Genomic DNA, 288,358 nt, shown 5'->3' with positions numbered 1-288,358 from the left:
ATCATTTCATTCTACCCTCAACCTCTAAAGCATAAGCAAATTTAGGTGTCAAATAGATGGAAATCTCTTGGAAAATAGAATTCTTTGAGGCAGGGCTTCTTAAACTTTTTTGCCCAAGAAACTTTTATGTGACCCCAGGTATATAAAACAGGTATACAAATTAAACTTTAGTGATAATAAATCAAATTTTGTGACTCCCCATATTCAGTGGGTAATGACACACAGTTGTTACTGAGCTCTAAAAAAGAACACAAGAAATGCTTCTTGCCGCCCTACATACAGCACACTGATATAGTAGCTCTCACAATGCTGAAATACAAACATACAGTGCAGTTATGTCCTAATTAGTGAACAATGAATTCCCTGAAGTGGTCACATTATTCAGGTTTGTACTGTGTATTTCCATTGGGCCGGAACCAATAAACCATATTTTATATAATTATAGCTACAAAAAGCGTGGATTCAAATATAATCAATCAATTCAGGGAATTCATTATTTGCATTAATTCCAAATCCAAATCAGTAAAAAATTAAAGAAAAAGGTTTGATTTCACCAGCATTTGGTGCATTAGAAATTGACATCTTTTTAAAAGCTCACTGAACCCTATACTATACCTGCTGTCTGGGTTTCATTATTTATTTATTTATTTATTTATCTATTTATTTATTTATTTGTTTGTTTGTTTGTTTGTTTGTTTGTTTGTTTGTTTGTTTGTTTGTTTTTTGCCAAGCAAAGATGAGAGCTTTATGGCCACAGTAGGTTGAGAAACATGGGGTATGGAAAGGAAAATACCATGTGGAAAATACTAAGAGCTGTTGGCAGTGCCCAGATTTACCTTGGAAGAAGTGTGAGACCAAGGACTAAGGGTGAAAATGGGCCTGTACAGCCAGGATCTCCATGGAAAGAAAACATAAGTCAGAATATTATTACTTGAAGGACTGAGCTACCACCCAAACAGTCCCCTCACTCCCCCCTGCACAAGATAGAATAACCTAAAGGAATGACAAAGCATCCGCTACCACAGTCTGTGATTTCTCCCCAGTGCATCAGTGGTCACTGTGCTATAGACAGAGGAAATGGCCATGCTTCCTATCTTCACAATTTCATCTCAGTTCTCATTGACTTGTTTTTTATTGGGATCCTATGATATTTTTAGACCTGACACCGTGAGCAGAAAAGGCCTGGGTGGTCTCAGCGTTACCCAGACTTATTATCAATTACTGTTTGACAAAGCCGTTCAGCGCTGTCCTCCGGTTTAAAAATAGCAAGAAAAGGAGGAGGGGGTGGGGGTGGGCAGAATATCACCGCTTCCTTTTAAGCCCAAACTGAGACTTCGCCGCTGGCTGCCAAGCCAGCCTCTTCAAGTGAAATGAAAAGACAGCTCCCTCACTTTGCAACACAGATTCCTGACGCTCAGGCCCCGCAGAGACCGGGAAGTGGCAGCCAATTAGCTCGTGTTAGAGCAAAAAGGTTTGATGTTTGGACTTTGAGCACATAGACTGATGATAGGACTGTCGAGATGATGGTAGTGGTGGTCCCTGAGCCAATAGAACAAATTGCTTTGCCCATTCAAGTCTTGTCTGAATGACTGAATGCCTGCCTGCCAGCTCTGTCTGTCTGTCTGACGACTGACTGACTCACTGCTTGGATGGCCGACTGGTTGGCTAGATCTCTGGCTCTGTCTGGATGTTTGATTTACTTACTGAATGATGAACTGGTCCTCTGGTTGACTTTCTGTCCCTCTGACTGAGTGATTGAGTGACTGGCCGATTGACCATCTGGCTGACTGTCCTTCTGTTTGGCTGACTGATGGACTGGATCTCTGTTTCACTGACTGATTGACAGTCTGTCCTATTTAAAAATAGTAAGATGGAAGAGCTAAATAAATTTGGCTGGCTGATCAAATGAGTGATTGGCTGACTATGTCTGTACAATGATAAACAAAAAATATAGATTGAATTTTTGTTACAATTAATACAAACGAGAAGGCATAATTTAATAACAAATCAATATGCTTAAATACCTGAGTCTGAGAAGGTTGGCTAGAAAATGGTTTCTAAAGTCTTCCCAACACTGACTTTCCTAAAGCAGCATAATGTAATGGAAATATATTGTACCTTTGGAGACCTGAGTTCAAATCTATACTTAGATGCCCTGATTTATTGACTGTCGCCATAAATATCTAAGTCATTTAACATCTGTGAGTCTCTTTCTTATCATTCTCAAAATAAGAACAATAATATTTGAATTACGACTTCACAGGCTTGCTGGGAGAAGACCACTCTTGTAAACATTTAGAAATATAAGCATTCACATTATTACCAATATATAATAATAACCACTTGCTTTGGGAAGGTGGGGGTGGTGGAGGCTGAAGCTAGAGATCTGATCTCTGGAGTCCTGAGCTATAGCAGAACTTAGGCCAACTGGACGTCAGAAACTTAGCCTGAGTCCCTGGAAACTGGTCACTACTAGATGGCCTAAGGAGGGTTAAACTGAACCAAGGCATAAACAGAGCAGGTTCAAGGTTCCACTGCTCTTGGATCTCAGGAGACATAGAAGATCCAGCCCCCTGTGCCCCTCCAAAAAAAGTGCAAATCCTGACAGAAAAACACTCCAGAAAGATTGGTACCACCTCCAGTAGTGGGCCACTTTCCTAATGGCCAGTGGGAGAACTATGAAGTCTACACTTTTGTGGGGCATAGAGGCAGTACCAGTGACTTGAGCTCTTAGAAATTCTGCTGGTGGCCTGTCATTGCAGGCATTTGGTCAGCCCTCACCCCTCCTTTTCCTTGGCTTTCCTATAACCTTAAAGATAGGAGAAAGAGGAATTTTATTATTAGTTCTTTCAGAGCTCTTTAGGCCACATTTATGGCAGAGCATTGATCGGAAGATTTAAATATTCTACCCAGAGCTGAGTCAATCGATGCAGGCTACTCGGGTTCACTTCTTAGCTCCATTTGTTTAAAAATCTTTTCAGTGATTAGGGAAAGAATGGTGTGCAGAAAGAAGAATGATCTGCATGTCCCATGTGACCTGAGCCAGGTGTAAATTGGGTTTCTGTGTTAATTCTAGTGCTGATTGGAGCCATCCACAAACCCTGGACAAAGAGGTCAGGAGCACCTCCAGGACCAGCAGGCTTAGTCCCTGCAAGGTCATAATTCTTCAGCTTGGTAACAGAACTCCACGAGGATTCCACTCCTCCCCTACTTGCTCAGTAATAAAGCTAGCTCTGAAACTCAGGAAAGAAAATCCAATTTGTAGATCATCCCTGCCCTCTTTTCTTGCTGCTTCCAACTGTTTGACTGATCACCAGAAGGGAACAGACAGGAGATGAAATTCATACGGCTTTAATCGGTACTTGTAATGTGTGAGGGTAAAAATGCAAGCTGGGTAATATACTGAGGACATTCAGGTAACAGTGGATAGAACTCCATGCCCGAAGTCTGGAAGACCCATATTCCTGAATTCATGGCCTCAGAATGTACTAGCTGGGCCAGCCAATTAATTATATTAACTATATTTTCCGCAGTTTCCTCATCTAAAAAATGGGCTGGAGAAGGAAATGGCAAACCTTGAATATAAAGCTTGGGTCCTGTTTCACCCATTAATGAAACAGTAACCAGAAGTCAACTTAAACCTGCAAAATAATATAATTCTAGCCTACTAGTTCTCTCTCTCTCTCTCTCTCTCTCTCTCTCTCTCTCTCTCTCTCTCTCTCTCTCTCTCTCTCTCTCTCTCTCCTTTCTCTCTCTTTTTCTATATATTTTTCACTTTCTTCTCTTTCTCTTTTTCTTTCTCTCTTTTCTCTCTCTTTCCCCTCTCTCTTTCTCTTTCTTTTCTCTCTTTCTCTTTGTCTCTCTCCTTTCTCTCTCTTTGTCTCTCTCTCTGTCTCTGTCTCTATCTCTCTCTCTCTCTCTCTCTTTCAGACAAAAAGAGAGAATTTCCAAGTTTTAGGTCCTAACCTCCTGCTTCTCCTGGAAGGAAATAAAGTCTCTCTTAGAAAAAACTAGAATACCTGTCAGATTAGCTAGAATGACAGGGAAAGATAATGCACAATGTTGGAGGGGATGTGGGAAAACAGGGACACTGATACATTGTTGGTGGAACTGTGAATATATCCAGCCATTCTGGAGAGTTATTTGGAACTATGCTCAAAAAGTTATCAAACTATGCATACCCTTTGAGCCAGCAGTGTTACTACTGGGCTTTTATCCCAAAGAGATTTTAAAGAAAGGAAAGGGACCTGTGTGTGCAAGGATGTTTGTGGCAGCCCTCTTTGTGGTGGCCAGAAACTGGAAACTGAGTGGATGCCCATCAATTGGAGAATGGTTGAATAAATTGTGGTATATGAATATTATGGAATATTATTGTTCTGAAAGAAATGGCCAACAGGATGATTTCAGAAAGGCCTGGAGAGACTTACATGAACTGATGCTGAGTGAAATGAGCAGGACCAGGAGATCATCATATACTTCAACAACAATGCTATATTTTCAACAATGAGATGAACCAAATCAGTTCCAATTGAGCAATAATGAACTGCACCAGCTACACCCAGCGAAAGAACTCTGGAAATGACTATGAACCACTACAAAAAATTCCCAATCCCTCTTAATTTTGTCCGCTTGCATTTTTTTATTTCCTTCACAGGCTAATTGTACACTATTTCAAAGTCCGATTCTTTTTGTACAGCAAAACAACTGTTTGGACATGTATACATATATTATATTTAATTTATACTTTAACATATTTAACATGTATTGGTCAACCTGCCATATGGGGTGGGGGGAAGGAGGGGGAAAATTGGAACAAAAGATATGGCAATTGTCAATGCTGTAAAATTATCCATGCATATATCTGGTAAATAAAAAACTATAATTAAATTTAAAAAAAAAAAGAAAAGAGTAGAAAGAGAAGAGGCTAGAAATGTCTATTCTGCTTCCCTTCGAATCAACAATGACATCTCCATGCTATCTGTGGGAGTAAGTGCTTGCTACATAGAAGTGTATATATATGTGTGTGTGTGTGTGTATGTATATCCATTTATATGAACATATATTTAGATGTTTGTGTGTATATATGTATATATACATACATATATATGTAGATGGATAGATAATATACCAAATGACATAAAAATCTTAGTTCAGTTTTTAACTTTAACTACTTAAACTGAAGTGAGAGTTTTTTAATACCCAGCATCATATATATGTATGTGTGTATATATAGATACATATGCATTCATACATGCATGTGTACATGTGCATATATAAACATACGCATATGGTGTATATTTGTGTATAATATGCATTTAAAAATAAGTAATACTTAACAAGATAAACAATTACTCTGTGTCCCTTTCTGAAGATTTTTTTTGCATATTAAAAATCCCACAATTATTGATGCTCCCTTCCATAGAAGTCCTTCTTTGTAAAAAATTTGCATTGTCAAAAAAAAAACCACAATTCAATTCAGCAACTAAATATGAGAACACATGTCTTATTTTGCATTTCTGCCAAGATATGAGGGATCGTTTCATCACCAGTCTTTTGAAATCACAATTGGTTTTGATATGAAGACTGAAGTAATTTTCCATTGTTTTCTTTCACCAAGAACTTACAAGGGAGATGACACAGCTATTATGATCCCCGGATTCTTATGGGACATCACTGATAAACAGAATTCTCCCATCCCTTGCTGGTTCTTACCCCCATTTTGGAGATGAAGTAACTTTTGGTTTCAAATGAAATACTGATTCAGGAGACCTGTGTTTATTAGGCTTTTTCTCAATTTTTAAGAGAGAACGTAAATCTCTCTGAGCTTTAGGGACAGGATTGGAAATGTTCTGAGATTAGAGTTAATTTATGGCCTCACAGCTAGTAAGTACCAAAGTTAATTCAAACTCAAGTCTTTCCTTTTAGGTATAGCATGATTTTTACTGCAATTAACCTGTATCCAAATTCTCTATTCCATCTCTATTTTTTTCTTTCCTTCTTCTTCAACAATCTCATATACATTAGAAAATAGTAAGTTTGGCTTATATTAAGTACCTCTATTCAACAGCACCAAGTGGTTGGATAAAAATGGAAGGGGATATGTCATCAATTACCCAAATGCTTCCAAAGTATCTAACTATAGAATTTTTCTTAATGAAGTAGGCTACAAATTCAAATAACAGACCACATTTTTACCTTTGAGTAGTGTAGAACAGAGGATGGCTAGGAGGAGTAGTGGAGAAGAGTGCTGGGCCTGGAGTCAGGAAGATTCATTTTCTGAGCTCAAATATAACCTCAGACATTTACTAGTTACATAACCTTATTTGCCTCAGTTTTTTCATCTGTAAAATGAGCTGGAGAAGGAAATGGCCAACCACTCTATTACTTCAGAGTCAAAAAACTTCAGTCATGAAAAATTGAACATGACTGAAACAACTGAACAACAAGCAAACAAAAGTGTTAATGATGCTCATCTTTCAGTCATCAACACTGATGGACAAAGTCCCTTAGATTGAAACAGATAATTCCTGGTTTTTTACCTAAAATTTCTCAAGGGGACAGGAACATTCCTGAGGAATAAAAGATGATTCCTGGGGAGAAAAAAGAGAGAATTGATGCTTCTTGGGTTGTATCTACATAGTGCCCAAACAAATAGAAAGATGAATCGAGCAATTTTTAAAAAAGAAATTGGCTTACTGGTGATTGAGGGAAGCAATGCAGGTAATTCAATTGCTTGCCATTGCATAGACCAAAGAATGTCAGTTCAATGCCTGAATTTTTCATATTTCAGTTTTTCTTTTGGAGCAATGAAAATTCAGCCTTGAGAAGCTAGAAAATGACAAGGACCTCAAAAATTCCATTTCTTCATCTATCTGAAAGAATCTCAGAAATTAAAACCAACCAATATTAAACTCTGACCTTCAGTAAGTGGTCATTTGAAAGCTCAAGGGAAGATTAACTTTTTTTATTTTTATGAATACATACATGTGTGCATGTGTGTATGTTTATGTATGTGTATGTATTTGTATACACACATATATAAACACATGAACACACACATATAGATAGATAGATAGACAGATAGATAGATAGATAGATAGATAGATAGATAGATAGATAGATAGATAGAGTATTGCATGATTAGATTTCACGGGGCAATTATCTTAAGCATCCTAGTGATTCTTGTCCACCCTATACTAACCATCTCTAATCCTTGAACCTTGAATACAAAATTAACATTTTGCAGATTTACATTTAATCCACTGGGTGGCATTAGTACTAAAACAATACAATGGTTGGTCCCTCTGCCAATCAGTTAATGGATGGCATCATAGACCCATAGAATGTTAGAGATGGAAAGGACTTTGGAGTAATCTGTAGATGAAGACTGTGAGATTCCTAAAGGTGGAGTGAGTAAGTGACAGAGCTATTGAGACCGAGGTATGGTGGGCAGAGGGCTCATGGAGGAGTCAGGATAGCTGGGATTTAAATCCTACCTTAGTGGCTTTCTAGCTGTGTGACCTCAAGGAGGTCTTTTGTCTCTAAGTCTCAGTTTCTTCATATGGAAAATGGAAAAAATAATAGCATTTTTCTCACAGGCTTTTTCATCTGAGAATTAAATGAGAAAATACATGTAAAGTATTCAGTAAACCTTGAAGCATTATATAAATCTTTGTCATTGTGTTTCTCTACAACTCACCTCAAAAGTCAAAATATTAACATAATCTAGTAAACTACATCTCCAAAGCCTTAGATTTCCCAGATCCTAATACAGGATTTTCCTTATCCATTGATTTAAATTGAAGTGAATAGTGAAATGGTTAAGGAAATAAAGGAAACTAACTTTTATAATTAACTCCAGTAGAACAGGAGGTTGGAGGGAACAATAGATGGACCATCTGAACCCTGAATGATTCTGTCTTCTGTCTTCTGTCTTTCCCATACCTAAATCTCTTACTTGGTCCAGGTCTTATTTCTTTGAGAAGCAATCCAGCCACATTGCCCCATTCTAGTTGGGCCCCTGAAATGTGGAAAAATAAGTCTACCTAGGGCAGAGGGATGTGTGGGACGAAGAGTTTTAGTTTAAAATGCAAATTTAAAGACAAATCCAGACCATTGCTAACACAGGCTGTACCAGCCCCCTCCTACACAGTTTGCCTGGAGGTAACAGCTCTGCTGAGTTTCTAAATTGGGATTTCAATTCAATCATGCTTTATTAAACAGAATTGAGGGGGGATAAGGGGAAGAGAAATGACATTTAGATAATCCGTGGTCCTATAATCCCTGCTCTCATTCAATTTACAAACCAAGTAGAAGGCTATAATACAAAGAAAAATAGTTTAGTGCACAACATTGAATGATAGGACATTAGAAAATGTTAAGTAACAAAACAAAGTGGATTGTGAGATAGATGTGAGATATTCTCAATAGGCGATTAGATACATTCATAGAGATGTGTTTGAATTAGGTTTTAAAGGATAGGCAAGAATAGAGGGGGAAGAGGATGTTTCAGAGCCACAGATTCAAAAGTTCTGGATTTCATGTTGAGATTAAAATAGGAAATTAGGAATAGAAGCTAAAGTGAAAGAATAAAGTTGGGGTGGGTTGAAAGGATAAAGTCAGCGTGGGTAAAGTTAATGGATAGGACATAGCTGTGAAGAATGCTAGACAAATTCCATATTTTCATGGATATGGGATGTCAGTCTCTACAAACAATTTTTCATTTCATTTCATCTTGATGTCTACAAAGAGATGTCTATATAGGAAAGAGACTTTTAGGAAACACATATAAGAGAAAGGATTGAGAAATTTTAACTGAGAATGTTGTTCATGAAAACAGACTCCAAAATCTAAAATAGTTTTAGAAAAAAAGTTTATTAGGTCACTTGGTAGAGGAAAATGAGTTGGAAAGGAAGTATGGTTCCCTCTTGTCTGGGCTCTGGAAGGTATACATTATATAGTAACAAACCAAAGGCAATGTAGATTGAAATAGATATGTGATTGTAAACATTTATAAAAATTAATGTTTAGCCAAAACACATGATTAAATGAACCTATCACAAATCATAAGAATGCTTTGGGTGTATCTGGGACTTAGAGAAACCCCAAATACCTTGTAGTCATCTCCAGCATGCCTAAAGAGTTACTGAGGTTAGGCGACATTCTAGATCTAGACAATCTTTAATCACATAGGGTCGGGTTTGAACAGTATAATAATTTTCCCTAGCAATATAACAAAATTATTTCCCCCCCAATGTGTAAAAAAGTGTGATTAAAATCCTGTATGAAAGATGTCAAGTCAAGTTCCTCTGGTTAGTGATCAATTCAAACGACAATAAAAAGAGTCTTTTAAAAGCTATTTTGGAGGTTAGAGGAAGAAGAAACAACTAGAACTCCATTTTCAGTTTAACTTTCCAATTTTTACCAATAATCTTGTCCACCTTAGAGAGGCCTCCATCTTTGGCCTGACTCCATACTCAATAACAATCTTATTCCTGCATAGATCCCCTCCTTGCATCCCTCTTCCCCATATCCCAACTCTACTTTTCAGGTCCCCTTTATGTTTTGTCTTTCCTTAATTAAGATGTTTGAGAGTAGGAACCAGAGGTCTCTGGAAAACGTTTAACAATCAACTCTCCAAAAGCAGAATATACTTTTAAGTTTAATTTGTATTATTAACATTTTCTCCATCACTTTCTTAAATCTAGACAATCAATAAAACAATAACTCAAGCGTTGATTTGTAGATAGCAGTGTGATAATCTGTGAAAAACCAAACTTCTTAATTATTATTTTATTTCTTTTCATTTTATTGTGGAGAAGCTTTAGATTTTCACTAAAAATAATAACAAATAACAACAATTAACATTTATATAGCGCTTACTTTTTGCTAGGCACTGTGCTAAGCACTTTGTAATTTTTATCTCATTTGGTCCTCAAAATAACCCTGAGAGGTAGGTAGGTACTATTATTATTCCCATTTTACAATTGAGGAAACTGAGGACAAAAGCCAAATGACTTTACCACGGTTGTATAGCTAACGTGTCTGAGGCTGGGTTTTTTTTTTTACTCAGGTCTTCCTGACTCCAGGCCCAGTGCTCTATCTACTGCATCACCTAGCTGCCTTCTTTGCCATCACATATATGTAGGATCAATCTTATAATCATATATTTAGAGCTGGAAGAGAACCCAGATGCATTGTACAGATGAGTATCATAACATTCTGGTACTTTCAATAACTTACCTAAAGCTTCACAATGATAAACAATTAGAAATGAATAGGACTTATGACCCTAATGTTCTTCATACTACACTATTTCATAGGAAATTGGAGTAAAAAATAAATGAAAACATGATGAGGCTACCTGTTGCCTTTGATAAATCTAAGTCATTTAGCTCTGGACAAACCACATATCATTGTATTGAAGAATTCAGTTAGGGTCAACTATTAAATATTAAATAGCATCTGTGTGCAAAGCAGTTTACCAAGTTAGACACTTTCATTAAAAAAAAAATATTAAAAGTACCTATTCTCAAAGAGTTTATAATCTAGTGGATTTGGGACAGGTTATCTATGCAAATTACTATAACACAATACAGAATATGTTTAAATTCATGGGAAAAAATTTTTAAATAACTTGAGAAAAACAAAAAAGAAAAGGACCTATAAGACAGCTCTTTTTATGGGAGCAAGGAATTGGAAGTTGAGGGGATGAGGGGATTAATTAGGGAATGGTTAAACAAGTTGTGGCATATGATTGTGAGAAAATACTATTGTGCTATAAGAAATGATGAATAGGATGCTCTTAGAAAAACCTAGAAAGACTTACATGAACTGATGCAAAATAAAGTGAGCAGAACCAAGAAAACATTGTACACAATAACAGCAATATTGTACAACAATCAATGATCAATAGTAGCTAATGAATTAGCTATTCTCAGCAACACAAAGATCCAAGACAATTCTGAAGGATTTATGATAAAAAAATATTTTCCACATCCAGAGAACAAATTGATGGGATACAGATCAAAATATACTTTTTTAAACTTTCTCTATTTTCCTTAAGGTTTTTTTGGTCTGCATTTTCTTTCATAACATGATTAATATGGAAATATGTTTTTCATGACTGTATAGCTATAATCTTTACCAAATTGTTTGCCTTCTCAACGTGGAGAGGGAAAAGACGGGAAGAGAGAATTTGTAACTCAAAATTATAAAAAAAAAATAAAAGATTTTATAAGAGATTACTTGCTGTCTTAGAGAGGGGAAGGGAAGGGAGGGAAGGAAAACATGTGAAACACAAAGTCTTAAAAATGGACAATGAAAAATTTATTTATATGTATTTGGAAAATAAAATACTATTGGAAAAAATTTAAGTGGTTAAAATTGTTTTTATTTGTAATTGAAAAAATGAAATGTTTTAAAAAATGGCTTGAGAGATTCAATGAGAGAAAATTATTTTTGTTTGGGGAGAATAGAAAAAAGGTTTTTTTGTTTTGTTTTGTTTTGTTTTGTTTTGTTTTTAAGAAAGCAGTACCTGAATTGAGACTCAAAAGAGTAGAGGGTATAATAGGCTGAGATGGGGGGGGAGCAGAGTAATCCATCCCAAGAATGACAGATGTCATGAGGAATGGCATGGAGAGACTATAACAGTAGGTGAGAGAACAGAGGGAGGATGGGACAGAAAAGAATTTTAAAGCCAGAAAAATCCCCAAAAAGTTGGAAGTATATAGCATCAAAGTAGATCTCTAACTCAGATGGGGAGCAATTGGTCCTTTGTCCCTAGACAACAAAATTCTGAGAATTCTGAAAGTATTTATACTTCTCTAACTGATAGAAGTAATCCATCCTAATTAAGTACACAATTAGCAAAAGTAATGGTAAATTAAGCTACCAAACTAAAAGGTGCAATGTTTTCTCTATTTTTTGGTGACTGTACCTCAAGAATCTTATGGAATCTCCCAGCCTTGTTCCTTTTTCTCACACAGGAGTGGTCTCATGGTAACCTGGGTTCTCTTTCTTCCTCCTGAGAGAGAGAGAGAGAGAGAGAGAGAGAGAGAGAGAGAGAGAGAGAGAGAGGTTCTTATGTTCAAAGACCTAAGTTCTCCCTAAGGTTTCACAATGCTCCTCTATTCTCAGATTTAAGGGTCACAATATAGCCCCTAGAATTGCATATCATGGCTCTTCTTGGAAGACAGAAGGAAAGGGAAGAGCCCAGACAAAGAGAACTAGTTTATTCTCTGAGACCAGAGGAGAAGAAAACAGAAATGCAGACATGATTGCTTAACGTGGTTGCATCTTTAAAGAGTCATGAGGTATGAGAGTAGAGCTCTGGGACTGAAAGACAGATGAATGTTGTCCCAACTTTCGAGAAGGGGAAGAAGATGAATACTTCAAATTATATACTAGTGCTATACTTGACAGTGATTCTTGATTAAATTTTAGAATGAATTATTAAAGAAACAATTTGTGAGCATCAGTGATCAAAATTCTATTTTGAAGTCTGGAAAGGATTAACTCTATAAATGCTTTCTTGGTTAAATTATACTGCCACATCATTAATCAATTAATCAAACAAGCAATGAACAATGAACCACCTACTATTTACCACAAACTGTACTAGGTGCTGGGGATACAAAGACTAAAGTGAAACAGTTCCTGTCCTCAGGGAGCTTACAAATTTTTACATATATAGATATAGGCAAAATATAGAGAAAACAGATCTAAATTAATGGAGGAAGGGGAGAGTGAAGCACTAGTAGCTGAGGAAATCAGGAAAGACTCCATGAAAAAGGTTGTGCTTGATATGAGTCCTTAGATCATTAATCCTGGTTATCCAATCTCTCCACTTTTAGGTATAGACAATATTCCCATACTCTCTCCCCCAGAAACCTCACCTGTATTTCTAATCAATCATGCTTCTCAAGTCTACCTCAATCTGGTTTACCCACCACTGCACTCATTCTGTTGTGCCCTTTGAAATTACTGCTCTATTTTTGTAAAATGCCCTATATCTTAGAACTTTTCAACCAACCATCCTCTAAACTCTTCAATTTAACTGAAAGATTGGTTCTCAGAGTATTGTGGTATAGTGGGCTCAACTTGGAGTGAGAAAAACTTGGGTTTGCCAGATCATTCACTCACATAATTTTCTCAGTAACTTTAGTAAATAGTTCTCAGTTTTCTTCTTCATCTATAACTTTGTCATCATCCAAAGGAATTTCAGTATTCATGTTGATGATCATTACAACAATCTTGACTTCTAAATTCTTCAACCACTAATGACATTATTTTCTATTCCCTTAGCTAACCCCAGTGAACCCCAGACACTGATTTCAGCTATTTTATCATAAGTGAACTAAAACCCAGCTGAATGTGGTCACAAAATTATGATTTATTATTGTAAATGTTTGATTTGCATACTAATTTTGTATACCTATATGTCCAGGATTCCGGGAGAAAAGGGGTCACAAATGGAAAAAGCTTAAGAAAATCTAACTAAAGGTCATAAGTAGGGCAGCTAATGTCCTTCAATGTCTCATTCTCACCTTATATTGGAACCAAAGACTTAGCTTCTGAAGATGAAGGATTCCAGAGTCTCAAGACAGTTGTCCTTATGATGGGCAAATTTCTTTGATTTAAGTAAGACCAGCTATCCTCAGATGATAGTTCCTTTTCTTGTTCTCTAGCTAAGAATATACATTTTTATCCAATGACTATACAATCCTTTTTGTATATTCTCCTGTCATCTTTTTTTCTTTGTTTCATGTTACTTTAAATGACGTTTAACTTATGAATAATATCCTAAAAATCTGTATATAAAAAAATTCTAAGGTCATGTTCAGGATACACTGATATCCATATTGCAATCTGCCAGAGCAGCCAGAATAATTGTTTCACTCTTAATTGACTCCTTATTGATATTATTCAAGTCTGACCTCAAAAGCATAGATTGTTAAGTCATGACCCTTATAGGTTTCTAAAAAATTTCCATTACAAGATAAATACTGTCATGGTCATATTTAGACCTCAACATCTCTCAGAATTCCATGTCAAACATCTAGAAGATAGGAACTCCGCTCTTCAGTCTCAACACTTTATCCTTCTATCTCTTCCCTTCTAATACAGATATTAAACCTGTTCTTTGCTCTTTTTGATCCCTTTACCCAGCTTTATTGTTTTTCATTCAATTTTATTAACCTTCATGCCAAGGTTTTATTCCCACAGTTAACCACATTCATGTTTCTCTACCTTCTTTGTTAGACTACTAACCCATTAGCCTGCCCATTAACCTTCCACTGTTCTCAACTTGAAAATCTGCAACTTCAAAATCTCCAAATCGGATTTCCTCATTCCTAGTGAAGAGCTCATCACTTTCCTCCTCTAAAACACCAAAATAAATTATCTCTATACATATTCTTAATTTTCTTCCCAACCCCTTGCAATTTGACTTCTGCTTCAAACCACTCCACTAAAACTATTATTGCAAAAGTCATCAATAATTTCTTAATTGTCCAACATTGTTTTGCATTGTTTAATTCCTCAGCTTTCTTCATGTGTGGTCACTTTGGATTCTTTGATCACTTCCTGTTACTAGAAGCATTCTCTTGGCTTCTGAGACCCCCACACTGCCTTGGTTCCCCTCTCTAGCTGTAACTATAGTTTCTCTCTCACCTTATCTGTATTTTATTCCTACTCCTAAATGTGAGATATAGCAATATTTTGATCTTGTCATTTATTTTTAATCTCCCTTGACAAGATCAGTCACCCTTATGACCTCAACTATTGGTTCTCTGCAGATGAGAAATATACTTTCTCAAAGTATATTTGTTCTAAATTTATATTCTATATATTTTATATTTAGAACAATAGCTCCATATCCTCTATGGGAACCTCTAACTTGATATGGGCAGTCCAGATTCAACATGTCAAAAAAAACTAAGTTTTTCTTTTTACCATGAATCTATTTCCTTTTTCTGACTTGACTCTTCCTATCTGTGGCACAAGTATTAAATCCATCTCTTTAGTTTATGATCTTGAAGGGACATTTTAATAGTATATCTCTCTTACTTCTCATAATTAATCAGTTATTGAGTCCTATTGATTCCAACTCTCAACATCTCTCACTTTCATCCATGTTTGTCTGTCCCCATGGTTGCCAACCTCATAAAGATCCTCATGACCACTTGCCTAGATTATTGCATTAGATAAATGATTATGTTTGATTCACTTCTGACTGGCCCCACATTCAACCCTTGAAATTCTACTGCTACAATAATTTCTCTACTGTATAGATCTAATCATGTCACTCTTTTGCTCAAAAATTTTTGTGTGGAAGAATGAAATAAGGGAGGATTCTGGGAAGATGGTGGAATAGATTGGTAAGTTTCAAGGTCTAAAATAGATCAAATTTGGGGCAGCTAGGTGGCGCAGTGGATAGAGCACCAGCCCTGAATTCAGGAGGACCCGAGTTCAAATGTGGTTTCAGACACTTAACACTTCCTAGCTGTGTGACCCTGGGCAAGTCACCTAACCCCAGCCTCAGGGGGAAAAAAAAGAGAGAAAAACAAGAGAAAAAAAAAATAATAAAATAGATCAAATTTTTGTCTCAGGGCGAACACAATAAAGAAGACTTGAGATAGAACAGGGGTGGTCCTGATGTAATCTGGGAAGATCCAAAGAAAGAAGAGGGGGTAGGTATTAACCCTTGTGAAATGCAAATACCTCCGGGCTACCTCCACAGAAATTTTAAGTAGGGACCTCTCAGGCTAGCTGGGTGTGACTGGAGCCTCAGCAGGAACCTTCATTCACCTTCTGGACTGTTTGTGAAGTTGGGCTCTGAGTCCAGGAAGACTGAGGAAACTTTGGCTGAGTAGGAACATGTTGCAGAGATGTGGCCCTGGGTGAGAAAGAACCAGCACACTCGTGAGTGCAGAAGCAGGGGGGTAGGGACACTGCTGGCTGCTGGCACTTTCAGGAGGGGGGAACTCTTTGTTTGGGGCTCCTGGTCAGAGCTGAGGTGAAGCCAGAGGCACCATACCCCTTCCCTAGGATTAGAAATGCTAACACTAGTATATCTTATTTAAAAAAAAGACAAAGAAGAAAGAACCCCACCATAGAAACATACTATAGGAACAGAGAAGACTGAGGTTCATCTTCAGAGGAGAGTACTGAAGTAAAAAGAGCTTCTTCTGCCCCAAAGAGAAACATGAAATGACTCCTTGCCCAGAGAGAATTCACAGAACTTTAAAAAGAATTTAAAAATCAGAGAGACAATGAGGAAAAAATGAAAAAATAAAAATAAAAATAAAAACTACCCAAAAAAACCAAGATTATGGGAAAAAAATTAATCAACTAGAAAAGGAGATACAGAGTCTCAAAGATGAAAATAATTCTTTGAAAATTAGAATTGGGAAAGGGGAGACCAAGAAATGAATATGAGAATATGAGAGACCAAGAAATAACAAAATAGATTATAAAGATTGAAAAAACAGAACAGAATGTGAAACATAAGAAAAATGACAGATGTGGAGAACAGATCAAGAGAAAATATAAGAATAATTGGAATGCCTGAAAGTTTTGACCAAAAAAAGAACCTTGACCCAATAATACAAGAAATCATACAAGAAAATTGTCCTGGAGTGATAGAACATGAAGGGAAAATAGAAATAAAAAAATCCACCTAACACTGCCTCAATAAAATCCTATGTGGAAAACACATAGGAACATTACTGCCAAATCTTAAAACCCTGAGATCAAAGAGAAAAATTTGCAAGAAACAAGAAAAAAACCAATTCAAATACATTGGAGCTACAATTAGAATTGTACAGGACTTATATACAACCATAATAAAAGATTGGAGGTCCTGGAATCATATCTACTGATAATCAAAAAAACTAGGCCTATAGCCAGCAAAATTATCTATAATATTGAACAAGAAAAATGTTAATTCAACAAACTTGAAGATTTTCAGAACCAAGCCAGATTATCAACCAAACTTGAACTTAATAGAAAATTTAACATATAAGAGCCAATTGATTTTTGATATTAGAAGTAAATATAGACAAATTGTTTATGTTTTTAACATAGGAAATGAATACCATATGTTTAAGATTGGCATCAACAATAGTGCAGCTCAAAAGAAAGATGGGAGCAGAGTATTAGGTAAAAACAGTAATCATGTCATACAAATGAGATGTGGAGGAAGAACATTCACGGAGGCATTAGAGGAGGAACTAGGGCTTGTAATTCTAAAAATGTATTCACATCAGGTTAAATATGCAATCCTACATATATACCATAAAGCATATAGCATCCTACAAAATCTAAAAAGAAATAAAGGGGGAGAGAAGGGCCCATTGGTAAGGAAAAGGTATGGGAAGAAGACAAAGGAGGGATTCTGAATGGGGGCAAGTTAAGTAATAAGAAGACAAGTTAGGAACAGAATTAAAGGAAAGGGTCAGCAGGGATAGGAAAGAAATATGTGTGTGTAAGTATGTGTATGTATATATACATGAATGCTGAATTCTTATCTGAACTTTAAATCACAACTGAATTGCCCCCCCTTCTTCTTGGGTCCTCCTTAAACGTCACATAACACTTTGTTGTACAGTTGCTTAGTGCACTTACTTTGACATCTCAGTATATTTCTTCGATGTGGATTCTACCTCTGACAGCAAATACAGTAACTCATCAATACTTTCTGGCCCTATGTAATTCTTGTCAGGAATGTCCTAGAAATCCTTCACCAAAAAAATACCACTTCATTTTATTCCCATCAACTCGGGAATGACTGAACAAGTGGTTCGTGATGTGATGGGAGTGGTTCGTGGTTGTGATGAAATACTGCTATAAGAAATTATGAACTCAGTGATCTTAGAAAAACATGGAAAGACATGAAATGGTAAAGAATGAAATGAACAGAACCAAGAGAACATTGTATATAATAACAACAATTTGTATTTTTAAATGACTTTAGGTAACTATTTTGACTATTATAAATGCATAAATTAAAAATAAAGAACATATGAAGAAAGACACTTTGCATCTAGAGAAAAAACTGATAAATAGGAGAATGTATAGAATAAATTTACACATATATTTTCATATATATATATATATTTATGTCTAATGATAGCATACCTAGAGTGAAGTGGAGAGGGCAAGGAAAGGAAAAAAAGGGGAAAATTTACATGATAACTTTGTTGCATATTTAGAAGGAATAGCAAGTTGTACATAGTGGATTTAAGTTTCATATTCAATCACCTTTTTATTGTGCTATGTATGGAAATGCTTGTTTTATTCTATAAATTAAAACTTAAAAGAAAAAATTCAAAAAAAATCCTGAAATACTACTTTATTGTCTCATCACAACACAGAAGTGACTGAGATTCTCCAAGGTTGTAATCACAGTGGACTGCAAACACTTTCAGGATGGAGGAAGCAATCAAAGCTTCAGGGGTATTCCTGATGAAAGGTTGTGTCACTTTTCTGAGGTCCATCCTACCGAGAGTACATAAAAAGCATTACAATAACTAGGCCACTAGGGATATTTTGGCCATGGCAACCTGTGAAACTCAAATGTACTTCCCACAAAATGCTGCACACTAAAGGTATCCATGTTAGTGCTTTATTAAATTTCACAACATGATGCTGCCTCGACTTTTGATTTCTTCTGGTACATATCATCTCAACTTTGTGTTAAGTATAATCTGATAATTTTCATATGCATACATACATATTATGTATCACAAGTCATCCTCTGATACTTCATTGAGAGTATGGAAGGAATCTTGGATTACTCTCCTACAAAAGCCTTCCTCTTACTTCTCAAGCCTTAGTCAATAATACTCTTGACAAATGGGTTGGTTTTGCAAAGATTATAAGTAGGCTTATGGGACAGTTATTTTTTCTCAATAGTATTTTATTTTCCCAAAAATACATAAAGATAGATTTCAATAATCATTTTTGTAAGACTTCGTGTTCCAAATTTTTCTCCCATCCTCCTTTACCTCCTCCCTTCCCAAGACATCAAGCAATCTGATATAGATTAGATATTTCCAAATTTGTCATGTAGTGCAAGAAATAAAAGACCAAATAGGGGAAAAACACAAGAAAGAAAACAAACAACAAAAAAGTGAAAATATTATGCTTCAATCTTCATTCTGTCTCCATAGCTCTCTCTCTAAATGTAGATTTTCCATCCCAAGTCAATTGGAATTGTCTTGAATCACTACATTGTTGAGAAGAGCCAAATCCATCACGTTGATTATCACATAATCTTGTTACTGTGTACATTGTTCTTTTAGTTCTGCTCACTTTAATCAGCATTAGTTTATGTAAAACTCCAAGCTTTTTTGAACTCATCCTGCTGATTGTTTTATATAGAACAGTAATCTTCCATTACATTCATAGATCTTAACTTATTCAGCTATTTGAGGCAGTAATTAGTAATGTTTTCTTAATCAACTTTTTATTGTGCTATAAGAAATGATGAGCCAGATTCTTAAGAAAAAAACGTAGAAAGACTTACATGAACTGTTGCAAAGTGAAATCAGTAGAACCAGAGGAAAAAAATCATACATAGTAATAGCAATATTACAAATTTGATCAAGTGTGAATGACTTAAATAATCTCTGCAATACAATGATCCAAGATAACTGTGAAGGACTTGTAACAAAAAATGTTTTCCATACACAGAGAAAGAAAGATGGAGTCTGAATACAGATTGAAGCATACTTTTTAAAGTTTTTTTTCCCCCTTGGGGGTTAGTTTCTTTTACAACCTGACTAATCTGGAAATATGCAAATATATAGCCCATATCAAATTGCCTGATTTCTCAAAGAGAAAGGAAGGGAAAGAATTTGGAACTCAAAAATTTTAAAGCAAATGTTACATTTTTTTACATGTAACTGGGGGAAATAAAATATTAAATAAATGTTTTTAAAAATAAATTTTGCTGTAGTAACAATAACTGTTGTTTTCTCCACAAGCACTAGGGCCTCTCTCTCTTTCAGATATCTAGAAAACAAATTTATCAGGGCCCTCAAAGTGGTGGGGCCTTCAGCACGAATTTTCTTTAGTTCTAATCCAATTGTTCTCTCTTTACTTTTCCTTAGTGATATTTCTATTTCCTTTTATAGCACATAAGGTACTGTGACATCAGAGTCTAAATGTGGTGGCTGCATTGTCATTTTTGAAAATTATTTGTTAGAGTTAACAGATCTTTTCCATTTCTGCAGCTATTTATTTTCCTAGCTTCATCCTTATATGCTTCCCAAATGAACTGGTTTAATTGGAACTATCACTAAACTTGTTTTCTCTCCACCTCTTCTTGATGTCTTATGAAATGACACTGCTCACAGTCTTCTACTATTCCCCTCTGTGATGTTTTATAAATGAGTTTTATTCTAAATAAGCATTGCCTCTGACAACTACATATGACTGCTTGGTAAGGATATCAAATAGTTTCTAGACTCTTTTTGTCTTCATCTTATGGCAATTTTTAAAAACCTCCTTGAAAAATGGTGATGATCTGGGTTGTTGTCTGTTCTTTTATAAAATGTCCAATTTGGGAGTATCATTGATTTGTTTCAATAATTTAGAGTGGAGTTATTTTAATTCCATAACATATAGTAAAGTAATCTTTATTTTAACAAGTTGATCATCTGATTTTACACTGACATTTTAGGAAAAAAACACATATATGTAACTTATTTTATCATATACATGTATGTATATATATGTATACATATATATGTGATATAGATTCTTACTTTGGTCAGTCAACAATTACAATAATATCATTCATAGAGTGCTTTAGGGTTGCAAAGCACTTTACAAATATTATTTCACTTGATCAATTGACTATGTGCCAGACACTGAGTTGGGGATACAAAGAAAGGCAAAAAATAGTCTCTGTTTTCAAGCAGCTCGCAGTCTAATGGGGAGAGAACATGAAAACTATGTACAAATATAAACATACAGATAAATATACACAAGATAAATTGGAGATAATAAACAGAAAAAAGGCACTGCCATTAATGGAATCAGAAAATGCTTCTTGCAAAAGATCAGACTTTAGCTGAGACTTGAAGGAACCCAAGAAAGATGAGGAGGTAAAGAATTCTAGACATGAAGAACAGTCAGAGAAAATGCCTAGAATCAGGAGATGGACTATCTAGTTTGAGGAATAACAAGGAAGTTAATGTATGTATATGCGTTAGAAAGGGACATGGCTGTGGATGGATTTAAATGCCAAAAATATTTTCTTGGAGGCAATAAGGAATTCATTAGAGTTGTTTGAATAGGGCAATGACAGTCATACCTGTTCTTCAGAAAGAGAAAGAAAGGAGAGGAAAGAAAGAGAGGAGAGGACAGAAATCAGGATAGAGCCTTGGGGGACCCCCAAAGTTAATAAGCATGATCTGAATGAAGCTATAGCAAAAGAAACTATTACCATAATACTTTAAAATTTGTGATATATATCTCAATCTCTCTGTAACACCATAGGTAGTTTTTATGGGTTGGGATGAGCCTTTCCAAATATCAACGCTAATATTTGGACAACTATTCACTGGATTATAGGACCCTATTTTTTGTTGTTGTTGTAAACATTTTTATTTTTTAATTTTTTCCTATTTTTATTATTTTTTATTATAACTTTTTATTGACAGAACATATGCATGGGTAATTTTTTACAACATTATCCCTTGCACTCACTTCTGTTCTGACTTTTCCTTTCCCTCCCTCCACCCCCTCCCCTAGATGGCAGGCAGTCTTATACATGTTAAATATGTTATAGTATATTCTAGATACAATATATGTGTGCAGAATCGAACAGTTCTCTTGTTGCACAAGAAGAATTGGATTCAGAAGGTAAAAATAACCTGGGAAGAAAAACAAAAATGCAAACAATTTACACTCATTTCCCAGTGTTCCCTCTCTGGGTGTAGCTGATTCTGTCCATCACTGATCAACTGGAACTGAATTAGATCTTCTCTTTGTCAAAGATATCCACTTCCATCAGAATACATCCTCGTACAGTATCATTGTTGAAGGGTATAATGATCTCCTAGTCCTGCTCATTTTACTCAGCATCAGTTGATGTAAGTCTCTCCAAGCCTCTCTGTATTCCTCCTGTTGGTCATTTCTTACAGAACAATAGTATTCCATAACCTTCATATACCATAATTTACCCAACCATTCTCCAACTGATGGGCATCCACTCAGTTTCCACTTTCTGGCCATTACAAAGAGGGCTACCACAAACATTCTTGCACATGCAGGTCCCTTTCCCTTCTTTGGTATTTCTTTGGGATATAAGCCCAGTAGTAGTAGCACTGCCAGATCAAAGGGTATGCACAGTTTAATAACTTTTTGAGCATAGTTCCAAATTGTTCTCCAGAACGATTGGATCCATTCACAACTCCACCAACAATGCATCAGTTAGGACCCTATATTTTGTAGGAAAACTTGGGATTGAGTTATGGGCCTGGAGTCAAGAAGACTTGAATTCAAATCCAGCTTCAGACACTTGTTAGCTGCATGACCAAGTCCTTTAATCTCTGTTTGCTTCAGTTTTATCAATTAAAAAATGAGAATAATAATAGCACCTCCTACCCAGGGTTGTTATGAGGATCAGTCACATAGTAGGCAATTAATAAATGTAGTTGTTACTATAGAATCTCTATATGTAGATACACAATCCATCCTAAGACTCATTCTTGAGAATTTTCTTATCACAAGTTGAATTTTTCTGTCTTGACTGACCTTGTACTTGGGATCACGTTCATGTCATTCATACTAAGCAGGTGATAGTCTGGAGTCCTGCTATACTGATTCTGTTACTGACTGACTCTGTAACTACAAGAAAGGCAGTAAACATCTATGGGCTTTAAAATCTCTCTCTGAAAAGGGACATAAAGATTTTTTTTGTGCATCCCGAACTGGAATTTACTAGAATTATCACCAAAACAGAACTGTAGCCAAATGAACCGCTCTACTAGGTGTCCTCTTTCTCCTCTCCCTTCTTTCCTTTTCTTTATTTTCTTCCCTTCATCTCTCATTTGACTTCAGATATGACAATAATACAATATCTATAATGGCTAGCATTTCTATAGTGCTTTCAATTTTCAAAATATCTTCTTAATATTATCTCATTTAATTCTCACAAGAATCCTGGGAGGTAGGTACTATTATTACCCCAATTTTTGCAGATAAGGGAACTGAGGCAGATAGAGATCAAGTAACTTGCCCACCAGATTGTAATGCAACAGAGTAAGATTATTTTTAATAAAACTCTATCTTTGTTCCAGTCCAATACCTTTCAGTTCATCTAGATAAAAATTTTAGAAAAAAAAATAAAGCTGCTGTCCAATATCCTTTTCATAAAAGCAAATAGCTATCAGACGATCCTAAGGAACCAATATTGCTACTTGCAAGTACAACATGCTTTTCTCCATTTTGGATTGAATATCTTTTGCTTGCCCTTCCATAATTAGAGTTACCAAATGGTTGGAATTTTATCAAGTTGGCTGATATCTTATTACAAAAGTTTCTTCCTTCTTGCTGATGTGTCACATTGTGACTAAGTTTTTCATTGTTACTGTTATATTTTTAATTCTTTTTTTTGTAATTATGGTAACCTTGCTCATAACCCACATCCCTTTTTTATAGACTGGAATTATACTTGAAGTTCTGGCCTCAATAGGTCCAAGATTAAGAAGTTTGGGTTAGAAGTAGAGGAAGATTCTGGACTGCTTCAAGTTGTCATGGTAACTGCAGGAATTGGTGAGTCTTCTACCCATCTACCCTAGAGAGATGCAGCTAATTTAAGGGTCTAACTTCAGAGCTTTACAATTATAGTGATTATCCTGAGCTAACTCAGGGGAAAACCATAATAATGCCTCAAAGTAGTTCAGGTCCAAGATAGAACTATAGCATCTTCCTGTAAGACAGATGAGTAAGGTAGAAAAGATGGAAAGAGAAAGGGGTCAAAAAATTCTCCTGAAGAATAATAAGAGAGGAAGGGAAAAGGAAAAAAAAGATAAGAAAATTAAGGGGAAAAAAAGACATCTAGCCCAAAGTGGTTCACTTGGCCAGAGTTCTATTTTGGTACTAATTTTAGTGAGTTTCAGTTTGAGACTTTACAAAGTGAAATGAAGGATGAAAATTACAATAAACTATATCCCATTTTATCAACCATCAAAGCACTTCACTGTCTTAAGCTTCTATTTCCTCATTTATAAAATGACAATATCTTTTCTATCTATCTACTCCACAGGTTTGCTGTGGGGAAAGCACTTTGTAAACTTTAAATTACTATAAACATGTGCTAATATTATTATTATTGTTGTTATTATTTTGTGATTAGGACTTTGGACCTGTGAATACACTGATGTGGGGAACTACAAGTCTGGAAACTCCCTCCAGTGATGCAGATTGTTGACTCTTCTGTCAATTATATAATTAAACTTCCTACACCATACAGAAAACTCCTCATTCTGTTGTTTTTTATTTTCTTCTCCATGTTCCCATCATATATTCTAATATCCCTATCTTTTCCCTTCCCAGAAATTTTGCTCTTCTGATCAAAAATTGACAAAACACGTTTCCCATTTTTTAAGAAAAATGTCTGCTTTGCTGTAGGAAAAAGAAAAAAAATCCAAGGAAAATCACATAATTAAGGAAAGACAACTACTGAAGAGTTAACTATCCTCCCAAATCTAAATTTAGCTTCCTAAGCACACCTAGTGTTAATCTCAGGAACTGTTAAATCTTTCCTACTCAAGGCCACCTAAATAGACTATCTTGGGCCCAATGAGCATATTCTCCTTCTAGGAAGAGACAGAAATCAAGGGACGAAAAGACAAATAACATTATCCTGTTCTAATCCATTATAGAGTCACAAGAAAGTAAAGTGTCTTTGTAGAAAGATTAGACTAGTCATTTGGTGCTAAAATCAATACTCTTATTTAATGAGTTTAAAGAAAGGAAAAATAGCTTAACTGGAGACATCCACAGATGTGAAGGCAGGGGCAACAAGGAAAATATATTAATGCAGCACCTATCCCCAAACAGGGGTAACAGTTGAAATTTTCAAAATGAAAGGATAAACAATCAGATAGAGATACTCCAGAGCTTCAGACAGGGTTTTGCTTATAAATGTTAACAAGGGACTCTTCAAAATGGAAAATAAACAAGCAACAAAACAATAAAGTTCTGATTTTGTAGAATTGGTCGATTTATAAAGTGTAAATTTAAAATTTAATAATAATGTCTTCTGAGTTGGTTCTAACTATTCCATGACAGGAAGAGGAGGAAGTCTACAATGGACCTATTAGAGACTGCTCCTTGATTCTGGAATACAGTGAAACCAAAATCTCACCACTTCTCCAAGATTCAGTGTGCAAGACTCCTGGATCACTTCATTAAGCTCACAGATGCTTAGAAGAGAAAGACATTTTATAGTAAGGAATATAATCTTGTTCAAATGTATCTAATCCAGCTATTCTGGAGAGCAATTTAAAATTGTGCCCAAAGAGCTATAAAATTGCATATTCTTTGATCCAGTAGTATCATTACTAGTCTGGATTCAGAGAGAAAGAGCAAAAAAGGATGTATATGTTCAAACATATTTATACCAATTGTTTTTGTGGTGGCAAAGAAATAGAAATTGAGGGGATGCCCATTAATTAGGGAATGGCTGAATAAATTGTGGCATATGATTGTGATGGAATACTATTGTACAGAAATGACAAGAAGGATGCTCTCAGAAAAACCTTGAAAGACTTACATGAACTGATACAAAGTGAAGTGAGCAGAACCAGGATATGTGTATGTATCAACATATGTGTTAGGGATATGTAACAACAATTTTATACAATGATCAATGATCATCAATATCTAATGACTTAGCTATCTCAGCAAATACAAGACAATTCCAAAGGACTTGTAATGAAAGAGAAAGAAAAGATGGGATCTCAATGCATATTTTTTGTTTTTACTTTATTTTTCTTGGGTTTTTACTGTTTTCGTTAACAACAAGATGAATATGGAAATATGTTTTAAATGGCTGCACATATTATAATCTATATCAAATTGCTTGCCTTCTCAATGAGGGAGGAGGACCAGGAGGGAAGTAGAGAATTTAGAAAAAAAAATTTTTAATCAAATGTTAATTTTTTTTTCATGTAATTGAAAAAAAATTTTAAAGCAAATATTAAGTACTTACTATGTGCAAAAGCACCCTGCTAAGTGCTGAGGATACAAATAAAGAAATAAGGTAATCCTGCTCTCAAAAAGTTTGTATTCTACATCCAGCCATTTTGGAGAGCAATTGGGAACTATGCTCAAAAAGTTATCAAACTGTGCATACCTTTTGACCCAGCAGTGTTACTACTGGGTTTGTATCCCAAAGAGATCTTAAAGAAGGGAAGGGAACCTGTATTGCAAGAATGTTTGTGGCAGCCCTCTTTGTAGTGGCCAGAAACTGGAAACTACGTGGATGCCCATCAATTGGAGAATGGCTGAATAAACTGTGGTATATGAATGTTATGGAATATTATTGTTCTGTAAGAAATGACCAACAGGATGATTTCAGAAAGGCCTGGAGAGAGTTACAAGAACTGATGCTGAGTGAAATGAGCAGGATTAGGGATCATTATATACTTCCACAACAATACTATATGATGATCAGTTCTGATGGACTTGGCTCTCTTCAACAATGAGATGAACCAAATCAATTCCATTTGTTCAATAATGAAGAGAACCAGCTACACCCAGCGAAAGAACTCTGGGAGATGACTATGAACCACTACCTAGAATTTCCAATCCCTCTAATTTTGTCCGCCTGCATTTTGGATTTCCTTCACAGGCTAAATGTACACTATTTCAAAGTCCAATTCTTTTTGTTAAGCAAAACAACTGTTTGGTCATGTATACATATATTGTATTTAATTTATACTCTAATATATTTAACATGTATTGGTTGACCTGCCATCTGGGGGCGGGGGGAAGGAGGGGAAAATTTGGAACAAAAGGTTTGGCAATTGTCAATGTTGTAAAATTACCCATGTAATTATCTGGTAAATAAAAACTAATTTAAAAAAAGTTTGTATTCTAATGCAGGGGAGACAACACATAGATGCCATTGAGTTGGCAAGGCCTCATTATTCCTTAATTCCTTTTGCTGAGGCAATTGGAGTTAAGTGACTTGCCCAGGGTCACACAGCTAGGATGGGCTAAGTATCTGAAATCAAATTTGAACTCAGGTTCTCCTGACTTCAGGGCTGGTGCTGTTTCCAGTGTACCAACTAGCTGCCCCCTTAAGGTGTATTTTCAAATCAAATAGTAATGCACCTTTTCTAAGTGAATTAAAAAGGAGGATTATATAAGAGAGAAAGAAGGAAGGAAGGAAGGAAGGAAGGAAGGAAGGAAGGAAGGAAGGAAGGAAGGAAGGAAGGAAGGAAGGAAGGAAGGAAGGAAGGAAGGAAGGAAGGAAGGAAGGAAGGAAGGAAGGAAGGAAGGAAGGAGGGAAGGAAGGAAGGGAAGGAGGGAAAAAGAAAAAATACCGGATGTTCTGGGGGTCTTGCAACAAATAGAATGAAGTAAAACAAATCTACATAGTGGTCTCATTCAAAAATGCATGTCACTTTGTGCAGTGTGATTCCATTTCTCTCTTTCAGGAAGTGTATGGTATCATACATCTTTTGGAAGCTGAGATGATCATATCATTGATAAGAATTCTTAAATCTTTCAAAGCTGTTTTTCTCTACGTCATTGTCCTTGTGCAAACTGTTCTCTTTCTTCTGTTCATTGCACTCCAAAACAATGGATCTTCTTTAACATCTTTTCCATCAGTGTAAGGTAGAACCATTTGCACAATGCCAAGGATTTGGTAGTGAGAACTTTGTTTGGGGAGTCTTCAGTAGCTATGGTTGCAACAACCTACAGAATCCAAGCTGAATATCCACAAAGGTTGTTTTCCTGGGTCGTGACTGTGAAGACTAGACTGGAAGCAGAACTGTGGGCTCTTGTTGTTCCCTGAGCTTGGACTTGTTATCAGGGTCAGATATAGAGGACCCATTTTTCCAAGGAACAATTCCTGGAGGATGTTTATGCAGGCAGAGCTGGAAGCAGGACCTGCAGAGTGTGTGTGTGTGTGTGTGTGTGTGTGTGTGTGTGTGTGTGTGTGTGTGTGAATTTGGACCCTGCAATTTCTAGGATTCGTGGGCACTAGATCTTGAAATGTTTCTATGAGAGTATCAGGGAAAGTGTCAGTGATTTAACCCAGTAGGCACAAACCACTTCTTCTTTCTACCTTAAAATGGTCTCATAGTCTGGGAGGCACCAATTAGTGAGGTAAAATGGGAAGCAGAAGCTTCCAGTATGGAGGCCTCCAAGCACAGAAGATCCCAGAAAAGAAAGGAGGTGCCAAGTTGGAGAAAAACACTTGTCTGAGGCAGAGACAGCTTGAAAAATTAAACACTGTTAAACAGATTTTCTGGACGAAGACTAACTGAATTAGTGACAATAAGGAATTCCCTGAAGCAGTAGCGTTATTTGAATTCCCACCGCATATTTCCATTGGGATAGAACCAATTATCATATTTTATATAATTTTAACTTCAAATAGGGCAAATCCAAATTCATGTGACTACTTCAAAGAATTAATTTTTATTAGTCAGGACCTACCTAGTGTGTTCTAATCTAACTTTTACCATATGCAACTTTCTTTAAAGTGGCTCTGACATTTGGTGCCCTCTACAATCCAGTAACATCTGCCTTCCAATCTTAAGTTTTACCCCTCCCCACTCACTCTATGGTCCAGCCAAACTGAAATTCTCTGTCACTTGAATATATCTTAGGGGCAGCCCGGGGATAGAGCATGGGGCTTGGAATCCAGAAGACTCTTTTTTTTTTTCCCCTGAGGCTGGGGTTAAGTGACTTGCCCAGAGTCACACAGCTAGGAAGTGTTAACTGTCTGAGACCAGATTTGAACTTGGGTCCTCCTGAATTCAAGGCCGGTGTTCTATCCACTGCGCCACCTAGCTTCCCCAAGAAGACTCGTCTTCATGAGTTTATATCTGGCCTCGGACACTTACAAGCTGTGTGACCTTGGACATGTCACTCACCCTTGTTTGCCTCGGTTTCCTCATCTGCAAATAAGCTAGAGAAGGAAATGTCTTTACCAAGAAAACCCCAAAAGCCTTAGAAAGTTGGACATGACTGAAATGATTGAATAACAATAACAAATGAATACATTTTGCACCTTTATGCCTTTGCTCAAGCTTTTGCTTATGTCTGGTACATCCTTGCTCTCCTTTTACACCTCTTGTGAAATTCCCACTGGTACTCCCACAGGGAGCCCTCACAGTGCCCACCATGCCTTGGTCTTCTACCCTCAGAGTATGCTCTGTTTATACCTCTCTAAGGAACATGTATTGATTAGTTAGATACCCAGATGAGCCCTCCAACTCTGAAATTTTGTTATGCTATAACTGTATAACTGCCTCTATTGCTGTGTTACCACTCCCCACCCCACAAGACTTCAAGTTTTATGAGGACATTAATGCATACATTATGTAAATTTTGTATCACCCCAGGAAGCACCGGATAAATATTTTCCGAATAGAATTGTATTGTATTGAGTTAAATTAGCTTAGGAATCTTAGGAGTTAATGGTTTGAGGACATAGTTTTCTCAATTTATCCTCCTGAAAGAAGTTCCCGACAATTACACAGTATCAGCTATTTCTGCCTTAATGTTTCTCAATTAAGAAAGCACATGTTCTTCTGGACTGTCCTGATCTTCATGCCCTAAAAATAGTCCCTAAAAATGTCCTTGTTAACCATATAACAGAAACTTAAGTACACTTTCTTCCTTCTCAACTATTACACTGTTCGCTGATAAGATTTTTCTGGGGGGCAACTAATAAGAAGGTCTTTCTCTCCTGGGGAAAGGATGTGAGGAAAAGAAGGGGAAGGTGACTGGCCTCTGAGTCAGGTGTTTGGTGACCGGTACAAGTTAGTGACCTCTTTGTGTTTTCACTCTGTTCTTTGCCATTATTATCTACAACATAGGAGGAAGCCAGGATAAGGCTCCAGAGAAGAGGTTCCAAATCTTTTATTGTACCATGGACCCACCTGGCAGTCTGGTGAAAGCTATGGATCCCTAATGATAAAAGCATTTTTATGTGTATGAAATACATTTAACCTGTATCCTCTGGCCCTCTCTCCCTTGAAGGATAAGTAGAGGGTCTCTTCTCTATTGCACAGGCTGTGTTTCTCCTGTTAAGCCTCCAGTGAGGAGCACCCCATTTCTATTTAACCACTTAGCATCAATTAGTTTTTACAAAGTGATGTTTATTTCATGGATAAAGCAAGAACAAACATATATCTTCCCTAATACCTCTCAAATTGTTTCTCTAAGAGTCTTCTCCTTCTAGATTAATTCTTTTATGAAGGCAAACAATGAAGCAATCTTTTGCCTCAATTGTTACTTAGCCGTTAACTACTGAATGGGTATTGCCTCTTACAAACAGACTTGGGAAAGACCCTTATTTAGAAAGGCCAGTTATCCTGACCTTTGTCTTGCCAATGGACTGAACTCCTCCACTGGAGGAAAGACTGATTACTTTACACAGCTCTAACTCACTTAAATTCAATTCACTTGTGAATCAAAATATCACCTTCCTGCTATCATTGAATGAAGGATTGGCAACTGCAAAAGCTCTCTCAGAATACCTCAGTCTCTAGGGGAAATAGGGTTGATACTTGGTTCTGACGTAGCATTTGTCAGGATCCCCTTGCCAAGAGCACTCCCCTTTTTTACTCCTCTTTTTTCCTATTAGGAGACACCCTGTTTTCCAGAGCCAGGGCCCAACAAGCAGGCTGTGCCCTGAGCTTGACATAAAAACAATCCTTTGCACTCACTCTTTGGATGATCAGCCATGGCAAAATCCCAGAATTGCTTTCCACCAGCCCCAGATGGACCCTGAGCAAGGGCAAGTATCTACAGTACTCATGACCCACCATGAAGCCCTGCTATGAATCAAACTTGTCTCATTGTCAGGACTTCAGCTGATTGCGCAGCCACTAGTAATCTGTATGTATTGAGATTTGCCCACATTAAAGAGAGCCTCTTCAGTATGCGAGGAGATCCTCCCATGTATCTAGTTTCTCTCCTCCAATGGAATAAAGAAAGCTTTTTGCTTTTGACTCTCATTACCTCTTTGGCTTATTTTTATTTTATTCTTCAGAGTTAACTGTAATTGTAATGACCTGTGTAAGCTCTTTGTTAATGGCAGTTGCATAATCTTTGTGTCTCTTTGACCATTTGTTTCAGAGTTGCTCCATTGTTCATATCTAAAGATGGCATTATTGCCTGGTGATGCCTTTTGCTAGGTTGGAGTCACTCCCAACTCTGCAAGGTGATGCTGCTGCACTGGCTACAAAATCTAGCTTAGACTGTGGCTCCCAGATTCCTGTAGCTCACTCACTCAAGGTGGCTGACATTTCTCCCTTCCTGGGATGCCGTGAGCAAAGGATCATTTGATGAAGAGAAAAAGACACAAGGACAAGAGTTCAAGCTGAAAGGCTTCTTTGAGTGCCTCCATGTCCAAAAAAAACCCTTACTTTTCAACATGCAGATGGCCAACTAGAGTTACAAAATGCCATGTGTGCACCCTAGTACCATCATATATCATCATGACTCTCCCACAAGCAACATCCCAGAGACTAGGAGTGTAATGACCATATTCCAGAACCTCTTTACACAAAATAATAGGATTACAAAGGAAATCAATTAATAAATGTCAAACAATTTTTATATTTCAAACATTCGTATTTATGGAAAGTCAATTTAAATAACAAACAATGAATATGAATTTTTAAAAACCCAAATTCATAGACCTCAGGTTAGGAATTCCTGCATCTAGAGGGAAGAGAGGATGTAAATGTTCTTTGGGGATATATGGTGTTTTCAAGGTGAAAATAAGGGAGACAGAATGATGATGACACATGCCAATTGCTACCACCACCCCATCTTATGGAAATTAGATTAATGACTCTAGTAGACAGCCATATGGTCATTGCCTCAGACCTTTTTACTTTCACCTGTAGGTCTGTAGGGATAGACTATAACTGATCAGAATTTCAAATCAGCAAATAGTGATAGCAACTTAAAGTGGCTATCATTGAATGAGAGATCAGTGCTGGGTACCATCTGTCTTCAAAGCCATCCCCAATTTAAGAAACACTGGAAGTGCTGTATGTTCCTGAGTCATCACACAAAACTAGACACTAAGCCTACTAAAATTTTATTTGAGAGCAAAAACCCTTAGGGTGAATTTTTTATTATTTCGCCCTGAGAGCATCTAGCAAAAGAAACTGAATTCTTAAATTTGTTTGTCTTGCCTGCTCAAAGGGAGCTTATTGTCTGGTTCTAAGAAGATCAGAGGGACTGGACAGAAATGCCCACGTGAGCTACATCATTATTGGCTACTTTACTCATCCACAATATTCTGATGAAAGTTTTTAATACATCTTTTGTAAATGAATCAATGATACACACAGCTAGTCACATAATAAGTGGAAGGAGTGAATAGTATGTAGGAGGAGCTCTGCAAAATCCGAAGGGGGTAATCCACATATTATATCTTTAAACTAAAAAAAATAGCTCACATTTATTATAATAATAGTTAGCATTTATATAGCACTTTCAAAAGTGCTTTATGTATGTTATTTTATTTGATATTCACAAAAATCTTGGGAGGTAAGTGCTATTATTTTCCCTCTTTTCAAGATGAGGAAACTAAAAAATTTCAATTAAATAATTTGCCTAAGATCAGAAAGCTAGTAAGTTTCTTAGGCAGGATTTGAACTTAGGTTTTCCTCATTCTGAAATCCAACTCTAACCCCTGAACTAAAGGGAGGAATATAGCCAGCTCTGAAAGCCAGAAAAATATGGTAGTCATTCCAAGAGCTTTCCTTGATGTTAGGCCATGTGTATATCTGGTGGGGGTCAAGCAAACAAGAATTTATTAAACAACCCCGCGTATCAGGCACTGTGCTAGACTCTGGGGGTACAGAGACAAAAATGAACCCGTTCCTAACTTCAAGAAACTCACATTCTATTGGGGTGGGTTTTGAAGGACAATCCCTAGTCCTTACGATTGAATAAAGTCAAGTGGTATCTAGAGCACACCCTGGGCATTATATGAAAGAAAAAGAAGATAATAATTCCCAATCTCAAAGAGTTTGAAGGCCACACCCATGACAACAGAGGAGCCAGCACAATCTAATTGTGCTGTTTGGTTCTCTAGAAGAATGCCCAGGTCCTAGTAGACCCCAGCATAATTCATGTCCTGCACTCTCCTCTCATGTCATTAAGGATATGTCTGAGCTCTAGGAAATAGACCACATTCAGGATCAAGATGACCCTTCTGTGATCTCCAGCTACTCAAAAATCTGCCTTACCTTCCTCTCTGGAAGATGAAGCCCTCATTTCCATGCAAACCTAGACTCTTGGCTATATCCCTATAATAAGGATACCTCTTTATAAAATGACCCAAACGATATAAGCCCATGTTCCTAACTACAGGGAAAGATGGAAAGGAGCTGACCTTTTTGTTATAGGGAATGTAAGACAGTGAAACCCAGTACCATGAGAAGTGCTGATAATCCCTCTCATCCATCACTTCCTAGGAGACCTTTTTTTAAAAGTTTGATAGCCCTTTGAGTATAGTTTCAAATTGTGGCCAGAATGGCTGGATCAGTTCACAAATCCACCAACAATGTATTAGTATTCCAATTTTTCCGCATCCCCTCCAATATTAATCATTATCTTTTCCTGTCATCTTAGCCAATCTGATAGATGTGATCAATCTTGAGGCCATCCTTATCTTGGAGTTGTTTTAATTTTCATTTCTCTAATTAATGATGATGTAGAGCTTTTTTCATATACTACAGATGGCTTTAATTTCTTCATCTGACCTTTATCAATTGAGGAATGACTTATATTCTTACAAATTTGACTTAATTCTTCCTGTGTTTTATAAATGAGGGTTAAATTCTATGATCCTGCGACATTTAATCAAATGCCAGTAGGAGATTTTGGCAAGGTAAATTAGTGAATCACAGAGCAAAGACCAAACATCGTACTAACAGAGAGCCTTGGCAGTTCTTGATTAGACTATTACAATAGCTTCCTAATCAGTCACCTTCATTCTGTCTTTCCCTTTTCCAACCTTCACACAATTATGGAATTAATATTCTTAAAGCTCAGGTTTGACCATGTCACTCTCCAAATTAGGAAGCTGAAGGGATTTCTGAAGGCCTCTAAGATAAAATACTAAGTCCTCCAACCAGCATTTAAAGCTTTTCACAATCGGGCTTCCACCTATCTTGGTAGACAGATCTTACATTACTGTACTGTATGTTCCAGCCAAACGGGTCTGCTTGCCATTCCCTGGCCAGGGGAATCTCCTGCCACCATGTCTTGGCAAAGCCCATCCTCCATGCCCAGAATTCTCTGCCTCTGCATTTCTGCCTTTTGGAATCCCTGTCTTCCTTCAAAACTGAGTTCAAATGCTGTGTCCTACATGATTGTAAACTCCTTGAAGGCAGGATCTGTCTTTCACCTCTTTTTGTATACCCGGGCTTAGCACAGAACTTGGTTCTTAATAAATGTTGATGGATTAATTAGTTCCTGTTATCAATGCTCCTCTCTTTGCCCAATTACTTTAGAAATATTTTGTCTCTATTTCCTCCTCCCCACCCTGCCCAGATAGAGAGCTCCCTATGGACTGGGCCTGTTTTGTTTTTATCCTTGTATCCCTAGTGTTAGTTAGTGTGTCTGGTAACTAGAGGCACTTAAATGCTCATTAAATTGAATGGAATTTAATTGTCAGTGAAATCCCCAATGAGACTGATTAGCCACAAGGGGGCAGAATCCACCCAAATTTGATGCAAATACAAATGACAAAATATTTTCTAATTATTAATAATGGGCACTGAGAATGTGTTTTCTCTGAGAATGTTTAATCATCATTGGGCAACTCAATTTTTTTTTGCTATTTGTTTTTTCCTTTGAGACTCTTCATAAGATTTTAGTGACCTCAAGACCAGTGACCATCTATCTCTTTGACTTTACTTTCCCATTTGTAAAATAAGATACAATGAAAAGACCATTGATTTTGCTTGATTATTATTAATTGTTACAGGAGATTGCATGGGGTTGGGGGAAGGGACAAGGAATGATTGGAAATGGATGCAGGACTAGTGATAAGAAAGGAAGAAAGAAAGAAAGAAAGAAAGAAAGAAAGAAAGAGAGAGAGAGAGAGAGAGAGAGAGAGAGAGAGAGAGAGAGAGAGAGAGAGGGAGGGAGGGAGGGAGGGAGGGAGAGGGAGGGAGGGAGGAAGGAAGGAAGGAAGGAAGGAAGGAAGGAAGGAAGGAAGGAAGGAAGGAAGGAAGGAAGGAAGGAAGGAAGGAAGGAAGGAAGGAAAGAGAAAGGAAGGAAAGAGAAAGAAAAAGAAAGAAAGAAAAAGAAAGAAAGAAAGAAAGAAAGAAAGAAAGAAAGAAAGAAAGAAAGAAAGAAAGAAAGAAAGAAAGAAAGAAAGAAAGAAAGAAAGAAAGAAAGAAAGAAAGAAAGGAAGGAAGGAAGGAAGGAAGGAAGGAAGGAAGGAAGGAAGGGAGGGAGGGAGGGAGGGAGGGAGGAGGGAGGAAGGAAGGAAGAAAGAAAGAAAGAAAGAAAGAAAGAAAGAAAGAAAGAAAGAAAGAAAGAAAGAAAGAAAGAAAGAAAGAAAGAAAGAAAGAAAGAAAGAAAGAAAGAAAGAAAGAAAGAAAGAAAGAAAGAAAGAAAGAAAGAAAGAAAGAAAGAAAGAAAGAAAGAAGGAAGGAAGGAAGGAAGGAAGGAAGGAAGGAAGGAAGGAAGGAAGGAAGGAAGGAAGGAAGGAAGGAAGGAAGGAAGGAAGGAAGGAAGGAAGGAAGGAAGGAAGAGAAAGAAAAAGAAAGAAAGAAAGGAAGGAAGGAAGGAAGGAAGAAAGAAAGAAAGAAAAGAAAAAGAAAGAAAGAAAAGAAGGAAGGAAGGAAGGAAGGAAGGAAGGAAGGAAGGAAGGAAGGAAGGAAGGAAGGAAGGAAGGAAGGAAGGAAGGAAGGAAGGAAGGAAGGAAGGAAGGAAGAAAGAAAAGAAAAGAAAGGAAGGAAGGAAGGAAGGAAGAAAGAAAGAAAGAAAGAAAGAAAGAAAGAAAAAGAGGGAGGGAGGAAGGAAGGAAGGAAGGGAGGAAGGAAGGAAAAGTCAACAAAAACATTTTTATATGTAGAGAAGAGAACAGAAAGAAGCTTAGAGGGAGTTAGAGATAAGCAAACATGGAACTACCATGTTGAATTTATTATGTAATTTTTAAAAACAAGCAATATGCAATAGAGATTTGAAGTTTCATACACATTCCTCTTTTTGTGTTCTTCTTAGTAAATGGAAATGTTCATGTTTGTTGGTTTGTCAAGTCCAGAATAATAAAAAAAGAAAATGTCTAAGAATGATTTAAAAAAAAACTATCTTTTAAAAAAAAAAGAACTTTTCATATTGAATAAGAAAACCTGGGTTTTTCCAGCTTTGTTATTTACCATCTGATGAATGACTTTTGGAAAAGTCATCCTGGATATTTTCCCTCTTCCTAAAATTGAAGGAATGAGGTTTCTATGCAGACACATGGATCAAACATATCATATAGATGACACATAGGACCCTTTTGACCCCAATGTTGGAAGTACAAACTTCTTCATCTACAAAGCAAGGCTGCATTTTCAGAAGTGATCAAAAAATAAGAACACATTAGGAAACTGAAGCTCAGAAAAAATAAGAAACTTGTCCATGATCATAATTGCTAAGTGTCAGAAAACAGAATTTGAACGCCAGTCTCTCAGATTTCAGAATCACTGCTATATCTACTATAGGCTCTCAACTAAATCCCTACATAATAAGAGATCATGTTGCCACAGCTTTTCAAGTTTATGGGGCACTTCCCTCACACTCACCCATACTGAAAGTATTATGATTCTAGGCCTGGCTAGGTGAAGTGGTATATAGAGCATTGGCCCTGGAGCCAGAAGGTATGAGTTCAAATCCAGCCTCAGTTATTTATTAGCTATGTGACCCTAGGCAAAGTCATTTAACTTCAATCTTCAATTGCATATATATGTGTGTGTGTGTGTGTATGTGTATGTGTGTGTATATATACATATATATATATATATATATATATATATATATATATATATATATATATATATGTTATGACTCCCACTTTACAAGTGAGAATACTGAGGCTCAGGGTGTGACTCCCAATGGGATCATTGGGTCCTAAATCTAGAGTTCTCTCCTGGGGTCTCCATCACTCACAGACACAAACACACATCCTGGGAGTCCATTCTCTCACCTCTTCTCCTGAAGCACAGAGGGTGATCCAGTTACAAAAGCCCAGCAGAGAAAAGAACTAAGCCCTAGCTTGGGAAAAGCCCAGCTCCACAGGACCAGTGAAAAGCCTCCACTGGTGAGCTGGGACATGGTTTGGGTAAAGAGAAGCTTGAGACTGTTCAGCTCACTAGCAGCTGAGCTCCATCAGCAGTCACCACATCCGCAATTTTTTCAATGTGGAAGGAAACTAGGCCTCCTGAAATTTATCACCGCAAGCAGCCAAAATGAATTCGGGGCCATTCCTCTTCTCAGTCCTTTCTTCTTAGAGCTTTGGCTAATCGGGTGGGGAGGGGGGGGAACATAATGGCAGAACTTAGAAAGTGTTCCTGGAACTGTTTTTTTCCTACATGTTTTTGGACAGGAGGAATCATATCCTCTTTCCCCTGGGCAGAAATACAGCAGCATATCACATAGGTCAGGATTTAAGTGCTTTAGGAGAGGCACTAGGGTGTTATGCAAAGAGTGCAGCAATTCTAATCCCATTCCTCTATTTTCTAACTCTGTGACCGTTAGTACATTTTCCTCTTCTGTAAAATGGGTGTAATGTTACTTTATTTTGATACCTCACAGGTTTGTAGTAAGGAAAAGATCTTACAAACCATAATGGGTTACAGAATTATGAGCCATCATTATTCCATCCAAGTTTGACTTTAATTCCCTGAAGGGGTCTCTATTTTTATTAAACATTGAGGAGTAATGATGATGAGTCTTGCCTGACCTTTATTAATACACATATTTTGTCATGGGATGTGGCACACTTCCCAGACTGATAGGATCTGATAACTGGAGCTTGCTTTGCTCACACAGACTTTGAGAACAGGATCACTTCCATACTACCTTGAGGTATTAGAAGAGAGTTGTATCTTAGTCTCCTGCTCAGCTTGGCAATTGGGTGATGAGTATTTCAACCACAGAGACTCTGATTGACTATATAATAATTTGTGTGGGACAGGCAGGTGGTATCATGGATTACGTGCTGAACTTGGGGATTAGAAACACCAGAATCTGAATTATGATTGGAGTACTTCCCAGCTATGTGATCCTAGGCAAGTCACTTGATCTCAATTAACCACAGTTTCCTTGTCTGAAAGATGGGAGTAATAATATCTACCTTCTAGTGTTGGTGTGAAGATCAAATGAGATAACAAATGTAAAGCACTCTATAAACACCATATAAATGCTCATTATTATTATGTAAACACTATATAAATAATAATTATATAAACACTATATAAATGCCAATTCTTATTATATATTATTATACAACCCTGTATAAATGCTAATTATTATTATCGCTTAAATTCTTTTAGTCTTAGCTTCTTTATCTTTAAAATAAGGATAATAACAACTCCTACCTTACAGTGTGGGTATGAGGATCAATGATATAACATATATAAAGTGCTCTGTAAATCTTACAAAACTATATAAATGCTATCTTGTTTTTATTATTAACTTCTCTTACCTTTAGTTTTCTTAACTTTAAAATGGGAATAATAACAGGATCACACAGAGAAGGTCTGACACTGCAACCAGAGTCATCTCCTGTCATCCTGAGCTGTGTCCTACCACTGGATTCCCCGATAACTCTGGAGGAGAAAGAGAGACTGATAACTTTGCATAGCTCTGCCTCGCTTAAATCTAATTTACTCACAAGTCAAGACATCATTGTCCTTATGCCCTTGGTTCTTTTCAAGAATGAAGGACAAACAACAATAACCAAGATCAAATAAAAAGAGATTTTTACATATATGCACACATATACCATATATATCTTTAAAACCTTAAAATACCATACTATGTTATTATATATTATATGATAGAGGGTCATAGTACTTAGAGAGGGGGCATCCAAACAAGGAATACTTGATTTCAAATTCTGCATTCAGTATACAATGGCACTGAGACTTTGGGCAGATCCCTCCAGCTATAGGTAATTCTGTAAGACTATAATGCAGAAATGGATCTAAAGTGCCTTGTTAGATGGAATTTCCTGGAAATGGAAAATCATAAGTACAATCATTCTCTTCCTTATTATTATTATTATTATTATTATTATTGCCATTTAATGAGATGAAGACAACCTACTGCAGTCAAAAATCATAGGTCTTGAAAAACAATTGAAAACATTAGAAAAAAATCATAATTTCTCTCCATATAGTTTTTGTTCTTTCAGCAAATACATGAACTGGAAGGAAGATAATCACCCTGTTTTATTCTTTCTGAAAGAACTACCCAATCCATGGAATCTGTACTGTTGAAGCTATGGAAATTGTTATAGGCATATAAAATCTAATGTTTTGGGAAGAGACTAGCTTTCAGAGGATCATAATTTTAGAGCTGAAAGGGACCTTAGAGATCATCAGGTTTAACTCTTTTATTTAACAGATGAAGAAACCAAGACTGAGAGAGATAGTGACATGGTACTACTTGCAGGACCCATGATGAAAAATTCTTACCCCTCCAGAGAAGGGTGAACTCTGAATTAAAAAACAAACAAACAAACAAACAAACAAACAAACAAAATCCTTTCTTTGTTTTTCTTAATTTATATGTGGGTAAGCATCTGAGGCAAGATTTGAACTGAGTTCTTCCCAACCCCAAGTCCAAAACTCTGTTACCTGACATTACCTTTCAGCTAGGATCTGACTTACCCAATGGAATAATGCTTTCTTCTCCTACCCCAATATCATACTTCGGAGAGAGCTCTCCCCTCTCCCAATTAAAGTGAGCAAAACAGGCAGAAAAAATTAATTTATCCAAAATAGTAATCAGCTGAGTAATACCCAAGTATTAAGCAGTCTATATCCCTGGAAAGTTTCATTGACCCTAACAGAGGGGGTACAGCCTTGGATTTGGAGCTAGAAAGACCTGATCTCAATCCCACTTCAGATACTTTTTAGTTATGTGGGAAGTGATTTAACAAGCCTGGTCTAGTGGTTAGAGATATTTCCTTAAGGTTCAAGTTCTGGCTCTTGACTGTTTTTTTAATCCTTCATCCCCAGCTCAGAAGTCTAGCTAACATGGTACTAGTTTGCAAGACCCATGATGAAAAATGCTGTACATCTCTAGAGAAGGATAAACTCTGGGTGCAGATTGAAACATGATTTTTTTAAACTTTCTTTATTTTTCTTGATTTCTATGTGGGTTTTCTTTTGCAACATGCCTAATCTGGCAAGATGATTAACACTGAACTACATGTGCTTAGTGCTCTACCCTCTCTAAGAATATAAATTAAAGACAAGGTGCTAATCCTCAGTCCTTATATGGAAGTTCTTTAGGTAAATGAAATTACAGGCTCAGTTTCCTCATCTACAAAATGCATATATTTTCTCACAGAATTGTTGGGAAGGTCAAATGAGATTGTTAAAATATATATATATAAATTTTTATCCTCCCCAGTTACATGTAGAAACATCATGTTTTTGGTTTTACACATTCATTCATTTTTTTACATATTTTCTTATGAATCATATTGGGAGAGAAAAATCAGAACAAAAGGGAAAAAACATGAGAGGAAAAAGAAAACAGAATACAAAGAAACATGTGTTGATTTACATTTAGTCTTTATAGTTTCCTCTCTGTATTGGATGGCATTTTCTCCAAAGCTTATTGGGGTTGCCTCGGATTACTGAACAGCTGAGAAGAAGCAAGTCCATCATAAATGATCACTGAACAATCTCACTTGCTTTGTACAATGTTTTCTTGGTTCTGATTGTTTCACTCTGCATTAATTCATGTAAATCTTTCGGGGCCTTTCTAAAATCAGCCTGTTCAACATTTTCATAGAATAATAATATTCCATCAGAAAGTATATATATTTTAATGTCTACCAAGTACTTTGTAAACCTTAAAGCACCAAATACTGAAGGAAAGACACCTTAGAGACCACCTAGTCCAACTCTCTCATTTTACAGATAAGAAAACTTCCCTAAAGGGAAGTGACTTGCTCAGTGTCACAGAGACATAAATAGTGTCAGCAAGAGTCTTGTGTTCTAAAGCCAATGATCTAAAGCCATTGGACCCTTCCATTGGCCACCTAAAAGGTCATTTTGATGGTTAATGTTTTAAGGTAAAATAGATACTAGAGATTGTCTCATAACCAGAAGATTGTGCATTACTTAGGATGGGAAAGTTTTTATTTTTGCCATCTAAGAAAAAAAATGTATTGCCATGAGAAGGTGTTAAAAAGCATTTTCACAGGTCACAAACCCCCTAGCTGGAGGCTTTTCAAAATGGTGAATTAAAACATGGATTAAAAAAAAAAAAGAAATCTGCTGAAAGGCTTAAATGTCTAAGAAATTTGTTAACACCCCTACAGCTTTCTCTTTTCCTTAGCAAGATACTGTTTGCCCCCTAAACATCCAACTGCTCTCTGCTTACAATGATACCAGGCTTTTTTGAACAAATAGTAAATCAGGCATAGTCCCCATATCTCACATTTTTTTGTTACCTAAAATAATACATGTCCAGAAATTTACCTTTTGCATTGAATTGACCAGAGTGCCCTAAAATGGTTCACATATGGGTGGTATCAACTGGAAAACAATGGCAGCATTTTTAGGGGAAGGACTGTTTTTTTAATCCTTCATCCCCAGCTCAGAAATCTAGCTAACATGGTACTAGTTTGCAAGACCCATGATGAAAAATGCTGTACACCTCTAGAGAAGGATAAACTCTGGGTGCATATTAAAACGTGATTATTTTAAACTTTCTTTATTTTTCTTGATTTCTATGTGGGTTTTCTTTTGCAACATGCCTAATACAGAAATATGTTTTGCATGACTTCATACATATAATTGATAACACATTGCTTGCCTTCTCAAGAGGGTAAGAGAAGAGTGAGAGGGAGGAAAAAATTTGGAACTCAAAATCTTAAAAAATGAATGTTTAAAAAAAATTTTAATGTAATTGGGAAATATTTAATAAAATGAAAAATATTTTAAGAGAAAAATTAAATAAAAAAGACTAAAGTTACAGAAAAAACAAAACACAGTACTTTGTACCGAGGAGACACTTTATAAATGCTGGTTGAATGTGAGTTTCTTTGTTGAGACAGTATGTTTTCATGATTAGAAGTAGAAATATGATATCTCTGTGACTGAACCTCTCAAGTTATGAATAATGATAATAATATTTCACATTTACAGAGTGCTTACTATGTGGCAGGTATTAGACTAAGCATTTTATAATTAGTATCTCATTTGATCCTTCTAATAATCCTAGGAAATAGGTGGTGTTGTTATCCCCATATTATAGATGAGGAAAGTGAGAAGGGTTTGAGTGACTGCCCACAATCACACAGATAGTAACTGTATGAGGCTAGATTTGAACATGTCTTGCAGGCCCAATGCTCTATCCACTATGGACAGAAGGCAGGGTGGGGGAGTGCAGGGTAGGGGGCAGGGGGGCTGGGGATGGTAGAAGTAGAGATGGAGAGAGACAGAAAGACAGTGAGACAGAGTCAGAGACAGAGAAAGAATAGAGTAAATGAGAGCACTTATTAGACACTTTCTAGACACCAGGAATTATGCTAACCAGTGAGGATAAAAATATAAGCAGTTAAGCCACCTTGCCCTCAAGGAGCTCACATCCTAACTGAGGAAGAAAATACTTAAAGGAAAAGACTACGTGACATGGAATGGAGTTAGCTGGAAAGGGAGAGAGAAAGCTGAATTTGGGCAAGATAAAACCAAAGTTCTCCAGTCAGCATTTAGGATGGCTTCAGGACCAGACTCCAAGATTCCAGGAAGGAGGAGGGAGAGAAGAAAAGAGATAGGAATGGAGATAGTGGGAAGTGAGGATAACGCCCATATCTGAGCAAGACAAGGGAAAGCTCTAGGGTCTGAGACCAAAGTTCCAGTGGGGAGCAGGTAGAACTGACCAAGACTGCAAGACTCCATCTCTAAGGACTATTGCTTCCTCACCTGAGTCCAGGAGAAGAAACCAGAACAGAGGAGTCTTCTAGAGACCTCGGGTCTGATTCCAAGCTTGCCCATGTGAGCATATGTACTCACTGCCATGGACCTGCAGCTCTCACAGGACTTGGGGATTGGGAGAAGAAAGAAAATTTCCATTCTACTGGAAGCCCAAAGGAGAGCTGTCAGGGTCCCAAGCCATCTTTTCAAAAGAGACTAGAAACCTAGAAATTTCTCTTTTTAAGCCTAATTTCTCTCTTGCCAATCATCTCTAACATCACCCCCAGAAACCAGGGCAATTGAAGAGCCAAGATCTCTGGGTAATTCCTTTATTTTATCAAGGGGCCAGAGCCCTCATCATACCAAAGGTGTGCGTCCTTCAAGGCTCATTTAGAGTTCCCCATGGAGCCAGAGCACATGCCACATGGATCATCCTCTTTACTACGGCAAATGCAAATATATTATTTTTGAAAGGTGAAAAGCCCTGTGGTGGGAAGTAATTATTGCCAGGACAATGCGCTAACACTGAGGAGTGAATAATTCTCAGCCAACTCTGATAGGATCTTTAGAATAATTGGTAACTCCTTGACAGTGACCTGGCTCCAGTCCTCCCCTTGGGTGTTAATTGGTAACTTTGAGAGATTGTTATCTGAGACAGTGAGAGACACATATTGTAACATCAATATGTTTTTTTTTTTGTTCTAGAAATATTGTATAGTTAGGGACAATAAGTTACTCTTTCTTTACTAGAATAAAGATAAGTAAATAAATAAGCAGGCTGTTTTCATTTACCCTAAAAAGAATAAATTATTTAAAAAATTGATGAATCCAGAAGAACTTAGCAAAGTCTAAAATAGTCTTTTCTGATTGTCGATTAACCTAACTTAACTAGTTAACCTAAGAAATTTTCTATCTTGCAGTTTAGAGAAGCATTTCTTAGGTCGTCATGGATCTAGAGTAATTCAGATATTAAGAGATAATTGGTTTTTTATGGGGGGATGGAGTTATTCTATAGATGTTCAACTATCAATTCATAATTTTAGAAATTATTCTCTTATGGTATTTCTTAAATCTTCTTTCAAGAGTTGAATTACTTAAGACTTTCCCTGATGTGATCAGTGAATGTCCACTCTATTTTATATGCCTAAGGTTTCCATGCTTTTCAAGCAATGAACTCCTGATATTTGGATGAAACTCCTTCTTAAAATAGCATCGATGATTCCATGCTGCCCACAGGAAAAAATCCAGATTTCTTATGTTGGTATTTAAGGCCCTTGAACAAACTGATTCCAAGCTACCTTTCCAACCTTATCACAAAAGGAGAGACAAACAATTATGTGTAAGTAAGTATCCACTTGGGTCCAAACAGACCCATAGTTCCTGGGATTATAATAAATATTTTCCATGTCCCTTTTGTTTGCAGTCCTATGCCTTTTATTCCCAGCACCCAACAATACTTTCCAAAGATAATAAAGCACATCTATGGAAGCAGAGCAAATGCCAACAGATGCCATTAGGATCAAGAATACATTTTGTTTTGTTTTTAAAACCCTTTACAATCTGGCCCTGACCAACTTTCTCAGTTTTGTTATCCATAATTCTCCTTCCCACACTCTGAAGTCCACCCAGATTGCAATTCTTGATGTTCCTCACGTGATGATCTCTGTGCTTTTGCACAAGTTGTCCTCCATGCCTAGAAGACTCCTCATCTCTGTTTCTTAAAATCCTTTCCTTCCTTCCTTGCAAAAATCAACCCAAGCATGACTTTCTACAAGATAATAATAATACAAGGTGTCCCCCAAATATTTGGGGACACTTTGTACTTACACTCTCTGACCCGACAGGGTTGTTAGGAAGATCAAATAAGATGTTTATAGAACACTGTATAAACTAAGACCAAGGAAATTCTGTGACTCACTTGCAGTCATGCATTCCTGGGATATCATAAAAGGGCAATGGATTTTTGAGTTTAAAATCCTGACTCTATCATTGAAATCTTTGCTTCCTGTTACGGAAAATCAGGATAAAAGAGTTAGTACAATAGTGCCTGCCTCACAGATGTGTTAGGAGGAGCAAATAAATAAAGGAGAAAGAACATGAAAATGACGGAGCTGCAACAGCTAAGGAAATTTGCTGTTCCATATCTATGTATCCAATTGTACATATATCTATGCACCTATATACATGCATGATCACAGTATATGATTTAATGTTATAATGCATGATTAATCTCATAGTTTAATTATATAGATATATATGAAGACATACTTATATATCTATACATATATAGGTATATTTGAAGATATGTATATATAATCACATAGTATATTCTATATGTGGTCATACATATATAATTATAAAGCAAATGATTATATATGTAATTATATATGCATATAGGTAACATATATAATCATGTTAGCATATGTATAATTATATACATGGTTATAAATAGGTACACATAAATAATTAAATTGCTATTATATATATTATTGCTATACTTATACACATATATGTATACAATATACCCTTATATAAAAATGCACATATAAAGTTATGCATATGTAGATATTGAATTTATAAACATATATGTAAACAAGCACATATAAAATATACAAGCCTGAATATGAATATTTGCATATATCCATATTGTATACCTACATACACACACTATTTCAAGGGTACCTTAAACAGAGACCAGGTGCCACGTAGAACCTTCTCTTTCCCAAACCAAACTGCCCACTGCCTATAATCCTAGAAGCCTCAGAAGATCCAGTGGAATCAGTTTTGTGGTGAACCCTGTCCCACTACTTTCCTGCAAATTCCCCTCTCCCTTTTCCTCTTTTCAGGAACAAGACCCCTTCCCTCCCCATCCCATGTTAAATCTCATTCTCACATGAGTGCTGGGCTCCTCTAGTTCTACTCTGTCTCCTGCAGGCTGCTTACAGCAGTGGTCACCAACCCTAGTCCTTCTGGTTAGGGAGAAGACCACCAGCCCATAGAATCTTCTTTGCTTTGCTACCCATCCTGTCAATATACACTAGGGGCCCCTAGGTCCCTAAAAACTGCTGGGCCCTTCATCCACCCTGCAGCTGAACCTTTCTATTGGAGTTTTCTCTTTCACCTGGAAGATGCACTCCCCCAAGAGCAGGCAGTCCCCTACTTTTCCACTTCTCAGGGGTACGATGTTTGTCACATAATGAGAGCTTCATAACTTTTGTTTTTTTGTGTTTTTTTTTTCATTAGTTCATTCATTGTACTGGAAGATACTTTGAACCCAGAACTTCCATTACTAAATCAATTTATCTTTCCAATATGCCATTATTGCCTTTTCCCATTGATAGGTAAGTAATTAAGGGGTCACAACATCTAGCTAACCTGCTTACATAATTAATGCTCTCTACAATTTGAAAATACTTTTGATTACATTGACTTTGAATTTACCTACTGCATATTATAGTGGTATAGGGGATAGAGTACTGGGCCTAAAGACTAATGTTTCTGAGTTGAGATGCAGACCCTGGTCACTTAACCTTGTTTTCCTCAGTTTCCTCATTATAAACTGGAGAAGGAAATGGCAGTGGGCCAATATGCTACTCACTGTGCCACTTAGCTGTCCCAAACATTTCATTTTTGCCTTAATATTCCCAAAGCCTAGCATATAAAAGTCACTTAATAAATGCTGATTTAAGTGAACTGAATTGACTTTTGAACACTTCTCACTTATAATAATACTCCAATATTGCTCATCCAACATTACTTTCCATCCGGTTTCTCTACATTTCTATTTTGGTGAATCATTCAACTTTCCCAGGGGCTTCTGGTTCCCTTTAACCAGTTTGGAAACAGTGGATCCTAACCTGAGGTTTTATAGGAAAGGAAGAAAATTTCAAGGCCAAATGAAAGAGTCATCTGATCTGGCAGCTTGGGAAGTGGGAGAAGCTGTGGCGTCATTCATCTTCAAGACTGGGATTCGTTTCTGCTCTGACCCACTCTGTGAGAGACACCCTACCAATTTACAGGAAATTAAAAGCGCCAGACGCATTCGCACCAGGAGGGGCAGTGGGACCCACAGAGCTGAGTCAGGATATTATTCATGAGGCACCATTTGATTTTCTCTATTCCATACCCCGAACCACTGAGACAAAAGCAGCTACTAGGAAGTTGATCTGAAGTTATGTTGCATCTTATTTTAACAGCTCCTAAAATGTCACAAAACCCCCAAATTCAGCTGTGGTGCTGATGGCTGCCTCCCACACAGTGCTCTTCATTATCCCCATGGTCTATAGGAATTCAGTGGCTCAGCCAACTGATTTCTGCTTAAAGAACAACTCAGGGATGAGTCAGGTTTGGGGGAAGAGGGGGGCCCTTCCCTCTGGATCTTGGCGAGTGACTTCTTCTGCTTTGGTGACATCTGGTGAAAGAGCTAATGAGTCTTTTTATGCCCCAGTGATGGGCAAAGGCCAAAAACAGTAAAAATAAGAGTAGGATGGGGAGATTTAGATCTGAGAAGGACCCTAATAATAGGTAATATTTATAGAATGTTTTATGATTTACAAAGCACTTTATGTATATTATATCATTGAATAGTCACAATCACCCTAGAAAATAGGTGCTATTATTGAACAAATAAGGAAACTGAGGCTGAGAGAGATTGAATGATTTCTCTGTCTCACAATAAGAGTAAGAGGCAAGTTTTGCACTCAAGTCCTCCTGACTCCTGTCGGTGAGTTCCTTCTAGAACCTCCACTTTGTGGCTGGCCAGTTGTCATTCCCCTCCTGGATGAGCTTCTGCTTTTCTGGACTAAACACTATGCCCCCAGACTACACCACACTCCATTTCTCTTTTCCAACTCCCTTTTTGTGTTGTCTTTCCCTATTAGAATGTACCTTTCTTAAAGGAAAGAATTCTTTCTTTTTGCTGATGTTAGGGACCTCAGTACTTTGTGTACTCAGTACCCAGTGAATGGGGCATTTGTTGTTCAGTTGAAAACCCTATGGGTTGTTTTTTTTTTTTTTTTTTTTTTTTTGACAAAGATACTGGAGTGGTTTGTTATTTCCTTCTCCAGCCTATTTTACAGATGAGGAAACTGAGGCAAACAGGAGTGAGAAATTTATCTAGGTCATACTGCTGAGTAAGTTCTGAGGTTAGATGTAAACTCAGAATTTCTTAACTGCTCTATCTCCTGCATCACTGCTGCCAACTGGAACACAGTCAGCTCCATGCTTATGGCTTCACCTTGCCTCCTTGACTCCAAGGCCTGCATTCTGCATTGGGGCACCTAGCTAGCTGCCTGAACAATCACAGGTCTTAGAGATAATTTAATCCTGAGCAGCTATATGGGGGCAATGGATAGAGCGCTGGCCTTGAAACCAGGAGAACCTGAGTTCAAATCCAGCCTCAGATCCTTCCTGTGTGACCCCACAGAAGTCATTGCCACAGTGGATAGAGCACCAGTCCTGAAATCAGGAGGACCCGAGTTCAAATCTGGTCTCAGACACTTAACACTTCCTAGCTGTGTGACCCTGGGCAAGTCACTTAACCCCAAGTGCCTCAGAAAAAAAAAAAAAAAAAAAAAGAAATAATTTAATCCAATCTAAATCTCTTTAAGGGGCAGGTGTTAAGTGATTTTGCCTGAAGTCACACAAAGTGACACAGTTAATAGTCAATAGCAGGTTTCCTGACTCCATATATAATATTTTGTTGAGTTTTCCCTTTATATCACATTGTTTTCTCATAAGCAACAAGTGAATCAGTAAGTCAGAAACATATACAACTTATGCCCATAACTTGACCTGGGTTCATTCTTGGAAGAAGATGGGAGGGATATCATTTTCCAGCACTATGGGACTTTCTCACAGATGACTCCTTTTTGGATCACTCCCTCATTTTAGAATATAGTTTATATCGAGAGACTTACATGAACTGATGCTGAGTGAAATGAACAGAACCAGGAAATTGTTATTCACAGCAACAAGATTGTGACAATCAATTCTGATCAACTTGGCTCTCTTCAACTTCAAGGTGATTCGAACCAATTCCAATTATTCAGTGATGGACAGAGCCATCTACACCCAGAGAGAGGACTGTGGGAACTGAGTGTGGAATACAACATAGCATTTTCACTCTTTGTTATTGTTTTCTTTCATTTTATTTTGCTTCACTTTTTCTCTTGTGCAGCATGATAATTGTACAAATATGTATACATATATTGGATTTAACATATATTTCTACCATGTTTAACATATATTGGACTACTTGTCATCTGGGGGGAAACGGGGGAAGGGGGGAATTGGAACACAGGGTTTTTGCAAGGACTAATGTTGAAGAATCGTCCATGCATGTGTTTTGAAAAATAAAAAGCTTTAATAGAAAAAGAATATGTTTTATATCTAGAATTCTATAAAAAAAGGGAGCTCTTAGCCCCCATGCAAAAATTCAATAAATAGCATAGGAAATAATATTTCCCCAAAAAAGACAGAAAATATAAAATATGAAGATTTTGTACCCCATTTTCACAGAAACGTATTTAGTCCTTCAGATTTATAGTTTTATCTTTCAGGCCATTAGAGAGATGAATCAGCTTCCCATGGTTTAGTGTGGGCCAGAAGAACAAATTTCCTCTGCATATAGTATTCATTCATACTCCACACAATGCCAACAGAATCTCATATGTGCTGCAATCCTTCCAACAAAATTCCAACAAAAAAAAAAACCCTCCTCCTTTAACTTGTTCTCCTAGGCTAGACTCCTCTTGGTCACAAACACTATATGGAACATCCATCCATTATATCCAGGAATCTGCTATGTAGGGTTCTGTGGTAAAACTCGTGGTGATTGTTCTTGATTCTCAAAGAGAACCAAAATGACATTACTATGTTGGAGTCAAGTTATATGTGTCTGACTGTGGCTGATCAGACCTATAGGAGTTCAGAGTACTCTGCCACAGATGAGGAACAAATAGTCCTTATGAACATTTGGGGTACATCTCACCCCAGATGAGTATCTGTGCATCTCACTCTCCTTTAGAGTCACTTTAGTTGGGCTTCACACACAAAGCTCTGCACCTTCTCTGATGAGGGCACTCATCTATGTGGTCCTGTGCCAGTGTCTCCCATGTCACATAATCAATTTTAAAGTTCTTAAGAGAGACCTTGAGAGTGTCTTTTTTCTGACCACCTTGTGGGCACTTGTCCTGTACGAGTTCTCCCTAAATAGTCTTTTAGTCAAGTATGTGTTTAGCATTTGAATGATGTGGCCAGCCCAACAGAACTGTGCTCTGTGCAGTAAAGTTTGAGTTCTTGGCAGTTTAGTTTGAGAAAGAACCTCAGTGTGAGGGAAGTGATATAGTCAGACCTGTGTTTTAGAAATAGTTCTTTCATAGAAGATGGTCTGAAGTGGGGAAAGGCTTGAGGCAAGGAGGAAAATAAGGAGGCTATTATGGTATCCAAAGTGAGAGGTGATGAGGTTTTGAATTTGAGTAGAACAGAGAGAAAACTGTTTTGAGGGATGTTCAGGTTGAATCAAATGGTTAGATAGTGGGTTGAGTGTGAGAAAGAATAGAAATTTTAAGCTATGAAATTAAGTGACTGGGAGAGTAAAGGTTCCTTCCATAGAAAGAGGAAAGATGAAAAGGGGCTGACAAGAATGAGTTCTGCTTTTGATATGTTGAATTGACAATGCCCACAGCCTATTTGGTAGCAACTATTCAATAATTGATGATGTGTGACTAGGGCTCAGGACAAAGACTAGTTGTCTCTTAAGAGGTAATAATTGAACCTGTCCTTTACTTATGCTCCTAATAATTTAAAATTAAGTGTGGGACCTTATATGTATCCCTACTGAATTATATCTGATTAGATTCAATAATAACAAGCATTTACTAAGATTCTACTCTGTGCCAAGGCAATAGATATAAATAAGATGAATGAAACAATCCCTACTTACAAAAAAACTTAAGTTCTAATGTAGATAAGAAACACATATATAAGTATATGCAGAATATTAAAAGATAAGAATAAATACATATAAAGTAGTTAAACAGGAACAGCTAGGGGGCAAAGAGAATAGAGGATCAGTCCTGGAATAGGAGTATCTAAATTCAAATTTGGCTTCACACACTTACTAATTGTATGACCTTGGGCTATATAACCTTGTATAATCCTGATTGCCTTCAAAAAATAAAATAGTTAAATACAAAGTAGTTTGAAAGAAAGGGCACTGACATTTGGAAGGATTAAGAAAGGCTTCATAGAGGGGGGTGGAGCCAAGATGGCAGAGAAGATACACGTGAATTTGTAAGCTCCTTTCTTCCCTCATTACCAACTAGTTAAATCAGCCTCAAAAATAACGCTGGAGTGATAAAAATCACAAGAATTGGAAGCACAACATACCAGCTGAAGAGAATCTGGAATTTCAACAGAAAAGGTCTGTTTTGAGGGGAGGAAAAAAAGATCAGCACAGACAGAGTTAGGTGCTAGCACACTGGGCCGATCGAGCTGGGGAGAACTCTGGGATCAGAGAAGCCACTGAGATAGAGGCATCTGGCACAGGCTGATAGCTCTGCTTATAAAACAGCACTTCAGAAGAGAAATCAAGCTACTTTAAAATATAAAGCCAGATCCTAGAACCACCCCAATCCGGAAGTGACCTAACAGATCTCCTCACGGCTGTGCAGACTGTGCAGATGCCTTCTGCTGCCCGGGGCTACTCCTTGGTGCAGTTAAGAACCTGAACAGTGGGGAACACAGCCCGGGGCAGCCTCTAATCTAAATAGTGCAGGGCTCAGCCTGAGGCAGTGGAACTTCAACAGCAGCAGAACCTTTGTAGTAGGGGCCGAGATTTCTGGGCAGACACTTCCAGTTTGAGCGCAGGGGCTTTTCACTTCAGCTGCTGATATCCACGCCCCACAGGATGAATTGGCTGGGCTTTGTGACACTTTCACTTTTCAGCCTTAAACCTCAGGGCAGTCGCTAAGCCACAAGCGGGGTTCTTCACTGGGCACTCCTCACAGTGCAGCCGTACTAATCACCTCTGAGGCATTTCCGGAGAGGAGGGAGAGGAACTCTCTCCCAGAGTTCTCTCTTACCTCAGGCACAGGATTGCTGCATCCATCGAGTCTGAGAGGAAGCTGGTAAATTTCTTCCTCAAGGGCAGAACCCCCACAGAGTGTTAACAATGAGTAAGAAGCTGAAAAGAATGATTGACACCTTCTATACAGAGAAAGAATGGATATTCAACCCCCAGGAGGCTAACAGCAGAGAATAAGCAGATAACAGCCTAAAGGGGAATGATACCTGCCCCCCATCACATAACTTTCTCCTAGAAGAGAACACTAAAAAATTAAGAGAGTTTGAAGAAAAATGGGGAAAGGAAAGAGAAGCTGTGATAGAGAATAACAACATCCAGAAATTTGAGTTGGAAAAAATAAAGAATTCACAGGAAATGCAGGGAAACAAAATTTGTGAATTAGAAAAGGTTAAAAAATCACAGGAAAGTAGGATTTCTGAATTGGAAAAGATAAAAAATTCCCAAGAAAGTAAGATTTGTGATTTAAAAAAGAAAATAACTCACTAAAAAAAATAGTGAAATGGAAAAAAATTCAACAACATTTAAAAACTAAATTGGACATATACAAAAAGAACTAAAAAATGTGAATGAAGAAAATAACTCATAAAAAATCAGGACTGAACAAATAGAAATGAATGATTCATCGAGAAACCAAGAATCAGTCAAACAAAACAAAAAAAAAAAAAAAATGAAAATCTGGAGAATAATGTCAAATATTTACTGGGAAAAATCTATAGGCATGGAAAATAGATCTAGGAGAAATAATCTGAGAATCATTGGACTTCCTGAAAATTATGATGAAAAAAGAGCCTAGATTCTATTTTACAGGAAATCATCAAAGAAAACTGTCCAGAGATAATAGAAACAGAAGGGAAAATAGGCGTTGAAAGAATTCATTGAACACCTTCTGAAAAAGACCCTAAAAAAAGAACTCCATGGAACATTGTGGCTAAGCTGCAGAACTTCCAAATCAAGGTAAAAATATTGCAAGCAGCTAGGAAAAAACAATTCAAATATCAAGGTGCCACAATAAGGGTCACACAAGATCTAGCTGCTTCCACATTAAAGGATCGAAGGGCCTGGAACCTGATATTCTGAAAGGCAAAAGAATAAGGATTGCAACCAAAAATAAACTACCCAGATAAGTTTAGTATTTTCTTCCATGGAAGAAGATGGTCATTTAATAAAACAGAGGAATTCCATTTGTTTCTTTATAAAAAACAAAAAAAACAAAAAAAACAAAAAAAAAACAGACAAACAAAAAATTTGATCTACATCCACAAGACTGAGGAGAAGCAGAAAAAGATAAAAAGAACTCTTGAGAACTGTATCTCTGTTGTGGATATACAGAAAGTCCACATGGATAACTTGATTCTACTAATATAACATTAAAAAAGGGAAGTAGTAAAGGGAAGGGGATAGTATCAGAAAAAGGGAAAGGAGAGATAAAAGGAGGGAAACTACATCCCAAGAAGAGGCATAGAAAATCTACCACATCTGAGGGAATTTAGAGAGGGGGAGAAACATTGTGTGAATCTTATTCTTATTAGAGTAGCCTCAAAGAGTAAATAATTGACATATTTGTTTTTCAGAGAATTCTCTCTCACCTCATTATAAGGGGGGAGAGGAAAAGGGAAAAGGAAAAGGGGAATAAGGGAAAGGTACAAGAAAGGGGAAGGGACTTAAACAAAGGGGGGAGGGATACTAAAAAGGAGAGCTGCATGTCACAAGTAGGGTCCATAAATTAAATACTGGGGAAGGAGTTCAGGGGGAACAAGGGAAAAAAAAGCATAATCAGGGGATAATATGATGTCAGGAAATACAGAATTAGTAATTTTAACTGTAAATGTGAATGGGATGAACTCTCCCATTAAATGGAGGCAGATAGCAGATTGGATCAAAAGTCAGAACCATACAATATGTTGTTTACAGGAAACACACTTAAAGCAGGGAGATACATACAGAGTAAAGGTAAAAGGTTGGAGCAGAATCTATTATGCTTCAGCTAAAGTCAAAAAAGCAGGGGTATCCATCCTTATTTCAGATCAAGCAAAAGCAGAAATTGATATAATTAAAAGAGATAAGGAAGGAAACTATATCCTGCTAAAAGGTAGCATAGACAATGAAGCCATATCAATACTAAACATATATGCACAAAGTGGTATAGCATCTAACTCCCTAAAGGAAAAGTTAAGAGAGTTGCAAGAAAAAATAGACAGCAAAACTATAATACTGGGAGATCTCAATCTTGCACTCTCAGAATTAGATAAATCAAACAACAAAACAAATAAGAAAGAAATTAAAGAGGTAAATAGAACATTAGAAAAACTAGGTATTATAGATCTTTGGAGAAAACTGAATGGTGATAGAACCTATACAAAAATTGACCATATATTGGGGCATAAAGATCTCAAAATTAAATGCAGGAAGGCAGAAATAGTAAATGCCTTCTCCTCAGATCACAATGCAATAAAAACTACATCCAATAGACCAAAAAGTAATTGGAAACTAAATAATCTCATCTTAAAGAATGACTGGGTGAAATAGCAAATTATAGAAACAATTAATAATTTCACCCAAGATAATGACAATGATGAGACATCATACCAAAATTTGTGGTATGCAGCTAAAGCAGTAATAACAGGAAATTTTATATCTTTAGAGGCTTACTTTGTAAGGGCCCTTTAAATGGGCTGTGCCATAGTGCATCATTGAGGCCCGGAAGTAATTTCTGTGGATATTAGGACTGCCTTGTAGGTGGGAGCCTGTCCATTTTGAGATAGCTTCATAATGGGTGACTCTCTTGCTGATTGGCTGTGTGTGTGACCTCACAGGCCCTATGTAAGCCCACTGCAAGCAGCAGTCGCTCTCTTTAACCTGGCGCTCTTCACCCTGGCTCCCTAGCTTGGGTGGCCAAGCCAAGATGGATAGCCAAAAGAGGTAAGGATTTTGGTAGTGAACACGTGGGTCTTCTGACCAGGTGTTCACTCGGGAACCAACAAGTCAGGGCATCAGTCAGGGCGTTATGTGAGTAGGTATAATAAAGGCTTTTAAGATTACATGTGGCTGTTCTTGAGTGCGCTACTGGTTATTAAGCTATAGATTCAAGAGATTGTGGCCAGAGACTTTTGAAGGCCTCAGAGGAAGCAAGCCGGGTAGAGTTCACACTGCAAAGGACAGTGGTCTAAGGTACTCTGGTGGGTCTAGGACAGACTAGTAATTGAAACTGCCAAGAGAACACGGTATATTACTTGAATAAAATAGAGAAAGAGAAGATTAATGAATTGGGCCTGCAACTTAAAAAGCTAGAAAAAGACCAAATTAAAAACCCCAACCAAAAATCAAACTTGAAATACTAAAATTAAAAGGAGAAATCAATAATATTGAAAATAAAAAAAAAACCTATTCAATTAATAAATAAAACCAAGAGTTGGTTTTATGAAAAAGCCAATAAAATAGATAAACCTTTGGTAAATCTGATCAGAAAAAGGAAAGGGGAAAATCAAATTGTTAGTCTTAAAAATGAAAAGGGGGATCTTTCCACCAATGAAGAGGAAATTAGAGAAATAATTAGGAGATACTTTGCCCAAATTTATGCCAATAAATTTGATAACTTAAGTGAAATGGATGACTGCCTCCAAAAATATAGGCTTCCTAGATTAACAGAGGAGGAGGTAAACTGCTTAAATAGTCCCATTTCAGAAAAAGAAATAGAACAAGCTATTAATCAACTCCCCAAGAAAAAATCCCCAGGACCAGATGGATTTACATGTGAATTCTACCAAACTTTTAAAGAACAATTAGCCCCAATGTTATATAAACTATTTGAAAAAATAGGGGATGAAGGAGTCCTACCAAACTCCTTTTATGACACAGACATGGTACTGATACCTAAACCAGGTAGATTGAAAACTGAGAAAGAAAACTATAGACCAATCTCCTTAATGAATATTGATGCTAAACTCTTAAGATATTAGCAAAAAGACTTCAGAAAATCATCCCCAGGATAATACACTATGATCAAGTAGGATTTATACCAGGAATGCAGGACTGATTTAATATTAGGAAAACTATTAGTATAATTGACCATATTAATAATCAAATTAATAAAAACCATATGGTCATCTCAATAGATGCAGAAAAAGCATTTGGTAAAATACAACATCCATTTCTACTAAAAACTCTTGAGAGTATAGGAATAAATGGTCTATTCCTTAAAATAGTCAGGAGCATATATTTAAGACCGTCAGTAAGCATAATATGTAATGGAGATAAACTGGAACCTTTCCCAGTAAGATCAGGAGTGAAACAAGGTTGCCCACTATCACCATTACTATTCAATATTGTATTAGAAATGCTAGCCTCGGCAATAAGAGTCGAGAAAGAGATTAAAGGAATAAGAGTAGATAATGAGGAAATTATTTCTAAAATATATAGAGAACTGACCCTAATTTATAAGAAATCAAACCATTCTCCAATTGATAAATGGTCAAAGGATATGAACAGACAATTTTCAGATGATGAAATTGAAACTATATCCACTCATATGAAAGAGTGTTCCAAATCTCTACTGATCAGAGAAATGCAAATTAAGACAACTCTGAGATACCACTACATACCTGTCAGATTGGCTAAGATGACAGGAACAAATAATGATGAATGTTGAAGGGGATGTGAGAAAATTGGGACACAAATGCATTGTTGGTGGAGTTGTGAAAGAATCCAGCCATTCTGGAGAGCAATTTGGAACTATGCCCAAAAAGTTATCAAACTGTGCATACCCTTTGATCCAGCAGTGCTACTACTGGGCTTATATCCCAAAGAAATACTAAAAATGAGAAAGGTTCCTGTATGTGCCAAAATGTTTGTGGCAGCTCTTTTTGTAGTGGCTAGAAACTGGAAAATGAATCATCAATTGGAGAATGGTTGGGTAAATTATGGTATATGAAGGTTATGGAATATTATTGCTCTGTAAGAAATGACCAACAGGATGAATGCAGAGAGGTTTGGAGAGACTTACATAAACTGATGCTGAGTGAAATGAGCAGAACCAAAAGATCACTATACACTTCAACAACAATACTGTATGAAGATATATTCTGATGGAAGTGGATATCTTCAACATAAAGAAGATCCAACTCACTTCCAGCTGATCAATGAAGGACAGAAACAGCTACATCCAGAGAAGAAACACTGGGAATTGAATGTAAACTGTTAGCACTACTGTCTTTCTACTCAGGTTATTTATACCTTCGGAATCCAATTCTTAACGTGAAACAAGAAAATTGGATTTACACACATATATCGTATCTAGGTTATACTGTAACACATTTAATATGTATGGGATTGCCTGTCATCTAGAGGAGGGAGTGGAGGGAGGGAGGGGAAAATTTGGAAAAATGAATACAAGGGATAATGTTATAAAAAAAATTACTCATGCATATGTACTATCAAAAAAAATTATAATTATAAAATTAATTAAAAAAAGAAAAGAAAAGAAAGAAAGGCTTCATAGAGAAGATGGTTCTTGAGCTGTCTTGAGGGAAAAGTCTATGAGGGAGAGGTATGGAAGAAGTGTATCCCAGATATGGGGATAACTAAGACAAATGTATGGAAATGGAATAAGAAGCACAATGTGTGAGGAACCTGGGAAAAACCAGACTGACTGGATCATAGACTAAAAGTTAGGGAGAAACGACCTTTAAAGCTAGAAAGGTGTTAAGGGCAAATTGTAGAAGATTTTAAAAGCTAAAGCAGAGAGTTTGTGTGTTATCCTGGAAGAAACAAGGAGCTAGGAGGAGAGTGACATGGCCAGATCTTTGTTTAAAGAAAAAGCATCCTAGCTGCTGTGTGGGATAGACTGGAGCAGTGGGAAACTTGGATCAAGGGAAGACATTTTACAGTGATCTACGAGAGAGGGGACTGAATTACATGAGTAGAAAGAAGAATTTGGCTACAGAAGGTCAGATGGAGGTAGCAAAGACAAGATTTGATAACTGATTATGAATGTAGAATAAGGAAGAATGAAGACAAGAGAATAATGCCTAAATTGCTAAATTGGATAGAAAGAAAAAATAGTGAATAACGGGTAAAGAATAAGTCTAGAGGAGGGAGGAAAGCTGATCAGTTGTAGATAGGCTGAATTTAGGCTGTCTCCAGGGCATGCAGATTAAAATGTCCAATAAATATCAGGAGATTAAAGTTTGAAACTTCAGAGATACTAGGCTCCAATATATAGACTTGTAAATCATTTAATGCATAAACATGATAATTGGGACAGCTAAATTGCATAGCAGATAGAATGATTACACTAGAAGATCTGTATTCAAATCCTGCCACAGACATTATTTGTGTTACTGAACAAGTCACTTAACTTCTTTCCTCGGCTTCTTTACAGAATTATTTTACATAGATATGTATATATATCTTTATATATGTATGTATATATATGTATGTTTATATACATATTTTGTATAAAATCCAAATAAAATAGCACCTACATTAGAGATTATATGAAAATCAAATGAGATAACATCAAAACATTTTAAGTGCAGATAAATAAATGTAATAAACAACAATTTTTGTAAAAAATATATTTTTTAATTTTTTAGTGATATGCAACCTTTATATGAGTCAACAGCGTAAAAGTATAACTCAAAACATTCATTTACTCAGGCTGTCTTAGTAAGAAGGATGATGTTTCAAAATAAAACCTTAGTAAGAAAGAGGGAGATGGTAATTCCATTGTAATATCTCTTGTCAGTTCACATCTAAAATATTAATTCAGTTCTAGGCAATAAATTTACAAGTCATATTAATGAACTCTGAAGCACTAGGAAGAACTAGGTGCCTCAATAGATGCCAGCCTGGAGTCAGGAAAACCTGAGTTCAAATCTGACCTCAGACTCTTACTTACTGTGTGACTCACATAATCTTGTTTACTTCAGCTTCTAAAAAAGTAAAATAAGCTGGAGGAGATAGCAAACTGTTCCAGTATCTTTGCCAGCAAAACTCAACATAGAGTTGGACCCAACTAAAAAACAGCAACAACAAATTAAAGTATTTTTAAAATGTTATGTACTGTTACCAGTTAAATTTACATGAGTGATAATGAGATTAACAAGAGAGAGTAAAGAGAGAAGAGAAGCTGTCCTCAAGTTAAAATTAATAATCTGAAATAAAAAGCAAACTGAAAACAAAATTACAGTCATCTATGATTTAATTAGCAAAGTTAGCATTTGCATATCAAACCAGATCATCTGATTCCTCAAAGGTCAGAGACCAAAAGTGATTTACAGAGCTGACTTTTGTAACAGAAAAAAGAATTAAAAAAAAAATACAAAAACTTATTTTGAACACAATTCAATTGGACAACACAGGTCACCTGACTAGTTAACTTCTCCCAGGATTTCTTAATCCTACCCGAGTCCTTACTTTGCCCGTGGTACCTTTTGTAACCAGAAAATGGACTGAGAAAGAGGTTTTTGTGATCAATAGTTAGTAGTCACACACACCCCTATCTTCCTTAGGAAATACCATAACTGAAATAATTTAGACTCTAGCTCAAGAAAAAAAAAAAAAAAAGAAAGAAAAAGAGCTTACTTACCATTAAGACTAGAAAAAGGAACTTAAAATATGGCTGATCTTTCACTAGCTGCCAGAAAAGGAAATCCAACTTTTGGCCAACCCCCCTTTCTATACAAACTAAAAGGGGGAATTTAGCCTTTAAAAAGAGTAATCCTATGATTATTTTCTTGTGTCTTACTCTAAATTATCTCCTACTAAATGATAAAATCTTCTCCATCTATCTATTTACTAAAATCTAAAAGGTAACATACGCTTAAGTAACTATTTATGTTAGTCTTGTTTAGCTGTTAGGGTTAACTTTTCGTAAAGAAGGGAGTTTAATCCTATAATCAAACAAAAATAAATCCAAATAATCAATACTAATTGATTTCCTTTTTATTAGAATATATCCATGGGGTACATTCACAATTAGGATATATAATTTAAATAAATGAGCCATCAAAGGAGGCTGAGAAGGAACAGTCAAAACTCACAGTGTTGTCAGATGTCAAAAGCTTTTTCAAATTTTAATTCTGTCATTCAACCTACATACTTTCTCCCTGCTTTTTGCCAACTGCACTTTAAATAAACATGTCTGCTGAGTCTTCTGCCTAAATGCTGGTAAAAAGGGTAACCAGATCAGGGCTCAAGATAAAACTCTGAAGAATATCACTAGAGACTTTCCCTCTAGAACATGGCTCAATTAATCCATGGGCTTTGGTTTGAGTTGATTAACAAATTTTGATTCCCTCCTAAAATTACAATCATCCAACTAACCTCCATCTTGAATGACAAGAAATAATTCAATTCAATGAAACATTTATTAAATGTTTACTATGTGTCAGTCACTGATCTCATGGAGCATATTATCTAGTGGGGAATACAGAATTTAAACAGATTAGTAAGTGCAAGATAAATTGGCACTTTTAGCCGTCACGGGCTCTATGTGCCATAGAAAATGGGCATATGCAGATTACAATGCACTTTACCAATGGGATGGAGAATCACTTTCATTGAATAGTATTTCTCAGAGGGGAACAATTAAGTAAATGGATAAGGTTCGCTTCTGCTTGACTACAATGAGAAGAAAAATTACCTAAATGGAAGGGAATGAATGTTTTTTTTTAGTCAGAAGACATTGTGTCAAATGCCCTGCTAAAACCTAGGTAACAGTATGTCTACAGCATTTCCCTGACTTACCACTTTAGTGACCTGACAAAAAAGAAAGGTAGGGTTAATCTTCTATAGTCTGCCCTTGATGAAATCAAGCTGGCTTTTAGAGATTGCTGCACCCTTCTTTAAATGCCCAGAAACCTTCTACAATGTTTTATCATATGTTTGGAATTTTGCTGTGAGCCCAGCTCATCTGCTGAAGGAGAGTGGGATGAATATGAAGTTAAAAAGAAGATTTTGAACAGCTACATCAAGGAATATAATTGGGAGTAAATTAGAAAAGGACAAAAGGATTACCATGATTAAATGAGGAAGGAAAGAAGGGAGGAAAAGAGGTAGGGAGGAAGGAGAGGAGGAAGGAGGAAGGAGGGGACGAAGACAAGAGAGAAGAAGGAGGGGAAGAAGGAAAGAGGAATTGGGGGATAGAAAGAGGAAAGGGAAGATGAAAGTGGGAAGGAAGGAAGGAAGGAAGGAAGGAAGGAAGGAAGGAAGGAAGGAAGGAAGGAAGGAAGGAAGGAAGGAAGGAAGGAAGAAAAGAGGGAGGGAAGGAGAGAGGGAGAAAACAAGGAGGGAAGGAGGAAGGAAGGGAAGAAGGAGAGGAGGAAGGGAGGGAGGAAGGGAGGGATAAGAGGAGGAAAGGAGAAAAGAGAAGAGGAAGGAGAGGAGGAGGAAGAGGAGGACGGAGAGAAGGAAGGAGGGGAGGAAGGCAAGAGAGAAGAAGGAAAGAGGAATTGGGTGATAGGAGGGAAGGATGATGGGAAAGTGGGAAGGAAGGAAGGAAGGAAGAAAAGAGGGAGGGAGGAAAGGAAAGAGAGAGAGGAAAGAAGGAGGGAGGGAAGGAGAAATGCAGGAAAGAAGGAGGGAAGGAAGGAAGAGATGAAGTAGGTAAGAAGGGAGGAAAGAAAGGAAGGAGGGAAGGAAGGAAAGAGAGGAGAGGAGAGATGAATGTGAAGCCTATAGATTCCTCAGAACAATGTTTTAAAATATAAAATGTATAGAATTACAAAGCAGACCAAAACTATTGAAATATAATTATAAAAATGGATTTTTAAACCCAAATTTATGGACCCTTCCTTACAGTAGGTAAAGCCCAACCCATCCCTTTTAATAACTAAACTTTGATACCTTCTTCATGGTCAGTATTTGTAGTTGTTTGCCCTTTTATTTCTTTATTCTCCTCTTACCTCTCATACCCTCATTGAGAGTCAATTATTAAATTTTCATTGTGAGTACATACACTCAGAAATCAGCAATCAGGCTTTGATTGATTGTTTGGTTGATTTCTAGACTTAGGAAAGTAATGTACAAAAATTTAATTATATAAATTAAAATTAGAAGTGCATCATGTGTGCACTTTATAATTTAGAGAATCAATTATTAAATATTCACCAACACATTGCTATCTACATCCCACCAATGTACTTCATCTCCTTTTTCTATGATGATGGAAGGGTCTTCAGAGATACTTAATTAAGATTCCTGTCCTAAACAAGCTCGGGGAGTTATTGATTTAAATCTTTCCCTCTATTTTTGTCCCTCCCTCCCTTCCTTCCTTCCTCCTTCTTTTCCTCCCTTCCTCCCTTCCTTCCTTCCTTCTTTCCTTCATTTAGCAAATATTCCTTAAGTACCACTATTTGTGGAGGGAGAGTTGGTGTGAGATTTTTATTCTTGTAAATGAGCATGCACTAGATGCAGCCTCTGAAGTTGAGATGCAACAAAGTATGGATCAATTCTCTTCTGCTTGTGCTAATTTACAAGCAGAAAATGGCAGCCCCACCAGCCAGCCCCACACCAGGCACACGTGGAACCATCAGTTTCAGCACACGGAGAAGTTGAAACACTGATTAAGTTCCTTTACCTATGAATCCACCATGAAGTTGACACACATATTGCCAGAGCTAGCTCAGGACTAGGAGGCTCTGAAGGAAAATGTAGCAGAAGAACTGTCTATGGACTGAAAGTCGATGGAGCCATTGTGCTGATCTCCTTTGTACGCCTGAGAAACCTGAATAGAGTCCCCGGCCATACCAGGAGACTGAATGGCTTCCACTTGAATTGCCTTAGGGAGATTCTGAAGGTCCTGTACAAGAGCACTCACTCACAGCAGAGGCCTGCCTGGAGGGCCACAAGGGCACACGCGAGGTCTCTCTGAAGAAGTGGGAGGCTGCAAGGTCAGGAGATACTAGCACCGAATCCCCCAGGATGGTGTGCCCTCTGAAGAAGGGGCTGTGCTCCAGGAGCAAGCAGAATTGAAGGAGTGCAAAATAACATGAGATGAGCAAATTTAGAGAACCCACTGGAAATGTGCACATGTACTATTTGTGGAGAAACATCATGTACACAGAAAAAAGCAGTTATAGAAAATGTAATAAAACAATGAAATAAGTAAAATAAAATATATAAAGTAAAAATAAGATATATGCAAAGCAAAAACAAAATACTTTGAGGAGAGGAGCTGGGAAAGAAGGCAAAAGCAATTGCTCTCTGTTAAGTTGACAAGAACATTACAGGAACCTCAGAGCCCATTTAGTGCAACCCAAACCTGACCAAGAAGTCCCATAAGAACATCCTAGACAAAGGTAGCTTCAACTGCATTGTGCCAAGAACAAGCAAAGAGGTAGGCCTGGTGTCTTGGACAGAACACTGGTCAGAGAACCTGGAGACCTGAATTCTATTGCTGCTCTGATACTGATTAATGATATAACCATGGGCAACATATAGGATTTAGAGCTAGAGCCATCTTCTAGTTCACTCTCCTGGCTTACTCTGTCAAGCTGTGGGATCTTCTGCAAGTCATCCAACTTTTCGATATCTCTTCTCTAGACCTGTTTCCTTATTGATCTGTTTCCTGACAGGTCAACTACACAGCCTCTGAATTCTAGTTCTAGCTTGACAATCTCCTTATTTTGTAAATTAGGAAAATGAGGCCTAAAAGATTAAGTCATTTATTTACCCCAAGTCACAAAGTAGCTCTAATCATTGTTCCTGTGTTTCCAAACTCTATGATCTTTCACAGCAGATTCCAATTATCTGTGCCTCAGTTTCTTAGCATGTCAGTGGAAATAGTGCTAAAAATTTAATTTCAAGACCAGAGCTAATGGAAAATTTAATTTTTAAATATAGATATTCTTTGGAGAAGCACAAGGAGGTAATCAAGGGATATCAGAAGGGACTTTATAAGGTTTTTCTATTTACCTTCCTACATGGGAGGATGATACTTTTAACTCCTTAGAACTTTCTCATTATTATGGCAGTTAGAAGGAGTATATATATAATCTATATATATATATATAGAAGGAGTATATATATATGTACAGAGAGAGAGAGAGAGGACACAGGTGTGAGTTGAATATTATGGGATATCTTTTTTTAAAAAATGATGAAATTAAGGGATGAGAGAGCAATGTACTGGGAGAAAGGGAAAGAGAGAAGTACAAATTGTCTGCCATAAAAAAGAGGCAAGAAAAAGCTTTTACAATGGAGGGGAAGAAAGGGAGGAAAAAGTGAGCGAACCTTCCTCTCATCAGAATTAGCTCAAAGAAGAAATTATATATATATACATATATATATTAGGGTTATAGAAATCTATAATGACTGTGTTGGTACCTGGATATCTTAGAATCAGCCGAGTCAGGATAAGCAAAAGTCTTTATTCTTGGTCTTTTGGGGTCACCATCAGGGGATTAGATACAGGAATCTCCATACCTCCTTTTTCTCCACTGCCAAAGAATGATCCCTCTTGTCCTACTCCACCCTCTGATCTCTCTCACACTTCTCTGTCTCCACCCATAGATCCAGCCAGCACAGAATAATTGGGCAGAGTCATTCTCCAAGCATATGTTAATAGAGTATTATCCAATTGGTAATTAGCTTTAGGTGCTCAGTTATCTAAGTGCATCTGCTCAGTTCCAGCCCTTCACATTTCCTGCTTTCTTTTGTTTTAGAACACAGGTGGTCATACCATCCCTGACTTCTCAGGGAGGTGAGAACCCAAAAAAGAGGTGATCACACCCTCCCTGACATCTCAGGAAGGGAGATGAAAAGCACCAAAGGGAAGTGGGGATTGCTAGCAGGTTTCTGGGCTGAAGGATCTTATTAGAGACAGGTGTGCACAAACCCATCAGCGTGGGAGGTATTACTCAAGGACATAGCAATAACACACAGGCTATTAGTGGTGACTCTCCCAACAGCCAGTGCAGGCTCAATGTGGTGTAACAAACATGAATTGTACATGCAAGTAGTGATATAACAAACAATATAAATCAACATGGTCTTGTAAAAGATCTCCAGAAGTCCTAGAAGGAGGGTATGTAAACATCAGTCACACATACTCCTTCTTCAGCAGCCAAGAGATAGTCCAAAACCAATCTATTGTCCATTGCTTCATGTGTCAGGAAATCCAATGATCCTCACAAGTTTTTGAAGTCCTGCAAGAGTCTTTTTATGTGTTAGGGAATCCAATGATTCCTACAGGTTTTGAAGTCCTACAACAGTCTTATCATTTCTCAGAAAACCCAATGATTCCTGAGGGTTTTCAAGTCCTACAACAGTCTTATCATTTCTCAGAAAACCCAATGATTCCTGAGGGTTTTCAAGTCCTACAATTTTTGATGTCCATGAGTCAAACATAACTGCCAGGCTCTTTCAGTGGTAGACACAGTCAGCAACATAACCACCAGATGTTTCTTGGGTCTTCTCCTTCGTTTCAAGGGTTTGCTCCATCTCTCTCCAATGGACAAGGCAAATATGACTCGTTGGCACCCATCTGATTCCTTCTGCATTTGTAGAGATACAAGCAAACCCTCTCCCCCAAGCAGTTAACCTATCTGGTCTCTTCCATTCACCACTTTCTGGGTCTCTCCATATCACCTGGTGATTATCTAAAGATAGTGTTGCTGCTCGCACTGGACACTGCCTTCCAGTGGGTTATAAAACCTGTCTGCTGGAGCCAGTGCCTCTTTGTCAAAGATTAAGAAGTTAATAGTATAAAGAGCTAGATTTAGAAGTTCTCTAGGGTTACCTGTGGGTCCCCCTTTCTTTTGTTTTTGGAGTAGTGTCTTAATGTCTCTGTTTCTCCTCTCTACTATTGCCTCTCCTTGATGATTAAAGGGTATGCCTGTGGTGTGTAAAATCTTATACTGTGCACAAAAGTGTGCAAAATGTTTAGAAGTATATGCAGATCCATTGTCTGTTTTTATTGTTGTGGCATACCCATAATTGCAAATACTTGTATAAGGAATTCAGTGACCACTTGGGCTATCTCTTTTGCTGCTAGTAGTGCAAAAGTGAATCCTGAAAAGGTGTCTACCACAACATAAATAAAAGATAGACAACCAAAAGATTTATAATAGGTCACATCCATTTGCCAAATTTCATTAGGTCTCAAACCATGAGGGTTCTTCCCTGTAGAGAGTGTAGGAGCATGGAAAAGAAGGCAAGCTGGACAGACTTTTACTATACTCCTAGCTTCTTCTCTTGTTATTCCAAATAGTAAACGTAAAACTTGGGCAGCCTGATGATATTTAGAATGAGATTCTTGAGCTTCTTGAAATAAAGGAGTATTGGCCAACATAGTTAGAAGGCTATTTGCCTTTGAATTACCATCAAAAATAGGACCTGGAAGTCCACTATGAGAGTGGACATATAAGATATAAATCTTACCTGGATGCTTTCTCACTTACTCTTGAAGTTCCTTAAAAAGCTGATATATATTAGAGGCTACAAATTTTATTTGAGCTGTGGCAATTCTTTGTACCATACCTACTGAATAGGCCAAATCAGATATTATGTTTATAACTCCTGGATAATAAGTAAGAGCTAGAATGATTCCATACAATTCATTCTGCTGAGTGGACTGAAAAGGAGTTCTGACTACTCTCTTTATAGTTAAGTCACAAGAGTACACAGCGCAAATATTATGTTTGGATGCACCTGTAAAGATAGCTGGTACTTTAAGAGGAACTTTAGAAAACTATTCTTCAAGAATCCATCGCCAATTATGTAATAGTCTAGTTATCTTTAATGGAGACCCGTGTATAAAATTTGGAGCCATGGCTAATAAAATTTGCCACTCTGGGATGGTTTCACAGCACACATTAACTTGTGCATTAGTATAAAAAGTGTATATCTTGTCAGGTCTTATCTCAGATAATTGTACTGCTTGCTTAATGGTCTTTAATACAATTCTAGCCACAAGCACTGAGTAAGGAGTAAGGCTTTGTTCTGGTTATGCTGGGAGGTTCACCCACTCTATCACACTGTCTCCTTGATGAAGGACTGCTGTGAGTGCCTCTTGTGTAGAAAAAACTGATATTTCCAAGGGTTTTTGAGTGACTCTTTCAACCACATTGGATAAAGCCAGTTTGACTTCTCTCAAAGCCTCTTGAGTTTCTTTTGTAAGCTGGCGTGGTGAGTTCAAAGCACTGTCTCCTCTTAAAATGTCAAATAATGGTTGCAATTGACAGGTAGTCAAGCCTAGCACGGGACGCATCCATTGGATATCTCCTATCAATTTAAGTCATTTAAGGTGTTTAGCTTCTCTGTTCTTAAGGAGAGTTTTTGTACTGTAAACACCTTAGGGTATACTTCATATCCTAAATATTGAAAAGAAGCATGTCTTTGAATTTTTTTCTGGAGCTATGCACAATTTGTAGTTCCTTAGTGTTTACATATCATGGTCTTTTGTAGACATGCTTCTAACATTTGTTCCTCAGGTGCACATCCAATATATCTTCCATGTAATGTAATAACATTAGTTTTGGAAATGCTTTTCTTACTGGAGTAAGAGCAGCAGCAACATACATTTGGCACATAGTAGGGCTGTTTTTCATTCCCTGTGATAAAACTGTCCATTCGTATCTTTTATAAGGCTCAGCTAAGTTAATGTCGACCATTGAAAAGGCAAATGTTTCCATATCCTCCTTATCTAGAGGGATAGAATAGAAACAATCCTTAATATCTATAACCCAAAGAGGCCATTCTCTAGGTAATTGAGTAGGAGATGGAAGTCCAGGTTGAAGAGTTCCCATTGTTTCCAGCTGTTCATTTACCTTTCTTAAATCAGTCAACATCCTCCATTTTCCAAATTTCTTTCTTACAACAAATACTGGGGAATTCCAAGGACTTAGAGAAGGTTGTAAGTGTCCTTGGACAAGTTGTTCCTGTACTATAACTAATAAGTCCTGAATTTTATTGCTACCTAAGGGCCACTGTTCTATCCACACTGGTGTATCAGTTTTCCATTGGATAGGAACAGGTGAAAGTGCTGGCAGGCCTTCAACAGTAGCCCTGCCTAAAAAACCAAAGTACTCATTTTTAATCCTAATTGTTGTAAAATGTCTCTTCCCCACAGATTGATGGGGATTTTTTCAACTATAAAAGGACTAAAAACTCTTGTTTCACCTTCAAAAGTCCATCTCAAAGGGGTAGCACTAACTTCAGCTGCTATTAATTCTCCTATGCCAGACATGTAGGTGTCTGCCTGAGTCTTTGGCCAGTAACTGGGCCAGTTAGCACCTCTAATGACTGTGCAATCTGCACCTGTGTCCACCAGTCCTTCTAATGGTATGCCATTTATATAGATAGTGAGGATAGGTTGGTCAGCTGTCACAGCTGCTGTCCGTATATTCCTGAGTTTTGCTGCTTGGAGTCAGAATTTGGGCGACTATCACCAGGTTGCTTATTAGGAGTCTGTATCAATAAACCTGATGCTACTACTTCTCCTGGTTGATAAGTCACACATTGTCTACCTATATTAGTGACTGGGATATTATCTACACATTCCCTAGTTTCCCACATCAATGTATGGATGGACACTGTTTTGTAAGTACTCTCAGGAGGTGAAATGGTCAAGCCTACTGTGCCTGGAGGCAAGGGATCCATAGGCTGGAGAGGAACAGATTTTACCTGGGGGGGGGGGGTATCTCAGTTGTCCCAGCTGCATATAACTCTATTCTCTCCAATTGTAATCCCTTTCTCCCATCAGTTTGCTTCCTGGCTAATTGGTCATGTCTGGGTACTGAACTTCTAGGCACTCTCTGGGTGTAGCATCGGCTGCCATCATGCCCCAAGTGTTTTTTGCCTTGGGTCCTAGAGCTGGGCCCCTCATCCCATTTCCCTGAATCAGTCTACACTCTGATGCCCAATGGAGTCCTCTGTTGCATTTTGGACATGGGGTTTTGGGTTTTTGTTCTCCTACCCTGTTTTCTCCCTCTGTCTCTATGACAACATTGAGCTTTCAGATGCCCTACTTTACCACATTGAAAGCATTGATGAGTTTCTCTGGAAGTCCCTTGCCACAAAGGATCCTGTCTTCCCATGTTGGGATCTTGGGAAGTCTGTATCATAGCCTGGCTATAAAAGGCATTTGTGCCCACTGTGGCACGACATCTTATGATCTCCTCTAAAGGAGCATCCCTATTTAGTCCTAGTATAATCCTTCTACAAACCTCATTAGCATTTTCTTTAGCAAGTTGCCTTATCAAAATGTCTGTTACTGCATTTTCACTGTTAGTCCATATGACAGCTGTCTGCAAACATCCCACGAAATCAGCAAAGGGTTCATTTGGTCCTTGTACAATTTTTGTGAAGTTCTCACCCTTGTCGTTTTTACTGGGGAGAGAAGCCCATGCTTTGATAGCAGCAGCAGCAATTTGCTCATATGCTGCTGTAGGGTGATTAATCTGTACTGAAATTTCTGCATAAGAACCTACACCTATTAGTTGGTCACAGGTGATTGAAGTATTAACTCCACTTTGACTATTTTGTTGGGCTTGTATCCTATAGAGCTCACTATATTCAGAAAGCCACAACAAGTCTTGTCCAGGTTCTAAACATGTCCTTGCTATAGACCTAGGGTTAAGTCCCTAGGGGTTAAGACTTTATAAGCCAAATTCTGTAATAACATCTTAACATAAGTGCCCCATAAAGATGCAAGCCTTTTTCAGGTCTTTGAGGATTTCTAGATCAAAAGTAGTGTATCTTCTACTTTCTTGACCTGAAGAGTTAAACTGTTGAATCACCAGAAATATTTGCAGCTTTAAATCACCTATATCCTTCCCTTCTTCTGTGGCTGTAAGTACTGCTTTTTGCAATCTAGTCATAGGAAGGGGTGATTGCTGCAGGGGAGATGCTGGTGGTGTCACTGCCCCTCCCACTACTTCTCCTCCCTCTATCCCAGAAGGTAGAGTTGATGGGAGCATGGCAATAATCTGCTCCCTAGGCTGGGTTGAAGCTGCCTCATGAGAGCCAGAATCACTTCCCCCTTGAGCTTAAGTCCCCATGCCCTCTGGCAATATGGTCATTAAACTGTTCTTTGTCTTCCTCTTTTTCCTCACACTTCCTCATCTGGATGTTTCTAAAACTTTTCTTTTTTCTATAACTTGCAAGATTCTTTAAGGCCAATTGTATTATGTTGTATATATATTCACGCAGTTGATCTCCTACCAGCTTCCAATTATCTAGCCCTATTTCTTCTTCCTCTAAGAACCAAGGGGACGTATGTCCTGATGTACTCAAGAGTCTAGCAATATGTTCCCAAGTTATCTATAGTGCCCCTTTGGGGCAGGAGTGGGGGTGGGGGTGGGGCTGGGGACAGGGGAAAATCTTTTCCTACATCTGCCCCATTTCAGCTAGAAAAGGTTACTAGTTTAGCCCTTAACAAAGTAAGTTCCTTGTTTGTCTATTAAAATACTCACCTAATTTCCTGGTCACCGGGGGACTTCTTCAATGAAAGTAGGGTGCTTGGCCCACACCTTGGGCACCAAATGTAATGACCACATTAGTACCCTGGATATCTTGGAATCAGCCAGAGTCAGGATAAGAAAAAGTCTTTATTCTTGGTCTTTTGGGGTCACCATCAGGGGATTAGATACAGGAATCACCACACCTCCTTTCTCTTTCTCCACTGCCAAAGAATGAGCCCTCTTGTCCTGCTCCACCCTTTGATCTCTCTCACACTTCTCTGACTACACCCACAGATCCAGCCAGCACAGAATAGTTGGGGAGGGTCATTCTCCAAGCATATGTTAATAGAGTTTTGTCCAATTGATAATTAGCTTTAGGTGCTCAGTTATCTAAGTGCATCTGCTCAGTTCCAGCCTTTACTGAAATCTATCTTATCCTGCAGGAAAATAGGAGGGGAATAGGATTTGGGAAGGGGCCAGAGGGTGATAAAAGTGAGGGCATATTGGGAAAGGAGTGGTTAGAACCAAAATACTTTTAAGGAGCAACAGGGTGAAAGGAGAGAGAGGATAAATAGGAGGAAATACAGTTAGCAATAGTAATTGTAAAAAGAATTTCAAAGCAAGTTTCTCTAATAAGATGTCATTTGTCAAACATAGAGGGAACTGAGTCAAATATATAAAAAATAATGGTAAATGATCAAAAGATATGATCTGTGCCCAGAGGGTTATAAACTCATTGATATCCTTTGACCAAACAATGCCACTATTAGGTATGAATAGCAAAAATAAGTTGAGGAGGGGAAGGAAAATATGTACCAAAAATATTCATACCAGCTCTCTTCTCAGAGCAAAAAAAAAAAAAGGAAACTGAGGAGATGTCCATCAATTTGGTAATAGCTCAATAAACTGTGATATGTATTTGTGAGAGAATATTTTTGTTCTGTGGGAAATGATGAGTTGAGGAGAATGTTCTCAAGAAAAAAAAAAAAAAAAAACACAAAAAACCAACACCACCTGGAAAGTGCTCCATGAACTCAAGCAAATACAATGTACTGTATACAAAGTAATAGCAATGTTCCGGAATGACCAGCTGTAAATGACTTTCTTATTCTCAGTAGTACAATCATCCAAGACTGTTCTGAAAAACTTATGATAAAAAATCCTATCCATATCCAGAGAAGGAAGTGATTGTGTCTGAATACAGATTGAAACATTTTTTCTTTCTCTCTCTCTTTTTTAATTTAATTTTTCTTGAAGTATTTTTTAAATTTTCATTAGGGTGGGAGAGCTATGTTTTCTTTCACAGCTTGACTTTTATGGAAATGTTTTGCATAATTTCACATGTGGCTTCTTAATCGTGAATGGAAATAAGGGAGAGAACCTAGAACTCAAGAATTTTAAAAACAAATGTAAAAAAAAAATTGTTTCAAATGTAACTGGGAAAGTATTAAATAAATAAACTTTTTTAAAAATTAAGAATTTAATTTTCAAAAGAAAGAAACAAATTACACAGGATTTTGGAATTAAAGGGACTAGGTTTGGATTCTCTACCACTCAAGGAAATTAGGGTAATATCTTTGGCATTAATTTCCTCGTGTCTAAAATGAGAGATTTGGACTAGATAGATTACCCTCTAATTTTTTTTCCAATTTAAAGTCTATGCTCTTATGAGCTATATGAAAGGAATGTTATACTAAATAATAATAATAATAATAGCATACATATGATATTTTAATAAAACACTTTCCTTATAAAACTCCCAAATAGGTCATACATGTATTATTTTTTTTTATGGGAGAGGAATATGGAGTTAAGAGGGAAGGGTAGAAATAATTTACCCAGAATAACAACAACAATAATAGTCATGATAACAATAGCTAACATTTGCAAAGTCCTTTACAATTTATAAAATGCTTTACACATATTATAGGGATACTGCCCTATGAAGTACTGCCCTAAAGCACATATAAACATTCCCTGCTTAGTTCCACCTGACCATATGGTAACTTTGGTCTACTTCCAGCTATGTAGTCTCAGCCTTGCAATAGAAGATGATGATGAGTTTCCCAATTAGTTTCTGACTAGAACTCATTGGACATATCAAAGGCATGAGCTATCCCTCCATGGCCCTTCTATCGGGATACATGTGGACCATTTTATGTTTGGTCCCAAAAACTGAGAGAGGAAGATGGTTTCTCTAAGTCCCCTGTGTCCACTATATGGCCCCGAATGCTCTTTGTGAAGGTGGCTGAGGATTCCAAGAAAAAAGTGTCTAGAGTTTCTTAGAGTCTAAAGGACTGTGTAATGAGTGAATCCTCCCCTGGCGGCAGCAGCCGATAGCAAGGAAACCTTCGACATTAGTGAGTTTGTCCACCACTAGGACAAGGGCTATGTCCAATTCATTTTGTCAACATAATTACTCAAGCAATGCAAAGCTGAGATGAAAGGTAAAGTACCTAATTAACAGTAATGTAAAACTGCTTCGTGTTGTGGTGAGAATTACTGTCAGTCTCCCAACCAACTTTACCAGTAATTATAAGCTATTACTCAATTGTGTTTCAATTGTTATAGTAATATATGCCATGATTCTTTTTATACTTAGTGTAACCTTTTGTGAATAAGATGAATTGCCTCTCCCATACTGATTTATATTATACATTAAGTTATTTTCCTACTAGTCCTAAAGTTGATACAAAAGGCAACCCTATCCCCAGGATTCCAGGTTGGGGGTTCAATGAGTCATTGAGTGAAAGAATGGGGATCCTAATTCCCCTAAATGGGAGCCACACTTTCCTAGAATATATTCTAAAAACTGCATGTCTGAGTACAGAATATAGAATGAGCTCCTGGGAGCTCAGCCAAGTAATTCCTCTATCGGTAGACATACATTATCTCATTTAATTCATAATCACTGAAGTTATTAAGTATTAGAGCCCTGACTTGACCTCCTGCCCCCAGTTCCAATTTCCTTTCCAATATACAATAATGAGAAGCTATCTACTATCTCTTCTATAATACCTTACAGGTGCTTTTCCATAGAAATAATTAAAGACAATATAAATGCTTTGTTACTTCCCCTTGTTGCTTTTGGCTTACAGCTCTGCTTTAGGGTGTGGTTTGAGTGTTATGTTCTTGATGCTATTTCCAGAAAAATCCCATCCCTTCTAGATATCAGATAAAGCAAATTAGACCATCGCCTCAACAGGTCAGAATCTTTCAGAAGAACAGGAAATGCAAATTTCACGGTGAGGGAAGAGGGAAGGCATGTGAGCAAACAGAAAATGTCATATCCAAACTTTAGCAACCCATCAGATTAGACCTCTCCAAATGGAAGCTGGTCAGTCTTTGGCGAGATTATATAGAGCTTTGGCAAGACAGGGAACATGGGAACTGAGCCTGCTACACTCTCATAATTGGCTTGGTCTTTGCTGGGCTTGGTCTGGAGAAGTTGTCCCTACCTGTTTTGCTTTAATGATGATGGATAAAGCACCTGGACTAGTTCCAGGAGATTCAAATCTAATTTCAGGCTTCATCACAGACTCATCATGGGACTGACTTAGCTTTTCTGAGGCTCTATCTCCCCATCTGTAAGTAAAAGGATAGGAGAATAAGAAGACACTGAGCTGCATTGGAGAGGGAATGGAAGGTTGGTTTTTGGTGAGCTTCTCAGATCAATTACAATTGAAATGGTTTTAAGTCAAAATGCTTGTCCCACCCTAGTCTGATGCCATCACATGTTATCTCCTGGTCAGGGAGAGTTAGTCAGAGTCTCCTAAATATTTATTAAACATTTAATATGTCGGGCTCTGTGGTAACCACTTGGTCAGAAGATCTTGGTCAGGAAGAGATAATTGATATCCTAGACTTCTTCTTTATGAATTTTCGTTAAAAACTCATGTTTTGCCAAATAAAGAGACTTCACTTTCCTGATATGAGGGACTAGATGCAAATTTCAACATTTGATCACCTACTAAAGTCCTATAGGAGTATTATCTCCTTTTTACAAATGAGAAAACTGAGATTTAAAGAGATAAATCAACTTACCCAAAGTTGCACAGTTAGCATGAGAAAATAAAATACAAACTCCAACGCTTGACATTTTGAGCAGCTAGGTGAATCAGTGAGTACAATGAAGGTCCTAGAGTCATAAAGACTGATCTTCCTGAGTTCAAGTCAAATATGTGTATATATGTGTACACATATGTACAATATACATATGTGTGTGTTTTTCTGGGTCAGTATGTGGCTTGCAGAGACCCTTCCTCATAGTTTAGTGGCCCCTATTTCTATTTGAGTTTAACATCACTGATCTAAATGTCTGCTTTCCTTGTTCTAAATCACCCTGACAGATATAACATCCAGATCTTGGAATCTGCAGAAATTTGTTCCCAATATTTGGGTATTTCCCATCATCCCACCTACTTTTCTTCCCCTTCCTGACCTCCTGATATCTAACTTAATATCTACCGCTCAGATTTTCTACAGGTTTTTGTGAAAAGCAATTACAAAAGGAAAAAGGAGGCAGGGCACAGCTCATTTATTTTCAGGAAGCTCCACAATTTGATTTCCTTTCAACCTGGTCTAGTTTATTTTAGGCATTTATCAGGTGGGCTGTTGACTTGTGACAGCTGAAAACTTGTTCACTTGGTTTCTAACTGCAAGGCTCACAGGTGAAGCTTACTTATATGTCATGTACTTTTCATTTGAACCAAAATTTTTACATGTTTTTATCTCAGTCACTCATCTTTCTCAAGAGACCTGGGAATTGGGCAAGACCAGGACAGTTAGTTAAGAAAAATTCCTAGATAGAGCCCACATTTATATAGAGCACTAAAACAGGTTTATAAAGTGCTTTACATATATTATCTCATTTGACCACCCTCACAGTAATCCTCAGAGAAAGGTGCTCTTATTATTCCTACGTTTAAAGCAGGGCTCAGAGAAGTTACCAGACTACCCATGCAGATTCTGCTCAAGGAAAATTCACAAAGGTTAGAACAGACAGATCAAAAAACACTTCATTTGGAGTTCAAACCCCTGGGTTCAAATTCCCCTTTGTCTTTTTAACCACCTTTTTACCACCGAGGTAACCTTAAACAAGTAATTTTCTCATCTGGACCTCAATTTCTTTGGTTGTAAACTGAGATTATTGAATTCAATCAGGGTTCTTAACCTTTTTTGTGTGAATGGAGTTTATTGGTAGGCTGATGAAGACTATAGATGTCTTCTCAGAGCAAAGCAGAAAATAAACTACTATATAAGATTGCAAAAAAAAATTAAACTATAACTATTAAATTTTTTAAAAATACAAATTCATAGACCTGGAGTAAGTAAACTCTAAGATCCTTTCAGTTCTAATTCTTCATTAGATTTTTAACCTCTTGAGGGCAGGAATTGTCTGCTCTCTTCTTTTGAGGATTTAACAGTGTGGGACTAGTCCCTTGTGAAGTGTTTTAGGTGCTTAATAAATGTTTATTCAATTGAATGAGGCTATAATAGTACTTGAATACCCAGAAACCTCATTCACAAGCTACTCTTTTAACTGATTTCCTCTATCTAAGCCTATCCCCACTGTTAAAGGCGCTTCCTCTTTGCTTTATCAAACTGAACAGCATGATTTGTGACTATCATTTTCTAATCTGCTTATGAAGATTCTAGTAATTCCCACTGTAAATCAGAATGACAACTCTTTTTAAAACCAATCAAATATTCATTAAGAGAGAAGCTTGCAACATTTTCCTGATTGAACCTCTGATTTTGAAGTTAAGGGAAAGAGATAAAATAGAGCCCTCTAAGGTAGAAGGGAGAAGAAGGGATGAAGAGGAGAGGAAGAGAAAGAAAAAGGAGAAGAAAGAAGGGAAGGGAAGTTAGGAGAGAAAAGAAAAGGAAACTTAGAGCAACTGGAATCATTTATTCTGGAGAAGAGATGACTAAGGATTTGAAAGCCAGTCATTCCTATCTCCAGAAAGAACAAGACCAGAAGCTCTTTTGATTATAATGGACTTAGAGAGGCAATAAATTGAAAATCTGAGGCAGCCGGGTTGTCTCTCAGTGGAAGAGATGTCCAGAGAAGGTTGGGCAATTTCCTTCTCTGGGTCGCTTTATCATCGTAAAGATTTGCATCTTCCTGGTTTGGTTTAAATATTGTAGTGAGTTTAAAGTCATAAACAGGATTCAGGTCCATGAATCCTGTAAAAGAGGGTCACTTTTATTTATCTTCCTAATTCTCTGGCACCAAACACAACATTTTATTTACAGTGGATATTTAATAAACATTTGTTGACTTCTATAAACACCAATATATTTATTGCCTCCATTTTACGGATGAGAAAACTGAGACATAGAAAAACTAAATTGTTTGCTAGTGAGTAATAGAGTTGTGTTGATATCATATCTTTTAACTCTAGAACCAGTCTCCTTTCCACTATACCATATTTTTCCAGGTTTTTTCCAAGGTGGTGATTCCCTTTAATTCCCTTTAAGTCTTGTTTCATCATTTCCTTGCTCCAAAACCTTCAGTCAAGTTCCTTGGAATTCATTAACAAGAGATAGACTGAGTTGAATACAAATTCTTTCCTGCTGTCCTAGCTTCTAAATCTGAGCATGTTCTTCCTGGCAAATTCATTTGGAAAATAATTGTAAAAGTCCAGATGCATATGACACAGATGATACTCTCCAGAAGAGAAAAGGTTCAGCAAGATTGATGAGCAAGGCTCTCACCCCAGAAATCAGTTTGAGCCAGGGGATTTTTTTTCCAACATTAAAAAATGTGAATTATACAAATCCAAAAGCTAAATCTAGTTCCCTCCTTATTTTAGTCTTTTGGACAGAGAAAGAAAATCCCTATCAGATGCATGAACTGAATTAAATTGGACAGACAAACCTAGGGTTTAAGGGTCAAAAACCAAGTCCATAATGGGCCAACTATACTGTGCTGCTCCTCACTACATATTCTATCTCTCCCTCCCTCCCCCCTCCTGTTTCTTTTAATGTCTCTCTCTGTCTCTCTCTCTCTCTCTCACTCTCTCTCTCTCTTTCTCTCTCTGTCTTCTCTTCTTCTTTTCTTCTCTTCTTTTTCTTCTTCTCTTCTTTCTTCTTCTTCCTTCTCTCTCCTTCTTTTTCCTCCTGTTCTTTCTCTTCTCCCTCTTACTCCCACTGTTCTTTTGTTTCCTTTCTTTTCCATTTTTGACCCTTGAGCTAAAACAAGGTAGTTTCCATAACATTAAAAACCTGGGCACCCCCATCCCCCAACAGAATCTGCACATATAGTTGAGGCTTAGGAACATTCTTGAATGATGACATTACTTTATCCATTTAAATCCCACCAAAATAAAAATTTCCCCCATAGATTCCTCCCTAAAACTCATTCCCCCAGGAAACTTATTGTGAGAATTTCTGATTACCGCTCCTTCCCCAGACCATTAGAACTATTTTAGCATTTGTATATAATATTGCAGATATTGTAATATTCCCATTTTTTTCTTTGTTGAGGAAAGGGGAGTAATTACAGTAAAGCCTTATTAGAATTAGAGAATGGAAATATCTGGAGTTCCCATCTCCAAAAATATATAAATTCACTCAAAGAATCACAGGGGTTTTTTTTTTAAGAGCTTGAAAATATCTTACAGATCATCAGTTAACCTTCTCCCTTCAACTCCCATTTTATAGATGAGAAAAGTGAGACCCAGAAAGATGAAAAGGCTTGCTAGTAAGTAATTGTGCTGAGTCAATGCTATGTTTTTGACCCAAAATTAGTCTCCTTTCTACTATATCATACTTTTTTTCTGAGATGGTAGTTCCCTTTAATTGTTGCCAAACCCATCAATCACTTGTTCCAAAACCTTCAGTCAAGCCAGGAAAAGCCACTAGTGTGTTTTAGACAAAGTTAGCAATTCTGTGGTAGATAATTTCTCCTTCCCAACTGTCTACTAGAGCCTTCATACATGTGACTTCACTTACTACAAAATAAGTGGCATTATGTCTATTTCAAAACCTCATCACCTTTTATCTGACTTGGTTTTCTATCTGGTTGCCCTGCCTCCAGTCTCTCCCCTTCTACATGGCTATCAAAATAATTTTCTTAAGGCTCATATCTTGAACTTATGAAACTTCTTCTAATGTAGCCTGGAATTAAATTATTATTTTTGGCTTCCATGGAGAAACTTAATTAAGGTGAGTCGACTGGTGTTTTACCTCAGGACACCAACATTTAAAAGGTACAAAAACTTAAAACAATAATAAAACATTTAAAATTGTTATATCTTTATATTAGCCACATAAGCATTACTTCAGAAGGGCATAAACAATTGAATTTAATAGTTGATAAGAATAACCAAAGTTCCGTATTACAAATCATATTATATCATCATGGTATTCATGACCTGTTTCTTAAAGTCAATTTATTTCAACTTGATAAATATTTAATGAGCGCCTTATATGTGCAGGGCACTGTACTAGATCCCATGAAAACAAGGACACAAATAAACAACAGGCACCACACTCAAGGAGCTCACATTCTACTATATTCACTGGATAAATGCAAGATCTCTTGAGAAAGAAGAGAGTGATAACAACTAGAGTGAGAAGGGAGGTAGGAAGTGGTACATCTGAGCTGAGCCTGGAAAAAAAGCTAAGGATTCTAACATAGAGTACATTCCTGGTTTGGAGAACCACCTAGGAAAAGGCAGGAAATTAAATGTCAAATTCAGGGAACAGTCAATAAGAGAGTTTGACTAGAATACAGAGTATATGAGGAGTAGGCAGCTAGGTTGTACAATGGTTAGTGCTGCATCTGAATTCAGGAAGACTCATGTTCATGATTTCTAATCTAGCTTCCAGTTAGATTCTGTGTGTGTGTGTGTGTGTGTGTGTGTGTGTGTGTGTGTGTGAGAGAGAGAGAGAGAGAGAGAGAGAGAGAGAGAGAGAGAGAGAGAGAGAAAGAAAGAGAGAGAGAGAGAGAGAGAGAGAGAGAGAGAGAGAAAGAAAGAGAGAGAGAGAGAGAGAGAGAGAGAGACAGACAGACAGACAGACAGACACCCTGGACAAGTCATGTAACTCAGTTTGTCTCAGTTTCTTCATCTGTAAAATGAGCTGAAGACGGAAATGGCAAACCACTCTAGTATCTCTGCCAATAAATCCCCAAATGGGAACATGAAGAGTCAGTCATGACTGAAATGACTGAAAAACAACAGCAAAATTCAAGTAAAATGTTCAGAAAAGTAGGGTGGAATGCCTGGTTAAGAAGTTTGCATTTAATTTTAGAAATACAAGTCAACCACTGAATTTTTGAATAAGAGAGTAGCATGGCCAGATGTGTGATTTAAGGATCTATTTCTGGCAACAGTGAAGAAAATGAATTAGAAAGAGGAGAGATAGGAAGGAAGGAGACTAGTTAGATAAATAATCCAGAAGAGAAATGTTGAGGTCCTGAGCAGGTCGATACTTTTTTTGAAATTTGTAGACTTAGAAAGTTAAACTAGAAGACTTGAAAGATTAAGTGACTTGGTCTGAGTCCCACAAATATTAAGTCAGAGATGGGACCTGAACCAAATTCTTCTTACTAGCTCTTAATTCAGCTCTCTACCCACTAGGCAAAACTACTTCTCAAGTAAAGAAGGGAAAGATGAGCTCCATGTAATGGGACATCTAAATGGTATCCATTGAGTGGTTGGCAGTGTGAGACAAGAGTTCAAAAGAGAAATTTGAATCAGAGGCAGTAATTATAATAAACTAGTGGTTAAAAGCTCTAAGTTGATAAATAGGAGTGGCAGGATCTCAGAGAGCAAATTTTTCTCTCTTAACTCTACCTTTTTGGGGTGTGTGTACCATATTGTTGATTTAGGTTGTGGTTAGCATGGATTTACCCAATCAGAATTCACTCTAAACTCTCACCTCCCAGAATCACCACATCTTTCCAGACTTTATTACATTGTACAGGGCCCTAGATATATGACCTTGATATAATAGACTTGGTTCCCCACAGGAGCAGACTGGCAAACTTGGATACTGCACATTGTGTTTCTCTATTTACAGGGAATCAATAGAAGTAATAAACAATACATAATTAAACGTCTACCACGGGATCACAGCTTTTCATATACCCAGGCTACTTGCAAATAGTAGATGGGTCATGCTAATCCCAGGAGGCCTAGAAAGGGCAGAGTTAAGTTTGTTTAGTATCGCCATTGCAGTTCTTCCTCTGACTAGGCAAAGATCCCAGCTCATGTCTGGCTCATGCATTCATTATACCGTCACTCCCTATATGAAGAACTCGGGAGCTTTTGGTTCAGACCTTAGCTACTATTCCTAGCAAGGAGCAAGGGTTTAGGGGAGGTGGGGAGAAGAAAAAGTAAGTTTTCTGCCTGAAGTTTTTCTTTTTGGTGTCTTCACTTTAGAAGGGTCCATGGTCTGCTTCTCTCTACCCTACAAGTCATCCTCTTCCCATCATCTCTAATCTTCACCACTTCAAGTTGCAGTGACAGTTATGTGTACCTTATCCTTCATACTTCTGAGGTCTTAGGGGCAGAGAAGATCTGAGTCACAGTTATGAGACATGCGGAAACATGCTCACATAATGAGCACCTTATATGTGCAAGGCACTGTACTAGATCCCATGAAATCTAGTACATTTTACTTGTACTAGTAGAATGTACTCGCTGAAACAATAAAAATTTAGGCACAGGAAGTCTCAAAGACATCATCAAAGAAATGGGTGACCAGAAAAGGAAGTGGACCAGACATCAAAAGAACTGTTATCCCTTGACCCCTAAGGTCCCAGTATGCACTAGATGCTAGACTGGTGCCCTGAAATGTTGCAATGTCTAGAGCAGAGGATCTTAACCTAAGGTTTGCACATTTCAGGGTTTTTTTTAATCTTTTAATTACTGTATTTTAGTAGTCAAGTATTTATTAAGCATATATGTGAATATATATACATATATACATATATATACTCAGCACTGTGGTAAGCAACAGTAACACAAAGAAAGGCAAAAGACAGTTTGTGTGCTGGAGGAGGTCACCATCTAGTTGGGGAGATCACAAGCAAACAAGAACGTACCAACAAGTCATATACAGGTTAAATCAGAAATAATTAAGAAGCAAGGCGCTAGAATGAGAGGGACTGGGAAAGATTTCCTGTAGCAGGTGGGATTTTTAGGTAATACTAGAAGGAAGCCATGAAAGTCAAGAAGTTTTTCTGTGAAGTCCTGTGTTTTATTTTACACATTAAAAACATGATTTTGAGAAGGAGCCCGTAGATTTAGAAGAACCACCATCCGAAAGGAAAATCTTCAGTGTGTTGGGGAGAGATCCCTTATGGAAGATTTATGGGAGGACATGGGCAAGAATCCCACAGGATGAGAAGCTGTGGATGGATTGTCAAGTACATTAGTGGAAAGAATTGATGAAATTATAGATTCACTGAAATATCCAAATTAGGAACTTTCAACCTTAGCCCCCATTTTTGCTTTTTCTTCCACCAGGCTTTTTTTCCCCTTATAACATCATAGGATGGACCTTTTAGAGATCATCTAGTCCAACCTCTTCATTCTACAGACAGGAGAAACTAAGACCCAGGGAAACTACATGATTTAACCCCTCTGATTAATTTAGTTAACCTATGGTCACAAAGTTGAATCATGACTGTCAGAACCCATATATTTTGATTCCTAGTCATTGGACCACAGCATACAACCTTTCCCTGTTTTCTGTCTTGGTTATTGTCACATTTGGGTCTTTTTTTGTCTTTTTCATTCCTGAGTAAGCTGTCAACATTTGAGTTTGGAGCTTTTCCAGGTTGGAGCCTTCAAGTCCCCCATCAACAGAAGCCTGTGAGTTATAGTGAGAAATCTGCAAATCTGACACCTGCCACTTTCCATTGAGCTTTGGGTGGGAAATGTCCCCGGCCTTATCCATTTTTAATGTCAGAGTCAGCCTGGCGGAAGAGATCACCTCCAGGTAAAGTCATTCGGAACAAGAGCTGTGTCTACTCAGCCCATGTGTCTGAAGCTCCTGTACCAGGGCACAGTGCCGTGTGAGAATTGAAATTTCCAGCGCTGATGAGATTTGATCCTTCAGACCAAGGTCAGACTACTTCTACCCGACAAGCCAGGAACCCTCCCATGGTGCAGGGAGTAGGGGTCCAAGCAGGACAGCAAAAGTACGATGATGAAAGGCAGAATTTCTAGGGAGTCGGGCCCCCTGATGCTCCTTCACTTCACCCCTTATGTACCCTCCACACACAAATGCTTGATATACTGCTGGGGTGAAGTCCCATGAGGGATTTAGAGACAGAGAAAATATTATTCTTTACAGAGTTCAATTTAGTCACAGCTTCATTGCACCAGAGAGCTTTAATCATTCTGCTGGTGACCTGTTTTTCTTCATCTTTACAAGGAATGTGGAATGAGAGGAAATGGATGCCATTTGGTCAACAACACTGAGTCCCCATTGTGTGCACAAGCTTATGTTGGAAACTGTGGATAAATAAGAGAAGAGAGGATGGAGTCTCTATAAAGCCTTTTTTGTGAGACATAGTTTAATAGAGGCAAGTGTGTGCTGGCACATGTTTAACTGTCTGGGGAAAAGGAGCAATATATATACTGACACATTTTAGAGTTTAATTTGCATAATTAACATGTCCTTGATTGCTTTCTTAAGCCTAGACAGCCAACTAACTAAATGGTCAATCAGTCCTTGATTTGTCGCACCTGTGGTTTCCTAGGTGTAAATCTTCTAGGACAGTCCTGACTAGAAAAGAAGAAATAGACTGAAATAAAAAACATCTGAGACTCTTGCCTGAAGGCTGGATAGTGTAATGTGACAAAGTAGGCAATGTAGAGCAGCACAATTTAGGGGGGGTAAATTTAGAGAAGTAAGACCTCATGGCTTATCTACCTACCAAGAACTGTGTGACTGTGGGCCAGTCTTCTGACTTTTCTGATAAAATAAGGGGATTGGCACAGATACTCATAAGTTTCCTTCTAGCTCTATGTCTTTGGATAAATGCCCAGTGAAGAACCCAGGATGTCTATATCTTTTCAAACTAATTATGGAAATGGAACTATAGACATAAGTGTGAAGAGGTTACTGGAATAAAAAGGATTTATAGGGGTATGTCTGATTGGAAAAGAGATTGAAAAGAGATAATTTAAGGATCACCAGTCTACCTGAAAGCCATGAGCAAGAAAAGAGCCTAGGCATAATATTTTTTAAATTATTTTAAAAGTTAAATTGGAGTGATGTTGTACAGAGCTTTATGCATTAAGTAAAGGATTTTTTATTTGATCTTAGAAGAAATGAGGGGCCTATCGAGTTTATTGAATAGAAGAGTGACATGATCAAAATACGATCATGTGCTTTAAGAATATCACTTTGTAAGTGGTCAAAGGATATGAACAGATAATTTTCAGACAAAGAAATTAAAGCCATTTCTTGTCATATGAAAAGTGCTCTAAATCACTATTGATTAGAGAAATGCAAATTAAGACAATTCTGAGGTATACTTCATATTTCTTAGACTGGCTAAAATGACAGGAAAAGATAATGATAAATGTTGGAGAAATGAGAGAAAACTGAGACACTGATGTTTTATTGGGAGAACTGTGAAATGATCCAATCATTCTGGAGGACAATTTGGAACTATGCCCAAAAGGCTATAAAATTGTGCATTCCCTTTGACCCAGCATTGTCTCTACTGGGAGTGCATCCCAAAGATAACATAAGAAAAGGTAAAGAACCCACATATGCAAAAATGTTTATAGCAGTCCTTTTTGTAATGGGAAGGAACTGGAAAATGAGTGGATGTTCATCAGCTGAAGAATGGCTGAATAAGTTATGGTATATGAATGTAATGAAATATCATTGTTCTATAAGAAATGATGAGCAGGCTAATTTCAGAAAAACTTGAACTTACATAAACTGATGCTAAGTGAAGTGAGCAGAACCAAGAGAACATTGTACACAGTAACAACAAGATAATGTGATGACCATCTGTGATGCACTTGATTCTTTTAAATATTGAGGTGATTCAAGGCCATTCCAATAGATTTGGGATGGAAAGTGCCATCCACATGCAGAGAGAGAACTATAGAGACTAAATGTGGATCAAAACATAGTATTTTTACTTTTTTTTGTTTTGATGTTTGTTTGCTTGGTTTTCCCCCCCTTTCTTATGTTTTTTCCTTTTGATCTGATTTTTTCTTACACAGCATGATGAATATGGAAATATGTTTAGAAGAATTGCACATGTTTAGCTTATATGGCACAGATGTCTTGCTTGATGTCGTAGAGAGGAGAAAAATGTGAAACACAAGGTTTTTCAAAAGCAAATGTTGAAAACTATCTTTGCATATATTTGGAAAAATAAAATATTAAAAGGAAAAAAATATCACTTTGGCAGCTGTTTGGAGAATGAATTGGAGAGAGGAGAGATTTGAGACAAGGAAAACAATTAGGAAAATATTGTAATAGTTTAGGCAAGATGTGATAAGAATTGAAACGAGTAGTAGAGTTACGTAGTCAAAAGAAGGAAATGGGTTCGAGAGAGTGGTGTATAGGCAAAATATATAAGATTTGGCCATTTATTGCCCATTTAGAGTGAAGGAAATGATATTGATTTTGAGATTGTGAATCTGTGTGACTGGAATGTTCATGGATCAAACTATTGAGAGCATGGAATGATAAAATCCTCAGCAAAAATGAAGAAATTTGAAGAGAGATGGTAAAGTCAGATTTTTATATCTTAAGTTTGATATGCTTATGAGACATTTGATTTCAAATGTCCAAAAATCACTTGGTAATGCAGAATTAGACCTCACCAGATTAACATTTCCTTTTGTGACAAAATTCTTAGGCTGGTAGAATATCATAGCTATTGTAAAGACAAAATAGCAGAACACTGGAATGTGAAGAAGCAGATACAAATCCCAATCCAGACACTTACTGAGAATCTCTCCATTGGCTATTTCACAAGGTTATTGGGTAGAAATCTATTTTGAAAACCTTCCATTACTACGTATATGTGATTGCTATTTAAATTTTAGTGGGTCATTTGACAAAGTTGCTAATGCTATGTTTGTAGATAAAATGGAAAGATATGAGCTAGATACAGAGAATTAGCCTATGGGAGCCAGCTCAAATGGGACTTCAAGATTCACATATTAATGGATTCAGAGTTCAAATTGAAGTAGATTTTTTTTTGCTTTTTTTCAACATGGCTAATATGCAAATATATTTTTCATGATTTCATAAGTGTAATTGATATATTGCTTGCCTTCTCATATTGATTGTCTTCTCAATGGGTGGGGAGGACCTGAAGGGAAGGAAAGTATTTGGAACTCAATTCTTTATAAAATGCATGTTAAAAATAAATAATTGATAATATTGTAAAAATATTTTTAAAAAGGTAAATGTGCAGCTTTGCTTCCAGCAGCCAGGTCAAAAGCAAGGATCAAGGACATTGGGGAGGCAAATGCATATATATTCTGATCTAAGTATTTCACTGGTGGTTTGGAAGTTAGTAAATCTTGTAGTTCACTTTAAGGTTAAAAAAATCTTGGAAATTAGCAAATGCTACAAATCAGAGTTTGGTTTATTATTTTGTTGATTGTTTAGTCAGAGAAAATGATTAACAAATTGCTAATAATGCAAGTTCAACTTTAAAGTTTGCCATTTTTTCTTCTTGTCATGCTGATTGTTAAACATTTACCAGCACACCCCTGGTTTAGCTAGCTTCGAAAATGGTTAATCCTTGGTTCATAAAATTCATCTTTTACAATTCAATGTAAACTTGAAGAAGGGACTCCAAGTTTCTGTCCCTGACTCTATTCAGTTTAACATCTTCATCATTGTTTTAGATAAAGACTAGATGGCATGCTTGTCAAATAATATGAAACCTAAGAAGCACAGATATCATTGGATGAGAGAGTCTGGATTCCCAAAAAATCTTGACAAGGTAGAATAATGGGCCAATTAATAAGCTGAAATTTAATAGGGGCTGATGTAAAATTTTACATTTGGATTTAAAAAAAAAAACAATTTCTTAAATTCAAGATGGGGGAGATATGAATAAATAGTAGTACCTTTCAAAAAGAACTTGGGGTTTAATGGACTCAAAATCAGTTGACAGTATGAAAAGCCAAAGAATCTAATACTGTCAGCGACTTAATTAAGAATGAGGAAGATTGGGGCAACTAATGGCACAGTAGATAAGAGTACTGGTACTGGAATCAAGAAGTCCTGAATTCAAACTATCTCATTTACTAACTCTTTGACCCTGGACTTAACTCCAATTGCCTTAACAAAAACAAAAACAAAAAAAAAGGAACAACGAATTTCATAGCAAATTTAATGTCTGATCTTGATTCCACCTAGAAGATATTAGAATATACCACCCTTGTTTCTTTGTAGAGATAGGGAATTTGGGAGTGGAACATTGCCTAGACTATCAGACCGAATATTAGGTAGTTTTGTGAACTGTTTAGCTATTTGTGTGTTTGTTTTTTAGTCTTTGATATAACAGATTCCTTTCTGAGAAAGGGAAAAAAGAGAGCTGGGAAAAGTGGATAATATAAAAATAAAAGCTATCAATAAAATAATGATTAAAATGGGAAAGCTAAAAGTTTCACTTTGTCCTGTCGTATACAGGCTCCATCTAAAATATTGCATTCAAATCTGGGAAATATATCTCAGGAAAGATAAAGATATATTAGAGACTGTACATAACAGGCAACCAGGATGTTGAGAGGTTTGGGAGGAGGAGGAGAATATGTAATAGAAGAATCTAGCGAAGTAGGGGATATTTTACTTAGAAAAGAGAAGGCTTGGGGCAGAGACATGATAAATATTATCAGGTATTCAAAGGGCTATTGTACAGAAGAGAGATTAGTCTATTTGCAGATATGATCAATGTCTGATCAATGGCAAGGGGGGAGGGTTGCAAGGAGAGAGATTTAGTTTTGAGGCAAAAAAAAAAAATTTCCAAAGAGTGCTGTCCAAAAATTATTAGAGTGGGTTGCCTTAAGACTTAGGGAGGTCCCTGTCACTGGGAGTCTCCAAGCAAAGACAGGAGGATCATTAATTATAGAAAGTATTTTTGTTCATATACAAATTGGACTAAGTGGCTACTAAAGTATCTTCCTACTGGTGAGATTCTGTGAGTGAAAGAACATAGTCCAGCAAAGATGAGGTAACATTAATAAGGTGGGTTTTTTTTTCTTGAGTTTCTGCTATGCTTTATGAAATAAATGGTTTGGATTTGAATTCAAGCACCAAAGTTGTGTGGCATTGAGATTCTGTGTTTAGCAGTGCCATATGCTCAGAAGGAGACTCAAAAGGTGGTATAATGGAGTTGTTGGGTAGCACAATGAATAGAGTACTAGGCTGAGAGTCAAGAAAACTCATCTTCTGGAGTTCAAATCTGCTTCAGACACTAGTTGGGTAACCCTGAGCAAGACACTGTTTGCCTCAGTTGCCATATCTATAAAATGGAGAAGGAAATGGTGAATCACTCCAGCATCTCTGCCAAGAAAACCCCAAATGGAGTCATAAAGAATGAGACATGACTGAATAGCAAAAACGTAATAGAGTGAGCATTAGTCAGAAGTCCAGTCCTGTGTTCAAAATTAACCTTTCCGGTATATATAACTTGTGTGTCTTAGCCAAAATGTCTCTGGGCTTAATGTCCTAAATGACTTAATGTCTCTGTCAGTTTCCCCATCTGCAGAATGAGAAGGATGGACTGGATGATTTCCAAGGTCCCTTCAAGTACTAAATCCTTTGAGTCTCTGAAATGTAATATTCCATCCCTGCCCTTGAGAACTTTACAGCCTAGCTCAAATGACAATGTGTCTACTTGAAACAATTTAAAAAGAGTAAGTCATGTGGTATAAACTGGAGGCGAATCCAGATTGGTCTCTCTGGCACATTGTGGAGCTAATTGCCCACTAATTTACATGTTGGATTAGTTGATATCTGAGTTTCTGAATCTATTATGACAAAAGGACTGCAATGGGTTTCAAAACAGAACTGGGGAAATTTGAGATTAAGTTTTTCTCTTCTCTTCTCTTCCCACTTCCCTAGGAATTAGAATAAACCTGAGGCACAATTACGTTTTGCTGCCCCATCATTTTCTCTTAAGAAATGTTCTATTGGAAGGAAGCAGAAGAATAAGATTTGCCTGTTCCCAGTGCACTTAATGGACTCACTTCACAGACCCAGTGATTTGGGTATTTTTAAATAAACTGTCAGAAACTTTACAGTGAAATAATATTCCAGGGAGTTCCAAAATAGATGGAAATAAAAGCAAAAAGATGTTATTCTCTCCTAACTAGTGCCTCCCATTGAGATTGCTCCTTATTTATTGATGGGTCGCTTGAAGGCCAATAGCCAGTCCTAGTACTAGCTTCATGAATATTTCTCTGAGCTTGATAAAGATGCTCTCTTTCTACTTCCCTACCAACACAGTAGAACTTCCAGAAAAAATATCCTCATTTCAAAGGTTCTAGTGGTTTAAAATATTTGTGAGCTCATATTTTATTTAAGTAGAAATTTGGGATTCTGTGACCAGTAGCTCATCATGACTCTGATACTCTTTGAAGCAAAGTTACCAGCATTAACAATCCACAAACTTGAACTCCTACCATGTTGGGGATCAGTAGAGGCAACTGACCACTGTACTGACTTACATAGAACATCTACTTGAATTGGTTAGAAGAACTCATGGAGTATCTTTGGCCTTGAGTTTTTGAAAGAATCATCAGTGTGACCTGGGTTTGTGCAGTCTTGTCTGGTGTGGTAGTTGACTAGAAAATTCTAGATAATCTGTTAAATAAACCTTAAATAATCTCTTAAATGTTATTCATAAGATCATAGATCTAGAGCTGAAATGAGCCTTATTTTAAAGATGAGTAACCTGAGGCCCAGGGAAGTTAAATGATTTGCCTGAAATCATAGAGGAAATGAGCGTCAGAGACAAAATTTGAACCCAGATTCCAGAACCAACACTCTTTCTGCTGTATTTTCATCAGTTTGATGCCATTAAATAATACTACAGAGTCACAGAATGGATCGTTGCCACTATGTATATAGTACAACTGATGATTGACTAAGAGTCCCTTCTACACTATTTCCCAGAAGTAGACATCCAGATTCTGCCTGAAGATTTTAATCAGGATGGGAAACTTCCCAGGATGTTGGATCAGATGACTCCTAAAGCCTCTTCCCACTTGAAGTCTATTAATCTTATGGCCTCCCTTGACAGTCTAGTCCACTTTTTGACAACTCCAATTGTTAGGAAGTTTATTTTTCATTTCCTGACAAAATCTGCCTTTTGGCAAATTTCACTCTTTGCATCTAATTCTGCCTTCTGGTACCAAGAACAAGTTGATTACCAGTAACACAAGAAAATTTCAGATGCTTGAAGACAGCTATCATGTTCTCTCTAAGTCTTTTCTTGTTTATTCTAAACGTCCCTTTTTCCTCCAATGATATTCATATGATACAGCAGCAAGGTCTTTTACTATCTTTGTCACCCTCCTTTGGACATGTTCTCACAATTGTCCTTCTTAAAATATGATATGAAGAACTGAAGATGATCCTCTGGGTCTTCACTGACTAGGACAAATTACAAATGGTATTATCATTGTCTACTTAGACTTCCCTAATACAGCAGGAGATCATATTAACTTTTTTAAAAATTGATGATACACTGTTTATTCATATTGTATTTGTTGTCCACTAAAACCTCCAAGCTATTTATCAGAGGATCTGCTATATAGCTATGCAGCTAAGTGATAGAGTGGAAAGAGTTGCAGGTCTGGAGTTAGAAAGATTAAAGTTCAAATCTAGTCTCAGATGCTTCCTAACTGTGCGACTCTGTGCAAGTCACTTAACCTCAGTTTACTCATCTGTAAAATGAAATTACTAATACTATCTCCCTCCCACTACTTGGAAGTGCAATGGATAGAGTATTGGCTTTGAAATCAAGAAGATTCATGTTCATGAGTTCAAATCTGGCCTCAGACACTTAGTAACTGTGTTATTTAATCTCATTTATCTTAGTTCCCCATTTATAAACTGGAGAAGGAAATGGCAAACCACTTCAGTACTTTTGCCAAATGAGGAATATGAGAAATTAGGTTTCCACAGATATTATCAAAACAAGATGAAAGGAATGGTGAAATTTCTCGTTAAGATATCTCTAAGAAATCATTACGTGAGTCAAGGAACTGGCTAAACAACAAAATTCCTGACCAAGGGGCCCAGGCTTAAACTGGCCCGGACCAGCTAGGGTCAATGACAGGCACAAGTCTTTGACATATGGAATGGATAAATAAAAAGGATTATAAATCCAACCAATTATAATTTAGATTGTAAATCCAACCAATTATAACTAACTCTAATTGTAAATCTGGCCAATCTGAACCTTGAAGGGAGGGGTAAGGAACTGAACTAACAGTATGAAGCTTGCTCCTCTTCTGTATTCTGTGTGTCTTGTCCATGAGTACATCTACTTTTCACCAGAATCACTAAATAAAAGATTCTTCTCTCACTCTAAAAGGTCAATGGTTGTAATACTACTCCCAGACAAGCTTGCAACTGGGGAAGCAGTAGGCAGTGACAGTGCATCCTGGGCTTACTCCCCAACCCTGCTGAGTTCCACAGGGTCTCTTGATAACCCCAAATAAGGTCACAAAGCATTGGACACAACTGGAAGGACTGAATAACAACAAAACCCAGGGTTATTATGAGGATCAAAGGAGATAATATTTGCATGTTTAGCATAGTGCCTGACACATAGTGATCATATAATAAATGCTTGTTTCCTCCCCCTTCTCTCTTTTCCTTCTTTTTTCCTTCCTTCATTCTTTCCTTTTTTCTTTTCTTCCATGCCTTATCCCTCTGTGTATTGTTGATTATACGTTGATTATAAGTTGATTTTTAAATGCACATTTAGTACTTTACATTTACTATTAATTTTCATTTTATTCTATTCTATTCATTGTTTTAGCTTTCTGAGATTTATTGATTTTTTTTTTGCTGAGTCAAAATTGGGGTTAAATGATTTGTGACCTAACTAAGAAATATTAAGTGCCTGAAGTCACATTTGAACTCAGGTCCTCCTGACTTCAGAATTAGTGCTCTATCCACTAACTACTCTAAGAAATGATCTTTAAAAAAAAAGAAAGAAATACAGCCTGGATACTGCAAGATATCTTGTGGAGTTGATATAGGTGGTCTCTAAACTCTCAATATTATGAAATTATATGAGAAATTTATCATGCAATATACTGGTATACATGCAATTCTGTTGGCATCTAGCAACAACTAAGTGCAAAATGTAGGTAGTATCCCCTTAAAGAAGAGGATGAAAAGGCTGTGGGAAAGCTGACATACTTTCCAGGTTATCAGAGAGAAGGAACTGTTCTTTCAAAGAATGGAAGAAATGCTGCATAGTGGGGAGAAAAAGAAAACAAATAAGAGGCAGAAAGGAATTCCAATTCATGTCAGGAAGTTGGAAGGTAGAAGAATGTTACATAGAGAAAGAAGAGAAAAAGAAAAAAATATATAATACATCAATTCAAGTAATAGACTTGTTTCTTAAAGCCTCTGAAAAAGACAACTTCTACTCCAGGAATCATTGGTTCATAGACTTAGAAAAAGATGGAGCCTTAGACATCATTTAATTCAGCCCTCTTATTTTACAGATGATGAAATTAAGAAAAAAGGGGAAGTGAGAGGATAGCAGCTGGGGTGTCTGAATTTTAGTGTGTTCCCATGGGTACCATCAGAAGGGAGATCATTCAAAGGAAGAAGAGATGAGAAGCAGTAGATGAAGGGTACCAAGGTATCTTTTTGTTGCTCTCCATAAATAAGAGAGATGTTTGCTATCTTTCCAGGATATATATCCAAAAAAGACAAAGTAGGGAAATTTCAGAGGAAAGAAATGAAAATGAAGAAGGTTCTTAAGATCAGGTCATAACCATAATTTATAAGAAACCAAACCATTCTCCAATTGATAAATGGTCAAAGGATATGAACAGACAATTCTCAGAGGAAGAAATTGAAACTATATCCACTCACATGAAAGAGTGTTCCAAATCACTACTGATCAGAGAAATGCAAATTAAGACCACTCTGAGATACCACTACACACCTGTCAGATTGGCTAAGATGACAGGAAAAGATAATGACAAATGTTGGAGGGGATGTGGGGAAATTGGGACACTAATACATTGCTGGTGGAGTTGTGAAAGAATCCAGCCATTCTGGAGAGCAATCTGGAATTATGCCCAAAAAGTTATCAAACTGTGCATACCCTTTGACCCAGCAGCGCTACTACTACTGGGATTATATCCCAAAGAAATACTAAAGAACGGAAAGAGACATATATGTGCCAAAATGTTTGTGGCAGCTCTTTTTGTTGTAGCTAGAAACTGGAAGATGAATGGATGTCCATCAGTTGGAGAATGGTTGGGTAAATTGTGGTATATGAAAGTTATGGAATATTATTGCTCAGTAAGAAATGACCAGCAGGAGGAATACAGAGAGGGTTGGAGAGACTTAAATCAACTGATGCTGAGTGAAATGAGCAGAACCAGAAGATCACTGTATACTTCAACAACAATACTGTATGAGGATGTATTCTGATGGAAGTGGAAATCTTCAACATAAAGAAGATCCAACTCACTTCCAGTTGATCAATGATGGACAGAGGTAGCTGCACCCAGAGAAGAAACACTGGGAAGTGAATGTAAATTGTTAGCACTAATATCTGTCTGCCCAGGTTGCATGTACCTTCGGATTCTAATGTTTATTGTGCAACAAGAAAATGATATTCACACACATGTATTGTACTTAGACTATATTGTAACACATGTAAAATGTATGGTATTGCCTGTCGTCGGGGGGAGGGAATAAGGGAGGGGGGGTAATTTGGAAAAATGAATACAAGGGATAATATTATAAAATATATATATATATAATAAAAAAAATTAAAAAAAAAAAAAAAAAAAAAAAAAAAAAAAAAAGATCAGGTCATAAAAGAATCAGCTAAAGGACTGTGGATGTTTAGCCTAGAAAAGAGAAGACTTAGAGGGAACACAATTGGAAAGTACTTGGCACACAATTGGAACATAGGATAAATGCTTGTTTCCTTCCTTCTTCGCGCTCCTAAATTGCATATCTTGTTGACCCGGGTAGAATACAGATTTCTTGCTCATTCCTGGATTAGTCTGATACTTTCAATTTGTTGTATGGATGTCCTATGATTTTTCATCTAACCAGAGACCCAGTGACCCAGAGCACATCTCCCCACTCAAAGATTAGTCCTGGAGGCTTGATTCCAAAGGATCAGTTTCTTTTTTTTTTTTTTTTTTTTTTTTTTTTTTTTTTTTTTTGGTTCATTGTTCACCCCTCTCCCCCCAAAATTCCTAAATATATAAATGATATGACTTGTATCTTGATTTCTTTGCATGTGGATAACCAGGTCCTCAACTCCAACACAAGCACTCAGTTGTACTCTATGGCTGCAGGATGTGGGAGAACCTTTATTACACACAGCACAATTAATGAATAAGATAAAAAAGGACTCAAGAATTAACAAAAAGAAAAAAAAGCAAAGACCCTTTGCGACAGCTAAAAGTGTTCTACAAATAGAGGAGTGACAAGGTCCAGGATCTTCTCCCCATCCCCAACTAAGGCATGGTTTTAGGCCTTTCAGTTCAAGTTGGCCTTTTTTCTTCTTCCTGGAACATGTAGTTGAGTAAATCTATTCCCTCTGAGAGACTAGGACTGGGATAATTGAAAAATCAAACTTTCCTGCAAAGTCCATTCTTAGAAATTCCAGTCTTTGGTTTTCAGAAAAAAGAAATAAAAAGTAGGTGACCAGGAAGTGGGGATCCAGAAACTTCCCTCTTGGTCTCACCATAAGGTTCTCTTGCAAGGTACCATTTTCCCTTGAGTGAAGAGCAGGAGAGAAAAGGAGAAATCTCCTTTCCTTTCACTCTACTCTCATCCAGCAGTCCAAGAGAGAGATAAGAACAAAAAAAGGCTGAGCTCATTTAGGGCATGTTTTAGAAAAGATGTTCTTCAGACAAGAATCCATTTCCCCTGACTTTTCACCAGTCAGCTTGGAAGCAATGCTAGTCAACATGGATGAATTAGAAGATTTCCCTATGTCCTTCCAGAAAAGGACCAGGATATATGTGAAACTACATGTAGGAAGGTAGGTTACCCTTTGGATAAAGATCAATGCTCTGTAATCTCATCAAGTTGAATGAGGGCTTCCCTGATCGCTCACACACACAATGCACTCCCACCCCTTTATATTAATCTACAAATTTGCCCATCTTACATGTCACGGGCTGCATTAGTCTGGAAAACTTTTTTTGGATCCTGGTCTTTTTGGTGCTGGGATATCTCTGCTCTAAACACTCCCTTCCTCCTGGCTGCTGTCCCACCACCTTTCCTGCCTTCTTTCTCTGTTAACATCCTATATCTGGAGTTTTCCTTACTAAAATTTCCAGTTTCCCAGCTACCTGTCTACCTGTGATAGCAGCGGTGAGCAATCAATCCAATGCTTCTGTTAGAAATTCTCTGCCTCTGTATAAGGTACTTTCCAACATCTGGGAACTATCCTTCCATATGTGACTGACTCTGACCTACAAATACTGAACTGGGGAAAAGCAGTGAGATCCTGGTATGACAGGCTGTCAAGTCTGAAGGATAGTTCTCATTGGATCATCAAATCCCTTTATCTTTTCTCTGAGTCTAAAAGTCACCTCACCTGGTTCCCATTTGTGCTCTCCACTCCAGCTTTCCAACATATCTTTGTCCTGCTGGTGAATGAATTCTACTCTGAAATCGCTACTCTTTCTTTCTCAAGCCTTTGGATGTCTCTTATTAAGGCAAAAATCTTTTTCTTGCAAGTTAAAATGCTCTCATAAAAGAAGCCTACTGTTTTGTGTTAACTATTAGCCAAATTCTTCCAAAGACCTTTTAAGCAACATCAAGGAATTGGACTATAACTACAAAAGGCTTTTGTTGTCTCCCTGGTTAGACTTTAAGTTCTTTGAGGGCAGGGATTGTATTCTTTTTCTCTTTCTGTATCCCAGTACTTAACAATCACACCTGATACATAGTAGGTACTTAATAAATGTTTATTGATTATATATAACTGGACCTGGCACAGTACCTTGCTCACAATAAAAGTGCATTGAATCAATAACATCAGCTCTCCTGCACCTAGTTTAAAATAGATTTTAAAACTCTTTTGTTGCAATCTACACTACAAAGCAGGGTGATGTTTGTATTATTAATCTGATTCTATAGATGAAGACCTCAGAAATCAAATGGTTGACCTAAGGTCGTATGACCAGTAAGTTCCATACTTGAACTAGATCTTCTGAGTCTGAGTCCAGTGATTCACTACAACTTGCTGCCAGAAGAAACAAATGAGCCAAAAAATGATCATCAGTCTCTGGGATCTATTGGTTTAGCTGCACTCCTAATTCACTCCCACAATGGGCATTTATTAGCCACAGACTCAGGGAAAAGCTCAAGACTCAGGCTTGGGGTTCTATCCCATTGGGATCATCTCCCCTCCAGTCCCCATTCCCCAAAGCTCCATGTAACCTTATTCACACTACCTCATCATCAGCCAACAGCAGCCTCAAGGGACCTCCTGCTCCTGTGCCATTAGCGGCCACACTTTTTTTTGACACTAGTCATCTCCCAGCAAGTTTTCACTCCTGGAAAATGTCACCACACTCTGACCCTATTTATAATAGCCCTTCGCACTTACGTAGCCTAGTAAATGCCAGGGTCTCCATTAATTAAGTTATCAATAAAGAAATCTCACAGCAGCCTTAGAAGCAACCTGGCCACTTGTTTCAAGCAGTTAACTGAAATGTGAGCATCACTAAGCATATTAGGACTCCAACATAGGAGACAAAGAGTCTCAGAAAACATAATTTGTGTTTTAAAATGAGGACATGACCACAGACATAAATGTGTGGATTGTAAATTCTTGGAAGGCAAGAACTATCATATATTTTTCTTTTTCTTCCAGTGCCTAGTAGACTTCCTTTCCTTTCCAATTCTTTTTCCAAAAACTCTTCAAGAATTGTGACATGCTTCCTTAAAGAGTCAAATACTGGCTGGTCCCTCAGTACATGTGTCTTGGACAGACATTGAAGATGGCCAATAAACCAAACCTAGAAAGTTAAAATAGAATGGTAGTGCATCTGGACTGCATTTTGGAAACTTCATCACGCTTTTAATGACCTCATGTTTATCTCTAAAAGAAAGGAACATAGTATTAATAGCAATATTCTTCTGGCGGAGAGCTAGAAATCATGGAATACCCAAAGAACCAAAATTTTAATTCAACCAAAGGTCAATAGACAGATGCATCATTGATATGAATAGCCTGAAACATAATAAGGAGGTAGAATCATGCAAAACAATTTGTAAAACTTATTGTCAAGATATGCATGACCTCCAGAAGAGATAGGTCAATTATGTAGAGGGACCAAGGGATAACGATGACATGGACTACTCATATACTCCTTTGGTATCCATATAACATGGAGAGATTCTGAGGAAAGCTCCCAACATCTTGGCTAAACTTTTTGTGAAGGATTTACAGGACATAGACAATAGTTGTCTATTGTCTGCTGAGACAGGAGATGCAAAAATAAAATCACAGATTCTTTGACCTTTCAAAGTGTGGATCTAATTTGTTAGTACTTTATGTCTCTGTACTTCAGTTTCTAGAACTCATTTCCAGATCTTTTGTACTATACAATACTACCTAAATATACCTTAGATTTAGTCATGAGAATGTTGAAATATTTGTATAAGTTAAAAACAATTTTAACCAATTAAAGAAAGAACTGGTGATCTCAGATATATGTGTGTATGTGTATAATCCTGGACTATATCTTCCCATAGATTTTTCATGGATAATGCACACATGCACACATAAATACACACATGAACTGAATACCCTGAAAGTTTGGATGAGAGAAAGAAAAAACACTCAATGAAACAATAAGAAATATTAAAATAAAATTAAAATTGAAAATTGCCTCCCTCTAGGCAAGAGAATCTTTTTTGTGTGTGTTTTTGGGGATCCTTTTGGCAGTATGCTGAAGCCTATGGAGTCCTCAGAATAATTTTTAAAAATTAATAATAAGGAAAATTTCAAATATAATTAATAGTAGATGGAAATGATAACATTTAATTAGATTAATGAAAATAAAAATGTTTTTCCTATTCAAGTTCATAGATTGACCCCCTAAATTCTAAACCCTAAAATCCCTTGGGGGCTAAGGATCAAGACTATAAATTTTTGCTTTAGGTCTTTTAACAATCCATGGGGAAAATTACTCATATGTATAAAAACACTTATAACAAAGGACTAGAAGCAAAGAGGTTACTTATTAGGGGAATTACTAAATAAATAATGTTATTTAAATGTAATGGAATATTATTGCACAATAAGAAATAACAAATGGGATAATTTTAGAGAAAGTAGTGAATACTTTTAGAGTGATGCAGAGTAAAGTGAGCAGAATCAGGAGAAACATTTATACAATAATATAAAGAAAAACAGCATTGAAAGTCAAGAACTGATCAATGCAATGACCACCTACAACTTCTAAGGTCTGATGATGAAGCATACTACCGAACTCTTAACAGAAAGGTGATGCATTTAAGGTGCAGAATAAGCCATCATTTTTGAACATAGAATATGTGTAAATATGTTTTGCTTGACTATACTTATTAATTACAAAAGATTTTTTTAAAATCTCTTTTCAAGTAGTGAATCAGATTTTGAGAGAAACAGGATTTTCAATAGTAATATTTTCTTTTTATATAATAATAGCTTTTTATTCTTCAAAATATATGCAAAGATAGTTTTCAACTTTGTGTTCTAAATTTTTTCTTTCCCTTCTCCACCTCCTCCTCTAGACAGCAAGTAATCCATTATAGGTTAGACATGTGCAATTCTTATAAGCATATTTCCAGTAGTGATATTTTCAAAAGACAAAAAGAAAGAAAAGGGGAAAGATTTTTAAACACCCAAAAAAGAAAAGCAGAAAACACAAACAAATAGGACAATTTTGAAAGCAACAGGCTGAATTTATTATGTGCCTTTTAAAAATCAAGTTGTATGGACAAGAGATTTGTAATTTCATATTTTAAAAAATAGTAATTACCCATTGACCAGAACAACTTTTAAATTATTTATCTATTATCGCTTATTTTTCCTTCATAATTGGCTCATTTTCTTTTTAAACATACATTTATTTCTTGGTTAATATCATTTATACTATTTCTTGAATAGAAGTCATTCCTGGTAATATGCTGCAATTCAAGTATGTCTAGTAAATATCTCTCTCTTATCCTTTGGGATTACCTGCTGATTCTTCTGACATTGTTCTCCATAATTCTCAACCATATTGTGTTACCTTAAAACCACAGGTGTTAAACATGGGTTTCTCTGTGGAAAAGAGCAGTTTGGAATCCTTGAAAATGTCACATAATTTCCCAAATGTAAGCCAGTCCCATTTCTTCCTCCTATTCAGTTCTGAGTGCAGCTCACTATCCATCTATCTGCGCTGTCTGTCCATGACATATACATTTAGCGATGAACTCAATGAGCTGCCATCTCATTCCATATTTTAGCCTGAATAATAAACATTCTTCGCCAATTTGGTTCATTTTTATTTTTGAGGACTTTCATTTTCCTCTCCAATATCATTGAGAGAGACATCACTAAATATTCTAGGACATAGTATAATTAGCACAACATTATTTATAAATGGGAACATCTGAAGAACCTAATCATTGATCAATTAATCAATCAACTAACAAGCATACACAAATGCCCTCTATGTGCCACACAGTAAGTATCAAGATCTGGGGATTCAAAGAAAGACAAAAACTCCCTGTTTTTTAGTGAGACAGGGAGACAAGATGTAAGTAATTAGATAATTAGATATACTAAGTAGATGGAGGAGAACAATCTTAAAGGAGAAGGTTTTATCATCCAGGAACCAGGAAGGGTCTCCAAGAAGGTTGGTTTTGAGCAGAATTTGAAGAAAGTCAAGGAAACAAAAAGTAGAGGGGAAGGAAACAAAAAGTAGAGGGGAAGAGGAAAGGGCATTCTAGGTATTTGGGGACATTCAAGTAAATACAGTGTTGTGTGTGAGGAACAGCAAATAGTTGGATCAGAGTGTATAGACAGGATGTAAATGTAAAAATGTAAAAAGAGTGGAAATGATGAATTTGGAAATGTTTTTATAATCTATATAAGACTGATTGCCATCTCAAGGAACAGAGAGAAGAGGGAAGAATATTATTTGGATCCCAAAATTTTATAAAAGCTTAAATGTTAAAAAAAAAAAAATACATGTAGTTTGGAGGAAATTTTTTTAAGTTTTTTTTTTAAATAACTGGAAATGTAGGACGTAACCAAGTTAAATGCCAAACAAAAGATTTTGTATTTGGTGTCAGAAAGAAAAAGGATTTAAACCTGTGATTTAAGAAAATAATTTTGGCAGCTGAGTGAAGGATGGATTAAAATAGAGAGAGATATGAGAGGGGAGTCCATTTGAAGACTATTGCACAGATCTAGCTAAGTAGTAATGCCAAACCAACTAGATCCAGCTAAACTAACATGGTGACTTAAAATCTTTGTTCCATTTTAAACTGTCCAAGATATTTTCCAGGAACTGTCAAACCTCTTCTACAAGTATATGTGAGCCCATTTGTACCTCACTTTATATTAATAATTAGAGGATCTACCAAAAATCCTATCTCTAAATTGTGTCTATCAAAGAATCTTGTAAAGACAAATATATGCCTGGGAGAGATCTTTTGGGGAGTCTTCAAATTTGCATTTTAAACTACCAAGTCAAACAATTATATTTATAATCAATAAACACACTGGAAGCTCTGAACTTTTCAGTCAATCATGTGACTGTGAAGATTGAATTTTGATTTTAACTCACTTTTACATAATGCTTTAAGCTTTCGAAGTATCTTCATAGAATTCTTCTGAAGGGGGCAATGTAAGTGTTACTCTCTTCATTGAAGATGAGAAAACTGAAGGTCACAGAGATGACTGTGATTTACCCAGTTACATAGTAATTGTTGGAGCTTGGTGTCTTTATTATGAGCAATTAAGTGATGCAGTGGATAAAGTGTCAGACTTAGAGTCAGGAAGATTTACCTTCATGAGCTCAAATGTCTCAGACATTTACTAGCTGTGTGACCCTGGGCAAGTCAATTAACCCTGTTTGCCTTAGTTTCCCCATCTGTAAAATGATTTGGAGAGGGGAATGGCAAATTATTCCTATATATCTGTCAAGAAAACCCTAAATGGAGTCAGAAAGAGTTAGACATGATTGAAAAACCACAGAAAACACATATCTTAAAGATTTTACATCTTAATTAATTCTATTTAATTAATAGTAAAAATAATGTCTCTAATTCTAAAATAATTAAATATAAATTTTAATTTTATACTGTTTGGAGAATGGAGAAATAAACTATGGAATCCCCAACTTTAGAAAGGCTGCAAAAAGTGAAAAGAATTGTTAGTTCCCCTTATAATTGTGTTATCTAAGTTCAAAGAGTTCAGTTATTTCATCCTTTCCTTACAAAGTCTGTTTCTAATCCTTTAGATTTATATATTTACATATAGGGTGTAAAATGCAGCATGTGATATCAGACCCCTTTGATTTTTGTTTAGTTTTATGGAACATCTTCTCTTTGTTTGTTTGTTTTTTCATATTTTATTTTAACAGATGGTTCTTTGGGAAGGAACAAGGTAATAAATCTAGTAGGGAATGTAAGTATTGTAAAAACAAAAAAAATCAATAAAAATATTTTGAAAAATAAATATTTCTAAAATGGCTGTAGGGAAAGCAGAGCATCTTGAAATCAATATATTATAAATGCCAGAAGCTGTGTAGCCAGAATTTTATGGGTGATGATGATGATAATGATAACTCAGAAAATCAGAAGTTCTTAATAATACTACATTTAGTTTATATTGATATAGTTTTTCTTCTTACAAGAGGTTTAACTAAAGATGGGGATCAGTATACCTTTTTCCAGAGGTGTACTGATAAATGTTTAACAAGTGACTGAAAAAAAGATACTTTTAAGTTTAATCTATTTCTTTTCCTCTTTTGTTCTGACTTTTCTTTCACAACATGACTGTCATGGAAGTATGTTTAAAATGATTGTACATGTATAACCTATATTGGATTCCTTACTGTTTTGCAGAAGGGGAGATAAGGAAGAGTTAGAGAAAAAAATTAAATTCAAAATCTTACCAAAATGAATGTTGAAAACTATCTTTACATGTAATTGGAAAAACCAAAATACTATTAAATGAAAAAATAAATTTAATTTACTTTATTAACATTTTCTCTATTACTTCTTTAAATCTGGACGATCAACAAAATAGCAAATCAAGTTCTGAATTGTAGCATTTGGTAATTTCTGAGTTGTAAATGCTCATACTGAAAATTTAACAATCACCTTTCTACAATCCATTCAAGCTGATTTCAGCATACTTCTTGAGTGGTCATGAGTTGATTATATGGGTATTCAATGAAGAACTGCCTTCACAAGTCTGTTTAAAATTTTAGAGAAAGTTCTTCTGGATAATGTGATTCAACACCTTTCCTTGATATGACCTTCACACTCATTTTAACGTTAAATGATCTTCTCTCTCAGAAAATGTCTATGTGTTTAACTTAATAGGATAGCAATACGGGGAATGACTTTAGAAAAAATTTAGGTCACATCTTTCATTTTAGAGATTTATTTTCACTGAATTAAAGCAACAATTTATTTAACATCTATTGAGACCCAGAGGAATTTCACAGTTCCCTCAATCCCTCTTAATAAAGCTCAAACTTTCAAACAACCAGATTGCTTGAAGAGACAACTTTTATTTGGAGAAAACTAAGTCAAACTCTTCAACATTATCAGGCTAACACCCATTGACAAAAGTCACACAAATTTGAGGCTGGAAAGTCAGACTGGGCCCCATACCAATAGTTTTGACTGTGAGAAAAAATCAGAGGCCCCACTCCAAGTGCTATCTTGCAAGCATAGGGAGTGTGAAAATCCGCCAAGCCCTTCTATAGCAATCCCAATGATCTCATGTATTTTCATTTCCAGGAGGTGTTGAATATCACCCCAAGGAAAGTATCTTACTCAGCTCATTGGGTCAAACTTGGGATCTCTTTTAACCCTTTAGAAGGCTGGTCCCATTTCATGCAGCTCCAAAATGCAACCCAGTTCAAAGACCTGAAATGAATGCAAGCACATACAGGCTTGGGTAGTAGACTGGGGATATTTAATATAAAAATAGTCCTTTGTGAGTTCAGACCTGACTGTGGTTATCCACCTCTGCTCCCTTAAAATGATACTGAGCTGTCTATCTTCTCACTAATGTGATTACACTTGTGAAACTCTGTTGGGTATTTATAGGATTAAATATCAGCTTGCCATCTTGGTAATTGCAGTAAACAGCATATAATGGTGGTGGTTCTGCCCTCCTAAATGAAGCCAGGAGAGAATTCCAGAAGGGAACTTGGCTTAACAAGGAGAACAAGGGAAGGGAGAAGAGAGAAGATGGAAAGTCTGAGCTGTAGACAGGAAACTTCAGCATCTCTGAGCCTTGAGTTTTCTCACTTAAATGATTTCCAGAGCTGCTTTCATTTTAAATCCTATGATTTTTAAACTTCAATAAGAGAATTTTTTAAAGAGGGCTATGTGAGGGAGTGGTAATTTATTCTAGGTATAATGGTTCATCTGGGGAAAGCCTCAGAGACAGGAGGCAGAGGCCTACAAAAATCAGCTGGACTGGGCCCAGCAGAGGATAAGGATGAACAGGCAGATGTGGACAAGTAGGATGGGGACAGGTGGGATGATTATTCCCTTTCCCGTCCTGCTTCTGTTTTAGATTTCAAAATCCTCCCTCTCTCTGTCTCTTGTCTTAAACTTTTCTCAGCATCCCGGGCTTCTTTACCCTGGAGTATTCCACCATTCTTTTTGGTTTAGTTAACATGGAGTATATAGTATGTCTCTAGAGATCCATCCCCATCAGGCTAGCCAGCTTCACTCTCCTCCCAGACCTTATGTTCTGCCCTTCAAAACTATTCTTCATCTCCTCCCCCATCCTTTTTCATATCCCTTCTTTGTGTGGTCTTTGGTTCCTTCAGGGTAGGAATTATCTTTCTGTTTTCTTGCACTTGTATCCACAGTACTAAACATAGTGCCTGGCACATAATAGGTGCTTATTTCTTCCCTTTGGCCATAGTCATAGCTGGGATTGCCCCAGGGAAGACTTGCTCCATGTCTGGTCTTAAAGCTCAGACCATAGACCATAGTAGGGGTTCCATTGACTTACAAGGAAGTCTCTTTGGTGCCTCAGTAAATAACCTTCCTTTGAGCCAAATCCAAGATTTCTCTCTTAATGCTAGACTCCCGCAGACAGTACTCCTGCAGGCTCTGAAATAGGTAGCTCTACCTTCACAAACATTTGTTGTCTACTGTGTGCAAGATGATCTACCTCTTCCTTTCGTGTTGACATAATAACATAGCAACAAAGCCTACAAGGCACTTGAGATATAAGCACCAATTATCTCATTGAACTCTGTGAGAGAGGGGTATTGTTGTTTTTTGGTTTTTTGTTTGTGTGTTTCATGAGAGCAGTGATTTTGTTAGTATGTGGAAATATTGGTTGAGGATTTTAATCAGCTTTTTCTCCATAACTTTCACTTTAAGAAATTGCCTGGATTGTGCTGAATTCCCTTGGAACTTAGCCGCTTAAATTGGCATTCCAATTATAATAAACTTTGCCCCAAGAAATTGCCTGGGTCGCTGAGACTTAAAATGACTTGCTCAAGTTCAGTAGGTAAGAGATGGGTCTGAACTCAGATCTTCCTGGCCCCAGTGCTAATTCCTTGTCTACCTATTCTATATACCACACTGTGATCCCTATTTTACAGGAGAGGAACCTGGACAGGGATGGGGATGGAGGTGGAGATGAGGAGGAAGGTTCAGTTACTTGTCCCAGGTTAAAGAGCTTGTTCAGCTTGCATTTTCCTGTCTGTCCCCAGAATTCTACCCATTACCCAATGTAGCATCTTCCATGGGACTACATAGACATGCTCCACCCCCTCCTCCAGCTTCTCACATGCACTTTGCATTTAAATTTTTCTCTGAATTACATGTAAAAAATGTTTAACATTCTCTTTTTAAAAGTTTGAATTCCCTTTGATAGTCTTTCCCTCTTTCTCTCCCCTCCTTCCTTCTTGAGAAGGCAAGCAATTTGATCTAGATTATACAAGTGCAGTCATGCAAAACATTTTCATAAAGACATGCACTTTGGCTGGTGTTAAGGACAAATGGTTTATGAAATTTACTTCTATATGAGTTATTCTAGAATTTCTTCCCCTTCAGTTTTTGGCCTCCTTCTCTTTCCCTGCTCTGTGATTAAGTGGGGTGGGTGGAAAAACAGCAGATTTTAATGAGGGGGCCCAGGTGCAAAAAAGCTTCTGGGGATTCCTCTAAGACTCTGAGTTGATGGAGACCACCCAGGCTCAAAGCCTCTAAATTTCCACATGGTTTTTACTTACTACATCCCAGACTCCTCCTCCCACCATTAGCATATCTCTACTCCCAGGAGTCATCTCTACTCTAAGCAGGGCTCATCATTTGTTTGGGATTAGAGCAAACTGCACAATGCAGAGAATATTTTGTCTAATCAGCCAAATGGCAGTCATTCTTTTTCCCACTCATTTCAAGGAGGAGCTAGCTATGTATCTCTCTTGATTCCTTTTGGAAACAGTTAAAAGAGACAAATGTATAATTGTCTATAGTTGATTTTTTAAGGGAGGAGAAAAGTGAAGAATTGTGGGATAAAAGCATATCTCTGAACTTGTTCTACTGTAGAGGAGAGATTTGGATCAGATTTCTTGATTGGGTATTCAAACCATGAAAAGAGAAATCTAGATAGGATATAGAATCTCCTTCTCTAGAAATTTAAAAAACCAAACAAATTCTCATTAGCCTGAGATATTTTCATGCAGTTTTGACTGGTGACATGGGGAGAGAGTAGAAAGTATTACTACAATTTAGTATTAATAGAAACCTTTCAGGTCATCTAGTTCAAATTATTCTCAAAGACCAGTGATTGATTTCTACAGCATCCCTGATCAAGGACTATCTAGATTTTGTCATTGATTTCCACTGAAGTGGTTCTTCTTCTCACAATGTGTGTTATTCAGTTTTGTCCCATTCTTGATGACCCCATGACCATAACAGCATATAGGGTCTTCTTGGCAAAGATACAGGAGTAGTTGCCATTTCCTTCTTCCCCTCATTTTACAGATGAGGAAACTAAGGCAAACAGAGTTAAGTGACTTAGCCAGAGTCCCACAGAAGCAAGTGTCTGAAGATAGATTTTAATTCAGGTCTTTTTGATTCCAGACCCAGTACTCCATCCACTGAGTGACCCAGTCGAAATTTTAATTAGCTCTAATTGCTAAATGAACTTTGTTAAGGCCTGGGAATCAATGATTCTCAAGTAGTCAGGAAAGAGCCCACTGGCAATTTCTGTGATCATCAGGAAAGGTTTAATGTAGGTGGATGAGGAAATTCAGTCTAAGATCCTTTTAGAAACTCAGAGGGATAAATTTGGCATCAGTAACCAAGTAGACTTCATAATTACACTTTAAAGAAATCTTGTGGGCTTCATTTGCTATAGTTCAGACCTCATTAGACCTACACATTCATTGAGATGACAGCCAAGCATACTAAATGTGTCCCTAGAGCCAGGGACAAGTTTGTCAGTGCGTGGGTCCCAGGAGCAACAGACAAAGAATGAGGAAAAGACTCAATGTGCATTTGCATTGAGGAAAACCAGAAGCGACTTCCTAACTCTCCACTTTAAAAATCCTTCTATACCCTCATTCATCTTTCTCCTACTCCCTAAATGATCTGGACTAAATATCCCTGAAAATTATGAACAAGCCCTCTTGTCACATTATAATGTCACCTAACATGTATTCCAATTGGGTAAGAATTCCTGGGAGTGGATAGGAGGAAGGAAAGGACTTAAAAAGAATTTAGGAGAGACTTACAAGGGTTAGAAAGACAAGGTTGTGATAGTTGATAATTACAGCCAAGAAGGATACTGGGAGACAGCAAGAAATGGCAGTCCCATGTAGATCACACTAAGGACTTGGTAGATTGTAAGAGCCAAGTTGGCATGGAAGAAATGATGGGGATGGCAAAGATCTAGAGAGCAATTCTGAGAGTCCTGGACCTTGATGAGTTATTCAAAAGCTCCACCTCCCAACTTGTTAACATCTCCAGCTGCTGCCTCAGGAATGAAAGGAAAGTAATCACAGAGGGCTACCGTGCTGGCATCTACCATCAGGGCTTTGGGTGAGAACTGATGTGTCTTTCTCCAATTGCATCAGGAAAACAGGATTGATCAGGAACTGTTTGGAACCAGATTCAGTACTTTGTTATCAATGGGAAGAGAAGTGGATTTGGAGTTGAGGATTATTCAATATATAAGTGAGTCACCTATACCACTTCAAGAAAGTCACTTCTTTCTGGATTTAGGTTTCCTCATCTGTCAGATGAAGCTGATTTATAGATGGTTTCTTAAGTTCATTCCAGCTCTAAATCTACAATCCATTTCCTAGGTGGCATGTGATATATGTGATGGATGATTTATTGTACCCCTATTTTTTCCAATCTGTTTGATAGGCTTTCGTAGTGGTGATTATAAATGCTTCATATTAGGGCTTGGAGCTGTGAACTGCAGATTGTAAGTTCACTAATTTAATCATAGGAAGGTAACTAAAAGCTCTCTACCCTTGTTTTTTTTCCTTATGACCAAGCCCAGCATCATGGAGGTGACTCAATTACATGGAAAGACCACCCCCCGCCACTATTTTGGGTGCCCCTCCATCCCTTGTCATTCTTTCACTGCCCAACATGGGGAGATGACCATGAGCAAGTAACCAGTGAGTGAGCCTTATTGTTGGTCATTTACACCAGCCTGTCAGTCCACGTAGATGTTTTGATCCCATGAGCCCGCTCATCATGGGAGCTCTTCCTAGAAGGTCAAGATAGACTGTTAAGGTCTGCTCTCTAGCCCATTTGTCGACCTGTGGGACTCTGTATCTTATGTAGACACTCCTGGAAGGGCAAGGGCAAGGCCTATCCACCAAGCAAACTGGGCCTTGGCCCTGCTTGGGCCTACTCCACCAGTATGTCTGGGTATCAAGCACCATAAAACTAGAGGAAGATCTGAGGTCCATTTTCTTAGAGGCCATGGATTCTTTAATAAAGTGCCATGGGCTCAGAGTCCTGATTCAGTGTTATTTTCTTGCAGATTGTGTAATTTTTTAAATCCCTAGAAGTAGTTAGATTCAGTGAACAGTCAGGAAGATTTAAATTCAAATCTCAGATACTTACTATCTATGTGATTCTGGGTAAGTCACTTGACCTCAGTTTATCTTACTCCACTGAAGAAGAAAATGAGAAATCACTCCAGTATCTTTGACAATAAAACCCCATAGAGGTCATGAAGAGTTGGATACCTTTATTTTTTTAATTTAAGCTTTTTATTTTCAAAACATATGCAAGGATAATTTTTTAACATTGACCTTTGCAAAATTTTGTGTTCCAATTTTACCCCCCTTCCCCACATCCCCTCTCCTAGATGGAAAGTAATCCAACATATGTTAAACATGATAAAAAACATATGTAAATAGAATATATGTATACATATTTATACAATTATCTTGCTGCATAAGAAAAATCAGATCAAAAAAGAAAAAATAAGAAAATGAAATTCAAGCAAACAATAAGAAAAGAAATGAAAATGCTATGTTATGATCCACATTCAGTTCCCATAGACCTCTTTCTGGGTGTAGATGACTTTCATCATCACAAGATCATTGGAATTGGCCTGAATCATCTCATTGTTGAGTTGGATACCTTTAAATAACTAAGCAATATAGTAGATGGAACCCAGAATTTGGGAATTTAAATCCTGGTTCATACATGTAGTAGCTCTATAGTCTCTTAATCCTCTGTCTGCCTCAGTTTCCTCATCTTTAAAATGGAGTAATAATAGCGCCTACTTCACAAGGTTGTTAGAGGGGCAAATGAGATAATATATGTAAAGCACTTTGCAAATTTAAAAGCTATCTATATAAATGTCAGCAAGGATTATTATTTCAGATTAATATTTCAGTATAGCATGTATATAGCCAGCTTTAAGGAATACTAGATATTTTACAAATAGTACCACATTTGATCCTCATAACAACCCTATGACATAGGTAATACTGTCATTCTCATTTTGCAGGTGAGGAAATAGAGGCAAGATGAAGTGGCTTCCGAGGGTCAAACAGTTAGTAAATAGCTGAGAGAAAATTTAAACCCATCTTCCTAAATTCAGGTCCAGTGTTCTATCTATTGCCCCACCTATCTTCTGGATTTTATATGTCACATGAGTCAGTCTTACAAGAATCATTTGATGGGGGCTCAGAGCTGTGCATTTGCATGATGTGACCCAGAAGAGTGGATTGAACCTGGAATATAGTGAGGAATCCTATCATACATGGAATCTGTTGGGGAGGGAAGAGATGAGTTCTGATCCATATTTGAGCCAGAATATGCACAAATGCACAGCTCTGAGACTCCCTACAATTCTGGGGTGCTTTGATACTTCTCAGGTTTGCCGTGCTGTCTTAGGTCACTGTCTTTTTCAGTACATATTTCCAAGTCTCCACCCAGTGACTCGGCCAAATGACATTTCAATTCAGAACAATAAAAAAAACAGCTAATTAAAACAAAATACAGGGTAAATGACAAAAAAAAAAAATTGAAATATTTAAATAAACTTTTCCCAATTAAGTACTCTTCCCAACAAAGAAAGAGAAAACCATATCAGTTTAAACTAAAAGCACAGGTATTCAAGGTCAATATCTTTAGTTTTCCCAAATTTTTGGTTTCAGGATTGCAGTTACTGAGAACTGACTTCTTGGAACTGCAGATGTCTAAAGTAGGTCTCTCACAATACAAATTCTCTCTGTGTTACTGCCATTTCTGTGGTACCAGCTTGGCGTTCAAACCTCCATCTGTGACCTTAACCTGGTAAATACGGCTACCACTTATTCCTGTCTCTTGTGATTTTTGTTTAACAACTCTCATTTCTTTAACTTCCATCCAATTCTTTCAGCCTTTCTTTTTTTTTTTTTTTTTTTTTTTTTTTTTTTTTTGTTAAACTGACAATCTGGAAGTGCTCCCATCTACTCAGTGTACACATTGTGTGATACCACCAACACTGTAGAACTTAGAACTCATACAGAGACATCTGGGAGATTTAACCCAGAGAATTTTCCCTGTCTCAGCCATAAGTATTTCTGGAATGTAGAGTCCATATGTTCATATGGCTCCACTATATTTTATAGATAATTCACTCAATGTGCCAAAGAGTGCCTCTTCTGTTTAGTATTATATGTGTGGTGTATATATATGTGTGTGTGTGTGTGTGTGTGTGTGTGTGTGTGTGTGTGTGTGTGGTGTATATATATAAAACAGAAAGATGACAGACTAAATACACAGAATAAAATACATAGCTAATATAGGAATTTGTTACAAGTATTTTCTTTTTTTTCTCTTTATTTTTTCAGGGTAGGGGAAATACATATATATATACATATGTATATATATACTTTATAATTGAAAAAAATTTAATTAAAAGAAGAAAATATTTCATGGAAGTCCTCTATCATCCCTACAATACCTTCTTATCCAGTTATATATATCTTTGATAATGTCACTTTTGTCATTTCTCACATTGAAATCATTAAGGGTAATGTGATTTCTGTCATATATCTTTCTGGTCATCTGCAATTCTGAGTCTTTGGAGATTACAATGTTCCCTGACTTGTAGTCAGAGAATATCAGTAGGAGATTTGAAAGATGGGCTTTTGCAATTATAAGCAGTTAGGAGTCACTGAAAACTCTATCCTACCCAGATCTCATTCTTCTTCTTCAGTCCGCATTCAGAACATCCTTTCCTATGCCCTAACTCTTTATCCTAAAGTCTTACTCTAATGCTGGAATTTTTACATTGGGATATCCTCTATCTTTGCAGATTGAGTGTTTCCTTCTGATTGAGTGTTTCTTCCCAGCATTTCTGTTCAGAGAAGGCACCCAGACCATATAGATCTTATTCCTCTTCTACTAGGTGGCATCTAGGAAGCACAATGTAGAGCACAAGGCTCAGTATCAGGAAGACCTGAATTCAAATGCACCCTCAGACACTAAATGTGTGAGCCTGGATAAGTTACTTTGCCTCAATTTCCTTACCTGTAAAATGGACTGTGAGGATCAAATGAACTAATATTTGTGAATACTCCTTAGTACAATGCCTAGCACTTAGTAGGGACTATAAAAATGCTTATTCCCTTTCCATCTGAGAGTTCCTTGTATTAAAGAAATCAAAGATTCATTTCCTATTTCCCTATCATATGTTACATTTATTTATATATTTATCATATCCTCTTACTAGACTGTTATCTCCATCAAAGTAAGTGTAATGTCTTATTTAAACTTTGTATCTCTCAGCACCTAGCACAATTCTCTGTACCCGGTGTATACATAATAAGTGTTGTGGGGAAAAGAATGGAAAAAGGGAAAGAAAGATGGAGGAAAAAGGACAGATGAAAGGAAGGGAGGGAAGAAGAGAAAGAGGGAAGGAACAAGGAAGGAAAGGAAGGAAAGGAGAGTAGTAAATACTCAAATAAATAATAAACATGATAGGTTCCACTATTGTTATTATTAATGTTCAGATATCTCTTTTTAAGTGCCTATTTATACATGGCATAATACTTACTGGAAAATGAACTTTAGAAATGGAGATTGATTCTTTTCATTGGTTGAATGAAATCAATCAAGCATTATTAAATGCTTACTATGTATCAGGAATTGTGCTAAATGCTAAAAATTCCAGAGTTATGTCCTGTGTGCAGTGGATGGAACTTGTAACTGGGATCAGAAAGACCTGAGTTCAAAACCAGCCTCAGCTGTGTGTTCCTTGGGCCCTTTCTGCTACAGTTTTTTCATCTATGAAATGGGAAATGATTAGCACTTACCTCTTAGATGATATAATATTTGTAAAGTGCTTAGCACAATGCCTGGCATACAAGAAGCACTTAATGCTTCTTTCCTTCTATACTTCCTTCTTCCCTTCTTTTTTTTTTTTCTGAAGCAATTGGGGTTAAGTGACTTGCCCAGGGTCATACAGTCAAGAAGTGTTAAATATCTGAGATCACATTTGAACTCAGGTCCTCCTGACTTCAGGGCTGGTGCTCTATCCATTGTACTACTTAACTGCCCCCTCCCTTCCTTTTTTTTCCTTCCTTCTTTGTTTCCTTCTTGTGTGTGGACTGCAATATAGATAATCCAGGGTTTTTGCTGCATTAATATCCAGCAACCATGAATTTAAGGGCTATAGGAAAAGAAATGAAAAGATCAGAGGGAAGGTGTCAGGTACTTTTATGAACAGGTCAGTCAAGTACCCATGGCAATAACATATGGGAAAGCTTACCTAGAAAATCATAATGAAAGTGGCTGCATTAACACCAAACACTATAATAAAGTTGTAATCCATTTGTTTCCACTATTCTACATTTCATAACTATCCATATCTGGGAAAGCTTTCTCCTCTGCAACATTAAATGAAAAAAAATGGAAAAAAGTCAATTCTGAATCATATGAACAGTTCTGCAACACATGAAATATTTAAGCTTTGGTGCACCTGTCTGTGGCTACCCCTACCCAACCAGTGTCTATGTGGCATCCACCCATTCATTTTTACTTCTGCCCTAATTTTTATATTGTATATATATCTACCAGTCATAACACCTTCTCTGCTTTGATACTAGCAGATTCTGAGTGATGGAGCAGCAGATGGAGAGTTGGAGAGGTGCCAGGCTCTGAGAACAACAGCAAATCATCTTAGCTCTAGCTCCCTGCCTCCCCCACTTCTTGTCTCAGCCCATCATGAGAAGGTCAGGTCAGTTCTGGGCCAACCTAAGCAGAGAGAGAATTGAGGATGCCTTCAAAGAAGATATTAAACAGTCCTGCAGAGAACACATTAATGCTCTTGCCTTTTGGGTTGCTATGACAGCCAGGAATGTCCAATCCAAACTGCTGGACGCTGAGAGGAATTATGTACTTTAGTTCAGCGAATAAGTGGGTCCAAATGGTTCTGCCTTCACATCTAACACCTGCCTGATCAGGAAAGATTTTTCATAAATCCATGAAAGGACTGATAAAATCATGATAAAGTCATAATTATCCACTTCTAATCATGCTAAACTATTCTTGGAACAATTTAAGTTAGATAGAAAGAAGGCAAGAAAACTAGAAAACTTAAGAGTGGATAATTAGGACTCAAGGATGCTGGGGCTGAAAAGCGTCATCCAGTTCAGGGTTTTGCAACCTGGGGTCCCTGGATGTTGATTTTTTTATTTTTAATTGTTAAAAGTTCAGGGGAAGCCAGGTGGTGCAGTGATTAGAGCACCAGCCCAAAGTCAAGAAGATCTGAATTCAAATCTGACCTCAGATACTTCCTAGTTGTGTGACACTGGGCAAGTCACTTAACCCCAATTGCCTCAGCAATAAATAAAATAAAATAATTGTTAAAAGTTCACAACAAAACTATAAATGGCTTCTTTTGTAATCTTATGTTGTTTATTTTATGCATTTAAAAATGTTATTCTGAGGAAGAATTTCTAAGGCTTTTCCAAAACGCCTGAGTCCATGATGCAAAAAAAAGTCCAATCTCATTTTACAAGGAAACTGAGGCTCAGAGAATATCAGCATCTGGCCCAATATCACACAAGGGAATTTGTAGATTTCTCTTTCGAGAAAGAAAGAAAAAGATGGCATGGTTATAGAAAAAGACCTGCCTGAAAGTGAGGGTAGGAGTTTGTTGCTAAGTGAGTAGGTTCTGCTAACATCAGGGATGGGGAGTCTGGTCATTTCTGTGGTGTGGCCATCAGGATTGGTCTGCTCAGGTGATTAGAGCAAAACGCAAAAATCATAGATGATTATCTCTTACTTTTATATAGTTCTTTATAGTTACAAAATACTTTCTTTATACTTACAAAGTATTTTATATGCATCATTTCTTTTGACTCTGCACTAAGTACTACAAGTATTATGCCTTTTTTGCTCAAACCCACTGAATTTGAACTCGAATTCTTCAGACTCTAGGCTCAGTGCTCTAACCACATCATCACAGAACTACCCATAAAAGCATTTTATAAATATTGTCTCTTTTGATCCTCACAACTCTAGGAAATAAGTAATATTATTATCTGCATTTTACAGATGAGGAAATTAAAGCAGACAGAGCCAGGGCTACATGGTTAATAAATATCTAAGGTGGGTTTGAATTCAGAACTTCCTGATTTGAAGACTAGTGCCTACCCACTATCCCACACTAGCTCCCAACTCCCTTTTTTTGATAAGTGAGGAAATTAGAGCCCAGAGAGTAACTTGCACAAGGTGACACTAGAATTGTAGTAAGTGGAAGAGGCTGGATTTGAACCTGAGTCCTTTGATTCCAGACCCAACATTCTACACTATACCATTCTACAACAGCTTAAATTCACTTAGAAATCAACTCATTTCCCATGGCAGAAAATCATCTCTGCTCACCAACAATAGTGTTTACATCTCACCAGCCAGCCATCTCACAAATGCTTTGCACTAGACACCTTGGGGACAAGCCAAGAGGCTGATTGTCTTTCTGTAAACCCCTTACCTTTAGGGAAAACTACAACTCAAAACTCAGATTCTGGCTAACAAGTCTATGACATTATCTTAATATGTGAATGAGAGGAGGTTACTCTGAATTCAGATATTTAGATGGAGACTGTATGAATATGTATGAATGTATGAGTGGGGATAAGGGTGAATGTGTTCATATAGCCCTCCACATCTATCTGAAATTTTATGGGTTGTTCATTCAAAGAGGTGCAGTATTGGCCTGGGAATCACTGTTTGTGCTGTCACTTCACTTTCCTGTGGACTTATTTTTGAAAAATCTCCAATTCCACGCCCAGTCCAGAGGGGCAAGTTAGATAGCATCTATAAAGAGCTTTCAGAGGAAAGTGCTATATAAACAGAAGGTGTAATTATATCTATTTTATGGGCAAGGAATATAATTATACTACCTGGCCAGAGTAGGCTCTTTTAGGCGCTATCATTTTCACTCTCCTTTTATGTGTTGCTTTAAAAGCTGAAGTACATTGGAGTTTTCCCCAGGCTGAAGGGAGAAAAGTGGAGAGAATGGGTGGAGTTGGGTAAAGAAACCATGATGAGTTGAAGCTAAGGCAGGAGTCCAAGAGGCTGTGCCCTGGGGATGCCCAGGGAGCAGTTCTGCATGGGTTTTGCTGAGGCTGCTCAACTGATTGGGCAGGGTCCCTGATGACTTCATCCTGGTATCGGGGACCTAGACTCTGGCCTCATGTTTGATTGACTTAGTGACACTGAACAATTCACTTAATCACCCTGGGCTTCCCCACCTCTTGAAGAATATCTTTACCCTTGATCATACTGTTCCCATTGGTCCTGCCCCTGGGCCAAGTTTGGGACCGGTTGGGAACAGATGGCACTAATGAAAGTTCTTTCCATTGGGAGAAAGCAGTAAGAAATTTATCATTATAAATAATATAACATGTAAAAATGGTGATATTATCATTAGTTTTTTCTCTCTCTTTTTATATATATGCATACACACACACACACACTTACACACATGGCATATATGATATACTAATATAGTAAGGGAACACTGGATCTGGAATCAGGACCTGGGTATGAATACTAGTTCTGCTACTTATCTGTATGATCTTGGGCAAGTCACTTAATTAGAAGTGAATATTATGGCAGAAGCTATTTATTCAAAACTATAAATGTAGTAATAGTCATGATGATGATAATAATAATAATAATGACAACTCCCAGATAATCTTCCTCAGTTTCCTTATCTGCAAAATGAGGAGTTTAATGACCTTTAAAATCTTAACTCATTTTAAAACTATAACACTATAACATTTACACTTTACTCTTGAAGACTCACAAAGTACTTTCCTCACAGCAACCCTTTGAAGTAAGTAGTTCAAATATGATCCACATTTTTCAGATGAAGAAACTGAGATTTAGATTTTAAGTAGAGCCACAGCCAGAATCACACCCATGTTTCTGATATCAAGTCCACTGCGCTCTCCTCTATACTATATAGTCTATTTAGTCAAGATGGTGAAGGGTGAAGGAAGTGAGGGATGAAGGAAGAATCCTATTATAAACAAATAGAAGTTGGTGATCAGAGCTATAGGTCTTGAATTGGAATGCCAGGTAGCCATATGAAGGGTAAGCCCAAATGACTGTCAGAATTGCTGATCATTGTTGCTGCATAAGCCTGACTCAGTGTCCTTGTATTATAACCAAAATCAGAATTCAGCCTAAGAGGTGTAAAAGAAGGCAGCCAGAAGTTTAAGAATCAATGGTTTGATTAGTAAATAAGCAATAGACTACTGAGTATAGAGTACACAAATCCAAGATTGTCATAGTCACTAGTCTAAGAGTGTGCACATGCTTCAGCTTCCCCTGAACTGATTTAGTTTCCAAGTTCCTATGCTATGAATACTCATTCACTTCTATGGAATTTCTTCCACATAAAGAGGAAGGAGGATAGGGGATGCTCAGATGCATGGTGGTGAGAAGCTGCTCAAATGAATCTCAGAGGAAGGAGAAAGATGGACACTCCTGTTTCACCATACAAACACGGAAGTTGCCCACAGGACATGGAGTGTTACAAATGATCTAATCCCAGTGCTCTTGGGAGCTGGACCTTCTGACTGCCCCAAAACACATCCCTTTCACTTGATAATCAAATCAAAACTCTGATCCTGGATCCCCCAAATCTTCAACCATCCTTTCTCATTTGCCCCTTTGCCTAGCAATTCATGTTTGGAAACCAACCTGTGGTTCTCTCTGATGCCAGTGATTCAGGCCTCTTCTCTTTCCTTCACCCTGGTTTGAAAAACTCCAATCTGAGGCAAGAAGGGGCTCAATCCCAACTTTTGACCCATTCCATTTAAGTCCAGAAATTATTTTACAATGATCTTTTGAACTCAGAAGTAGCAAAACAGCATATTCTGTGACGTCAGAGAAGAGAAAAGCCTCCATTTATTCCAATCTTGTGTTCTATATTTCTTAAATCCCTTAGAGAGCCTACCTCAGTCTGGGCTTATGGCCATTACCCAATAAACACCTGGTGATGAACTGATTCTCCATTCCACCTAAAACCCAGAAAAGAAATAAGATTCCTGAAGCAGTTCAGATAAATCTCATCAGAAGTATCTAACGACCCAACCCATAACTTCTGCCCATCCTTCCTTTTCCTCCAGAAAAGTATAAATACATATTGAGTCTTCCACATGGAATCCAAATGCCCATTGCTTTCTGGGAGAGTTTTCCCTAATCAGGCTGCCACCAGAAACCTTGCTCCCTATTGAGCAATCTTGGAAAGTAGTTGAGAACCCCGAGATGCCAACCCACAGAAAATATGCTTCCCACAGAATATCAGTGGCACCATGAGGATTGGACAGATGGCCCCTGTTGTGGTCCGTGTGGTAACCTAGTGTCCCTGAGCCCCAATGCCAGAGAACAAGAGCCAGCTCCTTCTGTTACCTTATTGTAGACTGTCTTTTCCATCAGGCTGCATGCTTTCTTCTCTGATTCTTAACTGTTGAGTGAGGGAGAGCTCTTTATCACGGCAGGTCCTCCATCTGTGACGACCTGCCCTTCTTCCTCTCTGCTCAGTAGCCTTCAAGTGGTGGGCACCACAGCTGGCTGGAAGTAGAACTAACGTTGAGCTACCATCTGGAATGTTTCTTTGGTTGGTTTTTTCTTTCCAGCTGAATGCGAATAAATGAAAAGTACAAGGGAACCCACGCTGGCTGGAGACGGCAAACAAGCTTTCCTCAGCTGGGAAGAGCTGATTTTGAGAGCACTTTCCAGTTCTTGACCACAGGTTTCTGTTTCAACAGGGGAAAACATATGGTACCATCTGAAGGCTGGAAAACTTACCTGTTGTGATGAGGAAGAAAAGGTTGAAGATGATATTTCTTTCCCTGATCCATTCTCAGGATGGGACTACTTCAGAGGAAGGATAAATATCACCCTGGTAGTCTGTGTGGTATTTCCACAACACTGGAGGAAGGAAACTAAATATACTCATAGTCAGATATGTTGGGAAAAGTCCAAGACTGAAGGGACAGCGAGGTGGTGCAGTGCATGGAGCACTGACCCTAGAGCCAGAAAGACTCAAGTTCAAAAAATCCAATCTCAGATACTTGATACTTATTAGCTGTGCACCCCTGAACAAGTCACCTAACCCCTACTGCCTTACAAGAAAGAAAGAAAGAAAGAAAGAAAGAAAGAAAGAAAGAAAGAAAGAAAGAAAGAAAGAAAGAAAGAAAGAAAGAAAGAAAGAAAGAAAGAAAGAAAGAAAGAAAGAAAGAAAGAAAGAAAGAAAGAAAGGAAGGAAGGAAGGAAGAAAAGAGAAGAGAAGAGAAGAGAAGAGAAGAGAAGAGAAGAGAAGAGAAGAGAAGAGAAGAGAAGAGAAGAGAAGAGAAGAGAAGAGAAGAGAAGAGAAGAGAAAGAGGAAGGGAGGGAGGGAGGGAGGAAGGAAGGAAGGAAGGAAGGAAGGAAGGAAGGAAGGAAGGAAGGAAGGAAGGGAGGGAGGAAGGAAGGAAGGAAGGAAGGAAGGAAGGAAGGAAGGAAGGAAGGAAGGAAGGAAGGAAGGAAGGAAGGAAGGAAGGAAGGAAGGAAGGAAGGAAGGAAGGAAGGAAGGAAGGAAAGAAGGAAGGAAGGAAGGAAGGAAGGAAGGAAGGAAGGAAGGAAGGAAGGAAGGAAGGAAGGAAGGAAGGAAGGAAGGAAGGAAGGAAGGAAGGAAGGAAGGAAGGAAGGAAGGAAGGAAGGAAGGAAGGAAGGAAGGAAGGAAGGAAGGAAGGAAGGAAGAGAAACAAAGAGAAAAGGTAAGGCAAGGAAGGCAAGGAAAGAAAGAAATAAAAAGGAAAAAAGGAAAGGCAAGGCAAGGAAGGCAAGGAAAGAAAGAAATAAAAAGGAAAAAAGGAAAGGCAAGGCAAGGAAGGCAAGGAAAGGCCTAATTTGAGAGTCAGAACTCTTGGTAGTTAGGGCCAGTTCTACCACTGAGCAGCTCAGAGACTTAAGCTTCCATGTCTTCATTCCTCTCTGGGCTATACTCCTGATTCTCCTGGACTTTCTCTACAATGCTCCAGAATTCCCCTTCCCTGCTTTGTGCTCTCAAACCTCACTCTTGTCCAGAACTACTTCTGTCTTTTTTCTCAATAGTATTTTATTTTTCCAAATATATGTAAAGATAGTTTTCAACATTCATTTTTGTAAGATTTTGGGTTCCAAATTTTTTCGCCCTCCTTCCCTTAGTCCCCCCTCCAAGAAAACAAGCAATCTGATATAGATTATACATGTACAATACTTTAAAACATATTTCCCTATTTTTCATGTTGTACAAGAAAAATTAAACCAAAAGAGGAAAAAAACACACTAAAAATAAAAAGCAAACAAGCAATCAAACAAAAAAGGTGAAAATACTTTGATCTGCATTCAGTCTCCCTAGTTCCCTCTCTGGATGTGGATAGCATTTTCCATCCCAAGTTTATTGGAATTGTCTTGGATCACTATATTGCTGAGAAGAGCCAAGTCTCTCATAGCTGATCATCATATAATCTTGCTGTTCCTGTCTACAATGTTCTCCTGCTTCTACTCACTCCACTCAATACCTGAACTATTTCTCAAATTTGAAGAAAGCACCATATTACTGCCCCATATGTCTTCATTCCTCTCCCCACACACACACACATCTTTTTACAATTTTCTTTTCTGTACCATCTTCTTATGTTAGAATATAAGTTTCTTGAAGGTAGGAATATCTTTCTGTTTGCATTTGTATCTGCTGGCATATTTTAAGTGTTTGATAAATGCTTGTTGACCTGACTTCAAGCAACTCCATTTCTCTGGGTCCATTTCTTCTTTGTGTGTGGGACTGACTTCACCGACCTCTAAGTTCCTTTCCATATTTAACATGTCATTTTTCCAAGAGCTGCCTTCATACTGTTCCCAGTTCTGCTCTCCCCCGCCCCATCTCTTCTTCCCCCTTCATCTCCAGGGATGATAGCACGGTGTCACTAATTGATGGAAGTTTTACCCCGGAGAGTTTCCTCAAGTAGCCTGAAACCACAGAAATTTGTTTTGCCTCTTGGGAGACAAGAATAGTCTGAGTTTGTCCAATGGCTCAGTGCTGAATTACTACCACCAGAGGGGCTATTGGGCAGGCCCAGTGGCCTATGGTTTAAGTTTTTCAAAGAAAAGAGTAGCAAAGGGGACTTAAGTCCCCTTCTACTCTGCTATGGGTGCTGGCAAACTAAGATAAGGATAAGCCCAGACTGCTTTGCTGAAATTAGATAGATTGAGTGCCTAAATAAATCAAGCAGCAGACCCACAATAATTAGGACTAAACTCAACATATTATTTCTATTTCCTTGTTTTTTGTAGGAATTTATGTCTTTGGAGATAAATACAAATATCCTGGCTAAAGATAAATTCTGAATAAGAAGAGGTAGGGAATTCTGTTTATCCACTTATTTGTTTTTGATGTTCCAAATTTTTTCATCCTCTCTTCCTTACCTCCCCCCCTCCCCAAGACAACAAGCAAATTGATATAGATGTACAATCCTTTTAAACATATTTCCGACTTCCGGCCAAGATGGCGGCGTGGAGGCAGACAGCTGCTTGAGCTCCTCGTTTCTCTCTCAGAACTTACTTCATGACAAGCCTCTGACTTAATGCTTGACCCAGAAAGAAATCCACAAATTATCACCAAGAGAAGACATCCTTGAAAGTCGCCAGAAAAGGTCTGTGTTTGTTCGGGGGAGGGTCAATCAGACTGGGCGCAGACTGAGGGCAGACAGCCAGAGTGAGACAGGCAGCTCACACAGCTCAGACTGGAGGGGAAGGGGGTGTGATCTCTGCCGTTTCTGCGAAAGGGCTTTTGCCCCAGTGTGGATACTCCGTCTTGGCAGTAAGCCAGGAGCAGCAGAGAGGGTGTAAACACCGGAGGTGAAGATTAAAACCCCAGAAAGCCAGTGTCTCTCAGAGCCCGGCCACCCCCAACCCCCACCTGGACTGAATCGGTGCGTTCTCAGAGCCTCAGAGCACAGACTCAGTACAGTCATTGCTGTTCTGTTAGTGGCTCTCTGCTGCCCTACCCCCAGTCTGTAGAGGAAGCCCATTAATACCATCCAGCCCCATCCCCCACAAAACAGACCAATTGTTTCTCTTGTCAGTTTGTTTTCTTTGATTCCTACTCTGACAAAATGAACAAAAAATTCAAAAGGGCTCTAACCATTGACAGCTTCTGTGTGGAGAGGGAGCAGACTTCAAATGCTGAGGAGACTAGGAACAGAATGTCCCCAGAAGTATCCCCTGGGAGGGATATAAGCTGCTCCTCAATACAAAAGAACCTCATGGAGGACATCAAAAAGGCTCTCACAAGAGAGCTGGAAGAGAAATGGGAAAAGGAAAGGGAAGCTTGGCAAGAGAGCCTGGAGAAGTCATCCCATGCATTCAAAGACAGAATGGATAAAGAAATCAAATCATTGAGAAACAAGATTAGTGAGCTGGAAAAGGTAAACAACTTCAAGGAAAACAGGATTAGTGAGCTGGAGAAAGAAAACAGCTCTCTAAAAAATAAAATGGAAAAAAATTCCATAGAAGATAAAAACTCAATTGGACAATTACAAAGAGATATAAAAAAAGTGAGTGAAGAAAATACATCATTGAAAATTAGACTGGAACAAGTAGAAATGAATGACTCAAGGAGAAACCAAGAGGGAGTCAAGCAAAACCAGAGAAATGAAACAATTGAAAAGACTGTCAAGTACCTTACCAGAAAGACAACAGACCTGGAAAACAGATCCAGGAGAGACAATTTGAGAATAATCGGACTCCCTGAAAAATGGGAGGAAAAAAAGAGCTTGGACACCATTTTCGAGGAAATTATCAAAGAGAACTGCCCAGACGTTTTGGAAACAGAGGGTAAAATAGACATTGAGAAAATTCATCGATCACCTACTGAAAGGGACCCTAAAATCAAAACGCCAAGAAATATAGTGGCCAAGTTCAAGAACCATCAGACAAAGGAAAAGATATTGGAAGCTGCTAGAAAAAAACAATTCAGATATGGAGGATCCACAATAAGGATAACACAGGATCTAGCAGCGTCCACATTAAAAGAATGCAGGGCCTGGAACATGAATCCGAAAGGCTAAGGAACTTGGTATGCAGCAAGAATAACTTACCCAGCAAGATGAGCATCGTTTTCCAGGGAAGAAGATGGACATTTAATGAAATAAATGAATTCCATCTATTTTTGATGAAAAAACCAGACCTACATAAAAGGTTTGATCTTCAAATACAGAACTCAAGAGACTTCTAAAAAAGGTAAAAAGAAATCTTGAGAACTATACTTCTGTCAAAAAAATATGTAAAGAACATATGTACAATTTGTCTTAGAAACTAGAGGTGAAAAGGAGATTATATCATAAAAAAGTGTAAAGTGGTGGTACTACATCTCATGAAGAGGCAAAGGTAACCTATTATATCTGAGAGAAAGAAAGGAGGGATATGAACATAGCGTGTATCAATAGACATATTCGATTTATGGTGAAACTTCTTCCACTTCATTGAAAAGTGAAAGGGAAGGAGTAAGCTAAGGGGAAGGGAATACAGTAATTTCGAGGAAAAGGGGTAAAATAAGGGGAGGATCTTTAAGGTGGGGGAGGGATCCTAAAAAGGGAGGGCTGTGAAAAGCAAGTGGTGTTTACCAGTTTAATACTGGATAGGAGGGTAAAAGGGAAGGAAAGGGGAAAAGCATAAGCAGGGGTTAATAGGATGGCAAGCAATATAGAATTAGTCCTTCTAACCATTAATGTGAATGGGGCAAACTGCCTCCTAAAGAGGAAGCAGTTAGCAGACTGGATTAAAAGTCAGAATCCTACTATATGTTGTTTACAGGAAACACACCTGAAACAGGATGAGACATTCAAACTAAAAGTAAAAGGGTGGAGCAGAATCTATTATGCTTCAGGCAAAACCAAAAAAGCAGGAGTAGCCATCCTCATCTCAGATCAAGCAAAAACAAAAATTGATCTAATTAAAAGAGATAAGGAAGGGCATTATATCCTGCTAAAGAGAAGCATCAATAGTGAAGCAGTATCAATATTAAACATGTATGCACCAAGTGGTGCAGCATCTAAATTCTTAAAAGAGAAATTAAGAGAGCTGCAAGAGGAAATAGATAGCAAAACTATAATAGCGGGAGATCTCAACCTTGCACTATCAGAATTAGATAAATCAAACCACAAAATAAATAAGAAAGAAGTCAAAGAGGTAAATAGAATACTAGAAAAGTTTGATATGATAGATCTTTGGCGAAAGCTAAATGGAGACAGAAAGGAATATACTTTCTTCTCAGCAGTTCATGGAACCTATACAAAAATTGATCATATACTAGGGCATAAAAACCTCAAAATCAAATGCAGTAAGGCAGAAATAGTAAATGCATCCTTTTCAGACCATAATGCAATCAAAATAACATTTAATAAAAAGCCAGGGGAAAATAGACCAAAAAATAATTGGAAACTAAATAATCTTATACTAAAGAATGATTGGGTAAAACAGCAAATCATAGACATAATTAATAACTTCACCCAAGAAAATGACAATAATGAGACATCATACCAAAATGTGTGGGATACAGCCAAAGCAGTAATTAGGGGAAGTTTTATATCTCTACAGGCCTACCTGCATAAAATAGAGAAAGAGAGGGCCAACGAATTGGGTTTACAACTAAAATTGCTAGAAAAGGAACAAATTAAAAACCCCCAGACAAACACAAAACTTGAAATTCAAAAAATAAAAGGTGAGATTAATAAAATTGAAAGTAAAAAAACTATTGAATTAATTAATAAAACTAAGAGTTGGTTTTATGAAAAAACCAACAAAATAGACAAACCCTTAGTAAACCTGATTAAAAAAAGGAAAGAGAAAAAGCAAATTGATAGTCTTGAAAATGAAAAGGGTGAACTCACCACTAATGAAGAGGAAATTAGAACAATAGTTAGGAGCTACTTTGCTCAACTTTATGCCGATAAATTCGATAACTTAAATGAAATGGAAGAATACCTTCAAAAATATAGCTTGCCCAGATTAACAGAGGAAGAAGTAAGTAGTCTAAATAGTCCCATCTCAGAAAAAGAAATAGACCAAGCTATTAACCAACTTCCTAAGAAAAAGTCCCCAGGACCAGATGGATTTACAGGTGAATTCTACCAAACATTTAAAGAACAACTAACTCCAATGCTATGTAAACTATTTGAAAAAATAGCGATTGAAGGAGTCCTACCAAATTCCTTCTATGACACAGACATGGTACTGATACCTAAACCAGGTAGATCGAAAACTGAGAAAGAAAACTATAGACCAATTTCCTTAATGAATATTGATGCTAAAATATTAAATAAGATATTAGCAAATAGACTTCAGAAAATCATCCCCAGGATAATACACTATGACCAAGTGGGATTTATACCAGGAATGCAGGGCTGGTTTAATATTAGGAAAACTATTAGTATAATTGACCATATTAATAATCAAATTAATAAAAACCATATGATCATCTCAATAGATGCAGAAAAGGCATTTGATAAAATCCAACATCCATTCCTACTAAAAACGCTTGAGAGTATAGGAATAAATGGACTATTCCTTAAAATAATAAGGAGCATATATTTAAAACCTTCAGTAAACATCATATGTAATGGTGATAAACTAGAACCTTTCCCTGTAAGATCAGGAGTGAAACAAGGTTGCCCACTATCACCATTACTATTCAATATAGTACTAGAAACTCTAGCCTTGGCAATAAGAGCCAAGAAAGAGATCCAAGGAATTAGAGTAGGAAATGAAGAAATCAAATTGTCACTTTTCGCAGATGACATGATGGTATACTTAGAGAACCCCAAAGACTCTGCTAAAAAGCTATTAGAAATAATTCAGAATTTTAGCAAAGTCGCAGGATACAAAATAAATCCACATAAATCCTCAGGATTTTTATACATTACCAACACAATCCAACAGCAAGACATACAAAGAGAAATTCCATTCAAAATAACAGTCGATAGTATCAAATATTTGGGAATATATCTACCAAAGGAGAGTCAGGAATTATATGAGCAAAATTACAAAACACTTGCCACAAAAATAAAGTCAGATTTGAATAATTGGAAAGACATTCAATGTTCTTGGATAGGCCGAGCGAATATAATAAAGATGACAATACTCCCCAAACTAATCTATTTATTTAGTGCTATACCAATCAGACTCCCAAGAAACTATTTTAATGACCTAGAAAAAATAACAACAAAATTCATATGGAAGAATAAAAGGTCGAGAATTGCAAGGGAACTAATGAAAAAAAAGTCAGAGGAAGGTGGTCTAAGTGTACCTGATTTAAAGCTATATTATAAAGCAACAGTCACCAAAACCATTTGGTATTGGCTAAGAAATAGACTAGTTGATCAGTGGCATAGGTTAGGTTCACAGGACAAGATAGTGAATAAAAATAGCAATCTAATCTTTGACAAACCCAAAGATCCCAAATTTTGGGATAAGAATTCATTATTTGACAAGAACTGCTGGGAAAACTGGAAATTAGTATGGCAGAAACTAGGCATGGACCCACATTTAACACCACATACTAAGATTAGATCAAAATGGGTACAAGATTTAGGTATAAAGAACGAAATCATAAATAAATTGGAGGAACATGGGATGGTTTACCTCTCAGACTTGTGGAGGAGGAAGGAGTTTGTGTCCAAGGGAGAACTAGAGACCATTATTGATCACAAAATAGAACATTTTGATTACACCAAATTAAAAAGTTTCTGCACAAACAAAACTAATGCAAACAAGATTAGAAGGGAAGTAACAAACTGGGAAAACATTTTTACAGTTAAAGGTTCTGATAAAGGCCTCATCTCCAAAATATACAGAGAATTGACTTTAATTTATAAGAAATCAAGCCATTCTCCAATTGATAAATGGTCAAAGGATATGAACAGACAATTTTCAGATGATGAAATTAAAACTATTTCCACTCATATGAAAGAGTGTTCCAAATCACTATTGATCAGAGAAATGCAAATTAAGACAACTCTGAGGTATCATTACACACCTGTCAGATTGGCTAAGATGACAGGAACAAATAACGATGAATGTTGGAGGGGCTGTGGGAAAACTGGGACACTGATGCATTGTTGGTGGAGTTGTGAAAGAATCCAACCATTCTGGAGAGCAATCTGGAATTATGCCCAAAAAGTTATCAAAATGTGCATACCCTTTGACCCAGCCATACTACTACTGGGCTTATACCCCAAGGAACTACTAGAGAAGGGAAAGGGTCCTGTATGTGCCAAAATGTTTGTGGCAGCCCTTTTCATAGTGGCTAGAAGCTGAAAGATGAATGGATGTCCATCAATTGGAGAATGGTTGGGTAAACTATGGTATATGAATGTTATGGAATATTATTGTTCTATAAGAAATGACCAAGAGGAGAAATACAGAGAGGCTTGGAGAGACTTACATCAACTGATGCTGAGTGAAATGAGCAGAACCAGAAGATCATTATACACTTCAACAATGATACTGTACAAGGATGTATGCTGATGGAAGTGGATTTCTTCAACATATAGAAGAGCTAATCCAATTCCAATTGATTAATGATGGACAGAACCAGCTACATCCAGAAAAGGAACACTGGGAAATGAATGTAAACTGTTATTTTTACCTTCTGAATCCAATTCTTCCTGTGCAACAAAAAATTCGGTTCTACACACATATATTGTATCTAGAATATACTGTAATATATTTAACATATATAAGACTGCTTGCCATCTGGGGGAGGGGGTTGGGGAAGGAAAGGAAAAAATCTGAATAGAAGTAAGTGCAAGGGATAATGTTGTAAAAAATTACCCATGCATATGTACTGTCAAAAAATGTTATAATTATAAAATAAAATAAAAAATAAAAAAAAAAAAAAACATATTTCCATATTTGTCATGTTGTGCCAGAAAAAAAATCAAATCAAAAGGGGAAAAAAAAACCAAGAAAAACAAATAAACACAGATGTAAATAAATACTATGCTTCGATCCACATTCAGTCTCCATAATTCTCTCTCTGGATGCAGATGGCATTTTCCATCCCAAATCTATTGGAATTATCTTGGATCACTGCATTGCTGAAAAGACCTAAGTGTCTCATAGTTGATCATCATGATCCTGCTGTTTCTGTGTACAATGTTCTCTTGACTCTGCTGGTTCTTAAGTCATTTCCTCACTCTGAATCTTTTTTCTGCCATGAAAAAAGCCATAGGGTTCCCAAAGAGGTGGTAAGTAAGAATTAATTCAATCCCAGACTCAACTGTTCTTCTGATGTTACCCTTAGTACAAGATAATACTCCAGGGCAGGACTCAGAAAACGTCCTCTGACAGGAAATTTTAAAGGAAGGAAGCGGACTTCAGAGTCCAGAGATTTTCATCAAGCATATATAGATTTCCATTTTTCAATTTACAGTTCTGTTTTTTTTTGGTTTGGGTTTTTCTCTTCAATTTTCAACAAATATTTATTGAGTACTTAAAGGTGAGTACTTAAGAGAACAATACAGAGGAGATTCAAATTTAGAGACCTCAAAGAACTATAAAATCATGAATACCTTTTGACCAAGCAATACCACTACTAAATCTGTATCCCAAAGAGATTTTTTTTAAAAAAGAAAAGAAAAGAAGGTACGTATACAAAAATATTTATAGAAACTCTTTTAGTGGTGACAAAGTTTAGAAATTGAGGGAGTATCCATCAATTGAGGAATGGCTGAACAAGTTGTATATGATTGTGATGAAATACTATTGTACTATAAAAAATGATAAGCAGGATACTTCCAGAAAAACCTGGAAAGACTTACATGAACTAATGGATAGTGAAATGGGCAGAACCAGGAGAACATTGTATACTGTAACAGCAATATTGTATGTTGTCAATGTATTGTAGCTGTGAATGACGATCCAAGATGATTCTGAAGGACTTGGAATGAAAAAAATGCTATTCTTATCTAGAGAAAAACTAATGGAGTCTAAATTCGTATTGAATTAAACTTTTTTCTTTATTTCCTTTATTTTTCTTTGGGGAGTGTGGTCTGTATTTTATTTCATAATGTAACTAAAAAAAGAAATAGGTTTTGCATGACTGCACATATATAACCTTCTCAATGAAGGAGGAGGAGAAACAGGAACAGAGAAAATATAGAACTCAAACATTTTTAAATGAGTATTAAAATTATTTTTACATAAAATTTGGAAAGAATAAGATTTTATATTTTTTAAATAGCAGCCACTTCCTAGGGTTGTTGTGAAAATCAAATGAGATAATATTTGTAAATTACTTAGTAAAGTGCTTGACATATAGTAGGCATTTCTAAAATATTCATTCGATTCCTTCCTTCCTTACTTTCTTCTTTCCTTCCTTCCCCTATGGAACTTACAAGCTGATAGGATAATAAAACATATGTGCAGATTACTATAATATGGCATATTACAAGAGGATTTGAGAGCTGTAAAACATGTTATGTGAAGTTCTAATAGTAAGGGTTTTAATGACTAAGGGAATAAACAGTCTTCAAAAGGGAAATTGGACTTTAAAGAATGTGTAGCTATCTGGTAGGTGAAAAAGAAGCAAAGTGGGTATTCCAAGTGGAGGAAACCATGTGAGCAAAGGCAGAAAGCCGTTTAGGACATAGAAAGTGGCCCAGTTTGGCTGGAGTATAAAGTACTTCATGAATGAATGAAGCATGCATTAAGTACTTTCTAAATGCAAAACACTGTGCTAATTGAAGAGGAAATTAATAGACAAGTCAATAGAAAGGTCCCTAATCTCAAGGAGTTTACAATTTATTGGGGGTGGAGGGCAGGCAGAATATGCATGGAAAGTTTCAGCTTATAAATCAGATTAAATGGTCCCCTGGTACCTTTGGTATAGCAACAAAGCAGATGATAATACTTCTTTAATGGCATTTTCATTGACAAAATCACATCAGTTTCTGATGTTGAGCCATTTGACACTAGGCTGCAAGCAAAGACTCTTGGTTTCATGGTCCTGGACTGTCAGAGGGAGTGACCTTGTGCATCGTATGCTGCCTCCTGTCTGTCCCAGGATGCCACCTCCTTTAGCTAGGTGGGCTTGCTTGTCCTGCCAATCGCAGTTGATAGAGATGGCAGCTCCTCTACATGGAAGCCATCTCCTCAGATAATTGCAGGGAGTCCTGGGAATGAAGGAGACAAATATGACAATCATTATCGCTATTTTAAAGTTGAGGAAACTGAGATAGAGGTAAGGCTGGAAATATGAACAATTGAGAGTAGGTAGGCTGGCACCAGAATGTGGCAACCTTCAAATTCTAAGATGTTGAGGGCGGTAGCCCCTTGGTATTCCTTGTTTGATCTCCAACTTCTTTTGGGACTTGGACTTTGATGTGGTCAAACTAGTTTGGGCTATCTGAGATGGCCAGGGTTTTACAGCCCCCCATTCTAATCTGCTCAAACAGACCAAATGTCACAGCAGGGGAAGAGACTTCTTCTGTCCCCAAAAGATAACAAGAGAATCCTTATCTTATCTACATCACTCTCCTGAACCTCCTTACATCAATGCATTTGAATGATTATGCTTTGTATAAAATAGGGAACCCAAAAATCTTCTCTTTGCAAAAATGGGCCTTGTACCATGCAGCCATTTTGCCCACGGGCTCTCCGGTGTTTCCATTCTAAACAATAAAGACTATGTTTCCAAACAGCATTAAGTAGCAAATTCATTTGCTGCCGAACCCCACCCTTGGTTACTTTGGGGAAGGAAGGAGAGAGAGAAAGCAACTGACCCATCTTTGTTTAGACCACAATTTACTCCTCATCATTTACTCCTCATCATAAGAGATTTAACACAATACTGTGGCAAGAGATTAAACTGCAAGTTGGGAGATCTGAGTTCAAATTTTGCCTTAGGATTACTATCTCTGTAACCCTGGGCAAATTTCATCTCTAACTCTCTTTATTTATTTATTTATTTATTTTATCTGTAAAATGAAGGGTTGGATTCAATCATTTCTAAGGTCTCTTTCTGCAATAAATCTATGATACAATGATCCAGTTTAAAAAAAAAATTGTTATTTACTCCATAGATAATAAGGAGGAGCCGTTGAAGAATTTTGAACAATAAGTAACCAGACCGATCCCTGTTTAAAAGAAATTATCCTGACAGTAGTGTGAAGGATACAGGAATAGTGTGTATTGCACTGGGAAATGAGGGCAGACATTGACCTAATCTGCCTCTGAACCTTGATGCAGACTGACAGGCTCAGAACTGCCTGGGTCCCAGCAGAGATCCAACTACCCTTTATCCCCTGTGCTGCAAAGTGGTGCCTTAGATTATCAACTTGTTCAGCTCACATAGGTGACTTAATTGAGTTAAGTGACTTATCAGAGCAGGGAACTATCCCTTCAAGGGGACAGCTGTCTTCTTAAAAATGTTGACTACCACCCCTACAATGCTCCATGCCTTTGTGAAAAGCACTGAAGTAAAAGGAGGAAGGTAAGGAATAGCAGAAGAGAGAGAGGAGGAACAAAAAAGGCAAAGACAAAAAGGAGAGGGGGAAAAAAGGAACAAGCATTTCCTAAGTACCTACAGGGTGAAAGACACTGTGCTAAGTATTTTATAAATATCATTTCATTTGATCCTCAACAATTCTGGGGCTAGTTGCTATTATTATTCTTATTTTACAATTGAGGAAATTGAGGCAAACATGTTAATCAACTTGTCTAGGTTCTCAGATCTATTAAGACTGGATTTGAACTCAAGTCTTTGACTCCAGAACTAGTGTTCTAGCCACTAAGTCACCTAAGAGGAGAAAAAAAGAGGAAAAGAAAAAAAAAAAAAAAAAAGGAAGAAGGGAACAAGGAGAAAGATAATAATTTGTCTCAAAGGTACTTAAGCATTATTTTATATTATAGTGACTTAGTCTTTTTCATTACTCCCCGTAGAATGTAAGCTCCATGAGGGAGTTTAGTCTTATCTGAACTCTGTATATTTCCTCCAGAGTTAGCATGGTATTCTGCACATAGAAGGTATCCAATAATTATTTGTTAAATTGATTTGAATGGAATTCTGTAGCAGCCACAAAACGCCAACACTCTGAAAGATGCAAAACAAAACTGAGGTCTGGCTGAGAACCTGAAAGCCAGATGGAGAATTTCCTGTCCAGCCATAAATATAAAAAAGCCATGGTAAAGGAGCCAAGTTCTGAAACATCCTTACAGAACAGAACCAAGCATATAAATACAGCTTTGTTTTTCATTTTAAAAAATAGAATCAAAATGGATGTTCCTTTAAACAGTCCTCATCTGGAGAAATGGGAGGTGGGAAAGGAATGGTGAAACTGGACCATAGGAAGATTAAATAGAGAGTCACATAAGTAAAAGTCATTCTATGAGAGAGTTGGACCCATGACAGAGATCATCTCTGCCCACAGACCCACGCAATTCCCACTGTGCTGAGATTTGTTTGCTGAGATTGATGGAAGGTTCTGGGTGACAAGGAAAAAGGGTTGTTCTAATTATCATATCTCTTACTGCTCTTATTCTGTCTCCTTCTAAGCCTCCTCTTTCTCTAACAACCTAACAGCAGGCATTTCCTAAGGCTCAGTCTTCAGCTCTTTTTTTCTTTCTCTGTGCTCTCTCATCTGTTTTCATGGTTTTAATTACTTCTGTATAAAAAAGCATTTGGAATTTTTAATGATCACTTGAACTCTATACCTGTTACTTCAATGGTTATCCATGCTTGGGGGGTCCCATGATCACTTTAAACTCAATATGATCAAAATCAAACTCATCATCTTTCCGTTCATGGCCCCTTCTGGGGATTTTCTTGACAAAGATTACTGAAATGGTTTGCCATTTCCTTCTCCAGCTCATTTTACAGCTGAGGAAATTGAGGCAAACAGAGTTAAGTGGCTTACCCAAAATCGCATAGCTAGTCTGAAGTTGAATTTAAACCAGGTTTTCCTGACTCCAGACCCCACACTCTACCCCATTACACTAGCAAGCTGTCCCAATGACACTTCAGAAATCAGCAAATGCTACAATTCATTAATTTGTTGATTACCCAAATTTAAGAAAGTGGCAGAGAAAATGTTAATAGTGCAGATTAAATGTAAAAAGTGCATCATTGTAAGAGAACCAATGTTAAATATCTGCCATCAGGTCTCTCCTATTCTGTCTAAATCTTACCCATATCCTAAAACCTAATTCAAACCCTATCTCCTTCATAAAACCATCTCAAGCCTTCTTCAGTAAAGATTTTATGGTTTTCAGTGGCTCACAATGTTTTTATGTATTTTTTAAAAACTTAAATGCAAAATAAAAAAACAACAACAAAATAGAAAAAGACAGAATTCACAACATTTTTAAGGGTGAGGACATGGCCAAAAAAAATTAAAACATAAAAATATCCTTCAACATAATAAAAAAACCTTTTCTCAGATCTTCCACATGAACATAAATGTACTATTAGTATCCATTGATTAAGAAAATATCTGATAAAAACTACTGTGAATTCAGGAATTCCTATAAATGAATGAACACATTTACTACATCAGCACTATATATATCTGAAAAACAACCATGCATATACATGCAAGACATTATTTATTTTCACTAAATAAGATCTTGGATTATTTTTACTGACTTGCCCTGCATATTTTGTTGAAGTGAAAGAGCCAGCCAGCCTTAGAGACAGGCAAATCTGAATAGTAGCTAAGGGAATTTGAGCAAATCATTTCTCCTCTGAAGACCTGAAGGCAAATCTCTAGAGTAGTGTTTCTTAGCTTCTTTTCCCTTTTTCTTTCTTTTCTTTCTTTCTCTTTCTTTCTTTCTTTCTTTCTTTTTTTGCATCTTGGAATCCTTTGGCAATGTAATGAAGCTAGTGTTCTCCTCAGAATAATATTTTTGCTCCTCAGAATAATATTAAATGCATAAAATAAGACACATGAGAGTTCAAAGGAAATCAATGAAAGCAACATAAAGATTTTTTTTGTTTCCCTTCTAAGTTCACAGATTCTCTGAAATCTATCCATGAACCCTCAAGAAATCCTGAGTTAACTCTAGCTCTACCATTTTTAAGTTGAAGAACAGTTGCCAATCTGCACTGGTCTTCTGGAGTTCCCAAAACTAATGAAAATCAAGACTCAAACACATAAATCAATAAAATAATTAAAATGACAAAGTTTGGTGCATAACATATATGGTTGAGTCCTTCAGGACAATCCTAAAGTTTCTCAGAGATCTTCCTTTTATTAAAGCTCTCATTAAAAAAATCATTAACTTCCAAATGGAGATAGGTAGTGATGTAGATAAGAGTACCAGCCGAGAGTCAAAAGGATACATCTTTATAAATTCAAATTTGGCCTTAGACACTTACTGTGTGACCCTGGGCAAGTTACTTGACCCTTTTTGCCTCAGTTTCCTCATCTGTAAAATGAACTGGAGAAGGAAATGATAAATCATCCCAGTATCAAGAAAACCTCAAATGGGGTCACGAGAAGTCAAACTAAATGAAACAACTGAACAATAACTTCCAAATGATTTCTCTTCCTTGACTTCCCCATAATAGAAATAACTAATAGAAATCCTTTAAACAAATAAATACAAGCAAGCAAAACTCACCAACATGTTGATCATATCTAAAATTTATATGCCTAATTCTATACCTAAAGTCTACCACCTCTCTGACAAGAAGTATAAAGCTTATTTTACCATCATTTCTTCAGTTCTCTGAAGTCACTTAATTACCAAGCACTTATTAAATACTTTCTATGTTTGTAATTCATCAGCATATGAACTTATAATACCTCACTGATAAGAATTCTAGAATTTTTTAAGGTTGTTTTGCTTTGACATTTTTTAAGTTCATTTTGTAAAGTATTCTGTTTCTGTTTGCTTCATTCTTTATCAGTTCCTGCAAGTCTTCCTCAGTTTTTCTGAATTCTTCATAGTCATTCCTCATGGCACAATAATACCTGATTACTTTCACATGTCACAAATTGTTCAGTGATTAGCCAATTGAAAATTCACTTTCCTTCCAGTTTTTTGCTTACAGATCCATATTTGCAATTTCCTAAAACAGATATGCATCCAAATGTTTCCCTAAATCTCAAATTCAACATATTCCAAATTTAGCTTATTTTCTTTCCCTCTAAACCTGTCCTTCCTCTGACCCGACTATATTCATCCATGGGATCTCTGCTAAAATGTTCTTCCATGTCAGAATACTTGATGCTAGCATCTTTTGACTTTTTCCATTTTTCCACTTTTCATATCTGATTAGTTACTAAAGTCCTGTCCATTCCAAGCCTTTAAGATCCATCCCTTGAGGTTTTTCCATTACCACTGTCAATACTGCCCTAGTATTGACCTTCATTACAGCCCATATAGACTGTGGCAATAGATTTCTAACAAGTTTTTCCACTTCCACTTTTTTTCCCTCCATCCATCCTTTATACTGGCATAAAATTATCTTTTTTATATATTACATGCCTCAGTTCATAAATCACAAGTGGTTCTCTATTATGTATTGAATAATCTTTAAATGTCTTTGTCTGGCATTTAATTACCTCTATAATTAGGTTCTTCTCTAACTTTGCAGCCATATCTCATGTCCCATTCACACATTCTGTCCTCTAGTTTCCCACATTTCTCTAACTAAATATAGCACTTTTCAGATCCCAAAGCTTTCTGCATTTTACCACCTCCATACCTTGGCTCATGTTGTTTTCTATACCTGGAATGACCTTCCATCTCCCCCTTTTCCTCTTTAAGAAAACTTGTTTAGCTTTTAGAGTCCTTCACAACCTTACCCCTAACCTATTTTCTGAGATGGGGAAATCATGTTCACTTACAACAAGGACTCCATGAACTGACTGACCATCTTCCTTTTAAGGTTCCCAAAACAAGGTTAGAATTTTACTGTGGTCTGTTTCATACATCCTTTTCAGTGCTAGGCAGAGATGATGGAATCCTCGGATCCTAGAATTGAACTGTGGTGACCTTGGATTTAGGATTCCAAGCCAGCAAGGAAGTTCTGAGAAGCCAGACCTAGGCTCTTGAGAGCTTTGAACTTGGAACTTAGTGGGACTATGCTAGAAAGGAAGTGAGTTAAACTGAATTTAATCCCATTATCCTCCTTAAAGATTAAAGTAATGGAAGCAGGAATTATACCTACCAGGTGTGTGAGGGAAGGGAATATTTGTATGTTTTTTCCTGTATATTGTCCCTTTGAAGTAAATATTCCTTTTTTTATTAACTAATTCCACTTTAAGTGGCTAAACGAACTCAGGTCCAGTGGAACTCAGGCTAGAACTAATAGCAGAGCCTGGAAACTGGAGGAGGGTTGAAATATAGCATATCTGGCTTTCAGGCCATAGGGTTCTGTAAAGTCATAGTTACATACTTAACATTCTTGATAAGGAAAGAGTCAATATGTTTTCTAAATTTCCTAACTTTCTTAGCAGCTAGTACAGTGCTTTGCACACCAGAGGCACTTAATAAACATATGTTGAATCTTTATAGCCGATGTTGAGATTTTTCCCTTCCCCCTTCATCTCTTCCCAAAATGAATCGTCAAAAGTATGATAAAAATAAATAAATAAGTATAAATAAAAAAAATTTTTAAAGTATATTGGTTTCCAGAAGGGGAAAGGACACATTTTTAAGTTTAATCTGCATTATTACTATTTTCTCCGTTTTCTTAAATCTAAACAATCAAAACAATGATAAATCAAATCCCATTTCCTAAGGTGTAAATGCTCCCAGTGAAAATTTAACTGGTTGTTAGATGCCGGATTTAAGGTCACTCCAACATACCTCTGAGTTGAAAACTTAGAGAAAACCCAATTTTCCTCAACTACCCACCAAGGCAAGGATTTTTAACCTAAAACCTCCAAACTTGGTTTTGGTTTTGATTTAACTTTTTTCTGGTATTTTGTTAACTGTACTTCAATATAATTTATTTCCTTTGTCATCCTATATATTTTACTTTACATGTTTAAAAAGATTATTCTGTGAAGGGTTTTATAGACTTCACTGCTCTGCCAAAGAGATCCAAGACCCAAATTTGAATAATTCTACCCCGTAGCTGGTATAGTGCTAATGCTAATTAGGGAAATATGGGGGGGGGAGGGAGAGAAGAGAAAGTGTTGCTTTGACAAAGGAGTTCTTCCTGAACAAGTGAGGAACATTCCTCTGAAGTGTGGAGGGATAAATAGATATCAAGATTTTTATAATTTGTCTAAATATGAAATTGGAACAACACCCTTGAAATTTGAGAGCAGGAGAGCACTGTTTCCACAGCAAGCTCTGCTGGGACCAAATAGGACAGGCTCCTCAGTCCCTAGTTTGTTACTTCATGACTCCAACTATAAATTAATAAGAACTGGGTCTCCAGTCAGGGAAAATTGTTTTCCCCATCCTGTGGTGGCAATAAGAGAAACGGATTTGCCTCGATGGAGAATGCTGGTTTTGCCTAAAAGCAGTTACCCCAAATTAACCTGCCCAGACAAGAAAATTTGTTCAGCCAGGAACCAGTGTTTGGGTTTTACAGAGAATTTTGGAATTGGAAAGGGGCCTGAGGTGATTTAACAGAAGCCCCTTTATTGTACAGTTTAGAAAACAGAGGCGGGCCCAGAGAAGGAACATTTACTGTAACGACTTCATAACATAGTGAAGGGCCTGAAGCCAGGAAGACCAGATACATACTAGCAGTACATACCTGGGCAGTTCACTCTGTTTGCCTCAGTTGCTTCATCTGTTAAATGGAGAGTTGTTGTGAGGATCATATGAGGTAATAATGGTAAAGTGTTTAGCACAGTGCCAAGCACATAGTAAGTGCTAGATAAATGTTAATTAATATTAGGAATAATTTCCCCACCCTAAAAAAGACTATAATTTTTAAAAAGACTACAATTAAGCAAGGACATATATGTGTGTGTGTATACATGTACACACACACATAGATATCTATAAACATATACCTATATACTCATATACATGTATGTAAGACCATATTACAATATACTTTGCTTCCTGTGTGTTGCAAACAGTAAACATCTAATAAGAGCATATTGGATTGAATTGAATTGAACCCAAATCTCCTGATTACTGCCAGTCCAGGCTTGGAACAGACTATTATGATGCCTCCCCAATACAAATTACTGATTTGTTTGAAAACTTTATTTTAGGGTTCCTCAACTATAAAATGAAGATTAGATAAGACAATCTCTGAACTCTCTTTGAAATTAAAAATGCTGCCATTTCTGGTATAAAATTCTATAATAATAAACAAATTCACTATGGACAATTTCTATTTACACAAATAATATCACCAAACAGAGAATGGCAAAATAATGAAATTTTGAATTAGGCTGAATGCAGCTCATTTTTAATTTTTTAAAGTTTAAGTGAATTCAGTTCTATGTATAATTAAATTATTCCTGTAATTCAAGTTGATTAAGCCTAAAGTATAAAACATAAGCACGCTCTATCTTAGAACCCGTATACAAAGCCAAATGATTGTATAAAGGGATTTTTTTGGTAGGATTTCAAAGAACACAGTTAAGATTAATATTTGCCAAAACCCAGATTACCTCATCCTGAGTGGAGCTGAGTATGATCACGTTTATTCTGGCTAGAAAAAAATGGTGGCCGTACCAATGAGAATTACTACCTAGTGAACAATTTGGTTGATCAAAACCTCCCCAAAATAATCATTTCCCAATTTAAATTATATTGCCATTCTGGCAGCCATAGATTTATTTCCTATATGAAGTTGGAGAGTAAATAGTGGCAGCAATTGTGGGCAGAGCTATAACCAGGAATTCTTGAGCCCAAGGCAAGTACCACAAATCAGGTTCAGAGCAAGTGGCTGAAAGATTGAATGCAAACTCCTTTATAGAGTATGGGTTGTTTTATTCTTTGCATTCATATCTATAATACCTTGTGGTACTTGGAATATAATAAGTGCTTAATTAATTCCTGTTGATTGGCTTAAAGGGTCTGTTCTTATTTAGGAGAAGAGGTCATCATACTCTGAGGTAAGAGAACAGAGAAATCCCTCTCCTCCAAGGATTCTGGTTCAAGACTGCTTCTAAGGAGACCTTGTCATACAGGATGGGGCGGGGAGAGGGAGTGCTCACCCCAGAATGTCTTTTGATAGCTTTCTATCTTAGCTTTTTCTTTTTAAAAAATTTATTTCTCATTTTAGCAATTATCCTTGCCAATTAATTTCTAAACCCTATTGTTTATCCCTAACTTCAACACCCTATAAATTTGATATGCTTTCCCTCATTATGGCTCTGATTCCATTGGGCTGTCAGTGGCCCAGCAGAAGAATAAAGGTTCAGCATAAAGTTTTGGAGAGAGTTTGAAGGGCATGTTCCAGCTGCACCTGGGTGTGAGTCTGGCTGGGTAAATATTACAATTTACAGCTGATGGACCTACTTCTGGGCTGGTAGGAAATCTCTGGTTTAAAGAAATGCCTTTGGAAGCTACATCAAACTTTTTCCTAAACTCCCCCTCAAAAACATTCAAGATTTTGAAGGTAGGGGCTTGAGTCTGCTTATGGCATGATATAAAACAAAGATGAGATCACCTTCCAGGTCTCCCATAATCTCAGATTTTTTTCCATGAGGAATTTCTAAAACTCAACTCCTAAAACTTTCTATTGGTTTCTAGATTTCATCACATCTATTCTCTAGACTGGGTCTCCTTCCTACTCAGTGTGTGGCAAAGGTATTTACTCTCCTTCCCCCAAAACAATCTCAGATCTTTCTTTAAGCCTTTAATTAACACCTCTACATAGAAAACTCCTAAATCTATATTTCTAAACCCAACCACTCCCCTGGGATCTAATCTTCAAGTGCCAGCTCAATCAATTAATCAATAGGTATTTATTAAATGGCCTGCTATTTGCCAAGCACTGTTTTAGGCACTTGGGATACAAAAAGAAACAAAACATAATTCCTGCTCTTAAGGATTTTACAATCTAATAAAATTAGATTGACTATCACCTAACTTCTCAAGGACTGAAAATGTGAGGTCAAAATTCAATGCCTAATGAAAGACTCATCATCTTTGAAAACTGACCCCTCCTCCTATTCTCTCGATTCTGTTAGCTCTAAATCAATTTTTTAAATGGCATTTTATTTTCCCCAATTCATATAAAAACAATTTTTAACATTCATTGTTTATTTAAGTTTTGAGTTCCAAATTCTATCCTCCCATCTCTGTAAGATGATAAGTAATCTGATATAAGTTATACATGTGCAATCCTGTAAAACATTTTCATATTAACTATATTGTACAAGAAGACTTGAACCAAAAAAAGAAAAGGAAAGGAAAATAAGTAATATATATATATATATATATATATATATATATATATATATATATATATATGCTTCGATCTATATGCAGACAATACCAATTCTTTCTCTGGATGTGGGTAGCAGTTTTCATCATGAATGCTATGGTATTGTCTTGTACCACTGTTTGCTGAGAATAACCAAATCATAGTTCTTCCTCATATAATACTGCTGTTACTACATACATACAATGTTCTCTTGGTTCTACTTACTTCACTTTGCATCATTTCATGTAAGAAATACACACACATACAGATATTCTAATCTATATCAAATTGCTTACTGTCTTAGAGAGAAGGGAGGGGAAAGAGGAAGAAGGAAATTTTGAATTCAAATTTTTCTTTAAAAAAATAAATGTAAGAAATTGTCTTTATATGTAATTGGGAAAAATACTGTTTGAAAGAAAAAAGATGTGTTCATTTTTTAATCTTCTCTCACCTTCATATCCAATCAGATATTTATAGCAAGAGGTGATTCCTCCCCAATCTCTCATTCCTTGCATCTTGATTTCTATTTATATACCTCATTTTAATGAGTTTTAGAGTTACTTAGTGTATGTTTACATTCAGAGATATACACAATGCAAAAACACGAGAGAGAGGTGAGATTTTATGCTACACAAAACATATTGCAAAAAATTAAGGATTTTGTTGCTGGCAGAAGTGCATAATAAAAACAAAAATGATGACTTATTGCTTCATTTAAATTCATTTATATGCCAACGAAAGAACTGGTTTCACCTTATAGTTTCTGTCACAACATAATTTTCATGGTGTTTTTTAAGCAAAATCTCTGCTATGGGTTTTGAGAACACAGAATCCAAATGAGGAATTCAATAGAATTTGCAAGTAATTAGTTTTATCCCAAGTCAGATAATTGCCTAAGATCACGGACCTTAAATCAGCACCAGAAAAAGGAAGCAAAAAGAATGAATAAAATATTGATCTATGGGATTCTCACTGTGGGGAGAAGAAGAAGGTTCCCTTTGGGTTCGGTATGGTAAGCATGTCATTGAGAGATCTCTTAGCCACTCTACTTTATTAGAAACAACAAACACCAGATGGAACTGAAGAGCTAAATCCCAAATCATGTAGCAGAGAACAACTTGACAACAAGACCTAATGGGGAAATGACAGAAAGTAGAGATGTGATGTTCAAGAGAAAGCAGCAGCAAACAACATGACAACATCCTCAAGAACTGCTCCAAGTACTGACAGAGGAAACACTTATATTATCCACACATGAGTCCTGGATAGAGTTAGCCTTATATATGTAAGGGAACCCTACCCATACAAGTCCCTAACATTCTGTCTTTGCTGAGGACATCCTGGCTATAGCACAAGCTTCTGGTATATATTCCCTGAATGCATGTCCTAGATCATATATGTTCTTTCATATAAATTGTTCCTAACTAGTAGTATGGTCATCAGAAAAAAATATATAATAAAGTAGCTTTTTTCTTTTCACTCAGTTTGCCAAGATTATCTCCTTTGTTTTGAAGAAATGTATCCCTGGCTTATAATAAAAGTAAATATGTCAGTGAAGGCTCATGAGATATAATTTTGAATGAGTATTAAGCCACAATACTTATAACCTGAAGTACCTTTCCAGGGGGCCCACAGAGGAGAAGGAAGCTTCCCCTTTATCTATGTCTAGTACCTCATAGTGCCAGCATGTAAAGAACCCTTAACTAATGTTTGTTGAATTAAATTGAATGGTTCACAGAGTTTGTAATGCAATGTAATTTCTCCAAGTCAGTAGAAACATAAAGATGTGTTGCAATTTGAGAAATAAGATCACTTCAATTTCACCATTCCACTATTAAAAGAAAGAAGGAAATTTCCAAAAGCAAGTTAACCCCATCAATCCAAATACATTGGTTCAAAACTTAAGCTCCCACATATGTGTCCCATTAGCTAGCTAAGCATAAGCATTTATTAACTGTCTGCTCAGTGCTGGATACAGATACAAATATAAAATGTCCCGACACACATTCCAGAGCCCCACGTGCCCACATTTACACACAAATGCCCCGAGGGGCTTAAAGGATTTTAAAAAAAAAAGTATTTATTTAAATTTGTACAAGTTAAATATATGCCTGAGGCAGTGAAAGCAATGAGTAACAATACATTAGACCAGTCTATTCTATTTGTTATTCAATCTGATGATTTTAGAGCACTCCATATTTAGTGATTTAGTGATGATTTAGTGATATTTCCCACTCACTGTTCTGCACCTATGAATGTCACTTAATCATTCATTCAGTCAACAATTTGCTAAGCCTTATTGGTTTAGAAATAGGTTTATCATCTCCTGGGCTTTGAAGTCATTCTGCATGATGATCCTGGAGAAGGAGAGGGCTGTGGGTAGATGGAATTTCAAAAGGACCAGAAGGGCAGCACACTCAGCTGGGACATATGAATTGGTAAAGCTACAGTCTTAATTGACATTGAATTGATGTTCATTTTTTTTTTTAAACTTTGAATTCTATGCCTAAAAGGCTATAGAAGTGCTATAAAACTGAATACCTTTAAACCAGCAATGTCACTCTGAGTTGTATAGTAAAGAGGTCCAAAAAAGGGGGGGGGGAATTATTTGTACAAAATAAGCATTTTTTGTGGTGGCAAAGAACTGAAAATTGAGGGGATGCCCATCAACTGGGGAATGGTTGAACAAGGTGCGATATATGATTGTGATAGAGTACTATTGTGCTATAAGTCATGACCGGCAGGATCCTCTCATTAAAACCTGGAAAGACTTATATGGACTGATTCAAATAGAAGTGAATGGAAGGAACCAGGAGAACATTGTACATAGTAACAGAATATCGTACAATGAACAAGTTTGACTTAGTGAATGATTTTGCTATTCTCAGCAATAGAATGATCAAAGATAATTCTGAAAGACTGATGATGAAAAATGCTTTCCATTTCCAGAGAAAGAACTGATATTACTTTTCACTTTTTTGGTAGGGTTTTTGTTTTGTTTCGTTTTGGTTTGGTTTGTATCTTCGTTCACAACATGACTAATATGGAAATGTCATGAATGATTACACATATATAATCTATATTAAACTGCTTACCATCCTAGAGATATGGAAGAGAGAAGGAAAGATAGAATTGGGGACACGATTTTTTTTCAAATGTAAATTGTCTTTGCATGTAATTGTTTAGAATTGTCCTTCCATGATTTTGGGAACAAAATAAAATATTATTAAATATAATTTTTTTAAACTTTGAGTTCCAAATTTTCTTCCTCCTTTCCACCTTTTCCCCACTCCTTAAGAAGGCAAGAAATGTGATATTGATTATCCATGTGAAATTATATAAAAAATGTTCCCATATTAACCAAGTTGCAAAATAAAATATACCAAAATGTATCAGTTATTATTATTTTATCTTTGGCTTGAAAGAATTAAGGACAAAGAATATCAAGAAGATTTCTGGTTCAATAATGAACACATAAACCCATCAAAATGATTTTTTACAATTTGTGAATAAAACTAACAATAATCTTAAATCTATGGCAAATATAGATTCCTGTATGAAGGATAGAAATACAATACAAATTAATAGCTATTCTAGGTCCAATGGGACCTTCCAAGCAGTCAACAGGAATTTCAGATTTTTTTAAGAAAGTAGAATATTTATAAATAATGATGAAACCTATGATGAAACCCTCTGTAAAAGGCATCTCTTATTAATCACTCAGCCCTGACTCTGACCCTGACTGGGACCTAGAATTTAATTGTGATGATTTGCCTGTGGGATGAGCACTCCATATTCCTCCTGGATCCTGTCTGAAGTCCAATCAAATCTCAGCACCAATAGCTCTAGGGGTCCATTCTGAGTCTCTGTATATGTCAGATTTGACTCCATAAAGAATAAATCCTAAGATAGATTTTTCCTTAGGGGAAAAAAATTGGTTTTGAAGAGATTGATTCTCTTTAGGTCTCACAGAGTATTTCTCTAAAGTATTTTTAGTCATGGAATATTTTGGATTATTAGAGAAGGAAATGGCAAACCACCCCAGTAACTTTACCAAGAAAACCCCAAATGGAGTTACAAAGAGTTGCATGTGATTGAAACAACAATAACAAAAATAGTTTTGTGCTTGCATGTTGTCCTTGTGAACTTCATAAGGAGCATTTTTTCAAAGTTTAGTATCTCTTTCAGTGCTCCATCTGTTAAGTTCGAGCTGAATGACTAAGTGCACCTATATGCACACCTACATTTATCTTCCCTAGTATACAAACCACCCACAGAGGTACAGAGACCTTGGAGAAATATTAAGATAATGAAGATGATATACTTCTAAATTAAACTCAAATATGATTTGAGAAAACTCTTGTATAGTAGTAGATTAAAAAAAAAAAAAAAGCTTAGGTAAATTTTGCTAATAATTACCAATCTCAAGTGAGTAGAGCCAAGAAAACATTGTACACAGCAACAACAAAATTATGCGACGATCAATTCTGATGGACGTGGCTCTTTTCAACAATGAAGTGATTCATGCCAATTCCAATAGACTTATGATGTCGAGAACCATCTGCATCCAGAAAGAGGAATGTGGATCACAACATAGTATTTTCATCTTTTTGTTTGCTTGCCTTTTTCCTTTATTTCTCATTTTTTCCCTTCTTGACCTGATTTTTCTCGTGCAGCATGATAATTGTGGAAATATGTTTAGAAGAATTGTACATGTTTAACCTATATTGGATTACTTGCTGTCTAGGGAAAGGAGTGGAGGTAAGGGAGGGAGAAAAAATTTGGAACACAAGGTTTTGCAAGGGTGAATGTTGAAAACTATTTTTGCATATATTTTGAAAATAAAAAGCTGTTATTTATTAAAAAAAAAAAAAAAAAAGAATTACCAATCTCAGTCCCAAATAAAAAAATGATGGAACTCCACCTCCTTTCTCTCATTTGAGAGGTGAGAGACTATGGGTGTGCAATTCTTCATTATGCATAAAATATAATGATTGTATTACTAATTGGTCAGTTCACTTAACTGTTTTCATTTGTTACAACAGAGAGTTCAATGAGCATATAAAGAAGTTGTATTGGGAAATAACTGTAGTTCAAAGAGTGCTGAGAGAAGGAGCAGGGTTGCCTCTATGGCATGGCTATTGTTCTCTGATTTCTCACTTCCAAAAGAGATGGTCAAGGTTAGGGGGCCAGGGAGGGCAGTTAGGGGGAGGCAGCAGGCACACGTGGGAAGACACCAATTGCACCAAAAAAGAGAACCTTGGGAGAAAGGTGCTAAAATAACAAGCATAAGGGAAAAGGTCAGAAGCAATAATAATGGTTTGGAGGACCACCACAGAGAAAAGCCCACTGTTCTAGTCATACTTTTGGCTCAGTTTGCTGTCCATTGTGCTTATCCTTTCTATCAGGCAGAAAGGTTTTCTTTGTAAGCCCGGACTACTTAGGGAGAGAACGTTATCCTGGCAGAACCTCCATTTGCCTCACTCACTCTCTTTTAGCTGCTGGCAGATGATGCCGTCCAAAGCTTCGAGCAATTAGCAGCTCTGCCCAGTTTGGGGGTCCTTCCACTGTACCCCTCATTGGTCCTGTTCTTCTTGACTACTCCCTACTAAGAACGGGTTTTGGATGAAATGCTGCGGTCCTCTGCCATTTCCTCCCTTCCCCCACATTCACCTGTACTTCTGACTGGTGACCTGGAGCTGCAGGCATCTTGCTCCCTTCCTCTTGAGAAATGCAGCTAAAACACCCATCTGCCCACACACCTACCCACATCTGTCTGTAGCAACACAGAGGCCTCCCCCATGAGTTTACAGTGTTGTCATTAGCAGATCTGGGAGAAAGGCCACCAGCAGTGAAGCAGTGAAGGGGGAGGCTTGGAGATCTTTTAGGAAGATTAAGTGGTGTTTACTCTGTAGCTCCAGAGCCACTGGCCTGAAAAATATCTCTATATTAGGTGGGTACGAGTAAAGGAAAGCTCTTAGCCTGACTTCCAGGTTCCTTTCCAATTTAGACAAAATTGGCAACAGAACTGGATTTGGAGCCCAAAAATCTGAGCTCAAATTCTAATTTTGATACTTGGAATCTCTGAGACATTGGGCAAATCCCTTCTCCAGTAAGTTTTCTTTTTAAAGTAGAGTGGTCTAAAGAATCTCCAAAGCTTACAATTCCAAATTGTAGGGTTTTGTGATCTGCACAGGATGATCTGAGTAAACTCTGCTTTTGCCAAAAACTTTCTATGTGGTCCAGAAGCCTGTTCCCTCTCAGGGCTTCTGTTTTCCTCCTCTGTACCAATGTTTGTTGTTCAGTCAGTTTTCAGTAATATCCAACTCTTTACGACCCTATTTGGAGTTTTCCTGGCAAAGATATTTGAGTGGTTTGCTATTTTCTTCTCCAGTTCATTTTACAGATGAGGAAAGTGAGGCAAACTGATTCAACTAGAGTCACACAGCTGATAAATGTCTAAAATCAGATTTGAATTCATGAAGATGAGTGTTCCTGACTCCAGACCTGGCATTCTATGCACTGTACCACCTAGCTTCCTCCATACAATGGGACAGCTCCATTTTATAGCTATGAAGGACAATTGATAAATGAGTCTAAAATCATTAGGTACTAAGACTAATGAAGAGGGGGCAGCTAGGTGGTGCAGTGAATAGAGCACCAGCCCTGAAGTCACTTAAATGTTAAGTGAAGTTAAGTCACTTAACCCCAATTGCCTTGGGAAAAAAAAAGAAAAAAAAAACTAATGAAGAGATGATTCAAGCAGAGATAATTGATGTAACACGGCACAGCTGAAAGTGTGCAGTAATTGAAGTAAACAACCTGGGTTCAAATCACATGTTATGTAACTTGAGACAAGTGATTTAAGTTCTTTGGGTCTTAACTATAAAATGAGAGAGTTGGACTGGATAACAACTAGGGTCCCCATCATTTTTTCACCTAAGAGACTATGAACAAATGACAGGTTATGTGAATGGCAGTGAGACTGTCATTCTCTGATCTTCTGGTCCTGAGGGAATTAAGAGACTTCCTCAGCAGAAATTCCAATCAATCAATCAATAAACATTTATTAAGTGTCCATTATGTTCTAGGCACTATGCTAAGCACAGAAGATGACTCCTGCCTTTGAGAGCTCACAAATTATTGGAGTAGACAACATGCAAATAAGGTATAGAAAGGTTGAATAAGAAATAATCAACAGAGGAAAGACACTAAAATTAAAGGATTTGAAAAAGGCTTTCTGTAGAAAGTGGGATTTTAGGTGGAACTTGAAGAAATCCAGGAAAGTCAAGTGGTGGAGATGAGATGAGAGAGAATTCCAGACATGGGGGACAGTCAGTAAAAATGCCTAGAGTCCAGGGATAGTGTCTTGTTTGAGAACATTAAAGAGTATGGGGAGGTGGGGATTGTATGTGTAAGGAAGGAGTAAGAAAACTGGAGAGGTGGATGGATAGGAGACAATTTGGTTATCTTCTGAATGACTCAGAAAAGAGGATTTCATATTTATATGGGTCAGGGGACCAGGCTCCCCCACTCCCAATCTAGGTCAGCAATGAGACTGAGTGGGGGCATTTCACGCTCCTGCCTTTTTGTCAGTTTCATATAATCACAGCACAGGGTGCCTCAGCGGGATTCCCCTGTTCCAGAGACACCCTCAAAGTTGGAGAGCAGAGGACAGTGCAGGTCCAGAGTTCCAGCAGAGCTACAGGAAGCATGTGCCAGAAATTGGCAGAGGGTAGAATGAGCAGGCTCGCCTAGCACCCCCCTGCCTAGAGCCTGACTCAGGCACATTTCTCTTGCTCTCTTCCCAGAGCTGCAGGTCCAGCCTCCTCCAGCTGCCTCCATGCTGTAGTCCCCTGAATGACAGGCTTCTACTTCCCCAGCCTGGGGAGAGTAGATGGATGCCAGCAAGGCTGATCTCAACTCTCCCTTCATGCTGGCCTATCTGACCCTCCCTTCATCCTTCTGCTGGCCTCCTTTGGCTGGGGTCCTGCGGTCCATTTGGGGCCCTCCATTGTAAGGAGGGATTTTCGTCTGCTTCTCCTCTTTGCTCTCTGCAAAAGGTTAGCATTCTGTTCTGGGAAAAGAGGCGGTTTTGGTTTTTTGTTTGTTTTTGTTTTTAGCTAAAATACTCCTTAGTCCCTCATAACCTGGCTTCTGGACGTCCGTATCACATACTGGCAAGATAACTTAACGTAACTTCCTTCCTTTTTCTTTTGTTCTTCTGCTCAATACACTTTGCCATGTACTTTACAAAAGGATGGAGACAGGAATAGAGAAAGCCTAAAGAAACTAGTCTGCAGGATGTGACAATTCACCATCAATGTTAAAATCACGGAAACAAATCAAACCATTTCTTTGAAATAACTGTCCTGTCCTATTCAATCATAGATAGGGTGGTAGATTTAGAATCTGAAAGGCCAGCCACTCCAGTCCCTTTGTATTATAGATTTTATACACACACACACACACACACACACACACACACACACACACACACACATAGAACATATATAATATTTATAATAGTTATAAATTAAATAATATATTACTATATATTATAGATTGTATTATAGTTTCCTCAACGAAGGCACAGAAACGCTAAATGACTTGCCTAGGATCATAGAGCACTAACTGAGGGGAGAATTTGAAAACACATCTTCCTGGCTCTAAAACTAAAATTCTATCCAGGACACCCTTCAGTCTCTCCGAAAGGTCCAGCCACCAGCTCTAATGTCGACTAAACCAGAGAAAATAAGAAAGGAGAAAACATTGAACATGGAGCCTGCCTCGTGGCCGAGTGCCTTGGAAAGACCAGACAAGGGTCATCGGGCTTCTAATCCCGTTTTGCATGACCTCGTCCTCGTCACCGCCCCGGGCCTCGGTTTCCATATCTGTAAAAGAAGTCTATAGCATTCCTCTGCCCCTTCTCGGGCCCTGGCTCCGCGATGAAGGCAGACGAGCGGCTCCCCTCCTCCAAGTCTCCCATGTGTACGAAGTTGCGTCGAGATTTCCCCGCTTTGCCCTGAAACCCCCCTAGCATTTTTCCTCGGAAAGAAAAGCCCCTTCTTGACTGCCAGCTCCGCAGCCAGGCCACCGATTGGTGTTCCCCGCTAATCCCAGATGATGGTGGGGAGGGGCTGGCAGGAGGAGGCAGCCATGTGGTTACTGCTCAGTATGATTTTTTTTTTCCTCCTTCATTCCTTTTTCTTTCCAAACAGGGAAAAGTGTTTCCATGCGGCTGGAGAGCTTCTCTTGTCACAATTTCTCCTCTGGGGAAGAGCATAATCCCTGATCTCTCTCCTCCCACTCCCACCCGAAAGGAGTAGGGTGCGCTCCAGGCCCCTCCCCGGGGGCTGTGGAGTCAGAAGGCAAAGGCAGAAGAAAAGTAGGCGAGGGGGAAGAGGAGGGAAGTTGGGTTCCTTTGCTGGCACATGGATGCAATTATACGGAGCGTTTGCCAGAGACGTTGCTTTCCATTCCATGCAGGTCTTCTCGGTCTGTCTGACGAGCCTGGGACTAGGGAAGCCACAGAGGGGGAAAGTGTCCGAGTCCTGGAAACGGAATGTCTTTCCTGTCCATCCTCGTTCTAGGTGAGTGTTTCGGGGACGCTTTGTCGGTAGTTTTGATGTCTGGAAAGAGAGGTATTGTCAGGAACTGCAGCGGCGGCGGCAGTTACACCAGGGGAGACTAACTTGCTAATTAAACCATTGCTCCTCAACCGTTTGGTGGGAGAAGGGCCGTTTCTTTCTGCCTCGGGACAAACGGGCAGCACATCTGGGCTGGAGAGGATTGTAAATTCTGCATCGTGGGGTTGGAAACATCTGTTTCTGGAGGGGAGTCACATAAAAGCATTTTTTCGTTCTTGCTGGTGGCAGCATTTTCAAGGTGCAATGTTGGCCTCGGCTGTAACCCATCTGAAAGTTGGAACCCCCTTTGTGGTGGCGTTTTGCGGGGGGGGGGGGAAATGTTTGGGGAGGAAAAGTAGGGAAATGAGCTTTGGCTTTGATCTAGGAATGTTCGTCCCAGGTCCCTAAGGTGGGGGAAGGGGCTTTTTGTTTCCAACAGGCGTCTCAAACAACTCGGATTAGAAACAGATGTGTTAAAGTGTAAGCGAGAAAGAGGGTGTAGTGAAGGGAATAGAGACTAAAAAGATAAAGAACAGAAAATGGGCCATAAAACGGAGCGGCAAGAAGGTAGAGACTCTGAAGTATGACCAAAAGGGGATAGAAAAGAAGAGAGGGAAAAATGAGAAAGGGAGCAGAGAAAGAAGAAAAGATGGGAAGCAGGAAAAGAAGAAAGATGAGGATAACCAGGAAGAGAGTCTGAGAATAGACAAACTGAGAAAAGGTTAGGGGAAAAGGGGAGAGAAGGACAAAGGAAGAGGAACCAAATAACACTGGGGGGTGGGAGGAGAGAGGAGGGTTGGTGTTTTGTTCTGGTTTGAGTGTGTATACGTTTTTTGCTTTTTTGTTTTGTTGTGTGTGTGTGTGTGTGTGTGTGTGTGTGTGTGTGTGTGTGTGTGTGTGTGTGTGTGTGTGTGTGTTTAAATGAAGGAAAGATTCCATTGAGGAAGGCAGAAACTCTCCTGGTCATCCATTTGGGTGTAACTAACTTTGGTCACAAGGAATATGTGAGCCCATTAAGCCTCAGTCAGATCTCTGCCTCCCTTCCACTCCCCAGATTGAGCTGACAGCAGACAGGTTTGCGAAAGAACACCAGTCAAGGATGTGTGTGGGCAAGAATAGGCAGGAAGAGGCTGGGATCGCCTCAGGTGGCAGCCAGAGAGGCAGGGTGGGAGCTCAGGGTCTCAGGAGAATCGGTGGGTACACCCACCCATGAAGAGGGGCTTCTGGCCATCACTGCTACAGGGTCAGAGAGGTCAGAGGCAACCTGGAAGGCAAATCCCCCAGGGGATACTGAGTTAAGAAAATCGAAGATCCAGGAAGTAGCTAGAGGTCTAAAAGGTTCAAGAATGAAGTGGGAAGAACAATTCTCTAAGACAAGAAGTTTCTGTCATATTTTTTCAATGAACTTGAACTTGAGCCTCCCCTGATACATGCTTGTACATACATAGACACATACACTTGTGTGCGTAACCAGAGATCCCCAAATTAAAATGACCATCTTTTATCATTCTCTCAGGTAACATTGCTGCTTACTTAGGACAATAGCTAAAGCATTTTAGATCTGGTGTTCTATGCCTGTCAGGGAGAGAGGCTGGGATTTGCTATGGTAAGCTATTCAGCACATCTGGGTACTCCTTTCATCAGTACACACCATCTTAACTATCTTTTAAACCAGAAGATATTTAACACATTTCAGTTCCAAAGTCACATTATCCAAGAGATTTCCTATGGGTCATTCTCCAAAACCTGCATATGTGGGGTTGAAAGGAAATTTTGATAAGAACCAATCCCTGCTCATAGCCTACGAGAAGGGTATGACATGTACCTAAATGAGTATAACACAAAATAATATGGGATAAGTGAATGAGAGGTGTGAGTAAAGTGCTAGATTAAATGGAGAGCATCATCACTAACAAGTGGAATTAGAGAAGACTTCATGGAATAGTGACATTTGATATAAACTAAAGAATAGACAGATATTTAATAGGGAAAGGGAGGGAGAGCTATGGAAAAGAATATTTTAGGCATAGAAATGAGCAGGAACAAAGGTATAGAAATGGGAAAGTGGGAGGCTTGCTGAGAATGGTGAGTAGACCTGGTGTGCTAAAGCATAGAATGAATAAAGAAGAATCATACAAGATAAGAATAGAAAGATTTAATAACCTGCTAGTATTTATGAAAATCAGCTAAAATATTCTAAACAACATGCATTAAATATGTGCATGAATAACTGCATTTGATAAAGCAATGTGTTGCAGTGAAAAGAGTTCTAGATGTGGAATCAGAAAACTTGGAGTCACTTGACCTCTCTGGGTCTCACTTTCCTTATGAGTAAATTGAGGAGGTAGAACTAGGTGACCCCCATGGTCTGACTTTTCAGTTCTAAAACTATTAATACCTGTGACTGATGATTGGGACTCACATTCCAACCATGGACAAGTGATTTCATCTCAGTAGGCATCACTTCTTTATAACACAGTAGCATTGGACAAGATGCAATGAAAAGAGTATTGGCTCTGGTGTCTAAGAACATCATTCACAGGTGATTTTGAGACCTTGAGCAAGTCACAAATCAACTTCCTCATATGTGAAATCAGGAGATTAAAGAAAATGGTCTCTGAGCTTGAGGTCTGTAAGGGAGAAAGGAATTAGATTTATATAGAAAATAAATAAATATAATTTTAAAAAATTTGTATGGCACCAACTATGTGGTACCAGCTGTTGTGCTAAGTATTTTATAAGTATTATCTCATTTGATCTTCACAGCAACTCAGGGAGGTAAGTACTGTAATCTTCATTTTACAATTTAGGTTACCAAGGTTGAGTGACTAAGGTTCATATAGATTTACTAAGTATCTGAGGCCAGATTTATGATTCCTCTAAAGTCTTTTCAAGTTCTAACTTCCATGACCCACTGAATGGACTGAACTTTCTGAGCAAAACATCCTACTGATGTTCATTCATTCATTCAACAAATATTCATTGAGTGGCTATGATGTACAGCTATTGTTAGTCATTATTTCAGTCGTGTCCCACTCTTTGTGTCTCCATTTGGGGATTTCCTGGCAAAGATACTGGAGTGGTTTGCCATTTCTTTCTCCAGTTCATGTTACAGATGAGTAAACTGAGGCAAACAGGATTAAGTGACTTGTCCAGGTTTACCTAGGACTAAGTGGTTGAGGCTAGATTTGAAATCATGAACATGAGTTTTCCTGATTCCAAGCCCAGTTCTCTATCCACAATGCCAACTAGCCACCCCTACAGCTGATAGGAGACCTGTATATTCTCTTTTCTCCTCTTATAGGATTAAAGTAGCTTCTTTTTTGGTGAGATAACCTGAGATGTTTGAGGTGGGATATTTTTGAAGAGCTATGCTTTCATTGATATGAATATTTCTCCCACAATAACTGACTGAAACATGTCTACATTCCATGAGTTACTGTGGCTAAAAATTTCATTACCTGGTGATCAGTCTTCTGGAAAAGAATTCCTCTACTCTTGGCTAGGATGATCCACAGATGATAGCAGCTTAATCTATTGCTAGGCCTATACTTGACACCCTTCCAGAGATGAGGATCTGCCTAGCCACAAGAAGCCTTGGGCAAAGGAACAAAAAAAAACACAAAACTGTGAAGAATTCTTTTTCATCTAGGTTCTCCTCCACTATAAGGTACACAAGATAAATGAAATTACGTAATAAAATAACACATTTCTTTAGCACCTTTGGTTTTATGCAATGCGGCCTCATAGTTTCCCTGTATAATTGGTGGTTAAAAAAAAAAAAAACAACAACAACAACAAAAAAAAAATTTTATTCACATTTTTGTAGATGGGGAAGTTAAAACTCAATGATTGTCCCCAAAGTCACAGTAAACATTATAGTTAAAAGCTGAACCCAGTCTCATCTCCAGCACTTAAGACTGTAGCTTAATTAATGTTTGTTCTTTTGAGGTGATTCACTTGAGGTTCTGCATTTTTTTTCTATATCACAACTGTAATGAAAATTATTGTATCAAGACTAGAGAGCACATTTGTCATACAAAATTATTTACTATAAAGGAGAGAAGACAGAGACAGAGATAGAAAAGAGACAGAGACTCACAAAGAGACAGAAACAGAGATAAACAGAGACAGAGAGACACATAGCCAGAGAGAGAAACTTGGAGAGAACTGTATTTCAGTGTAATTGACTTCCTTTGTAATCACACATATTTTGTTTTATGCATTTAAAATATTATCCTGAGGAGTACATAGCTCTCATTAGACTGCCAAATGGGTCCATACACACCAAAAAAGCTGCACCTTCTGATCTAAAGAATATGATTTGTAACTCAGAAGATGCTTTAGAGACTGAGAGCTGTTTTCTCATTATCTCTAGTCTCAGAAGAATTGAATTCAGGTCCCAACTCTGACACTTAACTTGAATGATACTGAGGACAAATCAATTAATTAAGTGAGCAAGTCAATCTCTCTCTATGGCTCAGATTCCCAAACTGTAAAATTATAACATAGTTCAGATCTTATTTACCTTCCTGGAATCACAGCTTGACGTCAGAAATGATGTCAGAGATCATCTCGCCCAATCCCCATCATTTAATTAAGATTTCAAGGTTTAGTAACTTGTCAGGGGTCATTTAGAAGAATCAGAATTTGAATCCAGCTATAAGACACTATAGTATTCTTTCCCCCTGCAACTTGTTGATGGTTTTATTGTGAGGAAAGTCCTCTATGAACTTTAAATACACTACTTAGTTTAAAGATATGATCTCTGTGATGTGGGCATTCTCTCTGAATGTACTGAATCAGAGCCTTTAGGAAACAGTGTGGTGCTATGGAAAGTATACTGAGTTTAAATTACAGGACTTGGGTTGAATTCTGACTGTCATTTTCTATCTGTGTGAAAAAAAAACTGAGCAAAAAACTTTACTTCAAGGGACCATAGTTTACCCATCAAATAAGGAGGTTGCTCTGGATGACCTCTAAGACCTTCTAGTCTTAAATCTTTGATCCCTTCACCCCCTTCTCATCTTTTTTGTCTCTTGTCTGCTCTCTTCCATGAACCCTCCTGGGAAGGTCCAACCAACCCATTAGCTGATCTGGGTCCTCATTATACGGGTACCGGCTTAGCATCAGGCTCTCCATCAGTTATCATTTATTCCTGCTGCTGTATGATTGGCTGAACCTCATTTTCTAATCATACATTTCTTGGTTAATATCTTTAATACCACTTGTTCTGAAAACCTAAAGTGCTATATGAGTGGAAATAGTAATTGATAATTATAGTATCATTATTATTTTTACTGTACTCAGCACAGGGTTATTCATGAAACTGAAATTCAAAAATACTACTTGAAAATGATAAAATGAACCATTAGGAAAGATATACTCCTGGCATTATTAGAGCTCCAGATATTCCTTATAGATAAGGAAACTGAAGCCCAGAAATATGGAGTTACCTGCTCAAAGTAGAGCTAGTTAGTGGCACAAGGTCTATAATTTTCCGGATTCCCAGGACCAACTCTTTTATTAATCCTGCCTAGCATGGTAGATTCTTAATATAGAGAAGTCATTCTTGTCTCTCTGAGTGATTTTGTTCTGTAAGATCTCAGTTGTTTTTCTAATAATTCAATTACATGAAAAAAATAGTCAAAAAACTAGGTACTGTTCTGATTCTTGAGCTATTAAAAAAAAAAATTAACTTTTCAAGCATGGATGTTGTAACTTTCAGAATAGCTGTTGTACCTGGAAGCCCATGAATTTCTAACAGTAAGTGAGGTGTGGAAGGTGGGGTTGTTGAAGAAAGGAAATGAGTAACTGAGCCTAAGGATATATGTGTGTGTTAATTGGGTATATATGATTTGGTTTACATGGGCTTGCTCATACTTGGCAAAGCTATTCAAGATTGTTGGGATGGTAAAGAATAAGTGAGAAAAATGCACAAAAGTAACATGTGATATACTGAGTCCCATCATTTATTTTCCAGAGCAGTGCCAATTTCAAGATTTAAAAATGTTTTAAATAGTTTATTGCTATCCTTTTAAATAGTATTTTATTTTTCCCCAATTACATGTCAAGACAATTGTAGCATTCATTTTTACAAGACTTTGAGTTCCAAAGTTTTCTCCCTCCTCCTCTTCCTATGATGGTACACAATTTGGTTTAAATTACACATGTGAAATCATCATGTAAAACATATTTCCATATTAGTCATGGTTGTAAAGAAAAAAACACATCAAAAGAAAAAATGAAAAAGAATAGAATAGGTGGAAAAATATATTTTCATCTTCATTCAGAGTTTATCAGTTCTTTATCTGGATGTGAATAGCATTTTCTTTCATGAGTCCTTTGTATTTGTCTTAGATCATTGTGTTGCTGAGAAGAACTGAATCATTCATAGTTGATCATCACACTGTATTGCTGAGATTGTGTGCAATGTTCTGGTTCACACAAATCTTTCTAGGTTTTTCTGGCATCTATCTGTTCATTATTTCTTATTGCATAATAGTATTCCATTATATTCATATACGACAGTTTATTCAGCTATTCCTCATTTGTGGGACATGCCATCAATTTCTAATATTTTGCCACTATGAAAAGGGCTGCTATAAACATTCTTGCACATGTAGGTCCTTTCCCCTTCTTTATGATCTCTTTGAAATATAGACATAGTATTGCCGGATCATGGGCATAGTTCCACATTGCTCTTCAGAATGGTTAGATCAGTTCACAACTCCACCAACATTATATTTGTGTCCCAATTTCCCCACATCCTCTCCAATATTTATCATTTTCCTTTTTGTCATATTAGCCAATTTGATAGTCTAAGATGGTACCTCAGAGTTGTTTTAATATGTTTTTCCCTGATCAAGTGATTTAGAGCACTTTTTTATATGCCTATAGTAGTTTTGATTTAAAAACTGTTTATTCATATCTTTTTACCTTTAACAATTGGGGAATGGCTTGTATTCTTATAAATTTGACTCCATTGTCCATATATTTGAGAAATGAAGCCTTTATCAGAAACACTTGCTATACAGATGTTTCTCAGCTGTCTGCTTTCCTTCTAATCTTGGTTGCATTGGTTTTCTTTTGTACAAAAGTGTTTTAATTTAATATAACCAAAATTATCTATTTTACATTTCATAGTATTCTCTATCTCTTTTTTGGTCATAAACTTGTAACTCACAACTTTTCTTTTAAGAATTTAGATGCTATACCATTTGATGTATATGTGGTTGGTACTGATATTAATTTACTTCCTCCTATGGTACCTTTTAGCAAGATATACTTTCCTTCCTTATCTCTTAATTAGATCTACTTTTGCTTTTGCTCAAGATTGCTAGCTCTGCTTTTTTAATTTAAATTGAAAGATAATAGATTCTGCCCCAGCCCCTTATCTTTACTCTGTGTGAGTCTCTCTGTTTCAAATGTGCTTCTTTTCAACATTATATTATAGGATTCCAGCTTTTGATCTACTCTGCTATCTGCCTTCATTTTATGGGAAGAGTTCACCCCATTCACAGTCACAATTATGACTGCTAATATATTTTCCCTCCATCCTATTTTTCCTCTCATTTGTCCTCTCTCTCCTTTTACCCTTTCCCTCCTTATCAGTGTTTTAGTTCTATCACCTCCCTAATCTGTCCTCCCTTCTATTAGTCCATCCTCCCTTTACTTAATCTCTTCCCCTCCTACTTCCCTGCAGAGTAAGATAAATTTCTGTATTCAACTGATTTTTATATAATTTACTCTTTGATCTAGTTCTGATGAGAGTAGGGTTGAATAATGCTCACTGTCTATCTTCCCATACTTCCCCTCTACTTTATCACCTCTTCATGTGAAATAATTTACCCCTCCACTTCTTCCTTCCTCTAATATACTCTTTCTCATTCCTTTGTTGTTGTTGTTTTTTAATGTCATTGACTCCAATTTATCTTATAACTGTATCCTTTGTCTACATATATCCTTTCTAGTCGTACTATTAGTGGTACAATTTTTAAGAATTACAAATATTATCTTCTTTTGTAGAAATATAAGTAATCCAGCTCCATTGAATCCCTTGTGTTTTCTTTTTCCCTTTTAAAAACTTTTATAGGCTTCTTTTAGGTCTTGAGATTAGGGTTCATATATATTGTTTAATTCTGATCTTCTACTAATGAATACTTGAAATTCTTCTATTTCATTGGATGACCATTTCTCCTTTGAAGTATTATGCTTAATTTCACCATGTAACTGATTCATGATTGTAGTCCTATTCCTTTGTCTTCCAGAATGTCATGTTCCACAATCTTCGATCCTTTAATATTGCAGCTGCTAAATCCTGTGTAATCCTGATTGTGGCTCCTCGATATGAATTTTCTTTCTGTTCCATTGCAGCACTTTTCCCTTGATCTGATGATTCTGTAATTTGGCGTTTTTCTTTTGGTATCTCTTTCCTGAGTGATGGGTGGATTCTTTTGATACTTATTTTGCCCTCTGGTTCAAGGATATAAGGGCAGCTTTTCTTGATTATTTCTTTGAAGATGCTGTCCAGATCCTTCTTTTGATAATTTTTAGGTTGTCCAATAATTCTCAAATTGTCTCTCCTGAATCTATTTTCCAAATCACTTTTTTCCCAATAAGATATTTTATGTTTTTTCTGTTTTTTTTTTCTTTTGAATTTGATTGATTCTTGATGTCTCATAGAGTCATTAACCTCCACTTGCTCAATTCTATCTAGCTTTTAAGGTGTTTGTTTTCCTCAGCTAGCTTTTGTACTTCCTTTTCTATTTGGTCAATTGTACTTTATAAGAAATTGTTTTCTTCAGTGAATTTTTGTATCTCCTTTTCCATTTGGCCAATTCTACTTTTTAAATAGATGTTTTCTTTTTCCAAGCTGATGACTCTTCATAATTGTCTCTTTATTTTCTTAATTTTTCTTTTGCCTCTCTTCTATGATTTTTAACTGTTTTTTTAAGTTCTTCTATGAGCTGTATCTGGGCTTGAGACCATTTCCCATTTTATTCTGGGGTCTTTCCCAGAGATAACATTGTTGTCTTCTTAGTTGGTGACCTGATCTTCCCTATCACCATAATTATTATCTGTGGTCAGATATATATATATTTTTTTTTTGTTTTTTGCTCAAATTTTTTGATTTTTTTCCTTTCTTTTAAATTTGAGCTTTGCTCCTGGGGTAATGCTATACCATTTGATGAATGTCTCAGACTTCGGGAACCTGGGACTATACCTCCTGGCTTGTTTACTGATGCTGAATGGTTGTGCCCTGAGGCCCATGGGGGACTCTTATGTCTAGGGCTGTGGTGAGAGGGTTGAGGAATGGTAGCTGGCAGTGCTTACCTGGAACTGAGCTAGAGTCCTAATTCTGGTGTCTGGCGTGAGCTGAGGAAGATGTGGTGCTTCTGTGTTTCCCCAGAACTATACTGAAGTACATGACTATCTGGTCATTGGAGGCTGCCTGTTTGCCCAGGAATACACAAAAGCTCAAGGCAGCCTGTTTCCCTAGTTTTGCTGCAGGATATGAAGCACCCTGGTGCTGGGGTTTGCCTGGGTCACCACACTGGGGCTCAAGATTTCCCACTGGTTTGCTGCTGGCTTTCTGGGATGTTTCCTATCCTGAACTGCATTCCTCTTTTGCTTAAGTTAGAAAGACCTTTCTTGGCAATCTTCCAAGGTTTTGGGGCTAAAACCTTTTCTTTTTGCTGGTTTTGCTGTTCCCAAATGTTTCAGGGTGCTATTTTATGGTTTTTTGTGGGGAACATGAGAGAGTTACAGTGATTTACTGTTTACTATATCATCTTCTATTGCTATCTTTTGTTTTAATACACCTTCTTTCCTGTATAATATACATCAGTATATTATTTTCCTGATTTTGCTTGCTTTACTCTGCATTTGTTTATAGGTATTACTTTAATTATCAAAACCTTTTGATATTGACTAAGAAATAGAATGGTAGATCAATAGAGTAGACACAATTTATAGCAGCAAATAAACATACTATCTTTGTAACTGACAATAAAGACTTAAGACTTTGGGGAAAAAATTCATTATTTGGTTAAAAAAATTGTTGGGAAAACTGGAAAGCAGTATGGTAGAAACTGGGCATGAATCAGTATCTCACACTTTTTACTAAAATAAGGTCAAAAAGGATACATGACCTAGATATAAAAAAGAGATTTTACAAGAAAATTAGAAGAACATGGAACATATCCCTTATCTGATTTATGGACAGGCAAACAATTTATGAATCAATAAGAGTTAGAAAGCAAAATTAGGTATAAAATGGATATTCTAAATTGTATTAAATTAAAAAGGTTTTATACAAATGTATTCCCATATTTCTCTAAATATTTTAATATTTCTTATGACATGTTAATAATATTCTATTTGTGCAAGTACCTCAATCTATTTAGTTATTTTCTATCAATGGGCATCTATTTTGTCTCCAGTTCTTTGCTACCACAAAAGTGCTACTATAAATATTTTGGTATATAATGGACCTTTATTTCTTCCATTGACTTCCTTGAGATATATTCCTAGCAGTGAAATTTCTAAGTCAGAAAATATACTTTTAATAAGGCTTTGTGAAAGGAAAGCTTGTATCAGAATGATGCTCCTATTGTTGATGTGAACAATGTGGCTGCCATCAGTACTCTGGGATGTCCCCATCACTGTATTCACTGTCTGGCAGAATTCAGTCCTACATATAGCTGCTGTATTATGGAGCCTCATCACTAACCCTGAGTTCAGGAACTTAGTTACCCTTGTGTACCATAAATCTGATTTTGCCTAGAAGCAAGGTTAAAGGCAGTCAATGCTGTGCCCTGGCTACACAGGACACTCTGTTAAGGTTCTAGTGTAGAAGGTTCTTTATACCCAAAGAAAATTCTATGAATAGTTTGTATAGAGAAAGAACTGAAAGCCTTCATTTATTTAACATCATGGTTATTTAACAAAATAAATAAACATTTATTTAACATGTAGATGAGTACACATTGTTATTATTCAGTCATTTCATTCTTGTCTGACTCTTCATTGGGGTTTTCTTGGCAAAGATACTGGAGTGATTTGCTATTTCTTTCTCCAGCTCATTTTACTAATAAGAAAACTGAGGCAAACAAGATGAAGGTCACATAATCCAATGCTCTATCCACTGCACCATTTAGCTGGTCAAGTAGCTACTAATTCCATTTTACAAAGTAAGAAACTGTAATTTAGAAATGTTAGGTCTAAGGAAGAGGAATTTGAGTGTTCTAGTAAGTTGAAGGAAGAGCAGTGGACCCAAAGCTGGGATATTTAAGTTGGAATATAGTCTCCCCTAACTGTGGGACCATGAAAAAGTCACTCTGAACTTCAATTTTTTCCACACACAAAATGGAGATAATGTTTGCACTAGCTATCTTATAAGGAGGCAGTGTGATGTATTGGGTAGAGAACTGATAGGAAGAAATGTGTTCAAATCTTCCCTGACACATACTGACTTGTGACCCTCAGCAAGGGTCATTTAATGCCCAGCACTCCAGTCTAGAACATAGTAAGTTGTAGAGAAGGTACTGAAGAGCATTGGAAGAAGTTCTTCAATAGAATCTCCCTACTCTAATGAAATCAACAGGTGTCATCCTTCTCCCCATACCTATTTCACAAATTGGTGTAAGTAAGCATTTCGCAAGTCTTTAAATGCTATAAACTTGTATATTGTTGGTTTTTATTATCAGTATGGTTGAAGGAGCCAACATGGAATTTAGGAAGACCTAGAGTAAAATTATTCCTTTAATATAGACTAGTTATGTTACCATGTGCAAAGTCATTTAGCCTCTTAGTGCCCCTAAGAAACTCTCTAAGTAGGTTGCTGATCTTCATTGGTGAAGAAAACTTCCACGCTGGGAGTTCCCCATGGTAGAGTAAAATTAGAACTTTGAATCTTCTTTCTCCTGCCAAATAAAATAAAATAAAATGTGTGTTTAGGTTAACTGAGTTACCACATATGCTATTCATAGATGACCAATTTCCTGTCTCAAGGACACTTCAGGATCTTGGTTCATCTTTCTGAAAAATATTTATCCTTCAGTAATTCCAAAGGCCAGTTAGGATCTCAAAATGTTTTGGGGACATGAGTTTGAATAGCAGTTGTCATGGAAGAGATGGGTGGATATGTTTGTAGAAGGTCGAAAAGATCAAGCTGCCTTTGGTCCTAACTCTTGGACTCGGTGCAGATGTTGATGTTTAGAATAAATGGATGATATTGGCTTGGTACTTACCATTTGTGTCTCTCTCCAAAAACCATGCTAAAAGTGTGAAAAAACAACTTCTTTTTCTCAGTTTTATGGACATTTATACTTTAGATAAATAAAGGTTTGTTGGATTTGGCACTGAGTAGACCAAAAAAAAAGGAGGTGGTTGGAATTTTTTTCTGCATTTGACTCCTATCTCCCCTCTCCTCCCACCATAAAATGAATTCAGTCACACTATTGTGTGTGTGTGTACAGACGACATGAAGTCTGAAAACTGTTTGGTTTCGATGGGACAAAAGGGGAGGTGGAAAGATGTTTTGTTTTGTTTTTGCTCACACTGGGAATAGAAAATGAATGGCTAGCTTTAGAACTGTTCCATAGTTGGTATAGAAAATTGGCAGTTTTCAAAAGCGGTGTAATAGTGAAGATGGGGTCATCTCAGGTCACTAAGAGATGGGGCAGACAGCAGACACTTGGAGAATGAGGAGATAAGTTAAAAAAGCCTCCTCAGACTAGAAAACGAACTCAAAATAGTTGCTGGAGCAGCAGTAGCCCAGCCCCCACAGATCTTCCCTGATCTGAAGTTCTGGAACAGTTAGAATTAGTGACACAAGGTCTCTCTAGCTGGATCCTATAGTGTCTGGGACACCTGGCTATTAGTTGCCTCATGTGGGGGTTGGAGTGGGCTTTGTTTCCCCGGGTACATTTTAACCTCTTGTAGACAGAGAAAATCGAGAATGTTCTAAGTTAGAGAAGCCTTGGGCCCCAGTTCCAGGTCTGAAGACTTGAGGCTGTTGTGTTCTTGTTTGTCCTTCCTTCTCTAAGAGAGCTAGGCAAATCACTCCTAAAGCCTGTTTCCTCATCTTATAAAATGAGAATAATATTGCTACAATTGTCTCCCAGGGTTTTGTTAAGAAATCAAAATACTTTGTAACCTTCAAGCACTAAACAAATGTCAGTAGCTGTCACTGTCATTATTCTGTATTCTTTTTTCTCCCTGAGATCCTCACCACAAATAGGACCCTTAGAAAGTTCATTTGTGATTGTTGATCTCCAGAAAAGTCATGATTAAGCCCTCTGGGAGTCACTTCTCTCAGTGATGTAGCCCAAGCTAGTCCCTGCCCTCCAAGGTTTATGGGGTTATTCCTCATTAATTACATAGTACTGATGTAGCCCCCTCATTCTCCCCATCTGGGAAATGGAGAGCAAGCCTCCCCCCACAAGGTGACAAAGATCATATAAACATAGATTTCAATCCGAAAGGGGACCTAGGTCCCTTGCCCTAAATTCCTTACTGGGCAGAGGCAACTGAATGCACTCCATGTGTAAAACACACAGGAGGTTGCTCAGAGTCACACAGACTGTGCCTAGGAGAGGTGGCATATGAGCTCAGATCCACTGACTGAAATCAGCATTCTTTCCACTGTACTACAGTTCTTTTCAAGTGAGAATATATAAGGTTTGCTGAAGGATATCCAATGTCAGAGCTGGAAGGACCCTTAGAGATTATGTCTTCCTGATGTCTAGAGAATAGCAGATATTGAAGATATTGATCATTGGTTGATCAGACAACACAACCTTCTAATTTTACTTCAAAGTTGTATTGATACTTTTTGTTTTTATTGGACAATCATTTCTGTATATATCCAGAAATGTCACACATACCCCCATTGGATCCTTATGTAAGGAAAAAAAAACAATTAGACAAAAGCAGTTGACACAGTGACCAAGACTGACAATGTATGCAGCAACCTGCCCCAGAAAGTCTCCACCTTTCTGCCTACAGGAAGGAAATATTTGTCATTATCTAATCTCTGGGATCCAGATTAGCCATTATTCTGTACTGCAGATTTGGCTTCCATTTGGCTTTTCATTTACATTATTGAAATGCACAAAAACACACATATATAAATAATAAGCACTGAAAATCTTGACTGACCGATGAAGAACTACACACACACACACACACACACACACACACACACACACACACACACGATCTAACTCTTCATGGAGCCATTTGATATTTTCTTGGCAAAGACACTGGAGAGATTTGCCATCTCCTTCTGCAATTCATTTTAGAAATAAAGAAACTGAGGCAAACAGGATGAAACAACTTGCTCAGGGTCATATAACTTATAAGTGTATGAGGCCATATTTGAACTTAGGTCAATCTGACTCCATGATTGGTACCTTACCCACTTTGACAGCTAGCTACCCAAAAAAATCCACCTTGCCTTCTTGGGGGGCAAAGGGCAGAGACAAAATTTAGAATTCAATTTAAAAGAAAAAAGGTTTATAAATAAATAATAATTTAAAAAAATAAATTCCTCCCAAAAAGCATTTTGGGGTTTGATATTGGCAGTAATAGGAGACACTAGAATTTACTAAATAAGAGAGTGACATAGATCAACCTGGGCTTTGGTAAAATGACAGAAGGAATGGTGGATTGGGGTGGGAAGACAAATCAGAGCACCATTTTAATTGTTCAGGTGTGAGAGGAGAGCGCACTGCAGGTAGAGGCTCTGTGGGCAGAGCAGAAAGGACATGTAAGAAAGATGTTATAAAGGGAAAAATGACAATCCATAGCACAGATTAATGTTGGGGGGAATATATGAGAGATATCAAGGGTGATGCTCAAGGCTTCAAGTCTGGGTGACTGGGAAGACAGAAGTGCCTTCTACACAAACTGGAAAATCTGGAAGAGGAGAAGGTTTGAAGGAAAAATGAGTTCTGTATTGGTCTCCAGTTGTGTTTGCTTCACTCTGAATCAAGTCAGAGAAGTCTTCACCCTTCTTGTTCTATAAAGAAAGAAGCTGAATCCCAGAGTAGGCAGGTGTTGATATTATCATCTAGGTAGAAGGAAAAATAATAAGCCAGGCAGAAAGAATTTCCTGCACCAGGAGAAAAAATACATATTGAACTGAGACAGCTCTAGACATGCCTTTATTCCTGTTTATGACCAAAAAAATTTTTTTCAGGTCCCTGGAAGGCAAATTGCTTGGTGACTTCATTGTTTAAATTTAGTTTTTGAGTTTGTGGGGATCGTTAAGACTGGAAGCAATAGCCCTTATAACCCAGGCTCTGTCACTTCTCATTATTTCCAGTGACAGTTTCAATTATTTCCAATCATCATTCCAGGCATAGGAGGGAGAACAAGGCAGATGCTCCAGCATAGGGCCCGCTTCTGTGGACCAGTCACTAAAAATAATACTGCTTTATGTTTTTATGACACTTTGGGATTTTCAAAGCACTCCATATACATGACTTCACGTTGTCTTCACAAAAACCCTCTGAGGGAAGGTGGGCAAAGTGGGTTTCATTGTTCTCATTTTACAAATGAAAAAAATAGATTCAAGGAGGTTAATGATTTTCCCTAATCATCCACTCTCAGTACAGATGAGACTAAACTTCAGCTCAGTCCAGTGGTCTTTCCGTTAGGCTGTTCTGCCTTTCCACCTCAGTCTGCCTGTTGAGATGAACCAGTTATCAGACTCCCCAATAGTTTTTCAGAGAGGAATCTAGAAATAAAGAGGACACTCCCCAAAGTAGACAGGGAAAGTGATGTTAAGCCATGAAGGAGCATTTTTAGGGCACTACAACTACCCAGTTTCTAGAAAGGGATCAAACATTGCCCCAAAAGCCTTCCCATCCTGCCAGGAACATTATTTGACTTACTGAGCCTCTGATATCCAGCTCTCTCTTTGCAAGAAAGTGGCACTGGAGCTCAATACAGGTAGGCAACTGCTACTCAATGTGCTCATTGTCAGGTTGTTTGCATCTCATTTACACTTGCTCAAGGTTTTTAAAGTGTACCAAGGGCAGAAACCTGCAAGTTTTTGTTTTCTTTTTCAAAAGTGGGTCTCATGATCAGAAATAAATGTGTGGGGACCCAGGAAGTTTAAAAATAATTTCTAATTGAGATAAGTTAGCGAGCTAATCAGTTACATTGCCAGAAATTTCTGGTCTACTTCATGAGTACTGCCTAATGAGGAAAAAAAATTTTTTGTTAAAATAAAAAAAAAACTCAAGTGGGCAACAAATGAGGTTAGACTTGAGGCCCTATGCTTTACAATACTTGTTGGCTTACATGTCAAGTTGGAGTAGCTTACCTGGAAAAAATGTTGGTCATACCTGCAGCCAACTGCAACTCAAATCCCAACTGCAGAGGCAGGGAGAAAGCCTGGCCCATATGGAAGAGATTGGTATGCTCTATAAAGGGTGACCCAGTTAGCTTGTTCCCATTGCACAGATTCTGATGTGTGGTACTGTGAAGCATGTAAAAGGGTGTTTTCTAAATCATGCATCTTTCTGGACATTTATTTACTTGTTCTTTTCTAACAAAGCCACACTGAGCTGGAAAATGTGTGGAATTCAGCATACTTTTCAGCTTTTTGGGGAATGGAAAACCTCAAAGTGAGAAGCAAAATGCCTGCATATTTCCCACCAGTCTGAAGGATAAAGGCTGTGATTTTTTTTTTCCCCACTCCCTTTCACATGGGCCAAGGCAGGTGTCCCAGATTTCAAAGGACCTAGAATTGTTATCTAGATTGGCTTATTGGCCCTCAGATTCTAGTTTTAACTCTGAACTGGTCTGTATCTGATACTCCCCAGGGTCTGAACCCAGAGCTATCACCCCCTAATTCTCCTGTGCCTTCAGAGAAGTAGATTCAAAGATCATCATGAGTTCATAGACTCAAGGAATAGAGTGGTAGAGCTGGAAAGGGCCAAAGAGATACATTCATTAAATTCTAACATTTAAGAGATAAAAAAAAAAAAAAATCTGGAGGCCCAGAGTGGTGACTTCTCTGGGATGACCTCCCTGCCTCCCAAATTATGTCCCCAGGGCTCTCAGTCTCCAAAGCCCCAGGCATCTTCCCTTTCAGTCCAGTGACTTCCTCTTGACCTTCACGGTCAGATTTCTTTCCCTCTGGGACAAACCAGTATCTTCTAGGGATGGAGCCAAGAAGAATCATAAAGGAGATAAAATGTTTTTCCATCTTTGCTCTTACCTTCTTTTTCAGCACTTCTCCCTAATCAGGACTACCTTGCCTCTATCTTCTTTCTGTGGAGCATGAAGTATAATAGAATCTGTACTAGTACTAGAATCAAGAGTTCTGGGTTCTAATTCCATCTCTGCCATTTACTAACTGTCCAGGTATCAGCAAATCATTTCATTTCTTTGGGCTTCAGTTTTCCTATCTGTAAAATTAAGCTTATATCTCAGAGAACTATTACAAGACTGATGAAAGAATGAGTATGAAAGGATTTTGTAAAGGCCACATCAATATAATATAGCAATAATCTTGAAAAGTGTGTTCTCAGGTGATTATCAACTTCCCAGTATTTTAGCCAAGTACCTGATCTATGTGCTGGATTTCAATGAATGTTCCTTTTTATTGATATGACCAATCTGTCCTATAATATTAGTTAGCTTTTCAAACCCAAGAGAATGATAAAAACATGGTGGAATGGGAAGAGCATAGAAAGATAATTAGGTTCTAATCTCAACACTGTCACTTAGTAGCTGTTACCTTAGTTAGGTAAGTCATTCAATTTTTCAAGACCTCATTTCCCTCCTTGGTAAAATGAAGGTATTAGGATAGATCTCTAAGGTCCTTTGTTATTCCTGATCTCATGGTACCACATATGAATAATTTGAGATCATTTCAAAAGAGAGAAAGGAGTTGAAATCGTTTTTTTACACTCAACAAATCCTAGAGATATAGTTTCTGGATTCCAAACTGTAGGTATGATCTCAGAATTAAGCAAGAAAAAAGAAACCTAGAGTTCACTTCTAGGGCATCTAGATAGTACAGTGGACAGAGCACTGGATTTGCAATCAGGAAGTCTCATCTTCATGAGTTCAAATATGGCCTCAGGGGCAGCTAGGTGGTGTGCAGTGGATAGAGCACCAGCTTTGAATTCAGGAGGACCTGAGTTCAAATCTGGTCTCAGACATTTAACACTTCCTACCTGTGTGACCCTGGGCAAGTCACTTAACCCCAGCCTCAGGGGGGGAAAAAAATCTGGCCTCAGTCAGACACTTAAAAGCTGTGGAACTCTAATGAAATCACTTAACCATATTTGCCTCAGTTTCCACATCTGTAAAATGAGTTGTAGAAGAAAATAAGTCACTCCAGGATCTTTGCCAAGAAAACCTCAAATGGGATCACAAACAGTAGGATAAAATTAAAACTATCCAACAACAATAATTAGTTGACCACTTCAGAGTTCAGTTTCACAAACTGAACTCTCCAGCCACGTTAGATTTTACTGCTTCAAAAGCTTAAGGAGAAAAATAAGTCTCAAGTCCCTCCTTATTGTTGTGAATCGTTTGAGTGTCTTTACTATGGTAAAGAGCATTCAAAGCACCTAGGACTTGCCCTCTTGAATTTGCCTTAGAATTTCAAGTCCCCATGTAGCAACCCTGCTAACATAGAAAGTCCAGATCTCCTTTGGTCTTGAGGAATTTGTTTCCTGATTTTCTATTCTAATGTTTCCTGTGACTTCTTGTGGATGAGCTTAGAGCATTGTGAGTTATAGGGGGAAGGGAAGTGATAACCAGTGTCAGGTACAGCTATTTCATCTAACTGATCTGAGAAAAGTGCATAAGCAAGACTGATGAAAGGTTAGAGAGAGAGTGAAGAGATTAAAGGAAAAAACACAAAAGGAATTTAATAGAAATAATAGTAACTGACATTTATAAACAACCTTATTGCCCTTTGAAAACAATGCTGCACTTTCAATCATCATACCAACTGTGTCAGTAGGTGATAACTATATTATCCCTTTGCAAAGAGCACTTTAAAATGCTATAAATGATTTGTTGAGTCTTTTTTCAATCATGTTCAACTCTGTATCACCAATTGGGTGTTTTTTTTGGCAAAGATACTAGAGAGGTTTGCCATTTCCTTTTCTAGTTCATTTTATAGATAAGGAAACAGACAAATAGGGTTAAGTGACTTATCCAGCTAGTGTATATCTGAGGCCAAATTTGAACTCAGGCAAATGATTCTTCCTGACTCCGGACCCATCACTCTATCCACTATGCCTTCTACCTGTACATGTCTATCCACACACATATATTATATATCATTATTAATAATTATCATATTGTTTATTATTTTATTTATTAATTTATGTTTATTATATTATTGATTATTAATAGTGTTGTTATTAATTTAAAGGTATGGAATCCAAGACTCAGAGAGGTTTACCTGTGGTCATACAGTTGTTAAGTATTGGAATCAAAATTTAAACCTAATCCTATGCTGATTCAAACTTATATGATAAGCATTAAAAGTTAAAGCTTCAGGACCTCAACTAAAGCAGGATAGAAATAAGAGACAGTCATCTATAAAGGATGAGAGACTAGAGGGTATTTTGATAATGTACAAGCCCTGAAGAGGTAATGTGATGGGGCTCCAGCTTAATTCATTGAATCTTATTTTCTATTTCCTGTCATTTTTGTAAAATAATCATCTTTATAGAGACAGTATGCCACAGTTCAATAATTTTTTAATTTTTTTGTATAAAGAACCTCTTTACATTCTTTTAAAAATTTTTACAAGCTAATTGGAGTTAAGTAAATTACCTGGATTTACACAGGAAATGTTATGTGTCTAGGGCTGGATTTGAACTCGGATCTTCCTGACTTCAAGGCCAGTGCTCTACATATTATACCATCTATATGCCCTGAAACATTTTTATGCTTTAAAAAATATTTTTTTTGCTTTTTTTTTTTAAAGAGACAAATAAGTTTAAGTGACTTGCCCAAGCACATAGCTAGTATGTGTTGTATCTGAGATTGGATTTGAACTCAGGGCCAGAGTTCTATCCATACTACCATCTAGCTGCTCAAAACCTTTTTATATTCCTAACAATTATTGAGGACCCAAAGACTTTTTTATTTGTCTATCAATATTCACCATATTAGAAATTAAGTCATCTCAGAGTAATGAAAATCGTTTTGAGCTCAGAGATTACCTGAGAGGGCCTTAGAGATTCCCAGGGGATCCCGGCATCCTACTTGAGAACTGCTAGTCTAGTCAATCCTCGCCTGGCTTGGAATCAGGAAGGCCTGGATCCAGACTGTCTCTACTTACTACTCTGGGTAAGTTGTAGGGTTACTGTCTTAGAGCTGTACGGGAACTTTAAGATCATCTATTCTAATTTTATTTTACTGCTGAGAGGTTCAGGATCACACATATAGTAACTGGCAAACACATTCAAACTCAATTCAGCATCGTAGAATTTTAGATTGGCAGTTTTAAGGAACCTCAGAAACCCAAGCCCCCCCATTTTACAAATGAGAAACTGAGGCTCAGAAGAAATTAAGCAACTTCCAAAGTCACATAGATTGTAATTGTCTGTCAAGTTCAAACTCAAAGCTGATGCTAACTTCAGGGTTCCTCCCCTCCATGCTTTTGCCCTAGCCTCTGCATGTACCCTCAGACTTCTGTGTTGGAGGACAGATGAGAGCCCAGATACTTTTCTATCAGTATTCACTTTCTCTGGATGTTTCATGGTTTCACTGACATATTATTAGCCTTTGCTCTTTAACCGGAGAAAGTTCCTAATAGAGAACTGATTTGTGCATAAACACTATGAAATTTCATCCCAGATCTTTCCAAAGTGAAGATGACTCCAGACTGCTACTGACAGTCCCAAGAGCTCCCACAGACTTGACTTTGAAACACTATGATGACTAGTGCACAAAGGGTTAAGCCTCTGGTGTTGCTCCCAGAAATGCTAAGTACACCCTTGGAGCTCACAAGTTCTCCCCAAGGAAGCTGACAAGGGTGTTTGGAATTTGGCTTCTATTCCTGCATGTGTCACAGATTTGCTCCAAGGTCTCAGTTATATCACCTTAACCCAACCTTGCAGACAGAGAACCACGATTTACCAGCCTGTCCTTTCCCAAAGAGATTCCACTATTTGAGACGATGATAAAATTAATACAACCAGTGCCTTCCAGGGAGGAAACTCATGGCTCATAGATTTAAAGGTGAAAGGGATCTTAGAGGTCATGTAGTCCAATCCCCTTATTTCAGAAATGAGGAACTTGGAGTTAGAAAAGTTAAGTGCCTTCTCTCCATGTCTAGGGTCAGTGCTCATTCTACTACAACACGCTTGTTTATTTCATGAAAAGGATCAGCTGTACAGGGGAAGGAGGAAGTTAGGTGGCTCAGGGCACAAAATGCTGGACTTGGAATCAGGAAGAGATGAGTTCAAAATTGAACTAGCCATATGGTTCTGGACAAGTCACTTAATCTCTATTTGCTTTAACCCACTGGAAAAGAAAATGGCAAAACATCAGTATCTTTAACAAGACACAAACACAACTGAATATCAACAACATAGAGAGGAAAAATTACTGGTTTTGGAGCCAGAGGACCTGAATTCAAATCCCACTTTGGACACTTATTAATTGATCTTATACACATCTCTTAACTTCTCTGATTCTCAGTTTACTTATCTGTAAAATGAAAATTACAATAACTCTGGTATTTACTTCATGAGGTGTTATGAGAATTAAATAAATTTAAAGCACTTTGCAAACCCAAAAGTTATATAAATGTCTGTCATTCCCTCACCAGGTCCCTGTTTATTCCTGAATGACACTGGATTCACATTAGCTATCCCCCATTCTTTTGAAAGGCTTCAGGATTTCTTTCCCTTTGTCCGTTTGTAGTTATACTATAGGGCTGTGAAATTCTGAGATAAAAAAAGCACTGAGAAAGAAAAGAAATTTCATCTTTCTGGAACCACAGAGAGCAGCAATCTTGGCTTGCCAGAACAAAGCCACAGTTCCGCTACATTCACAGACTTCCCACCCCTAATAGATGGCTGGCAGCAAGGCTCTGAGAGGTTCTTGTCTGATATATTGGAGTGATGAAGCTGGAGGAGAGGGAGGCACAAGGAGGAAAAAGTTTAAATGACAGGATTAGAGGAATTTCAGCATCCACAGGGGGCCTTATTAAATTCATTCTGATACTTGGGAATGAACTGCTTCTCCAGGTAAGAAGAGGTCTTTCTGACAGAGGATTTACAAATGCTTTCTGTTCATAAATTCATTTCCTAGCATCTCAAAGCTTAGAACCTAATTAATTCTACAATGAATGGAAAAAAAGGCCTGTAAACTTCACATGTAGGTGTGAAATGCATTCATTTCATTCTGAGCATCCTATGCCTAGCAAGGAGCTTACCTGCCGTTATGAGATTTAAAAAAAAAATCAATAAGGCAAATGTTATCTTCACTTCAGTTCATGAATCACATATTAAACTTGACAATAAGCAAGGCACTGTGATAGGCCTAATAATGCAAAGATGAGTAAGGTACAGCAATAATATTGTACTAAGATTAAGGAAATAATATCCTAATAAGGTACAGCAATAGTTATTTCTGAATGTGTCATATCCTACAATATGAGTTCCAGGAAGGCAGAGATTTGTCTTGCCTTTGGCTATCCTCCAACTGCATTCAATGCCATTGGGACTTCATTAATAAGTTGGGGGTGGAAACAGCACAGTAGATAAAGCACTGGCCCTGAAGTCAGGAGGACCTGAATGCAAATCCAGCCTCAGACATGAACTAGCTGTATGACTGAGCAAGTCACTTAACCCTGACTGCCTCTCCACCCACCCCTAACCCCTCAAAAATGAGTTCCTGACATAGGAGGAATGGGACACACTTGAAACAATGAAAAAGCCATCCAAAGCAATTTCTCCAAGTGATATTGTATGGGACGGCTGGATTGGGCTGGATTGGGGGGACAGTTTTGCCCAGTACTGTGGAAGGTAGGGAAGGAGAGATATCCTTATGATTGAAAAAGTTCATCAAGATCCAAGACTTTGATTAGGCTAATTAATGATTTTTTTTTTTACTCTAGAGTTCTAAGTTCCCAGATACTGTTAAATCTGCAAGTTCATTCTTAATCTCTGCACAGGCCCAAATAGCTTCTGTTCAGCCTTTTCTAGCTGATCTGTCTAATGCTGGCTGATTCCTATTCCCTAGGGGATATGACTAAAGATGACCCATAATCTCTTTCACCTTAGGTACCCACCTAGACTGCTATAGCCACCAACAGCAGAGCAAGTCCCTTTGAGTTTTCACTCTTATAGCTCAGCACAGAGATGTTGTAACCTATATGACTCCAAAAATAGTTTATAAATGTATGTCCCCTGTGTCCTAAGGAAACTTCTGTCAACTCAAATTAAGTGATTTTCAAAGCATTTACCTCATAATTGATTGATTGATGCAGTTTCTGGCTGGATTCCCTGTTTTGTGCTCCTTTTACCACAATGAAATCCCATCTTACTCAGGAGTTAAATTCTTTTTAACATCTAATTAAAACCTGAAAATATAAATAAAATATATTTTAAAATAAAGTGAACATGTAAGAGTAAAAAAACACAGTCAAAACTGCTTTAGAAAATCCCTTAAAAGTATAATAGATTATAGAAAGTAATGTATAATAGAAATTTTTAGGAGTTGTTACTAGAAAATGATTATGTTTTTTTATTTTAAAAATAAATTTGATTGCTATCTTTTGTTTCTACATCAGCTTCATTTTCAGACATATATCTTGACCTTCCTCCATCTGTTACTAAAAAGAAAAAAAAAAAGAGAAGGAACAGCTTAGCAAAACAAAGCAACACACAAATTAAGTCTGACAATATATGTAATGATCTGCACCCATGGCAACCCACCTCCACAGAGAAGAAATTGAAGCACCTTTTCCCCTATCTTCTTGGGCCAAATTTGATTATTATAATCACCCAGCATTGTTTCATTTTTTTGTTATTCTTGTTTTCATTTATATTTTTGTAATCATTATAGTTTTTCTGGTTCTGCTGACTTAATTTCACATGAGTTCACAAAAGTCTTATCATGTAAATAGTGCAATAGAGTAGTGAGCATGGGAACAGGAACACAAGTATAAATTCAGCCTTTAACACTTACTGTGTGAACCTCATCAACCTCTGATAGACTCAGTTTCCTCAGCTGAAAAATGAAAATAATAATAGCACCAACTTCCAGAGTTTTTGTGAGGATCAAATAAAATAATATTTGTAAAGTACTTAACATAGTGCCTGGCATGTAGTGGGTACTATACAAATGTTTGGGGTTTTTTTTTCCTCTCCCTTATGCATGTCTATATTCTTCATAGTGGTCATTTCTTAAGGGTCATAATATTCTATTACATTACTATACCACAATTTGTTTAGCCATTCCCTAGTCAATGAATATCTATTTTGTTTCCAGTCTTTGGTATTAAAAACATGCTACTATAATTGCTTTTGTGTATATGGGATCTGTCTTTCTATCTTTAACCTCCTTGAGGTTTCTGTTTAATGATGAGATCTCTAGTTCAAAGGGTATGGATTCTCTAGGGCCTTTCTTAGTCTCATATGAAATTTCTTTACAAAATTGTTGGAGGTATTCCCACCATTTCCACCAGCTATATATTAGTATGATTACAGAACTTTTCCAACAATAACTACTGCATTCCCATATTTTTTCATCTTTTCCAATGTGTTGGATGTGCCATGAAACCTCAGAGTGATTTTAAATCTTTAAATCTTATTTTGTATTTTGTATTTTTCTTATTATTAGTGACCAAGAGTAATCTGTCATATGGTTGTTAATAATTTTCAAGAGTTTTGAGAAGTATTTGTTCATATCCATTCTGGAATGACTCTTGGTTTTATATATTTTTATTAAATAAATTTACTTTCCTCCATACGTTGAATATCAGGCCCTTATCAGACATATTTGATTCAGTTATTTTTTTCTCCCACTGACAGCTAGTTGCATTGATTTTGTTCATGCAAATACTTGAATTTTATGTAACAATTTTAGATGACAAAATTACAAAACAAAAATTTATATGACAAATATAATTTTAAAATGTGTCCTTTTATAATGCTTCCATCCATAGTTTGGTTAAAAATCCTCTCAGCTAGGCTCTCTTTAAAAAAAGACTATCTACAAAGGGCATATAGGTGTGGGATTATAAATTTAAATTATCATATCACCCCACTAAGCTGAAGAGGAGAAGCCTGGACTTCCTTGCAAAAGGAAGAAAACAAAAATAGATAAAACCTTAATTGGAAAGAAAATTGATGATCAGAGAGAAAGTGCCCCTACCTTCACATAAGTGTAATTTTATCAAAGGATGATCATCACACTATCATATAACTGTTTCTTCTTCCTGCTTAATTATGAGTCAAAAAATGAAGCCCCCTAATTGACCAGGAATTCTGGTCTGTTCAAGCTGGTTGTCTTCATTAGCTCTATCAGTCTAAGCAGATAGAATAGGCTCCCTCTGGATATGAAGAAGATTTTCTGTAATCTTAGACCAACTGAGGGAACAGCAGCTCCACATCCTTCACCTCATGTTCTCTGAAGGGAATGAACCCTCACTGAATAAAATGATGGAAAGATCACCCACACTGTTTAAATTGTTCTTTCTTTTTTAAAAAATAAATGACATATAATTTGACTTTTGTAAATTAAATGTTAGGGCAATGCACTCCACAGTGTGTATACATGTATGGATGGATATGTAAACATATACATAGACATATACATATACCTATATATGTACATATATATTGTTGCTCCCTAAGTCACACAGAAATGTCAGTGCTATAGTCCCTCCAAGCTGGCCTTTCTCCAAGAAAGCAAGTTTACTCTGATTGTAACAAGGAATTTCTTCTTCAAGGGTTTTGACATTCTGTCACCAGACAAATGTTCCATTACCTACCCTGAAATGTAGTCACCATGCCCCCTGACCATCACCTTCACCATCATGGCTGTTCCCTGCAGGTCCATGCCTACATTTTAACCTCACAAAATCCCCCTGGCTTGAATGAAGCATTCCATTCCATATCTCTCAAGGTAGCCTGTTTCATTGCTGAACATTTTAAGTAATTACTGTAAGCATTCACAAACCAGAATTGGTCTTGAATTAATAACCTTTATACATTGATTCTATTTCTGTCCATGAAAGCTACACAAAACAAGCCTCCAATGTGATAGCTCTTCAAATATTTGAAAATAATTTTAATGTCTTCCTTTAGTTTTCTCCTTTCCCAGTTAAACAACTATGGCAATATAGTGGGAAACTGTCTTTTATGGCAAAAAAAAAAGTATGGGAATCCAACAGACCCAGTATTAAACTTCTCCCCTGGCACTCACTAGCTACATGATCCTGGACAAGGAATAAGTTTCAGTCAGCTTTTTGATAATAATAACCACAGTTCCTCTCTCATATGGGATGGTGGTTATAGGAATCAAATGAGATAATGTATGTAATGTACTTTGTCCCAAAAGTCTTAGTGTTATTTTCAGCCTTAATAGCTTAAAATTGTAGTAAATCTTTTGAGATAACTTGTATAAATAATTATTCATATTAATGACTAATAATGAGAGGCAATTCGGTGGGATGAATAATCAGGAAGACTTCAGTTTAAGTCCCATTTGCCAAATATCAGTTCTGTAGCCATGGACAGGTAGGTGACAGTGCACAGAGCTTCAGCCCTGGAGTCAGGAAGATCTGAGTTCAAATGCAGCCTCAGACACTTACTTCGCTGTGTGACCCTGGGAAAGGCATTCAGTGTCTTCATCTATAAAATAATCGGGAGAAGGAAATAGCAAACCACTCCAATATCTTTGCCAAGAAAACCCCAGAGGGGCTCACAAACATAATTGAACACTGACAAATCATGTACTAGTCACTTAACTTCTCATTATACTATGTAAGCCATCTAGCATTTATTACACCCACTGTATGTCAAGGACTGTATTGTAAAATAAAAAAGAACCCCCCTAAGCCCCCAAAAAACCAGTCCCAGGAGGAAGACAATATGCAAATGAGCTATGTACATAGGGGACACTAAAGGTAATCTAAAGATGGAAGGTACCAAGGTAAAGAAGGACTATTTAAAATTGAGTTACAGACAGTTTTTGATCCAGACCAGTGTGGGTGTATGTGTGGCCCCGGATTTGGGTCCCAGCTCTCCCACTGTCTTGGCTGTGTAAATTGGTAAAATCACTCACTTCCCTTTGTCCATTTCTTTTATCTGCAAAATAAGACTACATTTTAAATACCTACTTCACTGAGCTATTGAAAGAAGAAAGGAAACACTGGGGCAGGACATATAAGCAAGAGCATTATATAAATATACAGCAGTAAAGATTTAGGTTAAGTATGGAGAAACTGAATATACCAAGTGGCAACATTTTCTTAATTTTTAATCTTTTATTTTTAAAATAATTTTTAAAAGCTTGTTATTTATTTTTTAATTTTGAGATCCAAATTTTCTTCCCTTCCTGCTTCTCATCTCAGCTCTTTGAGAAGGCAATTTTATATAGATTATAAGTGTGCAATCAATAGTTGCAAGAAATTTTAAAAGACTAGACTATGTAATCAAGAGAGGTTTTAGAATTTCCTTTTCTGGAGACTTGAGAAATGAACAGATACGTTTTTCTAATGAGGGCAAAGGGCTTTCTTGGCTAGAGGCAGGATCAGTTAAAAGAATCTGGGATTTGTAATCAGAGGACCTAGAATCCTAGCTCTGTCACTTCCTATCTATAGATATAACCTTCAAAGCTCAATTTCTTCATCTACAAAAGGAGGAGTAGATGACTTCTGTCATACTTTCCATATTATGATTCTCTGAGCCCTCCTTCCCTCATGGCTCTGGGAGTCTGGGGAGGGAAGTCCTGCTCTGTAGGAGGCACTTCATTTTCCTATACAGCACGGTAGATTTTTATCATGCTGGGCACGAAGCATTAGCATATTCCATCCCAATGATGTTTTTCACACTGTTATAAATAGTCAAGGGGAAATGTCTAATGTCTATTTTATTTAAGTACCCAGAAAAAATCAGGAATGGGAGGCAGGGTCTCCTGAGATAAACTAGTCAATGCTGGCTAATGAGTCTTAGATGTTAATGCTTTCTAGCTTTGGTTAATGAGTCAAAAGAGGGAAAAGAAATGGGAAGTAATAGGAAAAGAGAATCCAGCAAGATGAGATCACCTGTTCAACCAGGCTAGAGAATACACAATTTAAGTCACTTCTAATTTTACTTCAACAAGTATTTATTAATTAGTAGAAATGTGTATCTAGGTTGCACAGTGGATACAAGGCAAGACCTGGACTCAGGAAGATTCATCTTCCTAAATTCAAATTCTGCCTCCAGTACTTTTTAGCTGTATAAACCCAATTGGGAAAGAAGGGGAAGAAAGAAAGAAAAGAAATACATGTTTACATATAGAAACCTGTGACCTTGTGAACTGACACAATGGAGACAAAAATAAGTGTGGAAGAGAAGTCTAATCAAAGGATGATGCAAAATTAAAAGAATGAGAAAGAATTTTCACTTAGTGGAGTCTGGGAAGGCTTCAGATAGGAGGTGACACCTAAGTTGAATCTTAAAATGAGAAATGAGAGTGGGAAGGGAAAATCAGATCGGGGAAGGCCTGGAATGCCAAGATCAGAAAGATATTTTATTTGGGACAACCTGGAGCTGTGAAATATTTTTGGGCAAATGGGTACCATAAGATGAGGAATGACATGAGCAGTGCAGTTCATTAGGCAAATGATGAGTTAAAAGTGTGAAAGAAAGAATGAATCCCTCCTTGGAAAAGGAATGCTTCCACATCTGCAACAAGGCAAATGCCTCCTTCAGAAACTTAAATTTTTTTTAATATTGAAAGAGCCAAATAGTTATGTTTTTGTCTGAAGAATACATCAGACCCAAAGCAATGATTTAAGTTCAGAGAAGCTATGCTGAAATATGCTGGTGATAGAGAGGTAATAGATTCAGGATGCAAAATGACACAGGGTGTCCCAAAAGTCTCAGTGCTGTTTTAAGCTTTATAATCACACTGAGACTTTTGGAACATCTGGTATTTTTCCAGTCAGTCCTGGATTTTTTTTTTTAAGAATAGGTCAGCCAATTCTTCTTGAGTCTGCTTTGCTTCCTAGAGATGGAGGGCTCAGAGGGAGGGAGTAGTCAATCTCTCAGAAGGCTTTCAAGTGTCATGTGTCTCAGATTCTATAAACTTTAACCTTTCCCTGGATCCCATCAGCATGGAAAGAAGGTATCCTCATGCAGAGCAAGCATCCTCCTCTGGAGCATTCCTTGTTCTTGGCTACTTCCCTTTGAAAGTATCACTTTCTTCATCTGAAAATGAAGAAGTTGGACTAGATAATTTCAAAGATCCTTCCTGTGATCCTGGCAGTCTAGCCCAGATAGCAGCTGTGGGATGCAAAGACTTCCAACTTCCATCACTAAATTCAGTCGCCCAAATTGGCAAATCTAACTCTGTATTTATTACATTATCAAATACATCTTTATCCAACTAAAGCTGAAAAGCTACAGACTGCATTTTCACCCAGAGGAGGGGGAGCAATAGCAAATAATTGTGCAATATAGGGATTCTTTCTCCCTGCCCCCAAACTTTTGAAATCTTACTATCCCATCATCTTATTTCACAACCAACACAATCCAAACACATCTTTCTCCTCAAAGAGTCAGGAAGTGGCAAGTGAGAGGACATAATATTTTTCTTTTCCTTACTTAGCATAAACAGCTCAAGGAGACCTGTTGTTGGCCCCATGTGTGAAATGTAATACTTTGAGAGATATTTTCATAATGTCCAGATGTAAAAAGGGATCACATTTAGGACAGAATGTGGTGTAGTCCAGATGGTCCTTTCTCTGCTCACTTCTCCTTGATTAGTCATCTTGATTCCGAGATTGAGAAAGATGGAGAGAATTGCAGCTTTTGAGTTCAGTATGTCAGAGCTGGAAAAGGGTTACCAGAAATCACCAATGCAATACACCATTTACACATAAAGAAAGCAAGGTCCAGCAAAGTGGCATCATCTGCTCCAGAGACAATAAGAATTTTTCAATCTATTTTATTTTTCCCACCAGAAACAGATACTGAACAGGGCAATGATATGTACATCTGGTCCCCAGTTAGGACTGAATACTGAAATACATAAATATATACTATCTCTGTATGGTAATAATCTATATATATGATGATGGGACATAAACCTCTATTATGTATAAATACACAGACAGATCTACACATAAATATTTACATTTCAATTCAATTCAATATTTATTAAGAGCCTATTAAGAGCTTGACACTATGCCAAGCACTAGGAATACAAAAAGAGACAAAAGTCCCCCACCTCAAGGTACTTATATTTTAATGGGAAAGAGCAATATGCTAACAAATATATACCAAGAAAACTACACATGGAGGTGACATGGTGGGTGAAATGCTGAGCCTGAAGTCAGATAGATTTATCTTTCTAAGTTCAAATCTAACCTCAGACATTCAGGTGATCATGCACAAGCCACATTTGTAAAATGCCTCATTTGTAAAATAAAATGGCAAACCACTCCAGTATGTTTGCCAAGAAAACCCCAAAGAGTTGAACCTGACTGAAAATGAATGAAAATGAACCAACAAACCACAAACAGGATAAATAGGAAATAATTAACAGAGGAAGACAATGGAATTATGAGAGGCTGGGGAACTCTTCCTATAGAACCTGGGATTTTTAACTGTGACAAAAGTAGCCAGGGAGATCAGTAATTGGAGTAGAGAAGAAGGACTGTCACTTGTGAACATATGTGTACACACAAGTATACGAGGCCTTTGGACCTTCAAGTTACTGACTTTTTTATCTTTTATCACCTTCCCCATCAAAATCACAGCTCAACTTACTTCTACCAATATTAAGCATCTATTATGGTCATAGAATCATAGATCTGGGGCTGAAAGAGAACTCAGAGGCCATTGAATCTAAGACCCTTATTTTACAGGTGAGGAAATTGAGGTATAGAAAAGGTAAGTGACTTTGATCTAGAGTCACATGGGTGGTAAGCAAAAGAAATGAGATCTGAACCCAGGTCTTCATATTCTAAAATCAGTGTCTTTCCTCTATACCATATTTTTATGTTTAGAGGCCAATAAAAACACAGGTGAAAAAACAATCCAGAGCCTATCCTCAAAGAATTTAAAATCTAGTCAAGAAGATGAAACATATACAAATACCTTTAATCAAAAATAGAAAATTAAAAGTTTTCAATTAGAAATTTAGAACATGACTGAATGTATATGAAACATCAAATAATTTAACAAAAGAGATTCAAGGAGGGAGGCAGTGGTGTATTGGTAAACATTTAATAATTGACTCTCCATAAATAAATAGATAGATAAATGGATGAATGAATTAAATGAATAAATAAATATATAAATGGATGGATGGATTGATGAATAAACAGATAGATAAGTGAATAAATAAATAATGAATGGATAAATAAATAAATGAAAGGATATACAAAAGGACAGTTGGGTGGCACAGTGGATGGAGTGCTGGGCCTGATATCAGGAAGACTTCTTTCTGATTTCAAATTTAGCCTCAAACACTTACCAGCTGTGTGACCTGGGCAAGTTTAACTCATTTCCCTCAGTTTCATCTGTAAAATGAGCTAGAGAAAGAAATGGCAAATCACTTTATTATCTCAATCAAGAAAAACTCCAAATGGAATTAGTGTCAGAAATGACAAAATAAAAATGCACAAAATATTTTTAAGTTTAATTTGTATTTTTAGTATTTTCTCCAACACTTGCTTAAGTCTAGAAATCAATAAAACAATAAATTATTTTTATCCTTTGCTGATTTCTGAGATATAAATAAATGCTCACACTGAAAAGTTAACAAACTATAGGGAGGAGCCACTAAAGGGAGGGGTCACTTCTGTCTGGAGATGCTGGTAGCTTGTGCCTTGAAGGAATAAAGGGTGGAGACTTGAAAAGGCGATGTATATTAGGCATGAGGAATGAAATGGAAGGAAGTTCATCTAATAACTTCATTTTACTGGAAACTGAGGACCAGAAAAATCAAATAGCTGCTCCAAATATAATGAAGCTTGGAGAAATTAGCCTTGTCAGTCTCCTCTTAAACAGTAACATATTTTATCTCTTTTCATATCCCTAGTGCTTACCACAGTGCCTGACACTTTGTAAGAACTTAATAAATGTTGATTGATTGATTGATTCAGACCTAGTGGAAAAGACTATGGAGAGCCAACACCTAAAGAAGTCCTTCCTGCTCCCCTCCCACATTAGAGCTGCCTTCCTTGAGGATACATAATGAGGAGTCAAGGCTCCCCCTACCAGGTTTGGAGACTGACCCTCATCAGTAAGCACAGAGCCAGTTAGTCCTTGGAGAGGGTAGGGACAGCACCCTATTACAGCAGAGCAATACTTTTTGCTGGGACTTATGTTCCCAGTGGTTTTTCTCCTCATCTTGAATAGTAAGATTTCTTTGTGTTATCACAGTAAAGGAAATATGACAGTTGAATCATGGAAGCAAGAAGGCAGTGCTTGCTGCCAGGGATCCCAATAAGGACATCAGCCTCTTTTTAAAGCTGCCTGTAGACAACAGATAAAAGCATGGAGAACCCAGGTCTCTGAGCTGATGCTCCTAAACTACCCCATAAACAGAGTATATTGATAGGAGATTGAAGCAAGAGAACCAGGTAAGATTTGTTGTAGCAAAGCAGCCTTGCTCTAAAGAATATTAATTATCTGGATGGTTTTTCCAGATTCCCTAATGTTTTTGTTGCTAGGTATTATATATTTCATTTATAGTTTAAATGTCAATATTGATTTGATTCAGTTCTGCTGCCAATAGGTCCCATCTGCCTCTCTTGCTCTCCTGACTAATCGATAATATACGTCTATGCCATACAAAGTACAGCTTATTCTGTATTCTGTATTTTCCCTAATTTCATAATGTGGCTACACAACAGCCTCGGAGCTGGAGAAAAGGTTGAATCTTTTTGCAGTAGAAAAGAACTGGAAACCAAAGGGATGTTTGGTTGGTTGATTGTTGTCCTTTGTTCTTGAAAAAGAACAAAATGACATCACTATGTTAAAATCGAATTACAGTATGTCCATCAGCTGGAGAATGATTACAACAAATTTGGTGTGTGGATGTAATGGAATGCTATTTTGTCACAATGATGAAATGGACAGTTTCAGTGAAACTTGGTAAGATTTGCATAAACTGATGAGTAAAGTAAGCAGAACCAGGAGAATAATTTATTCAAAAACAATACTATTAGAGAAAAAAATATGAAAGGCTTAAGAACTCTGAATAATGTAATGAACAACCATGATTTTAGAGGAATTATGAGACATGCTACCCACTTCCTACCAGAAAGGTGACAGACTCGGGTAACAATTGCTGGCTTCCTAAATTGACCTGCCTTGTGGTAAACAAAGGCTATGACCTACTTCACAACTTCTGAGATCATTCCTCCATATTTCTCCTGCATCTCCAAGCCTGCCCCCAACCATAAAATAAATGAGTAAAAAGCCTGACCCTTGAGTTTCAAGGCCTGGCTCCTAGATGCTGAAGCAGTTTCTTAGAAGCTCTTCATGTTGAGATGGCAATTTGTCTTTTTTTCTGAATCTGGCTAGCATTCTTTCCCCACTTCATGCAGCCACCCCCAGCTGGTAGTCCACTGTTGGCCTAATTACATACATAAAAGAACTGCATAATTTAAAAGAATTAATGCCTTTCCTCAAAATATGTGACTTATAAGTAGCAGGGAATCTGGGAGAATAGAGACCAATCACTATATTCCAGTAGCCATCCCCCATGAAGAGTTTACTGAAGCATTTAGTAATCCAGACCACCCAAGACAGAAAAGTTACTCAAACCACTATAAGCCATGAGAGATATTAAGAAAGCAGCCCCCACAGTCATGTTATGCATGGTTTGTATAATGTCTGAGGTCAGCACTTAGCTCATCCAGCCATGCAATTTTAAGCAAATCCCAACCCTATTTTCCTTTCCCTAACACTAGCCTAACATGGAGTTATTTTTTAAAGGCAAAGGAAAATGGATTCTTCTCTTCCTGGAAACCAAGAAGGCAAAGAAAGATAGAGGAAATGTTGGACTTACACATTTTAAGGTGATTTAGACTACAGAACTTCTTAAATTTTCATCTGAGAAACTTTTTGGTGACCCTGGGTATATAGGTATATAAGATTGTGGATACAAATAAAATATTTACTAGTAAGAAATCATAATTTCATGACCCCCACATTCGATTATAAAACCCCCATATGAGGTTGCAAACCACAATTTAAGAAGCTAGAATTTAAAGACAAATTCCTCAATACCTCATATTAAGCTACCTAAGTAGTAAATGGAGTCAAGAAAACTGCCTCAGATACCTACTAGCTGTGTGACTAGTGAACATGTCAGTGACATAATCTGTACTGAGTCCAACACATGTCCAGTGTAAAGGAAATTCTGTCTGGGAAAGGGCCAGCATGAAGAGTATATTTATTCTAAGAACCAGCACCAGAGAAAGGTGGTGAGAAGACAATCATGGCCGGGACATAGGACCAAGTTCAGGGTCCCAGCAGGAAGAATACAAGGAGCTAAAAACCAGGATCAGATGAAATATCAAATAGAAAAGTGTCACTTGAATTCGATAATATTGGCCAGTTGGGCAGGATAGTTTACCTGCCATTCAAAACACTCAGTGATGTTTTTAATGCAAAAATATCACCCCATTCACTAATCCAGGTACATTCTATCCAGGTACATTCTATTCAAAAGTGTTGTTCATTTTTAGTTCTCAAAGAGGAACAATGACATCAGGAGAGTAACATTTTGACTTTCAAGTGAATTGTGTAAGACAGGATTGTGCAAAGTCTTCTGAGTCCAATGGCAAGACATAGGTCAGGATGACTGGATGGCCCCTGCCTATTCAAAAAGTCCTGTAATAAATGCTATGGGAGATTGGGGAGAGGACTAGTGGAAGGAAGAGACACATTTCTGTGCTTGTAGTCAATTATTGTCTAATGGAAGAGATCAAGTGAACACAAGAGGAAAAAAAAGACAAAACATATCTCTCAAAAGACATAGAGAACTGACTGCCCATTGAATCATTCTTTCACTTATTCAGCAAGTTATCTATCTATTAAGTACTTTGTATATGCAAAGCACAGAGTATATAAGGTGAGTAGAACACTGCCTAAGAGTCTACTTCTTTGCCCAATCAGAGAAGGAAATTAATGTAGGAAGAAGAAAGAATGTTGATACATTTTCAACAATCTGACTCTTTTAGGAAAAACAGACTATCAATCTTCTCTTGCTTCCCTTAGTAATTTATTACCTTTATCTGTTTACAGAATAAGGTTATTGTTTCCTAAACTGGTTAGTCTGTCAGTTACTCTTCGATGAATTTCATAGAGCTGAGCTGGATGCTTTCAGACTGGCAAGCCCCTATTGAGGAGAATAGCCAAGTGCTCTTTTCCCTCCAAACCATTCCCTGGTCACTGAACTAATCAGCTGAGGTCTAAAACCCAAACCTCAGGTAGCTATTCCTTGGAAGCAGTTATTATAGGAAACTTTTCCAGACTTCTGGGATCTCAGGAGCCCTTGCAACTTTGTATTGCCCTTGTATTAGCTATACTTAGACAAGCCAAGTATGGCTAATAGACTCGGTCCATGTGTCTGACACTCTCTACTAGGGCTGGTAGCAAGGTCCCTAGTCTTAAAGTCCAAACATGGGCTGCTTTCCATTTGTTTAAATAAAGCCAACTTAAATGCAAGTTTTGTCAAGCTCCTCCTGGCAATCTGGCAGCTTCCACCTGATGACCATTTATAGTCAATGGCTCTGAAGAAGGGTGGTAGCCACAGTGGGAGGATGGGGAATTGTGAGGGGAAGGGAGCATTTAACCGCAGGGAGCTTCCCACACCCCCACAGTCCTGAACTGTGGAGAGCCTGGGCTCAGCAACCCTCCCCACAGCACATTTCTACCCATCAGGATCTGTCAAGAGGCTATCTCTCTTCCACTGATGACATAGGAGGAGTAAGAGGTGACAGGATGTGCCCTTGGGGAGTAACTAATATGGTGAGGAAGATGTCACCTTCCTAGGAGCAAGGGCAGTGAGAATCAGAGACAATCACAGATCTACTGAAGGGAGAGGTTATTGAGAGTAATGGAAGGGGAGCAGCAAAGGGTTAATTTGGGAAAATGGATTGGAGTTGGGGTTTTTCTGTTCGTTGTTTGTTTTTTTTAAACAGTTGTTTTAGAGGGAGGAAAGAAGTAAGCATTCTGGTAGGGCATGCCTAATTCTTTGAAAGTTATTCAGTTTGTTCACCATTCATTCAGCAAACATTAATTAAATAAATAAAAGAAAAAATTAAGTAAATAAAGAAAATTTTAAAAATAAGTAAATAAGGAAATTTTTTAAATTAAGTAAATACAAGAGACAGGAGATTTCTCCTGGAGTCTGGAAGGCTTAGATTTAAGGTTAATTTATATACATACTATTGGCTGTGTATGGCTTAAATTCTTAGTGCCCTAGGCAATTCTTCTAAATTACACAAGTTATCTATCTACAATGGTGGAGAGGACTTCCACACCAGAACTTCTCTATGTTATCAAAATCACAGGTCTCAATTTTTGTTGTCATCATTAGAGTACTGTACTAGGGAGAGATGAGGGAATTGATCCTAGACCTTTAATTTCATTAGTACAGAGAATTTTTATGGGTGAGAAAACTATGAATGCAAGTCATTTTTAGTCTTAGAGTTGCTTAAACTCTGAATAATTTGGTCTGAGTCACACAGCCAATATGTATCCAAGACAGGACTTTAATCCTGACTTTCTATCCACTACAACAATCTGGCTCTGGGATAAATAGAATAATTAAATAAGACTTTGTGTTTGCCCTCCCAGAGTTGGCATTCTAGTAGGCTGATGGAACACGAATACACACAGACACCAATGCATGCATATACAAATAATTACAGTACAAAACAATATATAAATTCATTAGACAGGTGCAAATCTAGGAAAGCAAGCTCAGAAGACGAATGAGAGGTCACCATAATACAGATTATGTTCCCCTAGAATGCACTCATGTCACTTATACAGTCCTATTTTAGAAGAAAGCAGAATAGTCCCATTTATATGAGTGTTTCTCATAAAACCTGTTCATCAACCTTATTCTGTAGCAATAATCCAAGGTTCTAGCATCCCCACTGCAATGGTTTAAAATCAAAACTATGATTTCTTTAACTTGCTCAATAGTATGGGAATTTTTTATTTTTACTTTGTTATAAGGTTAGATCAGCCAAAAGGCAGCTAGATGGTACAGTATTAGGTTTACAGTCAGGAAGATTCAATTTTATTAATTCAAATCTCAGACACTTCCTAGTTGTGTGACTAAGCAAATCACTTAACTCTGTTTGCCTCAGTTGCTTCATCTGTAAAATGACCTGGAGTAGGAAATGGCAAAAAAAAAAAAAAAAAAAAAAAAAAAGGCCCAAAAAACCCATGTGAGATCATGAAGGGGTCAAATATGACTAAAAGAACTGAACAAGATAGTTCAGTTAATCATATTTAAAATTATTCTTATGAAATAACCATATCCCCATTTTATACAGCAAATTTTAAATATGCAATTAAGCAATTTATTTTAAGTGACTCATTTTATAATATTTTAAAACTTAAGGTAAAGATTGGAGTTGACCTAAGGGGCACTTTGCCTTCCTCTCCGGCTTTTTGCCTCCTCAAATCTATCTGACCTTATTAGGAACACTCTTTAGGCCCCCTGAATAAATAAAGAACAGTTGACCTTCACTACTCAGTTCCCCTCCTCCACCACTACTTCACACCTTTATGTTTTGGAGCATGCTGCCCCACACAGCAAATCAGAGTAGAAGTTTAAATCCAAATCTCCTTACTCAGAATCAAAATCTCAGAATTGTAGAGCAAAAGTGTTAAACACACAGCCCATAGCATTCCCAAGTAGGGCTTGATCTCTATTAAAGAATGGTTCCTATCTGATTTTAAGTGTTAATGTATTAATTTTAAAAAGAAATATACAAATGTAAGTAAAATGCAAACCTATAAAAATATAAAGTAAGGTTTTCCAAGGGAATCCTTGGAACAAGACGGGGATCCTGACATGGTTTAGTAGAACTGGATTCTATTCGAATTTGATTCCACTGCTACAAAACTTCAGTGACTAACTAGAAGGGATCTCAACTAGTCTGATGAAACCTAAGACCCTTTATCAGAATAATTGAAGGATATGCTAAATTTCACTTAGAAGTTAATGACAATTAAGATGTGGTATTTTAAAATCCAAGTTCTTAGGGACTTCATCTCTTCTCTATACTTACTCCAAATCTGTTAGATGGTCCATGGTATTCAGATTAAGAATCCTTAACATGTAAAGAACTTTACAAAATATGCAAGAGTACAGGTTGCAAGCTGTTATTATTAATATTAATAAACACAAATTGGTAGTCTTTGTTTGATGTTAGTTAAAGAACAAACTGCTTTTCCTCTCCTATATATTATCCAGTTTCTCTCAATTCTAAGGAAATCCAATTCTGCTTCCTCTGGCTCCCTCTAATCAGTAAATATTAGAGCAAATCAACTTATTGTCAAATCCCTGTTTTGTCACTTATAAGATCTGTACCTTGGACATTTCATTTCTCTGTGCTTCCATTTCCACATCTGTAGAATGGGTATAATAGCACTCATATTACCAACCTTATTGGGAGAATCAAATGAAAGAATGTATGGAAAAATTCTGTAAAATAAATTTTCAGTATAAATGTGGGCTGTTAATATTATCAAGTTCATTTTAATACATTGATCCTTTAAAAAAAAAAGAAAAAGAAAAGAAAAGAAAGAAGAAGAAGAAGAGGAAGAAGGAAGAAGAAGGAAGAAGAAGAAGAAGAGGAAGAAGAAGATGATGATGATGATGAAGATGATGAGGCTGCTGCCAGGGTTTGGAGCCAAGAGTTCTCCTGGGCTTGAATATACATTTGAAACTAGTAAAACAATATACATAATTATCCTGAGCCTAAGTTTCCTTAGTTACAGGATAATATCTGTAGTATTCACCTTTCAGGGATATTGATAAACAGTATGGTAGGCTCTATGGGGGCAACTAGATGGCATAGTAGATAGCACCCTGGTGAAGGAATAGAAGGAGGAGGAAGAGGAAAAGGAGAGGAGGAGGAAGAGGAAAAGGAGAGGAGGAGGAAAAAGAGGAGGAGGAGGAAGAGGAAGAGGAAGAAGAGGAGGAGGAGGAGGAAGAAGTTGGAAAGAACACTGGCTATGAAGAAGGACCTAGGTTCAAACTGCACCTCTGATGTTTACCACTCATGTAAATTCAGGCAAGTTATCTAATCTCTCTAGACCTCAGCTTCCTCATCTATATAATGAATGAATTGCACTAAATAAATTATCTTTAAGATCCTTTCTTCTTCTAGAACTATGAGCCTGTAATCTGGGAAATGAGATAATATTATGATTGGAAATGGGGCTGAGGAGAGGAAATAGTCATCACAGTCAGTGTGATGGAAAAATGCTGGATGGGGGGTCAAGCCACTAGGACCATCTTAGAATATCAATAAAATAGAACAGTTTTTCAAACCTGAATGATCACAGATTATTCTACACAGGCAATCTCCAGGGTCATCTGTTTCTATAACTCTTCCCCTTGAATAAACAGTTCTGTTATAAATGATGTAAAACACAGAAAATCGTTAAAAAAAAAAAAAAAAGTCAGGAAGCTCAACAAACTATGTTTCTAAGAAATTCCTTCCCCAGAATTCCTGCTATGGGCTTATTTTTCTGCCTCTTGACTCTTGGCAGAAAGTGAAATACATTATGGTCTGGCTGGCTGATTTAAATAATTGCTCATTAACACAATCTTTCCTAAGGATCTCAAAGCCCTTGCCTTTCTGCAAATTATCATAGGCTTGACACCTAATAAAAATAATGGAGGAATCCTTAAAATTAGGAATGACTCCTTTTTTTTAAATGCCAAAGTGGGCTCAGAAGATTTGTGATAAAGTCATCCTTTCTTTTTCAGGATGGGGAATACCTTGTAAGGTTAAAAAAAAAAACATCCTGGTAGAGATGGGGCAATCACAGAAAGAAAAGCTGACTTAATATAGCCCTAAAAGCACTAGATTTTGACCTGGAGGACCTGGGTCCCTATTCCAGGTCAAATCTAGGAAAGATCACCTGTGCTCTCCAAGCTGCTATTATCTAGTCTAATCTGTGAAAGGGATCATCTTCTAAAATGTCCTCAGCTTTTTTCAAGGTTCACCTCAAGAAGTTCATGTTGTTGTTATTCAGTCATATCCAACTCTTCATGAGCCTGTAGGACTCCAGGACACTAATGCTGTCCATGGGGTTTTCTTGGTAAAGATACTGGAGCGATTTGCTATCATTTCCTTCTCCAGTAGATTAAGGCAAAGTACAGTTAAGTGACTTACTAGGGTCATGCAGTACCTAAGTCACATTTGAACTCAGGTCTACCTGTATCAGCCCTGAGTTATCTAGCTGTCCCCAAAAAGCTTACTACATGAGGATTTTCCTCACCATCACTCCTACATCTCCCTGAAATGGTTTTGTTTACTTTATCTACATTTTGTATTGTCTTATTGCATATCTAATGTTTCTCTCCAATAGAATGTGAGCTTCTTGAGGGCAGGGTTTTTGTCTGGTTTATCCAAGTACTTGGTAGAGTACCTAGCATAAAGGTAGTACTTATTAAATACTTGTTGAATGAATGAATGAATATATGACTGAAGTCTCTTTTGATTATAAATTCTATGACTAAGTAGTCTCTATATATTGTCTTTTCTAGCTTCTTTCTAGACAGCCAAGTGGTGCACTGGGAGGAAGAGTATTGACCCTCATCAGCTAGTCCTGGAGTCAGGAAGAATTGAATTCAAATCCAGCCTTAGATATTTCCTAGGCAAGTCACTTCACCTCTGTCTCAGTTTCCTCAAATACAAAATGGGAATAATAATGACATCTACTACTGAATATGTGCCTTTTTTCTTTCTTCCCTCCATCTTTTCTTTCTTCTCTTTCTCTACAACTAAGCCAGTTTTAGGCCTTCTTTTCAGGAAAAAAGGAGAATCCTAGAGCCAAATCCCTTTCCAAAGATCACAAAACCATAGATATAGAGTTGGTAGGTATCTTAGTGATCCCTTATATAATACATCTCCCTCACATTACAAATAAAGAAACTGAAGTCTAGGAATACTATGCTGAAGTCTTTAGTAAATCCACTTAGATCACCAACATGCCAAGTATCATAGGTGGGAATCCCCCTCAAAGCAAAGATGGTTGGCTTGAACTGGGTTTTCTGAGTCCATTCTTGCCATCCTGCTTTCCTGGGAAATTTTTATCCCCACATCTCTACCCTTGCACTCATTTTCCTAATTTTCAGCTCTTAGTTCATGAAAGTGGAAGCAGCATATCCATTAGCTTAGGGATTTAACTTTAATGATTTTTCTCTTCCCCAGCAGCAAATGGTATTTTCTTTGTGCATGACTCCGAAATTGCTAAACATTTGGTTTGTAATTAAATGGCTATAAACCATTTCATAGGACCAAAAGAATTTATTAGCAGAGTTATAATAATAATAAGAAGAAGGAGGAGGAGGAGAAGGAGAAAGAGGAAGAGGAGGAGGAGGAGGAGGAAAAAGAAGAAGAGGAAGAGAGAAAGGAAGAAAGAAATGTTATTGTCAGCAAAGAAGCATTTCTTTCCCTCATGGACATGCTACTTAGAAGTTTTTAATTGACTTCAACTAACATTTATTAGATACCTCATAATATAAAAAAGATCCCATACAAGATGCTGAAAAGTTTTTGGTCCAGACCTGTGATTTCATCTGTGTGGAAAACTCCACTAATGGAGACTTTCTCCACTTTAATAGATTGACAAATATTTCAGACAATTGTCTGTGGCATTGAGAGATTAAGTTATTTGCCTATGGACACAAAATTATTATATATCAGAATCAGGACTTGAATCAGGCTTGCTGACTCTAAAGCTGAATCTTTATTTTCTGGAGCAATGCCTCCCAATGCTGGGATACAAAGGTGAAAAGCCACATAGGAGAAAGAACACTGCATATGGAGTCACAGGAGCTGAATTCAAATCTTAGCTCTACTACTTACTATTTCATTTTACCCCTAGATCTTAGTTTCTTTTTATGTAAAGTGAAAGGGTTGAATTATATTGTATGTAAAATTCTCTCCCTAGATCTATAGTTCACATAGTTATAACTATGGTTCATATAGTTATAACAGATCAGTGAATTATTCAGTGATCATATTTCAGAGGAGTAATTGCTATTGTTCAATTGTTTCCAATACTTCAAGACCCCATGTTGATTTTTCTTGGCAAAGATACTGAAATGGTTTTCCATTTCATATTACAGATGAGGAAACTGAGGTAAAAAGAGCTAACTAACTGTCCAGGGTCATATAACTAGTAAGTCTCGGAGACCAGATTTGAACTCAGGAAATTGAGTCTTCCTTTTTCCAGGCCCAGCACTTTATCAATTGTGCCATATAAATGCTTTAAGGTGTGATCTTTTAATCAGAACTGCAGAACCAGTTCCCTGACCTGTCCTATCCCATTACCTCATACTTTAAGGAAGTAGGAGCTAAGAAAATGGTAGAAATAGGGTCAGAGAAGGAGTAAAAGATGGGATATATTCCAGAACAGTGATGTCAAATTCAAATACAAAAGATGTTCACTAAACAGTACATCAGAATCTCTACAATCATATATTGACTTAGAAAGCCACGTATTAACATTATCTATTTATTGTATTTTTATTTCGCAAAATATTTCACATATTTTAATCTTATTGGAACTGCACTCAAGAGTATTGCTGGTCATAATGCAGTTTACCTTTGTTCCATCAGACTGGGAAACTAAAATGTCAGCATTTGTAGAAATGTGAATCCTGAAACTCTATGGACTCAATCATCAAAGCCCCCCAGCAGTCATCCTGATCTTCAAAAATGCTGGAACATTTTAATGTCAATTACACTGAATGTCACTGCCCCATATCCATTTAACCAATGATGTTTCATGGCAAGAATTCAGTTTCCTGGAGAAAATCTTTACTTGGGGGAAAAAAAAAAAAAAAAAAAAAGAATTTCCAATAAGTAAGCATCTCTGGCTAGCTGCCCCTGAGGGGAATTTGCATTGGCAAGTAGCTTACAGATTTCTTTCAAGTCATCTCCCGTTGTGTCCTTACATATATATCTTGACTCCTTCCCTCCAGTCTCAGAAGATGAGATGGCCTGGCTTTTTGACAAGGCTCACCCCTCTACTTCTGGCCATAATCCTTTCTCTTGACTCCAGAGACCCAATATATATTCAATTTTTGTCTTGCCTTCTCATTTCTCTTCCCCTTCACTCCCAAATTTCTTCCTCATCCCTCAAACTCCTCCCAGCACTCCACTAAATTTATTCTTCCCAAGGTCACTAATGATTTCCTTTATTACCAAGTTCAATGGATTTTTCTGAGTCAGAGGCCCATAGATTTAGAGCAGCAGAAATTAAAGGTCATCTAGTCTAATCCTCTTGTTTTCTAGATGAGGAAACTGAGACTCAGGGAGATTAAGTGATTTATTTGCCCAAAGTCACACAGGAAGTATTAGAGTTTTCACTTTTTTGTCACAGTGCCCACTGTGGATCATCCTCTCCTTCTCTTTTTATTGTCCTTTCCCAATTTACATGAAATTGTTCTTTCCTGATTCTCCTGCCCCAGTGACAACTCAGACTTGATTTCTTTAGTGGAATCATCTCCTCACTCCCACCAGCTCCATATAGTAGGTGGCCAAGTGTAGCCCCTCACCTTGTGACAGTACCTGAAGGTTTCCCTGTGGCAACCAGTCATAGGATCATAGAATAATTGAGTTCAAACTGAAAGGTAACTCACAGAATCTCCAGATCAGAAACTATTAATCTAGGGCCATGAACTTGGTTTTTTAAAAAATATTTTGATAACTGTGTTTTAAGACAATTGGTTTCCTTTGTAAAAACATGATTCTGACAAGGGATTTTATAAATTTCTTCAGACTAAAGAATCCATGTTGGGTTTTGGACTTGTCCAGGATCACACAGCAAGTAAGTGTTAAAGGTGGATTTGAATTCAAGTCCTCCTGACCCTGGGGCCAGTGGTTTATCTGCTATACCATCTAGCTTCCCCAGAATCTATCCCCTAATACAACTTTCTCATTTTACACATGAAGGGAGAACAGAACAAGCATTTGAATAGCTTTTACAATGTGTCAGACACTTTATAAGTGTTATATCATTTCATTTAATTCCCACAACAACCCTGGGAGGTAGGAACTATTATTAATCCCATTTTACAGTTGAAGAAATTGAGGCAAACAGAATTTAAGTGACTTGCCCAGAATTCCTGACTTGAAGGTCCAATGTCCATCTACTGCTCTAAGACCAAGATCATAGAAAGAAATACTATCTGAGATGGAATTTTAAGCAAAGCCTTCCCTGCTCAAGCCTAGTACTCGATCCACTGACCTATACTCCCTCTTGGTGCTTTTGTTGTTCCATTCATAAAATGGAAGTTTGAAAATATCTGAAGAGGGAATTGGACCAAATTAAATTTTGAGATTCCTATCTAGTTCTGAAGTGAACATACAATCTGCAAAGTGAGCAGCTGCTTCCCTGGTGAGATTTTTAAAGACTGAGTTCTTCCTCTCAAGTGAAATTCCACAAGCCAACTTTCATTTCTTTATATTAAGATGTAGTGTTTTGATAAAGTGAAAGTACCAACAGGAGGGACAAATTGTTAAACTCTATCATTATTTCCAGATTTCTTTTCTGGGTATAGATTTGGAGAGAATAAAGGGAGAGAAAAAAGGGTCCCTAAGCAGAAAATAAGAACTATTAAATAACAATGGCTAGCATTTACACTTTAAAGTGTACCTAAATATTTTGGAAATATTGTTTGATTTTCACCTCCTGGCCCAGAGGCAGGTACTATTACAGATGAGCAAACAGAAGCTAAGTGACTTTCCCAGGCTCACACTAGAAACTGTGTGGAGATAGGACTAGAACTCATCTTTCTGACTCCAAGCCCACCACTATCCATTGCTCCCCCTAGTTGCCTTCCATGGCTCCAAAGAGGGAGGATCTGCCCTCTGTGGAATCTAGTGGGTCCATCTAGAAGCAATCTCCTTTAAGCTCAAAATGGAGACAAATCCTTCCCCACTTTTGATTTAAACCTGGAATGCAGACATACAATGTCATGGAAGGAGCACTGGATATGGGTTCCAAACACCCCCACCCCTGTGTTCAAATTCTCTCACTACCTTCATGGTCTTAACCAGTTACCTTTTCCCCTTTGGGCTTCCTTTTCTTAATCCATAAAATGAGAGTTTGACTAAATTATGATGTCAAACACATAGGAACATGGATGTCTCAAAGGTTGCTTATTGGCTTAGAAAATTAAAAATTGACTATACATGTTATATCCTTATTTACATCTCCCAATTATGTTTTAATCTGGTTCTGGTCTCAAGTTTTTCAGTTAGTTTGTAGACCATAAGTTTGACCTTTTTGGACCAAATGATATCTTAAGGTCTCTTAATAAAGTTCTATCTTTACTGCAAACCTGTGAGGAGATCTGGGATCTATCTCACCAATGTAAGTGTTCCTTATACCCATTTATGACTTGTGATCTGTTAACTATTATCCATGTCCTCCCAAAAATTCCACATTGAAATGATTTTTACTTAGCACAAATCAATTTTTTATATTGTTATATAATTTTTATAACAAGCTCCAATCTACACCTACCAAATGTTTCTCCATCACCCTATGGGTCACCTGTAATTTAAATTCTTTGATAATTCTAATATTCCATGATTCATTTATGGACTGCAAAAATTCAAACTTAGAGCAGGTATTTTATGAGGAGACAGTTGGTCCCTAAACAATTGAAATCAAGACCTTCTTCTCAGCCAAGAACCCTGATGCTCAGGGATTTTATAGACTTTGGGGACTCCTAGGAAGTTTTCCTAGTCCTTGAAAGTTTCTTTCAGAAATGTAGAACTCCTATGATTGTCTAATCTTCAGAATCAGAGGAGTTCCCACAGTTGGCTAAGGGCAATATCCATCAATCATATCTGCTTTGTCATCAGATTTTTACAAGTCTGCAATCTTAGCAAGGGCTTTCCATAGGCCATAAAACACTAGTATTTGCCCCACAGTATACTAGGAAACAAAGAAAGTTGCTGTTACAAAGAAAAAGTCACCTGGGAATAGGTGGGTGTGATTCATTGTGCTGAGTGGATTGCTAACACAGCCAATTCTTAAACAAGTTAAGTAAGTCCCTATTTAATAACAGACCTCACTACTCTCACCATACTTCTATCTTAAAAATCAATCACAAGCAATATAATCCTCAATACATAATAGATTAATTTATTGTAGTCTATATTAATTCTTATTCTTATAGCAATTATTACCAAACATAAAAAAACCTCAAATCAAATACCCATTAAATCATAACAAATTGAGTAAATGCTGATGAAATTTAATGAAGTGTTCATTTTTCATAATAGCCATATAGCATTAGGAAGAGAACATAAATGCTAAAAAAGATGGGCTTATATGACAAGGAACAATTTGAGATCATCAAAAGCCTCATTAACTAACTCAATCAATTGACTATGAAGTTGCAAATTATATTCTTATTGATACTTTTTCTTTATTGCTTTGAGTCTTTCTAAAGTAGATGACTAGGCTTATACCTTTTGAGGGACCATGGACCAGATAGAGACCAGGTAGCTTCTGCAATGAGTCTATGTCATCCATAACACCTAGAAAATCTCATCATAAAGGGATCCTTCTATTTGGACCTTGTGCAGGCAACCCACTAGATGTGCAGTATAAGTGTTATCTTGATTTTGCAAATGAGGACAGACTTAGTGAGGTAGGGTGACAATAGCAAATTCAAAATTAGAATTTACATCTAAGTCTCCTGTCTCTAAAGTTTTATCCTCGTCCCACTATATCATTTGCCAAATCTTTTATGTAACATATATATATATATATATATATATATATATATATATATATATATATATATATTGCCTACAGATAGGAAGATATAGGAGATCACCTCTAAAGGTCTCAGATAATTAAGAGTTTTCCAGATGAAAACAAGAAAATAGCTTTCATTCAGTTGCAAGCTGTAGTCAATTTTTCCAAAGGTCTTTGCTATACCAATGCATCAACAGAAGGAGAGGAGAAAAATTCAATAAGCTTAGAATTGCCTTCTAGGTGGAGACTAATAGCCATTATTCTGTCCCCTTGGCTGAATGCTATTAGTGCAGCAGCTGACCTTTACAAGGTGCTCCTGGAGAGCACTGATGACCTTTTCCCATCTCATTAGCTGGTTTATTTTCTCAGCCTCTGAATCTGGTCCTATAGGGATTCCCTGAGTGATGACTTTCTCCAACTCCCTCCCTCCATCCTTTACTAGCTGCCTTCTTCCTTAATAAGTGAATCAATTTTGGAATTTTTATTGAGTGTCTCCTATGCTAAGAGCTAGAATTATAAGTCACACTCCCTCCCTCAAGGAATTTATGGTATAGATTGGGAAATGGGAGCAGGAGGAAAGAAATAGAATTTATGTAGTTTTAATACAGTAATTACCTTAACACAGAAATATAGAACTTTAAAATTTAAGATAAAGGCCAAATAAATAGAAGTAATTGGGACCTGTGATTTCATAGATGGAGGGAAATCCCAGTGAATAAATTCTTCTGACAAGTATTCTGAAATATATGGTCTTAGAGAGTTTCAAGGAACCTTGAGGGACTTCATTGATATATTCAGGGTCACATAGCCTGTATGTGTCAGAAGTGAGACATAAACCAGAGTCTGCTTGACTTTGAGGTTAGCTCTCTGTTCACTCTACCATGTTGCCTTTCAGATGGTAATGACAGTTATAACTAAAATGCATATAACACTTTAAACATATGATCTCTTTAAGTCTTATGTAACTCAGGTCTCATGCCACATACTCCAACCCCCTCTCAAGACTAAGTTAATCAATCCTAGCTTTTAACTCTGAGAGGTCATTTTTTGTATTTGATTCATTGCCCCAACTTGGAGTTTACTCTAGAAAAATCTCCAAATATAACTTTTGTATAGCTTGTATCTAAATTCCCTAAATGTGGGGAAGACAGTCTCAGCTCCCATAAAGCAAAGCATGTAGGGTTAAACCGCCTTTATTTCACCCCACAAAAAAAGCAGAACAATTTCCTTGGAGCAATTTCCCAGGAGCCCACAAACAGATATAGAAGCTTACAAAGCATTCAAATAATCTTGAATTAATAAGATTAACTTTCCTAGGAGGAGAGTTGACATTGGGATTGCTACTTGGGCAACGCTTTGACATTTTAGTGAGTCTCTTTATCCTATAGGAAAAGACTCAAACGACCAACCAGTGGCATAGGCTCCCCCTAGAAGGTAAATACGTTTTGGGGGCCACTAAAGAGGTAACTTCCTTTCCTATCAGACTTTTACTATCTGAATAACAAAATCCAAGGAGAGTGCTCAGGAACTCTGTTAGTGATCCTCTTCTTTCCCCAAAAAGCATATTCCTCAGGAAAGCTTTGCATTCTTAAGCTTTTTCCACTTGATGTGACCCCCCCATATTCAGTTACAAATATGAGGTCATGAACCCCAGTTTAAGAAGCTGATCCTAGAAGGCCAGAATCTCTGAATATCAAATTGCATTCAAATTCTGGTGGGGGAGGGGGAAAGGGGAAGGACATTATTGCCCCAGATCAGTCCCCTTTGTAATGAACAACTCCGGGAAGTACAAAGCACCCAGAATTCCCAGGCAGTCTCACAACCAAACGTCAAGCAGACTTGCTTGACTTCAGACAACAGGCAGGATCAGATTGACTAGCAAGTAAAAACAATGTCAGCCAGCTAGCATTCATTAAGCCCCTCTTATATACCAGGCACTGTGGTAAATGCTGGCAATAGGGACTGGCTGAGGACAGTCCCTGTTTATTAAGGATCTCACCATCTCATGGAGAGTCAAATGAAGACAATTTTATACAAACAAGATATAGACAGACCTGAGAGCAAAGGCTAAAATTAGGGAAGACTGAGAAAGGTTTCTTGTAAAAGGTGCAAGATACTTATCTGTGTTCCTTCTTGTGTGAAGTCTCTGAGGGTGATAGTGTCTCTCAGTGTGTCAGGGTCACATGCCTGAAATCACTTTAAGGAAAAGCTACTTCAGGACCAGGGTAGGGGCAGATCACCTGACCAATGAATGGTTGGACCAATAAGTGGATCCTGGCTCTAAATTTCAGGATCCCCGGGCAGCTAGGTGGTGCAGTTAACAGAGTACCAGCCCTGACTGAAATCTGGTCTCAGACACTTACAACTTCCTGGCTGTGTGACCCTGGGGCAAGTCACTTAAACCCAACTGCCTCAGCAAAATAAATACATGTATATATGTATACTTACTAGCTTTTAAAGTTCTATATTTCTATGTTAAGATAATTACTGTATATGTATATTATATGTGTATAAATAAATATATGTATAGAGGGAGACATTGCATCATACCCTCTCCCCCAGCCTCATCCTTCCTGTAATGAAATATGCGTAGTTATGCAAGGTCATACCAGGTAATATTTAAAAAATAAAAATGAAACAATTTTCTATGAACTTTTGCTGCTGACTATATGGCTCTATTTGTCGCTACAGTGGAGAATGTTAAACTTCTGGAAAACAGAAGAGTTGAATTGAAATTCCGCCTCATACATTTAGCAGTGTGAGCCTAAATACTTAATTTCTCTCAGCTTCAATTTCTTTGCCCGTAAAATGAAGCTAACATTAGCACCTACCTCATGGGGTAGTTGTAAGGATCAAATGAATTAATGTAGGTAAACCACTATATAAATCTAAGAAAAACTCTATATAAGCACTAAATAGTTATTGATGATGATGATGATCATTATCATCATCATCATCATCATCATCATCATCATCATCATCATCATCATCATGAACTGGTATATAGAGTGCCTGAATGTTGCTGCCTTCTAGATTCAAGCAGAATAGGTTTAATACCTCTTTTCATTAACAGGCTTTCAAATAGCGGATGACAATAATCATTTGCCTGGCCCTTTGCCTCGGTGAGCTGATTCTAGTCTTATGCCTTTCTTTCTCCTTGTCCCCCTTTTAATATTTTAATAATACTAATGTTGATTAAAAATGCAATGAAATCTGGCACTTTACAGCTAACTCTGCTGACATTAATTTTTCCACAAAGTAAAGGATAGTTCTATATACAATAGCTCTCTAATTATTCATTGCTAATGAAAGTGGTAATTTGGAGAGCATTCAGAGAAGGGTGACTGGAAAAGCCTCAAGATCATACTATAGCAGAATAGAAAGAATATGAAGGGAAGATGTTCAGCCTGGTGATAAATAACATTTGGAGATTTGCAACAGTTGTCTTTCTCTCTATTTAAGGAGTAATCCTGAGAAAAGAAATTGCATCTGTACCGCATGCTTCTTGAGGATTTATTTAATTAAATTTATTTTAATTAATATTAATAATTTATTATTGTTTGGGGAAGAGCAAATTTGAATTTCACTTCTAACAAACAGAGTTACCCAAGGGTGAACCAGACTGCCTTGTTGAAGTGCTGAGCTCCCCATTCACAGAGTTTTACTAGGAGAAGCGGGATGATCTCTAATTGAGAGGGAATTTCTCTTCTGGTTTTAGTTGTGTGAATTGGTCACTGATTCTTAGCTCCGAGTACAAAAGAAAGTGCCAAGCTTTCAGAGGTTTGCTGAAGTTCTGCACTTTCTACTCCAAAGGTGACTATAAATCAGTACTATTACTCGGAGTTAAGGAAGGCTGGGCCCTTCTGGAAAAGGCAGAGCAGCCTTGGCACAAAGTCTCAGGTATATACAGAGGAAGGTGCCCACTGTCCATGGTGTTGTCCTTATCCTCTTGGTTCATCTCTGTGAGGAGATGTTCAGTAGTTGGAAATGGAGAGTCAAACCAATTTCTCCAGGATGAATTGTACTATGTCCCATATAGTAAGTAGGGCAAACAGACTGAATATACTCCCAAAAGTTTGGGCCTTTTAAGACTCCCTCTAAAAATTACAAAAAGTTCAGACTATTTCCACCCAGAATACTCAAGTAATTAAGAAATGTACACAGAGTCATCTGGGTCCAGTGGCCAGATATAGATCACGTCTTAGGAATGGTCCGTGTGGCCAGGGCTGGCCAAATTGTATATAATAGTTAAATTTGGTCTTGGATTACATTCCATTTCTCCTTGCTCCTGGTCATTCTATTTCTTTTCCCTTTTCAAAACTTGTTCTCCTCCAGCTGAGAGAATCTGATAAACTAATTTACACTAAGGTATTATTAGCTAATAATAACTTATTAGTTACATGGTGGCAGAGACAATGTACTAGGTAGTGCAGTGACAGAGTGCTAGATTGGAGTCAGGAAGACCTGAGTTAAAATTAGTCTCATACCTTTGCTAATTGTGTGACCGTGGACAAATCATTTAATCTCAGCTTCAGTTTCTTCATCTGTACACTGGGGATAATTTAGTATTTATCTTACAAGGTTATTGTGAGTCAAATAAGAAAACATAGGTAAAATCCTTTGCAAACATTAAAATGCGATGCCAAGCTAGCTGTTATTAATAGAATCCATGTTTCTATCTCCCTTTAATAGGGAGAAATCACTTATGATAGAATTTCAGGTAGGATATTTGTATTTTTTTGTTGTTGTTGTGGCAGTATGCTTTTGGGGGGAGGGCACATTTTGGAAGGCAGCCGCTGACTCTACCTCTCCTTGTTGGATTGAGAGAAATCAAACCTTCCCTCTCCATGTACCACTCCTCCCACTCCCTGCTCCCTCTTATATTTATAAAAAGCCCCATTGGGACTAATATAGGAGAAAGTCAGTTGCATTTGGAATCCTAAGACTTCATTTGCTATATAGTCTTAGGCTAGTTATTTTATCTCATGGGGTCTCAATTTCCTCATCTGTAAGTCAAGGTAGACTTATACAATCTACCTTGTGAAGTGGTTGGCAAGTGAAAAAATACTTTATGCCTCACAAAGATCCTAAAGTTGTGAAGAACAGCAGAGGGCTTGGGAAGTCGGCTTTCCTCCTGGTTTTCCCATACTAGGGAGGTCTGTAAATGGGAGCTGAGAAAAAGGGGAAAATATGCAAAGTGACCCAGTAGCTTCTGATTTTCCAATCTGTTAGCAGGGCTGTCACTGCTGTCCCATTCAATATGACACATTGACTGAGCAGGGATTCACTCAATACATTAAAATCATTAAGAGCTGATGTCTTGGGGCATATGAATGTTAGCTGGAGAGCAGATGGAAAGTAAAAAAGAAACCTCTCCCATCCATAGATTTTCTTTTGGTGCAGCCCCTGAAACCAGGTCACTTGGGGCATCAGTGGCTTTCTGCCACGGACCCCCTCAAAGCTGCTCTCCCACCCAGATTCCTTCCTTCCCTTTTTCTGTGACTGACACCAGCCTAACCCGACCATTTCTGCTAGTTCCCCAGAGAAATAGGTGTGTCTGTGAACTCTTCCACCCTTAATGGAGGCCAGAGTTCAAAAGCTTTACTAAGCAGTGAAAGGAAAGAATAAAATAAACCAAAGCTAGGGTAACCCAAGCACAGAGGAATGTTTGATCTGAGAAGAGAGCAGAACTCCCTCCACATCCAGCCTTCCTTCAGCTTCTCCCCATAAGCACCTCACCCTTCTTAATCCTATATGGGATTACTTGAGGTAAATTTCAATTTGATTTAGGATTCCCTAGATTCCCACCCCCATCTTCATGGTTTTTCCATCTTCATGGAAGAAGGAGTTAAATGAAAAGACTCTAAGACCCCTTCTGTTTCTAAATTCTACAGGATTTAAGGTACCTGAAGGCAGGAATCATTCCATTTTTTGAAGGTCTTTGTAGCTACCGTAACTATTTTAAACAATAATACATAAGACAAAGGAGAAAATACATGCTTTTTAAATTAAATTGAAATTAATGATAGGGAGAGAGACTGTCCATTGCAAGAAAAAGAGTAATGATCTTGGAGTCAGCAGAAACCCAAGTTCATCATTCATCAAATGCTTGTTTTTTCTCCATGTAATAAGTCATTACAAGAACCTCCTTCATTTATTGTTGTTTGCCCTTCACACAGCCATAACAGTCAGGGAGGCGATGCCGTGACTTGCAAGTGAGTTGGATTTGTGGGAGGTCTCCTGCCTCAGTTTCCCCTCCAGATCCATCTGGGCTCTGTGCCCAAACACAGATCAGGACGCCTGGTAATGGCCCTGGATGCAGCAGGAGACCCAGGTCCTTCCAAGCTAAGTTTAGGTAGCAACTGAGTTTCCTTTTGCCTAGGAAAATAGAGATAACAATTACAGCTAGGTGGCGCCATAGTGCACAGGGGCTGGGCCTGGAGTCCAGACTGCATCCTGAGCTCAAATCTGCCCTCAGACATTTACTCTGTGTGATCTTAGACAAGTCACTTAAGCCTGTTTGCCTCAGTTTCCCCATCTGTAAAATAAGCTGGATAAGGAAATGGCAAACACTCCAGTACCCTTGTGAATAAATCCCCAAATGGGGTCAAAAAGGGCAGACACAACCAAAAACAACTGCACAACCACAACAATAATAAATGTTCACTGAATGGTACAGGGTGGTACACAGGAAAGCTCTTAGCAAACCTTCAGCACGACATAGATGCTAGCAATTAATAGTGTAGAGATCAGCTTGATTGGACTAGAAGGCCAGGCTAGATATTGGTAAGAGAGAAAGTTAGATAGGTGGGTGAATCTAGGCTGCGGAAAGACTTGAATTACAGAAGTATTTTAAATGGAGCAGTTGCATGGGGAAAACAGGGTTCAGTGTGGAATGAACCTTGAAGATCATCTAGGCCAGTGGTTCTCAAACTTTTTAAGTAGGGGGCCAATTCACTGTCCCTCAGACTGTGGGAGGGCCAGACTATAGTAAAAGCAAAACCTCACACTCTGTCTCCGCCCCTCAGCCCGTTTGCCATAACCCGGTGGGCAGCATAAATGTCCTCAGCAGGCCGCATCTGGCCCATGGGCCGTAGTTTGAGAACCCCTGACTAGGCCACCCCTTCCACTTTACAAATAAGGAAACTGAGGCCTGGAGAGTGAAGTCTCTTGCCAATGCCAGGGGAGCAGCACATGCCCCAGTCTATTTCATAACATGGGGCATCAGTGTGGAGCATTACTGAGGATTACTGAGAAGAAAGATTCTAGGATGGAATACTTAAGGGCCTCATTCACTTAATAAAGATTTTAATGGTTAATGAGAACAGAGTAGAGAGAACAAACTTGAGAGATACATTTGAGAAAGAACTGATGCAATTTAAGGGCTTCAATAGTTGGGAAGGACCAGTATCGATGGTGGAAGAGTGGAAGGAGGTGGGGAAAACAAGTCCACCCTTCATAAACCCACAAAAATCTCCTCTTTCTTACAAATTCATACAATCTATCCAATTCTACAAGTACTTATTAAATATATTTTATGTCCAGGGCACTGTGATGGAGATGGAGATGGTGATGGAGATATAATAACAAATATAGAAAATGGGTCTGCATTCAAAGCTTACATCCTACTGGAAGGATATTGTAAGGATGCAGTTCCCGCAAAACAAGAGAAGGGAATTGTAAGGGTCCTTTAAATGGGCGGCCACAGCTCAACAGGAGATTGAGTATCCCAGAAGTATTCTCTGTGAATATAGGACTGCCCTGTGGATGGGATCCTGTCCATTTTGAGATAGCTTTGCAATGGGTGACGGCTCTCTCGCTGGTTGGCTGTGTGTGTGACCGCACAGGCCCTTTATAAGCCCACTGCAGACAGCAGTCGCTCTCTTTAACCTGGCTCCCTAGCCTGGGGTAGCCAAGCCAAGCTGATGGATAGCCCAGAGAGGTAAGGAGTTTGGTAGTGAACACGTGGGTCTTCAGACCAGGTGTTTATTAGAGAGTTAACAAGTCAGGGCATCATTAAGTCAGGGCATTATGTGAGTAGGTATAATAAAGGCTTTTAAGATTACACGTGGCTGTTCTTGAGTGGGCTACCGGTTATTAAACTATAGATTCAAGAAATTGTGGCCAGAGACCTTTGAAGGCCTCAGAGGAGGTGAGCCGGGTAGAATTGACACTGCAAAAGTCAGTGGTCAAAGTACTCTGTTGGGCCTAGGACAGACTGGTAATAGTAACTGCCAGGAGGGGATATTACAGGATATGACATGTAAATAATTTTGCACACGTGGGACTATTAAGGGAGAGTATACCAATAACTAGGGTAATCAGGAAAGGTCTCCTATAGGAGGTGAAGTAGACAAGTTAATCTCTGAAGGAAGTTAAGGATTCTTGAAGAAGGCAGTGTGTTTCATAGCAAAGAAGCTATGGGGTCCCACAGGGACCCCCCCCTCGTGGGGGCCTTGTTATGTGTTCTATTGGGAAGCAAAACATACCTCGCTTCTCCCAATAGGGGAAGAAGAAATTTGGGAGCAGAGGCCACTTGGCTCTTAAGGAAAGAGGATGTCGGGATATAAGTATCAGAGAGGAAATACTCAGGAGAACACATGCCAGATGATAGAGAATGAAGAAGCTCTCTCATTAGGAACAAGATAATTCAGTTCAACCACGAGAGTTCTCCCAAGGAGAAGTTCCCTGAAGTCTCCAGAGTAACAAGCTAGGGATAGAGACAGGATAGAGAATGTGGATTTCTTCCATGTCCTCCCAGAGTTTTTTCCTTCCATGGTCAGAAGGAGATTTCTTGAAGCCAGAAGCCTGGAGCACCTGAAGTAACTCAATGTTTGAAGAAGACCTGAAGTTCGACCAGTCCCAAAGGAATTAGCTCAGAAGAGCCCTGAAAAGGCACTCAAATGGATATTCTCTCTAAGAGAGTCTTAAAAGAGACTGGTGAAACTGGAGCTCATTCACTTTCAGTAACTGTTTCCCCCCTCACAACAGAGCAAGGAAGTCATCTTTACCAATAAGGAAAGGGTTCCACATCAAGGAGTTTTGGGACAAAGATTATACAGTGACATGGCACACAGCTTGGGCAAAAGTATGATAGATGAAATGGCAAATTCATACTCATCAGAAAATCCAAATCTTTCAATCTTATGACAGAAATGATAACCAAAAAAAATTTTGGTTCATTCTTTGCCATCAAAGTTCTGAAGCTTACTCTAACTTAGAAGAAAAATGTTCCTGGCTAAAAGAGCCAATAGCTTTCCCCCCCTAATTATTAGTAGAAATTTTGATCAGACTTTGAAAACCATCTATCTGATTGTGTGGGTGGGTGATATTCTATACAACAGCCAGAGGCTTACTTGGTCCAGTTCCAGGATGTGCCCAAAAAATATGTACCCCAGATTCCAAATATCACCCATGACTATGAATTAAACAGCTCAGAAACTTCATAGGAGCTGTCCTTAGAAAAAATATCTGCATATGTAAATAGGTTAATAAAACTATTAAAAACAGGTCAGATGGTTAGTCACTGTCTACTTTTGATCACCTGAGCTAACAGAGTGTGAATAGGATTTCATCAGGTAGGGAGCCTTCTTTCTTTAGGAAAGCAAGGGCATTTCAAGGGAAGGGAATTCTTTTTTTTTTTTTTTTTTTTTTTTTTTTTTTTTTTTTAATTTATTTTTTTTTTATTATATATATATATATATATATTTTATAATATTATCCCTTGTATTCATTTTTCCAATTTACCCCCCCTCCCTCTATTCCCTCCCCCCGACGACAGGCAATACCATACATTTTACATGTGTTACAATATAGTCTAGGTACAATACATGTGTGCGAATATCACTTTCTTGTTGCACAATAAACATTAGAATCCGAAGGTACATGCAACCTGGGCAGACAGATATTAGTGCTAACAATTTTCATTCCCCTCCCAGTGTTTCTTCTCTGGGTGCAGCTACCTCTGTCCATCATTGATCAACTGGAAGTGAGTTGGATCTTCTTTATGTTGAAGATTTCCACTTCCATCAGAATACATCCTCATACAGCATTGTTGTTGAAGTGTACAGTGATCTTCTGGTTCTGCTCATTTCACTCAGCATCAGTTGATTTAAGTCTCTCCAGGCCTCTCTATATTCCTCCTGCTGGTCATTTCTTACCGAGCAATAATATTCCATAACCTTCATGTACCACAATTTACCCAACCATTCTCCAACTGATGGACATCCATTCATCCTCCAGTTTCTAGCTACAACAAAAAGAGCTGCCACAAACATTTTGGCACATATATGTCTCTTTCCGCTCTTTAGTATTTCTTTGGGATATAATCCCAGTAGTAGCGCTGCTGGGTCAAAGGGTATGCACAGTTTGATAACTTTTTGGGCATAATTCCAGATTGCTCTCCAGAATGGCTGGATTCTTTCACAACTCCACCAGCAATGTATTAGTGTCCCAGTTTCCCCACATCCCCTCCAACATTTGTCATTATTTGTTCCTGTCATCTTAGCCAATCTGACAGGTGTGTAGTGGTATCTCAGAGTGGTCTTAATTTGCATTTCTCTGATCAGTAGTGATTTGGAACACTCTTTCATGTGAGTGGATATAGTTTCAATTTCTTCCTCTGAGAATTGTCTGTTCATATCCTTTGACCATTTATCAATTGGAGAATGGTTCGGTTTCTTATAAATTTGGGTCAGTTCTCTATATATTTTGGAAATGAGACCTTTGTCAGAACCTTTGTTTTTAAAAATATTTTCCCAATTTGTTATTTCCCTTCTAATCTTGTTTGCATTAGTATTATTTGTACAGAAACTTTTTAGTTTGATGTAATCAAAATCTTCTATTTTGTGATCAATAATGATCTCTAGTTCTCCTCTGGTCATAAATTCCTAAGGGAAGGGAATTCTAAGAGAAAAGTTTGGAAATCAGGAAAGGGTGAAGTATGTTCTGGGAGTGGATGAGAAAATAGACTATGTAAAGGAAAAAGTATGAGATAACAGTAGAAAGGAAAAGTGGGGCCAAATTATACAGCCTTGACAGAGATATGAAGTAATTTGGCCTACATTTGGTAGGTGACAGGCAATCTTTCAGTGGAGCTGGAAGCCAACTAGTCAGGAGTATAGGAGAGGTAATTAATGCTTTAGGTAGAGGTTGAATTAGATGATTTTTGAGGTTTCTTTCAGATCTAAGAGCCTATGATTTAAAAAAAAAAAAGTCTAAAACATCAGATAATCTAAAAATAAATTGAATTTGGTTTGGGAATATAGTGTGTCATTTTTCTTTTCTGCCTTCCTAATTATGCTTTCCTAAGTCAATTAAATTAACTCCCATTTCTTGAATACATTTTGGGTGCTATGTGATTATGCAGTAATAAGACTGACCCCATAAGCCATAAGTGAAAATCAATTTCATGTCTTTACTGTCTCATTCCATATGTACCCTATCTTTTTTAGTTTAATGCATGAAACTAGGAAGAGCACAATAATAAAGAATAATGTTTTACATTAACAAAGAAATATGTTTTACATGATTGCACATATATCATCTGTATTAAATTGCTTGCCTTCTCAATGAGAGGGAGGGGAAGGAGGATATAGAATCCAAAATTGTAAAAAATAATAATAATAATAAAGATTAAAAATAGTTTTTATAAATAAATAAAAAATATTAATTTTTATATAGCTGGGAAGAAAAATGAGTATTACCATTAATTTATATGTCTGAGATGACATTTTTTGTTTTAAAGTCAAATGTCCTAACTTTACTAAAGTTATTAATACCCATGTATAAATGGGCATTTGTTTGAATTTAGTTCAATAAAACATTCATTGAGCCCTACATACTGTCAGAACAAGTAAAGAACAAGCAGAACATCAGATTACACAAATCAGTTGTCATGGGGATGGTCCCTAAATGATGTGGCTGGGTTGGTCCATGGCTCAAATTTCAGGATTGCTCATGTCAAAATGATGACATTTTTTGAACAGTATAAAGTAGGCAAAGAATTTAAAGAAGATCTGCCTGCAGTCATTCAAGGCAGGAAGTAACACTTCTCACAATAATAAAATATAGCATTTACATAGTGTATAATTTGTATAGCACTTTCCAAATATCATCTCACTTTATCCTCACAAAAACCCTAGAAGGTGGCTTTCATTATTGTCCCTATATTAAAGAAGAGGAAACTGAGGCAGACACAGGGGTTGAGTGATGTTACTGTGATGTTAATGTTATTATTCTATGCCATCAAGACAGAGGACTAGAACTAACAGAGCAATAAGACCATCTGTAGTTAAAGAATAGACTCATCCCATGTCTAGTTACACCACAAGGAAACCATCTCACCCATCAGGAAGCCACAATGCAGTAGGAGCTAAAAACACCCATATAAGAAACCATTCTAGAGAGCCCAGATCTCAAGAGTATAAAATACCTGGGAAGCTCATCTCTGTATCTGTTCTACCACAGAACTCTGCCCTGGAATCAGTCACTCACAGATTTTTCTGGTTGAGGTATCCTTGTCATTTGCACCAAGGTCTTGGATTGTGATCCAGGGGAGATGGTTCTGGTCTTTTAAACCAATTCGGCATTAAGCATCCACCTTGCCTTAGAGGATGGAGAGAGACAAAGATAGCTAACATGTGGTCTCTCCCCTCAGGAAGTGTAAAATCTAGTAAGGAGGTAAAACCAAGATTATAGGACATAGGTGTGAATAACTCTAACACAAAATAATATATTCTAAGTGCATTTGAGACGTCTAAATAAAATATTAGGTGAGGTATCAGAAAACATCTTGGAAGAGATGCTACTATTACTGTTGTTAATAATAGCTGTCATTTATAAAACACTTCAGGAATTACTAAGTGCCTTATATGTTATCTCATAAGATAGCTGCTATTAATATTCTAATTTTGCAGTTGAGGAAAATGATTAGGTATTAAGTGATTTATTCCAAGTCTCTCCACTAGTACTTGTGAGAAATCAGATCTTGATAACTCCTGGTCCAGAATTAATCCACTTTCCTATGCATAGTCTAAATGCACCTTCAGTTTGGGGAGAGATGTCAAACGGTTTAGACAAAGGACAGATAGGATTCTGAGTATTAAAATTCTATTGTCCAGGAAAGTTAAGAAACTCTCAAAAAGGAAATTTTGAAAATATAAAGAAACAATTTCAGGAGAAGAATAGGAAAAGGTATCTAAAAAGAGTATGTAGATGCAGAGCAAACCCACAAATCAATTTAGATTTTAAAAAAGCAAAAGAAAAATAAAAGTAAATAATGGAAGATTAATTTTTAAAAAGCATGTCTGAAAAGTGTCAAAATGAGATGTGGTGTTTGAAGACTGCAAGAGAGACAGAGGAGGGAGAGAAAGAAGGAGATAGAGGGAGGCAGAGAGAGAAGAAAAGAGAGAGAAAGAGAAGAAGAGAAAGAAATGGAAGAAGATAGAAATACAGAGACAGAGAGATATTGGCGGGAAAACAAAAAAACAAAGAAGGGCTAGGAGTGCTGCTGTGTGGAAAAGATGATAACATGCTCTAGAGCACCTCAACTCTTGTTTATCTCATTTTCTCCTCAAAGTTTGCATCAGAAAGGATAGCATAGGCCTGGTTAATCTTGTTTCATATGCCTGATGAAGAGTAGGAGAGCACCTACTTGCCCTTTGATGACTCCAACTTACATGATCCAGATGAATTATGGTCTAGTGAGATTGGAAGATAGAGTTGCTGAGTCATGATTTGAAAAATTTTGGAGAGGTACAACAGAAATGGAGAAGGGTAAATGTCCTGAGAGATTGGAGGCTGTAAACTATTGACTACTGAACTTGACTCTTAATTTCTGGAAAAGAATCTAGAATTTGTTATGTAAAGCAAGAGTTAGGAAACATCTGGAAAAAAAAAAGAAAAGAAAAAAACTCAGTGATCACAAAGAACCAAGATGGCTTCATCAAGATCAGGTTATATAAGAAATCTATTATATAATTAAAAGGAAAAGCAAACTGAATACATAATGTAGGTTTACATTTCACATATCATTCTTTTTCTTTCTTACAGAGAAATGCTCATTTTATATGGTATTGGGTACACTTGGAATTTTAAAAATAAAATTCCTCCCTCCCCTTAAAAAAAACCTAAATCATTCAAGGAAGACATCATGACAGTTACAGCAACACTTTTTATAGTTGCCAAGAAATGCAAATTGAGGGAATGGCTGAACAAACTGTATCATATAAATGTAAGGGAATATTATTGTCACAAGAAATGATATAAATGAAGATGTCAGAGAACGAGTAGGGTTTGCTTGATGGAGTGAAATTAACAGAACTAGAAGAATAACATGTGCAGTAACTACAACTAAGTAAATGGAAAAATCACTATAATTGAATGAAATTCCGAGTAACTGAAAAAACTAATAATGGTCCCAGGGAGCAGATAATGAAGCATCACCGTCTTAAGCGGTCCAAGCTCTTTTCTCATCCTTAGTTTTTCCCCAATACAGATAAAAAACAAAGCAGACAGCTCGCACTTTCTCCCTGCTCTGGGCCCAATACACTGCATAGACTGCCAGATGTAATCAGTGTGTCAGTTATCTTCTTCTTAAGTGTTTGTCTCCATCACCAGAGAGGCTTCCATTCCGGACCTGGGGGAACAGGGGATGAGCATTTATTGCTTCGGGGCCCTGTTCTAAATGCTTTTTACGAATATTGTTCCATTTGTTCCCCACAACAATCTTGCAAACTTTTACAGTTTAGGAAGCAGGAAAAACAGATGACTTTGCCAGGGCCACACAGCAAAAAGTGTCTGAGGCCAAGTTCCAGCCCGCTTCTTCCGGGTGGGAGGCACGGCACTGTATCCACATGACAGATGTACTTTAGGAACAGACAGGGCCTGCCACGCTGACTATCTCCTTTTTCATAAGTAAGACTCCCATCGCAGAAACGTGTACAAGTCGTTAGATCTGGAATCCGAAGAAAAGTCTGATCCGATTCCTCCCGCCGCTGTGGATGCTGGAAGATTTCCAAAGAATAACCCAAGGGTTTGTACGCCCTGCTCTCTAACATTCTTGGCCTGTAATCCCTTCTTACGGGGAAGCTAAGGCTGCTGGGATGTCCTGAGCTCAGTTTTGTAGCGCTACCTATAGGTGTGTGAGCTTTCGGCTCTTCAGATTCATGTGTCATCTAACAGATCTTATCTGTCCTGAGAACGAGTCACCTGAGAACTGGACCACCCAGGCTCAGGTTCCGGCTTCGGTGGCTTTCCCGAATCTCTGCCTCAGTTTCCCCAACTGTAAGAAGGAGGTCAATCGCACCTACTCGGCAAGGTTGTTTTGAAAATTAAGCGATGCTACATTTGCCGCGTACTTCACCACGCTGCCTGGCACTCAGCAGGCGCTTAATCAGTACTGTTTCCTCCCTATCTGAAGCAACCTCAGTAAGGCAGAGCCTTGGCTGGGGGCGGCTCAGACTGCCAAGTTGGAAGCAGGGGCTCTGGATGTCATATTCAGTATTGGAGACAGTCATTTTTCCTGTCCCCCCCCACCCCCCCGCCCTTACATGTGAGGAACAAATACACGCTTTTATTGAGCCTCACAAAACAAGGCCTCTGCTCCACGCCTGTCTGCCGGCGGCCTGTGCCTGGGAGGGGCCCGGCCTAGAAACGGGAGGGCGCGGGGCCCGGGGCTCGCTCGGCCCCCGCGGCCGGGGGCGTGGTCGGAAGGCCGCGGGAGCACATGTGGTTTCCATCAGGAGGCATGGCGCCGGCAGCCTGGCGCAGAAGCCGGCAGCCCCGGGCAGCGCGGCTGACCCCTTTGTTTGCAGGGAGCGAGCTGGGGTCCGCCGGGGCTGGGAAGCCGGGCCTTCTCCTCTCCGCCACATTCCGGAAATCTCAGGGCAGCGGGAGGCCGCCGGCGGCGCGCACAGGGACCGGGGCTCCTGGGGGCCGGCGCTAGAGCTCTCGGGACCAAGTGGCCCTAAGACCTCTGGGTAGCGCGGTCCAACACAAACACGGAGCAGATGTGCCGAACGCCGCCGCGGCTGAAGCTGTTTATTCCGGGGAGAGCAGCCAGCTCCTCGAGGGAGCCTTCCTCGAGCCCCCCTCCTCCTAACAGAAGCCCCTCCCACTCTGCCGCTGCCCTCCCGTGCTTGCAGCCGCGCGGCCCGAGCGAGGAGCACATTCCTGCGGGGAGGAACATTCCTCGTGGAAAATGCACCGCTGCGGCGGGGGAGGGGAACCAGTCCCATTTTGCACATTTCCCAAGATTCTCTCTCTGGTCCTTAGACCTGTTCGCCTTTAGGGCAGGATCTGCGTCCTATCTAAACTTTCTTCTTACCTCCTGGATTGTTTGTGTGTGTGTGAGTGTGTGTGTGATTTTTTTGGTTTTTGTTGTTTTTTTTTTTGAGGCGATCAAGCTTAAGTGACCTGCCCAGGTTCACCGCTAGTTAAGCGTCTGAGTGGAGATTTGAACTCTGCTCCTCCTGTGTCTGAGCCTTGTACTCTATCCTAGTCTAGTGCCTCTATCTACTGCTATGAATTAATCTGGGAGGGGAAGACCCGGGTTATTTGAAGGTGAAAAAGGAGATTTTTTTGCCCTAATTGCTACCTAGCTTTAATCACTGAATGGTGCAGCCCCAGGAACACCGAACACGGGCCTAAAAAGGCCCTGGTCTCCCCCTGCATCCGGGGCCATCTCCGCCGGCCTGCCCGTGTCTGGCCACTAGAGGGGAAAGGGAGGCAGGGGACTTGGCCAGCCCTCCCGCACCTCAATCCAACTCACTGACATGTCAGGCCCTCACCTCCCCTGGGAGTAACCATCAACAACAACACACACACACACACACACACACACACACACACACACACACACACACACACACACACAGTAGGTGATTAGTAAATGCTGAACTGACGGATTCTTTCACCACATGAGGTGCATGGTCCTGGCTGGCCGGGGGCCCAAACCCTTCCTGTTGGGTCCATTCTTCTGTAGGATCCCTAAAGTTGGCAGGAAGCTTCCGAAGAATAGGAGGTAAGTGTAGTCTGCCACGAAGCAGCATGCCTCAAGGAAAGAAAATAAGTCTCTCCTGGGCATGGTAGCACACAGGACTCCTGAGCAAAAGTGCCATTCAAAAGTGCAGAGCCGCTGTAGGGCTGAAGTTAACTGTTTGGTACCAACACGGTGTGCTGGAGGGAGAGCTGATTGTTAAATTCTCAGGGTAAGCATAACATCTCAGAAATCAGCAAATGCTACAAGTTAGGGCGAAAACTTGCCGTTTTACTGTTTGTCTAGACTTAAGAAATTAATAATAGTGCAGATCAAACTTAAAAAATTGTTGGTAGGAGAGCCGTCTCTTAAACACACACCAGTGCGGGCCCACCAGGCTGCTAAAGGAGTGGAGATGTGGTTCAGGTGCCCAACTGAGTAGGTCTGTGCTCCAGTGCTGACCAGGAGTAGCATTAAATCAAAGCCTGGGCAAGACAAGGAATCCTGAAAAACAAAATCCTTTGGCTGAATTTCTGATTAAAGAGCGAATAAGGACAAATATATCAAAATCCAATAAGTAAATTTCCAATAATATAGCATTATTATGGTTTTTATATTATTATAGTTATTATAACTATTATGATAGTTTTTTAATCTGTAGTGGAATAGAAAAGGTATTGGTGGCACATCCTGGACTATGTTTTATATGTGTGTGTATGTGTATACATAATGTATATAATATATATATATATATATATATATATATATATATATATATATATATACATATCCCACATATACATTTATACACATACATACGAATTAGATACTAAAGCCATTATTCTACCTATTTTATAGATTAGCAACAAACTGAGGCTCAAATTATCTAGCTAGTAAGTGGTGAAGTCAGATTTAACACCAGATCTCTTTTTGACTCCAAGTCCTAAATTCTTTCCCTTTTCTTTTCCCATCCTATCTCTCTGAGTTTATTTTCTCATCTATTAAATAAGGGAGAGCAAGGAATAAGCATTTATCTGGTGCCTACCACGTGTAGATTTTAATGGAATGCATTTAGACAGCACCTACTATGTGCCAGGCATTGTACTAAGCACTTACCAATATTATGTCATTTGATCATTCCAACAACCCTGAAAGGAAGATGCTATTATGATTCCCATTTTACAAGTGAGGAAACTGAGGCAAACAGCAATTAAGTGACTTTTTCAAGATTTCCTCCTAAACCTACACACACACACACACACACACACACACACACAAACACAGATTTTGAATTGAAAGTCTGGGTTTTTAACTTACATTTCTTAATTTAAATCTCTTGCTGTCTCCTTATTACTATTGTTGTTCATCCATTTCGGTTATGTCCGACTCTGTGACCTCATTTGAGGCTTTCTTGGCAGAGATACTAAACTGCTTTGCCATTTCCTTCTCCAGTTTGTTTTATAGGTGAAGAAACTGAGGCAAGCAGGATTAGGTGACTTGCCCAGGGTCACACAGTTAGGAAGTATCTGAAATAAAATCTGAACTCAGGTCTTCTTGACTCAAAACCTGAGACTCCACTGCACCACCGAGCTGTTTCCATGATACTCTCCTGCCTCCAAAACTAGCAGTGGATGGTTTCAGAAAAGGGTCAAGGTAGAGGTGTTAATCAAGGAGAGGGGAGGGACAAATGGACCAGAATGTTCATTACAAATAACTGAATAAATAAAATACTAAGTCCAGAAAACAGAGAGGGGCTTTTTTGTTTCTAAATTCAAATATAAACCCATTGTTCCATCAAATGCTTTATGTTTCCTTTAAAGGACAACTCAAAAGTCACCTCCCTGAAACTATCCTGATTTTTGGTAAAAACTTTTCAGATGGGGGCAGCTAGGTGGTGCACTGGATAGAGCACCAGCCCTGAATTCAGGAGGACCTGAGTTCAAATCTGCCCTCAGACACTTAACACTTCCTAGCTGTGTGACCCTGGGCAAGTCACTTAACCCCAATTGCCTCAGAAAAAGAAAAAATTCAGATCCTTTCATGGCCTTTCTGCAGCATAGCCCACATGATAGTGAGTGTTATAGTGATCTGTGCTTGTTTTATCCCCCAGCTAGACAGTAAGCTCCATAAGGGCAGGTAAAATGTCTTATTTAAATTTGGTGTCCACAACACAGGCTGGCCCAGTGCACACTGCATGTAGCAGATTCTTAAAACATGTCTGTTGAGTTAATAAATAAATAAATGATGTAAAGAAGAGAAAAATGAAACAAATATACTACAAGTTCTCCAACATGGCAGGTACTTAAGTATTACTTGAGAGTGCTAACAATGGAGGGAATTCAAGTTGCAAAGGATAGAGGAGGTTTTTTTCAAGTCTGAGATTCTCTGATTCTAAGATTTTCTATAAATCTTCCCAAATATCTCAACTCTCCTTGATTTCTTTCTCTTGAACTCAATCAACAAAATCAAATTATCACTAGATTGTAAAAACTATGCTAAGCAATGAGGATAAAGAGAGTGGAGAAGAAAAAAAACCAATTCCTTCCCACAAGAAGTTTACATTCTAAATTGAAACAATATGTAAATAATTAGGGATATACAAGATATATAGGTCTATAGGTGTATCTATATCTATCGATAATGTAGTTATCTATATTTGTGTATATACATATATATATATATATATATATACATATATATATACAAGTATGTGTATATATACATACATATGTATATAGTGATATATATCTATATGTTTATAGTATATGTATGTACACACACACACACACACACACACACACGTGTGTGTATTTCTATCAATCTCTACATTTATATCTCTCTATCCCTGGCTTCTTTTAAGTCCCAACTAAAATTCTACTTTCTACAAGAAGCCTTCTCCAGGTCCTTTTAATTTTAGAATTTCTCTGTTAATTATTTCCTAGTTGTCCTATTGTAGCTTGTTTTGTGTATTATATTTGTGTGTGCACTGTCTTTTACATTAGATTATTAGCTCCTTGGAAGTATTTCCAGGCCTTAGCACATTGACTAATATATGGTTAGTGCTTAATAAATGTTTATTGATTGATTGATTTACAGGATTAACAATAGGGGAATTGGGGAGGCAGATAGACCCACTGGAGAAGATGGGTTTTAAGCTGGGTCTTTAATGAAGGTGGAGAAACTAAATGATAAAAGGAAGGGCAAAAATGTTTCAGACATGGCCAGTCAAGTAGTACAAAGGTGTAAAGACCAAAAATGGAGTTTCGTTATTTTAGGAATTGTAAATTGGCCAGTGAAGCTGGATCAGAGTTATGTGGAGAAGAGGAAAGAGCAAAAATACTGGAAAAGGAGAAAAGGTCCTGCTTATAAAGCACTTTAAATGCCAGAGTTCTTGATCCTTGAGTACAAACAATTCTTAAGTGTAAATGGCTTATTGAACAGACTTCTATGTAAATCCATTTTTACATAATGCAGATTTGTCTGCAATTGTGGGAAAGGGAGGGAGGAAAGTGTTGAAGGCACCTAGGAGTGGATAAAGAGAAGCAAGAGCTGGAGGAGGAATACCGGGGGCAGTAACCACATGGAACTGGCCAGAGAACCAAAGATGTGGGGCAGGGCTCAGGAAAACACATGGGACAGGGCCCAAAGGCTGGGGACAGGCAGATAGACACCAAGGGGGACATGGGCAGGGTGGGCAGAGGGTTCCTCTCTCAGTGCTGGAAATCAAGCCAAGCCCTTGATTCAGTAGTCTCTCTGTACAGCTGTTTGTTTTTTTTTTTTTTTCCTGCTTTTGCTTGGAGGGTTAGTTTATTTTTTGCTTTTGTTTTTTTTATATATATTTTTTTTGGTGGGGGCTGGGTCAGGAGGAGAGAAAAAGACAAACCTTAACGTAAGGTTTTGGGGAGGGGAATGCAGATTTCTTTCATAATTCTTTATATGAAGCTGAATTTGCATAATTTGAACTTGCTTTAACAAGTGAAAACTGTATCCTAGAAGGATAGTGAGGGGGTAGAGTGGGGAATTCCTTGATCTGGGCATGGCAGGAACAGACCTACAGTTTAGGAAAATCACCTTAGCACCAGAATGGAGCATGGGAGGGATTTGAAGCAGGGACACCAGTCAGAAGCCTATTGCAGTAGTCTAGCCCACAGGTGATATACTAGGATTGGGGTGACAAGAGCAGAGAGAAGTAGACCTATGTAATCAATGCTATGAAGGTAGAACCCACAGAATCTGACAACAGATTGGATTTGAGAGGTGGATGAGAGTGCAAAGATGAAGGGGACACCAGGATTGTGGGTGTTGGATGACTGGAAGGATGGGGACAACTTGACAGTAATAAGGAAGTTCAGAAATGGAGAAGATAATGCATTCTGTTTGAATGTCTGGTACATTTGAATTCTGAGATGCTTTTCAGCTTAAGATGTACAAAAGGCCTTTAAAGATATTTAACTGTGTATCAGTTGCAGAATCATCTGCAAGAGGTAACATTTACACCTTTAGTATGTGAAGAGATCTCCAAGTAGACAAGATGGAGTAAAAAGTAAAAAGTAAAAGCCAAGGACAGTTAGAAGGAAAAACAAGGGAAGCAGTCTGAAGAGAAGTCACACAGCTAGGAAAAGAACTAGGGGAAGGAAAGGTTGATCAATAGTGTCAAGTGCTTCAGAGAGATCAAGAAGAATGAGGATGGAGAAAAGGCCATTATTTGGCATTTAAGAGATCACTGGCAAATGAAGAGAGCAGTTGAATGATGTCAATAGTCTGCTGGAGGTTTCAAAGAAGTGTTGGTATTGAAAATAGGTAACTTTCTCAAGGAATTTTGCAGCAAAAGGGAGGAGAGATAAAGAATAGTTACCAGGAAAAGTAGAATCAAGTGAGGTTTTATGGTTATTGTTGTTATTTTAAGAGTAGGAAAGATACCCTGAAATAAATATGGATTCATGTTTCTAGGCAAGAGGAAATAATTAGGAAGAAATTGAAAATAAGGAAAAGAATGGGGATTGGAGAGGGGGAAATTTGCTGGCAAAGGCTGGAGGGAAAAGGACCAACGGTTCAAGGAAAGGACTTTGCCTTAGCAAGAACCAAATCTTCATCTGAAACCAGATGGAAGAAGGAGACACTGGGGGAAGATGTCTGAATAATGTGAGAGGAGGAGGATGGAAAAATGGAGAACTCTCAGCAAATGATCTTTAATTTTTTTCCCACTGATGTACAAGACAAGATCTTCAGCTGATAGGAATGGGAGAGAGGATAGTATGGGAGCTTTGAGAAAGAACAAGGTTTGGAATAGCTGAAGAGTGGGATAATAAAATGATTGTGGAGGAACAAATTGTTTGCTTTGCTACAGTGAGGGCCCTCTTAAGATTAGATAAATGGTAGCCAGCCTAGTCACTTTTCATGATTTTTTCCATTTGTATTCATCAGTGTGTTAAGCTGTTGGACAATGGAGGTGGTGCAATATCTTGAGTTCAGAGCCTAGAATCAAGAAGACTCATCTTCCTCAGACACTTCCTACTCATGTGATTATATGACAAGTTTAAGTCACTTATCCCTATGTCTCAGTTTCCTCATCTTTAAAACGAGTTGGAGAAGGAAATGGCAAACCGTTCCTGTATCTTTGCCAAGAAAACCCTAAATGGGGTCACAGAGAGTTAGACACCACTGAACAACAGAGATTTTGCAATGTATCCCTCCCTCTTCCTTCTTCCAGGAATCTCTCCCTTATAACAAAGAATTTAAAAATAAGGGAGGGGAAGTTTAGCAAAACTATCCAACATATTGAAAAAGTCTGACATGATTTGTAGTGTTATGCACTCATAGTCTCCACCTCAGCAATGAAGAGAGCCTTCTCATATCTCTTTTTTGAGACGAAGAGTCAACAATCATTTGTTAAAGGCCTACTATTCTTGAATCTGTTTATAAAAGGCTCTACAAGAAACACATAAAGGTTAAATATCTTGACTCAAGGACATAAAACTCGTGTTACTTGATAGATAAAATAAGGAAATTGCCAGAGATACTAAGCAAATTAAACTATTTGCTGAAGATCACAGAAGTAATAAATGTCAAAAGGGAGACCTGCCTCTAACATTTATATAACACCAAATACTTAGAATTTTTTAGTAGAAATGGACCTATGATCATCTAACATTCTTCTTTTAAAATGAGAAAATTGAGGCCTCAAGAGGTCTAGTGATTTTTAAAAAGTCTCATAACTAGTTAGTGGCACAATTGGGATTAAAACACAGGTCTTCTGTGTTTTAAGCACAGTTATAATGGTTTTTCTGTACTCGACCTGGTCAAAAGAATTTGTTCAGTCTGCTTTGAGAAGGCCTTCCCTGTGTCCCATGTGGATGCACAAAAAGATTGCCACTAATTTCCACTGAAAGTGAACTTGGAGCTCCTAGGTATATAGTTTACCTTCTTAGAAGGGTCACAGTTGCAGGCCAATATGAAATGCCTAAAGAACCCAACTTTAGTGCTGGTCTGGTCTAGGCTTATAACAATCACAGAACAAATAATAGATTTAAGCAAATATTGTCACTGGAAGGCCCGAGACCTCTGGTGGTGTTTCAAAGTTACAAACAGAGCCAAAGAAGGGAGGGATCATGGGATCTATATTATACTAGGGATGAAGGCCTTCAAACTGAGACTGTCATCAGGAGTTTAATGAAAACTTGCTTTATTCTTAATCTCTTCCAAAGAACACTAAAGATCTTTGTTTGACCTGCCCAGGGGAACACAGAAAACCTTGAATCTTGGACTTCTTCATTGTTATTTTTTCTTTATAGGCTTCAGAGGTCAAAAGTGGCCAAATAGTTAAGAGAGACCTGCCTTCACACTCAGCAGTGATCCTTCACTTTCAAAGGACCATTCTTCGTTGAAATATTTTTTTCTTTTTTAAGGGGTCAGAATTTAAAGATGTTGCAACAGATGTTCCTTTGTTTAGACCCTGGGGCAGCAAATATAAACATCTGGTTCATAAGGACAAGCAATTCCATTTCCCAAAAGAAATGCACTGCCAGGGCAGAAAGCTACCCAGAGGGAGCGGAGACAAGAGGTTAATTCAACAGAAGTATTAGCAGAAGAAGCAGAGGATGGAGGCAGGACAAGTGGGAAAATAGAAACCCACAGCTCTTAGAAAATGTGAATTCGAATCCCCTGGGTGATGTTGGGCATGTAACAGCCTCCTGGATCTCACCTGCAAAATGAGATGTTTGAATTAGATGACCTCTAAGGTCCCTTCCAATTCCAGATCAATGATCCTATGATCAGAGAAAGGCAGCCTATTGGAGTAGAATAAACACAGGGAGTAGAGCAAAGGAAACCTGCATTTGAATCTGGTCTCTGACACATTCACTTGCTATGTGATAAGGTCTAAGTCACTTGCCAGCCCTGGGCCTCAGTATTCTCAAATATAAAATGGTTATAATCCTATTTATACGTAAATCTATCTATAGACTACTACACATGACTTCATTCAACAAACATTTGACTAAAGAGGAGAGGGGAGGGTGAGGTGGAATCTAAGACACAGGAAAAGCAATTTAGCTTTATTAAGGAAAGACCACTTCTTTAAAAAAAAAAAAAGAAAGAAAGAAAGAAAGAAAAGAAACTAAAATTATGGGTTTTAAAAAATTCATCTGACTCATCTGACCCAGAAACTCCCCTTTACCTCAAAACCTTCTCTTTTAAAAAATAAAAACAGTTAAGAAAAAAAATCAATACATTGGCTGTGACTAAAAATGTGTGCCTCATTACACATCTATACTCCACCTCTCTGCTAAGAGGAAAGAGATATGAATCAAGGTCATTTCTCTTTCTGGAACAGGATGGAAATGAGAGAGATGTCTTTTCTAGTAAGGTAGGTGATAGAATGAGATTTTCTTGGCAAAAAATTGGGGTGATTTGCCATTTCCTATTCTAGCTCATTTTATAGATGAAGAAACTGAGGCATGTAGAATAAACTAGATTTGAGAGCATTGGGGAAGGGGCAGCAGTTGTTATGGGGAATGCAAGGAGAAATCTATGAGAAATGAATGGAAGGCTTGTCTTTGATCAAGTTTATCTGAATTTAAATGTTCATGTTACTACAGTGTCCCACCACCATATACCACAGAGAGTTGGCAATCTTTTTCTTAGCAGGAAGTATATACTTTTTACATTTAATATTCCTTCCCAGTTCTACTTCTCTGCTGAAGCTCATAAAAGATTTAAGTTTAGAAAGCAACCTAGCATTCAGAATTAGATAAAACCTATAAATAGATATGTTAATAAAATAGGTTAGTGACTAATCCTGTTCTCTAAAGAGAAATCCACACATTTTTTTTCCTCCTATGTATTACTCCTGACGACTATGTCTATATGTGTGTGTGTGTGTATATATATGAAAATGTCACTCTAGAGCTTTGCATGGAAGCACATACATATTATTGCATAAGGGTGGACCTCCACTGAGCTGATTTAAAATATATTTCAGATGTACCATCAAAAAGATTTGGCTAATGATGGCATACAGGGAATTGGGGGAGAAGGTAGAGGAAGGTAAGAATCAAAGTTGGTTTTGTATATTATAATTTCTTTCTTGGACTTTGAGGAAGCTGATGTTTTGAAAGATGAATTAATGGTGTATTCCATCTGAAAAACTTGCAACAATGGCCTTTGGTTACTGAAATAATGGATATTTATTTTCATGAATAATCTTCCTCTCAGTGACCTGACTCTTTCTTTCATTATTCCCATTTATTACATAGGTCTTTGAAACTGAAAAATAAAATTTACCCGACTGACAGAAGCCATAGCCAATAACCACAAATAAATGCAAAGCACTTCTTAAAATTAAAACCATAATGGATTCCATGGTTAATGGATCATATCTACTTAGACATGTGATGTAGGCCCTCTCTGAGTAACTTCTGCCCCCTTGTGGTTTAAACTATTTCAATGGATGAATGCCATTGCATAAAATGGAATTTCTCAAATTTTTTAATCAAATAGCTCTCTTGGCATAAGCTCAAGCTGTCTACAACAAAACAAAGTGATTTGCTATTCTCCAGAAGCATACTGTTTAATAGACTGAGATAAGACAAACTGAAAGCATCATGACTTGTACATAGAAAGTGGTAGATATATGAGTGATTTTGAATCTTAGAGTTAAAAGAACCGTGGAAATCACCCAGTCTAACCTCTCATGTATTGCAGAACTCCCCACATCCCTAACAAATTGCTGCCTGCCCGTGTTTGAAGAGATTACTTCACTACTTCAGCAGGCAGTTCATTCCTGCCTCTCCTAATTGGTGCTAAATTCTTTCTGTTATTAAGCCAAAATTTGCCTGATTTTTATGTCTTGGATTCACAGAAGACCTCAGGTGTTATGTAGATACTCTAAAGGTGTTAACCTAATGAGAACTGGGGGTATACAATGGCAAGGATTTATAAAAAGAGATAAAGAATAGACCCTCTTTCCTTTTCTTACACTGGTATACTCTGAAAACAATGTTGCACGTGTTGTCAGACATGGGCTATGTGAGCATGGACTCTGGAAGACCTGGCTTCAAATGTGATTTCAATGGCTGTGTGAGCCAGAGAAAATCACTTAATCTCTGTGCTGCCTCACTTTTCTTAATCTGTAAAATGGGAATGATAATAATAACACCTATCTGATAAGAGTTATTGTGTGGTTAAAATGAAATATTTATAAAGTGCTTTGCAAACCTTAAAGTATTCCATCAATCCTAGTAATTATTAGTATAGTTGTTATTAAATTTTAAGGAAAGAATTATTGGATAGTAGGGGGTAGAGAAGTCCATTGAGAAATTATATCTATAAATTACTAAAATGTAAAACCAAAATGTATCATGACTTTCAAAAACACATAGTAAGAATTACATGAGATAAGAAAATTAGGAAATGAGGATGGAGAACAGAGCCCCTAATAGAGAGAACGCTCACACTACAAATCTGACAATGTCCTAGTTACACTCTCTGTAACAATAAGTCTATTTCTTCCTCTATTATAACACCTCAAATAAGTGATGATAGCTAACGTGTCTCCTCTTAGCCCCTTTCCCCCACCAAAGATGGCTTGTCTCCAGTCCCTTCAATTTTTTTCTTAGAAGATATGACATCTAGAACGCTCATCATCGTGATCATCCTCCCCCTTAATACATTCTGATTTATCATTGTCCTTAAAAAATGTTGATTATGCAGAACTACACTGACTTCAAATGCAATCTGACCAGAACAGAAAATGATACAATAAAACTTTGTTTTTACCCTCATGATCTGGGGCAGTGCTTCTATTAGAATAGCCTATAACTCTTAGCTTTCTCCACTCTCTACTCCTCCACTCACTACAGCTAGTTTTATTAGGTTTTGGAATGAATTGTATGACTTTGGAAGCATCTGGTTCATCCTTCCAATAATTTTTTGCTAGGAATTATTCTATATATGCTCCTATTCAACACCAGTGGAAAAGACAGTTAATAAATTGTGTGCCAGAAACTGTGCTAAGTATTATGGATTCAAAAAGAGGGAAAAGATGGTCCCTTGCCTCACAGAGCTCACAGTCTAATGGGGGAAACAGCATACAAACAACTATGTGCAAACACGGTATAGACTGGATATATAGGAGAGAATCAAGAGAGGAAGGCATTAGAATTAAGAGGGGGTAGGAACAAAAGGTCAAGAATGTCAAGAGAATTAATGAAAAAAAAATACAAAGGAAGGTAGCCTGATTATGCCTGATTTCAAACCATACATATATATATGTAGACACAAGACAGTCATAAATGACTTATAGTAGTTTAATGTGTGAAAAACCCAAAGACCCCACCCATTGGGATAAGAACTCACTATCTGACAAAAACTGCTGGCAAAACTGGAAAACAATAGGACATAAAATAGGTGTCAACCAATATCTCACACTACATACCAAGAGAAAATGAAAATGGGTATATAATTTAGACATAAAGGAAATTAGGAGAGTAAGGAATAATATATCTGTCACATCTATGAAGAAGGGAAGAATTCATAACCAAAGAGAGAGAGCATTGTAAAATAATTTTGTTTATATTAAATTAAAAGGTTTTTACAAAAACAAAACCAATGTAACAAAGATTAGGAGGAAAGCAGGCTTCCCTGACTCCATATCCATCCTTTTAGGCCTCCTGTTTGGCTGCTCACATAGCCAGCCCATATCTAACAACACCTGCATCATTTTGTCTTCAGAGTGCCCCATTTTTGTAACAAAGGGAAAGAGTTATATTCTTTAAGAGTTATATTCTTTATCTCTTTTCATAGATTTTCCACTGAGGATCCACCAGATACATCTAGTTCTCATTAGGTAAATGCCTTTAGGTTTGGGTCAAAGGAATTTTTTTTGTTATTTCTGTACGACCAAAATGGCATCATTATGTTATAGTCCCATTACAGTGTGTCCAGCTGGGGCCCATCAGACCACTGGGGGCTCATGATGCTCTGCCCCAGGTTGGGCCCAATAGTCCCTATGAACATTTGGGCTGGACTCTCTAACTTTGCCCATTTCCTGTTTCCTTTGGGCCAGTTCATCTGCTTTGCTCATAGAGTTCCATATCTTCTCTGATGAGGGCCTGCCATTCTGTGTCTCCCTTGTCAAAACTGATTCTAATTTCTTAAGAAACCCCCTGAGCATGTCCTAGTCTCACTTTTTCTGACCACCTTGTGAGCGCTCGCCCTGTGTGAGCTCTCCATAAAATAGTCTTTTTGGCAAGTGCACATTTGGCATTTGAATAACGTGCCCAGCCCAACTGAGGTGTGCTCTCTGCAGCAGAGCTGGAATGCTAATCCAAAAAAGGCCCTCAGTGTCTGGTGCCTTATCCTGCCCGTGACCTTCAGAACCTTCCTAAGACAATTTAAATGGCGGGACTCAGTTTCCTGCCATGGTGCAGATATACTGTCCAAGTTTTACAGACATACATCAAGGGGGTCAGCACAATGGCTCTGTGTACCCTAGTCTGGTAGTCAGCCTAATGCTCTCTTCTCCCACACTTTCCTTTGGAGCCTCCCCAACACTGAGCCAGCTCTGGTGGGAAGATAGCAGAGGGAAAATGTTCTGAAGGTCTTTGAACACTTGGAGGCAGTAGGGAGCAATAGCATTTATTGAGTAGGAGAGTAATATGAATGGACCTGTGCCTTAGAAAAATCACTTTAGTGGCTGAAGGTGGGGTGGATTAAAGTGGAGAGACTTGAGGCAGGTAGACTCCCAGCAGTTGTTACAATAATCCAGGCATGAGGTGGTAAAATCTACATTGTATTAAAGGAGAAAAGGGGTGTATATGGAAGTTTGGGAATGAGGAAGGTTTAGGGGGGAAGTTTTGGACAGATTAAGTTTAAAAGGTCTAGTGAATATGTAGTAATAAGAGCATAACTGATTATCACAGAGCACTGATAATCTTGAAGTTTTAGGAAACATCAGCATAGAGTTGGTAATTAAATCAAGCCATGGAAACTGATGAGATCACCAAGGCAAATAATAGAGAGAGAAGAGTAAAGAACCCATTGCAGAAGCCTAATGTATATCTAGGGTTAGACCACATGTTCTGGATAAGGATCCAGCAAAGGCTACTATTAAGAAAGGACGGTCAGATAAGGGAGATGAACTAGGTTAGAGGAGTGCTCCCCAAACCAAGAGAGAATACCAAGGAGGAAAAAGTGATCTTGAGAAAAGACCATGGGTTCTGACAACTAAGAACATCAGTAATTTTAAAGAGCAATTTCAGAGGAATGATAAAGTTGAAAAAAAGGGATTAAGAAAAGAGAAATAAGGGGAGGCATCTTTTATAGGCAACTTTCTCAAAGAGTTTAGCCACAAAGTGCAGTAGATATATAGGAGAGAATTAGTAGGAATATAAGGATCAAGTAAGAATTTTTTTGCAAGCAATTGAGGAGACACCTCAGAGATATTTGTAGGCTGTAGAGAAGGAGCCAGTAAACAGGGAGGAGCTGAAAATAAATGAGAGACAGCAATGTTGTGATGATAATCATCTGTGATAGATTTGGCTATTATGATCAATACAATGATCAGAGACAATTCCAAAGAACTCATGATTAAAAAAAAAAAATGCTCTCCCCTTCCAGAGAGAGAACAGATGAACTTTGAGTACTGATTGGAGAATAATTTTCTTAATTTATTTTTCTTGCTTTAAAAAAAAAAAATTATGATGAAAATATGCTTTACACAGTTTTACAAGTATAATTGATATCATAATGCTTGCTTTCTCAGTGGGTGAGGAAGTGATAAGAAGAAGGGAGAGAATTTGGAACTCAACATTTAAAAGAATATAAAAAACAAAATTTTAAATTATCATATAATTGTATTGAGGTTCATAAGAGACCCCAAAAGGTTGGAGTTGCAGACCAGTGTCATGAGTGATCTCAAAAGAGTTTGTAGGGGCAGCTAAGTGGCGCAGTGGATAGAGCACTGGCCCTGAAGTCAGGAGGACCTGAGTTCAAATGTGACCTCAGACACTTAGCACTTCCTAGCTGTGTGATCCTGGGCAAGTCACTTAATCTCAATTATCTCAGTCAAAAAAAGAAAAAGAATTTGCAGGCTTGAAGCCATCTTCAAGTCAGGGGACAAAGATTATTAGAATTGTAACTTGAAGCAGGCTATGTTCCAAAAGGATTTAGCAAGGAACCTATAAATTTAACTTCTTATTCTTGGTTCCTACATACATAACAGGGTTTCAGAAACCCTGTTATCTCTGACCAACAGATTGTTATCTGGCAGTCTGTTAAGTTTGTAGGACTATACTGTTCCTAAAGCTAGAAGATCATAGACAAACAGATTGTTAGAATAATAACACTCCTAAAGTCTGGGGGCCTTAGGATTACTGCTATATTTCTCCTAGAAGTTACGCCCTATCAATTGTAAAAAATGAAATATAAAATTTTTCACTTAGAACAAAAGAAAATAAGTGAGGGAGTGGGGATGACAGAGAAGCACTGTCTTCGAGAAGACAAGATGGAATGGGATCACAGAGGGATTAGCCTTAGTAAGGAATAAAATGTGAGAGAGGGGTGAAGGAGAAATGAGGAATAGAAGGCAAATGAATGATGTGAGATGATCATGAAAAGAGAAAATAGGATTACATTTTTTTGGTAAATTATAAGGCAGGGTTCTCAGCTGAGAGAGTGGGGAAGGGAGAGCCATAAGAGTTTTAGGGAAGGATGAAAAGGTTTGGAAGAGTCACTTTGACAAGTGGGATAAGTCAATAAGAGAAGTTTAGTAGATTGTAGCATGGTAAAATTGCCTTGTAGTAGTGAGGGCCCAGTTGAGGTTGTGTGATTTTCTCTACCTTCATTCAGTAGCACAAGTATAGGAACAAAGGTAGTAAATCATGGGAGTAATACAAGACTGAGGCTTAGCAGAGTACAATCACTGAAATAGTAAGAGGACTAGGGACTGAGAGATGGAGAGTGTAGACAAGAAAAGGGAAAAGTGTTTAAAAGAACCAGTACAACCAACAGAAAGCTCATTACTTGGATTTTTCCAAGGTCAGGTACAAATGATAAAAGCAAGAACCAGGTACTGAAGATGAGGATGAGTACAAAAGAGGAGGGTGGTTTCACTTTTTAAAAAGCCCAGAAGCTTTTTGACTCAAAAATAATAAAAATGGACTTTTTTAGCCATCTTGAAGGCTAGACAAAGAATTTGGAATAAATAGGAATGATGGAGATTGAAAGATGAGAATTTATGTCTGGGACAAGATAGAACCATTCAACAATAATAATATTTCAGCTCTGAATTCTCTGCTTTGGAGAATGATTAAGAAAGAAAGAAGAAATATATCAGCAGGAAATTGAAACCTATGGTCAGTAAGGATATTATTAAAAAAAAAAAAAAAAAAAAAAAGAGCATAAAAATGTCTTCAAAGAGTTCAAGTCACCATGCCTGTCCTAACTTTATTTTGAAATGCAAAAAGAAGTCATGATTTGAATGGGTAAGCCACTGTCAGAGGTCTCTGACCAGCTCTGGAAGATAGGAAATGCCTCACTGGACTGGAGATGGGTATATATTGTCACTTTTTTTGAAAAGGGGTAATAGAATAAAAGTAGGCTGATGAGCTTTTAGAATGATATCCTGTATCAAATTTCTTACTGTCCTAAGTAGGGAGAAAAATTTGGAACTTAAAAATCATATCTTAAAAAATGAATGTTAAAAATTGCATTTACATGTAATTGAAAAAAACTACAATTTTTATTTTTTTTAAATACCATTTTTTAAAAAGAAAAAGAAAGATAGGGAATAGAGATAATCCTACAAAAGCAAAAAATGAAACTTCCTATTTGGAAGTCTTTCAAAGGCTTATAGATATAGAGCTAGAAGTGACCTTGAAGGCCATTAAGTCCAGCTCCCTCATTTTATAGATGATCAAAACGAAATTCAGGGAGATGAAGGGATTTGTTCAGGGTCCCACCACTAGTAGATATATCAGGCAGGATTTGAACGTAGGTCTTCCTGACTGCAACTGTAGCTCTCCTTGAGAACAGAGAATATTTTTTATTTTTATCTTTGTATTCTTAATAAGTAGAATAGTGCCTTGGTCATAGAAACCTAATGAACTGTTAATAAATTGTTGTAAAGAAATTGGAATTCCCATTTTTGTTTCTGCCTGCCACTGCACCCAGCAGGGTGCCTACAAGATAAGCAATAAATATTTTTCTGTAAATTAATTAATGGATAATTTCCATAATAATAATGCTTAACATGTATACAGTGCTTTAATGCTTACAAAGCACTTTGCATATCTTGGTTCAACTAAACTGCTCATGACCTTGTGAGGTAGGTACTTTGGGTGTTGCTGTTCAGTAACTCAGTCCCATCTGATTCTTAGTGACCCTATGGAACACAGTCCGCCAATGCTGGGAATAAGGGCAGAGGCTAAGTGACTTGCCCAGGGTCACATGCTGGTCAGATTCTAAGGCTGGATTTGAACTCAGGAAGATGAGTCTCTTGGTTCCCAGCCCAGTGCCAGCTACTTAAAGGGATACTAATGGGATCTCCCTTAAGGGATAGTGCCTGAGGCTCAGTCCTCTCTGAGGATGGGAAACTAGGAAGCACAAAGAATGGAGGATTGGTTGGAAGTCTGGAAGACTTGAGTTCAAATGGGATATCAGGTCCTTCCTGGCTGGGTGATCCTGGCCAAGTCACCTACCCCTTATGGATCATCTAGGTGGCACTGGGCCAGGAACTCATCTTCCTGAGTTCAATTCTGACAGAAACTACTAGCTGTGCGACCCTAGGCAAGTCACTTCACCCCATTTGCCTCAGTTTCCGCATCTGTAAAATGAGCAGAAAAGGAGATGACCAACCACTTTAGGATGCTTGTCAAGAAAATTCCAAATGGGGTCACAGGATAATGGAGTTGGATAACAGTGAACAGCAACAACTACCTAACTCCAGGATCAGTCTATGTATGGAGCCAACTGGGCAGCTCAGGTACTTCAAATGTTACCTTCATTTTATAAAGGTTGAAAGTAGGGCCCAGAGGGAGGAATGAATCAGGGTCCAGCCCTCCTCTCTCTAAGCCCAGCATACCCAGGACCTACAAGCAGTTTATCTTCGCCCAAAGGGCCAAAAGGATGACTCAGTGTCTACCTGGGGCCAGTCCCTATCTCTGCAAACCTCCTTGCTTCCTTATGCAAACTGCAGCCTCAGGCTGACTCTCCATCACTCCTTTTCTTCCTTCTTTGGTACTGGAAGCTTTCCTGCCTCTTTTCCATTCTAACAAAGCATTATTCTCCTAGGAAGTCTTCCAGGATTAAATCTCCAATCACCTGGCTGAAGTACAATCGCACAGCTCCCTCATCAAACCTAGGCTGATGTCTGTGTGGGAGTCAGAGGGTCCCCCCAAGGAAAAGCCCTGAATCTGGAATCCAGGAGCCCCAGGGACCAGTCCTTGATTTCCAGTTAACTAGGCAATCTTCACTTTTGTGGGCCTCATACTTCCCATTTTTAAGTGAATATTTGGAGCTAGATAACTTCTAAGATCCTTTATAATTCTGATAGCTTAAATTTACCCGGAGATCCTCTTGCTGTGCATAAGCTAACAATTGATAAATTCCTATATCTCTTTTTTTTTCCCCTGAGGCAATTGGGGTTAGGTGATTTGCCCAGGGTCACACAGCTAGGAAGTGATAAGTGCCTGAGACCAGATTTGAACTCTGGTCCTCCTAACTTCAGGGCCGGTGCTCTATCCACTGCACCACCTAGCTGCCCCACAATTCCTATATCTCTTGAGTGAGCTGTGTCAATACCTTAATTTTCCAGATCATTTAAAAAAGATCTGATCAGAGGAGATCATTATATACTTCAACAACAATACCATATGATGACCAATTCTGATGGACCTGGCCCTCTTCAACAATGAGATGAACCAAATAATTTCCAATAGAGCAGTAAGTAACTGAACCAGCTACACCCATCGAAAGAACTCTGGGAGATGACTATGAACCACTACATAGAATTCCCAATACCCCTATTTTTGTCAGCCTGAATTTTTGATTTCCTTCACAGGCTAATTGTACACTATTTCAAAGTCCGATTCTTTTTGTACAGCAAAACAACTGGACATGAATATATTTATTGTATTTAACTTATATTTTAACATATTTTACCTGCCATCTGAGGGAGGGGAGGAGGGAAGGAAGGGAAAAGTTGGGACAAAAGGTTTTGCAATTATCAATGCTGGAAAATTACCCATGCATACATCTGGTAAATAAAAAGCTATAATTAAAAAAAAAAAAAAAAAAAATCTGATCCCAAGTCCCCTGGCTAATGCTAGGCCATAACCTCTTGTGACAAAATATAACACATGAATTGCACCAGGAATACATTAATGGGCAAATCGTCATTAATTAATAAGAATAATAGTAATAATAGCTACTGACATTTATAGAGGGCACTGTAAGCTTTGCAAAGCACGTTACATTGTCTCATTTAATGCTCACAAGAATACCATGAACTAAATACTAAAATTATTATTTTCATTTTATAGGGGCAGTTAGTTAGGTGGCCTGAAGTCAAGAAGACTTGAGTTCAAATCCAGCCTTGGACATTTATTAGTTGTGGGACCCTGAACAAGTCACTTGACCTCTGCTTCAATTTCCTCATCTGTAAAATCGGGATAAGAATAGTACTTACCTCTCAGGGTTGTTGTAAGGATCAAATGAAATAATATTTATATAGTGCCTGGCACATAATGAACACGATAGAAATGTTAACCATTATTATGTGTAAAGTAGAGATAATAATAGCACCTAATTCCTAGAATTATTGTGAAGATAAAATGAGATGATATTTGAAAGATAATTTGTAAATGTTGTTCAGTCATTTCAGTCACATCCAACTCTTTGAAACCCATTTTAGGGTTTTCTCATCAGAGTGGTTTGCCATTTACTGTTCCAGTTCATTTTACAGATAAGGAAACTGAGTTGTAACTAGGGTTGACTGAGTTGCCCAGGGTCATACAATATGGCTGAATTTGAACTTGGGAAGATGAACTTAAACATTTTATCCACTGCACCACCTAGCCGCCCTATTCCCCATTCATAGATAGGGAAATGGGCTCAGTAAAGGTAAATGACTTGCCTCATCACCAGTGGCTATCGATCCAGTGTCCTAAACTTTAATGCTAATACAAGCATAACTTCCCAATTTATTAAAAAAAAAAAAAAAAATCAAACTGGATTATTTAGGGTCTTATAGACAAAAATCCTAGTTGGGGGATTTTCTTTTTACTTTACATCTGGTCAGCGTGTCTCCTCCCAGGCCAGACCCATGAGCCCCATGATTATGATTATTGTATGCTCCAGAGAGAGAATGCAGTGTTTTAATTCTAAGGTCCCAGGGTCCTACCCTCTCTGCTCAGAAAATGTTTGATGACAGTGATTGAGTGCCAACCTCTACCTTATCTTGTAAATCTTCCTCCTCACCTCCTTCCACCTTCTCCTCCTAAAGCAGCATCTCCCACTGCTCTCTGGGACTCATCCCTTGTGTGACTTTGGGCTTTCTTTCCCTGGGCCTGAGCTTCCCTATTTACAAAATGAGAAGGTTGAAGTAGTTGATTTCCAAGATTCCTTCCAACCCCAAATTGCTGATCTTGTGATCCTTAATTCTCATAGCATTTTCCCAGGATACTTCTTTCACAAATCACCTGCCAATTTGTGATGGACATGACTTATCCTCCCACCAGATTTTACTGGAGGCAGATTAGATCTGGGGCAAAATCTAGGTCAAATTATTTCATTGTCTAGTCTACTAATAATTTACTATTATTACTAGTAATTTAGTCATTAGCATTGCTAAATACTCCAGGCATTTAGTAATCATTTGTTAAGTTAAGGGAGAGAGGAAGGGGGTTTAGTTGTATAAGAAAGTCAGCAAGGGATGGTCGGAAGTTCATGAAACCTGATTTCAGAACTGGATTGGAATTTCTGCTCTAATACCTAATCACGAAGTAAACTTGAAAGAATCATCTACCCTCTTCATCTTTAGAAAAGAAACTAAAGCTTTCATACAATTTACCTGGAAGGTTTGGTAAGAGCATTAGATGAAAGTACATATACAAGTTTTCTGTAACCATAACTGCTGTACATGTGCTAACCATCATTATGACAATATTATGTGCTCAGTGTCTGTTTTGCTACATGCATACCTCACATTCAGAACCCATAATGAGCAGGCAGAGTTGGTACATTTCAAGAGAATATGATATGAAGACACTCTCCCTTTCATCTCCCAAACCAAAAATATTTTTAGGTTGCTTGTTGGGATATCTGGAAATCTTTCCTTTGGTTCATTTCTTTGAGAGTGGAAAGCTTTTAATCTTCAAAGAAACTCCTATTAAAATTCAGAGTGAGACTTTTTTTTGGACCAGGCCTGTGATTTCATTTGTATGGGGAAGTCTCTTTTTGGAAATCCCTCCAAGGTTACAGAACTAACAACTCTGACCTCTCAAAGGCTGTTGAGGTTGGGTTTGGAAGCCAGCAGAGAATTAGACACTGCGTAGAAAGAGAGTACAAAAAACGGGAGGATGGGAGATAGAGCAGCTTCTATATTTTGGATGAGCTGAGATAATTGTTCAGTCCTGTCTGACTCTTTGTGACCCCAGGAACTATACTATCCACAGGATTTTCTTGACAAAGATACTAGAGTGTCACTTTCTTCTCCAATTTACTTTACAGATGAGGAAACTGAGGCAGGTAGGGTTAAGTGATTTGCCCAGGGTCACACAGCTAGGAAGTGTCTGAGGCCAGATTTGAGCTCAGAAAGATGGGTCCCCCTGACTCCAGAGCCTGGGTTCTACTAAACTGAGCCACCTATCTGCTTCCTGGCTTCTAGCTGAAGTAGGCAATGTTTGTTCCTCCCACTCCCCCAAAAAGAAACAAAAAAGCAAAATCCTGACCTTCTATTGCCCTTGTCTTCTGGTCTCACTTACTAGCTGTGTTATTTGGGGAAAATTACTTTATTCCTCGAAGGCTCAGTATACTTACTCAGTGGAAATAATACTGATTCTAGACCCAGAGGATCTGGATTAAAATTCTGGCTCTATCAACTTCTCATTTTCCATATTTGTGAAGTGTAAAATGAATCCTTTAGATAAAGAATCTATTTAGTAAGGAGAGTGGCCAGAGTGGGAAAAAAACATTACTTCTTTTTTTCCCACTTAATAGTATTTTTTTTCTAATCATATGTAAAGATAGTTTTCAACATTCAATATTGTGAGATTTTGAATCCCAAATTTCCTCCCCTTCCTTTTCTTCTTTTCTCTCCTCCCCAAGAAAGCAAGCAGTTCTACATAAGCTATAATATACAATAATCTTAAACATATTTCCATATTATTCATGTTGCAAAAGCATTTCTTCCTTCTTTGAAGTGACCCAGTGCATAGTTCTTGTCCAGAAGTCATGAACTGTCCCCTATCTGCCTTCCTCAGGAGGCTGGGGCAAACCTAAGCTCAGAAGTAGTATGTGAGCATTACCAATGCTATGAACTTGTGTGGAAATTAATAATAAAATTATTATAATATATAAAATATGTAAATTATATTAAATTAATATGTGAGTTATATTAAAAAAATTAATCTGTTTAATTGGTTTAGGTTGGATTCATGGACCCTGTGCTGACAGGAATCAGAAATCTGTAGAGGGGGTGAAAGTGGTATTGAGGCTTTAGGAAAAGGAAGATTGGGTGGGGGGAAAAAAATACATATTTGATGAATATCCTGAATTTCCTAAATATACAATACCAAGTCCTTTCTCCTCCTCCACCCATTTTTTTGTTGGTGGTGGTGGTGGTGATTGCTGCTATGAATAATTGAGCCTATGTTTCCCTCTAGTGGCCTAGAAGTGCATTTCCACATTTGTTTCATTAACTGTTTATGTAGCAGGTAATAGTCCTTTCTTTAGAAGGTTCTGGTTTCACGTTTGAAAAGTATTTCATCGTGTATAACCTATATCATCAGACTGCTTGCCATCTTGGGGAAGGATGAGGGAGAAAAATTTGAAACTCAAAATCTTATAAAAATGGGGCAGCTAAGTGGCGCAGTGGATAGAGCACCAGCCCTGAACTCAGGAGGACCTGAGTTCAAATCTAGTCTCAGACACTTAACACTTCCTAGCTGTGTAACCCTGGGCAAGTCACTTAACCCCAGCCCCAGGGGAAAAAAAATCTTATAAAAATGAATGTTGAAAACTATCTCTGCATGTCATTAGAAAAATAAAATACTATTTGTTTACATAAAAAATAAAGAAAATTAGTGCATGTTCAGGAACAGAAATAAGGGAAACTTTCCACTTTGTCAGATTTGGTGATCAGGGTCTTGATTTCCTTATCTGTAAAATGGGCATAATAGGATCATACATTAAGCTGGAAAGGACCTCAGAGGTCATCTAGCCCAACTCCTTTCATGTTACAGATGAAGAAACTGAGATTCAGAGAGTGACCCAGATGTGATCTTAAATAGTTCTATGGTATTTTGAATTGACAAGAAAGAGATTCATTTAGATTTTTGCAATTTTATTATTGTTTGAAGAAACAAAGGAACAGAACTCAGTTCGGCAGATCACGCGCTGACATTCATTTTATTATATTAATTGGCGGTTATAAATACTGTGTATTGAATACCCAGAATTATGTATATCCTAATAGTGGATACTTGAAAAAGATACAGTAAAGGGAGGAAATTTGACCCCTTACTTTAGTTAACTTTACATTTTGAATGGGTGAGTATAATCAAATATTGAGCAATTTTAAGCAACCATGTTAAAAGGCATGGGCAATTCAACTTTTCACTCTGTGAATCCCATCCTTGTCTGGAAGCTAAAAGATCCAGGAAACTGGAGAGGAGGAAAATCCATGCTGTTTCAAACATGAGTTACACAAGAAAAAGGGCAAAAGTTACAAATACAAAAGGAGCTAAGGAATTGTGTACATAAATATAAAGAAAATGAAGATTTTAAACTTTTAAAAATTTTGCCATGTTCAAACTTTGACACACAAACAGCTATCTATGTTCATATCTTGAAAAAAATCATCATCTGACAGTAGGGAGAAGTAAGACTAATGGTTGAGGTTTATGTTTCTTGTGCAAAAGGAGAAATAAAGCAAGATGTTTCCCAGAAAACCATTTATCTAATGGCTATGGGGTATAGGGTCATACGGAACAACCCCTTCATTTTAAATGGGAAAACTTAGGACCAATAAGGGTAAATGAATTGCCCATGGACCCACAGAGAATCAGATACAGGAGAAGCTGTTTTTTGTAGTTTTCCAGTTTTCCAGGAATAGTCAAACAATATGTAATAAAATTGGATTGGTTCAAATACCTACTTGGTAGCTTGAGGTTCTTAAATTTCTCTGGCTTGTTCTTACCTTGAAAACATCTTTCTATCCTAGTCCCAAGGGATTTTGTTTTGTTTTTAGTTTTAATTTTTTTTTTCCCCAGGAGAGAAAATTCAAGAACCAGAAGTTATAGTGAATGACCTAATGGAGCTTCACTCCAGTAGAGTTGATAGCCACAACAGATGCATATATTTGCATTTCATTTTCAGGCATAGTAAAGGTTTAGTACTGTGTTCAAACCCTGAAAAAATTAATGCATAAAACAAAATGAATAAAAGTGATTGATTCCCAGTCAATTCAGTAAAGCTTATATTAAATACCAGGATGAGGATGAAAAGAAAGTTTAAATAAAAGGAGAAAAAAGGAAAAGAAAAGGAAAGGGAAGAAAAGAAACAGTCACTGTCCTCAAGGAATTTATATTCTAATGGAATATGTATGTGTTTATATATAAACATATGTACATATTAAATTGTTTTTACATATAATTTTATTCATAATTATATAAACTCTATATACACACTTTGCGTTTGTTTATAAGGAGTTTATATTGTACTGAAATGTATATCTCTCTCTATGTGTGTGTATATATATATATATATACATATATATATATTTATATTTACACATATATGTAGAATACCAAGCTTCTTGTAGAAAAGTAAATGAGAAAGCATATACAAAATAAGTTCCACATGGAAAGGGTGTGAAGAACAGGGAATAACAAGAAAGGTTTAGGGTAAAGGTAAAAAGGTACTGAGCTGGGTTTTCCGGAGGCTAGAGATAAAAAGGGTATGCATTCAAAAAATAAAAGATCATATCCGCAAAGACGTGGAGATGAGAGACATGAAATGAAATATGGAGTGTCATGTATAGGAATCAAACAGGTTCATTAACTTAGAACCGACACTTATAAAAGGGAAAAATATGAGACTGCAAAGTACAGTAGTATTTTTACTCTATTATACTGTCTTTTTATAGAAACTTTCTATATCTCAGTTTCATCTGTATAATAAAATGACTGCATGATTTTTGATTTCAAAGTTTCTTCTAGCTTTAATGTCTATGACTAGGGCAGCTTAGGTGGCAAGTGGATAGAGCACCACTACCACTATGAGAATAAGATGTTAGGACTATTTGCCCCAGGACTTCCTGGTGTGCTGTCCCAGTTGGGATGATTTAACAGCCTGTATGGGTCTGCAAGCCCTCAAAGAATAAAGCCAACAGAAAGAGTATATTGAAGCTGCTCTGGGTGTACTCAGGAGACAGCCCATGGAGCATGCGTGGGGATGAGGCAGTGCCTTGCATGGACCTAGGTCCCCTGGAAAGGATTTGCATGGCCCTGCATTCCAGGATGGGTTTAGAGCAAAGACCACTGCCCCTTGAGCTAGGGGGAGCTGCTCTTTCTGTGGGGGACAGGAGCAGGAGAATCGGCTTCCTTTCTCCCCTAAGGCAGTCTCTTTGTTAGAACATGGCCACCACCAGTTTTTCCTTGAATTAGTAAGGGACTAGAGGAGGAGATTTTTTTCCCCTAGCAGCAGCTATGACTACTGCATGAGGCAGCCAGAGTGTGTGCTTGCCTAGGAGAGCCTGACACTAGCACCTGAGGAACTCTGGGAAGTCTGTTCATCTGCTAAATGACCCTCCAACATTTCATGTTGCCATGGTAATAAAAATGGTGAGAATGATTGGGGGTGGAGGGTTTATACACAGAAAGAAGCAAATTGTCAGGCAGAGACAAGGGTTGAAAACAGCTTCTGGAATCAAATTGATCTACTTTGGTAAATGATAATGAAGTTTTACATATGTATAGTATATTTTTTTCTTCCAGGTGGTTTCACATCTATTATTGCCTTTGATTGTTATGATAGTGACATAAGAAAAAAAGTGAAGGAGGGATGGAAGGAGAGAGGAAGGAACAAAGGAAAGAAGGGATGGAGGGAAGAAGGAAGGAAGGAAAGAAAGAAAAATGGAAGAATCTTATTTCCATTTTAGAGATGAATAAACAGACTCAAAGAAGCTAAATAACTTGTTAAATAGTTAGCATTTATTAGAATTTGTACCCAGAAATCCTAAGTTCATTTCTAAGATCCATTAAACAACCAGAGAGTCCCAGAATTAAAAGGGATTTTCTGAGAGATCTCTGAATGTTTCCATCTCCCAAAGTGATACACAAATCCATTCTTATCAAGTAGTCATCTGATCCTTCTACTTGAAAAACCTGGAATCCTGCTCTCCCATCTTTGTTGTGTTACTCTCCATTTTGCATCAGTGACAAAATTTCTCTCTTTCAGTTTCCTGTTATTTTGGAACATGGGGGACTCATATGGAAATCAAAAAAGTAGCTGAGGAGAAGGTCACTTTGCCTTGTCATCATCAGCTGGGACTCCCAGAAAGAGACACCTTGGATATTGAGTGGCTGCTAACAGAACCTGATGGGAATCAAAAAGTGGTAAGCTTGCATATGCTGAAAGCTGACATTACCAACAGGAGCTACCATCAGCCTGAATCCCCTCCCTTTCCCTTCTTAGGCTCTGTCATGGTGCCAGACTTTGGTGGCACCTAGGGATACTTAGCATAGGACAGGGTAATTAATTCTGCCATTGTTCTCGATCCTTAGGAACTTAATAAGATGGGCAAATGATGCAGAGGGGCCCAGAGAATATTAGATGTGAAACTACTACATAAGTAGACCAAAGGAGCAGAGCATCTGGGAGGATGATGAACCAGCTAGTTTGGGGACTTTTGTATTGGAGCAGCTAGGGTGTACAGTGGATAGGGTGCTGAACTTGGAGCCAGAAAGACCTGAGATTGAATCCAGTTTTAGACACTGAACATGTGAACCTGGGCAAGCCTTTTACATTCTCGAAGTTCTATATGTAAAATGGGGATAATATCACTGCCTCACAGGTTATTGTGGGAACCAATCAGAAAAGCTACATTTTGCAAACTTTAAAATGCCATATAAATATTATCTATTGCTATTGGTGGTGTTGAGGACTATGGGATCCATTAATTTTATCCGTTTAGAGATGTAAAAAAATGTACTTTGCAGAATGTCAGAGCTTAAGAGACCTCAGGGGCCATCTAGACCAAGATTCCCCCCATGACAATCTCCAACATGTGGTTGTCCAACTTTCTCTTGAATACTACTACTGGAATAGCAACCTGCTACCTCCTGAGACAGCTCATTCTACTTCTTGAATAGAAGTTCTTTCCTTGAAGGTAATCTGCCATTACTACAATTTCCATTCATTGTACTGATATGTCTTCTGGTGTCAAACAGAAAAAACCCTTCAAATAATCTAAGATCACTACCATGTCTCCGGACCCCCACGCCTTCTTTCTCAAACCTAAAGATCCCCAATTACTCATTGAGTTATAATAAGTAGTTGAAACTGACTTGATGCCCTCTGTCTGTGATTCTAAGTTAATCCTTTTATCACCATAGTCCTGCTTTCCACAATATATCATTTTCCAGAACTTCTTTCCCCAAACATCATGGTGAGACTAACCAGGAAGCATTTTTTAAAATTGCATTTTATTTTTTCAATCAGCAAAAATCCATTTTTTCATCAACTCCATCCCCTTCTCCCCACATTGAGAAGTAAAGAAAACAAATTTTATAATTTTTGTGTGTATGTATACATATACAATTTCACTGCAAAAGTTAAAGTCATTTGGATTGTAGAGACAAATGACTCGAGTATGGGAAGCAACTTTTTTTCCCCCTGAGGCAGTGGGGTTAAGTAACTTGCCCAGGATCACACAGCTAAATTCTGAAACCAGATTTGAACTTAGGTCTTCCTTACTTCTTCAGGACTGGCAACTAGCTGCCCCCAGGAAGCAACTTTTGATCTAAAATAGATCTGGCAAATGTGGAAGTTTGATTCCCAGGCCAATCTCCACTTCTCTATTCATTCTTTTCAAATAGTTTTCCATCATTATCACCTGGAAGAACATTACAGTCTATCTAGATTAGCACAGATTTCGAATGTTCTACTGTTCTACTTCCATCTATGTTCCATCTGTTCTTATGCAAACCCTAACAGATACAAATTGTCCCACGACGTCACTAAATCACTAAAAAAAAAAAAAAAAAAAAAAAGGGAGGGAAGCTAAAAATGTTTAAAATGGTAAAATGGCACTGTGGATAGAATACTGGGCTTGAAGTCAAGGAAGATTCCTCTTCCTGATTCCAAATATGATCTCAGATAGTTACTTGGGCAAATCACTTAACCCTTTTTTGCCTCAGCTCCTCATTTGTAAAGCCACTTCAGTATTTTTATCAAGAAAATCCCAAATGGAGTCAGCAAGAGTGGGATACAACAGAACAACAAAAATGCTCTATGGCAATTAGGTGGTTCAATGGCTAGAGCACTGGACCTGGAATCATCAAGATGAGTTAAAATGTGACCTAAAACACTTCCTGGGTGTGAGCAAGCCATTTAACCTTTTTCTTAATCCATTGAAGAAGGAGATGGTAAACCAAATACCAAGAAAAAAGTTAGACTGAACAACAAAAGTATCTCTATAGAAAACTCCATCAGGGACCTCACAGGAGGGAGTCAACAGCTGCTTTTTTTTTTTTTTTTTTCATTACATAATTGTAATTAATAATTATTTTTCATCATTTACCAAATTTCCTTTACAATGGCTTGGGGTTTTGTTCATTGTTCTTCCAAATAAGGTTGGTTAGTATTATTTCCTCATTTCTTAGAATTAGAGTTTTTTCTAACAAAAAGTTTCAGTATCTTCCTATTGCCTACAAAATAAAATATAGGCTCTTCATCTGGCATTCAAGACTCCACATTTCACTCTAGCCTACCTTACCAGACTTATCTTACACATATTCTACGTCCCAATCAAACTGCCCTCTTTTTTGTCCACTATTCTAAAATTACCTTTCCTCCCTCTATCACTTTACTCCTGTTAACCACCAAGGCTAGTATAGATTCCCACCATTCCTAGTTCCACCTCTAATAGTAAATGAAAGATACTCTGTAAAATCAAGTCAGGAGAAGAAATTATTTATTAAGTTCTAAATTATTAAATTAGGCACAGTGCTAAATACTAGGAATACAAATACAAGCAAAAGGCATTGCCTTCATTCTGATTATTCTAGATATTTCTGGAAGGGAAATAAATAAGGAGCTTGCATTCTAATGGGGAGGGCAGTTTATAGAAGGAAGCTGAAAATCAGGGAAAGTAGAGCAGGGAAAGTACCTGAGAAAATATGGTAGGATAAGTCCAGAGTAAGGAGTGGAGCCTGGAGAAAAGTAACGAGCTATCTAAAGTAAAGGTAAACTCAAGATTCTCCAAAACCAAACTCAGAGACTACCTACCTCCTCCAAGAAGTTAGCTACCTCATCCCTATCTTTATTGAAATTGTGCTGAATCAGTCTGAATCAGCCCATAGTTTCCACTCTGACTAATCTTCCCCTGTACCTTTGATCCCATCCCAAGTTTTTTATATTTCCTGTTAGTCAGCAGCAGCCACAATAGATTTTGTCCCAGCCTCTTTATCTTAAATCTCCTAGCCTTAGGAGGCTGCTTTGGGGGAGAGGCTGAGACACAGTGGCCTGTCCCTTTTTGGAAATCTATCCTTGGCTGGACTGCCTTGTGCCAGGCCTGGAGTCAGGAAGATCCCTGCAGACTCAGATCCTTCACCCCTGTTGCCTGTGGAAATTCCTTTTCTGTAAAATGAGCTGGAGAAGGAAATGGCAAACCAAGAAAACGCCAAGAGAGTCGCAGTCAAATGGGACAGAAAATAATAACAACGATCAAGTTTATCTTGCTCTTATTAGGACACGTTGTCCGAAAAAGCAGTGGGCAGTTTGAAACGTAGCCCAGTCATATACAATGCATATGCCTAGTGTGCCATCATAAATTTCTATTTTGTCTCTTTCCTGAGCTCTCCTGATCCATTAGGGCAAAGTCCTAACCAAGATTTTTTTTCCAACATCTCCCATTCCTTTACTCCACTCCTCATTATAGGTGAAAGTGAGTTATCCCTCAATTATTAATCTCGGGCACTTTTTCTTTTTTGTGCTTATCTCAGTTTTTTTTTTTTTTTTTTTTTTTTGTATTTTAGTTATATTTTCTTTATTCAGTTGTAAATTTCTAAAGAGTAAAGTTTTTTGTTTTTTTAAATCTTCCATGCCTAGCACAATAGCTTTACACACAGAATATGGTTAATAAATATCTGATGAATTAAGATATATCACTGGAGCAAAAATCACAAAATTTCATAATTAAAAGAAACCTGAGGGAACATCTTTTCCAACCTATTGTCAAGCCTATATAAAAATCAGATCAACGAGGTAATCAATAAATAAAGTAAGAGGGCAGCTAGGTAGTGTGCAATAGATAGAGCACAGGTCCTGGAGTCAGAAGGACCTGAATTCAAATTCACCTCAGACACTTACTTGACTTTCTGGCTATATGACTTAAACCCCATTACTTCACCACAAGGGGAAAAAAAAAAAAAAAAAAAAAGACATTTTCTGGGTCAAAGAATTGTAATTTTTATTAAATAATAGCTTTTTATTTTCAAAATATATGCAATGATCGTTTTCAACATTCACCCTTGCAAACTCTAGTGTTCCAAATTTTTCTCTCTCCTTTCCCCTATCCTTTCCCCGAGATAGCAAGTAATCCAATATATGTTAAATACAAAAGAATTGAAATTCTGAATAAAGTACTGTCTTACCCAAGGAAGTTCATTAAGGGGAATTACAAACAAGCTATATAAACACACACAAAGGGGGCAGCTAGAGAGATGGAACAAGAGTTCACAAGCTATTTATTGAAAAAAATTACAGGATTGGTTTAGACTGCTTTTAGCCAAAAAAGGCTGACTGCAGACCATACTCCCAAGCAGGAGTCACCTGTAGGCTTTATCAGAGTAGCCAAACTGCAGAAATATTCTTGGGAATATCCTTATTAGGGAACAGGTGCAATTAGAGACTGCTGGTCACAGCAGAGATTCCCAGGGGGTTACCTCAGGGGTAAGGGGATTATTAGAAATTGCTAATCAGAACAAGGTAGGGATCCAGGAGCTTCCTAAGGATTCATATTATAGAAGGAAAAAGGATCAGACAAGGAAAACTAAGTGATATAAGTACAGTACAAGTGTTGGGGATGTGCAAGCTTTTGATGAGACAAGGCGCGGGTGAAGTAAAAGAATTTACTAAATTATAAGTAAAATTAGAAGTTTAAATTTATTATAAATCATCAAGAGATCTCAAATGGAGCAGAACTCTTAGATGGAATTAGAGTTCTGTCCGTTCTGCTCATCCACCCATTCTTCCCACCCTCGTATATATGATTTGAGACAATACAGAGCTATTGGGTTTGAATAGGCTTCAGTAAGGTTATAGAAAATTTGATTAGTGATAGTTCAAATTGTATAGAGCTTAAGTGGAGGTACTTAAGGTGAATTCAGTTCTATTGATAGTTAAGTAGGGGTACTTAACAGAGGTGGGGTTGGGTTGGCTTCTAGGTCACGATAATGTGGGAAATGACGCTTTTTGGCGTTTCCAGCCTCAGTTTCCCTTGTCAGATTCCCATCACAAGGAAACCAAAAGAGAAATGTTTCAGAAAATAAAAAGTCTCTCAATAAAATCAATCAGAAAGCATTTTTAGCACTTACTGAGTGCCAGGCACTATGCTATATCCTAAGGATAGAAAGAAAAAGTTAAGAAATAGTCCCTGCCTTTATGAAGCTTACATTTTAATGGGGAAGTCAACTTGTAGATAACTTGGTACATATAATATAAATACAGTGTAAATAGAAGGTAATCTATGTGCAGAGAGCCCTGCACAGGCAGGCCAAGGAGGAGATGAAGAAAGGGAGTGGGAAAAATCATGTTCCAGGAAGTAGGATATTTGAACCAAGACTGAGGTTAGCCAGAGAAAGGAAAAAGCAGAGATGGGCATTCCCAATATAGACAGCTGGAAGTGTGAGGGCACAGGAAACCAATTTAATGAAGAACTTTAAATGCCAAATGGAGGACTTGATAGTCTATTCTGGAGTTTCTATTTTAAGCTGTAATTTATTGAGTATATATAAAACAAAATAAATAAATGGAGTCACTGAGAGTCAAACATGCCAGAAGACTCAAAAATAAAAAAATTTTAAAAAGGCAACAAAAATCTGTATTGGGATGTGTGGGAGACAGAGAGACATGGTTGAGACTTATACTTTAGAAAAATCACTGGTACCTGAGTGGTGGAGGATTGGAGTAAGAAGACCCTTGATCCCAAGAGACCATTTGAGACTAGGGAGATGGCCTTGTGAGTAGAGACATGGGAACTTAAATGAGAAATGTTATAACCAACAAGATTTGGCAACAGTCCGGGGTAGGAATGAGGATAAGAGTCAGGGATTAGGGAGACACTGAGGTGGATGCTAGTAATCCAAATGACTTTTGTTTTGGAGAGGTTAAGTTTCGGGTGCCTGTTCTAGTTATCCAAAAGATGTCTTTGGCTCAGAAAAGTGGCTGAACCTGTAGAAGTTATGGAATTACTTTGTGAGCTTGTATCTCAGGGGAAAACTGCTAGTGAGGTGGTAGACAGAGAACACTGGGCTTGGAATTTCAGACTCAATATCATTTCAATTATTATGTGACCCTGGGCAAATCCCTGAACCCTGTTTACCTCAGTTTCCTCACCTGAAAAATAGTCTGGAGAAGGAAATGGCAGACCAGTTCAGTATCTTTGCCAAGAAAACCTAAAATTGAGTCATGAAGAGTTGGACGCAACTGAACAATATAAGGAAACGAGAAGAATCTCCAGGATTTGGAGCCCTTTGGCCAGCTATGGTTAACGGGGAATGGAACAAATGATACTGTGGAGAGGTCTGACTGGTCAAGAGAAGACCAGGAAAGAGCAGCATCATGACAGTCTAGAGAACATTAACTATCCAGCAGAAGAATGTGGAGAAGTGATAATGTTGAATGCTTTAGAGAGAGCAAGAAGGATAAAAATGAGAAAAGGCCATCTGACATTCCTCCACCATCTCTGTACCTTTGTATAGAACTCTGGCTGCTTGAAGTATCTTCCCTCCTCACTTCTACCCCTTAGACTTTCTTCCTAGCTTCCTCCAAAACTTAGCCCAAAGATCACTTCCTTAAGACCCAGGCTGATCTTACTTCCCATTCCCCCAACAACAAATAACCCCCCAAAAATTTACCTCATATTTGTATAGATCCACGTTATTATTATTGAGGACAGGACAGTTTTATCTCTGAATCTCCATCACTTAGTATAGCACCTGGCACTTTGTGGGGAGGGGGAGCAGAGCCTGTGACTTCTTTAGATATAGAATTCTTATACCAGATTTAGGAAATTCCTTCTACTCATGCTTATCAACAGTGGTCATAAGCAGAGAGTTCCTTGTGGGCACTAAAAGGTGTAGGGGTTGGTCTAGCTCTCCAGAGCTGATTATTCACTAACTCCACCTACTGCACCACCCTGCCTCTCAGTTTGGCTGAGGGTTTAGCAAACAGAAAGTACTTGATATCTTGTTCACTGAATGAATGAGGCAGACAATTCTATAAAGACTTTTGTCTGTGAAGGGGAAAAAAGAAAAAGAATGATGATCTCTTGATTAGGTATAGGGATTTCAATTTAATTATATAATCATTTACCATGAGCAGTGAGTTCACTGTGCTAGGCACTGAGAATACAGACAAAATAAAGTCTTTTGGAATAATGAGACTAGAAAATAGCCCTTGTTTGTTAAAGAGAAGTATTCTGTGAGACAAAGAACGAGTGGAGATTGATGAGATCCTGGGTTTCTAGGTGGGGTCAGCACAGAAAGCTTGAATTATTACTTCCTAAAACAGCAGGGAAGGGCACTGATGGGGATTAGTTTAACTTTATAATCCCGCCCTCTGTGAAGGTTATGAGTAGCCCCACTTTTCTGTGACGAGTCAGAAATTCAAGTTATGTCAGACCCCCGAGGTTAAATTTCTCTTATAAATCTGTCCACGGCCCACACTATCCATCTATGAGAACCCCTTTGGTCCAGTCCCACACACCCTTCTGCCTCATGGTGTCTTTCTCCTTGTTAGAGCTTCTCCTTAAACTGTACAGATTTAGTCTGCCAGTCAATGATATACTCCCACCTCATGGAGCATTTCCTTTCTTCTGGTTCATTGTGAATTCCACGAGGGAACTTGTCTTTTCCATTGGTAATTGTTAAAACCCATTTCCTTGCTAACTCTATTTCATATTTACCATTACCACTGTAGCTCTTCATTTTGTCTGTAATGTGTTCTAGATAAATCTATCTTTTGCAAAAGAGAATGGCCATTGTGAATTCTTCACATGACCGAACCCCAACATTTGGTGCCTACATTCATTTTATCATTTAGTGTTAAACCCCAGGAATTTCTACCCTAAACACATCAGAGATGGAAGAAAGGAGGTGTGATTAATGAAAAGCACAAAGCACATCATTTGATACAAAATTTTTGTATTTTACTATAATTTGCTGTCGTTTTTCCTAGCTGTTCCAGTATACTTTAAATACAAATGATTGCAAACCTATAATTTTAGTTTGAAGCACAAATCTTTCATCCTCCTATCTCTATTTGTCTTATGGATTAAAAAAAAAAATACACTGCATCAATTGACACAGCTTGGTCCTTCAAGGTATTCTTAAATCCTGGCCCTTCCAGTGTTTAATGGAGCCTGAAAGCGGCTGGAAGGGTGGAAGTGAAAGGATTAGTCTTTACAGGGAGGAAGGACTTTTCTTCCTCAGTCTTAGGAAGGTGGTAAGTGAAGAAGAAAGAGCTTTTAAGGCTGATGAGAAAATTAGAAGCAGAAAACAGTTTAATAGCTCTTTCAGATTTGCAAAGCACTTTCTTCCTTAGTGAGAGAAAAAAGGGGTTAGGAAAGGTTGGAGCTCCCACTCAAACTACCTCCATTTTTAATGCTTTTGGCCCTAGGCTAAAATTCACTCTTGTGAAGCCAGAGGATGGGGGGGAGGAAGAGGGGAAAGGGAATATAGGAATGCTTCTTTCTCTGAGGAAATAGAGGGGAGGAAAAAGATGGTTACCAGGACTTTTGAACGGCAGGAGCAGGATGTTAAAGAAGCTCACTTGGGAAGACAGATTTTTGTTTTTAGAAACAAGATCATCTGTTACAATAAAGAGAAAGCTTGGAGTCTTTGGGAGTACATTAAAAGTTTAGAACAAAAGATCTGAGACTAACAAATAGATTAAAGGATTACTGAGCCATTGAAGAGAAGTTAAAGATCAGAATTAAAGATCTAATTGGCCAGTTCTCTTATTTTCTCCAGCCCACTAAAAGAAGATTAAAGTGATCTGGGACTGTGGACTGGCCCCAGCCCAAGCTACAAAAAGTGAAAGTAATTAAGTATTCTAGGGTGTTACTGGGAGTATCAGTGAAATGACTAATCTTCAAATTGGACTGGGTAAGAAGGCAGAGGCTAAAAAGTGAGAAACCAGCAAACAAAACTAGATTATCCTCCACAGAATTTCATTGTACTTGGTCTTATCATGCCTGTGACATTGAAATACTCTAGTTTTACTCCACAGTAGTAGTTACCCTCTTCCTTATCAATATAGTTTTCTTTGCATCCTCAACTGCCTCTAACTCCAACTTCCAGGACTGAACTCAGGCACCTAAATATTTGGGTCTTCAGTGTGTGAGGGGGAGTAGTAGAAAATAAGATTAAAGTAAAATTATAGGAAGCCCCAAAATGTCAAGGAGTTGTTACTTTCTCCTATAGGAAACTTATTGTTCAGCTGTTTTTCAGCCATGTCCAACTCTTTCTATTCATGATGCCATTGGGGGTTTTCTTGGCAAAGATACTGGAATGGTTGGCTATTTCCTTCTCCAACAAACTTTACAGAAGAGGAAATGGAGGTATGCAGGGTTAAATGACTTGCCTGGGATTGATTATGCAATTAGTAAGTGTCAGAGGCCAAATTTGAACTCAGAAAAATGAGTCGTCCGGACTCCAGATCTAGCTCCCGTTAGGAAATGGGGAACTGTTTAGAGTTTTTGAGCAACTATTGTATCCCTCAAAAGAAGGATGGCAGTGCCGTGGTGACTTCCTCATGAAGTCTTTTAAAGATGGGTTTCAAAGAGTGGATCAAAGAAGTGAGAGTGGAGCCCCAGAACTATAAGGAAGCCTCCAAAGGATTAGTAAAATAGCCAAGGTCTGAAGAGAGCAGTGTGGAAGAAGAGTGGAGATATATTATAGGCATAGAATCCAACCTATTGCATATGGGAAGGAATCAAAAATCACTTCAGAGCCTTGAGTTTGGATGGCTGCTTTCCTTCAAGTCCCAGTTGACTTTTTATTTTCTACAAGAAGCCTTTCCTAATCCTTCCCTTCACTTCTGAGATTATCTTCAAGACTGTTTGCATATTGTTGATCTTACTAGACTATGAGATAATTGGCACAAGGTAAGAACTCAATAAATTCTTGTTAATTAACACAATAGGTGCTTAATAAGTGCCTGTGAACTGAATGCTGTCATCATCAACTGAAATAGAGAAGTGAGAACAAGCGAAGGTGAAAAATTTCTGTAGAAATCAAGCTGGAGGTGAAAGTGAGACATTAAGGTGAGTCTTGCAGGGAGCTGGCAATTTAGGCTGGAGTACTGGAATTAGGAGTCATCAGTTTAGAGATGATAAATAAAGTCATTGTGAAGAAATGCCTTTATCTAAGGGAGAGAATATAAGGAGATAAAATTCTGGGATTAGAGAACTAGAGATTTAGAGTTGGAAAGGATCTCAGTGGATCCTGTAGTAGTCCAACACATTCCTCATTTTAATAATGAGAAAACTAAGGCCTTCAATAAGTTAAAAAAAACCTTTGTGAAGATCATACAGGTCATGAATAGAATTCAAGTCCCTACCTCCAAATGTAGTGTTCTCCTAATCTGTGTTTTTGCCTCCATAATCCTTTGCCCAGTCTTAAAAAAAAAAAAAAAAAAAAAAAAAAAAAAAAAAAAAAAAAAAGCTTATTTGTTCTTTCCTGAAGTTTCCAGAGGAGTTTTTAATGCCTCTTTTGATGGCTATTTTAATCTTTTTACTCTTCCATGACTTTCTATATCAGAACAATTTAGGTTAGGTTAAATTTAGGTTGCTTTCTTTAGGTTAAATTAAATTCTTACTGCCGTATAATTTGGCTTTGCTAATTCCAGTGCCCTGACTAAATGTTTCCTTTCTTCTTTAAATAACTCAGTGAAATAGTAAAATTTTAATTATCTCTATTTTATAGATAAAGAAACTGAAGTTCAGAAAATTGAAATTTTCAAAAGTCACAGAACTAAGCATCCAGTTTCACAAGTATATACCTTATAGTTTCTTGTTTTTGTTGTTGTTGTTTGAGACTATCAAGGTTAGTGACTTGCCCAGGATCAGACAGATAGTGTCTGAGATCATATTTGAACTCAGGTCCTCCTGATTCCAGAACTGGTATCCTATCCACTAAGCCATGTAGCTGTGCCACATAACTTATAGTCTTAAGAGACTTGACTGGGTAACAGATATTAAATGACTTGCTTCTGGTCATGCAAGGAGCATGTGACAGAAGCAGGGTTTTCCAGACCTTTTCTGACAATTTACTTATTGTAACTAATAAGATAATTCCTAATTAATGAGATTAAAATTTAGGTACAACAAATAGAGCTATTAAATGTCAAAAGAGAAATAACTGAGGTTTCTCCAATACTTTTCCCTCTAATAGTGACTTTCTACTACACTATACTCACTCCCTTACAAGAGAAAAGCAGCCCTCAGGGGAAGGAAGGGATGAGAAGGAACAGCAGCAGTTATTCAGAAAGGAGGGAGCCAGGAGATATTATTGCCCCAAGTGCCCAGTGTGACTGCACAGGACTCTCCTCCCTATGCACCATGTACAATGGCCTCAGTCCCTGGATGGGCCTGTCCACATTCCAGCTCTGTCTCCTAACTCCCCCTGGCAGAGCCCTTGTTCTCTTCAGAGCTCAGGGCAAAGATCATCTCCTCCAGAAATCCTATCCTAATCCCTACAAATTGCTAGTGTCTCCCTTCAGCCCTGGAAAACACTTTGTATTTTTCATTAAATTATCTGTTTATGCTGTTTCTCTCCAATAGAATCTAAGCAACTAGAGAATAAAAGGGTCTGTATCTAGTACCAGTGCCTGGTACTTAGTAAGTGATTAATAAGTGCTTGTTGAGTGTTAAAAAGACTATAGCTAACAACAATGATAACAACTTATTTTTAATATTCTTTAAGATTCATACAGACTGTGCCTTCCTCAGAACTACTCTGAGATTAACAGATAAATTGTTTTTTTAAGCACATATTATTCATTGTATTTTTCTTATTTTGTTGTGATTGTTGTTTTCTTTTTCTTTTTTTTAATTTTATAATTATAAAATTTTTTGACAGTATATATGTATGAGTAATTTTTTATATAACATTATCCCTTGTATTCATTTTTCCAAATTTTCCACTCCCTCCCTCCACTCCCTCCCCTAGATGACAGGCAATCCCATACATTTTACATGTGTTACAGTATAACCTAGATACAATATATGTGTGTAAATCCAATTTTCTTGTTGCACTTTAAGTATTAGATTCCGAAGGTATAAGTAACCTGGGTAGATAGACAGTAATGCTAACAATTTACATTCACTTCCCAGTGTTCCTTCTCTGGGTGTAGTTGTTTCTGTCCATCATTGATCAGCTGGAAGTAAGTTGGATCTTCTTTATGTTGAAGATTTCCACTTCCATCAGAATACATCTTCATACAGTATTGTTGTTGAAGTGTACAGTGATCTTCTGGTTCTGCTCATTTCACTCAGCATCAGTTCACATAAGTCTCTCCAAGCCTCTCTGTATTCGTCTTGCTGGTCATTTCTTATAGAGCAATAATATTCCATAACCTTCATATACCATAATTTACCCAACCGTTCTCCAATTGATGAACATCCTTTCATTTTCCAGTTTCTAGCCACTACGAAAAGGGCTGTCACAAACATTTTGGAAGAAATTGTTAACAGAAGAAATACCCTGTCTATGAGTGCACAGCTAGTTGAGGTACAATTTAAATCCCACCTAAGTCTGATACATTGCAACCAAAAGGTCAAGGATAAGAGTGTGAAAGACCATAGTGTATGCTATTTCAGAGATTACTGGTCACTTTGGGGAGAGAAATTTCAGTCAAGTAGTGGTGTTGAACACATGAAAGGGATAAAGAAATGGGAACAATGAAAACAAACTACAATTTCTAGAAGTTTAGCCATGAAGGAAAGATAAAAACTTCCAGAGGATGACAAGGTTGAGAGTTTGAGATTTTTAAAAATTAGTTAGTATAAGGTAAGAGGACTAAACATAATAGAATATATTGCTTACTTATATATAAATATATTTTGGAGATACTTATAAAAACCTTGAAAATTTCCATTTTCTTGAATTATCCATACAAAATTCCCACTTATTGGCAGAGACGACTAAAAGTTTACTATACTTCATCTCTTGCTTTCTGGGCTACTAAAAGTGATAACAGATGGGAAACTGTTTGGAGATTGGATGAGTTATTGACTTTGATACCTGACCTGGGCCTGAGTTTTTTTCATTAACATTACTTATTCCACTGAAGCATATCTCCTTCTATGCATTCTTCTTTCTCCCATATCCATCCAACTTAATGGAAGATTTCTTTTGGTGTTTGTTGTTGTTATCTTGGGGGTACCAGTATAGAAGTCTATCTGCTGGTTCTTATTCCTGCTATGTGACCTCACTTTGTCTTCCAGTTAAATGGGCGGACACAGTGCAACGGGAGATTTGAGTCCCCCAGGAAGTAATCTCTGTGGATATTAGGACTGCCTTGTAGGTGGGATCTTGGCCATATTGAGATAGCTTCATAATGGGTGATGGTTCTCTCACTGGTTGGCTGTGTGTGAGACCTCACAGGCCCTTTATAAGCCCACTGCAGGCAGCAGTCCTCTCTTTGACCTGGCGCTCTTCACCCTGGCTCCCTAGCCTGGGTGGCCAAGCAGAGATGGGTAGCCAAAAGAGGTAAGGAGTTTGGTAGTGAACACATGGGTCTTCTGACCAGGTGTTCACTTGGGAACCAACAAGTCGGGGCATTATGTGAGTAGGTACAATAAAGGCTTTTAAGATTACATGTGGCTGTTCTTGAGTGCGCTACCGGTTATTAAACTATAGATTCAAGAGATTGTGGCCAGAGACCTTTGAAGGCCTCAGAGGAGGCGAGCCGGTAGAGTTGACACTGCAAAAGTCAGTGGTCAAAGGTACTCTGTTGGGCCTAGGGCAGACTAGTAATTGTAACTGCCAGGAGGGCATATTATAGTTATACATGTCAAAATTTACATATAAGCTAGATTTAATTTCTCCCTTCTGTTCTGCCATTTGAACAACTGACTTCTTTGGCAGAATGAGAGATGAGCCATCAGGCAACTGTCTCATTCTGTTTGGGAGAGATACTGAGTAATCAGTCTAACAGGGTCTTGGCAGAGATGGAGACTAAAAAAAGTCACTGGTATACAAAGAAACTTGCATTCTGGTGGCTGGGCCATGTCTGGCCACGGAGGTCCTGACTTGGGAGACAAAGGTGTGGTGGAAGTGAAAGAGAAACTGTGTGAGGAAAATAGGTGGGTGCAGAGAATACTGGTACTAGATTCTTCCAACCCCAGGTAGAGGAGGACCTGTACAGAGGCCAGTGCCCTGGATCCCCTTCATGGTGTGAGGAGGTTGAAGACCACACACTACTTAACCATGCCTTCTCCATTCTACAGGTGATCACCTACTCCAGCCGTCAGGTCTATAACAATTTGACAGAGGAGCAGAAAGGGCGTGTGGCCTTTGCTTCCAACTTCCTGGCAGGAGATGCCTCCCTGCAGATTGAGCCCCTAAAGCCTAGTGATGAGGGCCAGTACACCTGCAAAGTGAAGAATTCAGGACGCTACCAATGGAACCGAGTCAACTTGAAAGTCCTGGGTAAGCCATGGATCCTAGGGCACTCCCCTATTTCCCATAATTTTGTAGACCTACAATCTATGCATGCACTCTACTGACCTAGCATTTCTTGGACACTTCCATTTTGTAGCAATATCGAGAAATTTACTTTCTTTCAAGCTGGGATCTACTTCAGAGGTCATCTAAGTCTATCTCTAGATAGCTAAGTAGAACCACATTAAATCTCCCTCTGAAGACATGTGCTTATTTTGTTTTTTGACTCTATTAGTGGAAGAAAATTAATTCATCCTCTTTGGCAACATTTAAGAATCTTCTAGACAATAAATGTAAACAACAACAACAACAAAAAAAAAAACAACCTAGGTCTTTTTCAAATAAAATGTCTATTCAGGTCTCCTTCCTTGACTTTATGTTTGGGAAGATCATTTTAAACCCAAGTATAAAATTTTATTTTTGTCCTAATTAAATTTCATCTTGTCTCAATGTTTTGATTTTTTTTTTTTAATCTTAATTCTGTCATCCAGACTATTACTTATCCATTCCATTCTCTAAACTCTCTTCTCCAACTTTTGTGACATTTCTAAACTAGATAAGCCTGTTAGTTACATTTTTATCCCAGGTCAGGCATCAAAATTTTAAACAGGGGCAAGAACAGTTCCCTGGATCATCCTACTTGAGACCTCCTTCCAAAATGAACTAAAATCATTATTAATCATTCTTTGGGTCTTATCATTCTACCAATTAAAAAAAAATCGCAATATTATTTACTATTATCTAACTCAAAGCTCTCCATGTTGTCTACATACACAGCAAGGGAAATTCTATCAAATGCTTTGCCAGAATCTTCTTAAACTATATCTTTGTCATTTCTTGATCAATCAGTCCAGGTACCCTATCAAAAAATTGTGAGGTTAATCTGGCATATCTGTTCCTGATGACTGTTTGTAATCATTGTTTTCTTTTCTAGTTGTTTAGTAATACATTCTCAAATTTTTTCAAGAATTGAATTTAGTCTTACTGGCTGATAGGTTACAGACTCTATCCAATCTCTTCCCTTTTTCGAAACTAAGAATCTAGGACATATTTGTCCTTCTTCAGTTCTACAGCACCTCTCAGGTGGTCCACAGTTATTTGAAAAACAGTAATATTGACTTAGTAATCTTATCTGCTGTTCATTCAGTATCCTAGGATATAGTTCCTCTAGCCCTAGTACCTTGAACTTAATGAGGGAACTAGAGGTTCTCTTGTTTCCTTATTTTCTTCAAGTTTAAACTTCTAATCAGCTATTTTTATTCTGTCCTTTCCATCCCAAAGATCTTTTTCCTTGGCAGAGGAAACAAATAAATCAATTTGCCTTCTCTATGTCATCTCTTATCTTTATCTGGTCCCACAAAATATCTATTCTTTGATCTTCCACTTTTGCTTAGTTTAGTTTTCAAAAACCTTTTCCCTTTTTAATCTTAGCTATCTTTACTCACTCTGAGGTGACATTATTTTTACTGTGCCATTGTCTTTCGGTCATTTTTCAGTTGTGTCCCACCCACTCTTCATAATCCCAATTTAGGATTTTGAAACAGGAGTGGTTTGCTATTTCCTTCTCCAACTGAGGCCAAAATGGGCTAAGTGACTTGCCCAGGTCACACAGCTAGTAAGTATCTGAGACTATTTAAACTCAGATCTTCCTGACTCCAGACCCCATGCTCCATTCACTGAGCCACCTAGTTGCACTATTGGACAACTGGAATCTGATAACAAGCAAGGGAACATAGGGAGTCTGAGAAAGAGGCAGACTAAAGGGGAATTCACAGCTTTTTCAGAGGCGTAGGAGCAGGGCAAACATGTTGGATATTATTAAAATCAAAGACTGGTCACTTGGTTAGAGCTTCCTGGGTTTCTGTCTTTAAGGATCTGAAGTGCTAGAAAAATCTTAACAAATAGTCTTAACAAATTAGCTCAGGGCAAGCAAATCACTCATCAAAATCTCCTGGCTGTGTTGCATGTGACTATTCACCATCTGGTGCAGACTAAAACACCTCCCAGTTCTACCATCCTGGGTGATTTTCCCTAATTTTTAATAAATCCTCCATAGCGGGACATCCAAATATAACAAAGACCTTCCTATTATTCTTTTAATATTTCTAACATTTCTCTGGTGAGGTGCCCTTATTGGATCACTGGACAAGAATCCCAATTTAACTGTACCAACAGTTATATAAATATTTGTAAATGGTCTAAAAAATGTGGTTCTTAGAATCCCATCTGCTATTGTCACTATCATTATGGAAATGGATAGAGTCCTACGGGATGAAGGGCTTATTTTTACCTACAGTTAACAAATTATCCTCTTTCCCCCATTTCCTTCCCAAAAAACACACTATACAAATGTATCCTGATAGTTATGGGGCCCATTCCCTAAACCATCATTACCATATAACACACAGCTCCTTCCTTGATAAAGAATGAGAGCTGCATCTATAGGATTAAATTGTACTGGGAGAAAAAAATAAATCAAGTTCAATTGATGGTCTATTGATTTATATTACTCTATTCCCTTTGTTTATGAAAACAATAGTATCTAGCACATATTAAGTAAAGCAAATATCTCATTTTATCCTTACAACCCTGGGAGGTGGGTGCTATTATTATCCCCATTTTACAGATGAGGAAGTTTCAGAATTTTTAACCCAAATCTTCCTGATTTCAGGTCTAGTGTTCTGTTTACTGTACCACCTAACTGCCACATAAAGGAATCTGAAAGTTGCTTTCAAAGTTAAAATGATATTTTTTTCAAGTGATCTAATATACTTAGGAACTTATCTGAAGGCATCCCAGCAGATGAATGATACCTTCATTCCTAAATTTTTATTTTTCTTAAGGTTTTTCAATGTAAAATGTTAACCACAAATTTGCTTAAGAAAAATTTCCTGTGGATCAAAACATATTCTCACCTTTTTATTGTTGTTTGCTTTTTTTTTTCTTTTCTTTATTGTGGTTTTTTTCCCCCCCCTTTGGATCTGATTTTTTTAATGCAGCATGATGAATATGGAAATATGTTTAGAAGAATTGTATATATTTAAGTTGTATTGAGTTACTTGCTGTTTTGAGGGGGGGGGAGAAAAATTCGGAACACAAGGTTTTTCAAAGGTAAATGAAAACTATCTTTGCATATATTTGGAAAAATAAAATATTATTTTTAAAAAAGAGCAAAAAGAAAGATTCCAAATTGCAAATTTTAAAATATATTGCATTATTTTTTCCAGGGTAAAACTAGTTCCAAACTTAAGAGTTAACCCTATTCAATAGGATTAACAAGGAACTGAAGGGGATTAGAGGAGAGGAAGATAAACCAAGATGATTGGGGAATTGGGGAAAGACTCTCAAAAGAAGTCAGTAATTAAATAGCATACTTAGAAACTTTGCAATCTGATAACATAGTATTTATCTCCTTTCTATTCTGCATAAGAGCGTTTTTTTGTTTTGTTTTGTTTTGTTTTGTTTTCTATTTTTTTCCTTTCTTAATCAAGTTAGTAGAAGATAGGTACTTGGAAGAATAAGAATTATCTTTAATGCTTGAAATTCCTATAAAAGACTGAATAAGTCAACTTAACCCCTTCTTAAAATGTTAATCCAAAAAATTTTAAGATGTTCCCCATTCTCTTCTCCTTCCCCTTACAGAGAGGCTACAGATCCACGGGAGAAATGACTAGTCCAAGGTCACAGAACAAGATAATGCTTGAATAATGCAGCTCCCACTTAAGCATATTGAGTTTAATAAATTACTTTGCTCACCTAGTGGGGAGCAAAATAGCTAAAAGTCCAGCAGAGTCATTTATCTGATTAAAAATTTATCTTGGCTAAAGCTCTCCAGCTCTGCAGAAAGCTGTTTGGCAGTTTGGTGTTTTGTTTTTCGAGGGGATGACAGTGCTTACTAATTGAGGTCTGAATGGAGAAGGGAAATCCCTTTTAATTTCTGTGGAATAGCACACAGATTGTGTACCCTTCTCTGAGTTTTAAGAATTAAGAAAATATGAAGAATTAAAACTTCAAACATTCATGAAAAACTAATTTTTCTTTAATATCTGGACAAGAATCCCACATTATAAGTACCAATAATTAAAATAAATTTTTATAGATGGTCTTTAAAAATGTGATTCTTAGAGAGGCATTTTGACTGGAATAAAACTTTGAAAAGGAAAATCTTATTTAAAAGGTCAACATTGATGGCGGGAGCCAATGAATTGTATATTTTTAAAAGCATGGCTTAATAATTCTGATGGCAGCACTTTTCAAAGGTATGCTCTATACTACTATATGCAGAAAATGTAGAAACTGCTTAGTTAGAACTGGTTTTATCAGAATTCTCATCTTAGCCCTAAGGCATTTTAACAAATCATCTACCTTTTAACAAATAGAAATATTATTTAAGCAGTGGAGCAGGAAAGACTCTTCTTCCTGAGTTCAAATTTGACCTCAGATACCTACTAGCTGTGTGATCCTGGGCAAGTCACTTAACCTTGTTTGCCTCAGTTTCCTCATTTGTAAAAACTGCTGGAGATAGAAATGGCAAACCACTCCAGTATTTTTGTCAAGAAAACCCCAAATGGGATCATCAGAGTCAGACTCTCCTGAACAGTAAAAAGTAGCTAGCTGCCCTATTTTTTGGCAGAATGAGCCATTTAATTAGTTACTAGATATCTGGATGAATGAAGTCTTCAGTGACTTCCACATCAATGTCCTTGTGCCAGGATGGTGATCTGTTTTCCAATCTTCATCTATTTTCTCCATATGTATAAGTGGTATATTGTTTACTTACTTCAATGACAAATATGAATAATATTTACTGCTTCAATTATCTATGCCAAAATCCTCTCTCCTAAACTTCTGGATTAGTTTACATCAGCATATTCTTTCCAATAAGCATTTACCTTTCAAAGCTTTGTTCTAGTCAAAGTTCCTCTCTGGCCAACTGTGAGTACTATAAGATCAAATCTGCCTCTTTTATTGTAAGAAATTCTGGTTCCTCTTGCTTGTCACCTATATTTTGTACCTCTGCTAGATCTACAGACAGACAGACATCTGACTTGTGTTTTATTGTTGGCCACTTTCTTGAATTTCTGCTTTCTCTTACCAAGCATCTCTATTGCTAGTATTCTCATTGTAATAGGCAGTTTTCTCCTTTTCACAGTCCTTTTTCCTTTTGCTTTTTATTTTAAGGCATTTTTGATTGGATTTGTAAGATAACAGATAAATATATTTTTGCTTGCCTCTCCTGAGGTTACTTCATCTGACACCAAGAATTCATCGTTTCTTTATTTCAAATTGTTATTCAAAAATCACAACTAGCCATACATGGGACTAAATCTTAACATTATGAGATTGTTATTTCCTAGAAGGGCAGGGACTGTCTTTTGCCTCTTTCAGTATTCTCAATATTTAGTGCCATTCCTGACCCATCATTGTAGTTCAGTCATTTTTAGCTGTGTCCGATTCTTCATGACGCTATTGGGTTTTCCTGGCCAAGACTCTGGAGTGATTTACCATTTCCTTCTGCAGCTTGTTTTACAAATTAGGAAACAGGCAAACGGGGTAAAGTGACTTGCCCAGGGTCACAGGGCGAGTATCAGAGGCTGGACTCGGGCTCCAGAATAGTCTTCTTAACTCCTGTCTAGGCACCCCGTTCACTGCACCACCTGGCTACCCCAAAGCAAGGGTTTGGCTATGTTAGCAGTACCCTGTAACTAGGCAACCTGCCATGGGGGGGAGGGGAGGGAAAAATTAGAACAAAAGATTTGGCAATTGTCAATGCTGTAAAGTTACCCATGCATATATCTGGTAAATAAAAACTATAAAAGAAAGAAAGAAAGAAAGAAAGAAAATTAGTTTTATCTAAAGCTGCTCATTTTCTGCTGTTGAACTTGCAGCTTAATAACATGGTGTTATTAAGTGCCTGGCAACATCTTGTCTAAAATTGTTTCTGGGCTCTGAGAAGGGAAAGCTGGGAAGGCCTGTTTCCTAGGCAATATCTACTAGGAAATAGGGGGACGCAGTGCCTGGAGAGGGGAGGAAAGGGAAGGCCACGGATGGGAGTCCTGTAGCAGGTTAGGTTTCCTGCCAGACTGAGTCATCCCAGTCGTGCCCTTTGGGATCCCTGAAGCTAACTGAATATGGTTGTTCTTATGATGCCAGTAAAACCTTCTAAACCCAAATGTGAGCTCGAGGGTGTGCTGACAGAGGGAGGGGACCTGACCTTGCAGTGTGAGTCATCTTCAGGCACAAAGCCTATCCTGTACCACTGGCAGCGTGTCAAGGAGAAGGAGGGGGAAGACGAGCACCTGCCCCCCAAATCACGGATCGGTGAGTTGCCTGTCCGTTTCTCTTCAGGCCAGCACAAGAGCTAGGTTGGGAAGTCAAACAAAATGAATTCTAAATCTATTTCCCAGAAATTTCCTCTATGATTTGAGTAAGTTGCCAGAAGCCAATCACTCCACCTATAAAACAAGACATCTGGTAGCTAATCCCTCTCTTCATCATGAAAATGGCATGTGATATTCAGAGGAATCATGATACAGTGGAAAGAGTCCTGGGCTTATTGCCAGAAGTTCTGGGTTCAAATCCCAGTTTTGCTATGATTTATTTGTGTGGTCTTGGGTTGGCCATATAACCTCTCTAATAACTATCTGTAAAATAGTAATATTTACTATTTATGTAGAATTTTAAAGTTTGTCAAGCTCTTTGTATATGTTACATACAACTCTGTGAGGTAGGTGCTATTATCTCCATTTTTTTGGATGAAGAAACTGGTACAAAAGGGGTGTTGTTGGGCCACAAAGCTACTAACTGTCTTAGACAAGATTTCAACTCTAGTTTTCCTTCCTCGAAGGCTGAATTCTATCCATTTTCCTACTTAGCTGTCTTAGGAATAGAGAAATGGTGAAAATAACCCTTGCACTGCCTTTTTGGTTATGAGGAACTAACCTTGCAAATAATAAAGCTCTGTAAATTTGAATTATTTTTATTGAAAGGAAAGGGCAATCTAAGTTATTCTTATTTTATTTGCTATTCTCTAGAAGCCTACCACCCCTTCTAATTTTAGGAAAGCATCTAAAATGAAAACGCCCACCAATTTCTCCCTCTTGGTTAATAGTGAATTATGTTGGTCAATCAATTTGTATTTATAAATTACTTATATACCCACAGTGCAAATTAGATAGCCATGAATCTGCCTAGGAAGAATTTACAATGTCTTTCTCTTTTATGTTTAAGATTATGAAAATCCTGGGCGTGTTTTGCTGCAGAATCTCACTTTATCATCTTCTGGACTGTATCAATGCACAGCAGGCAATGAGGCCGGGAAGGAAAGCTGTGTGGTTCGAGTGACTGTGCAGTGTGAGTATGGGAGGGCAGTGGAAGCACCACCAGTAAGTATGGGAGGGTAGCAGCAGGAGGAGGAAGTCTTGCTGTCTTGAGACTTCCTGCAGAGAGTACTGTGTTTCAGGGACAGAAATTCTGAGCATGAATAAGGTTAAGATCACAGTTTTATTTCCCTGAATGATTTCATAATTTCTCAGGTGACTTGGGAAGATTTATTCTATCCTAATTTAGGAGGATATTTGCAAACAAGAATGAAGAGTTTACCAATCCATTAAATGTATGTAGTAGCTTATCTATCCCCCTATACCACTATTTGACTATATCACTAGTCAATCAAAACAAGAATAAAAGAGATTTTTTTTTAAATATATAAAAAATTTCCTATTTATTTCTGGGGGAGAGGGTTGGTAAGAAAGGAAGGAAGTAGAAGGAAGAGAAAAAAATACTTATTTGAAAAAAAATCTAGAATTAACACACACACATACACAGAGTGTCCCTAAAGATACAATTCTAAATGTAGCTTTTTAACAATTTGCTCTCATCAGTTTGTCAGCTTCAGACTTTCAAAGAGGAAGTCTGCTTTCTACCATGCAGCAGGCTAACAAGGTCTGCTTAGTGTGGTAAGCAGTTTCTTGGTCCTATGATCTGAAGATCTTCCAGTGTGAGCCTCATAAATAACAATTGATTGCTGATATATTTTTTAAAGATATCAGAAGGTAGATGATGGCCCCCTGGGCATAGGGGTCTACAGATGAGCTACTACAGATGAATCTTGAGATAAACTATTTGAGTACATATGGGAAACTGATTCTCCTAATAGAAGCTGCAGGCATTTCAGAGGTAGAGAAATAATTCAGGGAGCTTCCAAACCCCAATTACTTAATAAATATAAATCTGCCTTAGCCTCTTTAAGTCTCTGTTCTCACATCTATAAAATGGGAAGAATAAATCCCAACCTATCTACCCCTGAGGCAGCTGAAAGGTGAAATGACTGAGGAAACAAATGTTCAATCTTCCAAGGACATTGATTTATTCAGCAAGGCGTGGCATTTGCCCCACAAACAGGGCCTTAACCTTCTTATCTTAGGCCTGTATTTAGAATTCAGAGATAAATTTTTATTCATTAAAACAATCAAATAGGAATAATTAATTAAAAGGAAACAATGCAACATCAAATAATCTGATTTCTAACTAGAGGAAAGATTGGGGCTATTCCAAGTTGGAAGGGGGATACTGAACAGTGTGCAATTCTCTGAAATTAGGAAGAGGTGAATCATTCCTCCCAAGTGTTTGTATGCAAGGGAACATGGAAACAACTGATTGATCAGCATGGGGCCAGTTTTTAGATAAAACATATGGGTGGGTTGCTTGTGATGTACAAATTTGAGAAAACTTCTTGCTTTAGGCTTTATCTGGTTAAGTTTTTGGTCATGATAATCTAGGACATTAGTTAAGAATCTCCAAACAGCTGGTAGAGGTGATCTAGTTTTCCAGCCATACAGGGCTAGGTTCAAACAATACAATAAGATTTTCTCCCAATTCCTACAATTGAGTAAGCTTTTCTCAAGAGACAGAATTTGGATTAGACCCATAAAATAAAAGGGAACTGAGCTAGCTCCAGAATTGAGCAATTTCTACCAATCTGCCATTCTAATCCCCTCAATTTCTTCAGCCCCACCCACCCCCAATTGTGAGTAAAGTACTTCATAAACTAAAGAATACAACATAAACATGAACATTTATTATTATTATCATTAGGCTAGATGTAGAAATTTAGAGGTTCTGAGTATAAATTGGGGAAGAAAAATATCAAGTAGTTGAGTGAGTTCCTAGCCCTACTTCTAAATTCTTGTGTCTAAATCTCATCCTGAGTCAAAACTACAAATTCCATTTTAATTCATTTTTATTATGGGGGAAGGAGAAGAAAGAGAACAAGAAAGGAAAAGGGCATAAGCAAAAACTTACTCATTTGCCATCTTTAGAATAGTTATTCCAAATTTCAACTTTTTTAATGAACTTAATTGCAAAAATATAGAAAATGATGGTGACCCACCACAGATAAGTATGGTGGTAGTTGTTTTATACTCTAAAGGGAAGCACTGCATAATCCATTTTGAGGGTGGTATTTTCTAAGTGTCTGGTTTTTTCAGCTCATGTCCAGTTCTGATTTTGCTTTCTGAGGATACAGATGTACAAAGCATTGGCATGGTTGCGGGTGCAGTGACAGGTATAGTGGTTGGAGCCCTGCTGATTTTCCTCTTGATATGGTTGCTCATCAGAAGGAAAGACAAGAATAGATATGAAGAAGAAGAGAGACCCAATGAAATCAGGTAAAAAAAAAAAAAATCCCCTAACCTGTTTTAGAATCTTTTACTTCATTTTCTGTTTAAAAAAGAAGAAAGAAAAAGAGAAAAAGGGAGAGAGAGAAATAGAGAGACAGGGTGGGAGGGAGAGAGGAAGGAAGAATGGAAGACAGAAAAAAGAAAGACTTCCCAATCATCTACTCTTATTACCTCAGGATTATTCTTAACTCTTTTCACTGACTTAATTCCTATACATCCAATCATTTTCCTCAAGTCTAATTGATTCTCTTTCCCTAACACCTCTAAAGCATGTCCTGTTTTTGGTATTCATTTTGCCACAAACCTGGTTCAGGCCCTCTCACTTGCTAACTGGTGTCCCTGCTTCTATACTTTCTTCACTCAGATCCATCATATAACTGCCAAAATAATTTTTTCTAAGACATACCCTGGCTATTCAAAAACCTTTGACGACTCTCAAAGATTCAATAAAACTTCTGTCTTCAACAATCTAGGTTCCATATATACCTTGAATAACTTCCTCTCACACATTTTGCATTCTAGCCAAATGGTATACTTTGGTATCCTTTCCTTTCTCTCTTCTAAAGTTGTCCCCACGCTCAGGCCCTCAGGACTTTTCCACCTTCCATCCTCTGCTGACCTGTCAGGTAGCTCTTCCGGGTCACCTTCACTATTAAATAAACTGCGATGGCTCCCTGATCTCCACCATCCAATATAACCTTCTCTGTTTGGCCCATAACCTTTCCAATCCTCCCTATTTATCAAGGGTCAGACAAGCAGGACATGCCACCTTCAGAGCAGACATTTCACTCTTTGTCTCCCATGGCTGCTGCTCCCTTCCTCCTCGCCTCCGCCTCGGGCTTCCCTCTGGTCCCCTCCCAATTCCCACCTTCCCCAACAGCCGGTCCTGACCGGTCACTCCGTGCTAGCGAGCTCCTCCTGAGATCCGTTGCAATTATTCTGCTCATACGACATTACACATCCTAGCTCGGGCCAAGCCCCTGAGAACAGGGACGTGCTTGTTTCTGTCGGGCCTCTCTCTCTGGCATTGGGCCCGGTGCCCAGCAGAGAACGAGTGCTCGGGGTCCGGCTCTGAGAAGAACCTCAGGCTCGGACTTCGTCTCTGAATGCTAATTCCCTCTCTTTTCCGTCCGCAGGGAAGATGCGGAGGCACCCAAAGCTCGTCTGGTAAAGCCCGGCTCCTCCTCGTCGGGCTCGCGGAGCTCGCGCTCGGGCTCCTCCTCCACCCGTTCCACAGCCAACAGTGCCTCCCGAAGCCAGAGGACGCTGTCTAGTGAGGCTGCAGCGCAGCCCGGCCCAGCCTCCCACCCCTACAGCTTGGTGGGCTCCGAAGCGAGAGGCCCGGAGCCAAAGAAAGCCCATCACGGCACTCTGTCCAAAGCGGGGGCCATCCCCAGCACGGTCCCCAACCAGAACCGAGCCTTCCAGACTGTGTGAGTGGAGGCGGACCCTCCTCCTGTACGCTTGTGGCGGCCAGGCTCGTGTCCCCATCCCCGGCTCCTTGGAACTCGGGCACAGCCCCCAGCCCGTCAGGGCAGGCGGAGAGGTCGCGGGGATGACCTCAAGCACTGCGAAGGACCGCTACGAGCATTTCGTTTTACCTGGGCACCAAATAAGGCTGAGATGGGCGCTGAGGCCTCCGCTAAGAGGCGTCCGTCATGCTTTAAGACTGGAGCGGGCAGGAGAAGCTCCTCGCATAGCCGGGATCCTGGGGAGGGATGAGCATGCTAGAGCCTATTTGGCACCACTACTCTGATTTACAATTTCCAATAAGAAATAGGGTTTTGCTCATAATTTCCTATGCACTTGTACAGACACCTGTTGTTACTAGATTTATGCAAACATCCAAGCAGGATCCAGCGAGATGTGGGTTATTCAGACAGCCTTAGCGTTTACTCACCTGCCCAGTCTAGTTGGTTCACTACTTGTGAGAGCACTGAAACACAGAACCCTGACTCTCATCCTGCTTTTCCTTCACTTGTGGGGAGGCGGGGCCCCCAGTTTTAAAGGGGGAATGGAAGAGGTCCAAGAAAAACGAAGCAAAGGAGTCTTCTATATTTCATATGCTTGGGAATACTCCTACTTAATGGCAAAATTCTGTAAACAAATAAACTAAAAACTTCTCCAGGGACTAGCTAAAGATATAAATAGTGTTTTGTTCAGGAGATTTCTGAGAAATATCAAGAATATAATTATAAGGCCATCTTCGCTTTTCTTTCTTTCCTGTCTACCAGGATTTTTGCTTTGGGGATCTATTTAGGAAGAGAATTTTATTATGTGTTTTGAAAAAGTTCTAAAGAAAGTGGTCTTCAAGAGAGGAGAAATTCTTAGTGGATAACTCACATTTATAGTGCCATTTACAGTTTGGAACATACTAACTCTGACTCTCCCAATCCAATGAATAGCCCAATTATTCTTAACCCAGTATTTCAGATAAATAAATTAAGATTCAAAGGGACCTGATGAATTAACTTATAGCCACCCACTACCTGGACCCAATTCATCCAGCTTTTTGTTCAGTGCCCACTTCACATGCTGCCTCTTCACACCATGCTGCCTCTGAATGTTATGGACTTCCCCAGAAAATACTATCTTTCTTTTCTCTTTCTGAGACCACAAGCAACCCACATTTCAATACTGAATGAATAGGAAGAGGTTTGTCTTTCTGACATTTGTTTCTAAGGCGTGCCTCCACTTGAGGAGTTCTGCCTCTTATTCCATAATAGCTATGGCTCTAGTAATCTTGGGGATTCTTATGATTTGAAAGATACTGCAAACCAGGGCTTGACAAGGTTTCTGATGGTAAATATTAACTATTCACTTTTCTTGGGAGAGTGGAAAGGAAAGAGGGAAAGTAAGCTTTTATTAAGCTCTGGGTAGGCTAAGCATTGGGAGATACAAATACAAGCAAAAAGGACAATTTCTGCCCATGGAGAGCTTCTGTTCTAAGGAGGGGACAGACTACAATTTAAGAGGGAGGAGGAAGTACCAAAATGTATCTGGCCATTAAAGGGAAACAGCCAGGAATGAGGAGCATAGGTTTGGCCAATAAGAGAATACCTTTCCAAATCTTAGACCATCAGCAGAGATTCCTGTGCTTCTCTACCTCTCTTGCTAGAGGTAATACAAAACCAAAGTTGGGAAATGATTTTGTGGTGGGAGGGCTAGTTGGCCAAGTCCTGGTCAGGCTTGATTTTCTGTCACTTAGCTCACAGGTTAAATCTTTGGCAGCTAACTGTTTATCAGTTGTCATCTTAATGGGGGAGGGGAAGAATCCAATAGGAATAGAGAATAAAAGTTGGGGGTAAGGATGGGGTAGGAGCCTGCCAAATCAAATTTCTTTATTATTTTATAGTTTTATCTATGTTGTTTCAAAAATCATCTCTTCTACTTATGGCATGATGACTCTCCCTTTAAACAGATCCAATTTCCTTTTCCAGAGCTGGTGACACTATATACCCCACCCTCCTCCTGCCCTGCCCCAACACACATATACAGTCCACTCAAATTTCACTTTCTACTGAGGTGTCCTTGGGAATAATTAATGGAGTAGAACACAAGGGCAAAGTCTTGGGAGAGAAAAGGTAAAGCTAAAGATGGAATATGTCTTCTCAAATGAAGGTCTGGGAATTGTAAATATTCCAGTGGAGACAATAGTTTAATTGGCAAGTATTTAGCAAGGTATTCCTTCAATCTGAGTTTTCCATTCCCACAGTTAAATTTATGGTTCATCACACAGTATTATATTCAGTTATAATATCCTTATTGATTCTATACAAAACAAAGCAAAAAAAAAAAAAAAAGAGAGAGAGAGAGAGAGAGGTTGGGGCAAGGCACTACTCTATGGAATCTGCTTTGGAACCTATGCAGCAATATCTTCAATTGAATTAAGATTACATTGGAATTCATAGCCTTTCCAAATTTCCATGGAGGTTTCGCTCACATTTTCAATAATTTGCTATTTTGAATTTTTATTAACATCCCAGATTTCCAAAATATCTGCCTAAACCTTCATCAATAGAAGTTTGGCCTCTTTGGATGAAGAGAAACAAGTTTGGCTCTTTTGAAGAGGCTAGTTATAAGAAGACTAAAACTACTGTTCAATGTTCAATTGTTTTGGAACTCTTTTCACCGTGGAAGTGTACAACAGATTCATAGTACAGATTGTTACGCTGAAGATAAGAATTAGGAAGGAAGCTGCTGGGATATTTATTTAGAGAACCTTTTCCTGATAACTCTGGAGGTCTGAAAATAAAGGCAGAACTGTTGCTATTCCAATCTGTATTCAATTAACCGCTGATTCTTTAATAAGGGACTAAAAAAGGGACCAAAAAACCTCAAAAGTTGGAAGAAACTTTGTGCATGAACAACCTTTTGGTTTGCAAAAAGAGGATGTAAATGGAATGTTGATGTTTAGAAAGGAACCATTTTAATAAAAATATGTAAACCAAACAATTTTACATATTAATGTATTTAAGACAATGTTACACTGTATATAAACTTTTGAAGTAGAGTCGCTTTATGTAATTTTTTCCCCAATTATGTTCCTAAACTAAATTTATTCTTCTCTTAGCTGATAGAATTTAGTGTGGAGGGACCATATTTGAGTAACATCAAAGTCAAATATTTATTTGATTCTTTTGAATCAACAGCTTTAAAAAAAAAAAAAATAAAAATAAAGGCGATGCAATAGGATAATCTACAATTCACATAAATTGTATTGGAAAAGTGTTTATCAGCTCTGTTGCTCAAATAAAGAACAGAAGGACTGAAATAGACCAAATAGGATCAATTTGAGGTCAGCTAGATGTAGATAGAAGTTCAAGCCTATAGACAAGAAGACTATCTTCCTAAATTCAAATTTGGCCTAATACTTACTAGTTATGTGACCCTAGGCAAGTCACTTAACCCTGTTTGCGTTTCTCTTCTGTAAAATGATCTGGAGAAGGAAATAGCAAACCACCACCATCTTTACAATAAAAATGCCAAATGGTCTCTGAAGAATTTATCAAAACAAAAAACAATGTAAGGTAGCATAGCATAAAGTAGCATTTCAGATGTGGGAAGGCAGGTGAAAGTCTAGTCTCAGCCAACTTTTCAAGTGTCTGCAAACCTCAAGAGCTTAATACAATTTATTAACAAAATAAAATTGGAAGTCTAAGTTTCCAGAGCAATGGTCTCTGCTTCAAGAGCAAAGGCCAGGGATACTACTAATAAAGCAATTCTTTAAATTTGTATAGCATGAAAAGATTAGTTTCTACAACCCACTATTAGGTCAGGAGAAAGTAAATAGACTATTTCCTTTGTTTACTAGATTAAGAAACACTGTTTCAGGCCTTTCCATTTGGCCTGAAAATTAACAACATTCAATTATTCATTCAAAAAAACATTAAGCCTTTACCGTGTGCATAATGCTGTGCTAGCTGTTAAGAGAGATACAAAACTTACATAGAAGATGGTCCCTGTCTTGTAGTAGCACAACTCATTAGATTCGTTCAAGATCACATCTGGGGTGAGGAGCAGAACTGGGGTTTGAACTCTTATTCTGTGACTCGAATTCTAGGCTTTTCTGACACCATAGTCTCCCAAAATTTTGCTTTCTTTCCTACCAAACAAGCATTTTACAAAGTACCTATTATGTGCCAGGCACCATGTAAGGGTTCCACTTTGCAAAATTCTGCCTTTAAGGAGTTTGATTTCAATAGAAGGAAATGCCAAGTACATTTCTAAGTATATAAACACTAGATGAATGAATGAAAAGGCACTTAGTAAGAGCTTATTAAGGGCCAAACACAAACTGAAAAATCAAGTCAATTCTAATACAACATAAAAAGGAAATTTCACCTGCAGGGCAGAAGAAAGGTCCCAGAAATCCTACAGTACACCATTGGACTGATAACAAAACTCAGAACTCCTTAGGTTACACATAAAGAGAAAAACAATGCCAGAAAGAAGAGAATAAGCATTAAGTGCCTTCAACCTCCTGGGCATTTTATAACACTTCACAAGAACCTTAGATGATGTGCTATTATTATCCCCATTTATTTTTTACATTTGAAGAAACTGAGATTAAATGACTTACCCAGAATCACAGAGTTAATATCTCAGTCTAGATTTAAACTCAGGTCTTCTTGACATCTGGCCCACCACTCTATCCAGTGAGCTATCCAGGACATTGCAGGGCACAAAAAAAGCACAGAAAATGAAAAGTGCAGATAATCCCCCCTCTCATCAGAAGAAACCTTGTCCAAGCTCTTTTGAGTAGTGAAGTAGTTTGAATCAAGGCAAACTTGGTAGAAGGCAAGATGATTGGCTGCTCCTGTATAATCAATCTACTCTTCCTACAGCCTGGATGCTCCATGACTGAAATAGCCCAGGCTGGGGCTGGTGTGGGAAAAGGGAAAAATCAGAGGGCTTGAAGGGTAGGCTGTTTCCATAGTATCAGTGCTTTCTGCCAAGCTAACCTGGCTGGGTTTTATATTTAAAAATAAACAAACAAAAAACTAAGGGGGAAAAGGGAGGTCGCTAATAGTTGGAAGGACCCATAAAAGCTTTAAATTCGAGGTGGCATTTGAGCTGTTTTAAAGGACACTATAATGGCTAAAGTAAAAGAGGAAATGCACATTAAAGATATGGAGGAAAGTCTATGCATGTAAATCACACTTGAGAAGTGAAAGGAAAGGGAAGTTTGGTGGGACTGTGGAACTCATAAAAGGAATAATGTATAATCAACCTAAAAACATCTTGGTATCATGGAAATAAAAAAGTCAGAAGACCTGGGTCTTCCCAGCTTCACTTTCTTCTGTTACGTGTTGACAATATTTTCACTCATAGGATTTCTTTGTGGATCAGATTAAAGTAGGATAATCCATTTTAATACTGTACAGAAATATCTGTGCTCAATAATTACATATTGAGTCTAATAAAGGCCATGAAACATTGAAGATATAATTTGGAGGGTGTATGTTAGTATCTATGATCCTAAAAAGTTTTATTATTGATAACAGACCAGGCTCCATACAAAAATCAATCATTTGTTAACTTTCAAATTTAGAATTTGTGTAGGGGGGAGGGGTAAGGAGGTGGTAAGAGAAAGGAAAGACAAAGGGCTCTTCCTGGTATCTTCAGGGCCTAATTTAAAGATCAATTGACAAGTAACTTTCATTAACCACAAAAAAATGATTGCTACATAATTTGTCTTGCAAGATTTTGACGCTTCCCTGGAATAAAATCAGAACATAACCACACCCATTACTGACTCAATGTTCCCATTAACTAGTTTCCTTTACTTTCAGAAATGTTCTAGTCTTCATTTTGAATTGCTGAAAGGTTGAGTAAAATATTTTTCAGTCTAGCACTCCTACTCCCCTCTCCCACCACTATACAAATACTGCTATTTTTCAGTCTAGCACTCCTACTCCCCTCTCCCACCACCATACAGATACTGCTTGGATTGTCCTTAAAATGAAGCCCAAATTTCTTTTAATACTTACTCTGACCACAGGCCTACCTCACTCTACCTCATATTTTACTCAATAGCCTTTTAGAGATTTCTTTTTCCACTTAAAGCTGCCCTTGAAGTTCAACGTAATTTCATCAAAAAACAAAAAAAAAACAAGGGAAGGATTGTTGGCTTAGCTTTTGTTTTGTGATTTGCTACTGGGGATGTTCCCAGGCCCTAAACCTTTTCATTGCTAAGACTTTTTTTCAGAAATTGAATGTATGCAATTACTAACTTTATGAAGAGGGCAAGAGAGAAGTTTATTGTCCATCTGAGACTCGATCAAATTTATGGACTATGAATTTCTGCATACATATGGACACAGTCAAAATTCTAGCAACAGCTATAAGCAACTAGCAAGTTGATATGTTTTGTGCCCTTCAATTATTGCAAGATTGCTTAGGAAGGACCTGCCCTTATAGACCTTGTCCTGTTCTCAAATCATTTGAGGACTCCGGGAAACGTTGCCTCATTTGTTGCTTGCTCACCTTTGCTACACTTCGTTATGAAACACCGAATACTTTCACTCCAAAGAAACAAAGGGAGGCTCCGATGTTAGAAATGGTAACCTGATTGCAATCTGACATCTCAGGTCTCCTTTGGTGGAAAAAAAAAAAAAAAGCCTACTGTTCTGTGACCTTGGATAAGTCACCTTTTTGGGGTCTCATTTTATTTTGAAAAAGGAAAGGGTTACATTAGATCCCAGGTTTAAAAATCTATGATCTTGTCGTTGGAGTAAGAAAAATATTGCAAGAAATGGAAAAGTGCTTTTAATAAAAGATGTGAGGCTCTAGAGAAGAGTAATTTACATGATAGATACCAGGAGATGAAAATTCTTCTGCCATATAAAGATGTTAACTTAGGCTAGGGGATAACTTGAGCTACTTTGGGCTTGGTATTACCTCCTAAACAGATGAAACTGAGACGCAGATATTTAGATTTTTATCTAGACTCCAATCTTTGTCTACCCCTCCCCCTTCCACTAACTAGTCATGCTTCCTGAATCCTGGACCTGCATTTTTCTTCCTTCATTTTTAGGTTCACATGGGCGGTAATAGAAGGAATGGGGGAAAACAATGAAAGAAAAAAGAGATGCAGAGTAGAAGCAAAAAAATAACTCTCAGGAGCTCGGGGCGTGTAAGTGTCGGCTTCAGCTTGCTATTCTCCTGCAGAAAATAAGCATAATGACACCGTATTTTTTGGTAGCCCTTTCTAGTATCTAAAGCATTTTCACGCTGCCAGCTGCATGGCGAATGCGGTGGAAATTGAGTGCTTTTAGGTTTATTCCTCAGTCACAAAACGCTTTTAGGAGGTTTATTCCTCAGTCACAAAATTAGGGGGGAAAAAATGAAACCGGTTGGGGTGGCAGATTTTTAAGACCATGAGTAGCAGAGCTGGATCTGTTACTGAAAAGATCCGATAATTTTCCCGGACAGCCCACAGCTGCTTCCACAGGGAGGGAAACATCCAGGGATTATCACAGAGTGGGTGTTGGTGCAAAAGGGTTAGTTCGAGAAAGATCCAGACTCGATGTAACTATTACATTTATGGAGGCGTTTACTAAGCGCCAGGAGGTTGCTCTCCTCCCCATCCCCCACCCATCTTCTCTAAGGCAAGGATGGGGGCGGGGTGGATGACCTCTAAGCTCCTTTCCAGCTGGCATTCTGGGTATGGGGACTCTGGGGTTGGGCACCGGCGGACCCTTTAGTCCGCAGTCGGGGTTTTGTGCCTAATACTCTCAGGACGCCGCAAGACGCCCACTATGGGCAGGGGGGGTGGTAAAAGGGCCTAGTAGAGGGTCCAGGTCCGGCCTTCCTCCCACCTCATGTAAGGGGGGGGGAGAAGAGAAACGATCAGTATTGCGCACTCCACATTTCCCCAGGCCGCTGCCCCGTCAACGACCGGGCCCAAACCCCAGGAAAAGACTACCCGGCACGCCCAGAGGTCTGGGAAGGCGCACCCCGACCTCACAGGCAGGAAAATGAGGACAAATTAAGCGGCGACCATTTTGTTCCCTCTTCACTTCCGCCCTTCCCGAGAAAAGCTTCCCCTCCCCCCTACGGCCCTGTCTGGGCCCCGGAGCTAATCCGCACTCGCGAGCAGCACCCCCTAGAATTCGCCCACTCCCGGGGCGTGATTGGTTCTTTTCTCGGTTGCCTTCCTAACTCTTTTTCTCCCTTTGTATCCCCGAGCGCATGCTCGAATTCCCAGCGAAAGGCTAGGAACCATTTTCCCTCCCCGCCTGCAACTATGGAGGGCTCCCGCGCGCGGGTTTCCATTAGCTCCGCCTATCCCTCTCATTCACTCCCCCGCCCTTCCTTTCCCGGACAGCGGGGGCGAGACTGAAGGTTCGAGAACGCGGAGGGATTTCACGTCACGGCTACGAGGGGCGGGATGGGGAGGGAAAAGGCGAGGCCTGAGGAGGAGGAACGACTCCTTTCATTGGCCCGCAGCCGGTGGTGGCGTCACTATTGGACAAGTGCTCCAAGATGGGCAGCTGGGATAGGCGGGTCCTTTCTGGAAGGTTCGGCGATGGGATATAAAAGGCTGGGGGGCAGGCGGAAGCCGGTCTACTCAGCGCAGCAGCAGCCCTTCTTTCTCCACAGCGGTCAGCCACGACCCCCGACTCCCCAGGTAAGGCCTAAGGGAACGGCTCTAAGGTTGCTTTTAGTGTAAAGAATTCCTTACAATCTTCTATTTTTGCAACCCTTACTAAATGAATCCAGTTGCTCGGGAGCTTTTGCGGGGTTTTTGTTGCAGTGTATATCCTACCAAGAAAACAGGCTGAATTTTTTTTTTTAATGTGTATATACAGCGGGGCACCGGCACATTGGGAAAATGAGCCGTATTTGCCGTTTTCTTTAAAATTGAAGGGGAAAGAAAGATTTTTCTCCATGGCGTTGCAAAGCAAAATCCGCAATGCCGAACGCGGGCGGGGTTGAGATGGGAGCATGGGAAACAGAAAAAAAGGGGGGGTGGCAATCAGTCGTAAAGGATTGCAGAGGACTCGCGGAAGGGGCGGATGGGGGAGGGGAGGCGGGAGCGAAGGGACGCGCAGGGCCTTCTGGGGCTTAGTTCTTGTTACTGAGTCTTTGCGGATGTCACGGGGTCAAGGTGGGGACGTCCTGACGAGATTTTCCGTTTGGACCGCGTGGCTAGAGTTAAGGAGCTGAGGCAGTGTGCATGCTGGGTAATGTAGTTCAAGTGTACCACGTGGCTTTTTCTGCCGTGCCTGCTCGGCTTACATCAGAAATCCTCACTCAATAAAAGGGAGTAGGCAATTTGGCTTAAATCCAGCGGTTGGGAGTTTAGGAGAAGCCACCAAAAATAGCTGGGGCCATTTTTGTCCTTTTTTAAAAAGGGGGAAGGTGGGGAGGAGCCTGGCCGCCTCTTTTTGCCCTAGGCCACGTGCACAGCCAATGCTTTTGTGGGGTGGTGAAGTTGCTCTGGCTGGAGTGTAGAATAAATAGCATTTTATTAGAACCTCCAACCAAAATTTTTATTATTTAGGGACAGCCTCAGAGTTGATAGAAAGGCTATCTGATTTTCTCTTACTGGTTATGAGATTGCTAATACATTACTGATGTTTTTAAACGCATTTCCTTGTAGCAACCATGTCGAAGGGACCCGCAGTTGGCATTGATCTTGGCACCACTTATTCCTGTGTTGGAGTCTTCCAACATGGGAAAGTGGAGATCATCGCTAATGACCAAGGAAACAGGACCACCCCCAGCTACGTCGCCTTCACCGACACAGAACGATTAATCGGTGATGCTGCAAAGAATCAAGTTGCAATGAACCCCACCAACACAGTTTTTGGTAAGAAATCAAACCACAGTACTGAAATTGTTTTAATAATAGAGAATTGGAACCTAGTAAGAAAAAAAGTGCAAGTGTTAGGCTTCTAGAAGATTCCAAATCCTAGAGTCTGCTTTGTTACAGTTCCTGGGCAAAAAACCAAAACATTTGCAAGGAAAGACTGCTTTTTTGGGGGGGGGCTGGAAATGAGTATAATTTGCTGGCCAAAATTGGCCATTTGGTTATTTTTGACAACCAAATAAGATTTTTTATATATATATTATACATATTTCATGTTATTATAGCTGTGGTCTAAATTTTAGAGTTTACTTAAAATACTGACGTATATAAAACAGACTAAAAAAATCAACTTCTTTCAGATGCCAAACGTCTGATTGGTCGAAGATTTGATGATGCAGTTGTACAGTCAGACATGAAGCATTGGCCTTTCACGGTGGTGAATGACGCAGGCAGGCCTAAGGTCCAAGTGGAGTACAAAGGGGAGACCAAAAGTTTCTATCCTGAAGAAGTATCTTCTATGGTCTTAACCAAAATGAAAGAAATTGCTGAAGCTTACCTTGGGAAGGTAAATGATATTAATATAAGTTGCTTATGAGATTTACTTAGTGTAGATGTTTCTTTTCAGTTATGGTTTCAAAGGTTTTCTAAATCAAGTACCCTTGTGCCTGATAGTATTCAGAGACTGGCTTGCCATGATGATATTGGTACCAAAACCATTCGTAGTTTCCACCAGAAGTTGCTAATGATGGCAAGAACCTTCCTTGGATGTCTGAGCGAGCCTGATACCCTATAGCTAATACATATTTGCTAATGCAAATAGGATTTCACATGAAATAAGGGATCTTCATTTTGTAGGTGAGGGACTAAGAACAATACACTGATATGTAGCTAGCATAAAAGCTGACTGTTCAGGTTACTATGCTTTCTAAGTAATGGTTTAAAGAATCTCGTCTTACTAAACATGATCTTCTTTGCTGTAGACTGTCACAAATGCTGTGGTCACAGTACCAGCCTATTTCAACGATTCCCAACGTCAGGCCACAAAAGATGCTGGAACCATCGCTGGTCTCAATGTGCTCCGAATCATCAATGAGCCAACTGCTGCTGCTATTGCTTATGGCTTGGACAAAAAGGTAAGTATAAAGGGTCAAATTATTGATCTGATGTCTCCCCAATTCATTCATTCTCTCTCCTCCATAACTAATAGCTTTTTCATTGAATTGACAGGTTGGTGCCGAAAGAAATGTGTTGATCTTTGATCTTGGAGGTGGTACTTTTGATGTTTCCATCCTTACCATAGAAGATGGCATCTTTGAAGTCAAGTCCACAGCTGGGGATACCCACTTGGGTGGGGAGGACTTTGACAACCGCATGGTCAACCATTTCATTGCCGAGTTCAAGCGAAAGCACAAGAAGGACATCAGTGAGAACAAGAGGGCCGTTCGCCGTCTGCGCACCGCTTGTGAACGTGCAAAGCGTACCCTCTCTTCCAGCACCCAGGCCAGTATTGAAATTGACTCCCTCTATGAAGGTATCGACTTCTACACATCAATCACTCGAGCCCGGTTTGAAGAGCTGAACGCTGATCTCTTCCGTGGCACACTGGATCCTGTGGAGAAGGCCTTAAGAGATGCCAAGCTCGATAAATCACAAATTCATGACATCGTCCTGGTGGGTGGTTCTACTCGCATCCCCAAAATCCAGAAGCTTCTGCAAGACTTCTTCAATGGCAAGGAACTCAATAAGAGCATCAATCCTGATGAGGCTGTTGCTTATGGTGCAGGTAATTTACCTTATTCTCTCAAATGTTAGGCTTCCACTTAGAGATAACTAAGCATGTTTGCTATGATGAATGTTCCAAAACCATTCGTAGTTTCCACCGGAAGCTTGCTAATGATGGCCAAGTACCTTCCTTGGATGTCTGAGCGAACAGGCCCTCAGAATGATGTTTAACAACTTTGTCTTGTTTTGATTTTTTTTCCCTTTTATCAAGCATATCTTTTTCCCCCCACAGCTGTCCAGGCTGCCATTTTGTCTGGAGACAAATCTGAAAATGTGCAGGACTTGCTGCTTTTGGATGTGACTCCTCTTTCTCTTGGAATTGAAACTGCTGGAGGAGTTATGACAGTTCTGATCAAACGTAATACCACCATCCCCACCAAGCAGACACAGACCTTTACCACCTATTCTGACAACCAGCCTGGTGTGCTTATTCAGGTATGTGCGGGTTCCTGTCACTGTCTATGGCAGGGAGTCCTATAATTACACAGGGTATGGGGAATTAAGACAGTAAGCTGATCATAAAATTCTTTCAAAGGTTTATGAAGGTGAGAGAGCAATGACAAAGGATAACAACCTGCTTGGCAAGTTTGAGCTCACAGGAATCCCCCCAGCACCCAGAGGTGTTCCTCAGATTGAAGTGACATTTGACATTGATGCAAATGGCATCCTTAATGTTTCTGCTGTGGATAAGAGCACAGGAAAGGAGAACAAGATCACCATCACAAACGACAAAGGTGAGCTTCATTTCCTTGAGAACTTTAGTGGGGAGGGGAGCAATGCTGGCCAAACAAGGGATGTCCAATTTTTGTAGCATCTCTTAAGGCAATCATGTCTGGCCAGAATAAAGCAAAGTGGCTGCTGTGATGAAAGTGATGCAAAACCATTCGTAGTTTCCACTAGAAGTTGAAAAACAAATGTTGGCCAAAGTTCCTTCCTTGGCTGTCTGAGCGACCGCTGCTTTTCATAACCCCAGTAGTGAAAAGTGCATTTTAAGAGGTGGGGAAATAAGCAAAAATATTTTTTTTCTAGGGCGTCTGAGCAAAGAAGACATTGAGCGTATGGTCCAGGAGGCTGAGAAATACAAGGCTGAGGATGAGAAGCAGAGAGACAAGGTTTCTTCCAAGAATTCTCTTGAATCTTACGCTTTCAACATGAAGGCTACTGTTGAAGATGAAAAGCTGCAGGGCAAAATTGGTGATGAAGATAAACAAAAGATTCTTTACAAATGTAATGAAATAATCAACTGGCTGGATAAGAACCAGGTATGTCTAAATATCTTTGAGTGCTTATATCCCCCCAAAACTGAATTTTAAAATTATTGGTTCTTAACTTATAAGCTATAGTGTACTCAAATAGTGAAATGAATGTCCTTAGTAGTAAAATTTCTTATATTTACAGGATTTATCAAGCCAGAAAGTACACACAACAGGAATTTCCAATTTTGTCAGTTCAATAGCTTTTTTTGGGGGGGAAGTGGCCGCTATGATGATAGTTTACCCAAACCATTCGTAGTTTCCACCAGAAGTCTTAGGACTTATGTTGGTTAAAATCCTTCCTTGGATGTCTGAGCGACCATGTTGTAAATGGTGTTTGGTGTAGATAAACTTTTATAAATTTGAATGTTAAATGTCAAATCCTGACCTTTTTTCCCCCAGACTGCTGAAAAGGAAGAATTTGAGCATCAGCAGAAAGAATTGGAGAAGGTCTGCAACCCCATCATTACTAAGCTGTACCAGAGTGCAGGGGGTATGCCAGGAGGCATGCCTGGTGGGTTCCCTGGGGGTGGAGCAGCCCCATCTGGAGGTGCTTCTTCTGGACCCACCATTGAAGAGGTTGACTAAGTGCACCAGAAGAAAAAGCATTCCACGCAGCTTTCCAAAAATTGAAGGACTCAAATTTGTAGCCAAGGCAGTAGCACTCTAAAAAGTAACATTTAAGCTACTGTGTAAATCTGGGCATTCTGAATACTTGAATGTGTGCAGAGGGAGAGGTTAAACAACATTGCACTTTATCAGTACTGTAATAAACAAGTGGAAATGCAATTCTTGTCCTGGAGAATAAAATCTATTTAAATTGGCACCATACAGATGGCTCCTGATTTCTTGGGAAAATTTTCGGGGGGGGGGGGGAAGGGAGGGGGGAGAAAGACTGTGCTATTAAGTTTGTACTAGAGCTTATGAATTTGACTTAAGGTATACAAATCTAAAAAGGATCTGGAAAAGATTTACACTAGGCATGAAGTCATTTTAGCATACCCTTTCCCCTAGTCTTGAACAAAGGTTAAAGAGATGGCAAGGCTGCTCTAAATGAAGATGGTAGTCAAGTCAACTATGAAACTTAACAGCTAAGCACCTTTTTAATTTATTATTACAGCTGTTTATTAAACTCTGAAGTCCTTAACTAATTTTGGGCTACCGCTAAGTGTTCTGGTTTAAAGGGTTTTGGGGAAGCTTGAATTAAATTGGTTCTGGGATTGAAGCCACCTTTTCCCCATCCCTATACTTAACCTGCTTTACCTTTTAGATTTTTGACCAGTCACCTGGTCAAAAGGTTCTATAGAACCTTTATTCTTTAGATGTAAACTTGGAATGGGAAATGTTGGCTATGTAGTGAGGTTGCCTGGGGGAAATGTTGGCTATGTAGTGGTTATATTTCAGTCAAACTGGCCTTTGAAAGCAAAGCTATACTTGGTCTACCCTTTGTGAACTGTTGAATCAAGAACTGGCTTTGTAATAGTTTATTCTGTGTCCCTAAGTCACACTTGACTATGAATGAGATGGTATTTATTCACATTAAAAAGTGGGTTTTATAAATTTTTAATCATAGTTGATATGTTAAATATTTAAATAGACATATCCTCATTCCATAGTTGGTTTAATGGGTTTTTTTTTAAAGCAAATTTGTAAAATGGAGCACAGTTATTAATGCTTGGGGTTTGTCTCTACTGGAACTGCCAGTTGGTCACAAAAATCTCCCAATAGTCTAGTCACAATATTTTTCATCTAGATCCAGACTTAGCCTTTTCATCATGGAATATCTGGATCCCCTGGAGTATTTTTTACATAACAAATTTAGTGAAAATTTGAAGGCTAATAGGAAATTGTTTCTCCTTAATTCGTGTTCTACAGGTAATCCCTCTGCTGTACAATAGAAATAATCTTGATTTGGCATGCCATCTAGTGGCCATTATAAACATTGTCAGTTGTAAACTTCCACTTGTTCAGGTTAATCAGTCTACAATGAGGCATGAAAGGTGATTTGAGATTTCACAGCAATTTAAGGGGTGATGGCATGTTGACGTTGTGATTTATGGATCCCCTCAGTTTTGTCAGTAGATAACCCATAGCTAGTAGTTTACAATACAATAGACCACTAAGTTAATGGTTTACATTTCATCCTTTTGCCGTGATTTCTGTTTTAAAGTGCATCCCAACTCTACTGACAATGCTGTGAAGTGAAACAAAAGCCAACCCTAAATCATTAAAAATCTGTTTAATCCCTAATCTAGTAATCCTGCTAATATAAAGTATACTTTCACAGGCACAGTGGAAAAACATAATGGAATTGGAAACAGGACACAGGTTGGGGTACTGGTTCTGCCCGTTACTACCAGTGTGACAGTGGGCAATCCTTCTCTTAGCAGTCTGTTTCCTTAGCTTTAAAATGGGTGCACTTTAAATCTTGTGATTCTAGGAGTGAAGGGAAGGAGAGTAAACCAGAAGTAATCTCTGACAATTCCTGTTCTACAAATGCTTCCAACCTAGAAGGATGAGTAACATATCCCCCAAAACTTGTAATTAAAAAAATACTACTTTGGAAAGTACACTTTTATATTGTACAAAACCAGTTCAGTAAATCTGGCTGGGAGACCTGTCACTGCTTCATAGGATCTTTGGATTTACCTATAATAGCCCATTTGTAAATTTCCATTTTCATTTTTTAAATAAATCTTCCTTTGTCCCTATTAATGTGTAAAAACCACTTTGAACACTGGTTTTTTTGTTTGTTTTGTTGAGGCAATTGAGGTTGACTTGCCCAGAATCACACAATTAGAAAGTTGTCACATGTCTAAGGCCAGATTTGAACTCTGATCCTCCCAATTCCAGGGCCAGTCCTGTATCTACTGCATCATCTAACTACATTGAATATTGATTAAAAAAAATTTTTTTTAAAGATAACTCAACATTCATTCCTATAAGATTTTGAGCTCTAAATTTTCTCCTTTTCTCTCTCCCCCTTGCAAGCGACTTGAGATAGGTTATACATGTATAATAATTTTAAACATTTCCATATTAGTCATGTTGTGAAAGAAAAATCAACAAAAAGGAAAAACCAAAAGAAAAAGCAAAACAAATTTTTAAAAAGATGAAAATAGTATGTTTCCATTTTCATTCAGTCTTCCCTACTCTGGATGCAAATAGCATTTTCTATCCCAAGTCTACTGGAATTTGATAATTGATTTTTTTTTAAATTATGAATTCCTTAAGGGTTAATGCTGAAAATTACCCATGCATATATCTTGTAAATAAAAAGTTATAATAATTAAAAAAAAATTTTTTTTTTTTTTTTTAGTTCCAGATTTCTTTTTCCTTTCTTCCAAGCAATAAGCAATTTGTTATGGTTTTACATGTGCAAGAATGCAAAACATTTCCATGTGGAAGAAAAAACAGAAAACCCCCCACAGAAATCCATTAAAATTTTTAAAGTGAAAAGTTGTATGCTTTGATCTGCATCCAGACTTCCAATTCTTTCTCTGGAGGTGGATATCATTTTTTATTATGAGTCCTTTAGAATTTCTTGCATCATTGCATTGCTGAAAATACCTAAGTCATTCACAGCTGATCATTGTGCAATATTGTTGTTACTATATATAATGTTTTCTTAGTGCTGCTCAATTCATTTTGCATCAGTTCATGTAAGTCCAGGTTTTTCTGAAATCACCCCACTGGTCATTTATAGTCCAATAGTATTCCATTACAATCACATACCACAACTTATTCAGTCATTCCCCAATTAATGGGCACCCTTACAATTTCCAATTTACCACCACAGAATTGCTATAAACGTTATAAATGTACAAATAAGTTTTTTCCCTTTCCTTTCCCTCCCTCCCTCCACCCCTCTCTTTCTCTCTCTCCCTCCCTATTTCCCTCCCTCCCTTAATTTTTTTGTGATACAGATCTAGTAGTAGTGTTACTAGATATGCAGTTTTATAGCTCTTTGGGCAGTTTCAAATTACTCTACAAAATGGTTGTATCAGTTCAGTGGAAGTTTTCCACTTCCTTCCAACATTTGTCATTTTCCTTTAGTTCAGAGTTGCTTTAATTTGCATTTCTGTATTCAATAGTGGTTTAGACCATTTAAGAAAAATATGGCAAATAGCTAAATATCCATTTTCACCCAAAACTGTGACTCTTGCCTTTTAAAATGAAGTCTACATGCATTTATTAAGCATCTATTATGTGCTGATCAAACATTTATTAAGGGCTTACTAATGTAACCTCAAGGAGCTTGCACTCCAATGTGGAGAGAGGAGCAACAACATGCAAACAAATATATACAAAGTGATCTAAATACAGACTAAATAGCAAATAACTAAAAGAGGGAAATCCTTGGAATTAAGAGGGATTGGGGAAGGCTTTCTATAAAAGAACATTCAGAAGGAAAGTCTCTGGATTGGCAAAAATACTGCTGGCATTTAATTGGGCAAAAAATTCCTTAAACTGCTTTAATTTCATCTTCATTGGTCATATATTCACTCTTTTCATTTTTAATACTAGTGATTTGGTTTTCTCTCTCTTTAAAAATGAAATTAACCAATTTTTAATTTTATTTATTTTTTTCATAAAACCAATTCCTAATTTTATTCAATTTTTAAAATTCTCACTTTTATTAATCTCACCTTTAATTTTTAGACTTTCCAATGTAGTAGTGTCTTATTGGGGGTTTTAAATTTATTCTTTTTCTAACTTTTAAAAACTATACCCAATTCATTAGTCTGCTCTTTCTCTATTTTATTGATGTAAATACTGATGTATACATTTCCCTCTAATCACTGTTTTTGCTGTATTCTATTGGCTTTGATATGTTGTCTCAATATTGTCATTCTTTTTAATTAAATTATTCAATATTGTCATTCTCTTTAATGAAATTATTTGTTTTTGTTATTTGTTTTTTATCTCACAACCCCACTACTTGGTCTATTTCCAAAGATGACTAAGGGAAGAGGAAAAGAAGCTATATGTTCTAAAATGTTTGTAGTGGCTCTCTTTGTAGTAGCAAAGAACTGGAAACTGCTGGGATGACCAGCAGCTAAGGAATAACTGAACAAGTTGTATATGATTGATGGAATACTACTGCACTATAAAAAATAATGAGCTCAATGAGCTTAGAAAAACATGCAAAGATTTGCACAAAATAATGAAAAGCAAAATAAGCAGAATCAAGAGAACCTTGTATTCAGTAATAGCAATATTATCTTAACCTAAATTTCCTCAAATGCATTTTGGGGGGGATGAATTATTTGGGGTTAAGTGACCCACAGCTAGGAAGTGTTAAGTGTCTGAAGCTGGATTTGAACTGAGGTTCTCCTTACTTCAGCATTGATGCTCTGTCACTGCTCTAATCTTGGCTAGAGGGTATGATCTGGAGGAAGTGAACAAAAGAGACTGAGAAACATTGGTCAGTTTGGGAAGAGGAAACTAGGAGAGAGTGGTCTGACATCCTAGAGAGAAGGCAGTGTGATCAGCAGGGACAAGAGATCAAAAGGAACTATAATCAAGGAGGAAAAAAGCAACAGACACTGGATTGGGCAACTAGGAGATCACTAGCAATTTTGGGGAGGGTAATTTTAGTGGAATGACACCACTGAAAGTGGGAGTGTAAGAGATTAAGAACACAGTGAGAGCAACATCAAAGACTAATTTCAAGGGACTCAACAAGGACAAACTGTTTTATCTGTGGAGATGTAAATGATTGGTTTAAGATGGACATCAGTAATTGAATAGTTCAAAAGAAGGATTGGGGAAGAGCTGAGTATGACTCTAAAAAGCAAAACTGTCTAGGAAAAGGTAAAAAACAATGATTATGCTGTAAGAATGAGGTGCAGAAGAAGAACTGACACAGGCGTGAGAAGGGGAGAAGGGCTCATATTTCTGAAAACCTGCTCACCTCGAGAACAATACATACGTACACATACATACACACATATATACCATGAATGGTAGAGCACCCTCCAAAGTCTATGAAGAAATAAGGGGAGAGAGGATAGAGTGAGGTGGGGTATGGAAGGGTGTATATATTTATGGGAGTGGAGCAAGATGTGGACAATTATAAGAATGGGATAAAATGGGGAGAGAAGATAAGGGAAGGATCCAGGGGTGGGGGGGATTAAGTAAAAGCAAGGCAAGTTAAGGAGCAAGAATTAAGATAAGAGAGTTACACAAACCTAATAACAAGAATCAGCAGTAGAACTTATTAGAAAAAAAAAGCAGGGCTAGTAGTCATTGAATTCAAAGTCAAACTTTAAAATTCAATCAAGAGAGAAATCTACATTGTATTTCAACCATAATAAGATTAATTTAGATTCATATTTACATATGTGTAAATGTATATAAATTAGTTATATATATGTGTATATGTAGATATATGTATGTAAGTGGGTATGTATACAGGTATGAATATTGTATATGTGCTTAACTGTAGGAATGAGAGGGGAATGAAAGGGGAAAAAAAGAATAAAATTAAAAATGCACAACAGAAAACAATAAAATAATAGGGAAGAAAAGAAAAACAATAGGCAGTCACTAATATAATGTCTTCTATTATTATATATGCTTTCTTGAAATGGAAATTTATTATTACATATTTTGAATACTCCCTGTTATTCTTCTGGGTACATGACAATGGTTTTTTTCTTTCATTTTTCTGTCTTTTTCAATTTTGTATCTTTTTCAATTTTGTATTTAGTATTTATTATTATAACTTTTTATTGACAGAACATATGCCTGGGTAATTTTTTTACAACACTATCCCTTGCACTCACTTCTGTTCTGACTTTTCCCTTCCGTCCCTCCACCTCCTCTCCTAAATGGCAAGCATTTTTTGTATTTAGTTTTAAATAAATAAATTTTATTTTTTTAAGGAAGAAGAAAGAAAGTTATAGATAATCTCTTGGAGGACTTTAGCTACAAAGACCAGAAAAGATATAGGATGATAGTTGGCAGGGATACAAAGGCAAAAAATAGTCCTAAATTTCAAAAAGTTTACAGACTAATGGAATTTCTCAACTTGAGATCTTTGTGGAGAGCAGTTCTTTTCACCTAAATTCATTTGACTGGAAGCCAATAAATCTAGAGACAAAGCCAAAAGATAAAACTTATCATCAGCTGATGGTCAGTCACCATGAGGCTAAACAACTCCACAGAAGAGAAGGAATATATATAGAATATATAGAGTCTAACATAACTTTAGGACACGATGACAAAAAGAGACTGCTCAGCCATCTTGTGTGTTTGGGAGGCTGAGTAATAGAGAGACAGGGTGCTCAGTGATATTTTGAGGGGAGAGTGTGTTAACTTTGGGGTAGCCTTGATATTACTTCTAGGTCAGGTATGTTCCAGTGGGGTGCATCTTTGTAATTATTCTCATTTGATTTTCTTGGGTGGGATTCTGTGGTTAATCTCAAATGTCTGTGACTGGAGATGAGTGAGATGGAGTCAGATGGAGAATATATCCAGCATGCAAGTTTTGTACATTTTCTTCTCAGAATCCAGGGAAGCCAGGAGACATAGATTAGAGATAGTGTTCCACATATGGCAGACAGTGAGAATGCCTGAAATGGGGTATGAGTCCCTGCAAGACATGTCACAAGATCTTAGGTTACATGGTGGAGTGAAAGGTGTAAAAAGCCCAGAAAGGTAGGAAAGGGCTTTCAATGCCAAAGAGGATTTTATATTTGGTTGTGTAGGTTGGATGGAGCCTTTGTAGATAAGTGATTGTAGGAGTTGGGGATGGTAAGATCTGAACTTTAGGAAGATTCATTTGACAACTGAGTAAATGTAGAATTACAATAACAATATAGCTAGAATTCATCTGACAGTACTTTAAGATTTACAAAATATTTTACTTATATTATTTGATCATCTAACAACCCTGAGTCAGGTGCTATTATTATGTCCCTCTTTACAGAAGAGGAAATTGAGTCTGAGAGAGCTTAAGTGATTTTAGGGTCACAGAGTACTTTCAGAGTCTTCCCAATTACAAATCTAGCATTTTATACCCTGTGAAATTTTATTATAAGTAAACCGTGTAATTTAAAGATCATAATATTATGATTACTTTTTTGCATTAAAAATGGATAAATACAAAAGAACTGGTTTATTTCTTTCTGTATTAATAAACTCAGGGAAAATCTAGCACTTAAAAAAAATGAATTTTTATTGTGAAAATATAGGAAGATCATAAGTATAAACTCCCTCACTTCCCTCCATCAAATTTCCTCATACTAATGAAAAAATCATTTTCATTAAAAAATAAATTTTATTTTTTCAATTATCTGCAAAGATAGTTAACATTCATTTTTAATAAGACTGAGTTCTACATTTTTTTCCTCCCTTCATCCCCCTTCCCCAAGATAACAAGCAATCTGATATAGGTTATATATGTAGCACTTTTTATGATTCTATGAATTAAGATTAGAGGGGATAGTAGTGATCATCCAGTTCAACTCCCTGGTTGGAACAAAGAAAATGAGGCTTCTTGCAGGTCACAGGCAATAATCAGTGGTGGGACCAGGTCTTAAACTCAGCAATTTTTTTCCCCCCACTCCAAATCCAGTGTTCTTTCTATGGCACCACTCTTTGTATCAATTATATATCTCCATTTTCATCAAGGGTTGTGCCTAATGAGTACTCATGGATACAAATATGGTGGTAGTAAGTAGAAAGAGCCCTGGAAATATGATAGCCAAATTCTGGAACTCTCAGGTCAAAGAGAAAATACTTCAAGCATCCAGAAAGAAACAATGCAAGGATAGTGGAACCAAAGCCAGGGTAAATACAAGATTTAGGAACTTCTATCTTAAAGGACCAGAGGACTTGGAATATGATATGCTGGTAAGCAATTGAGCTAGGATTGCAATCAAGAATCACCTCCCAGCAAAACTGAGTATAATCCTTCAGAGGAAAAGGTCAGAATTGAATGGAAAATTTGATTTTCAAATACAGGATTCTGGAAAAGCATAAGGAGGTAATCAGGAAAGTAATATGAGACTTAATAAAGTTTATCTATTTACATTTCTACATGGGAGGATGATACTTGTAACTCATTAGAATAGTCTCATTATTATGGCAGTTAGGAGCGTATATCGATAGGAAGCACAGGTGTAAAATGAATATGAAGGGATAATATCTTTTTTTAAAAATTATGAAATTAAGGGGTAAGAGAGGAATGCACTGGAAGAAAAGGAAAAGGAGAAATAGAATGGTGCAAATTATCTGCCATAAAAAAAGAGTTAAGAAAAAGCTTTTACAGTGGAGAGGAAGAGGGGGAGGAGAGAGGGAGTGAGTGAACCTTACTCTCATCAGAATTGGCTCAAATAGGTAATAACACACATGCTTAATAGGGGTATAGAAATCTATTTTACCCTGGAGGAAAATAGGAGGGGAATGGGATATGGGAAGGGAGGAGAGTGATAAAAGAGAAGGTGTACTGGGGGAACAAAATGCTTTTGAGGAGGGACAGATGAAAGCAGAGAGAAAAAAATGGGGGGGGGGAGAACACAATTAACAATAGTAATTGTAAAAAAATTTTCAAAGCAAGTTTCTCTGATGAATATTATTGTTTTCTGGAAAATGATGATCAGGAGGCTCTCAGCAAAAAAACAAAAAACAAAAAACCTGGAGAGTCCTCCATTAACAAAGTGAAATATACTTGCAAACAAAGTAATAGCAATTTTCTGGGATGACCAGCTGTAAATGATTTTGTAATCCTCAAACGTACAATCGTCCACAACTATTTTGAAGGATTTATGATGAAAAATCTTATTTATTCCCAGAAAAGAGACTAATTGTCTCAATACAGATCAAAGCATTCTTTATTTCTCTCTCTATCTCTCTGTTTTTACATTTTTCTTGAGGATTTTTATTTTCATTAGGGTGGGAGATCTATGTTTTCTTTCACAAGCTGCATTTTATGGAAATTTTATGGAAACTTCACATATGGTTTCTTAATTGTGGGTGGGGATGAGGTTCTAGAGAACCTAGAATTCAAAAATCTTAAAAACAAATGTAAAAAATTGTTTTGAATGTAACTGGGGGAAAATATTAAATAATTTTTTTTTTTTTTTTTAAAGAGCCCCGGTATAGGGATTAAGAAAATCTTCATTCATCTCTTCAGTAGGCCACTCACTCAATTCCTGTATGAAGCAAATCACCTCAGCTTGCAGAGCTTGAGCTCCTTATCTATAAAATGAAGGGTTCAAGATTAGATTAATGTGGTTTCCAGTTTGGGAATAGGGATTATTTCTTTTTTTTTTGTCCTTTTCTGGCACAGAGTTGATCTTTCTGAATGCTTGATGATAATATGAATTTTGGTCTATTAATGGACAAAAAAAAATTCCTGGCCCGGAAAAAGTGGTTTAATCTACAAGCAAGATGATTTGATGGATCTGATCCTGGTATTTTTCTATCTCCCCTCTCCTTCCCTTCCCTCCTCATATAATGATCCAAGAAGGGTGGGTATGTATGTGGTGGGGGGTGGGAGATGGGGTTTGAAGAAGTGAAGTTCTTTGGTAATGGGAAACTGGTAGCTAGAGGCCCAGAGGGCCTTCTAATTAAGGAAGGAAGTGGGGAGGAGAGAGTTTTGATGGGCCTTAATTAAATTACAATAGAGTAAATTTTTTTAGGATTAAAAAATAGTGGTTCACTTTTTCCTAAAAGGGATGGGTGATGTCTGTGGATGTATGTGCATGTGTGGGTGGGGGTAGGGGCTAAGTGGAATTGATGGGGTGGTTAGATGGAAGTAAAGGGCCTTTGTCACTCAAATAAATTAACATAGCTTTGGGTTAGTACAGGTGTCCTTTGTCCACCAGATGGCAGCATCTGTTTGTCAAAGGAACTCTAATAAGGAAAGCTGCAAAGTTCCCCCCATCTTTTTAAG

At 37.8% G+C, this 288,358-nt stretch overlaps 2 protein-coding genes and 3 non-coding genes across 8 annotated transcripts; all 5 read left to right on the top strand.

Annotated features, from left to right (window-relative positions):
- The first annotated feature begins 148,863 nt into the window (after positions 1-148,863).
- CLMP (CXADR like cell adhesion molecule) lies at positions 148,864-265,292 on the top strand. 3 transcript variants are annotated; one of them, XM_074302708.1, is made up of 8 exons: positions 148,864-149,080; positions 149,182-149,285; positions 238,704-238,861; positions 253,204-253,405; positions 259,571-259,738; positions 260,648-260,770; positions 262,944-263,085; positions 264,234-265,292. In XM_074302708.1, exons 2-8 carry the CDS (start codon positions 149,258-149,260, stop codon positions 264,532-264,534), a joined length of 1,122 nt encoding a protein of 373 aa, XP_074158809.1. In that variant the 5' UTR covers positions 148,864-149,080; positions 149,182-149,257; the 3' UTR covers positions 264,535-265,292. The 3 variants fall into 3 exon arrangements, with proteins under 3 accessions (XP_074158809.1, XP_074158810.1, XP_074158808.1); XM_074302709.1 differs by adding an exon at positions 230,839-230,966 and having other exon boundaries at positions 148,880-149,285; XM_074302707.1 differs by having other exon boundaries at positions 148,882-149,285.
- A 7,696-nt stretch (positions 265,293-272,988) lies between these two features.
- On the top strand, positions 272,989-278,283 carry HSPA8 (heat shock protein family A (Hsp70) member 8). 2 transcript variants are annotated; one of them, XM_074302705.1, is made up of 9 exons: positions 272,989-273,232; positions 274,208-274,417; positions 274,777-274,982; positions 275,398-275,550; positions 275,645-276,200; positions 276,432-276,634; positions 276,735-276,933; positions 277,229-277,461; positions 277,855-278,283. In XM_074302705.1, the coding sequence occupies exons 2-9, from the start codon at positions 274,213-274,215 to the stop codon at positions 278,038-278,040; spliced, it is 1,941 nt and encodes a 646-aa protein (XP_074158806.1). In that variant the 5' UTR covers positions 272,989-273,232; positions 274,208-274,212; the 3' UTR covers positions 278,041-278,283. The 2 variants fall into 2 exon arrangements, with proteins under 2 accessions (XP_074158806.1, XP_074158807.1); XM_074302706.1 differs by lacking the exon at positions 272,989-273,232 and having other exon boundaries at positions 274,189-274,417.
- On the top strand, positions 275,105-275,194 carry LOC141565320 (small nucleolar RNA SNORD14). Its single transcript, XR_012488988.1, has one exon. It is a non-coding gene; the product is annotated as a small nucleolar RNA SNORD14 (small nucleolar RNA).
- Positions 276,258-276,346, top strand: LOC141565319 (small nucleolar RNA SNORD14). Its single transcript, XR_012488987.1, has one exon. It is a non-coding gene; the product is annotated as a small nucleolar RNA SNORD14 (small nucleolar RNA).
- On the top strand, positions 277,677-277,771 carry LOC141565318 (small nucleolar RNA SNORD14). The gene has a single exon (XR_012488986.1). It is a non-coding gene; the product is annotated as a small nucleolar RNA SNORD14 (small nucleolar RNA).
- Positions 278,284-288,358: the final 10,075 nt, after the last annotated feature.

This window comes from Sminthopsis crassicaudata, chromosome 3 (genome assembly GCF_048593235.1).
Source record: "Sminthopsis crassicaudata isolate SCR6 chromosome 3, ASM4859323v1, whole genome shotgun sequence".
In the NCBI taxonomy this organism is placed as follows: Eukaryota; Metazoa; Chordata; class Mammalia; order Dasyuromorphia; family Dasyuridae; genus Sminthopsis; species Sminthopsis crassicaudata.
This window is presented reverse-complemented; position numbering and strand designations above follow the sequence as displayed.

Bases quoted from the DNA above. Each gene is read 5' to 3' on its own strand.
- CLMP (XM_074302708.1), top strand. From the start codon at position 149,258: ATGTCTTTCCTGTCCATCCTCGTTCTAG. The intron at 149,286-238,703 runs GTGAGTGTTTCG...TCTCTCTTTCAG, and splicing joins CCTGTCCATCCTCGTTCTAG to TTTCCTGTTATTTTGGAACA. The intron at 259,739-260,647 runs GTGAGTTGCCTG...TTTATGTTTAAG, and splicing joins GCCCCCCAAATCACGGATCG to ATTATGAAAATCCTGGGCGT.
- HSPA8 (XM_074302705.1), top strand. From the start codon at position 274,213: ATGTCGAAGGGACCCGCAGTTGGCATTGATCTTGGCACCACTTATTCC. The intron at 274,418-274,776 runs GTAAGAAATCAA...AACTTCTTTCAG, and splicing joins CCCCACCAACACAGTTTTTG to ATGCCAAACGTCTGATTGGT. The intron at 276,934-277,228 runs GTGAGCTTCATT...TTTTTTTTCTAG, and splicing joins CACCATCACAAACGACAAAG to GGCGTCTGAGCAAAGAAGAC.